The sequence below is a fragment of the Pimephales promelas genome, chromosome 9 (assembly GCF_988280905.1).
Source record: "Pimephales promelas chromosome 9, fPimPro1.hap1.1, whole genome shotgun sequence".
Classification (NCBI taxonomy): Eukaryota; Metazoa; Chordata; class Actinopteri; order Cypriniformes; family Leuciscidae; genus Pimephales; species Pimephales promelas.
In genome coordinates, this window is record NC_142777.1 from 11,719,253 (window position 1) to 12,007,610 (window position 288,358).

The 288,358-nt window shown below is 38.8% G+C and overlaps 1 protein-coding gene and 3 long non-coding RNA genes across 4 annotated transcripts; 3 read left to right on the plus strand and 1 right to left on the minus strand.

Moving 5' to 3' along the window:
* Window positions 1–21,975: 21,975 nt before the first annotated feature.
* On the plus strand, window positions 21,976–26,537 carry slitrk2 (SLIT and NTRK-like family, member 2). Its single transcript, XM_039666378.2, has one exon. It carries the CDS (start codon window positions 22,466–22,468, stop codon window positions 25,025–25,027), a length of 2,562 nt encoding a protein of 853 aa, XP_039522312.2. The 5' UTR covers window positions 21,976–22,465; the 3' UTR covers window positions 25,028–26,537.
* Window positions 26,538–54,906: 28,369 nt separating this feature from the next.
* On the plus strand, window positions 54,907–194,229 carry LOC148977520 (uncharacterized). Its single transcript, XR_016169781.1, has 3 exons — window positions 54,907–55,024; window positions 92,296–92,378; window positions 194,108–194,229. It is a non-coding gene; the product is annotated as an uncharacterized LOC148977520 (long non-coding RNA).
* LOC120483488 (uncharacterized) lies at window positions 83,923–86,709 on the minus strand. Its single transcript, XR_016169647.1, has 3 exons — window positions 86,385–86,709; window positions 85,105–85,445; window positions 83,923–84,397 (listed from the first exon to the last, which is right to left on the minus strand). It is a non-coding gene; the product is annotated as an uncharacterized LOC120483488 (long non-coding RNA).
* Window positions 170,795–173,372, plus strand: LOC120478550 (uncharacterized). The gene is made up of 6 exons (XR_016169648.1): window positions 170,795–171,112; window positions 171,575–171,629; window positions 171,732–171,783; window positions 171,894–171,937; window positions 172,065–172,125; window positions 172,228–173,372. It is a non-coding gene; the product is annotated as an uncharacterized LOC120478550 (long non-coding RNA).
* Window positions 194,230–288,358: the final 94,129 nt, after the last annotated feature.

A 288,358-nucleotide genomic window follows, 5' to 3' on the forward strand; every position in this document is an offset into this window, starting at 1 on the left:
ATAGTTACTCGTTCTATTGTCTGACAACAAAAAAAGATAGGAAATGAAAACAGCTGACATTCGACTATATATTGAAAGAGCATTAATTTAGAGAGAAAACGCACTAGGCTGACAGAATGCAAGTGTGACGCGATGATGTGCTAATTAGCATATGACGTCATCTAGCGACATTTAGCGACTTTTAGGGAAGGCCTTAGCTACTTTCCTTAGAAAATAGTTGGCAACAGTGGATGGATGTTATTTCCGGGGGTACTTAGCCCCGGTGGCGTAGTCAGGACTAGTGTGGCTTTCCGCCACGGTTACATTTTGTATGACCTGTCCCATTGAAAAAGCTCTTCTCATAACCCATGTTGTTGAACAAACTGCTTATGATTATGCTTTTACCAGTGAGATTCAGCAGAGGGAGCAAACTAAATTACAACGTTATTATCATATAATTCAATTTACATCAATTTTCATTTACATCAATCATTTGTTAAATGTACAGTAGAAATATGCAAGCCAAAAACAAAGCCTGTCCCCAAAACACTGCTTGCAAACAAACAGATGGCCTACACTCAACCCCACAAGACCATGCTGGCAAATCAGCTTCACCAGCTCTGCTCTGCTTGAGAACAGAATGAATATGCTGGTCCACCAGCTATTCCAGCACTATACCAGCATAAATCAGCCTGGACCAGCATTATAAAGCACATCCCTGTGGTTTACACAGTGGTATCTGCCATTTTATCATCATTTAATGCATCACACTCTTCTAGTTACTTGTCATGTAAATATTTTGGCTCGCACTTTTAGACTGATGGTCTTCCAAAAGTCCTTTTTCTCGTCAGAGCAATAAAGTGTGTTCCTTTAACGGCTTTTTGTAATTGTATTCAACTATCTCTCTGGATCCCTTGTGTACTGAGAACAATCTGAAACGCAGACTTTGTCAGCTTGATGGATTGATTCACTCTTGGGCGGTGTTAGAAACGAGACTCCCTCTCCTGGCTTGAAATCTCTCAACTGACAATTTCAGTGTGAATTCTCACAGTCTATAAATGATGTTGTCCTTTTTCCCCTTTGTTACCTGGGAAATGGAAGAAGTGTGGCCTCATCAAAAAGGAAAATGTATTCTGTCTGTTAGATTCTATCAGTGGCCTGTAAGATGGACTATCCTCATTGAACAAAGGAAGACAATTTATATGCCAAAATAAGTCCTCAGTAAAAAATCCTGGTGTTAATGTGCTAATATTCTCCTCAGAGGAAAAACCCTTTTATTTTTATATTGGATTATATCAAATCTTGCCCCAACTGTTAAACCCTTTGAGGCCATGAGGCCATGATAACATTTTAATGACAAATTCAATTTGTACCACTGTAGTTGCAACACATTCTCATCCCAAAAAGTCATATAACTGACGTTTTGGGATGTCTTTTGACCATACGTCAATATTCGCCTTTTTAGGGCCCCCTTAAACGTCACTAGATGGCGATCCCGGGCCGTCATACAACTGACGCTTTACCTTTAACGTCAGTTAGGTGACGGGTTAGGTTTAGGTCTGGGGTAGAGTTAGGATCCCATAACCTCATCTACCGACGTTTAAGGGGGCCCTAAAAAGGCGAATATTGACGTATGGACAAAAGACGTCCCAAAACGTCAGTTATATGACTTTTTGGGGTGAGACTGCGCTGGTAGTTGAGGTCAAGAATATTTATATTTATATTATGACACAGTTATACAACTCTCATGACAGCTAATGTCAAAACCAACCACATGACAGTTTAATGTAATGTTAACCCATAAAGCTAAGTGGTTTCTCAAGTTTGATAATTAATCTGCTATGTCAATTTATGTTGTTTTAGTAATTTAAAGCTGTCATGCCACTGACAGGTTATGATGCATTGGTTTGTCAAATTGTCATCACAAAGACATCTCACACAATGTCATGTTTGCATTCAAAATGTAATAATTGAGCGAATGACACTTAGTAACAGTTTAAACATGCATTAAATGTCCGTCATATTCATGATTTGAATGCGTTGCAGCCCATTCTCACCCCCAAGGCGTCACTTAACTGACGCCTTGGGAAGCATTTGGACATGCTTCAATATCTGACGCTTTAGGCGCCCTTTAGCGTCAGTTAGATGACGCCCTAGGATCGCGTGTACCCTACCCCCACCCCACACCTAAACCGCGTCCTCTAACTGACGCTTTCCTTTAGCGTCAGTTAGATGACGCCGTAGGATCGCGTCATGTAAGTGACGCTAAAGGGCGCCTAAAACGTCAAATATTGAAGCATGGTCAAAGGTGACGCCTTGGGGTGAGAATGCGTTGGATTTGAGTCCTGTCGTGATTATGAAGGTGTCATGTCAGTCTTATTAATAATTAATCAACTAGGAAAGTGTGTTGATATTTGATTTTCTTTTTTTTTAACACTTATCATCTAGGATGTCCTTTTTTTTGACTCATCATTTTGAATAAAAAAAGTCATAACCCAATCTTCAAGGTACAATGACAGACTTTTCTCTCTGTTGACGTATTGAATACTCCAATGTAGTCCACTTTTACCCTGTCCCACTGCAGGCTCGCATTCATTTTTTTAACATTCCCACATCCCAAAACCCAATCAACACCATGAATAAGAACCAAGTCCCCACCCAACTTCTTTTTTTTCCGCATTGAGTTTTTCTGTGACTGGAGTTCTTTTTGCTATTAGTTTTTTTATATATATATATATATATATATATATATATATATATATATATATAGGCTGCACATCAATAGAGGTCTTTGAGTTAAACTTGTAAAAGCAGTCATGTCAACAGTTCCAAACAAATCAACACAAAGGCTTCTCCTATTCATTGGGAAATGTTTTCTGGTGTAATCCAAATGAAATAATCCAGTCCCTGAGCTCTTATAGGGCAGCATGGAGAAAGCGGAGAATGTATTGAGGTATAAACAGTTGTTTCAGTCGGGACTGTAGCCCAGTGCCACTGTGGTCAATTAAAGCAAACCACAGTGTCCCAGGCTGCTTTGTGAAGATCTCAGCTCATATCACAACCCTCCCTCAACAGAGGTAACAGAACAAGAAAAAAAATGCAGTGTATAGCAAAATCCCTAGTAGAAAAACAGACATATTGGTCTCATTATGATATGTCTACATACCATAACTAAGTTTGGTGATTTCTCGCTAATTTCATTAAAATGCTACATTGTTCAGGACTATCTGTTAGAAATGGTATCTCTCTGCTGCATTTTTATACTGGGATTTCAAAAGTAGCCTATTACAAAAGATCAAAACAGTTTAATTTCTACCTCATTTGCTTGCTCTTATCTGCATCGGCAGTGACATTTAAATCAGTAAGGAGGCCAGCCTTTGAATCTTTGCATAGTGTACATCTGCTCCATTTTGATGAATTTTAGATTTAAATTAAGATTTCAAAAATCATGTAGTAGTGAAAGTTGTGTGGGTTCTTTGCTCATTTGTAAAGAGATGCGCAGTGCATCAATAACTCCGCAAATAAGTGTTTCTCTGACCAGCTTGTTGTCTTGCGGTATAATGAATTGGTTTCACACTCTCTCGGGTCCAAGAAACAAGCAAAGCAAACCTCATACTGTTTCCTTGCAGGAGAATGTTAGTTTCACCACAAGAATATGCAGGATGCTAAGTCTCAGAGATGAAAATCAATATGCGCTCAGGACTGGTACCTTTTAGAGAGGTTACATTATTATCGATACAACTAAACAACATGAGCCGGGGTCTCCACTTACTGCTGCATTGCCATTTATGAATGCTGTCTTCATGTGCCCATTGAATTGTGCTCTGTGAATACCCTACAATGCTGAAGGGATAGACACACACAAATGCACCAAAAAAAGTGTTAAATTAACGTAAAGAGTTCAAATAAAGGGTGTGTGTCAGATACCCATCATGTGTGGATCTTAAAGTGACAGCAGCCTAATAAACCCACTGCTGTCTGTGCCATTAATGTTAATCAAAGAGCAAAAGACATCTTGACTAATCTTGACTGATTAACTTTTGGAGCTTTAATAAGGATTGATCAATATTCAATTATACAGGGAAGACTGTGCAGTGTTTGATTATTTAGCTTCTGTATATTTACCTAGACTTACTTTAAAACCTTAAAGCACTGTTTAATGCCTGGCTCACATTACAGGAGTTTTAGGCCGATTTATGCCCGAGAAAAAATCTTGTTGATTACCTCGATTGGGTCCGATGTTCAGCGCAGATTATCTGGTAATGTGAGGCGTACACAAAGCGAATCTTGCACCTCCCGATCTGCTCTCACACATATCGGGTTCGCTCCGAATCCGATCATATCAAACATGTTTGATATTTATCGGGATGAGCAAGATTGTGATTACCGTCAGTACTCTCTAGCCAATAAGAAAGAAGGCTGTTGTGGTGAAGGAATTTCCATTGTTGTAATTTTGAGTGACTCAACAGCGCAATATGTAGTATCTTTATTTATTTATTTATGGCTAAAGAAATAAGTGTTGTGCTGTGGTCAGCAGGCATGAAGACGAGTATATGTTCAGTAATAAAAAATGAAACTAAATAGCGCATTGAAACGAAGTGGAGTAAACAGAATACACTGTCAATAAGGGTTCACATAATATAATAACAGAACATAAACCTGACCATATGCTTTTAATACCATTGTAGTATAACAGTTAGTTTTGATCCTCGAATCTCACTTTACTAAAGGCTTTCTGCTGATATTTTACCACTCGGCATTGCTCGTCTCTGCGTGTTATAAACAGGCTGTCGCTCAGTCCAGTTGCATTGTTACGCCACTAGGTGGCGACAAGGGACTGTCTTTAAGTGTGTCATTAAACGGTCTGTACACTTACAAAGTTCTCAATGCTTCGTTTTGTATGTATGGACCCTCATTATGTTACTGTGTTAGTGTGGGGCTATTTTGAGCCTTGTTAGTGGTATAAACTAGCGATTTCTTTTTACTTAGTAAATGCCCCCAGCATTATACACTAAACAGTTTTTAGAGATAAAACTCTTTACATTCGATTATCATGAAAACAAATCTCAGAGAACGGTTGACTAGGTACTAGGGGTTTCACAACTACTGATTTTTGCTAGTCGACTAGTTTTGCATAACAGTCGACGACTAGTCGACTAGTCGTTAAATGGTTTATTCTAGGGGTGTGCGACAACACGAATAGTAAATGTCTCCACGATCTGCTTTTGAAGAAATATGGTAGTAGTAGTATCGTGTTACAGTGCATTCTATCAGTTCTGGCGCCTCTCAACTGTACAACGCGACGTAGCCTACACATCACACGGTATGGGACACTGCAATTTACAAAAGTTCATTGTTTGCATAAGCCTTGCCGGTTAAACATTTAATTCACGCGCTGTTCTAACGTGCGCTTTCCTGAGCGCGCGGCATATCCCCGACGCTCACAGGCATTAGAAGCCTGTCAAACAGCGCCTGAATACTGGACTAAGTTATCTTTCAAGTCTTATTATGCTAATACTGTTAAATACACACAATGTTTACATAAACAGAATTGGCTATGTCTAAAGTGCAGCCTCCCCATATAGAAAGTGAAAGCAAACATTTGAGAGAAAATTTGGTGTAGGCTAATATGCGTCTATATTAAACACGTCGCGTGCTGGTCTAAAAGCGAGAGTAGTACTCGTATTTTCCGCACTATAAAGCGCACTTGAAAGCCTTTAATTTTCTCAATCCGGCCTTTTCTCAAGCTTTATAATCCGGAGCGCATTATATATGGATCAATTGCTCGCGCTCGTGTCCATCTTATGCCCGCTTTGTCACACGGCCAGTTCAACCTCGTATAAAATATCTCCCGCTCACGAGCGCTCTCTCCACACACACACGAACAGACACTGCTGTCAGCAGGCTGCGAATGTAAGTTACGTGCCCGCCCCAGCGCGCTCACGCTTACTAAATAAACGCCTCACCTCCGACGCCGCGCACTCGCTGCATTCCCTTTAGCACATCTAGTGGATGCATAATGCAAACCCAGTCAAACGTTTGAAAAATGTTCTAAAATAGGTCATTGAAGGTGCGCCTTATAGTGCTTATAGTATATAGTACTGCCGCTTGTATTTAAAGGGATAGTTAACAAAAAAAATATATCTATATATATGTCATCATTTTGTTTCCGACTAGTCGACTAAGGCCAACAGCGCCAACTAGTGGTTGTGACAGTCGACTAGTTGACTAGTCGACTAGTTGATGAAACCACTACTAGGTACCAATGTTTTATTAGACCAGGTTCGTTTTGCACCGGAGTTCTCCTTTAAGTTCACTTGAATTGTTATATTTTTGTGATATGTTAAAATGTATAGCTTTCAATTGGCCCTTGACAGGAGTTTGATTGACAAGTGGTCTGACCAATCATAATCCGCCATTTTTGTCCGACAAAGCAGTCAGGAGAGTAAGTAGATTAACGTTAGAGGATTTGAATTTGAAAAACAGTGTACTGATGTCTTTCTGCGGTTTACTTTATGCTATAAATTAACTAGAAGGAAGAGATGATCGGTTCACAAGCAGCTTTAACTGAGGCGATCTCAGACACGTTAAAGAGCTACTAAATGGTATTTATTGTTAAAATTTCTCAAAAAATTTTTTTTACCAAATTTGAAAGTTGAGACTTTTATGTTAAGACTGTTATATGATTGTTATGTTTCGGAGTTAACCTTCAAGCTTAATTTTTTTCATAAGAACTTCATATGAACTTCATATTCTTCATATGAACGTAAAATTGTTACGTGTTCATGTTCAGGTTGGATTGTGAGATCGTGCAAGGAAAACCTTGCACTCCTCCAAGCTAATTCATATTCAAACCTGGAACGTAACAAATGGTCATGAGACATGTGAGAAGCAATACAGATTGCTGTTTACAATGATAGTGAAAATGTATAAACCATCAAATGCCCAGCAGTATATCAATCTGAAGAATAAACAGCTTGTTTATTTGATATTTCCAATTAACACACTAAAGCACACTAAATTACATATTTTTGAGAGACACCTAGACTGTAGAATGTTCAATAGACAGGCACAAATTATAAGATCCATCTTCTTTGCACTTAGTCTATCCCCAGAACTCAGTAGGAGCTCTGAAAGCTGACTTTAAAGTAGTCTTGTAAATTCGAACATGTATGTTGTACTGGGACTCAGAAATGGTTTTAGTGTTTGTTTGGGAACCGCTAAGAGTTTTCAGTCACAGCTGTGCAATGGAAATTCGATTTTTTCATAGCTACCCAACAGTCTCAGATATCCACCACTACCTCTCCCAGTAGACCTCAAAGTGCGGGTGAACACAAACTTTAGCTCCTGTCAAGGGACAACGAATGTGGAGGTTTTCCCCTCTAATTGCATACTGTTTCAAGGCCAAACAATGAGCGAGTACAGGTGCAATCATCCAGGAACGGCCAAAAACCTTTGAGTGTACAGTATATGTTCAGGTGTGCACACACAAGAATACACACACATCTCTTGACATACGCAAACAAACACACTCTGGTATATATTGCCCTTAAGTCTACAATCAATTCCACATATATGAATTGCTCTCGATGAGCAAACACTGAACACATATCCCTCATTTTCAATTTCTTGAACACTTTGCTGCCCTTCAAATAAAGCCTGGAGTAAATTATACTTTTCATTTGTAATGAAGAATATGGCACTCTGGTGATCTTACAGACCTCCGGTGTGAATGTGATTTCCTAGATGAAAAATGAGGTATGAAATAAAAGACTGCTTTTCAATATAAGAAGATATTGAACTACTGAAAACATATTCGTGCTTTTACTTGCTTGGGAATTCACACATAAGAGTGATTATGTACTAGCAGTATATTATGTTGCTAGTAATTTATAATGTCACTGAACTTGATGGACGGTCAACCCAGCAAGCAATAGCTGTCATTTCACCACCTAGGTTTGTAGACCCAATATAACCTGGCTATGAGTAACCCACTTCTAGCCAAAATAACCTTGAATTGGATTACATGTCGTGTTTGCCAATATAACTTGAAAGATGTATGATGCAAGCAAAGTCAACAGTGATTACAAGATGTTTGGTTTCATTTATTTGACATGTTCTGTGCATTGATGACTAGTCTATTATTGGGCTGTGGTTAGATGTCTGTTCAGCCCAAATTTTGCCATGTTTTAGCCTAGACGACAGGACTGTGACATCTTTTAAATGCACATTTGCTTTCTGGGGTGCGTCTTGTACTGAACCCATTTGGAATGAATATGTCTGAATGCAACAAATACTGAAAGAAACGTAATCTGTTTATGAGCTCTAAGCAGCATTAGTGATGATATTTTCCCTGTTTTCAATAGTTAAATGCACCAGGGCCGATTATAGAGTTGTGGAGTTATAGCAGCACTTACATAAGCGCTGCAATTGAATTCCACTTAAGAGGAAAGAGTCTGGCCAGTGGTTTTAAGCAGTTATGGAGCTCTAAAGCAAGTGTTCTTGAGGCACATTAGATTACTGTCTTAACTGTGGTGCCTGTCTGTTGGAATTGACTGATGTAGGTGGGTAGTCTCACATACCAGATTGTTGACTATCGGTAGAAAGTCTTGTCCTCTGCAGATTATTTTGTCCAAGAAAGAACCTCCCACGTATGAAGAAACCTTCAGACCTCCATGTAAAACAAGGAACCATTGTTTTAGATATTTCTCTGAGATACTCACAGTTTACAGATGTGTTCAAGGATGGCCTAGTGAAAAACAAAAGTATTGTTTATTGTATTTGAAATACATTGCCTTTTGCTAGAACAAGTTGTAGTATAAACGTATGGTTGGCTCTGATAGCCTCGTGGCGAAGTAGTGAGCAGCCGTTTTGATTTGGGAGACCTGAGTTAAATTCCCGGCTTGTGGACCTTTCCCAATCTCCCACCTCACTTCCTGTCTAGCAACTGTCCTATCCTAATAATAATCCTATCCTATCCTATGAATCCTATGAATATATATATATATATATATATATATATATATTTAAAAAATACATATATAAATACACTTATGGTATATTGCTTGTATGTTTTGAAGACACTCGTAATGAATTTGTAATGTACTTGTACCACAAATAAAGTACACTTTAGTATCACAAATCAAGCATGTAATTAGTCCCTACTAAGTATACTTGAAGTTGTTCCAAATTATCACACAAAAATACACTTAAAGTTATGCTTTACTACATTTTAATTACAACTAAAATACACTTAGTACAAATTAGTTGTTTCAAAAGAGCAATGTAAAAGCACAAACTTGATCAAGTTGACTATTTTAGACTTTCCTTGTACCTTATATTGGGTAAATTAAACTATTTTCAATATTCGTTATTACAACATTTTTTTGTTTTGTCAAATCAGCTTAAATAATTTATTTAGTTCAGATAACTTATTATTTTGAGTTTCTGATGATTAAATCAATCTCCTTCATTGCATTAACTCACTTTTTCCAGTTCAATCAACTTAAATTTTTAAGACAACCAGGTTACTTAATTTTTTTTTTTAAGTTAAACCAACAAAAATATTTGTTTTACAGTGAGAGTGATGAGTTTAATTTCCAGTAAATGCATGGACAGGTCAAATGAATATCCCAAGTGCACTGTAAATTAATTTGGATAAAGCTGCCAGGCAAATGAAGACATGTAAACGATAAAACTTGGGGTAGGCAAATTCCCCAAACATATTTCAGTCTGGTTTTATTTTTGAAAGTAGGAATATACACTGTAAAAATGAACATGCTTATCTAATCAATAAAATTGTGGCAACAGATTACAAGCAATAATATTTATTAAATTGAACAAATTAGAATTGAGTAATAGTTTATCAAATTAACATTCTAATTTGTACAATTTAATTAATAATATTGCTTGTAATATGTTGCCACAATTTTATTGATTAGATAAAGCATATTATTTTTTTCAGTGTACTGTACGTAAAAATGTCCAACTTATTGCACCAATATGCAGGACATTTTGCTAAGATCACACAAGAGATTATACCATTAAACAATTATATATTCAGCTAAGTTTAAACAGTGAAAAACAAACTCAACTCAACTCAACAAAGCAACAATTTTAAACCTTTATAGTTACTGAGATACAGACCTTGAGACAGATTTCCTGTGAGACAACCATCTGCCAGATCTCAAGATGTGAGCTGTCAGAATCTCTTCTTTACAGTTAACCTTTGCCAACACAAGGAAAAAAAATACTTCAAAATGACACATCAAAATATAATTTTTTATTTGGTGATCTGAAAGACAAGCTCTGTCCTACCTTCACTTTCCCTTTAGAACAAGTAAGAGAAATGTTAGCCTATACTATCTATCCAGTCCAAATCAGTATGAGTAGATTTAAAATCAATTAATAAGTGCTGAGAAATTTTAATTAAGAATTCAGATGTCTCCTGCTAATCCTGCACAGCCGACTAGATTAACGTGTGTTCTATACTAGTTTTTGTATTTACAGTTTTGGAAGGGGATGAATACATCCCCACTCCCTTGGCCGACTAGTTAATTGTCTGTCCAGCAGGGTATTTTATCACGCTGTTTGCTGTTCTGCACTCGCCCATAGTTTCAGAGAACTCTTTCAATCTCAGAGGTAATAAAAGTGGCACTCAGCCCTTTCCAACAATCAATTACCCAAAGATGCAGAAAGTTTCGAGATTTACCATTCTCAGACCCCCTCATAAACCCGCTGTAAAGGCAGCACACGGAGCTGATGATTCAGTCTTCATCTGGCCACAAAGCTGAGAACGAATATTGGCTGATTAAGTGGATGAAATAGTTAGCATTTTGAAAGGGAACGGCTGTAAAAGAGGCAATGATATCTCACTCCCATTATCCGTGGAGGAGAACGGCCTCTAATAAAAAAAGGACTCTTGCATTTATATAGTCCCGTTTGTGGTTCCTCAATTAGACATCTCTGTAAAGTACACTATATACTGCTCTGTGCTGTAATTTCACATTCCATAAAGCACGGCACTAACAACCACGCTGGTTTTTTTTTTTTTTTCTGTTTTCATTGCATTCCTTGTGTAGATAACGAATCCAGCTGTCTTTGTTACATTTCCACTTACCTAGAGCAGAGCTGTGTAAAATAGGTTGAAGCTCACTACCCTTTATTTGCCGATTTATTCTGCATGTAAATGATAAGAGATTGAAAAAACAGGATCCTTTGAGAATAAGTTCTGGTGGCCCATGCAATTGAGGAGGATATTAAAAGCGCTTAACAACCTTCTAAATCACACAGACATCTAATCCATCTACTACATCCACAGGCTCTGGGTGTTTTACAGAAACGCTCTTCCTAAAAAGGATACAAATAAGAAAGATTCACACTTTATTGCTTTATTAATTGAAAGGAGACTGGTGGTTGAGGGTATTTACCATGATTCACATAAATGTTGGAAAAATACATTGCAATATATGGAGCAAAGAATCCGTTTAAACCACAGTGCGCCAGTCCAAGTCCTACAATTCTTGAAGATAGCTATCAGTTAGCATTCACAGACTTTCTGTTTAGAGGATGAGGTTAATTAAAGAATTACAACAGAAGAAAAACGTCACAAATGAGTACTTGCAAAGCACTAAATGGTTTAGCTTCCCAGTACTTGAGTGAGCTCTTAACGCATTATAGTCCTTCAAGTCTATTGCGATCTCAAAATTACGGCCAGTTGATAATACCTAGAATATATAAAATCGACTGCAGGCGCTAGATAATTTTCCTTTTTAGCATCAAAACTCTGGAACAATCTTCCTAACATTGTCCGGGGAAGCAGACACACTCTGTCAGTTCAAATCTGGACTAAAAACACATCTCTTTGGCCAGGCATTCACATAACACACTATAGACTTCCTTTATTCAAAATTAAGCTAGTTTAGATCAAGTCAAATATATTTATATAGCGCTTTTCACAATACAGATTGTATCAAAGCTGCTTCACAGTATCAATCAAGACAACATAACAGTGTTTGTTTATTCATGAAAAAAAGACAATCAAGTTTGGTAGAGCTGATCAATGGTATGATGGGTCATTTAATTTGAATATCCCCAACTGAGCAAGCCAAAGGCAACAGTGGAAAGGAACCGAAAAACTCCATCAAGTGACCCGATGGTGTCCTAAAACTCCATCAGATCACCCAATGGAGAAAAAAAAAAACCCGGTAACGCTTCCTTTTACGGTACAGTACTTACCTAGAAAGTACTGGCTAATATAAGGTAAGTACGTAGGTTTAGGGGTAGGTTCAGGGTTAGTACTAGTTATTACCCAGTAATTGTAGTTACTAAAATAAGTACATAGTATTTACACGGGTAACTGGACTGTAAAAGGAAGCATTACCAAAAAACCTTGGGAGAACCCAGGCTCAGTTGGGGGCCAGTTCTCCTCTGGTGTTTATGAACTAGAGGCCAAATTTACAGTAACTGTAAGATATCAACTGGAGAGCAAGATCAACTGGAACAGGGAACGCATCCGTAAATGCTGATGTACTTGGTACATCATAAGAAGGATGACGTCTACGCTCATATTAGCTTCTCTGTTTATCTTGAGGGACCATATGTGGACCTGCGCCTAGACCCATCCCAATTCATCTTAAGTACTTGTCTCATTGACACGACAACTCGTCTCCATACTGGCGTAATAACTTTGTCTTCCAAACAGATGGAAATGGACAAATACTCTAAATGTTCCGATCCAATCTGACTTGTGATGCTGTCTGAATCATAGACTGTTTCTTTATTGGCCAGAGGAAAAATGGCCCCCGACTGAGCCTGGTTTCTCCCAAGGTTTTTTTTTTTTCTCTATTCTGTCACCTGATGAAGTTTTGGTTCCTTGCCACTGTTGCCTTAGTTTTTGCCTTTCTTAGTTGGGGACATTTAATATTCAACAATATTATTGATCTACTTAAGGAGGACATTGACAAAATTTTCTTCTAGAAACAAACTTATTGTATTATTTTCATATTATCAGTATGAAGATGCTTTGATACAATCTGTATTGTAAAAAGCGCTATATAAATAAATGTGACTTGACCTCACTTGAAAAATGTGGCAAAGAAAAACATGGAATATACAATTATAACACTAAATGTTGTGCTTATTTTACCTTAAAAGTAAATGACAAAAAAAAAAAAAAAAACTGTGGTGAGAGTGTTTCTAATGAAATTGCTGAGACATTGAAGGCAGATGTCATGTCATTCTCTCTGACTGCTGTAATTAATCTCACTATTTGTTACTTTTTTTGGAAAGGAAATGCTTTAATGCATTTTTTTAATCTGTTTTGCTGTTGGGACAAATTGGAACACACACAAAAAAAAACGTATATTTGTCGTCTCCCATTCACCGCAATAGAAGTTTACCAAAGTCCCTTTAAGGCAAGACATTTCACTTGGCAGCCATCTTTGAAACGCCTTTCAGGCAGCTATTTAATGAACAAAACTACAGCTCTTTTCTCTTCAAATGGGGACACATCAAATTATCTAAAGCTATTCACCAAGCTTGACAATGCTCAAATCATGACAAAAAAGCTTTAACAAAACATTGTCAGCGTTACAGAAAAACGGACACTCAATACTGAGTTTTGGATCAAAAAAATGGACTTACTGGCAATCTAGCTGCTTTGCATGGAGGAGGAGCAGAAGTGCCTCGAAGACTACATCCATGGATTTCTCAACCTGTGGGGCTTAACAAACTTTCCAGATCACTCCCTGTGTGCCTTCTTGTACGATGGCTTTAATGATGGCACCAAGGCTCACATCCCGGATGCCGGTCCTCAGGGAAGTGCCCGTCCAGTTTCAAAAACTTGCATCTAAAAAAGGTAAACCAGATTGTAGATCTGCGGAAGCTCCTGGGGCACTTGTACCTTTTCAGTGCTCGTTTGACTTGCACCTGACACTGAGGCAAATTTCTTGTGCGTGCCTGAAATGTCTCCTGTGTGTTGTGGTTGTAAAGAGACTACCTCTAAATAAACGCAATTCTTGTCAAGAAAAAATACACAGAAACAGCATTTGTGAGTGGGGTGGACTAAGAGGTCCCCATAGCTCCACCCTTGGTATGCTGTAACTTGCTAGGAAGATGTGAAGATTTGCTCAAAATACATGGTTTCGCTAACACAGTCTCATCCCAAGACGTCATATAACTGACGCTTCTAACCATACGTCAACATCCGCCGTTTTAGGGTACCCTTAAATGTCGGTTAGATGACGATCCTGGGGCGTCATTCAACTGACGCTTTACCTTTTAGGTCTGGGGTAGGGTTAGGATTCGATGACGTCATCTAACCGACGTTTAAGGGTACCCTAAAAGGGCGGATGTTGGCGTATGGTGAAAAGCGTCAGTTGTATGACATCTTGGGATGAGACTGCGCTGGTTTCGCTGTTTTCTTCAATGCGGCCTGTTACATGATTTTATATGAAAGGGCCCCGAGAAGGTTATTATTACTGGATTACAATGGACATCTCACAAAGGAATTGGCACCTTTTTGTGCAAATCACTGAAAATGTCTATTCTGAATTGGCCTTTAAAGGGATAGTTCACTTTAAAATTAATTTTTGATATGTTTTAGCTTACCTCAAGGGCATCCAAGATGTAGGTGTCTTTGTTTCCCCAGTATTTTCAATTTTGACATTTTTCAGTCAAACCGTTGTTGTCTATCAGTCATACACTGGAGGCTAATGCTACGTTCACACCGGACGCGAATCGCGCGTCAAATTCGCGCCTGACGCGTCTAGTTTGACGCTTGACCACTAGTGTTAATTCGCGTGTCAAGAGCGAAACTGGCGCGCGTAAAGTTTGAAGCGAAATTTACGCGCGTCAGAATCAAAATCCGTTGGCGGCCATTGTTTTTATGTCGACCGAGCATTCATCAAGAGAGTTACCGCTCTGTATTTACTCTGGAGAGCAGAACAGCGGCGTGGGGATCATCGTCGCCGTATATTTGTGTCCACCGGACCCTTCGGAGCCGAACCGTTTGACGAGTTTCACCATTTGCTCGCTCCAGGAGCTGCGCTGGATGACGGCCGCTGTCAGCGGTACTTCCGCCTGTCACGCGCCCAGTTTGATGACATGTTGTCCCGCATCGGAGCGAGGATTACCCTCGCCCTCATCCATCTAATCTAGCTGTCATTTATTTTTGTTTTGATGATAAATAGAGCCAGCCTTCAAAAGTTATTAACCTGTCCTGTGATTTTTTTTTTTCTCTCTCTCACGTCCAGACACGAATTTATGCACATATGTTGATTGTCTTTACAACATAATACTATTTCTAGATATGGAATGAATAACATTCAATACAAAATGAACATAAAATCTCCTATATAGAAATAATGTTTTAAGTGATAAAACATTTGCTTTGTTGTGCATAATCCCACCATGCATTTAGTAATATTAACAAAATAATTTATTGAAGCATCCAGACACTTTACCACGTGAGCAAGCAGCTGGGCTCCTGATTGGTTAACGCGGCGCGAATTCACGCCAAAGTTCAGATTTTTCAACTCGGGCGGCAGACGCGAATTCGCGTCAAACGCGTGAATGGACAACGCTCAATTCGCGCCATTCGCGCCAACTTGACGCGCGAATGAGGCGTATTCGCGTCTTCCGCGCCGCAGGAATTTTTCACGCGCGTAAAGCGTCTTTGCATTGACTTAACATTGAAATCATTCGCGCCTGACGCCCTATTCGCGTCCGGTGTGAACGTAGCATAAGGGGGTCCACCAAAAAGCATGCACAGAGAAGTCAAAATTAAACATGATTTAATGACTCGTAAATGTAAGTACACATTGATGGCTTAAGACACGAAATGAGCAGTTTGTGTGAGAAAACGAACAATATTTATATCGTGTTTACCTTGTGTAATCCAAGTGATCTGAATCAGTTGTTCAATGTCCAACTGAACCGAACTGAATCAGTTCAATGTTACACCGGAAGTGATCGCTTGCGTGTGACGTCACTCAATATTTACACGGAGATTTCGGAAGTTTTACCTTTTACTAAACATATTTAGATATACCGAAATCATCTTTCATTGCGGTTTGCCGCATATCTAAATATGTTTAGTGAAAGGTAAAACTTCCGAAATCTCTGTATAAACAAAGAGTGACGTAGGCGCGCAAGCGATCATTTCCGGCATTGCCGTCAGATCATTTTGTCATGGCTATGATTACAAGAGGTAAAACGATATAAATACTGTTCGTTTTCTCACACAAACTGCTCGTTTCTTGTCTTAGGCCATTAATGTGTACTTACATGTACGAGTCATTAAATCATGTTTAATTTGGACTTCTCTGCACATGCTCTTTGAGGTGAACGGATTGAGCACCTCCAGTGTATGACTGACAGACAACAACGGATTGTCCAAAAAATGTAAAAATTGAAAATGCTGTGGAAACAAAGACACCTACATCTTGGATCCCCTTGAGGTAAGCTAAAACATATCAAAAATTAATTTCAAAGTGAACTATCCCTTTAATGTTTTATCAAAGCAATTAGAGCAAGTAGAGAAGAACTGTTAAGAGTTGCACAACCACTAAAACCAGCTTTTACGTCCACATTCTATTCTTCAAGTGTAAAGCTTGAAAATGTTTAGTGGCTCAAATCCTTTAGGAGATCAAATCCTTTACTTCCTGCCTTGTTTAATGACAAAGCCGAGCGGCTCGCAGGGACCCGGCCAAAGACCGAGATGAGGGAAGTGGAATTATACTTCTTCGAAAAGACCGGGGGGCACCTGACTCCAGGCCCCGGGATTGATGGATCAGAGATGTTCATTCATCACTCACTGTGTTCTGCCAACTACAGGAAATCATTGCGAGCAACTTGCGTTCGGGTCAGCACTTCTGTGGACCGGGATGACACAATTCATCAAGTGGAGGGACCCACAAGTTATAGGTCAGCACGGCATTGTTTCAGCACGAGAAGGGGGAATCTGTATCTAGCACTAAAATGTAGGTGTTCCTCTGTGATGAGTTCATAAAAGCAGAGAATGAGCTGTCACTGACCAAGCTCGGGAGTTATGCTCTTTATCTGTGGAAACAGAACCACAGATATATTTTACTCATCAAATGTGTTTGTGGAACAATATATTTCAAGTATACTTATATAGTTGTTGATTATACAACATGATATCATGTTGTTCATGGAATATTGCAGTATTTGTTATAAATTATTTATAATCAATTTTTAATCAATGTGCCCTCGTATATTTAAAATACTAATAATAATAATCTCGTAATCATTTCTGATGACGTGTTTACTGGTCTGAGGGCCGGACAACCTGTCACTCATACGATATCCACCAATAGCAAACCATAAACCATCCAATCAACCCAATCAAGCCCCGTTCTACATTTTCTCTTGTTTGAGAAGCGGTTCACTCAGATATGGACTTTTATCCACCTTATTTTTCAACGTAGAAGTTATTCCCTGTCAATGTTTGAGACTTCTAATTCATTAGCTGCTATAAGTAAATAACTAGAAGAATACCAGTATAATGCTGTGTTCTGTTTATGGCTTTGGGTGATCAGACATCCCTGTTTTCTGAGGATAGGGCCGTTTTTGCTGTCTTGTCCTCAAATTGGAGCTGTCCCTTGAAATGGTCCCATTTTACACCTACTTTAGCCATAAAAAACTGAATCTGGATGAGAGCAGAGCAATCATTTAAGACCACAAAACCAGACAGGTCCTCTGCACGGACCCCGTGGCCAGCTTTGGCTCCATACCGGTATGATTAATCAAACTTCAATCAAAAGGAACTGGATGAATATTTGAATGCTAGCAATCCAATTCTGAATTTTGACTTGTGATGCAGCCTGAATCATAATGACACCGTGTCCGTCGGCCAGAGGAGAACCGCCCCCCCCCCCCCCCCCCCCCGACTGAACCCTGTTTTCTCCCAAGGTGTTTTTCATTCTGTCGCCTGATGGAGTTTGGGTTCCTTGCAATTGTCGCCTCTGGCTTGAGTTGGGGACACTTAATATTTAACAATATTATAGATCTGACTGTACTGGCACTGCTTTATGAGAAATTAACGTGAGCTGGACGATGAGATCGTTTTTGCAGAAGTGATTTATAGATGAAAAGAGCTAATGTAATAATTTATGATCTTTACAACGAAACTAAATCAACACTGAACTGACTTCGTCTGAACAACAGTGATATGCATGCATGATTTTCCTCTTATCACTGTAAAGATGATTTTAAAAAAAAATCGACATAAAGTTCTTTATAAATAAAGGTAACAGATTTATACAAAAGAGTTTGTATGTACTGTGTGACAAGGCCTGAACAGGACAGCAGATTGTTTTGAACCAGCCCATTCTCACCCCCAAGGCGTCACTTAACTGACGCCTTGGGAAGCATTTGGACATGCTTCAATATCTGACGCTTTAGGCGCCCTTTAGCGTCAGTTAAATGAAGCCCTAGGATCACGTGTACCCTACCCCCACCCCACACCTAAACCTAACCACGTCCTCTAACTGACGCTTTCCTTTATCGTCAGTTAGATGACGCCGTAGGATCGCGTCATGTAAGTGACGCTAACGGGCGCCTAAAACGTCAAATATTGAAGCATGGTCAAAGGTGACGCCTTGGGGTGAGAATGCGTTGTTTGAACACAATTTTAAATGTTCCCCGGATATTCCGCTGTCATAATGCAATAATTTCCATGCATGCCAATATGAAAAATCTTCTAAACAATTGCAAATTCAACAAATACATTTATTTTCAGAGAGCACATACTTTGTCCTCAAAATTAGTCTAAATGCAAAATAACAAGCTTAATTAAGAGATAAATAAAAAAAAAATTCGAAAGCACAAAAAAAAAAAACATGTAGCCTAATTAATGTAAACCTTTTGGTTATACACTGTAAAATGAATATGCTATATCTAAGCAATAAAATTGTGGCAACAGATTACAAACAATATTATTAATTAACTTTAACAAATTAGAATTGAGTAATAATTAATCAAATTAATTCCTTAAAAGTTAACCAGTCAAATGATTGTGGAAAATTTGTTTTTAAAATATAACCAACACCATCAGTTAACCTTTTCTATTTATCTGACTGTTATAACTCAGGTATATCAGCTAAACAAAACTTAAAGTGAATGACTTAAGGGTCAAGAGCCCAACTAAAACAAACATTGATCACCATAATGGTGACTTAAAATTATGTTTTTCTCCTTCAGTGATTCTGCTTGTTAACATCAGGTGTCTTTAATATTGGTAATATAAAATAAAGAGTTCTTCATTCATCTGTTATTCAGATATTTTTGTTTATTTTTTGTGTCATGCCAAAAACTATTTTTTGTTAAATACCATTCTATTTATTATCTGTTCTATGTATTTAGTCTTGTTTATGTGTTTTTGTAAAGTTACAGTATATGCCATGTGCACTGGCCTGGACACCACCATAAAGGCTCAGTTGTTCTGGGAGGGTCTTCGATGAAGCCTTGACAAATTTGTGGAGTGAATGTGTGAAGTTCGAGGGTTTTGATTGGAGACCCACCCACCCACTGAGAGTGAGTTACTGGACAATTTTCATGTAACCCTTACAATGCATGTTTATGTTTTGGACTCCCGCCCAACCTTCCTCTCCTTGATCCCATCATCATCCCTCGGTCCGTCGCCCTAGCTACTACATCTGCTCCTTCCTCACTCCCTTTGCCTTTTTTTTTTTTTTTTTTATATATATATATGTAATATTCCCATTTTTTATCAGCTACAAAATAAAGTAGAAAATACACTAACTAACAGCAAACAATCAAAAATAAAACTGGAAACAAGTAACATAAATAAAAAGTTAATTTTATAGGTGTAATTTATAAAATTAAACAAGAACCCATATCACAAGACAAATATTATAGCCAAATGTATACACACACACACACACTGTATTTATTTGATTAACTCAAGTATAATACAATAATTTTATTATAATTAATTGTGATTTATTATAATTAATATTTTAAATTTACATACTTATTTATTTTGCGGCTGTTGTTATTACAGTTTTTTCCAATTGCTAACACACAATTTTGCAAACTAGTCTGGTTTTATCAAAATACGCAATTCACAAAACCAAACACCCAAACTGCAAAATACCTCATATATCCTGCAAAATGAAGCACTGCAACCGAAACTACACATAGCATTATCAAAATCAAACTTTTGCATGAAATGGCACACACTTCATTCATATTACCAGATTTTTGCCTAAACAACTACACACTGTTGGGCATAATGAAAAGCACTCCTATCTTTAGTATGCTTTGCCATAACACTAAAATATGTGTCAGATTGTTCACATGCACAGAAATATTTGCAGATACACACATGCTGTTGAAACTTCATTTTACAGTAATGTATTTTTTCACTACAGTAAACAAGTCAGTGTAACATATGCACAGCAGAAATATTTAGCCTACATGGGACTGAAAAAAAAATTTCTTCCGAAAAACAGTAAACTGAAAAAGAAACTTCCAGAAAATATTACAGTAAAAAAATGGCAAGAAAAATATTTTTTTTATAATTTTATAGTTTTTATAGTGCTTACATCCTGATTGAAGTGTTAACAATTAACCATTGAGTTGTTTGGCCAGGTGGTACATGTAATTGGCCAATTAGCTCATGTAGTGTCATTTTGAATGGTAGTGTTTTAAAATGGCAAACATGTGACTTTATGTCAGATTGTTGTGTCTTATGCAGAGAACTGTGCAGAGAAGTGGCATTTTGAAATGCAAAATGTGTGTAAAGCAGAAAATGTGTTTAGACTTTTGGAAACTTGAGAAGAAGTTTTGCTCTCTGTGTGTCCGTTTAAATAATTGTGCTGTGCATGTCATTTTAGTGTGTTAGCAATTGGGAAAAAAAAAAACAACTAATGTATTTATTTGATTACCTCAAATTTAATATAATAATTGTATTAATTATTAATTTTGATTTATTATAATTAATACATTTACATATTATTTATTTTGCTGCTACTGTTATTATTTCAGCTCTTTCAGGGTCATTTATTATCATTTCTAATGAGTTGAAAACTAATGGTGTTATCCTCTCCACAGTATCCAGTATTGGCTGAGTTTGGCCTCAGTGCATTGGGCATATCGTCCTCTTTTTCTTGGCTATCTGTCATGATTGTTATTGCCAGTGTGCAGCATGCAAATCAATAATTTATGACAGATTACCTTATGCCTGAAGCTGGTGTTTTGTAATTGCAATTTAAGCCGGTTCATAATATTTCAATGACTCATGAATTAAGTCTCAACTTTCGCTCTGCCAAGCAGTAGTCAGTAAATAAACAAGAGGAACGGATAAGCGAAATAAACACCAATGCAATCTGGGGAAAATAAAAGTTTTAAAAGATCATTGACGCTGTCTTTACCCCTGCAAATGTATATTTTATATATATTTGGAGCCACTTGCGCCTTCTAGTGGCCAATTATGATTAGAACAGCTGCTTAAAAAAAAAAAAAAAAGCCAGAAACTTTACTAACAGAAACTACACATAAATCTGATTTTGTTGTTTATTTATTTCTCATATAACCGTTGTGTACTACAAATTAATGTTCTTTCTCCTCTTATTATTATTATACACGATAAAAGGCTATATAATATAGGCTTCAAAAGGAAATAAACCAGGAAATAAACTAAGAAGGCATATCTTAAAAACTGTTTTATAAACGTAATTGTTCAAGTCAGATCACACACAGCAAACACAAAATGCCATATAATATCAAAAATAAATAAAACGAAAAGGCCATACAAATCCCATCTTAAAACGGCATTTATCAAGCAGTGTTAAATGCAAGTCTGTAAATAACAATAAAATGTTATTGTTGTCATAAAAATAATGTATTTAACTAGGAAAGGAACACATCTACTCACTCATGTCTGGTGACGTCGGAATTCCACACAGAGCTCGTTCACTCTCTCTCACACATACACACACACGGGCATAGGCGCGCGCTCCTGGTGGGAGTGAGTGAGCAAGCGCGGAGTCCATCTCTCTCACTCTGAAGCTCGCTTGCATAGCGCTCATATATCCCGCGCATCGCGCACCGTCAAGTTGACTGTCGCCATGCAGGATCACGGGCGTAAAGTTGCTTTCGTGTGAATATATCTCGCGCTGCAGGTGAAAAGAACAGTTTAAGCTCCGAGTCTCGGAACGGTGGTGCCTCGGATGCGCTTCAAACTGCTGCATGAATGCTTGCTCATTAGCTCGGGATTTCACTGTCACTGCGAGGGAGGACGATGTGTTCGGTCCGGCAGCGTTCACAGTGCGCTCGGTGATGGATGCCTTCTCTATTCCGCCTTTTGGGATTTAATGAGGGTCAATGGAGAGCTGTGCGCTTCTTTGAGCCTTTTGAAATCTTTTTTGGGGGGGGCTGAGCATGCCCGTTTTGAGTTTTGCACATTAATGCTCGGGCTTTCGGCATTATTGCTGTAAAAATGCTGAACAACATTCTTCTGCTGAGCGTTTTAACAGTCACCAGTTTTCCTTCAAAGACAGACAGCCGCAAAACTTCCAAAGACATTTGCAAGAACCGGTGCTCCTGCGAGGAGAAGGAGAACGCACTGAATATCAATTGTGAAAACAAGGGTTTTACAACGGTCACTCAGTTCCAGCCTCCGCAAAACAAAATCAGCCAGCTCTTTCTGAATGGAAACTTTTTCACCAAGATAAGCCCGAATGAATTCTTCAATTATGGTAATGTAACATCTCTTCATTTGGGTAATAATGGCTTGCAGGAGATCAAAACAGGGGCATTCAATGGGTTAAAAAACTTGAAGCGCCTTCATCTCAATAATAATAACCTGGAAATCATAAGAGAGGACACTTTTTCTGGTTTGGAGAGTTTGGAATATTTGCAAGCTGATTATAATTACATTAGTGCCATAGAGGCAGGGGCTTTCAACAAACTGAATAAACTCAAAGTCCTGATACTCAACGACAACCTTTTGCTCTCTCTACCGAACAACATATTCCGCTTTGTCATGTTGACGCATTTGGATTTAAGGGGAAACCGACTGAAGACTCTGCCGTTCGCTGGCGTTCTAGAGCATATAGGTGGAATAATGGAGATTCAGCTGGAGGAGAACCCGTGGAATTGCACTTGTGATTTGATACCCCTGAAAGCCTGGCTGGATACAATTTCAGTCTTTGTGGGGGATATCGTGTGTGAGACACCGTTCAGACTGCACGGCAAAGATGTCACGCAGCTGATCAAGCAAGACCTCTGCCCCAGGCGCAATCCTGGAGACACAAGCCATCGCGCGATGCAACCACCATCCGATTCACAATATCAGGGTCCGTCTCCAACCCTGCGGCCTCGCGTCACTCCGACGAGAGCCCCCAAGGCCTCCCGCCCCCCCAAAATGCGATACCGTCCCACTCCTCGTGTCACGTCCAGAGATAAACATGTGTTCGGGCCTATCATGGTGTACCAGACGCGCTCCCCTGTCCCGATGACGTGCCCGGGAATTTGTGTGTGCACGTCACAAAATCCCGACAGTGGATTAAACATCAATTGTCAGGAGCGCAAACTTCAGAACATCTCTGAACTTCAACCCAAACCGTCATATCCAAAGAAACTGCATTTAACCGGCAACTATTTGCAGACCATATACAGAACGGATCTGACCGAGTACAGCTCCCTTGAGCTCCTGCACTTAGGGAACAACAGGATAGCGATCATTCAGGACGGAGCCTTTGAGAATCTCACCAGCTTGCGCAGGCTCTATCTGAACGGCAACTACATCGAGATCCTGTCCCAGTCTTTATTCGTTGGGCTGCAGAGCTTGCAATATCTCTACCTGGAATACAACATCATCAAAGAGATTTTACCCCATACCTTCAACTCGCTGAACAATCTGCAGCTGTTGTTCCTCAATAATAACCTGCTGAGATCCCTTCCCGACAATGTGTTCGGAGGGACCATGCTGACGAGGCTTAATCTCAGAAACAATCACTTTTCCCATCTCCCAGTGCGCGGCGTGCTGGACCAGCTCTCCGCCTTCATTCAGATCGACCTCCAGGAGAATCCGTGGGACTGCACCTGCGACATTGTGGAGCTTAAGAACTGGATGGAGCTGTCCAGCACCAGCGTGGTGGTGAACGAGATCACGTGCGACTCGCCGTCCAAACACGCGGGCCGGCTCTTGCGCTCTCTCCGGAACGATGCCATCTGCCCAGAGACTGATGAGGTTCCTGTGACTAAACCCCCGACTGCTGTGAGCTCGAGCACCGAGGCGACCCCTTCTTCTTCCGTGACCCCTACGGACAGAATGCCCGAGATGCCTCCAGAGGTGCCCTTGTCCGTTCTCATTTTGGGCCTGCTCGTCGTGTTCATTCTGTCCGTGTGCTTCGGGGCAGGATTGTTCGTGTTTGTCCTCAAACGTCGCAAGGGAGTGGAGAACGTTCCCTCGGGCACCAATAACCACTCGGACTTGAACTCCTTCCAAGTACAGTACGGCTCTTACAATGCGGATGCCAGTGCGGATAAAAGCGATGGCCATGTCTATAACTACATCCCTCCGCCCGTGGGCCAGATGTGTCAGAACCCCATCTACATGCAGAAGGAGAGCGAGCCGGTGGCCTATTATCGGAACCTGAAGGAGCTGAGCTTCAGCGCTCTTGACCCCAAGAAGGACGAGCTTGACCGAAGCCCAGCTTTCACCATAAGCACAGTGGAGTTCATCGATAAGCAACCGTGCGCCAACCGTGAACCGGAACTACTTTATCAGAACATTGTCGAGCGAGCGAAAGATCTGCCCCAGTCCGGGCCACTCAGCTATAACTTTTGCACTTTACCCAAAAAATCCTTCATCCCACCCTACGAAACCGTCCGGCGACACAACCAGGATCGATTAAACAAAACTGTTCTCTACGGGACCCCCAGAAAATATGCTGCGCAGTCCAAAAACGAGCATCCTTTGCTATCCAACAAGCTTAAAACTGAGCCGGACTACCTCGAAGTTCTGGAGAAACACACTGCGATGAGTCAGTTGTAAGACTGAGTTCCTGTAAAACCTGTATCATCTGTGTATTCCACCACAAGAGACAATAATAACACCACCACCACCACAGACCTAAGCCTTTCATCTTCTCTTTAGAGGCTGTATACATACCCGCAATTTAAAGATATATTATTTTCTCTAAGGTTTAAATTATTTCTTCTACTTGAAACATAAAGACTGTAGCAGTTGTCGCAAGAATATGTATAGCTTACAGCTCCATGCTTTTTTGTAATATGAAATATATTTTCTCTCAGACGACAGGGTTGTTGAAATGACATTCCTGTAGATCATGTTGGATGGTGAGTGCAACACAAATTCCTGGTTCCAGAAGTGCCTTTGCACTTGAAGAATTTTATCTCTGCTTTCTGCTAATCGAAATTTTTTACAAGTGCTGTATTTTAAGACTCTTTATGTAAAATAGAATTATTTGTCCATTGCATTAAAAGGAAAATGGTACTCTAGCGTTTGGAGAATATTGTTTCTCATGCTTGCATCTCTAAAATCAGGTGATTTCAGCTTAAATTTAATTAAGTTCCCTATGCATTATGCCATGGATGTGGTTTGTGCGGTATTCTGCGGCAAGGCTGATCTCTTTTAACGGCAATGTGTGTGCGTGTGTGTTTTTATTAGCCTTGAAGCATTGTCAGTGAAGAACAAACGGTGCAAACGAATTATTTTTGATCATTTTTACTTGCCTGAATATTCTTTACATATCGTGGTCACACAGACTTGCTTGCTGTAGTGTCGGATCTGTTATTCCTTGCGCGTTCGCTCATTCGTTTCTAAATTGAAATCAGAATGTCTGTGGACTTAATGGTAGCTGTCCAAGGTGCTAAAATGAGTTTGGATTGGCTGGTAGAGATGTACTGAATTTCGAAATATGCCTTATTGTAGACTAGCTAATTACTTGAAAAATGATGCAGCAGTTTACTGCACCACAAATCAGATGAGTCTTTATTGTTTCCTATCAGCACTTAAAAAGGGTTTCTTGATTTATTTTTAATTTTGTGTGTTTGCTTGTTTACATAAATGTAAAGAATATCATTGCTGTATTCATAAACTCTGAGGTACATCACGTATGTACATTTCATTCATAATTCATTACCTTTTTAAAAATGTTTTCAACCTATCTGACCAGTTTGATTTCAAAGTGAGGCAAATGTTTTCCCCCATGGGGGGAAAAAAAGGAGTGTGCTTGCTACAGTGCTTGGTGTGACAGAATGTTTTTCATCCACTTTCAAATGGAGTGATTTCCTTTGCGCGATACAATGAGCCTCTGTGTGGCTGTTTCCTGGTGTGGCCGAGAATGGGCAAAGCCACACATGCCCTGCACATCAATGAGGGCCCTGACCAGCAAAACACTTGCTGCTCTAGAATGGAGACGTCATGCTTTGGTTCAAAATAAATTGTGAGCTGTAATCGGTTTACGCAGAATGAGAGTGAGCAAAGCTGTTTGGTTGATGCTGATATATTGAGTTCATTATATATACAGCTGGTTCCAGTATACTTTGTGCTTCTTTTTTTATTATTATTTTTTTTAATAGTGTGCATGCAGTTTTTTTTTTCCTATGCATTTGAAATTCATAAGTCTGTGAAGTGTGCAATCAGTCTTTCGCATGCAATTTGATCTGGAAGAATATATTCAGATATATATTTCCAGAGCATTATGATAACTTCCTTATTGCTGTGTGGAGGTTTGGATAAAGGACTACTGACTGATTGAAGAGAAAGTTTTGAAGCCCGAGAGCCACGGCAGTGCTGCAGTACTTTGATGCCATTGGCAGTGAATTATGTCGAGCAGTTTGAAGGTACTTGGCTCCAGATTCAAATCGATGGGAATGATGCTAGGTTCTGGCTGCTGTGGGCTTGTCCTCAAGGCGTTCTCAGCTATGCTTTCGGGCAGCTTCCAAATTTTCCTACACAAATCTCCTCTTCCCTCATTGCACTTTTGGGTTATGGATAGGTGTTCATATATGTATATATATATATATATATATATATATATGAAGAGTTCAGATGCAAAAGCCTCTAAATGCCATTGGAAATTTTCTTCTTTAATGATGATTTTTATCAAACTTGTATATTTGAGTTCAGTAATTTCACTTAAATAACAATTAATAGGTAATTATCATTGCCATTTAAGTGAAATCACTGAACTTAAATATACAAGCTTGATAAAAATGATCATTCTAGAAGAAAATTTCAAAATGGCACTTAGAGGCTTTTGCATCTGAACTCTTCATATATATATATGTTATTGTAATGATATATTCATGATGGAGCTTTGATTCACAGAGTCAGTATCCAGATCTCTTGAGTAACTGCTCAGCCAGCAGGCACATTCATTTTCTTGAAAGGCTGTGACTGGAATATTTAACCCGATCTCACAGCTAATTGAATTTTACAAGTTGGCTAATTCGTACAAATTTATACGACCTCACTCGTACAAATTTGTACGTTTTTTGTTAAATCGTACGTATTTTACGAGTTGCCCAATTCGTATCAAACCACTCCTGACCCCGCCTCTAAACCTACCCATCACTGGGGATTAGACAAATTGTACGAATTAGCCACATTATACCCATTTGTATGAATTTGTACGGATTGGTTAGAGATGGCGTTTGAATATTCCAGCAAATACGCTTCTTTTATTGAGTTGCTCTCATTATTAGGTGCATTGTGTAACACTGAAGGGCAACACTTTTCATTATTTAACATTATTTATTATTACACAGCATTGTTAAATATTATTTATATATATATATATTTATATATATATATATATATATATATGTATATATATATATATATATATATATATATATATATATATATATATGAAGAGTTCAGATGCAAAAGCCTCTAAGTGCCATTTGAAATTTTCTTCTAAAATGATCGTTTTTATCAAGCTTGTATATTTAAGTTCAGTGATTTCACTTAAATGGCAATGAAGATTACCTATTAATTGTTATTTAAGTGAAATTACTGAACTTAAATATACAAGTTTGATAAAAATGACCATTCTAGAAGAAAATTTCAAATGGCATTTAGAGGCTTTTGCATCTGAACTCTTCATATTTATTTATATATATATATATATATATACATATATATATATATATATTTTTGTTTAATATCTTGGCTAACCAAGCGTATTTAAATGACCTAAAAAGTCATGTACCCAAGAGGCCATATGCTTTTATTCTCACATTATGCATAATTGAATGACTATATATTAAGAGGTAGCTGTAGCTCCTGTACAATGTCTCCATTCTCATAGGAGGTAAATGAAGCATGCATAAGATACAATGAGGATGCAAATGGACCCATCAGTGTTTCAGCTTCTGGATTCATAATTAAAATCAAATGCTTTAGTACATTCTGCGAGGAAAACGGCGTTAGAATAGCCATCAAGGGGCCACTCAAGCCCACTTGTAGACGCCTTGAGAGCTGCAATCAAACACAATGATAGAAGAGCATGCAATGATATTAGAGAGGAGGGAAGGCTGTACATTAAGAGTAAAAAGCTAGTTATGACGCTTTTCTTTTTTTTTTCTTTTTTTTATTTAACAGTCAGACATACATACAAACCAACATAGTGCAGTAGTGAGCAATCTTGTAAATCCATAAATCCAGAAGTGACATACGAGTGATTTAAGTGTTTGATCTGAGTGTGTATGTGAGTGTGTGTGAATGTGGGTATGTGTGTGTATGCGTATGACGCTTTTCACATAGCTTGTTCTCTCTGCCTGAGAAAAACGGGTGCAATCGTTTCACTGCATTGCAGATTTTTTATTTTTTTAGATTTTTTTTTTAATACAAATCAAATATTAATTATTATCGGATGTTTTAATGAATTCAGATTTATATCTCTTTTATATCTCTAGGTTGTTGGTTCAAAGTTTACATGAAAGGGAGATGCTGTCTTTGGTAGCTACCATAAACATTTTACAATAGTCCCATTAGTAAGTTAATGCACAAACTAACAATGAGCAATATGTCATCTATCTATCTATCTATCTATCTATCTATCTATCTATCTATCTATCTATCTATCTATCTATCTATCTATCTATCTATATATCTGTCTGTCTGTCTGTCTGTCTGTCTGTCTGTCTGTCTGTCTGTCTGTCTGTCTGTCTATCTATCTATCTATCTATCTATCTATCTATCTATCTATCTATCTATCTATCTATCTATCTATCTATCTATCTATCTATCTGTCATTTACTAAAGCATTTTAAGATCAAAATTTGTCTCTTTTAGCATTAGTGAACTAACATGAACGAACAATTTTATCACTTATAACGGTTAATAAATGCCGCATAAATATTGTTCATTATTAGTTCCTGTCAGTTCAAGAATTTAGTAATGTACAAAAATTTTAAAGTGTAACAAATTGTGTTCATTGTTGTAAATTAATTACCAAAATCAGCCTCTCTGAAATTATTTGACCTAAATAGATTAAATCTATTTTTAGATAATTATAACATACAACTCACTTAGACTTTTCTTTTAAACATGCACCCATTATTCCTAATTTCTTGAAAGGGCTATTGTAAACCTCCTAATAATTCCGACTAAAAGAATAATTCTTTTAAAATTGATTTTATGATCTAATATTTCTTATGTTAACTCTATGAATGGTATTTTCTTTTGGCACAAATAAATGTTTAATTTGCTCTTAGTCTCCTCTATATCATAACTGCACTGATTTTCTCTTCTATATATAAAATATTTATATATAATATAAATTATATATAAATATATATACAGTATACATGAAAATATTTCTTAAATATGTACAAGCATGTGTGTGTATATGCTGTATATATATATATAATTATAATTATACATAGTGCACCCACATATATCTAAACATAAACTTTTATTTTGGATGTGATTAAACAATTTCAAACCTAAACCTAAAAATAACACTGCAGGTATTTTTTTTGTTTTTGTTTGTTAATGCAGGAACTTTAGCAAGCTTATCAACATGTTGACATTAGCAACATTTATTCAAATTAAATGCATGAAAACAACACTTAGAACAAAATAGTCCTATTGTAAAATGTACCAGTGCGCATCTCATGGGAATCCAGAAAATGTCTGTCAGACACTGACAAGGCAAATAGAAATATCCAAAGGCTGGAAATGACATTAACACCAAGCCCAGCACCCGTAGAACAAACAAGCTTTCGGTGTAATGTAAATCATGTGATGAGAACAGCAGGAGTGTGTGTATGAGTGTGTGGAGTCAGATTTAGGGGACAGATCTTTGTGTGTAGTTTTTCCTCTGCAGTGTCTTTTTGATGAATAATGTATTTGTTTCATGGCCGCGTAATCATTTAGGCATTAATGATGAGCCGTGTTGGAAGCTGACGGGATGTTTCGCACAACTGTCACGGAACAAACTGCCTCGTAGCGCCTGACGACTGCCAAGGCGTTTCTCTGGAAACAAGTGCAGTGTCCCATATATCCGAGAGTGTACGCAGCGCCATCTGCAAAAAGGCATAGCCATAATTCTTTTAAATGGATGAAACTGATATAGAATTTTCACCTCCATGCAGAACTGTTATAAAACATACTGAATCAGTTCAATAGTGTATTTAAAGGGATAGTTCACCCAAAAATGAATTTTCTGTCATCATGGACCAACACATCCTCATTCTTTTACATTTTGTCGAAATACTATGAACATGGCACCCTGTAGCGTCAATATAACACACATTGTTATGGGTCTGCGTCTCATATTGACACTGAAGGATGCCACTCACCTGTATGACGCCTTGGGTTCTGTGTGTTATATTGACACTAAAGGGTGCCATGTGCATAGTATTTCTACGAAATGTCATATGGCGACACTTGACGCCAAAGGATGAGAACGGGCTCCGTCATGTTGTTTCAAACCTGAATGAGTTTCTTTCTTGTGCTGACCAAAATGTTTTGAAGAATGTCAGTAACCAGAGAGTTGACGCATGACCAAGGCCGTAACCAGGGTCTGAAAATTAGTGAGGTCCGGGGTGTTGTGTAAAGAATTGTGCTTAATAATGGTTTGGCCCACATGGACATGAAGCAGCGTCCCTTTTTTAAAGGAATTTGCCATATATATATATATATATATATATATATATATATATATATATACATATACATACATACACAGGTTATTATTATTATTTTTTTAATTATGTGTGGGGCAAGGGGGGGTCTCTTAAGGGGGGTCCGGGTTTTTTTGACAAATAAACCATTAAATGGCACTTTCTGGAGAGTTTTGTGCAAAGAAACATAGAATAAAAGTAGGTCTTGCAAAGTCTTATATTTCTGTAATTCACAAAGATTAAACACAAATATACTGGCTGAATATGTTGAGAAACACTGCTTTAATTATTGTAGTGAAACACTAAAATAACACAATAACACATAAACAAACCTATTTATGATGACTTTGTGAAACAGAGCGGTCTTCCAGCTGGCCAATAAGGTTATTTGGCAATTTCATTCTGTAACATACAGATCTCTATTATGCTATTGTTTTTGATAGTGTTATAGCCTACATTTCTTAGATAATCATGATGATCATTGCGTTTGTCTTACCGAATGTGGTAGCTTTATGCAATTGCACTTTGTCTATAAGCTTTTTTTTTATTTATTTTTTTATTTTTTTAACGCCGACAGTAATGTTGCCAGATATTGCTACTAAAACAAGCAAAATAAAATAATTATAATAATAATCCGAAATTAGTTCAATTGTGTTTTGGAAATAAGATGAATATATCACTAACCCTAACATGCAACTTTCCACTTAATAACTTGTTTAATAACTTATTAAAAGTGTCACATTAAATCAGAAAAACAGGTCCAGGAATCAGGATATTACTGCACCTTTCCATAGGTGGATCTGGCAACACGGAGGCTGCACTCGCGAGTCGCGCGCCTTCATTCACAACGCGCTCTCGAGCCCCGTTCACTGCGCTAGCTTCTCGCAGCAACGAATTGCGAACACTCATATGAGGTGGTTTAAACACGGCTAATTAATCATTCAGAGAGCATGACATTTTATTTTTGATTGTAAAAAAATGACCGAGGTCCGGACCTCGGTGACCTCATAGCTGGCTACGGCCCTGCACATGACTTCTATAGTATGGAAAAAAAAAATACTATGAAGGTCAATGGGGGTCATGCAGACACTGTTTGATTTCCAACATTCTTCAAAATATATTTTGTGTTTGTGTGTGTTCAGCAGAAGAAAGAAACCCATAGAGGTTTAAAACAACTTGAGGGTGAATAAATCAGGACAGAATTTTCCTTTAAGTGTGAACTATCCCTTTAACCTTCTATCTTTTTGGTATTAAAAGAAAACTGTGCTACTGAGCAAATGAGTGTTATAGAATCCATGATATATACAACCTGTTGCAAAAGACTAGACAAACCTACACAAACACATCTCTTTTCACTCTGGCTATCGGACAACAGCGCAATAAAAGAAGTCAACCTTTGAAATGTTACCTTACGTTAGATCTGACCTTGAGTCATTTAAGCACAGAGCGTAGAGACTTTTTCAAGGAAAAAAAAGAAACAATGAGAGGAGAAAGTGAGTGATGAATGGAACAACGTGAAACTGAAGCGGTTGGCTTGCAGTTACATTAAAAGTCAAGTTCACGGAGAGTGCAGGCAGTAATGGAGATGAGAAAATGATGTGAATGTACCTCAGACGTTAGAAATGACCTCGATGTCCTGGTATAAAGATGGTCAGGGTGATGGCTTTTGCCTTTAACTGATATTGAAGTGCTCCACTTAAATTATAACCATAAACTTTGATCACGGAAATCATTATTTTCTACTTATGACTTGAAGAGCCATCATCGACCCAAATAAAAGAAATGCATTTACTAGGCTGTGTAAAAGGGCAATAGCAAGCAGGCCTTTTTCTAGAGGTTATGATCTGAACAATGGTGCATTCATTCCTGCTGTCTGCATTTTTTTTTTCTGGAAATAGTTGTAAACCAATGTGAAGAAAGAGCACAGCATGGAAAATACCTTATTTTAACTCTATGGAATGTAACATGCATGACGATATGAAAGAAACTCAATTCTTTTTGAGTGAGGAACTAGGTCTCCTCATGCATAACAGGCTTAATGGTGTATTAAAGCGATTGGCTTTTAACTCAACATTAAACACATGTTCATTGATTTTTTTCAGGGGTAATGGTCATTATTTGTTGCCATAAGCGTTTTGAGAGTGATCTAGCGGTCTTCGCAAAAAAAGAAAAAAAAAAAGGAAAAAAGGAAATCGTTACATGTCTGAAACAACAGGTGATGGTTTCACAAAGATCAAAGCTGTTGCTTTGAATCTGGTTTATCACTTCTGTTGTGACTCACAAAACCGACATCCATCAGCACTGGAAAAGCACGATTTTACACGCTTTATACATTTTGGGTTTAGCTCTCTAATGCTGTCAGAGGAAAATCTGAGTCCTCCATGTCAGCTAAATGTTGACACAGATCTATGCTGAATAAAAGAAAAGCGATGCTGACGTTTTAAATAAGAAAAAAAAAAGTTTTGAATGTGTGGAAAATGCAGTTGCCTGCAGGAAGCTTGCGAAAAATCCCCATTTCTGGCAGTGAATAAGTCATTTGAAGTGCAGCTGCTTTAAAAAAAAAAAAAAAAAATGAAGCGAGTGCTTTTCACAGCCCAAATTGAAACAGCTGTACAAAGGATTTTGATTCTGTATACCTTGACGTTGAGGTAAAATATTTTTTAGCCAATGTGGACTGGTTGATGGTTGCCCATGGTGGAAAATGCATTAAGACTTTGTCAATTAGATGTTCGAGGAACTGCTTTGTAATAGCTTTGCATGGCCCAGAGGTATACTTCATATTTGAATGTCGGGGGGGCTGAAAAGGTTCTTATGTTATGAATACAAAAAGAACAAACAATTCAGTAATCAAGTGGGAAATCATGGAAAGGTCACATGCATTCATTCACAACTTTTAACTTCTGAATTAACTGAGCAATCGTTATGGAAGCTTATTTCTGCCATAGAATAAAAAATATAAAAGGTAATTGTGACTTTATATCTCACAATTCTGACTTTTTTTTCTCACAATTGCGAGTTTACATTTCGCAATTCTGACATTATTTCTCAGAATTGCGAGATGGAAGGTCAGAATTGCGAGATATAAAGTCAGAATTGCGAGATATAGCCTAAAGTCAGAATTGCTATAGATATAAAGTCGCAATTGCGTGTTTTAAAGTCAGAAATGCATGATATAAATTCAGAATTGTGAGAAATAAAGCCAGAATTGCGAGATTTAAACTGAGGGGGAAAAAGTTAGTCTTAGTCAATTCTGAGAAAAGATGTCAGAATTTCGACATATAAACTCGCAATTATGTGTTATAAAGTTAGAATTGCGAGATGCAAACTCGCAATTGTGAGGAAAAAAAGTCATAATTGTGAGATAAAAAGTCTCACTTCTGTCGTTTTTTTCTCAAAATTGCGACTAACACGCAATTCTGACTTTCTATCACCCAATTTTGACTTTATATCTCGCAATTCTGACTTTATATAATGCAATTCTGACTTAATATCTCGCTATTCTGACTTTATATCACGTAATTCTGACTTTTTATCCAACGCATTCTCACCCCAAGGCGTCACCTTTGACCATGCTTCAATATTTGACGTTTTAGGCGCCCTTTAGCGTCACTTACATGACGCGATCCTACGGCGTCATCTAACTGACGCTAAAGGAAAGCGTTTGTTAGAGGACGCGGTTAGGTTTAGGTGTGGGGTGGGGGTAGGGTACACGCGATCCTAGGGCGTCATCTAACTGACGCTAAAGGGTGCCTAAAGCGTCAGATATTGAAGCATGTCCAAATGCTTCCCAAGGCGTCAGTTAAGTGACGCCTTGGGGGTGAGAATGGGCTGGATCGGAACCATGTAATTCCATAATTTCTATACAATTTATGAAGTAGACATCCTATTTTTTACAGTCATAGAAAGGCTAGATGTCTCGTCCACGCTGCTGGCCAATGGAGGTTGACGTCCGCACCTGGCGGCCATCTTGTCACAGGCAGTTCGCTCACTCATAACATTGTGTTTTAATGGTGCATGTTCTTTTTAAATAACCATAACTTGCTCAATTTACTATCGATTTTAAAACAGTTTGGTTTGTTATAAACCTCAGAGATGTAGTTATGACACTGCATAATTATGAATAAAAAGTGTATCAATAAACAATCATCCATTCCAGAATTATAGCCATGTTAATGACGTTTGTAAGAAACCAAACTGTTTGTAAATCCGTCAAGATTTCAACGAGATAAGCGTATTTGTGTTGGTGCTGATCACTCATCTGACATCAGGTACCAGAGAGCCCACCAGAAAGCTTGCCTGTGACAAGATGGCCGCCAGTGATGACAATAGAGACTCAGCCGTAAGACACCTAGCCTTTATAGATAACCATCCAGCTTTTCACTACATTTCCCAGCGTCCTCTATGACTCCTGCACACCAACAGCCATCACCTGCAAAATAATCACCATCACCTGTCACCACCACCTGCCTGCACTGAGCACAGCTAATCACCAGCACCCTATAGCCACCACATCCACAGCACTACGGTGTAGGGTCTCGTCCTTATGTCACCCTGTTATCCTTACCTAAATACACACTGTGAAGCTCCCGTTCCTCTTCTCCGACCATCTCCTGCTGCCTCTTCATCCACCATTTTTTTTCCCGTTATATTTCAAATATTTTTCAGACATTTTTTTTTTCTCATAAAATTGAATTTGTGTTATCTTTTGAACTTGGCATGAAAACAAACTGAGGTTTCTACTAATCTTTCATGATTTATTATGTTTTATCGCTATTTCAAAATAAAGACCTGAACATGCTGAGTATGAAAATATTCTTCTTGCAAATAAAACAGCCACCAAATACGAAAACTAGAGACGAATCTCCCAAATGATATACAGTTTTTTTATTTATTTTTTTTAAATATTAATTTAGGTTTATACTAAGATATTATTGTTTTAAATATAAAAGGACAGTTAAATGAGTTTTAGGAATTAAAGCGTAAAAAGAGAGCCCGTTCTCATCCCAAAGCGCCATATAGGACGCTTTTGCAAAAGCGTAAATATCCAACGCACATGGCACCCTTTAACATCAAATGAGACGCAGATATATTTGGGCAGAAGGCGCCCCCTAGTGGTCTAACCCTTACCCTACACCATACCTAAACTTAACCATAACCGAAGCGTCTCATTAGACGTTAAAGGGTGCCATGTGCGTTGGATATTTACGTTTTTGCAAAAGCGTTGTATATGGCGCTTTGGGATGAGAATGCGTTGAAAAAGATGATACATATCGATAAACTTCTCATCTGGCAAAACACAGGTCTATCATATTTTTAAACTACCAATTTTACTCAGAGATTTTTCCCATGTGGAGTGTACTGTGTGTGTGTGTGTGTGTGTGTGTATGTAACTTTTATGCTAATAGACAGTGTTGGGGAAGCTACTCTGAAACTGTAGTTTGACAAGCTACAAGCTGCTCGTAAGTTAAAGTAGTTAAACTACTCTAGTCAAGCTACCCTTTTGCAAAAGTAGTTAGCTACACTACAAGTGTAGCTACATTGAAACTACTTTTGCTTTTTTTGAACAACGAATATTATAAATATAAATAACTGATTAAGTGTCTGAGGAATGTTTTAAGTAAAACATTTAGTGTTTAAGACAATGTAATATTCAATTATGATTTCAAAAAGAGAATTGTTTTATTACACACAACACTCAAATATCAAAAGTGCAAAACTGGTGGACAGATCATGACGGGTCATTGTAATTAAATCAGAAATAGAAATTTGATGTAACAGAGAGCAATAAAGAGGGATAATTAATACATTTAAATTGGCCATTACTGACCTGTATGTGCGTCCTTAAATTTGTGCTTGAGGTCTTTGACGTAGACAGCGTTTTAAACTTTGGTTTGCAAAGATTGCATACAAAAGTGTAACCTTTACTTGTCGATTCTTTGAGACACATGAACTTGGACAAATAAGGCCATGGGTAATTAAATTAACGTTAGTTTCTCCATCCACCAAATCTGCCGGCACGTCTTGCTCCATCATGGGGTATGTCAACACACTTCTGTACGTCAGTGAACCGTTAGCCGCAAGATGCGTGATTAAACAGCAGGTGGCGGTAATGGCAAAAAAAAATAGTTTGTAATCTAACAAGAAGAAGAATATCCTTGCATCGCGCTGATTAGCGCAGGCTCGAAAAATTGCAATGTGCCTTCCCAGATAGCAAACTGACATTGAATCAACGTGGAAACATGACATCGAAACAACGTTGATCTGACATTGTTTTGCTCATCGAATTAATGTTGCACCAACGTCAGACGCGTCATTCTTTCAAAACTAACGGAAAATCAACTTGAAATCAACGAGTTGTTTCAACGTTATGAAAGCAAACCAATTTTCGATTTTCATTTAGCTTTGAAGAATGCCGCGTCTGACGTTGGTTCAACGTTAATTCGATGAGCAAAATCAACGTTGTTTCAATGTCATGAGAGACGTCGTTTCCACGTTGATTCAATGTCAGTTTGCTGTCTGGGTTTTGCTCGCGCTACACCGCTACTTACTGCAAAAAGTAGTTAGCTACTGGAAAAGCTACACTGTTTAAAAAGCAACTGAGCTACTGCCAAGCTACTAAAAAATGTAGTTAAGTTAGTAGCGTCGCTACCCCAACACTGCTAATAGGCTATTGTCAGCCAGACCAATTTAGGATACTTCAAGTGTGTTAATGATAAGTTAACTTGAAGTGTGCTATTTTGAAACAACTAATTTTGTTCTAGGTATATTTTAGTCATAATTAAATAGCTGTAAACCATAAGTGTAAATGTATTTAGTGTACTAAATTGGAACAATTACTTAGTATACATTTAAGTATGTGCATGTGTGATTAATTGCATGCTTGATTAGTGTACTTTAATTGTAATACAAGTACATTACAAATTATTTCGAGTGTCTTCATTTCGAACATAAGCAATATACTATGCATGTATTTATATATTTTTAAAAAAAAAACATATTTATTTTTGGCTTTTTATTAGGATAGGACAGTTGCTAGACAGGAAGTGAGGTGGAGAGAGAGGGAAGGGATGCTTTTTATATATATATATATATATATATATATAAATTGTAAGTGCAAATAAATACTCTTTTAAAAAATAAACAGAATTTTCACCTCAAGCATATTTTTCTAAAATCATTTTAAAAGTGGGTTGAACATTGTGAAAATAGGTAAAAAAGCATAATGCGAATATACTTTAATATATTTAAAGACATATATAAAAGATATATATTTATATTTGCAATGTACAATTGAAAAAGGGAATAGATTTCAACTACAATAAAGTATACTTTTTTTTTTTTTTCAGTAATTTGGACAGCCCCGCAAATCATTGAATTCAGGCGTCCCAATCACTTCCATGGCCACAGTTGTATAAAATCAAGGGCTGCTTTTACACTTGACATTAACATGCGGTCACCCTGATACGATCAAGCAGATCGGATCATAAGCCGATCAGGACACGGTGTGTTTACACGTGTCCATATCAAGTGACTTCTGTATCTGGATAACAGATCGGATCTCACATTTCCACGGGGGAAAAAAAAAGAAAAGGGAAAAAAAAGAATTATTCCAGTACAAAGTCAAACTGAAGTGGTGAGGTTTTCTTTTAAAAACTTTTTTTTTCAATCAGGGAACATCTTACAAATATCACACAATGGCCACTAATAATGTAATGGAAACGGTTCAGAGAAACATATGGGTCCAAGAACGTTGCCAGCTGTGGTGGGAAAAATGCGCTTTCTTTACAGAAAATGAATGGTTCTGCAACTTTCGGGTTGGGAGACAAACCTTTCAGTATATTTGCGATGTACTTCGCACTCAACTGTATCGCAAAAACGCACAGATACAGCAATTCCCGTGGAGAAAATGTGTTGCTGTGGCCCTGTTTTGGTTTACTACAGGTGACAAATAATGACTCTGGGAGGGGTTTGTGTGACGTCCTGTGAATGCAGACACTGAGATCCGATCACAACGCGTCCTCGACTACCTCCGAACCTGAACAAGCTGATCGGGTAACATTACGCTTTTTCAATGAGTATGGGTATGGACAACATCCGGATACAGTAAATGTTATTGGCAAGTGTAAATGCAGGCAAGTGCCTAGGCATGCAGACTGCTTCTACAAACAGTTAGAGAATGGGTTGCTCTTAGGAGCTCAGTGAATTCAAGTGTGGTACCATGATAGGTGGCCACCTGTGCAATAAGTCCATTCGTGAAATTTCCTCACAACTAAAACTTTCTGACTTCCTGACCTCATCCCGATAGAACACTGTTGGGATGAATTGGAGCGGAGACTGCGTCGTCCAACATCAGTGCCTGACCTCACAAATGAGCTTCTAGGGGAATGCTAAAACATTCCTATAAACACACTCCTAAAGCTTGTGTACAAGCAACTGTGTATCACACGAAATACGTTCTGAGGAAACTATTTTGCAAATCGTAATTACGTTACATGCCAACATATAAGCATTGCTATTACGTTTGTCCTTAACGTAATACTATTGCAGTGCTATTACGTTTTTCCTGAACATAATACATCCAAAGCAGGTTTCTTACTATTTATGCATAATCGTGGCATTACAGTTTTGACTCTTTTGCATTCAACTGTCATATCAATTAAGTTTTCCTTCGCATTTATTAATATAATAGACCAACGTTACTCATAAATATATAAAAAGCATTTTCTCCAATAAAACACAACATACTGATACATTCACAAAAGACATACATTTTATTAGCTTGATGTAAACCAAATCCTAGAATCCATACGTTGTTTGCAAGAAACAGATCCAAATCCAGCCTTTTATCCAGCGATCTTCATCTTCATTTCTCAGCAGCGACCGCAAACGTCAAATCCGCGCTGGTGATTAATTCAAATTCAAATAATGCGCCTTCAAGAAGCGTTACGACACGTTTTACGGCAGTGATATCAAACGCTCATTGGCTCTCGCCTGTGAGAGCTCTGTGCCGTGTTTCAGTCGGTATAGTACATTCACATTTGAAATGGAGAAGAGCGCGCGCCTTCAGACAGAGAGCGAACCGAAATCAGATTAACATTTTGGATTAACGTTAATAACTTTAATTCTGATCTGTACCTCATACACAACTACTATAATACTGCCAGAGGACTGCGACTGCAACGCATCATCATGTGAACGACTTTTGGTAATGTTAATAATAAATAAATAAATTATTGTGAAATGTATCTGTCTGTGATGGTTTTTTTTTTCTTAATTGTGTTACCTACGTAGTTTTAAGGAATGGTTATGGTTAGGTTTAGGGATAGGAGTGGGATTAGTGGCTCAAAATATATTTTAATGCTAAAACTCATTTAACTACACAACTCTGTCCATTACGTTTTATCCTTTTTATATTCTGTATAAAATAAATATGTTTTTTGGAGTAGGATTAAGGGCTCTTGTTACATTTATCTTTAAAAGTGAAAGTATACAGATATCGTTATAATATGAAACATATGTAAATAGTTAACGTTTTGTAGCTGTAAAAACGTAATAAGGTTACGTTTGAATGTTGCAAATACGTCCATATTATACGTTTTAGCATCTATCCAAACGTACAAAAACGTACGTTACATATCTTTGAAAATAACGTATTACAATGAGACATATTAGGTTAAGGACCAACGTAATAGCACTGCTTATATGTTGGCATGTAACGTAATTGCGATTTGCAAAATAGTTTCCTCAGAACGTATTTCGTGTGATACAGGGTTGCTGTAAAGGGTGGTCCAATTCCATCTTAAACCCTACGGATTAAGAACGGGATGTCATTAAAGTTCATGTGCAGATTCCCACCAGATTCCCAGTATGTCACTTCCAGAAATACCACGACTCGACAAACGCCGACTCATCGTGTTCAATGTGCGAAAACTCGAGGCGATAGACACCGACAGGCGTAACGCACTGATCCTACAAACTGTCTAGTCGCAGTCTGTCATTGCAGTGTGAACTGGCCTAAATAGTGAGATGCTCGTTAAAAACATTTGCTCCATATTTCCCTCCAGTCTTGATATGCACAGTCATACACTTTCCATCACTTCAGGGGATATTTATTTCGGGCCGTCCGCTAAAGTCTCCGTGTAGGCCAACAGAGAAAGCCTGTTGACATCAGTCCATCCATGTTAATCAGCCCTTCTCCCCCAGAGCACAGCAGTCACAGACGACGGTTCCTGATTTCACGAGGATCGATAAGGGCCCGGGTAGTGTTAGCAGGGGACACGTTCGTGTCTGACTGCTAGTCAGTGGGGTGCAGCTGACCACGGTGCCCTGGAGGACACATTGGACTCGATAGCCCCTCCGAAATTCGCTTTCCATTCCATCAGTCCTTCTGAAAAAACACGGGACGAGCAAGACAGCCTTTTGTTCTTTCATATTTCTCTCGCTCGCTTTCTCTCCCCCATCATGGACACAGTCATTTGTCTATTTAGGGCCAGTCAAATAAAGACTAGACTGTCATTTTCCCTAAATGGTAAATCATGAGCTAATGTGTTTTCAATGCGAGACTGTTTTATTGCAGCCAGCCAAGCCAGTGAACGGTTGAGGGATGACATCAATTCCCATTCTGAAGTGATGCGATGGTTGGTGTTGGCTCCTTCATAAGATACATTTGGCACCGGCAGTCGTTTGTCTTGTAGCACATGCTCATTTCATACTTTGATGCACATATAGGACATCTGTACATATGTGGAAAATTAACTGAATTTTGAACACATTTATTGCATAAGTTGCAACACTCCTAACTAAACTACATTTTCAGCAGCTTGAAAGTTGCTCAGTTCAGTGGAGTAGCTTGTCTTCAAACAAGTAGCGTTTTCCTATCGAGTAGCGACATATAATTGTGGAATGTGCTTATGTTGCTATTTTTGTTAATATTAGGTAATTCTGATTCCACCCCCCACCCCCACCCCCCTGGCAGCAGCACAAAAAAAAAAAAAAGAAGAAAAAAAAACATGAAGGTGGGTACTGAATGTGATTGATTGCTTATATTTACACAGGTCGGGGACATGATTAAGTGGATTAATTCATTAGTGTGTATTTTTTTTTTCTTCTACAATTAATCACATTAACATTACATTTATGATCATAATGTTTTGAACATGAAGCTTTACACCCAAAGTGCAATTCAAACTGCTCACCTAGAATGTTCACATTCTCATTTGATACATTGGAAAGTCCAAATAAATTTAGAGAATCAGTTCATTCTTGGAAATCAACATATTTTAAGAAAATAAGGAGAAAAAAAGAAAGAAAAGAAAATCACTGATTCATCCCTGAAAATTTTGTACCTTCTTTTTGTAGTGAAAAATTAAGTATTATTAGTGTTAAATCTATCTATCTATCTATCTATCTATCTATCTATCTATCTATCTATCTATCTATCTATCTATCTATCTATCTATCTATCTATCTATCTATCTATCTATCTATCTATCTATCGATCTATCTATCTATCTATCTATCTATCTATCTACCTGTCTGTCATCTATCTGTATGTCTAACTGTCAATATGTCATATCTGTGATCTATCTATCTATCTGTCTATCTTTTGATCTGTCATCTGTCCATCTATCATCTATCTATCTGTCTATCTATCTATATGTCTATCTGTCATCTATCTATATGTCAATCTGTCATCTATCTGTTTGTCTATCTGTCATTTATCCAGAGGCGGCTGGTCTATTAGGGGCGCTGTGGCGCCGTCCCTCCTACCAAGTTAAAAAAAAAAAAAAAGTTTTAAGTTTTTAAGTTTGACAAAAATATGTCTTTCTTCTGTACAGGTGTACGTGTTTTACACACTAGAAGGATGGGGAGAGGGTGGGGATATTTTTGTCTGCCAGCTTAATCATGTAGTTTTATCCTCGGGGCGCTGAGAAAGAGCGCCCTCGCTATCTAACCAATGAAGCTCTGATATGCTATTAAAACGTCACTAAATTTGCTCAATTCAACCAATCAGTGACGTGCAGTGATAATTGCACTGAGGCAAAGCACCCATCGGAGAATAACATGGAGTTTTGAGTTAGTTGTTGTGTTCACGTGGCAGTGAGATTCGGGAGATTTTCTATCCTACGGCCTAAAATGCTGCAGAATGCAGGAAATCTACGAATGAATGCTTCACATCTATGAAATTCAAAATTTTCTGGGGGAGGAACCCCAGAATCCCCACCCCCCGTCCCCAACACACAGCCCCACCTACAATATTTCCCACCAGCCGCCACTGAACTTATCTGTCTGTCAATATGTCATATATCTGTGTTCTATCTATCTGTCTATCTATCATCTATCTGTCATCTATCTATATGTCATATATCTGTGATCTATCTATCATCTATCTATCTATCTATCTGTCATCTATCTATGTCTATTGTCATCTATCTATTTGTCTATCATTCTATCTCTACTGTACTGTAGCTTTTTAGCTTTTTCATTAACTCAAACTACCTTCTCCGACACTGCTAAGTATGGCAAGCAGGTGACGTGCACTTGGTGATAGACCACAACAAAACCCACCCTTTCTGTGAAACCGATAAGCATTGCCAGAAATCCATACATCTGCATGTATTTGTTACAGCCGGATCTGTGGAAGTGCAGCATTGTGGATTGATGCCATTTGTCAGGTAAAGAGAATCATTCGTCCGACTGCTGCCTTCGAAGCCAGACAGCTAGGAAGAAGGATTAGATGCATCCCTGTTTACTGCAAAACCCACTTACTTCATGCTCCCTTACAGACACCTTGAACTCATAGCTGCATAACAAATGGCCAAGCCACAGAGTGAATGTGAAGAGGATTTAAGGATTGGATATAACTATTTACTGAAGGGCAACCAGGAAACATTGTGAAGTTCAAGGTGATGTTGCTAGTTCAAGTGTCGAATTATGACAGATGGGGTGTGATTCTAATATTAAACCACATTGGATGTCTTCCATCAGCTTTTATCTTTATTGGAAAATGTGAGAAATGTAGCTAGGAAGTTTGATTAGTGTAAAACAAGATTCAGCTTTATATATATATATATATATTCTTGTGGTGGCAAAGCTGAATCTTTCAGTCTTCAGTGTCACATGATTCTTCAGAAATCATTCTGATTTGCTGATTTGATTTGCTGCTCACAAAGCTTTTCAATGTTGAAAACAGTTTTAAGCACCGCTTAATATTTTTGTGGAAACCGTGACACACATTTTTTCAGGATTCTTTGAAGAATAGAACTCAAGAAACGTTTTATTCATAAAACTCCTTCGAGAGACACACTAAACGCATAAACTAATATGTAAAACAAAATAGGCTACTTTTATATTATTACAGGGTCATTTTCAATAGAATTGTCAAAGTGATCCAATTTAAGCGATCTCAGGTGCACATGCATAGTCAATGACCAGCAGTGGTGGAGGAAGTACTGAATCTCAGTACTTAAGTAAAAGTACAAATACCCAGATAAATATTTACTTTAGTAAAAGTAGAAGTAACACAATGACAACCATACTTAAGTAAAAAGTAAAAAGTACTTTATTTTAAATGTACTTTAAGTATTAAAAGTAAAAGTACTTGCATAACAATTGATTCTCTTAATGTCTATTTTCTAATGATTAATAAAACATTTAATTCTAACTCATTAGTAGTCTACTCATATAATGATGTTCAATAATGATGGAAAAAAATGTCACCATTTCTGAAACAAGCTTGCAATTAGGCAATATCATGCTTATCCTTACTATATGTTAATAACTATGTTTGGCAGTAAACGTAATTAATTTATGGTGTAATTCTGAACCTCCTGGCTTGCCATAATCCTAACCAAACCAAACGTATATTATACACGGTGTGTTTCCTATGCACGTAAAAACAAATTTTCGCGTATGAGTTGCATGATAAACACACTGCGTGCGAGACGCATTTAGTTGATGTATCTATGGCAACCGAACGTCACTGGTGAGACAAACGTGCAACGAACGGACGGTCAGATTACGTTTTGGCAGGGGAAAACTGATCAGAAAATGTAATGAAAATGTAACAGAAGTTGTAGAAATGTAGTGGAGTAGAAAGTAGAATAATTGCTGCAAAATGTAACGAAGTAAAAGTAAAAAGTATGCACTATTTATTCTACTTAAGTAAAGTAAAGATACATGAAAAATGTACTTAAGTAAAGTAACAAAGTATTTGTACTTCGTTATATTCCACCACTGATGACCAGATTTAGGGCAAAATTCCCAGATATTTACAACAAGAAACACTGTTGAAAGCATCTTTTATGAGGATAGTTGATAATTGACATTACATTTTTCTCCAACTGATCTCCGTAACATTATGAATCAGATTTGCAACATCTGTCTCAGTCAAGTTGAAAGAAACTCTCAATAATGTGCTCTGACACGTCATGACTTCAAGTTGTGGTACTAATGTGTTTGACGCTTGTGTCATGATCGCACTACACACCCCCATCTGTCCATCCTTTCATGTCTGTCTCCTACCATCCTTATCGATAAAAGTGGCAGAAAAGCCAAAATAAGGAGCTGATTTTGCCTTCTGTGAAAATTGGCAAAAGTAAGACGTTTTTTTCCAGAGGTCAGGTTCCTTTCTGAACTGACACGAGATATACTGATAGAGGGCAATCTCTCTGGTCGTGCAAATGTCATCACATGCCCATCATTGTTTTCCAAGCGGCTTCGTCCACCTGAACCTACAGTGACATTTGGCTGCGTCTCAGATCGCCCTGCTGTCTTCTGCCAGGCTTATCGGCATGCCACGCTTGTTGCAACCAATTATTGTGACACAAGTGACTTTCACGACCTAGTGCGCCCAGCATGTTGAACACTAAATTTAAATTATTCACCCAGTAAGAGCTTGATTGACTCGTCTTTGGCCGTATGCCTCGCAGAGTAATGTTCCTCCCACCGCTCTTGCTTTCAGACTGGGATTATCTTTTCAGATGTGTCTGTTAGCTGTTGTCACCCACTTGTTGATTTTGTTGCGCCAATTCACTTGCTCTTTAAGTGGGGCTAATGCATATCAGCTTGGGAACCCAGCTGGAAATTGGCCAAACTTCGGCCCTCTCGTGGGATTCACTGTGACATTAACCGCTAATTAGATTCTGTCCTGGTAATTGCAGCCAACTTTTAGCCTAACTGAAGTATATCTCTTTTCTATGGACCGAATAGATTGAACTGCAAAAGATGAAGATGATCTGTTCTGCTGGTCTAAAAATAACTGTTCCTATGCGGGTGCACAATGTGCTTTATACAACATATATTATTCGATTATGCTGGCAGTGATAAAGTGGTCTCATGCTAGAATGTGGTTTAAAATCAGTAGAATGCTGATGCAATATGGTTTTGTTGATCCATGGGCTTCTTTAATAAAAAAAAAATAAAAAAAATAATTAAAACTTAATTCATGAAATTAGCCAATGCTATGGCTGATACTTTTAAAGCCCTGTTCTGTTGGTTCAAGATACAGAAACACAACTTCTCACTTAACTTTTCAACTTTGTAATTAAACTGTTGTGTTAGTCTAGTGTAAACAATTAAAATAATTATTCTCTAAATAATTCAAGAAATAACTGCAGTTGAAGGGTAAAGCATACAAAACTCTTTTATTCAACTTAAAGGAGAACTCCGGCGCAAAATGAAACATCGGTACCTAGTCAACCGTTCTCTGAGATTTGTTTTCATGATAATCGAATGTAAAGAGTTTTATCTATAAAAACTGTTTAGCGTATAATCCTAGTACTGGGGGCCCCTACAAAAGCCGGCCAGGAACTTTTTTCAGAGGAACTTTTTTTTTGCCCCAGACCGCTTGCTTACTGCGTTTACACCGCGGACTAAAGTAAAAACACCATGTAGAACCTTTTTCCTGGTTATTATTGAACCCTTAAAAAGGGTTCTGTATAGAACCTTTTAGGGGTTCCAAATACGTAGCGCTGATAGAACATTTTAAGGTTCTATATAGAACCTTTTCTTCTAAGAGTGATGTCGTTGCAAAGTTAATTAGAATGTCTAAAGTGGGCCATTAAAACGAAATGCAATACATTGCCATTATATTAAATAATTGTGTGACATTTACTTGATTTCATTAGTTCTATCTGCAATAAAATATTCCATGTTAAAGGACAACTCCGGCGCAAAATGAACCTTTGGTCTAATTACACATTGTTACCTAGTCAACCGTTATCTGAGATTTGTTTTCATGATTGCCGAATGTTAATAGTTTTATCTCTAAAAACAGTTTAGCCTACAACGCTAGTATAATGCTAGTATATTGGGCATAGAGTAATGACAAATAAAAATCGCTCGTTATTACCACTAAAAAGGCTCAAAATAGCCCCACACTAACACGACAGCATAATAAGGGTCCGTACATTCAAACCGAAGCATTGAGAACTTTGTCAGTGTCCATACAGTTTAATAAGAAGTTATTTTATACACACAGTCAACTTCGCGAATTCAGGAAGAAGCCATCTTGGAAAAATAGTCTCTACCAGTCGATCTACGAACGCCGATCCAAGTGCGCTGGTGAGATGTGAATAAGGTGATAAGGTGAGCGCGAACAGTAGGCTACGTGTACATATTGAAGACAAGTAAACGGTTTGGGTTTGTGTTTCTTCCGGAAACAACGGATCATATGAGATTCTGCACAGTTCAGCGCACTTGGATCGGCGTTCGTAGATCGACTGGTAGAGACTATTTTTCCAAGATGGCTTCTTCCTGAATTCGCGAAGTTGACTGTGTGTATAAAATAACTTCTTATTAAACTGTGTGGACACTGACAAAGTTCTCAATGCTTCGGTTTGAATGTAGGGACCCTTGTTATGCTGTCGTGTTGGTATGGGGCTATTTTGAGCCTTGTTAGTGGTAATAACAAGCGATTTTTATTTGTCATTACTCTATGCCCTATATACTAGCATTATACTAGCGTTATAGGCTAAACTGTTTTTAGAGATAAAACTATTTACATTCGGCAATCATGAAAACAAATCTCAGATAACGGTTGACTAGGTAGCAATGTGTAATTAGACCAAAGGTTCATTTTGCACCGGAGTTGTCCTTTAAGTCTGGTGCACATGTCTGTATGTGTGGTTGCACAAGCGTCTCTCAGCATCTTGTTGTTGGATTGCTGAAAAGAAGACTGCAGCGAAAACAAGCATCTTTTATTCATCTGGCTGATGGAGTGAAAAATAAGTTAAGATTTTTTTTAGACAGAAAATAGACAAAAAATCCAACAATTTATTATTTTATAAAAAGTCCGTTTTATTCTGATAGAAAAATGCATCATCCATGCAACACTTTCCACTCGGCATGTTTCATCAGTCAGCATATGCATTTGAGTAATATGGAACATATCAACTTTGTCTTTTTGTGTTCCACCAGCGAAGTCTCATCCCAAGACGTCATACAACTGACGCTTTTGACCATACGTCAACATCCGCCGTTTTAGGGTACCCTTTAACGTCGGTTAGATGACGTTATCTAATCCTAACCCTACCCCAGACCTAAACCTACCCCGTCACCTAAATGACGTTAAAGGTAAAGCGTCAGTTGGATGACGCCCTAGGATCGTCATGTTGACGTATGGTCAAAAGGGTCAGTTGTATGACGTCTTGCGATGAGACTGTGTTAGTTCCACAGAAAGGTTCGGATTTGGAAGAACTGGTTAATTAACAAAACATGACCTGACCCTGTTTTGTAATACATCTCAGCTTATTCGTGTCTGTCATTATATAATCTTGGCGAGTTTAGTCCCACGTTCAGGCTTGAGTGATGAGACAACCTGGGCAAATAAGAACTGTCTGACCTGAATATGTTCAGCAGGAGTCTGGCAGACTCTGAAAACAGCCTGATTCATGCTCACAGCTGACAGAGCATACAGCTGCGCAGGTGGAGCGAGCTGGGTCATACAGCTCTGTTTATTTCAGGAGCTCCAACCCAAACAAAATGATCACCAGCTGCATACAATTCGAGACAAATGTACTTAGATTGTAAAAACAGGCAGTTTGTAAAGGCCAAATGCAGGCCTTTCTGGCAGTTAGGACACATTACTCAAGCTGATCCTGAATGAAGGTACAAATTTGACTTGGATTGTGATGTACATTTCCATTAGAATTTTTTTTCTAAATCTGTCGTGTTCACTTTTTTTTCTTTGTGCTATGCAGTGCTGTCTTTTCCTTTCTGTGTCGCAATAACATGGTTTGTCAACAAATTACAGTAAAAAGCAGTAAAAACGCAAATTTGAATCTTGTCCAGTCTCTTGCAATCAAACTCTCACATAGACTAAGGAGGAACCTACAATTTACAAAAAATGTCAAATCTTTAGCCATAGTTTACATCAGAACATCCTTCAGAGTAGCACACTGTTATTTTGACAACATGACTAAGCAAATTGACTGTCTTATTTGTACACAATGACATAACACTGTAAAAAATATTGATGGTTAACTTAAAAAAGTAAGTAACCTGGTTGCCTTAAAATTTTAAGTTCATTGAACTGGAAAAGGTGAGTTAATACAATGAAGGAGTATGATATTTTCATCAGAAACTCAAAATTATATGTTATCTGAACAAAATACATTATTTAAGTTGATTTGACAAAAGAAAATATGTTGTGATAACAAATCTTGAAAATATTTTTTACAGTGAAGGACTTGTCATTCTAATGGCTCTGACATTGACACTGATATTTTCTTTTCAGAGCTGAATGATTGAGCAAGAGACTGGCTTTTGCATGTAAGCATGGTGTTTTGTTATTTGTATGAGAAATGCGCTTACTGTTTTGCAAATGTTGACGATGGTTCGAGAAATGTACCAAAGCGACTGAGAAAAACTGTAAGTTTAAAGGGATAGTTCACTTTGAAGTTAATTTTTGGTATGTTTTAGCTTACCTCAAGGGGCATCCAAGATGTAGGTGTCTTTGTTTCCACAGCATTTTCAATTTTGATATTTTTAGGTCAAACCGTTCTTGTCTGTCAGTCATATAGACCTTATGTAGCTCCGCCCCTTTTCAGCACTGCCCTCGTTGTCTTTTGACTTCCGGTCTGTATTTCCACAGCGATCTTGCATAGGTATGAATGAACTGCTCGTAAAAAAAAATAATAATAATAATAATAATAACGGTTGACATTTGTTAAGACATCTGCTTTACAATGCTTACGATAAACATTACAATGCTCATGATAACTTTTGTTAACTCTAAAATAAGTAAATCTACTTCACCAGCGAATTACTCATCAACAGCGATGCCATAGAGATATACAAGCGACCGCAAAAACGGAAGTTCAAAGACAATACTCTAAAGATGACGGTGCCCAGGTCTCTCTGGTGCATATAAGGTCTATAATGCAGATCTATGGTCACCACCTCAAAGCACAGAGAAGTCCAAATTACATATGATTTAATGACGTGTAAATGTAAGCACACATTGATTGCCAAAGGCACGAAACGAGCGGTTTGTGTGAGAAAATGATCAGTATTTATATAGTTTTACCTCTTGTTACCATAGCCACAAAGTGCCCGCACCCTCAGATCACTTGGACGTGGCTGTGGTTACAAAAGGTAAAAAAAGATATAAATACTATTCGTTTTCTCACACAAACCACTCGTTTCATGTCTTAGGCCAAATCATGTTTGATTTGGACTTTTCTGTGCAAGCTCTTGTGAGACCAAAAAAAAACAAAACAACAAAAAAACATGAGCCTAATCACATCTGATCATTCCCCTTTAGATATCAACGTTTCTTTTGGAAGCAAGCCATTTTGCAATATTGTCAGTGAAGTATCTCACAAATACCAGCAGCTAAAAAGGCGCCCAACACAATGACACTCTTCCACACGTTTTATTATGTTGGTGTCTGTACTTTCACTGCAGTTCTGAAATGGAATGTCCGGTGAGTGGTGCTAAAAAGTTCAATGCTCCATTTTAAAATAACGTACACATACACTAAACCCTAAACCTACCAGATAGTGTTAACAAAGGCAAAAGTGACATAAAAACACAACCGTAAACATGGCATTTATGTCTTTTATTGTGACTCTTTCACAGGATTCGTACCTGAGCTCTCTGCATCGCATGTACAATTCTGTACAAGCTGAGCTACCGAACAAGCTTAGTAGGCCATTAAAACCAACCAAACATATGGAGCTGGTTAAGTGATCTTAACTCCTAAATATATTCGTTTATAAATCATGCAATATGGTAAAATGGGTTTTCAGGTTATAACATAATATGTGTGCAAGGAGCAAAAACAAGTCTTTATTAATTAATAATCTGCCCCTGTAATCATATTTGTGTGTAGAAACTATTAAAAGTGCTTGCTGTTTTACTGCCTTTAGTGTTCATTGCGGTTAGAATCAGTGATGATATGTACGTATTGGTTTGTATTTTGAGTTTTGCAAAAATGTTGCCAGGTATTTTCCAATGAGCCTGTTGTACAAATCGTATTTGATCACTTTCAATTAAAATTGCAGACAATCTGCCTGAAAAGAAAAGAAGAAAAAAGTTGAACATACTTGATAATGTCTATGTATGTGCTTTGATCAATGCATCATTCATCATATTAAAGGTACAATATGCAAGATCGTTTCGCCACCAGGGGTCGCTAACCTCTTACAATAACAAAGGCATATTAATGACATAGATTCCGCATTAAGCGTAATTGTGGATCTTTGGATGGATCTTTTATGGATGAGCGAATACATTGATGTTTTTAAACTTGACTGTAGTATGAAGCAGGGCGCGATTGCTAGACGTATACCAGCACCACACGCATCGTGAGTCCGGCGGATATAAAGAAATAAGGACATTTAAATCTACCGAACTACACGCTGAATTACTCACACAGGTCAGTTTATTGGAGGAATTAAACTTGAGGTAACGCAGCGCTGCTTCACTTGCTCTAACAGTTTCACTATCACACTAAACGGCATTTGTGTGTGTTGAATGTTGTTAGTTACGTTGTTTGTTGGCTGTATGAGACTAAGCTAGATTAACATCAGAGAATAACATACAGATCATATTCTAACTTTTCATCATGTTGAACTATATAACATTGATTAGTTTTATAAACATTTGCTCACCTGATTGTTTAAGTAACATGCAACACTCGTGTCTCTAAGTCGAAGTTAGTCGCGGACATGGAGCTTTCGGCATCTCGAAAAGATGTTGATCTTCGTTTTAGTCCTCTTTTTGTCTCAAAGTCTGCTTGCCAGGGTTCATAATGTTTGAACAAAACCCTGGTAGGGACGCTCACGCTGTTGAGCACGCATAACGGGTGTAACCGACCCAGCTGTCCACATTTGTCGCCATGGTTACTATTGCAGTATGTGGTCAAACCTGGCAGAAACCGGGAGTACCGCGGATATGACATCATTGACTGGCGACTACTCATCACTGCTCACACGCCCCGTTTCCTTGGTTAAAAATCACAATTTTTTCGCGATTTACAAATAGTTGGAAACATTTGGGATATTGTAAGTAATCAACTAAACAAAATATATAACATTGGTCTAGTGGTTTTACTGCAAAAATCCTGCATATTGTACCTTTAAAAGATTGTCTCTTCAAAAAAAAAAAGAAAAAAAAAGACCTTGATTCATTTAGATTCATTTACAATGTCGTGATGAACTTTGTGAATCGTGAAAATGTTGGTTGCGTGGACTTTCAATAGGGAGAGAGAAATTACTCTGGTAAATATCTTTGAGTTTCGAAGATGCAAAAGTCCTATGGGTTTGAAACAACATGAAGTTTAGTATGAAGACATATACGTCATATTTCATTCCTACGTTGGCCAGAGGAGATGCCGCCCGACTGAGCCTGGTCTCTCCCAAGGTTTTTTTCTCAATTCTGTCACCTGATGGAGTTTGGAGTAAGTGACATCAATACAATGCTTATTGGCAGATGGCTTACGACTGATGGCAAATGCAGGAGAGAGATCTATGCATTTCATAATAAGTGCTCTTCAAAATATTGATCACTGTCAAAATAACACAGTCTCATCCCAAAAAGTCATATAACTGACGTCTTGGGGCGTATTTTGACCATACGTCAATATCCGCCTTTTTAGGGCCCCCTTAAACGTCGGTAGATGGCGATCCCGGGCCGTCATACAACTGACGCTTTACCTTTAACGTCAGTTAGGTGACGGGTTAGGTTTAGGGTTAGGTTTAGGTATGGGGTAGAGTTAGGATCCCATAACCTCATCTACCGACGTTTAAGGGGGCCCTAAAAATGTGAATATTGACGTATGGTCAAAAGATGTCCCAAAACGTCAGTTATATGACGTCTTGGGATGAGACCGGGTTGGTCAAAACATCTATGATATTATAAATATCTGCAATTGTTTGGTGTAGTTATGGAGGTTGGGGCTAACTTGTCCATACTATGACACCAGTAGTGCTCCATTTCTTCAGAGTTTCAAAACAGTGAGTAATTCTACATGTCAAATGGGCCAAACTGAGAAAACAGTGATAGATAATGGCTAGTTATAATGGATAGTTTAACTTAATGCACAGAATTGAACAATAATGATTCAGTAAGTCTAGATAAAAAATAAAATCGAAACACTACTAAAACTTTGTCTAAAGACATTTATCGTTAAACGTTTTACTCTAAACACTAAACTTCAGTAAAATGTTATAATGATTCCTCAGGCATACCCACTGATAAAGATTGCCTGTTATATTGCATCAGATATCTTGACCTTTCCATTCAGAATGAGAGTGTGCATCATCTCACTGACGCAGGAAAGCCTGGAACATCCTGTTACTGCAAAACTCAGTGCCGACTTGTTGGAAAATGTGGGTTTGGGGTGAAATAGTACTCATCCCTCAGTGTTGTGCGTGACACTAACTGTGAAAAACACACAGAAAAGCTACTAAATAGTTAGAGCTTGAAATTACAATTTTATGGACAGTTATTTAGTTAGTAAGTTTTCTTTATAAAACGAGTTCTGTAGTATGTGGTTTAATATTTGTCATGAAATGGAAGTTGTAATAGTTTGGGACTTCATTTAGTCCATTTGGAATTGATTGGATGGTTGTGGCTTGCTATTGGTGGATCTCATGTAAGTGACAGGTTGTCCCGCCCTCATGGCAGTAAACATCATCAGAGAAGAGATGTTGAGAGTTTGAGGAAGTTGAGACTTTTAGGCTTCAACGGCTATGAGGGTATAAGTAAATCTGACAGAATTTAAATTTTTGGATGAACTATACCTTTGATGTTATTATATTATTATTATTATTAAGATGGAAATATTAAATTATGTTTATAAAATAAATGAGACTCTAAATAAAAAACTAAAACTACCAGCAGGTGGCGGTCAATGTCCCAATGAGTGAGTCAACGAGTCATTCATTATATCGATTCGTTCAAACTCATTCAGGAATGCTCTTTATGCATGTGCGATTGAATCATTGCTTCACTCGATTGATTCGCTCAAAACGCGGATTCATTTGGAAATTAAACTTGGTTGTGTGTTGCTCGGAGACAAACAAATGTTTTGCTCTAGCTATACAGGTAATATATTCATCGGCAAAATTGAGCAAATGGCGACAATTTTGTCTCTAAAATATAACACAATATGAATTTATAAATCGAACTGTTAAAATATAAAAACAACATCACATTTGCACTCATGCTAATCACCACAAAAACAGCAATCACGTGGTAGATTGCAATCGTTACTCGTGTGATAGGCTATTTACTACCATAGGCAATGATAATATGAGACAAAAACTTATTCAGAGGCATTTTCCCCTTATATCTTGAATTTTAGGGCCGTTCTAACTGCATTCTAGGCTCCATCAAGTAGTCAGTTCTACTTCAAGTTCGTCACCAATCAACTATGAAAAAGGTAAGACGGTCTGGCTTGTTTCCTCCACTAAATATAATATAAAAAGGTAATTGCGACTTTTATCTCACAATTCTGATTTTTCCCCTTAAAATTGCGAGTTTATATCTCACAATTCTGATATAATATTTACAACGGGGTGCATACCCTAAGAAAAATGCGCTTTTCTTGTCTTATGATTGCAGAACAAAAGGAATGTTTTTATTGAACATTGATGAAGAAAAAGATTTTGTGTGAAAAATAAATAATAAAAGTGGTTTATTTGTTTTAAAAACAATCTTGTAACCTAAATAAATGTACACAAAGGCTCATCAGCATGGGACAAAGGTCACAAAGATTTAATTCAAATACTTAAAAGTTAATACTTGTTCAAAACATTCTCTTTAGCAAATTTTGCACTATGTTCTCTTTATTTTGATAAAATAAAATATTTTTTTTGTTCAATGCATTTATATTTAGTGTGATTTAAAATATGCTCATCTTACAGAAACACTATATATATATATTATATATATATATATATAATTTATATAGGCATTTATTATCATGTTAATAATTGTGCCTTTTACCCCAAATATCATACTTTTACATTTACATTTACAAGGTACTATATGCCCATTTTACCTTGGTGCGCCTTTGTCCTGTTGTACCCATAAAAACGCAATTGTGAGAAATAAACTTCTGAACTTTTGAGAGAAAAAGTTGCAATTCGTGAGCTTAGAATTAAAAGGTTCTATCTCCACTTTTGATCGAAATTGAGTTTTTGACATAATCTGATCCATTAGGTGTTTATTAATGCCTGTTTGGTGTTATTTTTGTAAAAAAAAAAAAAAAAAAGATTAATAGAAAACTATAATAGAAGATTATACTACATAACAGTTTTGCCAGCTGGGATGTAAAAACTTTGATGCTCAATATCTCAGAACTACCCTAAACGGAGATAGAATCTTATAAGCTCACGAATTGTCTTTTAAATTGTTTCCGACACGTAATAAAAAATCTTCCATAGAATTCTGAGCATTTCAGTGTGGTTTTCATTGTAAGATTTGTTCTTTTTTACTTCAAAAACCAGTATATTTAACATTATCTTCTAAAGCTTTTCCTTATTTTTACATTCTTTTACAGTTAAAATGACAATTATTTTTTTGCAGTCTATCGTTAAATTTATATACATAAATTACTATGATTTTGGACACCATTCACCCTTATTATGCCAATGTCATCAACGTTTCATTCTTTGTGCAAGGCTCCTTTTAATGATATAGGGTCCGATAGCAGTTTATAGGGCCATTAGGGGAGGGTCTTTGTCTTTCTCAGGTGTGAAAAGCAGTAATATTAATGGCTGGTTAACGCCTCCCTGCATAAAGCCATCTTCCCCAAATAACATCATGCATATTTTAAAAGACTTTATTTTCTGAATTATTATCTAAATGAGTTGTCAGGAAGATTTCCACATAGATTTGGAGCAAATACTCTAGGCTATGGGATACTATTTTCAAAAGTCTTGTGAAGAAATAATCAGTATGGGTTTTATGACCTTATTTCAGTGAATTTTTTTTTTTTCACAAACCACGCATAAACGTCATTATCTCAAAACTACAAAGTTTTACATACATGCGGCTGACATATTATTGTAGCAGAGTTTGTGCTGAATACAGCGTGCAATGAAAATGTCAAGTGTAACAGTAAAAAGCACAAATGTCAGAGCATGTCAGGACACCTCCAGGACCCAGAAAACACCTCAGACCCCAGAGGGTTAAGGGTGTAAATGTGGAATATTACCTGTTACTTACTGTTAGACTTCACGAAGCATACATTTCATGAGCTGTTTATCTTACATTTTGAATGAACCATGACTCAATGTTCTGCACTTCTTCTGTGTTGGCTGAATCATCATCGCTGTTAATTAGCCCAACCACTGTGGCATCATCTGTGTAGTTGATAACAGAGTTCAAGCTGTGGGCGGCGAGCAGTCATAGGTGAAGGAAGAACACAGGGAGGGGTCTCAGGAGCTCTTTGTTGCTTTGGTGTTAAGAGTTTTAGTGAGGTGTTGATTGCCTGTTCCGGTATGTGGATTATTAGTGAGTAAATGCAAGATCTGAAAGGTTGAGAGTCAAGTCTTGATAATTTTAGAGTGGACAATCATGTTGAAGACAGAGCAGAAATCAATGAACAGGACTCAGACCTATCCCGGCTATCCCATTCTTAATCTTCTTTATCTTTAATCATTTTCTCAAAATGTTAGCACAAAAACATTATCTATACATTGTTCATGAAAGCTTTTTTTCTGACATTTTAGTTGGACATTCGTCTAATAATTTTTACTTGTTTCTATGGAAGCTTGTTTCCTCCACAGAATAAAACCTTAGAAACCGAAAATTCTCGGGACAGCAGCATGTGTCCAAATTTTAATCTTAACCGATCAGAATCAGAAATTATCTTAAAACAGCTCTTTAACTTTAAAATACCAAACTTGTCCTTTAAAGAAGACAAATAAGCGGATCAAGTTCACAAAATGACTCAATGGAATGTTACATTAAAATTTGCATAACGGAAAAGAAAAAAATAAAGTAAATAATTTCACGATGAGGACATGCCGCTTGTGGAGTACGCTCAAACACCTAACACTATTTGTCTTTGGAAATATGCATCCTTCAGATCTATTGACATAAACCAGTCTCCTTGGCAAATCTGCTAAAGGATTTTCCTGGTTGTGAGCATTCTGAACTGGCATTTCTCAAGCACTTTGTTCAGTTGTCTTAGATCAGGAAAATATTTGCTGTTAACACAATCTCATCCCAAGTAGTCATATAACTGATGTCTTGGGACGTCTTTTGACCATACGTCAACATACGCCTTTTTAGGGTACCCTTAAACGTCGGTTACATGACGATCCCGGGCCGTCATACAACTGACGCTTTACCTTTAACGTCGGTTAGGTGACTTAGGGGTAGGTTTAGGGGTAGGTTTAGGTCTGGGGTAGGGTTAGGATCCGATAACGTCATCTAACCAACGTTTAAGGGTACCCTAAAAAGGCGGATGTTGACGTATGGTCAAAACACGTCCCAAGACATCAGTTATATGACGTCTTGGGATGAGACTGCGCTGTTGCTGTATAGGCCGCCTTCGCTCTGAGCTTGAGATAAAGGCTCTATTGCCCCTTTGCTCAATAATTTTGCTATTTTGGCCCGAAGTAGATGAGCTACTTCAGTTTTACCGTAGTTTCAACCCACGCTGTGTAGCGGCAGGGACGTTGAGCGAACTGCAGCGAATATTTTTTCAATAGTGTTCAGCACCCATTCTCATACCCCTGGAGGCTTTGCCCACGCTAAATACATGAATAGCTAGCGGTATAATTAGATCTGGGCTCTGGTCGCTACATAGTGGCGACCGTAGAGTTTCGGGGTGCTGTAACGTGAACGCTGTGCTTGCAGCGTTTGACGCGGGGGGTGCGCCGATCGCGGCAGGCAGCCTTGCCGCGCTCGACTTCCTTATGGCAGTTTGCTGAGAGAGAGCGAGCGGGGTGAACTCTGAGGGGCTTAACATGTATGTGAGTGAATGTGGGCTTGGGACAACGAGCACATTTACTGCACTAAAAACACTGTCTGCATGAGCTTGACTGTGTTGGTTTAGTTTTACAGACATCGTGGGACATGCAGTGTATAGTGTTTGAGGGCACTGGTTTATGGGCACATTCACTACATTTAATCCACAATTGACACGAGTTGATTTTATTTGTGTGAGCCCTGTACTGTGGCGAGCTGTGTTTGTGTGTAGAAATGAACTCTGGGCTGTGGGCATTTTTATTACACTCATAACACCATCGGCTGTGGCCGGAATACCAGAAATTACACCGTTTATGTGATTTATCTGGGTTGCCATGGAAATGGCATTTGTGTGCAGGCAAGTGGGCTGTGGTACAGGCTTGTTTACTGCAAAATACACTGGAACAGTAACATTTTCTGGAAGTGAATGAGCAAAAAGTTTCGGTGGAAGTCTGGTCGCGGCGAGGCTTAAACACTGTCGTTTTCCTTGGAGGCTTTATCTCAACCTTTTGCCGGGGGCCCACGCAGTGGGGGGCGCCGGCCGACGGAGCGAGAGCGTGGTCTCTGGTCCCGGGCTTGGCGGTGCTGTAAAGCGGCTGCAGGCGGAGGCTGTGGATAGGAGCTTTGAGCAGATAGCTGTTTTGGGCGATCTGCTGCGAAGCTAGAGTGCTTTGCTAAAAAGTATATTTGATGGACTATCCAAAGAGGCCAGCTGGGGAGATGGGACACAGGGAATGCGGAGCGCTCCGAGTCCGTCAGCTATAGGTGTCTCTCTGCAACAGTGAGAGAAGCCATGATCTCCCTAACGGCCTGTGCAGTGGCATGAAGAGGCGGTCTCTAGCAGTAGCATGCTGATAGCTTCCGGTCCTTCCTCATCCAGTTTTCGGAGAAGGTTGGTTGTACGGAAGATCTGCTGTACGGCCATCGAGTGTAATGCCGATACAGCCTGCCCAGCGGCGGTATAAGCACGGCTGTGGATAACGGAAGTAGTGCGGAAAGCTTTAGAATGCAGCTGATGTCCTCTACAGATGCAGCTATCTCTAGGAGAATGTTGTCCATTGTTAAGCGACTTGAGTGAAGCTGGCGGGTGAACCAGCAAGCTATCATGGGCTGGAGAAGGCTCGGGTCCCCTTGACAAACTCGTTCTGTCGTCCCTGTTGAGTATGCTCCCACTCCCCCTTTGGATTGGGACTACCTCAGGGACTGCCATATGTTTCACTATCCCCCTGGGCTAGTGGGCTAGTATGTGTATTCCAGGCCTTCATCAGGCGGCTGGCTTCCGCAGCATTCCCTTCCTCATGATGGGATAGGGCACGCTTTCCCAGTGTTATCCAATATCCACTAAATAGGTCTTGCAAAACAGCAGTATGACTCCCTAATTTGTGAAACTGCTTTTGGGTAGCTTAGCTGGGCGCTGGAAGGGGCCTGTACCATGGCGTCTTGTTGGGGATCCCAATTCGTCAGAGAACTCCCCGATGACACGTTGGAGTTCCCAGGACGAAAGGGAACATCTCGGTTACGTATGAAACCCTCGTTCTCTGAATACAAGTAACGGAGACGTGTCGTCCCTTCACCATTTTGCTATACCTTAGCGGAGGACGGGACTCTGTTCAGCTCCTCAGCGAAAAGCGTCATCCATTGTTTACTTCCGCTTTTTATATCCGTGCTAGTAGCCGGCTCGTGGAATGCAAATTTTGCATGCCATTTTCATTGGCTCGTTTTTAATTCTCTCGAAGGAGAATTCGTCATCCCAATTCGTCAGGGAACTCCCAGACGACACGTCTCTGTTCCCTGTACTCAGGGAACAAGGGTTACATACATAACCGAGACGTTTTAAAGCCTTTAATACCAGAATGGACTCTGATGGCCTCAGCTAAAGGCTCAATTGCCAATGCAAAGGGCCTATTTTTCTGCAGGAGGTCCTGGACTTCTTATTCAGATACATGGCATTGTGGATTCTATCAACTATCAACAGATAAAAAATCAAAACCTGATGGCTTCTGATAGAAATCTTACAATGGGCCGTAGTTGGATCTTACATCAGGACAACGATCCAAAACAAACATCAAAATAAACTCAAAAATGTGTTCAGCCTTGTTTACACTACATGATTTTAAAACGTCAGGCTGAACTGTGCGGTTCACACTACAAGACTTGCTCTCAGTGAAATCTGGAGTGTTCAAGTTGTTTAGTTGTTCACACCACACAACACAACGTGATTGATCCACAACAGGAGGTAACTCACTACACGAGTTGACAACGCACTACATAGAGATACAACCACGATCGGATGATAAGAGCAAATCATCAGTGAGAGCTGTTTCAGTACTATGTTACGGTCTAAATCCTGAAAATAATCAAATAAATAACGAGTTGACAACAACTCTATCACCCAATGATTCTATCTTGTCTACAAACCACGTTTTGTCACAAAAAAATAATAAATGCATAAATAAATAAATACTGCGCCAATACCCAGCGAAGAAGAGAACACAACACGTGAATATGGACGTCAGACAGAAACTAGTGCTGTACTGTTTGCGCGACGATCTGCTCTCAGGAAAAAAAAAGAAAAAAAGAAAAAGAAAAGAAAAACTATGATTTACCTGGTGTCCTCAACCCATGCGTTGCTATGATTGGCTGTACTCATGACATCACTGAGTTTGAGTCGCGCGACGGCTCTGGATATCTAGCAGGCTAGATATTTTTCTGGGCTCTGCGACACGCCTGCGAGCGTTTTTGCTGCGTTGTTGGCTCTTTCATACTAACAGATTGGCAAGCGTTCATCATCCGCCAATCCCCCGCGATTTGCACGCAATAACACCCTGACCTGTCGGCGAGCTAACGATTTGCAAATCGGGCATAAATCGGGCTTAAAATCCTGTAGTGTGAACTTAGCTTTAGGGAGCACAAAATGAAGCTTCTGCCATGACCATCCCAGACCCTGACCTGAACCATATAAAAAATCTGGAGAGATTCTGTATGGAGGAATGGTCTCTGATCTCTTGTCAGGTGTTTTCCAAACTCATCAGGCATTATAGCAGAAAATTTAGAGCAGTTATCTTGGAGATTGCAAAAAGGTATTTAATAAAAGGGTATGAATAATTGTGGTCAACATGTTTTGGAGAAAAACATTTATTTTATAATGTGATTTCCCCCCCCACTTTCAATTATTTTACTTAAACGAAAGGTTAGGATTTTGCCAATTTTTTGAATGAAAGATCAAAAGGATAAACAATGCGGATTTATTTTTTACTGCCATTTTTTATCATATTTACCAGGGGTGTGATTAATTCTGGTCACGACTATATAATATATGAAGAGTTTGGTTCCAAAACGCTATAAATCCATTTTGATGAATTTGAGTAAAACTGTGTTTTCTTTAGCAAGAAAATGGGAAGATGAAAACCACTATTTTCGGTTTCAAATTTTCACATAGCATTTGTAGGTTATAATAACAATAAAAAATGAAATCCAGGTTTTAATCTCCAAAGATTTATTATAAAAACAGATCGTTTTTTCCCCAAAATGCAATAAATCCAATAATTTATTTTTTTTCAAAATGCAATTAATCAAAATAAAATTTTATACACATTGAATTTCTTGTGCATACTATAAATCCATTGCTTTAATATAACAATATTCGGTAACACTTTAAGGGTTCATGTCATGAATTATCATGAATTCATGGATAAATGAATTATGCATTAATTCATATTAATATCATCAGGAACTATCAACGTTTTTTTTTAACAGTTCAACGTTTTTCATTCATGACTTCATGGATGAACAAAACCTTAATTAAAACATTAACTACGAGCACATCATCATGAATTATGATTTATTAAGCATGATCTAACGTTCTGCATATCGCTGTTGTCAACCTTGGGACGTCGCCGCTGAACTTTTTTGACGGCGATCAGCTGTAAACTGGCTTGGTCCTGCTCGGTTTTCGTTGACTTTGAATAAAACAACTGAAAGTTTTCCAAAAGATCCTCTGGGGGTCAGTGTGTCAGCGTGACAGAAGTTTGATGCTGTCGTGTGAGAACAAGCAACAGCCGGCATTTCCTCCTCCCGAGTCCATCTTCTTCCTCACGTAAATGATTCGATTTCGATGTCACGTTTACCCATGCAGGATGCCTTACCCTCCGCAGGTTCACCAATGCTGTCAAAATTATTCATTTTTTTTGTTTGTTTGTTGATCGAAAGGACAAAATAGAGAAAACCTAGGAAGCCGGGTTAGTTAAAGCGCTGCCGTTACTGTTTACATTGCGTGGAATGGTGCGTTGTGATTGGTTTAGCGGATATGTGGCATTTTGCAGAAAAGGGAGACTGGCGTTTGTCGCGGTTTGGAAAGAAAGGGAGAAAACATTACATAATAACACGGCGGAAATCCCGTTTTACGTAAAATTAAACATTGTTTTGTATCTGGTCGGTATTGAAAAGTCCGATTTTTGCAGTAACTCATTTTTTTTAAAAATGGCGTTTATCGCGTTTTGGAACCAAACTCTTCATATATATTTAATAATACATTTGATTTCATTGTACATTTGGTTTAAACTCTAGGTCAGGAGGCTGATCTAAAACTATCAGTGAGTACAACCAACAGACCCCGACCTCCCCCCCCCCCCCAGACGCAGATAACTCCCCTCGATTCAATAACTCGATTCCCCTCCATCGCCAGCAACCCTACATAAACTTTGAGTCATCCTTAATATTTCTCTAATTTACAGAAAGTACCTATCTTTTTCACTTTTAAGATATTGCCTTTTGAAATTAAGATGTCAAAATCGAACGTTTTAGGAAAAAAAACTCTGGCACCTAAAGAATTAATGTTGTTTTGTTTTAATGAAATTTGATTGAAAGTCAGCAGAGCTAAACAAAACACGCCTTACTCCGTCCTTAACCCGGAAGTCTGCCAATCGCCTGGAAGTCTCCCAATCCAGAATTTTCATTTTTAAGTGAACTGTTCCTTTAATAATTTATGGTGTAGGTGTTTTCTGTTGGTTTTGATATGACACGTGGCACAATATGGTGCACTGGTGATGTCATCAATGAAAATAGATGGTAATGGAGGCAAGACAAATGTCAACAACCTCCTGGCAACTGCAGAATATGTTTGATATGTTTGAATGTCTCAGTAATTAGACTGAGAACTGACTTCAAACAAAACGCTTCACATCGCCTCAGGAGGCAAACGCTGCATCTGTCTGCTTAACTGTGTGGAAATAAAACGAAAACTAGCAAAGAAGAAAAAATAGCAGGGCACTGCCTTTTTCCTCTTGTCTTTAAACATGTGATCTAACAAAACCTCAACCCAGGCTCAATGGGGTGGGGTGGGGGGTAATATCATTTTAATATTGATGCTAAAAACATGTACTGAAGAAACTATGTCATTTTAGCTTGCTTATACAAGTCTTTGAGCTCCTTTATTGAGTGACGTGTCTTATGGAACTACCGAGCACTTCACATTGCGAGCATAGTTTTGTACCAGGTGAGCTACCGAGCAAGTGTACTACATCAGAGAAACCATACATATGGAAAGGAAAGCATCAAAATGTGTTAGTTTAAAAATCATAGAACATTGTTTTCAAGGAACCATTTCCAGATACATCTTTTATTAAGCAATAGTCTGCCTCCCTATTCCTAATTTGCATTAACAGAAGGAAGTTGTTGTCAACCGCTGTGAATATATAAATATATATATATATATATATATATATATATATATATATATATATATATATATATAATAGGTTACCTACATTTATGGAGTTTTGCAAAAATGTTGGAAGAGGTTCGGTTGGGTGGAGTTGGGTTTGGAGGAGGGAGTTTAAATGCAGGCAGTTTGTATGCCGCTGTGATAGATGTCGACACTGGAGTGGAACACGCCAGGAACAGCTGGTTATCAGCTGATGCGAGCTTGGCTGACTTGGTCTACCTGAACTAATGCTAATGCTTGATCTATTTAAATAGACCAATCAATGCACAGCTTACCTCAGGGCACCTGTATGCTTCCCTCACACAACAGGCTCTATTAGTAGTCATACAGGTCTATAAGGCTAAATATCCCATCTGAATGTGAGGGTGTAGGCTAATAATTTTCTCTTTCACTTATTATCGGCTATATTTTACTGCTGAGCAACCTGCTAGTGATGGTTGGTTCGTGAACGAATCATTTCTTTCTTTTTAGTGAACCAGTCGAACCAGTCTGAACGGGGCACGGTTCGCAAGAAAAATCGCTAATGTGAACGCTGTCATGGGACCCGGCTGCGCACTGGGGTACCGAACCCGAGACTACCTGGAGGAGGTGGTCTGAGTTCGGTTGCTTCCGAACCGTGCCGCGGTTCGCGTGAATGTGAAAGCAACACGGATTCGGGCGTGCACTTGTTCAGGAAGTAAAGTATCCTGCGCATGCCTTTTAGCTTATTGTGATGTATTCAGTTAAATAAAACACATGTAAGGGATGGTAGTGTTGATGATTTACCTCGGATACGAGCGAGAATGTGTATTTGTGCATTGCGCGTGGAATCAGAACAACACATTTGGAAATCCACTGTCTCCTCAAAACAGTCTGTTTGCAAGCAGCAGAAGTCCACCTCATGTGACACACGCACAGTAAACCTGTATTGTTCAATCAAACTGCACATAATAGCAGCAAATTAATAAAACAAAACAAAACAAAAAATCAAGTTGAGTGTGAAACCAGACCAACACTGCAGGGGCTCCCGGAACCAAACGCGCTCGCGCTCGGACCGCAGTAAGTGTGTAAACGAGCCCAGTGTAAAAGCCACCTAAATCAGACTGAATCGTTCAAAACAGTTCACGTCTTATGCCGAGTTCAGACTGCATGATTTTCAAAGTAGTCGGATCGCTGTTCTTTTCACACTGCATGACTATCTTGGCCAGAATTCAGTCACTGCTGTGTTCACACTGGACGATTGATCGGTGACAGAAGGTTTCACACTGCATGACTTTACAATAGGAAAAATCGCCGACAGACTTTGTTTAGCACGCTGCGCGCAAACTACGTTTCACAACAGACACACGTGAAATGTGAAAAGGAAACAACGCGACACCACACGTGCAAGACCGGAGTTCTCACGTGAGACTTTTTTTTCGACCCGGTTGTGGTACAGCTGGTGAAACGTCAAACAGACACGAGTGCTCCTGCCAAATTTCTACTAATTTTTCTTCCATTTATTGTGTCCAAATAGACAGAGAAGAAGCTTTTTTTCTGAAACAATGCCATATCATGTTGATATGTGATCTATAACTCCTCCCCGAACTCCCTGCTGCTCTGTATCTTGCTCTCTCACTGGCTGCCGGTGATCGCCGATGTAGTTTTCAGTCAAAACACTTGTCACACAGCAGGATTTTGAATCGCCGACAGGTTCAGATATTTAGCATGCCAAATATCTCACGGGCGTCGGCGACTCGTCGGTGATTCTCTCAGTTCGCGTCTTTGCTCATTCACACTGCGTGATTGTCACTCCCGTGAACGAGCGCCGATTTGCCTGTGATTTCGGGCATTTGTCGGCGATTTCTCAACCTGTCGGCGAGCCAAAATCGTGGCTAAAATCATGCAGTCTGAACTCGGCATTAAGTTACGTCAGCGCTGATCCACAAATTAATAAAGTTTCTCACTTTCAGACATGCCTGACAGTACTTCAGAATCAAACCAATATAACGGAGTATATTTTACTCCAGTAACACCATTAATTCACTGAACTGAGACATGTTGGTGCTGAGAGAGAAGTGATGAGCACGAGCAGCTACTGAATGCACAGGTACAGCGGTTCTCGGATCACCAGTACAGAACCGAGAACTGTTTCTTTCAGACAGGTTTGACGTATTGAGAATCGATGAGCCGATGAGCTGAGCATGCGTGCAATTTTTTCCGAGGGATGAAATGTACGTTTCTTAAGTATTTAGTTGAACATCAGTTGGCTAAGTGTAACAAAATAAAACAAATTGGAAACATGTTACATAATTACTTTATTGTTACTGTATTATTTAGTGTTGTCACGGTACCAAAATTTCAGTATTCGGTACCAATACCAGTTAAAATTCACGGTTCTCGGTACCAATTTCGGTACCAAAGCTTAGTTTAAATTTACATATATTTAAGTGTTTATCACGGTTACAAGTATGGAAACTGTACACTTGTATTATAAACACTTTAGAAAAAGATTAGAAAAGATAAAATGACCTAAAATAAACAATAGTATACACTAACACATTTTTAAAGTTGTTTGTAAAGTTTTAATCCATTATTTATTTAATGCACAATGAATTTAGTGAACAAACATGAACAATCAGGTGTTTGTAATAAATAACATTTTCAAACATTAATTAATGTTGTAAAAATATATTGTTCACTCAATGTGTTGATAACTAAGTAATGTTGATGAATGGTATCTTTGTAGCATTACCATAAAACATGTTTTATTTGACTTGACTGTCCTTTTCTTTAATCTAAAACTGCATTCATATTTAATTTTAAAAAGGCTTTTTAAACCTGCTGAGTTATAAAGGCAAGAATATGCCTAGTACTGGCACTGACATTAAATGACAATACTAATACCAGCAGTGGTGGAGGAAGTACTGAATCTCAGTACTTAAGTAAAAGTACAAATACCCAGATAAATATTTACTTTAGTAAAAGTAGAAGTAACACAATGACAACCATACTTAAGTAAAAAGTAAAAAGTACTTTATTTTAAATGTACTTTAAGTATTAAAAGTAAAAGTACTTGCATAACAATTTATTATCTTAATGTCTATTTTCTAATGATTAATAAAACATTTAATTCTAACTCATTCAACCTAATAGCCTACTCCTTTAATGATGTTCAATAATGATGGAAAAAAATGTCACCATTTCTGAAACAAGCTTGCAATTAGGCAATATCATGCTTATCCTTACTATATGTTAATAACTATGTTTGGCAGTAAACGCGATTCATTTATGGTGTAATTCTGAACCTCTTGGCTTGCCATAATCCTAACCAAACCAAACATATATTACACACGGTGTGTTTCCTATGCACGTAAAAACAAATTTTCGCGTATGAGTTGCATGATAAACACACTGCGTGTGAGACGCATTTAGTGTGACCGGGTTGATATACTGTATCTATGGCAACCAAACGTCACTGGTGAGACAAACGTGCAACGAACGGACGGTCAGATTACGTTTTAGCAGGGGAAAAACTGATCAGAAAATGTAACGAAAATGTAACAGAAGTTGTAGAAATGTAGTGGAGTAGAAAGTATAATAATTGCTGCAAAATGTAACGAAGTAAAAGTAAAAAGTAGGCACTATTTATTGTACTTAAGTAAAGTAAAGATACGTGAAAAATGTACTTAAGTAAAGTAACGAAGTATTTGTACTTCGTTACATTCCACCACTGAATACCAGTAGTACTCTGGTGTCGGGTGGATACTACTGTGCTCATGTACTCGTAAAACTACCCCGAAAGCACTTTAGAGGCCGTTCACATGTCGCGCGTGTTTTTTATTATATTTTTGCGCGTGCTTATTCTTTCCAAAGCGCTTGCTCTCACGCGGCGTCTGTCGTTGCTATGCAACGCCAACGAGTTTTTATTATGAGCGCGCTTGAATCGCGCCTATATTTGAAATTGCGAATATGCATGTAATCGGCCTCTTATGGCAACGTGACATTAGCCTAATCCAAAATATTTCCATATGTGGCTCTTTCCTCCTTTCGTTTCAACAAGTGGATTCAGAGAGAGAGAGAGCCATATCAGCGTTAAAGAGGACGCAACTGTGCACGTTTCAGACATCGCGTCTAGAACAGAACTGGATTAACCTGGTACTCGGTACCTAGAAAAGCTGGTACCGAAACATTTTTTTTTTTTAGTACCGACTTGGTACCGAAGTACCGAGTTTTTTGACAACACTAGTATTATTTTAAAGTTTGGAAACACAATGAATGGATTTTAAAACTGTCAAACTAAACATTTAATATTATTATACTAAAATAATATTTTCTGGAACGGCTCATTTAATTTCTAAGTAATTTCAAATCTTTGATGTAAATTTGCTAAGGTTTTAATGGTGCACTAAATGGTTGAATGTTTATAATGCGTTAAAACATAACGTATTAAACATATTGTTTTGTTGACTGTCAGGTTTCAGTAGTTCAGTAGGGTGCTCAGCACCCACACAGGCCTATGTTACAGTTCTTGTGTCAAGAGCTGGTTGTTGCAGTTCTTGAATCACCAGTACAGAACCAAGTACTTTTTATTTCGGTCCCGTTCGGCAGGGAGAACCGATGAGCAGGAGATACTGCGCATGCATGATAGCATCGTCTCTAAACAGAACTTTCTGTCGGCCAACTGATGATGTGTTCATACATGAGCGCGCAGCACGAGTGAATCGATGACTTAAATGAGGGGCCGAATTCGGGGAAATGTAAGTTCAAACAAAATGATGAAGACCATTTATGCACTTTATATCTTTAAGACATTTAAAACATCCACGTTTGCACATCTCCTGTAGGCTACAGGGTTTGTTTGAAAAACATAAAAGTAAGAAACTTATACAAGATAAGTATGACGATGAGTACTATTATTTAACTGAATTTATGTTTACAAAAGCATTCAATTTAAAGTATTTTGTATCCGTGGGGATTATATAATTGACGTCATTACGTGAGGACGTAAAAGAACTGGTGAACCGTTTTTTTTTTTTTAACCGGTTCAATGAAACAAACTGTCCGAAAGAACTGGTTCCCAGGAAAAGAACTGGACTTCCCATCACCACAACCTGCTTTTAAACATGTGGTCTGCCAATAAATATAAATAACTAGATTTTTGTTGATCAATACGTCATTTCATCTTGCATTTTCATTGGCTAGTCAGTAGATGTAGGTTGTAGCAGCAAACACACTGTGAGATGATCATTATTCATTTCTGATACTGTCAGAAAATGATCGCAGGCTACTGTATCTTTGGTTGCAAGACCGTGAAAACATCCGTCTCTCACTGTACGACGTGGGACCTCTGTTTAGGACGTAGGACCACAACAACGGAAATCGCCACAATTGGTCATCTTTCGTCTGGGACAGCCCAAAATCATATAATATGTACCAGACTGTCACGGTTAGGGCAGGTTGAAGGCGAGGAGACAGGATTACAATACCTCTGGTTTATTCAACACGCTCAGATTACAGGAAAACTTAGGAACTCAGGAACTCTATTACTTACAACACTAACCTTAAAGGGCAAGTTCACCCAAAAATGAAAATTCTGTCAGTATTTACTCACCCTCATGTTGTTCCAACCCTGTAAGACCTTCGTTCATCTATGGAACACAAGTTAAGAAATTTAAGATATTAAGAAAACTCCTGCATGCTAGTCCATAGGCTTCTTGAGGGAATGACAATTGATGGCCTCAAAGTCATTTAAGACATCGTTAAAATAGTCCAAGTGACTACAGGGGCTCAATCTTAAGTTTATCAAACGGCGAGAACACTTGTGCGCAAAACAACAAAATAAAACAACAAAATAACTACTTTATTTCAACTATTCGTTTATTTCTCTCTCTGCCTCGAGTCAGGTTACTAGTTTAATAGCGTAAGCTTCTGTTATTGTACGTCACACGCATCACACACATGACCAGCGTCGGCCAATAGTGAGCCTACGTGTGATGTAGCTCTACTCTATCACACTACGTTAACTGACTACAGGCCCATAGAGAAGGAATTAAATATTTGAAATAAAGTCGTTATTTTTGTTTGTTTTTTGCGCACAAAAAGTATTCTCGTTGTTTGATAAACTTAAGATTGAGCCACTGTCGTCACTTGGACTATTTTAACGATGTCTTTAATGACTTTTAGATGCCAGCAAGTGTCATTCCCTCAAGAAGCCTGTGGACTAGTATGCAGGAGCGATCTTAATATCTTAAATATCTTAATTTGTGTTCCGAAGATGAACGAAGGTCTTACGGGGTTGGAACAACATGAGGGTGAGTAAATACTGACAGAATTTGCATTTTTGGGTGAACTAACCCTTTAACCGTACAAAGACGACGACCAACAAACACTGAGGGAAAACACAGGACTTAAATGAACAGGGACTGATGGGATAATTAATTGAACACAGGTGACGGGAATAGCTAATTAAACAGAGCGGGAAACACTAACAGGACTAAGCCAAAAGTCACAATGATCGGGGGAAACAAGATCTCAGACACATAGAATCATGACAGTACCCTCCCTCTCCCCGAAGGCGCGTCCTCGTGCCGTATGACATCCAAAGGGGTGGGAGGGTGGGCGCCCCGGAGGCTGATGTGGGAATGGTGGCACAGGAACCTCCAGGGCGGAGCTGGTAGCTCAGGGAACTGGGGTGAAACGAGCTGTGTACATGGACATGGCGGAGCAGGCTGTGGGCTTGTCCATGACGGAGCAAGCTGTTGGCATTGCCAGGGCAGAGTGGACCCTCGGGCGTCCAGGGCGGAGCTGTCGGACCCTTGGGCGTTCAGGGCGGAGCTGTCAGACCCTGGGGAGGAGCTGTCGGAACAACAGCTCCGTCCTGGCTGTGAGGACCCTTCGGGCAGCCGTGGCGGTATTCTTTCAGGCCTCCGTGGGTCTTTGGCCGGCCACGGCGAAGGAATATAGCCCCCACACCCAAAAAAAAAAAAAAAAATTCTTGGGGAGAAGGACCGGCTCAGGAACGGGATCAGACACCAGCTCTGGAATGGGAACACACACTGGCTCAGTAACAGGAACAGACAACTGCTCAGGAACGGGAACAGACACCGGCTCAGGATCGTCAGCCACTAGAACAGTAATGGTTACAAAGACTGACACAAGAACAGAAACACACATAGACTCTGGGACAGCAGACACTGGTTCAGGCGTTGGCGGGTAGGCAACGGGCTCAGGCGCTGGCGGGCTGACCGGACAGACGTAAAGGCAGGATCCGTCATTTTTGCCCCCAGGTCCATGCTGTTAGAAACCCACTTCTGGGCTCGGGGAAACTCTGGAGGATAGATTGACAGGACCAGTGACGAAGAGGGCTTTGGCTCGACAGGACCCACTGTGAACGGTGAGTTACAGGATACCAGTACCAACTCTACATATTCAGTGAAGCTCCACCGAGGCCCTTTCCCGGTCAACTGCTCTCTGCTGGCGGTGTTGAGGCCGGCATACAAGAAGCTGCAGAGGCTGTGGTCCGGGAAAGTAGTAGCTGGAGCGAGATTGAGGAAATCCTCCAAATGTTCCTCTAAGGATCGGCCCCTTTGCTCGTTTGACCGCTGCAAAGTGGTCCATTTCTTTTAGGTTGGTCGTTCTGTCACGGTTAGGGCAGGTTGAAGGCGAGGAGACAGGATTACAATACCTCTGGTTTATTCAACACACTCAGATTACAGGAAACCTCAGGAACTTGGGAACTCAAGAACTCTTACTTACAACACTAACCTTAACCATACAAAGACGACGACCAGCAAACACTGAGGGAAAACACAGGGCTTAAATGAACAGGGACTGATGGGATAATTAACTGACCACAGGTGACGGGAATAGATAATTAAATGGAGCGGGAAACACTAACAGGACTAAACCAAAAGTCACAATGACAGGGGGAAACAAGATCTCAAACTCATAGAATCATGACACCAGACATAAGGTTCCATTATTGATGCAAAGGCTGGTCTGTGTGGTTGCTAGGTTGGTGCCGTGACCCGGATGGGAGTGAGGTTTTTGAGGATGATTGTAACGGAGGCAAGCTAGTACGAGCTGTACAGGAAATTACATCTTGAAACATGGTGAATTTTGTGAATTGTTACTTACTGACCAAACGCCAAGTCTATGGAATTCATGTTCCTTTTCTGGTTTACGATTGAAATGGCGCCAATTTTATCATCATCCATGTGGAATTTTTATTAAATCATGTAGAAAAGTAATAGCACATTTTTTTCATCAACAAGCTACATATTTTGAGAGATCATTCTTGTCTGTAGCACAAATGATACGGGATGGGTTGCTCACAAAATTGTTCTGCTCCAGGTTAGAAGCCTGTTCAAATGCCTGACCCTAAATATGAGCAAGCAGCACTAATTACATAATAGCACATGCACACTGAGACCTCTCAGGAATTCAATGAGTTGTGTCCAATATTTACTCATAGTTGCCCTCAATAGAGTCATCCAAGTCTGTTTGGTTTCAGTTTATGTCATTCAGAATTTGACTGGATATTGAAGAATGGATATAGTCTGCAGTGCAAAACAAAGCCCCCGCAGTTCCATATTACAGGAAGTAAACAATTTACTGTTCATCTAGGCTTCTTCCCTTCAGCTCTTTCAAAGAGCAATTTTCAAATAACTGTAACGTCTCCTTTATTATGAAAGAGTGACAAAGCCTATTTTTGATTGCTTGTATAATAAGCCTGAAGACTAGTTTTTTTTTTTTTTCTAGAAAATTGTTCTTTTACAGCTTCAGTTAAATGAGCAGACTCCCATTAAAGAACTGCTGTCCGCTAATAGTCTCTCATTCAGATTGCAGTAAGCACATCAAACAGATGTTGTTGAGTCTTCAATGTTTGCAGAAACAGCTTTTTTTTTTCAGGAAACCTTTGAAACTGTGGAGTTGTTTAAAGAGCCGCAAGGAAAAGCTTTTTATTTGAGCTTCATTTTATAACAGTCACCATTTACAAACAAATGGGATCTTGCTTTCTTCTCCAGTTTCAGATTTTAAAAAGTTAGTTTATTTTGAAGTTCCTAAAAAAAAAAATCTACCCATTGTGTTCATGTTGGCTTCGAATGGTTAAAAAAAAATTCAAGAAAAAAAAAATCAAGAAAAAAAAAGTTGTTGTTATCTTCGTAATCAACGTCAAAAAGGTTTTACATATATTTTCTAATCCAAAAAGTAGTTTTTAACGTAAATTATTACACTCCTAATGTATTTTTAGTTGTTGTTTTTTTTTTCCTAGTAATATAAACATGTCACAATATTCTTTATTTAAATAATTCCGACCAAGGCATATATGGACATAAAAGGGTGAGGCCTGGGTAAGTTGTATTAGTAGTGTTTTGAAAATCGGGGTTATGTTAAGGGCATGACATTACAACACATTCTCATCCCAAGGCGTAATGTCTACCCTTTGGCAAAAGTGTTGTACTTTTGCCAAAGGGTAGACATTAGTGATGCGCGGGTCAATGTATAAACAAACCGCAACCGACCGACGTTTTCAACTACCCGCCCGCAACTCGGACCGCAAAAAAAAGTAAAAAAAATATTGTACCCGACCCGCTTCCTGACCGCATTTTTTAAAAGTAGTAAATGCTCATCGGAGCGTTATTGGGCCATAGACGTGTAACAACACAGCATCGCAAGAAGACGTAGGCCTGGCCTACACATAACAAAGGCAAAGCCAGCACTTTGGTCATTATATTTCATTATTTCAGCAAATGTCTCCCACACTTTTACTCTTTCTATGTAAAGGACTCTATTTTGTGATGTTAGGTGGAAGGCTAGTCCACGGAACTCCGGCAAGAAGTATGACAGGAGACAGAAGACAGTTCAATTATTTATCTCTCCAGATGTGCCAGTATACATTTACAGCATTGGAATTGAGGTGGTAAACGTGTGGTTTAGTCTGAAATAAACAAATAAATATATCAGAATATGTCTGAATACAGTTAACATAAATATTCACCTCAGTATACATTATTTAACATTATATATTATATTGTCCACAGCGCGGTAAATGGCGCTAAACATATTCGCGGGAATTGCACTGACATCACTCGCCTCAGAACACATTTATCAAGATATGAACAAAATAACAGCAATCAGATATACAGCTGCAACATTACTGTGTTAATATATCACTATAACAGCTAAAGATAAGGATAAATGAACTTACATTCATGCACGCACAGTTACCACTCGTCGAAGATGAAGATGCGGCAGAGACGAAACTGAAAGTAAACTAAACTGAGAATGCGCGTGAATGCGCTCTACGTGCACTAGCCTACAGCTTAATATACATTAAAGGGCTACAACCTATTACCATATAAGTATAAGGAATTTAGTACATTCTATTTGTGTATTTGCGGAGCTTCCACTCCCCAGTCTTCACCTGTTCTCTTGCCGCCTCCATCTCTGCAGACTGTAGTGATCATAGACATGGCCGGTTCGTGAACGAATCGTTCTTTTGAACCGGTTCTTTTTAGTGAACCGGTCGAACCTACACTAAATCGAACTGAATCGTTCGAAACAGTTCGCGTCTTGCGTCAGTGCTGCTCCACAAGTTAGTTACTTACTTTCAGACATGCCTGACAATCGAAATAAATCAATATCCTGAATTCTATTTTACTCCAGTAACTCCAACAGTTCACTGAACCGAGACATGTTGGTGCCACTGTTGAGAGAAGTGATGAGCACGAGCAGCTGATACTGCGCATAGATACTGCGTACTACCGAACGCACAGGGACAGCGGTTCTCGAATAGAACAGAGAACTGTTTAGACTGAGCTTGCGTGTTATCTTCGTGCCAGTTATTCAGCAAATAATGTGTAGGGCTGTATATTTCATCAAAAATTGTGTCTAGTACTAATACAAATGTTTAATTGGCAACTTTTTTCAAACGACCCGACCGACCGCGACCCGAATATCATTAAAAACATTTTTGGATGACCCGTAACTGCGGGTAACCGCGGGTGACCGCAGGCACCCGCTCATTTCGGATCAACCCGCGCATCACTTGTAGACATCCAATGCACATGGCACCCTTTAGCATCAAATGAGACGCTTCGGTTATGGGTTGGTTGAGGCATGGGGTAGGGTTAGGTTTAGACCACTAGGAGGCGCCTTCTGCCCCATATATATCCAAGGGGGTAATCCATCGACCGTAAGTTAAAGCCTCGCGGGAGCTGACATCTTGTAGCAGAACTTCACTTGCGTTAGCATTCCCATTGACTCCCATTCATTTTGGCGTCACTTTGACAGCGAATAACTTTACATCTGAGGCGTTTGAAGACCCTATTTGTCCTTTATTTATTTCTAAAGAAACACCACAATGGATAAAAGGCTCCATTACCTTGTAGCTTATGTTATGGCCCCGTAGAAGCAGTTTTATTGAAAGTAGGCTAACGATTGCGTCATACCCACGCGACTCTCTGTCGCACAGTATAGAGATTACTGTATGGACAGGAGGAGAAGCTCACGTGCAATCGGGGAAACATGGAGGCAAAATGACAAAATAATTAATCAGAATACCTAGCAAAAATTTCTCCTGCTCTTAGCTCATGGACAGCTCCTACTCACACTCTCCGCCTCTGCAAGTTTCAGAAGGGAATGATTCAGATTTCTCATGCCACAGCACTAGAAGACAGACGGGGTGCTCACGTCACATCTACGGCGTCAAGCTCTGTTTGAGTCTGCGTGTCAGGACGGAAGTGCTAAAAATCGCCAAAAACGGGCTTTAATCGTCTCAATGGAGTTCCAATGAGATGGCTCTGTCCATTTCTTATACTGTGTATGTATATCTCATTTGATGCTAAAGGGTACCATGTGCGTTGGATGTCTACGCTTTGCCAAAAGTGTCGTATATGACGCTTTGCCAAAAAACTGACGGACTGTGAAGAGAGGTACTGCAACAATGTCAAATATGAGAAAAAAATATTGTGTGTTTTTTATTAACCCTGAGACATATCCTATTCTTAGTAGACCCCAAAAACAAGACTGTGTAAAAGGGCATAATATGACCTATTTTAAGTTAATGTAAATGTTTTAGCATATGCAGTTACCATTATGATTGGTATTCTGACCAAATGAATATCATGTTCCCCTTTGTGCTTTTACAACTCACAACACTCGATTTGTCTTAGTCATAAGTACAACAGGATTTATTGAATTAATTTTATCAACACCAATGAATGAAATTTCTTGAATAAAAAATCACTTATTTTTATAGCAGATTGTATGAAATAGCTTTTTCATATATATATAACTAGTTTTAACTTGAAGTGGCTACAAGATTTAACAAAACGAAACCAGGCACAGAACAAACATGACAAATCACCCACATTAACGAGGCTCCTGGATAATTCAGACTCTTGAGATCTGATGGAAAGCCTGCTGACCACTTCTAAAGTTTCCACTAGAGAAATACCTGCCCTGATATTTACAGCACTATCCCATATGTCGACCCTTTTCATCTGTCATTTTAACTAAGCAGATGTAGTAGCTTTATGCATATTCTCTGTAGCTAATAGATCACTGAGGGAGATGGAGAGATGGCTGTTCATCAAAGAGGCTAATTAAGCATTAAAGAGGTTCCAATAGTTTGCCGGGCTTCATATTGATCTTTGCGGCGGCAGATCTTTAATCTACACTACTCCTGGTATGTCTGGTGGGAAGGAAGTATTTGGTCCCTCTGGTAATTTGTTTTGAGGTTCTGACCTTTGGGTAAATCCTATCTAAGAGTTGTTATTTTTTTTCTATGTAACATAATGCATCAGCTGGCTCTAATTCATCCAAATCGGAATGTGCAGTGTCAGTACAGGACGCTTTATGAGAAAATAATGAGGATATTTGTCAGTAAATGTATTTATTCCAGTAAACAGATTTATTCCAGCATCAAAAACATTTTTCTAAAAGATTATAAAGGATCGCAGGGGAGATTAAGAGTTAATGGAAAAACAAAAACATTTACCATCGAGGCCAATGAATCATAGACGGAAACCGTTTTGTTATTGCTCAGATTATTTGCCATTAATAATCAGTGATCCGAAACGTATTTTCTCCCAGAAAGTTCCAAACATGCTCAAATGCTTCACACAGAATTGCCCAAAGAGTTTTGAGACCCAATAATCTTCATCTTCACATTCTAACTGATCATATTTTATTTTTGTGTGTTCATTCACTTGAATTGCTATAATGATCTCTGTAACATTTTGCTGAGAGTCACACGTTAAAGTTGCACGTCCTGGTTTTTGCAGAGTTACTATATACACTCACCGGCCACTTTATTAGGTACACCTGTCCAACTGCTCGTTAACACTTAATTTCTAAGCAGCCAATCACATGGCGGCAACTCAGTGCATTTAGGCATGTAGACATGGTCAAGACAATCTCCTGCAGTTCAAACCGAGCATCAGTATGGGGAAGAAAGGTGATTTGAGTGACTTTGAACGTGGTATGATTGTTGGTGCCAGAAGGGCTGGTCTGAGTATTTCAGAAACTGCTAATCTACTGGGATTTTGACGCACAACCATCTCTAGGGTTTACAGAGAATGGTCCGAAAAAGAAAAAACATCCAGTGAGCGGCAGTTCTGTGGGCGGAAATGCCTTGTTGATGCCAGAGGTCAGAGGAGAATGGCCAGACTGGTTCGAGCTGATAGAAGGGCAACAGTGACTCAAATAACCACCCGTTACAACCAAGGTGGGCAGAAGAGCATCTCTGAACGCACAGTACGTCGAACTTTGAGGCAGATGGGCTACAGCAGCAGAAGACCACACCGGGTGCCACTCCTTTCAGCTAAGAACAGGAAACTGAGGCTACAATTTGCACAAGCTCATCGAAATTGGACAATAGAAGATTGGAAAAACGTTGCCTGGTCTGATGAGTCTCGATTTCTGCTGCGACATTCGGATGGTAGGGTCAGAATTTGGCGTCTACAACATGAAAGCATGGATCCATCCTGCCTTGTATCAACGGTTCAGGCTGGTGGTGGTGGTGTCATGGTGTGGGGAATATTTTCTTGGCACTCTTTGGGCCCCTTGGTACCAATTGAGCATCGTTGCAACGCCACAGCCTACCTGAGTATTGTTGCTGACCATGTCCATCCCTTTATGACCACAATGTACCCAACTTCTGATGGCTACTTTCAGCAGGATAATGCGCCATGTCATAAAGCTGGAATCATCTCAGACTGGTTTCTTGAACATGACAATGAGTTCGCTGTACTCAAATGGCCTCCACAGTCACCAGATCTCAATCCAATAGAGCATCTTTGGGATGTGGTGGAACGGGAGATTCGCATCATGGATGTGCAGCCGACAAATCTGCGGCAACTGTGTGATGCCATCATGTCAATATGGACCAAACTCCCTGAGGAATGCTTCCAGCACCTTGTTGAATCTATGCCACGAAGAATTGAGGCAGTTCTGAAGGCAAAAGGGGGTCCAACCCATTACTAGCATGGGGTACCTAATAAAGTGGCCGGTGAGTGTATTTCGTATGTTTCAGAATGTTTCGTATATTTCCGAAACTTTATTTTTTTATTATTATTATTTTTTTTAATAACCAAAAAATAGCCCTGTTTGTGCTAAATAGAGTGTAATTTCACCTGTGCCATTAAAATCTTTATAAGCAACTGAAAAAAAGCACAACTGTCAGGGCATGTCAAAAAATCCCAAGGACCCTTAAAAACACCTTAGACCCAAGAGGGTTAACTCATCCATTAAATCAGAGGGAGATGATAACACTGAATAACACTGAGCACCTAACCCTGTTTGTAAGCCATAACTTACATAAACTGTAAACTTGTCCTTTAAATTGGATGGGTTGAATGGAATGTTGTTCCAGGATTAACAAAGATTTTGATCAGGGAACATTTACTTGCGCAAAATCAGGTTCTTTATAAGTCACACTATTTTAACACAATAGCAGATAGTTAGTGCATGATTATGTTTAAGTGAAGCTGCCATAGAAAAGGTCAAGTGTGTACTACTGCTTTAAAGTCAAGTAAATCAAGTTAATGAAATCACTAGCTATAATGGAACTCAAATTAGATCCCGTAAAATTGCAATTTTAGTAGATTACAAAAGGATTAATTAAGTACGGGATAATGTACATCCAGCTGATTGTTCTCGCAAAATAAACCCCAGAGTATTGTATCACCCTGAAGGGTGGTTTGTGTGTGTGTCTGTCTGTCTGTGTCTGTCTGTGATAACAACTGGCTGAATGTACATTATCCCACTTATTAGACTGCTGCTTTCCACAAAAGTAATTAATTGAACACAAAATATTGATTTGAGTTGAATTTATTTATTCATTTATTTTTTTTTGCTCACTTATGAATACACTTCATATAAAATGGCTTTGTGCTTAGAGATGAACAAAATATAACATTTAAGGGACAATGTAAAGTTATTCTACTAACGTATTTGATCAAAAGTTATGTAATATGCATATGGACATGAAATATTTAGATTGAAATTTAGTTTTGGCAACAATATAAACTCAACAATATTTTAGTATAGGGTGCATTGTTTGAGAATAATTACATTATTTATATATATATATATATGAATTACAATTTTAAATTGTGTGTTTATATATGACATTATAATTATTGTTATTATTTTTTTATGATACATCCTTCTTGATGTAATACAAAATCACAATACAAAAATGCAACAACTGTAGATAGTGACAATCTGTGGTGACAAACCGCTTGTTTCGTGTCTTAGGCCATCAATGTGTACTTACATTTACGGGTCATTAAATCATGTTTAATTTTGATTTCTATGTGCATGCTCTTTGAGGTGGACCCCATAAACCTCCATTATATGACTGACAGACAAGAACGGTTTGATCTAAAAATATCAAAATGAAAAATACTGTGGAAACAAAGAAACCTACATCTTGGGTAACCTTGAGGTAAAACATCAAAAATTTATTTCAAAGTGACCTATCCCTTTAAAGTGTAACTAAACACTTAACCAACTTTTTTTAGTTAATGATCTGTAAGAATGGATCTTTATTAATACCAGTCATTGATTCGAGTAACTTTTTCGACATTTGTGTATAAAGTGTTCTATTTCTACAATATATAGTATAAAAGCGTCTTAATGCTGCCCTCTTCAGGTTGAACGGTGGCCACTGCAGTTGAATTTTCCTATTGGTTGTTCCGCACTTCGTGACGTACGCAGGTTTCAGCTAACCACGTGAGCCATGGCATTATAAAAACCATATTGTGTCGTCAAAACCACAGTAGGGAGTCAGGAATTGGAATTGCGAGTATTGAAAACGATCAGGATAGAGTGTTTTAGCATCTATTTCGTCCCCTCTATCTCCGCTGGGGTCTGCCCACTTTTTCAGCATTTTTCAAATATTGCCAGTGGGTGGAGTCAGGCTCTGACCAGGGGTTTAGTTACCCTTTAATAAAAGCTATTTAAATGTTCTAATAGACGTCATTCACAGCAGTGCCATCTTTGATTTTTAATTGGGTATGAAAGTGCTTTAGGGATAGACATACATCTCCTCAGTGGGTTGTACTATTATTTAATGCGTTTTGGATTTTTTCTGCTGACGAAACACTGCAAAACTTTCTTTCCAAGAAATTTCAGTCAACATAAAAATCCAGACAACATGAGTTGTGGAAAATTATAAATGATCTAGAAGCTTTACACAGCTTTTAACAGTGGGTGCCGTAAGTCTTTCCCTCACAGCCTTGCTTTCATACACTTCTCTGAATAAGGCCTATTGAACCAAGTCCTCCTCCTGGCATAAAGGGATAGTTCACACAAAAATGAAAGTTCTGTCATCATTTACTCAACCTCAAGTTTCCAAAACCTGTATGAGTTATGTTGAACACAAAAGAAGATATTTTAAAGAATGTTGGAAGTCAATGACACTACTGGCGAAAGAAAGGCATACGGGTTTGGAACAACTTGACGGTGAGTAAGTGATGACAAAATGTTTCTTTTTGGGTAAACTATCCCTTTAATTTAGACCCTTTCTGTGAAAGCAGGCCAAAATTCTGTATTTTATGATCACATTAGTGTATTGTTAAGAAACTACCATCAGTATGGGTCATCTGCATTGTGCCCTGAAGGAGCCTGAGAAGTTTCAGCCAGCGACACCTAGTGGTAAAATCAAATATACACATACTTATAACTATGGATTTAGTTGACTTATTTTCACAGCAGTCGACATCCCCTGCGATTTCTGAATCCTTGCCGAGTCCAACGATACCAAACATGCTAGGTTTCTCCTCATGGTTTGTGCAACGCTGTGATTTATCGTTGAAACAACTTTCATTAATATCCTCAAAACCGTTTGTCTGATTGAGACGAAACCACCGTAGGTAAATCAAAAACAGGACATTGGCTATTTACTAATATCCAAATGTCATAATTTTGATAGTAAGTGGCGAAAAAATGCAACCAGTTGGGTGTCGGTAATTTTTTTTTGTGTGTGTTCATACAAATGTCTATAACTCCTAAACGAAATGAGATATTTTTTTCACAAAATTTGACACTTGTGTATGGAGGCAGTATTCTGAACACACAAAAAAGCGGTGGTGTTATAATTGTACAAAACATGAAATTGGCTCCAACTACAGTAGTGTTGGTCTGATTGACACATGCACTGATAAAAATAATCTGCTTGATTTACTTAAAAAATATAATGAATTTTTTTGCATAACTTTATTACGTAGATCCAACAAGACAAGTCTTTGTTGAAACTACTTAATTTTTCTGTTTGTTGAAATAGAATTTTCACATAAAGTTAACTTAATTTTAGCATTGCTGTAGTAATTTATTTATGTGTGTGATCTACATAACTTTAAGAGTTCTGAATGAGTAATTTTGATTGAATCCAACAAGCTTTTTACATTTCCATATTACAAATTTCAAGTGGGATCTATTTTTTTTTTTTTTTTTTAATGTTAGTGTATTTTAAAGTTACATTTACTCATTATTAAAAACTTAGTTTTTTACTGAAAGTATAAATGCAAATAGTTATTTTTTACTACTACTATTTCAAAACTGGTACTATCCCCGTGGAATGTGCTAATCAAATATAAGTTGACATTTTCGCCATTTGATAGTAAAAACTGACAAGGTCAGTATACAAAATTTAAAAGTATAATAAAATATATTCACCTCACAGGTTGAAACATTGTGTACAATAGAAAATTGTGCTTTATGGTGGTGCTAAAGGAATGGACGTGGAACATTAAGTGGAAGTTGACAGGCTTTATTGTCTTCAGGAATATGGTAACAAAATTCCCCTTCAATACTTCAAGATGTGCATGCTGTGACCAAGGGTTAGTTCACCCAAAAAATGAAAATGAAGTCATTAATTACTCACCCCCAAGCTGTACCAACCCCGTAAGACCTTCGTTCATCTTCGGAACACAAATGAAGATATTTTTGATTAAATTTGAGAGGTTGATCACTGCTACATAGGCTGCCTAAGACATTGAAACTTGACGGCCCAGAAAGTCAATGAAAAAAATGTTTAAATATTCCATGTGACTACAGTGGCTCAACTATAAGTTTATCAAGCGACGAGACTACTTTTTGTGCGAAAAAAGACGAGAGTTCAAGAGATTTCCACGACGCATGCGCGAGAACTGTGATCTTCAAATCTATATAAACTTATAGTTGAGCCACTGTAGTCACATGGAATATTTAAACATTTTCTTAATTGATTTTCTGGGCCGTCAAGTTTCAATGTCTTAGGCAGCCTATGTAGCAGTGATCCACCTCTCAAATTTAATCAAAAATATCTTCATTTGTGTTCCGAAGATGAACGAAGGTCTTACGGGGTTGGTACAGCATGGGGGTGAGTAATTAATGACTTCATTTTCATTTTTGGGTGAACTATCCCTTTAAACGTACTACATCAGTCTCAACCAACCAACCAGATGTTTAACTATATTTCAACACTCTCAGTAAGGACTTACTAAAAATAAACATTTACAGAGTATTTTCTATACAATTGTGTTTTTCAGTCATGTACAGTAACATATTCTAAGACTTTAAAGGAACACTCTGACTTTTTGGGACTTAAGCTTATTCACCATATCCCCCAGAGTCAGATAAGTCCATACATACCTTTCTCATCTACGTGTGTGCCGTAACTCTGTCTGACCCACCCACTGCTAGCCTAGCTTAGCACAAAGACTGGTGGTAAATAGCAGTTTACCTAAGTAAACTAAGTCAGTAAGTCAGCAGTCCCGCTAGCATACTAATCCTAATAAGTGTCAAAATAACACCAACATTTTCCTATTTAAATGTTGTGATTTGTATAGTCACAGAGTGTTCAAATAACAAAGTCACATGAGACACAGCCATCTTCTAACCGTATACACACTGGATACTATATTCTCAGAAGGTGAAGCACTTCTTCTATGCAGTGATTTTCTCACAGCACCTGAGAAGCCCCGTGGTGAGGAGCAGAGAGTTCGCTCAGAGTGTTGCGCTAATCACTCTGACCAAGTAGAAGTGATTCACCTTCTGAGAATATAGTTCCCTGTATGTATACGGTTTTGAAGATGGCTGTGTCTCATATGACCTTGTTATTTGTACACACAGTGGCTATAAAAAACACAACATGTAAATAGGAAATGTTGGTGTTATTTTGTCATTTATTAAGATTAGTATGCTAGCTGGATCTGTTTACCTCCAGTCTTTGTGCTAAGTTAGGCTAACAGTGGGTGCGTCTGACTGTTACGGCACGCACAGAGATGAGAAGGGTATGTGTGGACTTATTTAACTCTGGGGGATATGGTGAATAAGCCAAAGTCCCAAAAAGTCCAAACAGAGTTATAAACAACAACGTCTGTCATACTTTTAGGCCATAAGCTGGATTTTGGAGGGCATGTTTTTGTTAACATCCTCCAAAGGTGTATTTTAGTTTATTTGGATAAATAATGCCCATAAGGTATAGGTGCAAGCATGTGCTACACTGGGAATTCCAAAAAGGACCTCTTCTCCCTTGATGGCTATTCCAGCTTGCTTCTCGAGACCTCCATCCCTGGTTTTGGTGACCACGAACATGTTGAGTACAAATGAAGTGATGTCCTCTTGGATGGCTGCAGAATCGTCGTCATCACAAAACTGTGAAATATACAAGAGAGAATTTAACCTACTTTTTGTTTGCTAATGTGAAGAATGCATACAGCTCTTTGCTCTAAACAGAAATCTTGGTGGGATTACGTGCTGTGGTAGTTTTGTTCTATATACTTATGTACATTTGTGCAAGCATGTGCTCGAAGAATGTGCAGTGTGGTGTAGGTCTATGTATTTTATAATGTTAACTTCAAAGAATACTAATAGTAATTTAAAAATGTGGTAGCATTGGATCTGGACGGGAAGGATAACTCTGATAGTTGGAAGTGGTGTGTTGTGATTCTGCCTTCTCACACAGTGACACAGGGAGTGTCGCAATTTCGGTTTCATATCGAATACCAGCCATCATTTCTACTAAAGAAAAGGACAAAAATAGTAACGCACAGTAACTTGGATAAGTAAATTTAATCTGATTACGTTTTTGGAAATAGTAGCGCATTATTGCTTGTGACTGACAAAAGTGTTCAGATTTCAGTTACTTATCCAAGTTACTGTGCATTACTATTTTTGTCATTTTTTTTTTTTTTGTAGAAATGCCAGCATCACTGGTCTTGAGTAAGTGTGTCACATGTACTGTATTGAAGAACACTAAAACTTTCTATATAAACAGGACAACAGGAATTTTGCCATTTGACATTATAACTATACCCCCAGTTTTCTCACTACAATAAACCAATTTAGAGAAATTTACAAACCTTTATCCAGTGTAGCCTACTTGTCAGGAGGATCACCTGGTAAGGACACAGTGTTATAGTTAACTGACCAATGCAAGAAACCAAAAACATGGCAAAAAATTGTAACTACAACTATAGCCTAATTAAAAATAGTTTAACATTTTACTCTCTCCACAACACTGCAATTAGTTGACCTGCTCATCAGTAAGCAAATTTTCTTCAGTTTCGGTTTAATTGTTAGCCTACTTTGGGTTTGTTTTCCCTCGGAGCTCCGATGGGGAAGCGTGCAGCGAACCGCGTCATTCTGAAGGCGGGACTATGTTCACGAGATGATTGACGGCTGAAAAACCCCAATGAGCGCTCTAACCATAAAGTATAAAAAACACCTTTTACACAACCATGAAGAAAAACAGAGCGCGCAAACTAAATCAATATTTCTAAAAATGCGCCCACGTTTGGAGTTATTCGCGGATGCTGTCAATTCCATCTATGTGAACACAAATAAATTATAAGGATATTATAATGGTTATCTGCACTATTTGACAAAAGAAAAAAAAAGAAAGAAAGACAGAAAGTCATTGCAACTCAGTTTTGTCATAAATAGTGGCCAAATATCCAAGCTGGAATCTTAAATCTTTCTAATATGATAGTCAGTTTTTAGATCAAGTAAAATGATTTAACGAGTTAATTTTAACGCTGGAGCTGTCCGCGATCTTAGGTAATGTCGTCAGAATAGCATGTCAGTGGCAAAACAAGCAGGTTTTGTGGATGTAAAAGAACGCAATTACCCATATTAACGTACGATTTGCCTAGGCCTAACGTTAATTCTTTCGCATCTACACACTGAAGCGGTCTAAGCCTGGCCAATTTAAAAGATTGTTGTTCCCATCAGTCACTTAAACACAAATACATATTTTTTTAAAGAATAAAATTAGGCCCAGGTTGGGGGAAAAAAACGATTGATGTTACCCTAATTTATTCATGGCTGCTCTAAAAATCCACGTGCTTGCACTAACATTACATTATTTTATTGCTGGATTATAACGCTGGCTTTAAATTACACTAGAACAAACCATTCTATGGCCACTTGCAAAGTTTCAATTAATGTTAGACTACACGTAAAGCAACATAAAGCAATCCCAGCGTTGCCACATGGTAATTAACAGAAAATCCACGTACGACAAAGCAATCTTCAAATTACATTTAAAGCCTAATTTTTGTACAACAATTGGAACACTGTAAAGAATGTACAAACCCAAGTAACCTTAATTGTTAGCCTACTTTTCTAACTTTATTCTTACCTTGAGTTCAGTCTCCACGTGTAGGCTTCCTCTTCGTTTGAAATGCAAGGGGTTTCCAGACCAAAAAACAGGAAGGGGAGTAATTTTTTGCACTGAGTAAATTAAACAAGGTATTGTTTGTTGAGTGCATGTGCCTAAAAAGATTGGCTGAGATTACTTAGATTAATTTTGTAAGGTAATAATATGCACATTGTCTTGTGTTTTGAACAAATGAAGATAAATTCAAAACCAGATATATTATGTAAAGATATAAACGTAACATTTTATTGTTAATATTACACATTTTAACTACGTAACATTTACATGCACTCAGAATCATTTTTTTCAGTGTGCATTGTCTTTGTGTCAGTTATCATTAGGGTTGGGTACCGAAACTCGGTTCCAATAGGGATTCAGAGAACATGGGTTACACAGAGACGTTCTCTTTCATATGTTTACTCAAAGCTGCCTATAAGACGCAGTGGGAACGAAATATCAAACTGGCTAAGAGCTTAACTAGTAAATGACGAGATAACTTACATGACTAGTTAAAGCAGACAAAACATGGGAACCTGTAGCCAATGTCGATATTATATTACCCTGGTAGTAATCTCTATTAATCTCCTTTATAATTACATTGTTTAATATAATATTGTTTTATTTGATACTATGTAAATATGAACTTTTATTTTATATTGGTTTATTTATTATTACCATATGTTACTTGTATTTATATTGTATGTTAATATTGTGCCCAGTTTGGCCCTGTAAATAAAGGGGTATTTTTTTTTTTTTGACAAAGTGTGTGCGCTTTTGTTTTCTTAAGTACCGTTTCAAGAACCGTTTAGGCACCGGAACCGTTTAAAAAATACCGAGTAGGTACTGGTATCGGATAAAACCCAACTGATACCCAACCCTAGTTATCATAGACCATTATGAAATTTGTGTACCTTGAAAAACATGGCTGTAATTTGGTGACAATGACACATGTGGTGGCTAGCTTCCTTGTTTGCTTCTGTTGTACTTGGCCCAGATAATTGCTGCTTGCAACTATATTTATTATTATTATTATCATTATTTTACATATAAGGGCTAATCAACCCCCTCATCCACCTTCAAAAATTAGCGAAAGGAGGATAACCCCCAAGAGCTCTGACACAGTTCGAACACTCACCAAATCTATATCTAAGTAGCCCCAGCACCAGCCGTAAAATAGATTTTTATCCATTCTTGAACCTTCTTGAAAGATTTGTTGAGGAATGCTGCCGAGAACACAAAACGTATGGTCGCCCATCTGCTGCTAAAAGGAATCATCTTATAAAGACAACCCAAATTAGCAAATTCCATCAAAGAAAACTTTGTGCTTTTATTTAGTCATATCATTCAATGTGTGTTCAAAGAATTTCCGTGCCAGTGGTGCCTTAGTGACACAAATAAATAAATGAAAAAAGACTTGCATTAAAGCTTCCCACAGGCCGCAATTCAATGTATAACCCTTTTATATAGCTTGTTCCTTTCAAAAAGTCTCCTGGAGCTTTTCTCTTGTGCAGTCTCTGTGTGTGGTGTCCTCAGACCCAGAGCAGCCAAATTCACCCTCAACCATGATGTCAAGGATTTACATAATTCCCCACGACCCCATCCTGCTCCAGATGGAACTTGTTTCTGTAGGGTTTACTGAGATGCTGAGCTCAACCATACATTTTTAGGCAAAAACCAACATAAATTCCTCAATCTTTCCGGGAGCAATCTTAGCAGGAAGTCAGAAGTGTGCTGAAGACTCGCTTCCAGTTATTTAAGAAACATTTGGACAGTACTTGACTCGATCCATGACTCCTCAAGTATTTAGTCACAAATGTGGGCAGACTTACTCCTGAGGTGTACAGTATATGCTCTGCTAATTAAAGGGGCGATGAACTGAGAACTTTTGACATCTAAGAGGTCATCATATTATAAGAATGTCCTTTAAGTTTCAGAACTGAAAACGTCCTTGTTAGTCCAATAAAAGCTTTTATTGACACCAGCCTCAGAAAACGACTCGTTTTTCAAAGTGGGGAACTATGACGTCAAAGAGGATAAAACACCACCCCCGCAGAAGGAGATCAACTCCTACTTCAACACAGCCGGTTTAGCCCCGCCCACCGATTCACGCATTACACGCATAGCTAAATAACATAGGATCGAGCTACCGATCAATACAAAATATTGTGCAGTGCCTGGTTGTGGAAGAAGACAGTCACTGCATATGCTTCCTCTGGATTCCAATAGGACTGCATGGATAAAGTTTATTTGACGTTCCTCTCAAGATCAAGGTCCGTCTGTTCACTTCATTTCACTGAGGATTGTTTTGTAAACAAGACTGGATTTGCAGACCGATTAAGAGTAAAGGACGGTGCTGTACCGTCTATATTGGATCTGACAGGAATTGTGCAACACACGGACTCTGGGTCGAACATGTATGGATGAATCATTCCCGGTTGCCATTTTACAACATTGGATGTTTTCAAAACAATTTCCCCCACGTGCATCGACGGGTGAGTTGAAACTCATTATAATATGCAAAAGTGTTATCCACTCACAGCAGTCGGCGTTTACTTCCAAGTCTTCAGCGCGAGACGCCCATAAAAACCGAGCATTTTTCAGCTAGGCTCAAAACTTGGGTACAAAATAGTCTATTGCTTATTCATTTTGATGGTTTTGAATGCAAAAAAACCAGCGAACGTCATAAGTCGACCTCAGACAACAATATAATAAAATTTAAAAAGCCAGTTCATGACCCCTTTAATGTTTGGAAACAATTTTTGTGTCACCCTTGCTCCAAATTTCAGTTTTTAAGTCAATATTCCATCTCAGAATCATTTGAAAAATGTGACCTGTGGCATTTTTTCTGCAAAATGTTATAATTTTTGTTTTTTTTGTATGTATGTTTCAATGTGCACTAAAAGCTCAGTGCATTTTTGAGGTCACAAGTAACACATGCAAGGAACTTCATACAAAATGTATTAATCTTTATTAATCCATAATCTGCCTCTATAATCAATTTTGTTTGAAAATGAAAAAAGTTGATGGTGCTTTACTACCACTTGTGTTCATTTCAGCTGGAAACTGCAGTTAATTGTATCGTTACATTTTTGGAGGTTTGCAAAAATGGTAGAGGCTTGTTTTCCACTGAGCCTGTTAAAATATACAGATAAGCGAAAGCATGGCAACAATCTCATGGCCTACATTTTGCAATCCCACACGCTCTTGTATGCTGCTGTTAAGGAATTTAATGAGGATTAATATGTTTATTATATTACTCTGCAGATACCAAAAGTGTAGCATATTGAAACATTTTTTTTCCCCTAAGAGGTCCAGTAGAGAGTAGGAAAAATAATGTCTTATACCTGTATACTTGTATGGAATAATAGTTTAATAGCTATTGAAAAATGTAAACATAATCTGAAGAATATAAGCTTCAAATATAGATTGTAACCATACAATAATGTGCAAACAAACATAGTCAGCATTTACCGAGCTTTCTGCTATGGTTTTACACTGTTTAATTAACTCCATGACTACTTCCTACATTCCATAACTGTACAGTGTGCAATACTTACATAACCTAGATTGGGCTAATTATGGAAATGATTCCATGACAGTCAGCTTTTATTGGTTTATTTGCAGTATCTACAGGCAGATATTCTAAAGGCTAAGATTCTAAAGGTGATGAATAAGACTTTAAGATAGGCACATCTATTTAATCCAAAATTGATCATGTTTGCACTGTAAGGTTCAAACTTCAAGGATGTCTCACAATCAAATCTTAAGACAAAAGATGAAAGAAGCACACACAACTTTATGTACGATGTTGACTTGTATTGTTCTTCTTTAACATGCTGGAAATTTGCAACTGTCGGCATATGCGTTCACAAGACACTTTCATATGGATGATGTACGATCTTCTTTCCTTTTCTGTTTCTCCTCTTATCAGTGTTGTCCTGCTTTGTATGCATTAGCCACTGCTGACACCACCGTTTTGTTATATATATATATATATATATATATATATATATACATGCTTTACCAGCGCAGTCTCATCCCAAGACGTCATATAACTGACGTCTTGGGACGTCTTTTGACCATACGTCAACATCCGCCTTTTTGGGTACACTTAAACGTCGGTTAGATGACGTTATCGGATCCTAATCCTACCCCTAAACCTACCCCGTCACCTAACCGACGTTAAAGGTAAAGCGTCAGTTGTATGACGGCCCGGTATCGTCATGTAACCGACGTTTAAGGGTACCCTAAAAAGGCGGATGTTGACGTATGGTCAAAAGACGTCCCAAGACTTCAGTTATATGACTTCTTGGGATGAGACTGTGTTAGCTTTACCATGGAGCCATTTGGTGTGTTTTTGTTGTATGATGACTCCAACTGCAGTGACATCAATCAGTACCAAACACAATCCAGGGCTGTAAATGACATAAATATCACCCTGATTCATTTGATCTCAGCGGGGGGAAAAGTGCAGTTTGAAAAATCTATCTTGAGGTCTATCATAGCTATCAAAAGAGGTGATTCATGGTACCTGCTCTACATTCTGAAAGTCGACTGATGCCATTTCCTCCCAAGTACGTTCTTTATTATTGCTGCCATGACAACCAAACGCATGGATTACAGGGGCACAATGAGTCGTCTCCTAATGCCCCATTCTATAATTATCTCTGACAAATGCTAGTTTACATTTCAGCTTAAGCATGCAATCACAGAGCAGTGTACTCACCCTGGTTCAAGGCTGTGCAAGTCGAGCCTCTGTTCAAAAGCAACTGCTGTTATGGCCTGTTCAACAGTTAGTGCTGTCCCCAGATAATTAATACAGTGACAACTTAATCATTAATTATGTTGAGTCCCCATTAGGAGAAGGAAATGACAGCCACATTTACTGTAGTCATGCCACATTTTTACTACAATTATACAACAAGTCCAGCCACCAAGTGAAAGCTGCAGTCCACAGTTTGTCCTGATTGCAATTGCAGATTTCGAACAGAGATGGCGACAGTCATTCGCCAAATTATCAACTTTACGTGAGTTGTACCTCGACAGGGCAAAGCGCAGATGAATACAATGTTTGAGGAGAGTGTGGTGTGGATACTGGCATTCAGAATCACAGATCATTCTTTTAAAAATATAAAAAATTAAAAATATCATTAAAAGCTTACCTTTTTGAATCAAGCTAAGCCAAGCAGAGACTTTTGAACACTGGATGGTTATGTGTTTTCTCAAAAACTGTATGTATTTTGGATAATTTTTAACCCTAAAAAAGCTACGGACAACAGCTTTAATAATGGGTATTGTATTAGTAGAAAATCGTGTAGTAAATAATTTGCTCTGTTGTTTCTTAAACTTCAAGCATTTGTGATTCTTTCATTATTCACAAGTTTAAGATTCCAAAAACCTGTATGGCTTTCTTTCTTCGGTGGAACACACAATGAGACGTTTTGAAGAATATCCATGCTGCTCTTTGTCTTACAACGAAAGCATACTAGCAGCTTTCAAGAGATACACATCGTACACTATTCCGAATTGTACACGTCTGGAACCATACGAAACAGGCTGTACTATGTCTGTCATTGATTGGTTGCTTGGTTGACCACCTTTTTTCTTTACTCGGTAGAGGACAATATTGACTTGTTTTGAGACGCATAAAAAATCTAACTGCTGCTTATTAATAAAAATGTCGTGTTTATGATAATACACATTTTGACGTTTCAAGAAGACAAACTGTTTATCTGTGGTCTCTTTATTTTTGTAAAAAAAAAAGATGTTTGACTAAAATCACAACTTTGTTGTGTCACTTTTAACTTGCCACTTTTATTGTGGTTTATTTAACAAGAAATTGTGTCATTTTTAATTGTCTTCCCTATTTTATTTCCCTGCTTTCTTGTTACAGATCTGCTGAAATAGTGCAGCACCGCAAGATCCAAAAACAACCGATGAAGAAAATCTGCGCAACCTGAAGTTGTTTACGCACAAGTAAGCTAATTTAATCATCAAACATTCAACAACATATCAAAACTGCCTAACATTTCCAAATCAATTTGCAAGTTTTGGTTCTGAAACAGACTGTTTTTTTTTTTTTTTTTTTTAAACATTGGTTCTGTTATTTTTATTATTGACGGTTGATTTCTCCAGTATATTGACTGTTTCCATCATACAACAAAACATTCTGGCAGCCATGGAAATGTGAATACGATCAAAAATGCTGATGCTGGTTGGCAACTTTTTTAGTAAATGCTGGCGGGGAAAGAATGAATGTGACACAGATAAGAATAGTGTGATGTGTGATATGACCTTCAGCTTTAGTTTGTTTTGATTGTTATGAAATTCAGGACTCGTATTATATTTTTAATTTTCTGTTTTGTTCTTATATGGAAAATAGCAGTATGAACATTATTCAAAACGGGTGGAGAAAATGTCTGCTTTTTTGCTCAGGCTGATATACTTTTTTTTTTTTATTTTTTTATTTTCCTGAGCAGTGTAACAGTGCAAACTGTGTAACTTCAATCGTAATATTGCTTATCTGGCTCAGAATTGGTTCACAATGATTGGAGCCAAGATTCTCGGGTCTTGAGGGACTTAAACATTCAGCACTTGCCAAGCTAATAACAGCACGTTATACTCCCAGCTTTCTTGGCTATAGAACGTCTGACCACAGCAATTTGGTTGGTGCTGATGCAACCAAACAGATCAATACAGAGGCCGTGAGACCAGTGTGTGCCACGTGGTTCTAGGTAGCCCATTAGGACTGAGGGAGTTGTGAACTCAGTCAAAGTTCTGTCCTCTTTCAGACATAATTTAGCATCTATTACATCTATGCATCTATAGCATCTATGTTTAAATGAATGTGTAATAGTAGTCATGGCATAATGGTCAGGTAACCCAAAGGTTCAATTCTCAATACTGGCAGGACATGACTTAGTTTCCCTTGAGCAAGGCACTTAACCCCTAATAGCTCCCCAGGCACAGCAGTGAATAGCTGCTCACTGTTCCAGGTGTGTTTGTCCATGTTTTGCAGTGTGTGTGTGTGTGTGCACTAACTTGGATGGGTCAATGCTGCCTTCACGTTTTATCGGAATTATCGTAAAAACTAGTTTCCTTGTTAAAGAAATTGTACATGTACTGAAACTGAAAATTTGAATGCGTTGAGCTCGTAATCACGACTTCAGAAGTGGGAAGTGAAGGCAACATAAATGCAGAGAACAAATACCAAATATGAGTTACCATACTTGGACTTCACATTCCACTTTCACTAGTAGTATGTAAATCAAGTTATCATATTTAAAAACGTATCAATGAAAATGTGAGGCAAAAGAAAAGACTTTAGAATTGAAAAAATATGGGCAAATTCTAGGATTTTTAAACCTGGATTTTTTTTTTTAACTACATGATACATTTTCTAAATACCCCATCATTAAGCACATAAGAAAGCTCCAACAATCTCAGTCTTTAATTTCTGATTTAGACACTTTTTAACTTAGTTTTACACAAAATTTGTTAAACAGCAGTCACACATATCAACTGCTCATATACCCTACATAACAATTTACGTTTTTTTTTTTCCTGGTGATACAAAAAGTGCTTTAATTTTTAATTATTTCCCTTTTTATATTTGAGAATTTAGTGTAATGGGGTTTAAGACTGAAGGGACACTTTTTAATTTTAATTGCTTTCAATTTTAATTTATTTTGATTATCAAGATATCCCCTCCAATACTCCAATAATCATTTTATAGGCAACCATGTAATATTGGGATTAGTCATATTTATATTGATTTTGTACTGTTAACATTTCACTTATTAACAAAAGGGCAATTTTTGACTTGGTTTGGTATAATTTTAACACTTCAAGTTGTTTATGCTTGGGTGCAGAGGAGTAAGAAATTAAAATGTTAAAACAAACAATTAAAACAAATGTTTTTTTTTTGTTTTTTTAACACATTTATTGTGCAATGTTCACGTTTGTTGCCTAAAGAACATTTTTGGCACATACCAGGCTCATTGCCATTATTTTAGGCAACTTGGACAGCAAGTAGACATTTCCAGAACTGTTTTATACATTATTACCTGTCTACATTGGCACTGTGCTGAAGGTCTAACTCAAATTACAATGACACTGTGAAAAGACATGATATATGGGTGGTTTGCGCATTAAGTTTGGCATTTTAGAAACGTTTCTGAGTGCACTTTGTCTCCTTCACTCTCTGTATGTCTTTCAGTGTCTTTTAGACAAAGCTGTTATATATTAATTTCTTTATCTGCAGTAAGATGAATCTTCAATTACTTTGAACAGTAATGATTTCACATGGCAACTATCAATAAATGTGAACAACGGATCTCCTTCGTCAATCAGCTCTCTGCTCATATATTCTCGTCCGCTCATGTGGCACAAAGAAGATAAGACATCAAATAAAGCCATTAGCTGCATTCATCATCATGGCCTGAATCATGATACGCTGCTTTACCAAAATGTCTACCAAATGTCATTAACCTCCATAAGTAGCAGAGAAGCCGATACGAATCACTTTGATGTATATCGTCACTGTCTTCTAGGCCATTGGAACGGTCTCAGTGATGATTAGAATAAAGACAGATGTTGCCGCATTATCAGAGGTTTCAAAGGTGGTGGAACCCAAAAATCCAGATAAATATATACATATTACCAAATACTTTACAGTAAATGTTGGTCCAGTGCTATTCATCTTGATCAATGAGTGGGTCCTGTTCAAAACTTTTTACAAAATCAGTTCTAAAGCACAGTATCTGCAACAAGACTACAAAAAAAATCCTCTTTGGAACATTTTATTTTGCATAAAATGTACATAGTATCATTATAAGCTCCCAACTTCACGGGATAAAATGTCTCATCTTTCATCATAAAGAGTGCAATTGCCATCATAAATGAAATGTCCCGCCAAGTATTCAGATCCTAAACCAATTCCCACATTTTTAAGTCCTGGGAACTTTTTATCATTGCATGCATATCTCTAAAATAATTAATTGTGAGTTTCAGTGATTTAATGCTCATTTGTTTGTACACAAAACAAGATAATCTGGCTACTTTCTCTCCTTTGTTCAAGTCCACATTATCTTGATGGTTTTACTGATTATTTTATCAGATTTTCCTGTGGTATGAGGTGTGTTAAGCGAGACTGAATCTGCTCGGAAGAATGTCAGGGCCGCACCGATCTCAAATCGTAAATATTGAATATTCACGATCAGAAATCCTGTTGTATGGTGGCAGTGCCGATCCTACAATTCTGGGGGCCTTAAGCAAAACTTTGTGAAAGGGGCAGCTGTCAATGCATTCTTAAAAAACCCCATATTACCATAAACTTAAGTCATAATCCCAATAGTTCTCAGTATCCAAGGTGGACTGTCAATTCCCTTTCAAGGGAACTCGCGATGTGTCAATGATGCTTTGAGAACGCTTCCAGCGTGAATGTGTCTGAAGCATCTATGTCAACTAGTCCAATGTATATAATATATATATATATATTATAAATTAACGCGCATCTGGTCTCGGAAGCCCGCGCCATGGTTTCTTCTGCCTGGGGAGAGAGACCATTTCTTCAGTGTTCTAGGTAGATGTGCTGGGCATTAAAAGTGACACTATCATGGGGGAAGAGGATCTCTATCCTTCCTTCCCTCTATTGTTTCACCTCCATCACGGGGCCTTTTCCCAATCAAATGCGCATACATTTTGCTTCAAACTTTTTTGCTCTTGACGTGCGAATGGATTCAAGCGTATAACTAGTGTTGTTTTTGGCAGCCTGTTTTAATTATAGTTTTAGTCTAGTCTTTCTGTCAAGCTGACATTTTAGTTTTTGTTAGTTTTAGTCATGTTCATACTCTTTTTAGTCTAGTCTAGTTTTAGTCGACGAAAACTGATGACATTTTAGTCTAGTTTTAGTCGACGAAAACCGATGACATTTTAGTCTAGTTTTAGTCAACGAAAACCGATGACATTTTAGTCTAGTTTTAGTCAACGAAACACATAGTCTAGTTTTAGTCAATGAAAATTGTATTTTAGTCTCTTTTTAGTAGGCAATTCTATTTAACCCAGTCAATATATAAGAAGCCTACCTAGTAGTAGACTAGCCTATAGACGAAACCAATTTTTTTCTTGTAGCCAAACACATTTCAAACAATCTTATCTTATTACAGTTATCTTCTTATATTATTGTTACCTTATAGACTCAAGAATACATCCAGGAAGACGCTCTGAATTGAATTTACAACATATTTATTTTACCAACCAAACCATATAAAATGATGATCCATATATAAGGCGCTCCGGATTATAAGGAACACTGTCGTTTTTTTAGAAGATTAAAGGCTTTTAAGTGCACCTTATAGTGCGGAAAATACGCTAATTGAAAAGCGTATGTACAGCGCGCATCTTCCTCTGCTTGTAAACAGAAAGTTTTGCACTTCCAGCTATATCAGCACATCATCTTATACGGTAGGTGGCGGTAATACTCCTAAGCGGTGAGCAGCCGGTAACAAGAAGTAGATGAAGGAGAACGTTCTCGTCTCAGTTCTCGCGCATGCGCCCATAAGGAAGTAATGGAATAGTCGAATAAAGTCGTTATTTATGTTTTTTTCGCACAAAAAGTAGTCTCATCGCTTGATAAACTTATAATTGAGCCGCTGTAGGCACATGGAATATTTAAACCTTTTCTTTAATGACTTTCTGGGCCGTCAAGAGGCAGTCCCTTAGGCAGTCTATGTAGGACTGATCCAGCTCTCAGATTCAATCAAAAATATCTTTATTTGTGTTCCGAAGATGAACGAAGGTCTTACAGGGTTGGAACAGCATGGGGGTGAGTAATTAATGACTTAATTCTCATTTTTGGGTGAACTAACCCTTTAACGTTACTATAAAGACGCTGGCTTGTAAACGTGAGCTACGCGATCTTTTGACGTTTGAAAAAATTTGACATTTCACATGCAACGCTGGCAGTCTGACCAAGATGTGAGAACTTTTTCCTTCTGCTGAGTTTGTGAGTATCACTTGTCAACAAATGCACGTGCGTGTATTCCCTAGTGTAACCATGACAGATTTTACAACAGTAGTAGAAGACAAATATTGTTACCCAACTGTAGGGGGACCCCGAGAGCACAATTTAAAAAACGCCATAATGCTGCTTTAACAATCTAGTAACCACTATTAACTAAAAGAAACTCTTATTAACAAATTAGTAAGTAATAGCTCACAGATGAAAGTGTTACTAGATACTTCTGTGGGAATTACTAATTATTTGGATTCGTATTATAAAGTGAAGATCATTGGAACTAACTAGTAATTACTCAAGTGTTACTAAAGACATTTTCTAAAAGTATACTAAAGTTCACCAAAAATCTCAAACGTTTGCACAAATCATGACTAGATCAAGTAGTAACACTTGAGTCATTAGTTAGTTCCAATGATCTTCACTTTATATTACGGATCCAAATAATTAGTAATTCCCACAGAATTATCTAGTAACACTTTCATCTGTGAGCTATTACTTACTAATTCGTTAATAAGAGTTTCTTTTAGTTAATAGTAGTTACTAGATTATTAATACACTTGTTCAGTAGTTCTCTGGGAAGTATTAAAAAAATAGTAGTTATTGATTAGTTAATAGTGAACTACCACTTTCGTCTGTGCGCTATTACTTACTAGTTTGTTAATCAGAGTTTCTTGTTAGTTAATAATAGTTACTAGATTGTTAATATTGTGTTACTCATTGGTTCTTGTGTAGTTATTCATTAACGAAGGAACCGTATTCTTAAGTGTTACCGATTTAATTCAGTGATTATTGTTTTGTAATGAAGATCCTCTTTTGATTTTGCATGTTTTCATTTGGATTTCCAATACACATTACTGTATTCCCAGCCTGGTCTCATTGTTAATACGTAGGTATTTTACGTTTTTGCAAAGATAGAAAACGTACTTTTTAGTATGTTTGGATAGGTGCTGAAACGTATAATATAGACGTATCAGCAACATTTAAACGTAACATTATTACGTTTTTACAGCTACAAAACGTAAACTATTTACGTATATTCTATATCATAAAGATATCTGTATAATTTCCCTTTTTACCATTTTATACATAAATGTAAGATCCCGTAACCCTAATCCCAAACCTAAACATACCCATTTTATACTTAATATAAAAAAGAATAAAACGTAAAGGACAGGTGTTGGGCAAGGGTAGTTTTATTAACAATATAACATTAAAATATATTTTGAGCCACCAATCCTACTCCTACCCATAACAATTCCTTAAAACTACTTAACAAACTACAATTATTAAGAAAAACATAACTAACAGACAAGTATAATCACAATAATTTATTTATTGCAAAAATGTCAAAACCGATACCAAAAGCCGTTCACATGATGAAGCGTTGCAGTCACAGTCTTCTCTCTGTCTCTGGCAGTATTGTAATAGTTTTGTATGAAGTACAGAGCAGAAATTAAATAATGAAAATGTTAATCCGGCTTCGGTTCGCGCTTCTCCATTTCAAAATTCAAATGAACTAAACTAACCAACCGTCACAGTCCTTCATGTCGCAAACTGTGACGAAGCAGGGAAGAGCCAATGAACGTTTGATATCACTGCCGTAAAACATGACGTATCGTTTCTCAAGGGCGCAATACGGCAATTTTTGAATTTGAATTCATCAGCGCGGGGTTTGACATGTACGGTCGCTGCTGAGAATGGAGAGATCACGACTGGATAAGAGGCTGAATTAGAAGTTGTTTCTTACAAACAACTATGGATTCTAAAGATTTGGATTACATCAAACTAATCAAATTGATGTCTTTTGTGATTTTTTGTTGTGTTTTATAGGAGAAAACGCTTTATGTGTCTCAAGGTAAATAAACTATTACAAAATGGTTGAACGAGTAGCTAACGTTAAAGAATGTATTTTTAAGGTTTTATAGTGTATTGTTTAACAACATGCAGGCGAAACGAGCAAAATGTTCATATTTATGAGTATTATATCAATAAATGCGACTGAAAACTTAATTAATAAGACAGTGGAATTCAACAGAGTCAAAACATAATGCTGCTACGATATTAATATGCATAAATTGTGATACGTACAATGTGTACGTCGGTGGATTTGTTCATACGTAAATAAATTACATTTTTGTGCTGTCAATACGTAAATATTTTACGTTTTAGTACTGTAAATACGTCAGTATTATACGTTTCTGCGCATATAAAACGTAATTATATATACGTATGATAGAACGACACTTTACGTATAAATACATGCGTATTCTCATGAGATCACGTTGGTATTCCTGTAGCTGAATCATGTATATAAAGCAGAGCCTGAATAACAACACTAAACCCACAGACCGTTAAAAAGATATAATTTGTCAACATTTGTAAACAGTTGTCTATATATTTAATATAAGCAAAAATACGTCTAGCCTGTGTGTAGGGATCAGTGAACAATGAAAAAATAATACTTTTCTACAAATCATGCTCCCTGTAATACAAGTCATTTTAAAATTCTAATACGTGGCTCACCAAAAATGTTTTCTCATTCACACTGCTTTGAAACTGAACATATGAGAGAAAATCTGCACACCATAAAACAAAAGCAAAAGGGATGAGAATCAGGTTAGGGAGCAACTCACAACCAAATGCTTTTCGCTTGATTATCAAACAATTAAGTGAGATCAAATATATGAGAACAGGTATAAAAGATAACAGGAGAGTACTGAAGAAGAGAAATAAAGGGACTAATTAAAGATCAGACCCACAACAACATTTGAGAGATAAATGACAGACATCCCCTGTGTTCAAGGTTTTAAAAAATTTGCCCTAACAAGGACAAAACTTTCTATACGTAAAGCATTTACCATAACAGCTGTGAATGGTTGAAGACAATCACACAGAGGTTCTGTGTGAAAGTTTGTGTATCACAATGTGGCAGCACTACGTGAGCTTGTCACAACATGGGACTTCATAGGCAATGGATAGTGAAATAGTACATGACCAGTCTGGAGTCTGAAGTCTAACACTTGAGAAATCGATATGAGTCTGTGAAACGTTGATGCAAAAGACGTGACAGAAAGTAAATATGCGGTAGTTGCACAAAAGCACTGCAAGACACAACCTGTTTTAGACAAATATACAGTAAGAAAAAAGCAACCTGAAGGGGAATATAAAACTTGGGGAAATAAGTCATTTCCACTATTTTTTTTTTTTTAAACAAAGAAACCAATATATTTTGTGACAGGAAAATACCTTGCACTTCAGTTACAACAACCTGTATAACTGAACTGATATACTGTATGTAACCAGTCCTACATGACCCACTTTGAGAGGGAATCGAACTATGATCTCCGGAGTAGGAGGCACGCACAGCTCTTACTGACCGCCATAGTGTACATTACATATATAGTGAATAAATTCAGTGGCCCCATATATTATTTAGCCATGTAAGTACATAGTACATGCATTTCTTTGTATTTGCATCATATAACTAAATATATGCTCAGGGAGATCACCATCAAACCAAAATCGACTTTTCTTATTTATTTCTTATTATTATTATTTTTTTTTTTTAATGGAATAAAGTATTCCTTATAAATTATTTATCTGTGCACATCATTAATTTATTTTAAAAATGCATGTGCCCTCACAATCTTTAATCAAAATAACTTCGCCTCCCCCTTGCTGCATCTTCTCTTCTCTTCTCTTCTCTTCTCTTCTCTTCTCTTCTCTTCTCTTCTCTTCTCTTCTCTGATGATGATTACTGGCACAACCTGTCACTCGTATGAGATCCACCAATAGCAAACCACAACCATCCAATCAATTCCCCATGGACAACATCAAGTCCCATCCAACATTTTTTTATTCTTTCAGAAGCCGTTTCACTTTGATATCACAACTTCCATTTAATGCCGGCTGTAAAGGAAAGATTGACTGGCCTCTTGACAACATTGCTTTTTCTTGATAACGTAATAATATCACTTACATAATTCTATAAAATGTGTAATGAATGCTAGGAATGAATGTTTTCAATGGTCTTAAACTGCAGGTAGGTTAACAGTTGTTAACTGTGGCTTTAAATGAAATGAAGTGGAAGCTCTGCATAGTGGATGCAAAATGAGTATGTGTTGGCGCTTTTCCACTGCATGGTACGGTACGGTTTGGTACGGCACACTTTGATGCTTTCCACTGCATGGTACGGTAGGGCTTGGCTCGGTACGGCTCACTGTTTGGTACGGTACGACTCGCTTTAAATGGTACCTGGTCTGTTGAGGTTCGAATTGTACCGTACCGGTACTAAATGTGACATGAAACACTGCAGATCACTGATTGGTCAGACAGAATCATCAGTACCAGCATCATTGTATTAGCCAATAGACATCGACACGAGAAACCAAACCCGCTAGAAAATAGTCAGTATTTACAATCTATAATCCCTATAGACTATAGACTATAATCCCACCCACTTTAAAACGGTACTAACTGCAGTGAAAAAGCAACCAAGCTAAAGCGAACAGAGCCGTGCCGTGTCGAGCCGAGTCGTACCACGCAGTGGAAAAGCGAAGCGAGCCGAACCGTGCCGCGCCGAACCGTACTAAGCCGTACCATCATGGAAAAGCGCCATATAGTGAGGGATAGCATGAACAAAAGACTACAATACACGAATTAAGTGTACATCCTGAGGGGAATCTAGTGTAGTTTTTGTCTACCATATAAAAAAAAATAAAATAAAAACAACATTCTATTGTTAAAAATATGATCAGGGAAAAAAAATAGTTACAAGCTATTAACATATTATTAACACAAACTCTTTTTTAGAAGAAAAATTCTAAAATAGTTTATTCAAATAATCCTGCCAATATGTTGAATATTGACTAAGGCCCTGTTTACACCAGAACACTTGTGGGTGAAAACGTAAAATTAGCGGATATTTCGTTTAAACGGCGACAACGTTTTTTGGTAGCCTGGATGCCAGCCCGAACACCGCCCACAACATGTTTTGGTCGGGATGTTCAGTCTGGACTCGATCCATTGAGGAGTAATTATGATCAGCGAAAAATGGTCTGGCCAATCAAATTGCCAGGGCGGGCTTTATACGATGATGGATAGATGATCTGCAGGGACGTAATTATCACGTTATCAAAGAGCGCTTAACTGGTTTCCCTCAGAGATGACTGAAGCTAGAGAATTGAGATGTATAGATTCCGCTGTCGCGTCTGTTGTAAAATAAATCGACAGTGCATTAATTTTAATAAACGAACAGAAAACTGCAATCAAAGCATTTGTCAAACGTAAAGATATTTTCGCCGTCCTTCCTACGTGATTTGGCAAAAGTGTAACTTATCAGCTGGTTCCGATGGTCGCTAAGAAGATGGGACGTAATGAAAAGCCTGTGGTCGTTGTGGTTTCTCCTTTGGTCGCACTCATGGAGGACCAAGTAAAAGAAGCAACACTCGTTATTTCACTTCTAAAATAAGTAAGTTCTGTAGTTGACAACTGTGCTATGCAAAGTTATTGACTTACTGCATTTATCTGATTGATTGTAGGTCTACCGACTATCCAATTGAGTGCAGAGTTATTTTTTTTTTATTTCCTGGTTTCGTTAAGGCACGCCTCAATCAAAGCCCTATTGAGCAGTTTCAGACTCACTTTTGCATTTTCTCTTCAGATCATTTACGTGTAAACATCCTAACTTTTCTTGTGGGTTAATTTTCTGAAAGCCACTCTATAAATGAGATGAATCATATGTCCACTACAGAATTGTAATATCATGACTACGTTTGCACATAAAATGATTTGAATGCACAATCATTATGCTATCTTATAAATGATTTGTGGAAAATGTAACAATAGACAAAACAGACTCTGAATGGTTGTACCCTATTGCTGTCACAAAGTCAGGTAGCATACATTTCCAGACCTGAGGGATTCTAACAAGGAGGGTTGCCCAGTGTTACCTAGACAACAGGATCATTTATGGAGCATCAACTTATCTACAAAATGCTGACCTATGTGCCAGGTTGAGCCAGACTAATGAGGCTGGACTGAACCTCAATAAAGACAAATGTCAGTTTCGCCAGATGAGTCCGAGCTTGAAGGGTCCACATCCGGATAATACTCATGGCATTCTTAAAATCAATGAGAAATTCTTGTGCATATGTGTGTTTAAATTTAGATGTATCCCCCCATATAGTTTCTGAAGGCCACAAAACACATACTAAATACTGTATGTGTCCACAAGACTTTTGACTAATGGAAGTTTTTTCTTCAAAATGATCTGAAAATCATCCTGTCTTTTCATTTACATAACACAATAGATTATTTTAAATTGCAGACTGATCTCATGAAATTGCGTGAGTATGACACGCCAATTAGTATTTCCATTTTTGGCGTGCTAGTATCAACAGCTTTTCAACGTGTTTATGAACGCCGTTGACTTAACGTTACATTACTAAATATATGACCCACCCCAACCCATTAGCATTTATGAGTGTTCCCCTACCATCCTAGGGGAAAAAAAATATCGCTCCCCAGATGTAGATCTACATTTTGCTTCATTTCGCTCAGACATTTAACAGCGTGCATACACGCGGAATCACTCAGACATTAATGGCGTAGACATACACACATACACACGGATAGCTCAAAATGTGAATAGATAACACGCCATATGACTTGAAAGTGGCGTGTATGTTTACTCAAAAGTCATGATGTCATGTTGAAAATTGTGAAAAACTTTTTTATGTTTGCCAAATGGAGTACTTCAAGTCTATGTTTCTACTATGTGAAAAATGTGCTATGTTGGCTGACCTCAACCACCCCCTTGACTAAACTGGGATGTACACACACAAAGAAAAAACAAACAAAACAACAATAAATTACTAGACAAATCTCTACTAGACAACAGAACTCCCGAATAATGATGATGTCACAGCATCTTCCAGAATCCACTCATCTCCTCCCACCATAATACTCATCAATGTAGGCACCTAAGAGACCAGCTTCAGAGAGAGAAACAGAAAAACAGAAAACATCGTGACAACATATCATACTCGTGATAGAGCATCCGCAATCACCTTTTCTGTACCCATGATGTGTCTTATATCAAGATGGGACCCTTGTAGAAAGATACACCAAGATGAGACCCTTGTAGAAAGATCCATCATCTCATGAGTCACTTGTTTGGGTTCTGCTAAGAATGAAGGAATGTTAGAGGATTGTGCTCATTAAAAAAAAAAAAACAAAAACAAAAAAAAACACCAATTGTCCTCCTACTGAAAGCACATAAACCTCAAAATGGATAAGTGACCAAATTAGAGCTAATGCTTCTTTCTCAATAACTGAATAGTTAAATTGATAAACATTAAACTTTTTAGAGAAGTACCCCACCACACAGTCTACCCCATCTTCTGAGGTCTGCAGTAAAACAGATCCAGGTCCCACATTACTAGTGTGAACTTGCAATTTAAAAGGTTTTATCCAGTCTAGAAACAACCAAAATCGGAGACACAGTGAGAAGAGTCTTAACATCCTCAAATGCTCTCTGACACACAGAGGTTCACTCAAATTTGATTTTATCTTGAAGCAGGTTGGTTAGAGGAGCTGCCACAGTAGAAAAAAATCAGACAGAATCCCCTATAAAATCCAACCATCCCAAGTAACCTAATTTTTAGTTGTAGGGGTAGTAAATTGATCAATTGCTGTCACTTTAGCTCGGACAGGACATACATGACCCTGACCCTACAACTTTTCCAAGGTAGATTACAGTGGCCTTAGCAAATTCACATTTGCTCAGATTAACTGTGAGAATAGCCACAACCAGACGATCCAACAAAGCTCTATTCGGACTTAGATCTGCTGACCAAGTGTCACTATTAGGGTTGGGTATCGTTTGAATTTGAACGATTCTGATTCCGATTCCTTGTTTCGATTCCGGTTCCTAACGATTCTCGATTCCGATTCTTTTAAGAAGCAGGGTCAAAAAAGTTTAGCTAACCTTGCTAACCAACGGTCTTTCTGAAGGAAATACTCCTTCTGTCACAAATACTCCTTTTGTCACAAATTTAGCATTTTGCCGAGATTTCGTTATTTTTTAGAAAAGTGAAGCCACACTTTGGACCGCCGACGTAAGCATGTTCGACTCGCGCGGTTATGCCAACACTTCCGGTAGACGCTTCTTCGTTTCTTCTTCCGCTCGGCGAACTGTGAATATCGAAACTAGGAATTGAAATTTTAACTTTTGAACGATTCCGGGAAAAACGAAAAGTTAGTCCTGGTTCCAATCGATACTCGATTCTCGATACCCAACCCTAGTCACTATAGACGACTATGTAAGACAACTTGCGTATAATAATATATAATAATATGTATTTAAGGGGACAGGCAGGCCAGTTTAGCTCAAAAGGAATTGTCTCTTAATTTACAGGGAATCTCAACAGAATCACTTGCAAATGACTCGTTCAGCGTTCATTCGAATGGGCCGTAACTATAACCTCTGCAGCAGATATAAATATTCAAACCATATTGAAACACTATTTATTAGCAAGGTAACTTAGATCAGCAGTTTAAGACATTAAATCTATAAGCACATAACACAAGACAATTATCTTTAAGATACAAACAAGACTTTATTGATTATTCTAACATATAAAACTAATATCTAACACAATCACATGCGCACGCACACATTCATACGAGTTGCAGAAAGAAAGAGAGTGAGAAAGAATGAGTTTTAAGAGTGAGATGGTGAAATCCCAAGTTTCTAAACACTTATAAGACATGACCTGAACGAAACATCAATTATTAATTTAACCCTTCTATCATTTCTTAGGTGGGTTGTTAAATTTTATCTCAATGCACCAGTTTAGTCTGGAGTGCTGCTTGCTTGTCCTTGTGTTGCTTTGTGGATTTCTTTTGTCGGCGTAAAAGGGTGTTTCCCCGGGTCCGTTGCTTGGCCGGTGGTTTTCTCGTGCCTAATAGTAATATTAAATGCTTATTATTATGCAGGTCTTTCTCTCTCTCAGGTGAGAATTACCTAATAATACATGATGAGGGCTGGCCTGTTCACGCCCATTCGCATATTGCCTTGGCAAACAAAAAATGTTTTTCACAATATAACCCAATTCATAGTTTTATGTGAACGATTAGATAGGATGTTTTTTCTGATCATTGTGAAGAAAAAAAACTTTAGGCCACCACATCTATTAGTCAAAAGTATTGTGGATGCATATTTCGTATGTGTTTTGTGGCCTTATTTCAGAAACTTTCATATTTAGTGTTTACAATAACCACGCATAAACAATATTCTCTCAAAAATACAAACGTAAATACATGTTGCTCACATATTATGGTAGCCCTGTTTCTGCTAAATATAGTGTAATTTCACCTGTGCCATTAATATGTGAAAAAAAAAAAAACACAAATGTCAGGGCACCCAAATACACCCTAGACCTCAGAGGGTTAAGAACATATTATCTTACTGATAGGGAAAAGATACTCTTTCATTCACACATCTGGTTTTACAGATCTGTATAGAACAAATCTAAGTAGTCTACAGTAGTCTTACTAATGTAGGAGCGGGAGTGAATGAATGCACAGCGTGTGCATGTCTGTGAATTTGTCCATTTATTCACACACAGACACGCATTTAATATTTAATCAGTCTTTCTGCAGTTTACAGACACTATTCAATAATGCGATTAGAACATAGCACTTAAGAATAAATGACTTACTACAACAGCTGAATCCGTGCTCCTCGAAATGAAACGCCACTTCTGAGGTAGCTTTTCCAGGATTACTGGTATTATTCCACACTGTTCAGCAAGACGAAAGGTTAGGACGAGTTAAGATTTGTAATAAATTGGATGTTTTATCCAGCTGATGTGGGCGTTTTTATGGCATGTCTCAACATTAGCGTTTGAATAGCGCGCACTCTCAGTGGGCGTGTCACATTATGCTATAATTAGGTGAAAGAAAAAAATCTTGAAATCTTGCTTTTTTATGTAAATTACTTAATGTAAAAGAAGATAATTCCAGCTTCGTAAAGAGAAATCTTTTGTGTTTCTGTTACAAGTATTTACTGAGTTACAGTTCATTTTTCTGACACGTTTCAGAAAGATTTTTACAGAGACAGAGTGAGCTGAAAGCGCACCCTGTTTATTCGATTTATTTTACAAAAACACAATGTTTTGATGTTAATAGGAGTCTACACAAAAAAGGGTTGTTGCCTAGCGTATACTAGCTGGAGCCAGGATCTTTATGGTTCTGGAATGTTGATTCATTTGTGTTTGGTTCACCCTCAAATCCTACAACTACATCGTCAAGGTAAACTTCACAACCTTCCAAGCCAGAGATAACTCGATTCCTTAATCGTTGAAATGTGGCTGGAGCATTTGTCAGTCCAAAACTCATACCTTATAGGAAAATAGGCCTGACAGAGTGACGAATACAGAGATCTATTGGGCTCTAGCTGTTAGAGGAACCTGCCAATAACCCTTTAACAAATCAAATTTGCTGACATAAATAGCAGACCCAACTTGGTCAATGCAATCTTCGATTTGTGGCAAAGGGAAGGAATCAGGTTTGGTTTGTGAATTTACCTTCCTGTAGTCTATTCAAAATCTATGAGAGCTGTTGGCTTTTCTAACCAGAATGCTGGAATAAGAAGGCTCCGCTAACCCATTTTTCAACAAGAATTCAACCTCAGCCTCTAGGTGTTGCTTTTTCTCCAACAGAACATGGTCCCCATATCATGATCAGTTAATTTTGTCAGTATCTGAAAACAGAGAAACATACTAATTTATTAAAGTTGACACATCAAAATATTGAACATCAGGGAAATGCTTCAACATCACACCCCAAATTCTCAAGGGCTTCTGTGTTTTTAAAACAGCCTTGTGTGACTGATTCACCCAGATCCCAATGCATTCTCATCCTAGGGTGTCATCTAGCTGACACTTTTGACCATGCTTCTAAATACGACACACATGGCAACCTTTAGCGCCAGTTAGATGACACTCATCCTATGGCGTCATCTAACTGACGCTTTTGACCATGCGTCTAAATCCGACACACATGGCAACCTTTACCGTCAGTTAGATGACGCGGGTAGGGTTAGGGTTAGACCACTAGGAGGCGCGTCTCATATTGACTCTAAAGGGTGCCATGTGTGTCGGATGTTGACGCATGGTCAAAAGCGTCAGTTAGATGACACCGTGGGATGAGAACGGGCTGCAGATCCAGACCTTCATCATCAGAAACAGGCCCCGAACACCTCTTAAAGATGTTTCCACCCCTGCGTCACTTGGGATCCTTCTGGATTTTCAAAAGTCAAAAGAGAACTAGCAGCCTCCTGGCTAGCGGGTATTTAGGAGTTTTAATCAAATAGTTCAACTCTGAAACCTGACGTGACACAGTATAAGGGCCAACAAATTTTGCCTGAAAAGCAGTACCCACAACTGGCACCAAAGCAAGCACCTGATCCCCAGACTGAAAAACTTGAACCTCTGCACTACGATCAAATAACTGCTTCATTCTATCTTGTGAATGCCCCAGATTTGCTTTTGCCTGTGCACAAGGTCCATTCAATCTGCTACGAAAATCACCTGCATAGTTCAACAAATTTCTTGGTGGATTAACATCCTTCAAATCTTCAGACACAAGTGACACTGGACTCCTCACCAAATTTCCAAACACAAGCTAATTTGGACTAAACCCTGTGCTTTCCTGTGAAGCTTCCCTTGCGGACATAACAAGCCAAGACAAACCATCCTCCCAATCACCCTTCATGTGCGTGCAATAAGATCTTAAAAGAGACTTCAGTGCCTCATGGAAGCATTCTAGCTCCCCCCTGACTTTGAGCATGGTAAGTACTAGCCTTCTGATGTTTAACGTGCAGCTGCTTTAATATTTGATCAAATATTTTCGAAGTAAAATTCGATCCTTGGTCTGTTTGTATGACTTTAGGAATTCCAAACAGAGCAATGAGCAATGAATTGTGTTAAGGCTTGTAACATGGTCTTGTTAGTAATGGAGTGCAACGAATAGGCCGCTGGAAACCTACAATAGTTGTTTGACACATTATCATGAGCAAATATTTACTACCTGCCTTAGACTTAGGTAATGGGCCCACACAATCCACTATTACATATTGAAATGGTTGGTTTACCACTGGAACAGGAAAGAGTGGTTCTGGTCTCAGAGTCTGGTCTCACCTCCAGCTAAATTGTTTCCAAGAATAATGTCTACACCTACAACTGGTAAAAAGAGACGTACCCCAAGTATTACCTCTCCCTGCACCAAATCTGAAACCATCATCACATTATGTAGAGGAACGGATATTACATTTAACCCTATTCCTCTAATCAAAACATTATTTCCAGTATATGATTCACTGGAAAAAGACAGGACATTTTCAGAAATAAACGATGTTGCACCGGAGTATTACTGGTTTATTCTCTTTAGAGCCTACTATTGAGAGATAACCTTCTGTTATAACAGGTGAAAAACTAGAATTCAATGTTTCACAGTCATTTTTAATGGATAGTTCGGACAATGATTGAATAGATGTTTCCAATCCTACTGATTTTGCTCCCAAAACAGCATTTTGGGGCCTTCTATTCCCTGATAAATATTGAGCTTTGGCTTTTAGCATCGGACATTTATTTTTTCCAATGCCCTTTAGCCTGACATTAATTGCATGCATCAACTGATTTACATTGCCCAGGTCTACCTCCAAAGATATCAGGATTTTCCCTACTCTTATCATGTACAGACCAATTAGGTTCTCGTCTAATTTTTCTGACTGCCCTTTGTCCAAACTGATTTTTTTTGTATTAGAGCATACTCATCAGCAAGGACCGCAGCATCACTTGCCGTGAGCTTTAGTCGCAGTTACATAAGTAGCAACACAAGGTGGCACCACCGAAAAATATCGGAAATATATAAACTGCTCTAACAATACTAGCTCCTTTAGATCACTTATAGTGAGTTTGAATTTCTCTCGCAAATTTCACTTGCGTTTGTCTTTCAGAATTTTGCCAACCTCTAAATCACTGTCTATATGCCTCTGGTACCAATTCATAAGCTTTCAAAACAGCTGACTTAAAGGGATAGTTCACTTTGAAATTAATTTTTGATATGTTTTAGGTTATTTAAAGGTCATCCAAGATGTAGGTCTTTGTTTCCACAGTATATTTTTAATTTTGATATTTTTCGGTCAATCCGTTGTTGTAATGCTGATTTAGGGGGTCCACCCTGTTTTTACCTCAAATAGCATGCACAGAGAAGTCAAAATTAAACATGATTTAATGACTCGTAAATGTAAGTACACATTGATGGCCTAAGACACGAAACAAGAGGTTTTTGTGAGAAAATGAACAGTATTTATATCGTTTTTACCTTTCATTGTGAAGTTCAGGAAATCGCAATGGAAGACGATTTCGATATATCTAAATGTTTAGTGAAATGTAAAACTTCCGAAATCTCTGTGTAAACAATGAGTGATGTGCACACGCAAGCGATCACTTCGTCCGCATGCGCAGAACAAAGCGCCCGTGCCTTCAGATCAGTTGGACATGGCTGTGAATACAAGAGGTAAAAACAATATAAATACTGTTCGTTTTCTCACACAAACCGCTCGTTTCTGTCTCAGGCCATCAATGTGTACTTACATTTACGAGTCATTAAATCATGTTTAATTTTGACTTCTCTTTGAGGTGAACCGAGGGTGGACCCCCTATATGACTGATAGACAACAACGGTTTGACTGAAAAATATCAAAATTGAAAATACTGTGGAAACAAAGACACCTACATCTTGGATGCCCTTGAGGTAAGCTAAAACATATCAAAAATTAATTTCAAGGTGAACTATCACTTTAACAGAGAGTCCTGAATACTAACGAAGAAAAAAAAAATCTGCTGAGCTCTTCAACACATTGCAATAACAAAACACACTCTGAATCGGACCAACCTCTGGTACCAGCTACTCGCTCAAACAGTGAAAACAAAAAGTATCAGTTTCCCTTTCATCAAATTTAGGCAAGTTTCAAATTTGTGACCACATCAAAATCAAACAAATCATGCTCACTACCCACAACAGACAATCTTCTGGCTTCTCTATAACCTATTCCAGCATTTATCAAATCCATAATGCTCAAGCTCCAATCTCTTCCTTTCAATATCATGTCTTGCTTCAATTTTTTGCTGCTTGATCTTTTCCTTAGACTTCATTTCTATCAAAAGTAAATCCTTCTGTTGCTGATAAGTAAAAAAAAAAAAATTCTGCTAGCCTGAACAGTATACACTATCTGTCCATCTTCAAGTACATTCTGTTCTACCAAAGCAGATATCAGGGTACATTTTAAACTTTCCTTTAACCGTTTGTCAGCAACAGAAAGCTCAACATTATAATGATTGGCAAGTGCTTATAAGATACTTCGAAAACTCATTTAAAAGGTCTTCCGACGGATTATGAATAAATTAATCAATATTGGAAGTCATTTTACATTTCTGCAAGCCCTAACAAATTAACAAACGAAAAAAAAACAACAACTAAGATTACGAACAAACACTGAATATTGTATATTTTCCATACCCATTCAATCAGTACCGCAGTACAGAATCAGTATTACCGCACTTGTTTCCTGATAGTTCATTCCAATCAGCATGCAGCGGCAATTATATTAGTCATTTACACAGTTTCCCAAACTTAAACTACAAACAAAAACATATACTTTACGTCCTAATCAATTGTTACTCAAAGCCTCCCAAACAAACTAAACAGCGCATGCTGAACACTCGCTCACCGAGTCGGAGATAATGACAAACCGGTGTTCTCAATTTCCACGAATGGCTGGACGAGCCCCCATATTTGTCGCGGCTGGCTCTAAGCCGCGACAAATGCGAGAGGCAACGAGATCAAAAGCCAGTCAAAGAGTCTGTATTGACAGTAAAGCATAAACTATGTAATTAATGCAAAACACAAACACATGTTCCATTAACACAAGCCTGCAAACATAACTTCCCAAACTAAGCTAACACATAAAGCAAACAAATAACAAATAAAACAGCAACCCAGAGGGTTACCGAAGCCACCGTAGTCCGAGAACCGTTACACTTTTAATCATCTGCAGGTCTTTCACATTAATTACTTTAGTAGAACTGGTCTAGAGGCACGTCACAGTACCAAAACCTCATTGTGTGTTGCTCTGAGACGTGCAACCATTCTGTTGTGGTGTTTTGGAACCATTTCCTGGCAAAATAGAACAAAAAGATAGCTTTTAAGTGTCATTTACCAAATTGTAACCATAGTATTGTAATAAGCCAAATATACAAATTTTTACATGTGTGAAAAACCCCTGAGAGCTATGCTGTGTAAGTGCTGTTGAGGACGGTTAGATACATGGAAATGGTGGGAGAGAGCGAGAGAGGGATCTGTGTACAGGACATGATGCACGCTGAATTGAAAGCGGTGTTCCGTGAGCATGTGCACAATGTCAACTCTGGTCACACGCTAATAGTTTTTAATCACAAACTGCTTACTGTTGTCTGACCTCTACTGAGTTATACTTTCATAAAAAGCAACTTGGAGAAGAAAAAGCTGTTGAATGCAGAAAATAAATAGTTTGTTGTATAGAAAGAATCACTTATCTGCTGGGAAATAAAATCTGAAGAAATGTTTCTTTCTTTCTTTCTTTTTCTTTCTTGTAAACATTTGCATGTAGGCTATGGCAAATTTAACATCTGCATTGATGGCTGTTAATTGCACAGTATTTTAAAAAAATAGTGAAAACATGCACATGTGTTAATGCTAATTATCAGAAAATAAATGGGTATAGTTAGTCAAAATGAATGATTTTTAATGATCTATTTAGTTGCACAGCACATGTTGGGCTTCTTTTAATAGCAAAGCAGCAGATATATCTTCCTATCATTTAAATGTAAATGCCAATACAACTTCCTGTCTACTGTGGCCAGTTCAACTCACGAAATGTAAGGAGAGCTGGTTCTGAAATTCAGTAGTCTGTCTGACTTTCATGTACAGACACTGTTAATACCAAAACCATCATATTCTGTAATGCATATCTACATCTGCACTTGGATAGAAAAAGACTTGCAGGTTGTTTGTTACTCTTGTGATTAACTTGCTGCTGTTAATAATTCAGTTGTCTGCATGAGGGACTTGTTGTTTCCCAGTTATTGCCAGAGACACTGTTGTTACTCTGCATCAGAGAACTATACTGATCATATCTGCTGTGAATTTTGACATTTTCAAGCCTGTATGGTCTGACTGACTGAATGGATATTGCATGCAGTTCTTCAGCCACCTCAATAACAGGAAATCTAGGAGGGCTGGGAACTGATGCTTCAGTTTTATCTCATGTGTCTTGAGAGGTATTAAACATTTGAAGATCTCACTCGAGCCCTGGAACCAAATTTTGCAATACAACATTCTGACTGCATTGATCCAAAGACAGCCCTTGGACATTCCGTCTATTTTTCTTTGATGGACAACTCTTTGCTCTACAATTACATTTACACTTCCAGAGGGAGACATGGCCTGGACTGCCAATCCTCAGCTGAAGATGCTGAAAAGGATTATGTCATTTTGAACAGTGGGGAGGATGAAAATCAAATTCCTGTTGGATGATGGGAAGACATGGAAAGCTACACATCTTGCAGTAGGTTGACCTTAAACATCGATGCTGACAAGACACTATAGCATGACAGAGCTTAACCTTATGCCTGTGCAAGTAAAAGAAAAAAAAAATCAATCGGACTGGAGACTATTTAGTGTTTACAATGAAACGCTCTACCAAACGTGAGCCTGAATGTTAATAAGGAAACCATACAGTGACCGTAAATTGCCTATTTTTATGAGTTCTGAGTTTTGAATACTAATATAAAGAATATTTAGACATTTTCCTTTATTTTTAAAAAGGGAACTGTAATGTTCTACTGACATATACTTCAGTTCAAGCTACTGTGTGTTGTCCTTTGTAGTAAATGTCATTCATCATGATGGGGTCTAAACAGAGTAGACACTCTGTGGAGAGGCAATAAGAACTCGCTTGACGTGGTCTGGGTGGTTTTATTCCAACTGTAATAAGTCACTTGCTTCTTCTTATGTACTGCACTTCCCAGTTCCCTTTCGTAGTAACTTCGAGTTACGTCGGATGACGGAGAATAGGGGTTTCGCCTAGAAAGCCAATCCTCTTCGAGTATTAAAAAACGAGCCAATGGCATGAAAATGTCATGGGTCTGCGGAATTTGCATAGCGCATCTCTGCCACACCTCGTGAGTATAAAAGGAGGAAGCGGACGCAACCGCAGTATGTTTCCGCTTCGGAGCCAAGAGCATCTCTTCACTCCACAAGCCACAAGTGACTCACCTCTTCGAGACGAGCGGCTCTCCAGTGTTGGTGTGACGGCGGTACCCAGCGAGTCTTCACTTTGCCTGCGGTCTGTGTTGCGGTCTGCCGGACTCTGTGTTTTCTCCTTGGTCGCCTCAGCGCTGTAGAGCTTCCTCTCCTGAAAGAGCTGCATGGTGCGCGTCTTTTTAAAGATGTCTCGCCCGTGTTTTTCTTGTTGCGGTTGATATCTGTCATCTCCTGATGGGCATGAGTGTTGTTTTGTGTGTCTGGGCTTTGAGCATGCAAAAGCAGCACTCGTGGATGACTCATGTTCCTTTTGTGGGAACATGACCATCGCTACACTGAGATCTAGACTCAATGATCTGAAAGTGAGAGTCCCCGTATCCACCACCCGTTCTGCTTCCTCTAACAGGGCTAGTAGTTTGGCTGGGGGACCGGGTGATCTGAGGGTTACGGTGTGGAGTGATCCGACAACACGTCCTCGGACCACGCCCCCCTCTCCAGTGTTGCATCCCGCGAGTGCCGCAGTGATTCAGACGGGGCTTTCTACAGAGGTCCCGCGTGTTTCATTCGGCGCTCCAGAGGAGGACGCGATGTCGATCGTGGCATCACAAGGCGAGCAAGAGTTATTGGGAAGTGATGATGCGGCTGCGTTGCCTCCCTTGGGGGTCCCAGCGTTGCCTGTATCGGATCCCGAAATGACTGCTATGTTGTCCCGGGGAGCCGCGAGCATCAGGCTAGAGTGGAATTCTCCGCCCTGCCCCGTTCGCACGTGGTTGGACGATTGTTTTTTGGGTGCGGCTGCCACTGCAAAGCCACAGCCAACCCCAATTCCTTTCTTCCCGGAACTGCATGAGGAGTTGGCGAAGTCATGGAAGGCTCCTTTGACCTCTCGTGAACGTTCGTCAGCTTTCTCCGCCTTTCCCCCCCTCGACGGCACAGCTACCCATGGGTACACTGGGGTCCCCGCGGTGGAACGCTCTGTTGCGATGCAACTGTGTCCGCAGAGCGCGTCCTCTCGTGGTGATCGTCCAAGGCCTGTAGGTTCTTGTCATCTATGGTGGCGAGGTCTTATAGAGCTGCAGGACAGGTGACTGCTACCATCCATGCGATGAGCACCTTACAGGTCTACCAGGCCCAGCTGCTCAGAGATATGCATGAGGGCGGGACTGATCCGGGGACGTTTGACGAACTGCGTGCCGCCACTGACCTCGTTCTCCGGGCGGCGAAAGTGGCCGCGTGCTCCCTGTGTCAGGTGATGGCCACTATCGTGGTCCAGGAACGTCACCTATGGCTTAACCCGGCTGATATGCGGGACGCTGAGTGGACTCGTCTGCTTGACGCCCCATATCCCAGGCTGGCCTTTTCAGCGGTGCGGTTGAGGACTTTGCCCAGCATTTCTCTACCGCCCAGAAGCAGTCTGAGGCGATTAAACATATTCTGCCCCGACGGCCAGCTGCTGCCTCCACCCAGCTGTCGGCACAGACGCCTCAGCCTGCTCGCCGCTGAGGCCGCCCTCCTGCGGTCCCACCCTCCCGCACGGCCCCAGCAGCAGCCTTCACCCGGACCGCATCGTGGAGGAAACCGCAGGAAGGGGCAACAGCCCCCTCAGCCCCCGCGCCCCGCTAAACGCCAGGCTAAGCGTCGGTCCTGAGACGGGCTGCTCAGTGATGGCATTACTTCTTTCTGTTCAGGAGGCGGTAGCAGGCCCCCTCCGGTGGAGGGCCGGGGGAGAATCTTTTGTTCCGCCGCTCACCCACGGGTGGGCGGTACCCTAATGTGATTAAAGAAAGAATTGACACCATCACTGAGCACACAGAGCCGGATGGCAGTGTGCGACACCCCCGTGCCTCGCCACTCTCATCCTCCTCTATCGCCAGACCCATGCCAGAGCAGACCCCCGCGGAACGCTGGTCCTTCCCTGGTCTCCTCTGTTAGGGCGCGGAGCTTGACGCACACGCGCAGGGTCGCTATGCCACCCTGCACACGTGCACCCTCGCCTGTGCCGATCTCTCCGCCCTGCTGCCCCTCCGGGGGGACGCCTGTGGCTCAGATGATTCCACTGGATCAGTTTTTGGGGGCTTGGTTAGAGCTCCCCAATCTGTCCCATTGGGCCGAACTATCAGGCTGGGCTATGCGATTCAGTTTGCACGGTCTCCTCCCCACTTCTGGGGAGCCCGCTTTACGGTGGTCTGTGGCAATGGCCCGATCATGAGAGCGGACGAAGGGTGCAATCGAGGCCGTCCCTCCAGCCGAGATGAAGTCAGGGTTTTACAGCCCCTACTTCATTGTTCCCAAGAAAACCGGTGGGTTACGACCGATCCTGGACCTGCGCGTTTTGAACCGCACCCTTCACCGGCTGCCGTTCAAGATGCTCACGGCCAAACGCATTTTCGAATGTGTTCGGCCCCAGGATTGGTTTGCAGCGATAGACCTGAAGGACGCCTACTTTCATGTCTCCATTTTACCTCGACACAGACCGTTCGCGCTCCCTGCTGACTTGTCTTCGACAGTTCGAGGGCAAGAGTGCCGTCCCACTGAAACTTTTTCAGAGGCTCCTGGGGCATATGGCATCCGCAGCCGCGGCGACGCCACTCGGATTGCTTCATATGAGACCGCTTCAGCTGTGAACACAGACCGTTTCTTCGGTTTGCTTTTGAGGGGTAGGCATATCAGTACGCGGTTCTCCCATTCGGGCTGGCTCTGTCTCCTCGCGTCTTTACGAAGATTGCCGAGGCGGCCCTTGTTCCCCTTCGCGAACAAGGGGTTCGCATCCTGAATTACCTCGACGACTGGTTAATCCTAGCACACTCTCGAGGTCAGGTCTGCGAACACAGGGACCTTGTGCTCCGGCACCTAGCCCGTCTGTGCCTTCGGGTGAACTGGGAGAAGAGCAAACTTTGCCCCGTGCAGAGGATCTCCTTTCTCGGTATGGAGATAGACTCGGTCCCCATGTCCGCGCAGCTTACGAGCGAGCGCGCGCGCGTCCTGCTGACTTGTCTTCGACAGTTCGAGGGCAAGAGTGCCGTCCCACTGAAACTTTTTCAGAGGCTCCTGGGGCATATGGCATCCGCAGCCGCGGCGACGCCACTCGGATTGCTTCATATGAGACCGCTTCAGCTGTGGCTTCGCGATCGTGTCCCGAGGTGGGCATGGCATCGCGGTACTTCAAAGTTCCAGTAACTCCAACCTGCCATCAGACCTTCACCCCGTTGAGGAACCTCAGCTTTCTATGGGGCCAGAGTTCCCCTAGAGCGAGTTTCCAGGCATGTTGTTGTCTCCACAGATGCCTCTGCCACGGGTTGCAATGGACATGCAGCCGCGGGCTCCTGGACTGGACCCAGCGCCTCATGCATGTCAATTGCCTCGAGTTGCTGGCTGTACGCCTTGCCCTGCACCGCTTCCATGCATTGCCCAGGGGTCAACATGTACTAGTCCATTCAGACAATACCGCGACAGTAGTTTACATCAACTGTCAGGGTGGTCTATGCTCTCTCCGGATGTCGCAACTCGCACACCACCTCCTCTTATGGAGTCAGAAGCACCTGAGGTCCCTTCGTGCTATTTACATTGCAGGAGAGCGGAACTTTGCAGCCGACGAGCTGTCACTGCTCCGTCCAGTCTCTGGTGAATGGCGACTCCATCCCCAGTCGGTCCAGCTAATATGGGAACAGTTCGGGGACGCACAGATAGATCTGTTTGCCTCCCACGACTCATTCCATTGCGCCCTGTATTACTCTCTGACCGAGGGCACACTCGGCACAGACGCACTGGCGCACAGCTGGCCGTGGGGCCTACGCAAATATGCGTTTCCCCCAGTGAGTTTCGTACCCTGTGCAAGATCAAGTAGGAAGAGGAGCAGGTCATTTTGGTCACCCCATACTGGCCCACCAAGACCTGGTTCTCCGAACTGATACTCCTCGCGACAGCACCTCCTTGGCCAATTCCTCTGAGAAAGGACCTCCTTTCTCAGGGACGGGGCACCCTGTGGCATCCTCGCCCCGATTTCTGGAGGCTACATGTGTGGCTCCTGGTTTAAGTGGCTCCTACTATCACTTCCGCTAGAGCGTCATCCACGAGACGAAGTGGAACCTCTTTGTCAACTGGTGTTCTTCTCGCTGAGAAGACCCCCGGAGATGCTTGATCAGTGTTGTGCTTTCCTTCCTGCAAGAAGGGTTGGAGCGAAGGCTGTCTCCCTCCACCCTGAAGGTGTATGTGGCTGCCATTGCTGCATATCATGAAGCAGTTGAAGGTAAGTCTCTGGGGAAGCAGGATCTGATCATCAGGTTCCTAAGAGGAGCGAGGAGACTGACTCCTCCTCGCCCTCCTCTCGTACCATCCTGGGACCTCTCAGTGGTTTTAAGCACCCTGCAAAGGCCTCCCTTTGAGCCTCTGCAATCAGTCGAGATTAAGTTCCTGTCGCTTAAGACAGCGCTCCTGGTTGCACTGGCCTCCATCAAGAGGGTAGGGGACCTGCACGCATTCTCCGTTGATGAAGCGTGCCTGGAATTCGGGCCAGCTTACCCTCACGTGATCCTGAGACCCCGGCCTGGATATGTGCCCAAGGTTCCTACCACTCCCTTCTGCGACCAGGTGGTGAACCTGCAAGCGCTGCCCCTGGAGGAGGCAAACCCAGCCTTGGCACTGCTCTGTCCAGTACGCGCCCTCCATGCTTACGTAGACAGAACGCAGTGTTTCAGGACCTCAGACCAGCTCTTTGTCTGTTATGGAGGGGGCTAGAAGGGAAGGGCTCTCTCAAAGCAACGGTTGTCTCACTGGTTAGTGGACACCATTGCTTTGGCTTACCAACAGCAAGGTTGTCTGTGCGCCCTTGGTGTGACAGCTCACTCCACCCGGAGTGTGGCTTCCTTTTGGGCTCTAGCGCATGGCGCCTCGCTAGCAGACGTCTGCAGAGCTGCAGGCTGGGTGACACCCAACACATTTACTAGATTCTATAATATCCGAGTGGAGCCTGTGTCCTCTCTTGTACTCGCTCACCCGGCCAGTACTGGACCCGCTCAGGTGTCTTTGCTTGCTCGCCATTCCACTCCATGACTGGATAAGTGCGACTTTTTCTCAGCTGAGCCTTCTCCTGAAACCCTGAGTTCCTCCAGCACTGTTGATGCTGACGCCAGTGTCTGTTGCGTGTGCATGGTTCCTGCTAGTAACCCCCACATGTGTATTTCTACTGTAAGCCTCTCTGAGCAAGTGTCTTCCCTCAGCAAGCCACCTTGCCACCCCTGGAGTTAAGATTTTAGCCACCCTACGGGTTGGTGACTCCAGTGTTTCTCCATACGAAGCCCCCTGGGCCGTATGTGTATTCCTAAGTCCTCCCTACGGGGGACTCCAACACAGGCTCATTGAAAAAAAATGCCTATGGCAACATTTCTGAAAAATGATTTTATGTTGCATCTTGCACGTGTAGCATGTCCGGCTAAAAGCATTTTCAGTTTTATCCAAAACAGATAAATATGAATCTGGTAACTTGCACTACACTACCTACACTAAAACCTAAACATACCTAATAGTGTTAACAAAATAATTTGTTGAATTAACCATGTAATTTTAGATGCTTCTAAATCTCTTTTAGAAGTGAGCTCTTTTGTCAGGACTTATCCCCTTTCACACAGCGAGTTGATCTTGCGGGAAATTGCCGGCAAATTGCCAGAATGCCTTCTGTGTGAACGCAAACATGACCTGGGATTGATTCTGGGATTTATCCCGGGTTGGGGACCTAGTAACATTGCCGGAATCAGTCCCGGAACGCGCGCTGCGTGAACAAAAGCCAGGACCAATGCCGTAAAGGGCATTGGTGTCATGGTGTGTCAGTCAGGACCAATGTCGTAAAGGGCAAGGGTGTGTCATAGTGATGACGCTCGTGCCATCGCGCGACTCTGTTGCTCTAGAAGAAAGTTTGTGTTCGTCATCAACAAAGAAAGGACGAACAAATACCTGCAAACTGGAGCAAAGCAGAGACCAGGAGCTCCTCACTATTTTCTGGAATCTCTGTGTGAAAGGGGCTCTTGTTTCACAGGACTCGTTCCTGCAATGCTATACCAGGTGAGCTACAGAGCAAGTTTACTTTATCAGAAAAGACTGATTATATGATACAGACATCAAAATGTATTAGTTTACAAATCATGCACTATGGTGAAGAAGTCAGGATGACACCTTTATTTATATAGTGCTTTATACAATACAGATTGTTTCCAATCAGCTTTACAGTGAAAAACAGAGAAAAGGGCATATTTCAGTTGGTTCAGATCCGGTGTGAAGATCATCCATTATCATAATTAGTTTATTTAGACTTAGTCGCGACTCGCAGGGCAGTTCTCTGGGCAACGGACGGACAAGGTGTACTTAGTACAACAAAATTTGTTTTTTGATAAGTATTTTCGATTATCGATCGATTATCTGCCTTATCATTAGTTTTGTGTGAAAAGGAATACAGATTGTTGGTGTTTTACTGTATCTAGTGTTTATGGAAACATGTTTTGCAAAAAATGTAAGTAGTGGAATGTTTTTCCAATGAACTCGTGTTGATTATTTTTCATAGTTGTACATATATAGTTTTTTTAAAGTCCCTGTGCCCTGCTGCTGAGCCATATAGATGACTTACAGTCACATTATGACATCCTATTACAGTATTTTTGGCTGGACAGTCGCCCCAATCAGTTTTCACCCAGCTGCTGAAATTGCAGTGCTTTCCATAGCTAGTAAAAGTAATTTCAGGAAATCTCAAACTCCTGGTCATTTTTTATCCAGTTTGTTTTGATCATTGTCTTGTTCTGGTTCTTCTTCTATAGGTGGTTAAATGATGCGGAACTATAAAATTGTCAGCAAATGTGGAACTGCTTCATAAAATTTCAGTTAGAAGATTGTTGAACACCTCCAGAGAGCATCTGTCAACCAATCAGAATGAAAAATGCAGTAAGGCTGTATAGAAAATAATTTATAGTGCTTGTGAGAGATCATTAATAGTATCGAGTCAGGATATGAAGAGGTATCATTATTTTTCCATGGACAGATATGATCGTAATAAAAAATGAATTTGACAAAATGGATGGAACTAGCTGGTGTTATACTTTGGTTAACAATGTGGTAAGAGACCCCTGTTGTAAATGTTCAAGGGTTTGACCTTAATCTTTTGCTGTTTGCTCTCAGAAAGTGCATTGATAGTTAACTAAAATGAACACCACCAGTGCCTAACATGACAAGCAAGTGCAGATTATTACACCCTAAATATGTAGAAGTAGGATGGATTGCTTTTTGCATATGGATATTATGTTGGGAGTAATTAGAGGTGTGTTTCCTTTGACCTTTTGAATTGTTTTAATTCCCTCAGCCAACTGGTGCTGTTCAACACAAGGCACCTTGTGAACGTTCACCTCTCTGTGTAATTAACCGCAGTCTCCTGAGGTGGGGAACGTGTACGAGAGATATGCATGTGTGAACTAAGGATGAAAAATGATGAAATTCATCACTGAATAACTTGGTCACACTTTCTTAAAGCCTACGACTGTGTGTGACAAAAGCAGGCAGTTCAAATTTAATTGGCTTAAAATCATAGATATAATAGAACGCCCCCTGCACAGTATTTTAGGGATGTTGAAGCAGTAATGGGACAGTAGCACGCTGGATTTGTGCTTTTTTTCAGACTCGAGTCTGTCATTTTGTTGTTGTGTGATGATTTGCTTAATTACAGCCCACCATAATGTGCTTCCTGCTTCGTGTGTTGAAATGATACATAAACATTGACTGAAAAACAGCCAACTGTTCATGTCGAGTTAAGATGTTTTGCTTAAATATGTACACTGCTTGTAAAAGTAACTCAAATAAAGGCATCTGTTGTTTCTATTACCAATAGGAAACAGCTGATCTTTGTCATGCTCATTTAAACCATTTAATGCCCTTCTAATGCCATCATATAAATAAGGATATCAAAAGAGAATCCAGGAATATCAAATATAATAATGACTCTGTAATGGGCCAAGTATACAGCATGGTTCTCCATGGCAGGGGGTTTCAAACCGGGGTCTGCGGGAGCCGCAAGGAGTGCTTGTAAAACGAATAAATATGCTTTAACTTTTTTTTTTTTTCATGCTGCTTTCTTAAAGGGTCACTTCACCTCTGGAAAGAGAAAATGTGTATTTAAACTGGGTCATTTATGTAGAAGAATTGTGAAATTATTTTTGAATTTGGAGCTTTATAGACTGAGAAAAGCCAGAAAATGTATTTTTGGCTTCTGTGGATGAAAGACAACAACTCCCAGAATGCACTTGCTTCGCTACCCAAGGAGGCCACGCCTACTGGTAACCGCGCAGTAGGTAAAGACCATTTCACAAGATGTAAATAACACTGGTCCAGAAACACTTCCTGTTTCAGTTTGTAACTGTTTTCTTTATTTCACATGTAAAGAAAACGTCTTAAAGATGTTTGTTTAACTTTTTGATTCAGTTTTAAATGTTCTGTTGGTTGTATTTTATCCCAGCTTTTATGTAGTGTTAAAAAACTGAAACAGGAAGTGCTTCTGGACCAGTGTTGTTTACATCTTGTGAAATGGTCTAAACAACAGTGTCATTTTTGCGTCATTGTAGGAGGAAGTGAAAAATGTAAATAGTGTATTTCTCTCGTCTCGGTTGAAAATGAGAGAGTGTTGCACGACCATTCAATAGCATAACTTTCTAACAATGAAAAGCTTAATGCAATTGGGTGGAGTGTCCCTTTAAGCAGTTTAGAAATCATTAGATTTCTCACAATTATTTTATGCTAGAGACACAGATTTATGCTTCTCTTTAGGTTTATGGATCTGAAAGGATGTATAACAAAATTCAACCCATTAAAGGGTACATTCATGCAATAATGCACCTCACTCGCATATACTGTGTTTAATATATTTATTAAATGTATCTATAAAATATACACTACTGTTTAAAAGTTTGAGGTCAGTATTTTTTTATAAGGATCAAATACTTTTATTTAACAAGGACATGTTAAATGGATTGAAAGTGACCGTATATAAAACATAACTAACTGTCTCTGACAACAACAACAGCAACATACTAGTACATGTGCCCTGCAAGGCTGTAGTTGAGTGCTCAAGTAAACATTCACAAATCCACATTTCTAAAAATTCGGATGGCACAGCCATTTTAAGTTTACTTTATGCGCATGACAATTTTAGTACTATCTCCTAGTCAGAAATCACATATTAAATGGGTTTGCACTAATCTGCATCAGAGCTGCAAATTTTACACCTCAAATCTAAATGTGTGTACCTGATAATTACAGCAATGCAGAATGGAAGAACATCAGAATCTTCAGGGGTTAGAGCCATGCATTCTTGCATTGACTTTGAAAAGATTTCCGATTCATACAGATACTCTTTTGAGCCTACTATTCATCACAACAACAAAAAAACACTAAAAAAGACATCACAGTTGTGCGATGGACACTGTTTTCAACATTGATAATAACAAAAAAAAAAACTTTTTTACTTTTTTGAGCACCAAATCATCATTTAAGAATGATTTCTGAAGGATCATGTGACACTGAAGACTAATGTAGCTGAAAACTCAGCTTTGCAGCACAGGAATGCATTATATTTTAAAATATTTTCAAACAGAATACTGCTATATGTTAAGAATATCTTACAATATTCCTGGTTTTGCTGTTATGAGCATGTACATTTTTCACACTGGCTCAGACAAAATGGTGACCCATTTAAAAATGCACCCACAGTAACTTTTAATGTGTTGAAACGCATTCTTTACTTTGACCAGTTGAAATGGGACTCGGTGTTCAACATTTAATCACTGTGACATAATTGACCAGATGCTCTTTTAATCTTTGATAGTGTTTCATCTTTCATGTTGCTTTTTTTTACATCTAAATAATACATTCAAACCCCTTTACTAATACATATGAATGTGGTTTAATGAAATGCTGGCTATTTGATCTTCCATTGTTTCAAGGGGTGGGGGCGGGGGATTTTTATGCCTCAAACTCTGAATTCATTGTGATAATTAATCTGAGGTTATCCACATTTGATATATGTCTTCAAAGTGAAAGTGAGTGAGGTTAATGCATTGTGCATTCTGGCCCATCAAACCGGTTTTCAAAGACACAAACACTTCCATCTGATGGTGGTTACTTCATGTCTGAAATACTGAACTAATTATTTAAGCTACTTTTCACAAATTTCAATGACCCATCCTGACACAAGCAATACCTCTAGCATTACTGCATAATGGGATGATTAATTAGTTGTGTAATTCAGTGGAACTAGCAGTATTGCACTCATGTGGTTTGAAAGTGCTTAATGAAATATGGTGGCCCACCCTCAACCAAAACCCACCCATTACTGGGGTTAATGTGCCATCACTGGCTCTTAACCACAGTGATTACCTGCATGATGTTTTTGAACCTGATGTATTGTTTTTAACTCATGCCGGCAGTCATTTACCTCCTGACAGGCAGATGCCATTAAATGCCTGAGGGAAAAAAAAAAAAAAAAAATCATGTTTTTTCATAGCTCAGGAGGATCTACTTCATCATTTTCTCAAATGCTTCTTCTAAAATACTTCAAATACACCACTGGTCAAAAGTTGGGGATTGGTAAGATTTAAAAAAAAATTTTTTTGAAATAGTCTCTTTTGCTCACCAAGGCTACATTTATTTGATCACACATATAGTTAAAACAGTGATATTGTGAAATATTGCATAAATCATAAAAAAAAAAAAAAAAAACATAACGATATAACCTTTTTTTCATTTTGAGGTGAACTAATCCTTTAACTCTTTGATTAACGTGAAAGGGGTGATGAACTGAGAAATCTAATTTTCCTTGAGCTTTTGACTTCTAAGAGATCATCATATTAGAAGAATATCCTGTAAGTTTCAGAACTGAAAACGTCCTTGTTAGTCCAATAAAAGCTTTTATTGACAGCAAACGACTCGTTTTTCAAAGTGGGGAACTATGACGACAAAGAGGATAAAACACTACCCTCGCAGAAGAAGATCAACTCCTACTTCAACACGGCCGGTTTAGCCCCGCCCACCGATTTGTGCATTACACGCATAGCTAAAGAATATAGATGCCTACCTCGCGATGACAAACCGGAGCTACCGATCAATACAAAATATTCTGCAGCGGTTGGTTGTGGAAGAAGACAGTCGCTGCATAAGCTTCCTCTGGATTCCAATGGTTAAGCTTTATTTTTAATGACGTTCCAGCTGAGGTAAAACATTGTCCGTCTGTTCGCTTCATTTCACTGAGGATTGTTTTGTAAACAGGACTGGATTTGCAGACCGATTAAGATTAAAGAACGGTGCTGTTCCATCTATAAGGGATTCGACAGGAATGGTGCAACACACGGACTCTGGGTCGAACATGTATGGGCGAATGAATCCGGTTGTTATTTTACAACATTGGACGTTTTCAAAACAATTTCCCCCAGTGCACCGACGGGTGATTCGAAACTCATTATAATATGCAAAACTGTTATCCACTCACAGCAGTGGGCGTTTACTTCCAAGCCTTCAGTGTGAGATGACCACAAAAACTGAGCGTTTTTCAGCTAGGCTGAAGCGTCCAAGCGAACGTCATAAGTCGACCTCAGACAACAATATAATAAAATTTAAAAAGCCAGTTCATGACCCCTTTAATAGTTACGTTACCTGAACGTTGGTTTAGCATTTAATTTTAGCATTAAGCATTCAACATTTAATTGTTATTAATTAAATATGTAATTGTGGATTAATTCCAGTATAACTCTTTTTTTTTTACTAATAGTGTTAATTAATATGTTAATTACCAGAATGAGCCAAAGCCTTGTATTTCAACTTCCAGATAATATGACAGGTACACTAATATGCATTAATACATGATTAATTACTTCATTGTTACTGCAAATTCATGTGCAAATTACTAAAAGACTAGGTAATAATGATGTGCCCCAGCAAGTAAAGTCATGACATAATGATACCTTTGCAAATCATTAGCTAATGATTAACTAAAGCAGACAACTGGAAGTTGAAGTGCATAGCTTTGACTAATTGTGGTAATTAACACATTAATTTACACTATTAGTAAATAAAATATGTTATTAAGGAATTAATACACAATGACACAATCATGTATTACTTAATCTATTAATCATATAGACTCTTTATTAGTTGCTGATGCAGTAATCATTAATGGTTTAGTTCTTCATGAGTTATACATTAACTCATGATTATAATTGCATTAGTTAAGCATGAAGTAATGCATATTAGTGCACCCGTATTGTAAAGTGTTACCGAAATAAGTTTGTCACATGTGTTGCACCCAGGCTTTTTTAATGTGAAATAAAGCCACATATAATGGGTACTGTTCCACCTCGTTCATACTCGTTGTTGCAGGCACTTGGGGGGCATATTCAGCTCCAATTGAATGTCCCCTAAGTGTGAATAGGCAAGTGGTGAGTGCTTGAAGTGACCCACGATTTGTCTGCCGATTACCAGTGCATCGCTAACACTGCGCAGTGCTAGCAGTCCTTCATGCAGGGTATAAGCGAAGCATCCCAAACTGGGTACTCCAAGGCGACCCATTGCTTTTTCTAGCATTGTTACTAGCATTGACTTTACTCTTCTCAAATTTCCATGTATTTAACATCTCCTCCGTTGCTACAGCGATGGACTCTCCTGTGTGTGAGCCACAAAAGTGTTTAGCCTGCGGCACTGCTTTTTGCAAATTATAACTTGAGTCCATCCACGGTGCAGTCAGGCTTAGTAATGACATTGGACACTTGTCTGAGCTCCAAATGTCAGTTGTGAAGCTAATCATGGCAACATTTTCCAAACATTTCTAAATTAATTCACACACTTGCTTGTACTTATTTGGGACAGCCATGTCAGAATGTAGATTTGGCATCATGTAGCGAGGCTCCAAATACACCACTAAGCGTCAAAAACCCATATTCTAAACAATAGAAAAGGGTTGGTCATTCAGCACAATGAATTCAGTCTCTTTCTCCATTATCAGCTTTGCTTTTTTGCTGTCTGAGGGGAGTTTCTCAAGCTTTTGAATTGTTTCATGCAATGTTGGTTGTTGCGACATACTTTTCTTCTTGGCACTCGTTGTCTGTATAAATTCAGCATACTCCTTTCCATGATGCTTCTGCAAGTGTTTAAACAAGTTTGTGGTGTTGAAGCTTCCAACGATGCTACCACCTTTCGAAGCGCTTACATTGCATAAATTGCACTCGGTTTTGGGGTTTTTCTTGCTTGAGTTTGAAATAACTCCACTCAACTGACATGATAATTGCTGACAGGTGTTGATGGTGTAATGGTGTGGGGGATGTTTTCTTGGCACACTTTAGGCCCCTTAGTGCCAATTGGGCATTGTTTAAATGCCACAGCCTACCTGAGCATTGTTTCTGACCATGTCCATCCCTTTATGGCCACCATGTACCCATCCTCTGACAGCCCATTCTCATCCCAAGACGTCATATAACTGACGCTTTTGACCATACATCAACATCCGACGTTTTAGGGTACCCTTTAACGTCAGATAGATGACGCTATCTAATCCTAACCCTACCCCAGACCTAAACCTATCCGCGTCATCTAACCTACACTAAAGGTAAAGCGTCAGTTGGATGACACCCTAGGATCGTCATCTAACTGACGTTAAAGGGTACCCTAAAACGTTGGATGTTGACGTATGGTCAAAAGCGTCAGTTATATGACGTCTTGGGATGAGAATGGGTTGCCTCTGATGGCTACTTCCAGCAGGATAATGCACCATGTCACAGAGCTCGAATCATTTCAAATTGGTTTCTTGAACATGACAATGAGTTTACTGTACTAAAATGGCCCCCACAGTCACCAGATCTCAACCCAATAGAGCATATTTGGGATGTGGTGGAACTGGAGCTTCGTGCCCTGGATGTGCAACCTACCAATCTCCATGAACTGCAAGATGCTATCCTATCAATATGGGCCAACATTTCTGAAGAATGCTTTCAGCACTTTGTTGAATCAGTGCCATGCAATCTATAATCACTGGCTTCCGGTAACAGCTGTATGCGAGTCTAGTTCCGGTGGAAGAGTGACCTCTGACCTAACGTATGATGTAGGATGTAAGGGTAGTGCAAGTTTTCGTAAGTAGACGCCTCTTGCGGTTCAAACAAATAGGGCTGGGCAACAAACTCAAACTCCTCCAAAATGTATTTTTAAAACTTCTTGCTTCAGACTTCTAATTTGTGACCAGTGTTTTGTTTTGCTCTATTAATACACCATGTGTCGGGTGAATACAGTCTGAATATAGTGTACAGCTTTGTTGAGATCTTTTATGAAACTCCGGAGGAGGGACATGTGAGATTGCTCAGGTCTCTTTCTAAGGAGAAAAATAGGAGAGAGTGGAAATATACAACATTAAAGAGACGTGATTAAAGAGTGTGATTTCTCTGTCCTGGGGGCTTCGTCCTGCTCTCTTGTGTTTGAAGATATAAATCCACTTCAAGATGTTGGCATGAAAGCTAAACTGAACCTGAGACTGGTTCAAACCAGTTATCAAGTGCTGTTATAGTTATGTGGCGGTAGATTATTCGATTGTTTTGTATATTTAGAACAAAATTGATTGATATAGTGTGGTATCAGCCATTAACTTATGCCATTTTGTTATTAAAAAGACATGTTCTTCAAACAGTAATTCCTGGATTGTTTAAAATGATGTCTGGAAGCATTTTTGGCATGCACTCCAGTCCATATGGAGCTCACAGAATAACACAGTTGAGACATGCCGTTTTCACTTCACAGTAAATCACTTTTTTGAGAACCATATTGTGTCTGACACATCCCCATGTATTTCACCTGAACCTACTGTACATTCAAAAATTAACATCATAATGAAAAAAAATAAATAAATTAATTCTAGTACACAAAGAGAGAATGTCGCAGTAATTATTTTTGACAACCCCATATGTAGGGGTAAAGCAGGCCAACTGGAGCAGAATGCAGATTGGGGAATAGAAGAGAGCAGTCCTCTAAATGCATGCAAATGTCTTGTACTTAAACAGAAATAAATTATATCATCCAAGGTCTGTCTATACTTTATTTCAACCACTCAATCATAAGACAAAGCAGAAAACTAATGGCAAACTTTTGTGGCAAAATACTGCGGTATGAGGGGCGGTGAAGTTCATTTGATTGATTTGTCTATGGACTTTAGTCAGGGTAGATGCCCAGTTTAATTTGACACGAATGAAAATGAGACTCTGAGGAACTGAGGTAGGGGAGACTGGGAGAAATTGTTAAGGAGTGTGATTTCGTGCAATAGATTTTATCAATCGCAATCAAGATACAGCGATGACATGCATTCAGAACATGCTCAGTCAATTTTAGGGGCTAAAATTGGGGCTCTGTTTCATAGAAATTGTATGATTGAAAAAAAAAAAACTTCTTAAAATGTTTAGTGAACATTATTCCATCAAATGATTTATACAGAGTGTATATATATATATATACCTGTGCATTATAGATTGGTATAGATATTGGTTGGTTGGTTGGTTGGTTGACTGACTCGATTGACTGGTTGGTTGATTTGATTGATTGATTGATTGATTGATTGATTGAAACTGAATTTCTACAGTTCATGACAGCAATATTTTGACTTATCATCTGAGCAGCATGGCTTATTAAAATTATAATGTATTTCATTTAATTATTAGGTGTGTCAGACTTTGGTTTAACCTACATTATTCCTGGCAGCTGAAAGCATAAGTACCATATTAATATTACTGAATAATTTAACCTTTAAGTACTGAAGCAATTAAATTATTATTAAGTGTGCTCTTAACACCTTGACTACTTGTCTTTTATTCAATATTATAATCAAGTCTTTCTCATTATAGGTATATTATTGATAGAGTTACATTTCTACACATAAATGATTATTATACCAAAATATGGCTGGTAGATTCATAGCAGTTTGCAAGTTAATGTAAAATGTGTTGGAATTGCCTCCGGTCTCCCTCCTGTTCAGTATGTTGTTGTATGTCAAATCCAATTTTCACAACCCATTATTTCCAAAGTTTTTGACCAAACACTTATTTTTGGAAAATAAGTATTTTTAGTCTTGCTTCAGTTCAGTTCAGTTCAAATTTGTTCCTCACAGTCTTGTTTTCATTCAGGTCTAATTAATTTAGTATATACTTTGGTAAAATCTCATAGTGAAACACCAGATGAACCAGTAACAAATATCCTAAATAATGAACACACCCAACATTATATGCATTAGTGCATTTCAGTACATTCAAGCACATATTGTCGCTAAAATAAACTTATGTGTTTACTTTATCAGTTGGGAGAGATCATCAAAATGCATGAGAACTGTAGGACGTAATTTCCTCAATTAGTTCATAAGTAGTTCTTTGTGGCAGGTTTTTATATACCCCGTCCCCAAAAAAAACACAGTAAAATACTCATTAAGTAAAGCCATCTTCAGTGCTAAACTGCATCTCTTTGAAATCAGATGAAAGAGGCCATATTTCCATATGAATCTTCGGTTAATAATGCAGAGAGGAAAATACGAGAGCATTGTGTTCTTGCCGTCTTGGAGGAAACAGCGGATTGAGATTTCATTCATGGGACGGATGCCAATTGAAGTGTAATGACAGACGTACGGGTTCCACGTTTACAAAGGGTTGCAAGGGCAAGACGCCTCTGAGAGCTAGAAGCTAATTTCCATGGTTTTTGTGTCGTCACCTTGCGCAGCACAAATGTCAAAATGAGTTCTGAAAAGGCCTAATTAGAACGGAGCGGAGGGTGTCTTGCGACATCAGTAATGTGTGCAATGTGCTTTAACTCAAAGTCACTCTCTCTTTCCTCCTTTCTCACTGGCTCTCCGGAACACCTGCCACTGAAGGAGAAATCTGGGCTCTCCCGCAGAATGCTTCATTACCTGTATTGTATCATTTTCCATTAGTATTCCCATCACGAGCTTGTGCCCCTCTCTCTGAGAGCTCCTCTTGGCAGGCAGCGGTACCCACTGCATCCCGGTGCGAGCCTGGCTTCCGGTTGGCCCGTGCGGCAGGCGGCTAATTGGTTTATTCAGCGGCGTTCCATTCGTTCCCCAATTCGCTTTGTCACTTGTCAGTATCCGAAGCCTCATCAAGCATTCAAGTGTCCAATTCACTCAGATGCAAGAGCCTTTTTAGCACAAATCTCTCCACGCATTTGACTAGCTTCGGATGTGAAGAGCGCTGAGGCGGAGCCAGAATTGACACCCTGTTAACATGTGAAACAACACAAATCTGCTTTTTATTTTAAATCATTAATAAAGTTGACTAGCGTGGGGAGGCGCTTTGCTGCCAAATGTGTTTAAATCAATATGGCAGCTTTGCGAAGGCTTGATTCTCATGAGTGAAAACAACTGCAAATAAGCAGCAAAACAGTTTGGATGAAAGAAGCTGGTCATAAATGCTCAAGGACGACTTATCTGCATGCATCAGTAATCGATCTAAATTTCCCACTGCAAAAAGTTAATAACTCCCCTCCCAACCGCTTGCCAGGAATAATTTGAAATCAAGCTTTGCACTGAGCAAGATTAGATTCATTCCCATGCTACGAATTTATAATTACTAGTGTCAATTCTCTCACCTGTAGTTCATAAATGATGTCCCTATCAGTTTGGATTGACACATTTGCGGTCTTCACCGCAGCATCTGGAGTCGTGATCCATAAAGTGTCAGCGTGAAATTGTTCTTCAGCGTGGAGTGTTCTTAATCTGAGGATAAATAACAAGTTTAGGTGATTTACAGTTTGCTCGTAGTGACTGATGAATATTTCAAAGGATAATTCAGCCGCTCTGAACGTACAAACATAGGCACGTGACTAGAATGTCAATGCATAAATTCAGTCCGGTTTGCCCATCATGTTCACCAAACAGGTCTGCGGAAATTCAAAAGTTAATTTTAATTGATAATTTTAAAAAGTTACATCAAGGTCATGCCAAAGTCGCAACTTTTTGAAGGCTTAAATTAAATTACTGATAAATCAAGTTGAAACGAGAACTCAATGGCTTATCGTTGACTGCGTTCAACTGGTAAAAGATGGAATTATTTTTAACACTCAAAAAATACATCAACTTAAAGGTCCCCTGACATGTTTTTTTTTTATATTTTTTTTATTATGCTATAATGTTTCCTGGGTTGCCCTTATAATGTTAGTATGTTTTTTAGATCAAAAATAGTCATAATTTAGAAATGAAGGCATTTTTCCTAGCCTGATTTTAGCCTCTGCTTAGGGGCGTGCCTTCTGGGATTCAATGTAATCGCCCACTGCTGTGATTGGCTGACATGCTTGCATATGAAATAGCTACATATTACATGTGAAACTCTCTTGAATACGTTTTACTACAGCTATTATACGTTTTTACTATTACAGATATCGAGATTACTGAATCGTGAGAAGTTTATGTTCTCTCTAAAGCCCGAAACTCGTCCGCTCTCGTCGAGGTAAAAAGCTGCACTTGAACTCACCGAGAGAACTGCCGACTGACAGCTAGAATCTGCGTCCTGCGCCTGCATTTAATGAGCAAACTGTCTATTTCTGCAGATATATTAGTCTATATTCGTCATTCAAATATAAGGCAAACCGACGCTGCGGCTGCAGATAACGTAACGTTAAACAAAGCAGCGCGTGCTTACCGAATATAAATAAATCCTGCTAAACACTTTCTTTAAATAAAATTATTTTCATCCTACTCAAAGAAACGATGTGAAGTTGACAATAGTCTGGCTTGACTTACTGATGCATAAACAGTATCGAACGATTTTGAGAGAAAGATTGACTTACCTGTCTCCTAGCCATACAAAACTTTGGGAGTTGAGTCGGCGCATTTCCAGAGAAAATAAAATTAACCCATTGTTTCTTCAGAGGCGCGGATGAATGAACTAAAAAAATACTTTTTGTGTTCATTTGTACATCCGAACACTGAGCAACTGCCATGCTTCGTTCGTTTGCAAGCCATGATATTTCTCTCGAGGAAAAACTCAAATCTCAAAGCTAGGAAAAAAAAAAACGCACCTGCGCGTGTTCGTACGTCTCTGGGCGGGCAAAGCAGAGAAAGGGGAGTAACCTGTCCACTATTATGATGTTTATAGGGGGAGACTCTAGATCAGCGCGTCTGAGATGCAGACGGATGCAGAGAAGAGAAAAATAGCCAAAGCTCGGTTTACACCGATTGAAAATTCTAGACACGAGGGGACCAAATACAGTCTTGGGGAACTCATATGAATGTTAAAAAAATGAAAATTTCATGTCAGGGGACCTTTAAGATCACTTTTCCTTTTATAGAGGTGAATGCGTTCATGAACTGCATTTATGGTACATATTCATACATTTATCATTAATGGAGCATATTTGAATGGCATAGAGGGACATCTTCAGTCAAATAATGTATTTCATTCTGTTCCTCACACAAAGCTGTCACTTGGATGCGGATGACTTGAAATACAGCACAAAAGTCATATACTACTTTTATGATACTTGTATGTGTTTTTTGGAATTTGACAGTAACAATCACCATCTTCTAGCTTGTATTTTACATTTATCTATCTGTTTTGTGTCCCAGATGGAGAATAACTGCCATATAGGTTTGGAATGAGTTCGGAGTAAATGATGACTGAACTGTATTGTGTAGATGAACTATCTTTTATATTGTTACAAGGAATGGATCGTATATGTTGTTAATATGATATTCAACGAGGCATTTATAATTAACAAGTTGCAATACAGAAAGTTGGCAAAAGTGACAGAAGATTGAAAATTGTAGGTCTACTGACAAAAAATGTTTGTTCGGGGAAACTTTTTTGTTGGCAAAAAATGCTTTTCAGGAAATTTTGACTGAAAGAATCTTTATTTTAATCCAATAAACACAGAAACTCATGTAGGAATAAACACTAATCAAGAAGACACACTTTACGTTTTTACCAAGTAGTTTTTTTTTTCAACCCCTTTTTTTTATTTTATTTTTTTTATTAATAGCTTTATTCATTTGAAATAAAAAAAGCCTTTATTCAAGGCTGTCTGTTGGTGTGTTGGAGAGGTGGAGGTCATATGTTGGATCAGCAGCAGTGTAAACACACTGCAAACCTTTTGACCACACTAACTTCCCTGTTCCTGGTTCACTCTTATCTCACCCGGTTATGTGGTTTATACAACTAATCCATTCAGTGATAACCGGGATCTGCTCTACAGTCCAACCAACACCATTTTCATATTATTGCCTTTCCCAGGAAGATAGACATCAGCATGGCTGTGTGCCCAGAAAGTGCATCTTGTACATTGGTATTCCCCCCAGCATTGATTTAAAATTCAACTTCTCACTTTACATTCAGACCATCTCTACATAGAAAACACACAATAAGTGCACTGGTGTCTATATTTTAGAGTTGCAAGCCGTAGTAGAGCTTAAGGAATTGAATTTCTGATGAGAAGTAAAGCTGGGCACCACATACACAAGATATAGCGTACTCAAAGTGATTTCACCAGCAGGGCGATTTCGATATTGTATTTACGAACACAAAAAAAGACCAACCTAGTACTCCGGGTGGAATTTCAATTGACTACATCTTTGGCAACCTCCCACATGGCTGATTTCTCCCTGTGAAAGAGTCATTGAGCTCAGCACGAGCTGGGAAGTGGCCCGACGGATCATAGGAGAGCTCTTGCAGAAATAGGGAATGAAAACCAAGGCTTGATGTTTTGATTGGTTACCAAGTGGTTGGAAAATATGGATGCCTTAATGTAAAAGTCACATAGATCCAATACTGTTCCAAAGAATGACAATGACTGTGAGGAAGAGAAAACATTTTGAGCAATACTCTTTCAAACAGCTGTCATTCTTATTCATAGTGCAGTACGGAAATGAGAGGCTGGTGGGATCAGGAAATGACGTGACCCAGATTCAGCACTAACTGATAGGCCTTGGTCCTGACAGATACAGATTTTGATTTAAGTCATTTTTAAATGTGGTGTGTGTCATTAATGATATTAAAATATCTTCTAATTGGATTTCACAAACCGAATGCCTGCATTAGTATTGACCTTAATTTAAAGGAGCATGTCTAATGAGATCAGGCAATGAATGCATATAATTGGTCAAAATTAATGATGGATTTAAAAATAATGTTGTTGTTCAATGTCTTTAAAGTGGAGTTCACTAAACCCATCTTCCTTTGATTCCAATGCAAATCCCATTTCAGCATATATTCTGCTAACCATACAATTCAATCATGTTATCAATACATGTGTGCCATAAATAACATTAGAAACCAGATTGTGACCTGTTGAATCACGTGTGGCATTAATATTACTACACTAACATGCTCATTATGTAGATCCCATCTGAAGCATTTTTTTTTAAAGTTCCTTTTTTTAATTTCACCAAGATGTGGCCATATTTCTGGGTCATTCATTTGAACCAACCAGTGGGTGAAATTAAGTGAAGTCTTACTCATGTGCTGGGTTATTTCCTTTCTCGTTGCCTTATTAAAATTAGCATCACATATTTGTTATATTGCGGATGTAAAATTATACATATTTAATACATTTCCTTAATACTTTTTTTTGGATAGAATTATACAATGTACTGTATCATTCTAAGGTAATAAAAACATAACGTTTAAGTAGGATTTCTGCCCTAGTGTTTAAGATGGCGCTGTTGTGAATATCAACAAACAAATATTTGGCTACAAAAATTATTTTTGCCCTCTTGACCCATTAAATTAGTCTTAGTACGTCAACTCTTGATAATTTGTAATGGGTTTTGAGGGCGAGAAAATGCTTAACATGAAATCGATTTTGACCCACGAATTTGTTTACAGAAACAACACAGCATTTTTTGAGTCTTGAACGTAACAGTTGAAAGTAAACAAACACTACAGCAGTTCCATAAATGGTCTCAAATGGCTCTCACAATGTCCCTGCCAAGACTGTGTCAATATAAACTAGGGCTGGGTATTGAGACAAATTTCACAATTCGATTCGATTTCAATTCACAAGCTTGCAATTCGATTCGATTCGATTCGATATTGATTATTTTGTATATCAGTTACAATAAATGGCAATTTTTCTCAAGGAAATCAAATCTCTTAACTAATGCTGTAAACTATGGGAGTCTAGTTGTAGCCTATAGGCTTCATTAGCCTAATATGAAGGTAATAATGCACTGTTTTGTAGCTATACAAACACTTAAAATACACTTTTATTTATTTTTATAAGATAAGATTATATGAAAGATAAACATTTAAATGGTGGATGTCATAAAAACTTGCCATTTTTTCAAATATGCATTAAATATTGAAGAACATTAAGATTATAATGCACATGGTGTATATATTTAGCAAAATGCTCACGATCTCACGCCACAGCGCCAAAACACTATTTATGTTTTTGAATTTCTAAAGAAAATGGACGTAATTTGAAAATTGAAACTTTGTTTCATATCAATAGTAACAAAGGACAAAGATTATTGCGATTTTTTTGGATGCGTGCAGCCGCGATACAATGATCCATTCATTCAAATGAAACAGGATGACTAATCGATTCTTGAGATTTAAGAATCGATATCGGTTCGTAAAAATGAGAAATCGATATTTATTACCCAGCCCTAATATAAACCACCTGGCAGAGAGTGATATCACATAAATGCTGACTTTTTTAAAAATAGATGAGACATAAAAGAAATTTTGACCATAAAAATGAGGGTAATATTGGGGGTAATAATAAAAAAAAAGTTTCTTTCTTTTTTTTTTCTTTTTTTTTTTTTTTGGAAGGTGCCACTTTTTCCTCATTAAGCAAGTTTTATAGAGAGAACAGAAATAATAATTTAAAAATGTACCCTAATTGAAGCTGTAGACTTACAGAAGTATATTTTATATGGAGTGATTACCTGATCAGCCAAATATTATAGCATACTACCTTAAATATTTAGTGGTCTTTTAATAGTCTTAACCCTTTTAATCACAAAATCACTGGTCAGGAAATTAGCAAGAATTGTACAAATTCTGTATACAACGAATAGCCTTCCCCAACTTGCAGACAGCTTTTTACAGGAGGAAGAGTCAGTGTTTTTGCACAATGTTGATGGGTTCAAAGTGTTGGAGTTGAATGTGAGACCACACATTCACTATTGGGTTCAAATATGGACTCTGACTGATGCTAAAGCATGAGCGTAATGGATTTGTTCTCAAGCCACTTCTTGGTTGTCTTTGGAATTTGGGCAGAAGCATTGTCTCGCTGAAAAATAACATCTAATCATTCCTCTTTACTTAACAACTTGTATTTTTGGGAAACCATTTTGCAATATTCTCCTGTACTTCACAGTGAAGTATCTCACAAATACCAGCAGCTAAAAAGGCTCCCAACACAATGACACTCTTCCTCCGTGCTTCACTGTGGTGGAGATACATACATTATTATATTTCTCGCCAGAATTTCAAAGACACCACCCTGGAGCATCAATTCATAACTCCACACATAGCTTCCCATATTTTACCAAAAACCGCAATGACTTTTAAGTTGTGCATTTGCATAAAATGTTAAATTCCTGAGTCCCTCAGTGTTTAGACTAAATAACAAGTTAGGACTTAATGTAATAATTAACAGTTAATATCCAACAATTCTAAATATAGTGGTAAGTGTGTGTAAAATGGTACTTTACTTCTTAACTTGGACAACATAGTCATGAAAAAAAAAAAAGAAAAGAAAAAATATATTTTGACACTGAATTTATTTGTTTTAGATTTTGGGGACATCTTGAATTATCTTGATGTTTGTTCTGCCAGAGATATTCAGCAAAGTTGTGGAATTAGGCCAACTATCCCCATCCTCTGCTCCATTAGTTGACGAGCTTGTTGAAAGGATCTTATTGTGAAAGCAAAATGGATCAAGATGTCAGCACTTGTGTGCACGCATATCAATAACTGCTACTTCCATTTGGCATGCTGTGTGGGTTTGCTGTTTGAGTTGGCCCAAATGTGATGTTTCACCAATGCAGGCAATCAAAATAATAATAAAAAATGTCAATATTCATGCTTTCCTCAAAAGGCAGGATTATTTAGGTGTTAAAGGGATACTTCACCTCTGGAAAGATGAATTTGGATATAAAATGGGTCATTTTATGTAGAAGAAATGTGAAATTATTTTTGAATTTGTAGCTCTCTAGACTGAGAAAAGCCAGACAATGTATTTTTGGCATATGTGGATGAAAGACAACAACTCCCAGAATGCACTTGCTTCGCTGCCCTAGGAGGCCACGCCTACTGGTAATAGAGCGCAGTAGTTAAACAACAAGTCTAGGCTACTAGCGAGTCACTGTGATGACTCTTCCGAGATCGCCCAAAATGTCCGGGATTCGGCTTTTGCGTACTACAGTCGCCATTCATCATGTTTACTGTGGCGAACAGGACGACTGAGGGCCATGGGAAAACGGTCCGAATCTCTTATCTCTCACGGAGGAGTGGAAATTTTCTTAGCAATGTTAAAACGATCAACCGATCACTTTTTTAGCATTCATGTAAACACTACATTCAGATTCACCAATCGGAATGAATTCAGTTAGATTGAAACAAAAAGTGTGCATGTAAACAGTGAATGGCGACTGCAGAAAGCAAAAGCTGAACATTTTGTAAAACTCGACGGCCGGAAAAAAGAGGATGGTAACCCCTACTATTAAGTTACTTGGCTTTCTCCACAGAACAAGAGCCTGCTAGCTTAGCTTCCAAAAAAAAGATGGCCGACACTGCGTACATTCTGTGAGTGAGATCCCACCCTCTATGGGCGGGTTAAAAACTTGGGACAGCCCCTACTACTGACTGTAGTCTTTAACCCATGGCCAAAAAAATCCCCCGATGACGCAAAATGATGATTTTTTGTGTCATCGAAGGACTTTTTTCCACACAAAAAACACATAAATCTCTTGTCTCAGGGGGATATGAGGGTGAAAAGCATGGTAATTCGAAAATATTACAGGTTTTCTACTACTAATACAAAGCTTAATGCTAAATCCTAAAGTATCTTTAACATTAGTGTATCAATTATACATTGTTAGGCATCGTTAGGCATGCATTGTTGGGCATGAAAACTCTTTGTAGTTGTGTTTTCCATATGTCTAACAATTTGTAAGTGGAAACCCCAATATCATAAGACATTCTTATCCATGAATCCCACTGTCACAGCAGCTTGCAATCAGGGATGGTTTGCAATAATTTGCCTCTGTGCAAAGAATGTACTCACAATTATGAAAAGCAAGCCTAGATTTCATAGAAGCGGAGCGGGTGATGAGAGTTTAGTTTGAGGTTTGAATCAAAACATGTTAATGAGCTCCCTGAGGGTGCTACTTATGAATGAGCAGTCGTTATTTTGTGTAAAGTCTTCTAATGATCTGGTTGCTAAAACTGTTCAGCTCAGTGATTGCAGTAAACATCTGAATGCTTCAATTTCTGCGCTATTATTGAGGAACAATGGGGTGCCTCGTTTAAAAATCGAAACTTTTACACATTACAAGTGAATTTTAAACATACTACATAAATTGCATTATGTGAGAAAGAAATCGCAAAACTGGTTCCGTTTTTTTTTTTTTTTCCTAGGGGCCTACAACTATTCTAGGACGCATGTAGGATCCAGCCAGATATATGTGAAATGTGTTTTGCCTCTAAGACGACGGGAAACAACAGACACATTGTACATATGAAGAAATTTAATTAAATGCAATTTATAAGTATTATATTTTATCTAAACATGTCTGGGGCAGATTTTATTTAGCTGATTTTAATCAAGGTAAATTAAATATGAATTGACTTCAGTCAGACTGGATCGTTTTTCCTCACAGTAAAGCAAGACTGTGGTATGTATGCTTGATGCAGTGCAGCCTTTGTGAATGGACCAAATTAAAGGCTATATCAATACATATCGATCATCAACAACAAACTTTTCCCTCATAACATATATTATTCACTGTCTAGTGAAGACACAAAAATGAAGCCCTCAGCTGCTGGTAACTATAGAATAACTTTTATTGACAAACTGCAAGCTTTTCAGAGAGAGGCTTTTAGAAATTATTGTGGAAAACTTTGATAGTGAATGAAAAAAACAAAAACAAAACAAAACAAAAAAAATATCAGTTTGACTAAATGAGCTTTCAGGTTTCAGCAGAATAATGTGACTCTTGGTGATTTAATGTACCACAAGAATAATGTTTAATGTACCACATGAATATCTGTGGCAAAAGCTCTTTTCAGTCTGCTGCATTATATTCCCCCTTGTATTACACTAACATATATATATATATATATATATATATATATACTGTATATATATATATATATATATATATACTGTATATATATATATATATATATATTATTACAAAAAAAATAAAAACATACTGTGCATTTGGTCTCCTCTCCCAATTTAATATATCACATAAATATGCCACTGGAATGCACTAAAATTATCTACTCTTTTCACTTTTTATCCCTATTAGCAGTGTTTTCTGCAATGTTTTTAACCCTTTAGTTTTTTTTTTCCCCTAAATTCCTCGATTTTGACATCTTAATTTCAAAAGGCTATCTTAAAAGCGATAAAAGATAGAGACTTGCTGTAAATTAGAGAAATATAAAGGATGACCCAAAGTTTATGTAAGGATTACATTTTTTCCATCTAGTTTGCATATTATGACGTAATATGTTGGCGGCGGTCATGGATTATAGAATTTTCAAGAAAAGTCATGTTTAAATGCTAAAATGCAGCTTTTCTTTCCCCCCAAAATGTCCATCACCTTCTGTTTGCTATATTGCACAATATTGAATGCTCAGGTATATTAAGTAGTAAACAAACTGTGTAAATCACTACTAATAAATGGTAGAACCAAACCGAATGCATGTAGTGCTTGGCCTTTTGCTGTATTGATTTTCCATTTATTACATACAGGCACTCTGATTCCATTTATGGGTCCGCAAAAAAAAAACAAAAAAAAAAAACGAACGCCGATCCAAGTGCGCTGAACTGTGCAGAATATCATATGGTCCGTTGTTTTCGGAAGAAACACAAACACAAACCGTTTTCTTCTCTTCAATATGTACACGTAGCCTACTGTTCGCGCTCACCTTATCACATTATTCACATCTCACCGGTGCACTTGGATTGGCGTTCGTAGATCGACTGGTAGAGACTATTTTTCAAAGATGGCTTATTCCTGTATTCGTGAAGTTGACTGTGTGTATAAAATATCTTCTTATTAAACTGTATGGACACTGACAAAGCTCTCAATGCTTCGGTTTGATTGTAGGGACCCTTATTATGCTGTCGTGTTAGTGTGGGGCTATTTTGAGCCTTGTTGGTGGTAATAACAAGCGATTTTTATTTGTCATTACTCTATGCCCTATATACTAGCATTACTAGCGTTATAGGCTAAACTGTTTTTAGAGATAAAACTATTTACATTCGGCAATCATGAAAACAAATCTCAGATAACGGTTGACTAGGTAGCAATGTGTAATTAGACCAAAGGTTCATTTTGCGCCGGAGTTGTCCTTTAAACGCGTTTTTAAGCATTGTGGTTTGGATACAAATTATTTCAAACTGCTCAGGCACAGTAAGCAGCGGGAGACAATTCATTTTGTAAATGCTCGTTTTTAAACCATAGTAAACTTGAGACGGTTTCGCACAGCGCACTTGAATTCCGACTCTGAGGTCTTAAAGTGACAGACGCTGCTATTAAAGCTGCTGTCACCATGTGTGTCAATAATGTTGAATCAAACATCAGAAAGAAAGTAATTTACTGCCCTTGACTGAATTACTTTTGCAAAATTAACAAGAATGAATTTTGAATTTATAGTGAAAACCATGTATTGTATATTTAATTACTTATACAATATAATATTATTCAGTTCTTTAAGTTTTTCAAGTAGGTCGATTTATTGTGCTTTTGTTCTATTTTAATTTGAGACTCTGGTCCCACTTTATATTAAGTGGCTTTAAGTACTGTGTACTTACATAGGAAAATAAGTACAATGTACTTATTGTGTTCAGGTTGTATTGTAAAACACTTTTGCTGCTATTGAGGTGTGATATGGGTAAGGTTAGGGACAGGTGTGGTGGTATGGGTAGGTATCAGGGTGGGTTAAGGTGTAAGGGAAGGGTCAACTGTGTAATTACAAATGTAATTACATCAATTAATTACAGTTGTAATTACATGCAGGTATTTTCAAAATATAAGTACAATGTAAAAACATGCATGTACACAATACGTCCAATGTATCAAAGTAGTAACTTCAATGTAAGTACATAGTACTTAAAGCCACTTAATATAAAGTGGGACCGAGACTCTTTTCATCAGTAAGATTGAGATTATTTTCTTAAGCTACTATTATTTTTTGTGATATTGAAATTGGTCACAAGAATTATGAAATTTTAGTGGCCTGCAGTAACTCATAGTCCCGGGGCCCAGTGAGCTCTTAACACGGGCCTAGTCATGGCAGCTCGCATTGTTTAGAGCAGAATATGGTGAATAAGCAACCCAAACTCACATGCACAGATGGAGTTTGCAGCTTTTACCTCTAACCGAGATGCTCTGAGCAATCAAAACATTGAATAATGAGCTGTCCGTGTGTAAATACACATAGTCCCACAGTTCATTAGAAACACAGCACATATGGTTAATAAAATTGCAGCCTTTTTGTAATTGCACTTAGCAATATTGTGATAGGCCATGGTGTGAGTCTTAGTCTTAACTTAAAGTCAGGGACCCGGAACTTCTGCTCTTTCCAACAAGTGATTCATCCCACCCTGGTCCTAATATATGTGAGCAAACCTTGATCTACAAAGTCCAGTTCTGCGTCTCATCTCAGTGGACCAGACAGAAAAGGACAGAGAGAGTGTCAACCTCTGGCAGGAATCCACAGGTACAAAAAAAAGGATGAGAAAAGTGATTCACCTCACTCAACAAAGAGCACCGTCTCTTTGAAACGAGTGCCAATCAATCTAACATTACAGCAAGACAAATCCTACAAAGAACAGAGCTTGTCTGGATCAAGGATAAAGCTGTTAACCCAGAAACCACAATTATGTTCCATTCAATCATCAAAATGTGTTTGCCTCCCGTTAGTTGATGTGTCACGTCACATGCATTGAAGTTTCCATCCCAGCAAACAGGGAACATTCTCTTAAAGTCCAATCGGTCCAAAGACAGTTTCCTGGTTTGCTGTGGCATAGTAATTATCACGGCCTTGAGTTTAAGATAGAATGCCAATTAGCTATTGGTCATGTATAAAATATTTAAGCAGCACGTTTGATTATTCTATTTAACTCTTTAATCTTATTACCCCCGTTCACTCAGGTGCCAAAGCACCGGACGTTCATGTTATGTGGGTCAACAATCACAAACTCATCAGTTTTGGGTCACTAAACAGAGGTGATTGGCTAATATCTTAGATGGCCACATGCAAGCTTACTCCAAGATATTTTGTATAGCCCCCTTGGTTGTATACACTTGAATTAAAGTAAAGTTTTCTTTAGACAGAGGTCATGACCACTATTACAGATATAAGCCGACCAAAATGACTTGTCTGATTGTAGCTTTGTTTGGTCATGCCATGCTTTCCCATATACACATAACTAAAGTAACATTACATTAAACAGATGTAAGGCTCACCCTATTTAGTTTAGTCGAGCAACATTTTGCTGTCCTAAACGGAAATTGCCTTTTTGCCTTTACAAACCAAGTACACTTGAATTAGTGCCAAATATTAGCCGAAACTGTACAATTGCAGTCGGTGTCCCCTATGCTTCACTCAAAACTGGACTCTAATCCATCACTAATCTGACGCACATTGCGGTAACAATGGATACAATTTAATCTAGGCAGAATAAATCCAAATGTATATATATATATATATATATATATATATATATCAGGTAAATGTATCATGCCAATTACCTGATAATAAGTTCAAATATAATCAACACAATAACTTAAAGGTATAGCGGAGGATTTTCTTTTTCCGGGTGGGTAGTCTATACTATTGGTCCACCTAAGTGTCAATCATTCTGGTGATATGTTTACGTAAGGCCGTCGTACGTGCTCATCCCTATGTAGTTTTCACTTAGATGTATTATGTCGGAGTTGCGGTTTCAGCCATTCCTTTGAAAATGACTGAGGGTCGAAAGAGAAAAAATGTATACGAAGTGTATGATAAGAAGAGTGAGTGATTTTGGGTGAATATCACACGCTGGCGTGCGCTAAAAGCACAGGTTGGGCTTCTGATGCCGCAGTCGCGATCGCGAAGATTCTACTAGACAGGTAAAGTTTGTCATGCTATTTGGAGAAATCCATTTAAAATCACTAGTAAAAGTTAATGCAAGCTACTTAGCCCTGGCACGAGTCATGCACCGCATAGACACGGTAAACATCTCAATTTGTCTAAAGTAGCCTTTTGACCAAATGGTAATGGTATCACGCTGAAATTTCTAAAACCTTGTGCGTTTATTATTATACAAATGCAACAAGCTACTTCTCCATTACATATGCAACTATAAAAATAACGTATTTTATACCATGGTCTGGGTGAATACTCGATTCTGATTGGCTGCAGGGTGTCCGTTAAAAAGTGATAGAGGACACCTAGTAAAGTAGTTCTGGTGAAACTGCCTGTTTACCATTCGAAATTAATAAATAAATGCGCTGCCTACAACGGCTGTGAGTAACCATAGCAACAGGCAGTCACATGCTCTATCATCTAACGTTAGATATTATAGCCTAATACAACAATGAGCGACTTCGTGCTATTTCTTTTAACATTTATGGAGAATATGGCAACTTTGACGACTGGTATGCTGCTGAAGAAAGAAAAAATGTAAATAAAACGGAGGAAATTACACCGCTGCTGCGCTGCTCCATTGAACTCTATTGGTAACGACGTAACTTGCGACCATAGTTGGATAACGATGCTTTCGGGAAACGCACCCCTGAATGAGACCCTGCGGGAGTTTTACGCAGCTGTCCAGACAACCAAGGCAGGAGAAGGCTGAACGTTACAGCGTTTCAAGCCTAAGGAGTCTGAGGCAAATGACCCTCTCTTTGATCTGATTAATTTATTGCCCTCTATAACGTTAAGCGCAAATCGCTGGAGCTCAGAGCTAATTGTTTTTTTATTGTTGTTTGATTAATTGTTTTATGTGTAATAAAAAAAACTATGCCTACCTTTGTGTTTCATGAAAAAAAAATGCATTTGTGAACCTGAAGGGATACGAGCTAAGCGGACTATATATCTCCGGTTGCTAGATAAACAGTCAGTCAAGTTATTATTTGTAAAAACTAGATTTAGCCTAATTAAAATATAAACTAATGTTTTATTTGGCAAGTGACCATGGTATAAGCGGGTTAATGCCCTCCGAGGTGTCCATTGTCAGGTTTTAATGGACTTCGGCGGAGGCAACCGTACTCCGCTGCGCGTCGGCCGGTTTACGCCTCGCCGTCGTCCATTAAAACCTGACAATGGACACCTCGTCGGGCATTAACCCTTACATAAACAATGAGACATATTAGACCAACCTAATGGCACTGCTTAATATGTTGCCATGTAACGTAATTGCGATTTACAAAATAGTTTCCTCAGAACGTATTTCGTGTGATACAGGGTTGCACATATCATGTCTTGAGTCCTCGGTCACTCAATCGATCAGTATAATAAGTAAATAAAACACGGAAGGGCATTTGACATGCTGTCTTTTTATGAATGTTTTCGAGTTAGTTTATAATTTGCAACATAATTGTGTAAGGTGTAATAGGCGTTCCCTCTCGGGAGCAAGAGTGTTGTGTTTGTCCATGTGCATTTTTTTTTAAAATTGGAGAGGGCGGGTCTTCTCTAAAATTCGGAAAGATCCTCCGCTATACCTTTAAAATGTTCAGTGATAGAGTAAAATATGTACCTGACTAATGAATTACAGGCGGATCTCATTATATTGTGTTTCAGAACATCCAAAAGTAATGTCACCATAAAGACCAGAATGTTTCTTTTGCGTTTGCACAACCAAAAAAATAAAAAATAAAAGAAAAAGAAATGCTTTTAAAAAATTTAAATTTTGAATATTCAAAAATTTTGTTTCTAATAACATTTACCTAAAAACAACAGTAAATAACATGTGATTTTCATTGCACTTTTAAATCAACAAAGGAGGTGCTCTTCTATATATGTATATATATATATATATATATATATATATATATATATATATATATATATGCTAACCTTAAGCATCATTAAGAATACGGTCATAAAGAGCTATACACAATCTATAAATAAGCAAAATGTAATAGACATATCAAATATTACACCCCAAAAGACAAAAAGACAAATCAACTGGCAAACTATTCCATATCTTTGCAGCTCTTACTGCAAAATACTCGTTTTCCATTAGTTTATTATTTGTTTCTTGGAACAGCCAGCAATTTGTCATAAGGTCTCAAAAGCTCAGCTAAATACTTAGGCTGCAAACCATTTAAAATCTTAAAATCAATCCTAAAAGGAACAAGTAAACAATGTTAAGAAACTAAAACAGCTGTAATATGATTAAATAACGTATTTTGTGTCAATAGTCTCGTGCAACATTCTGTGCTAATTGTAACCACTGTAGAGGACAAGCATTACACAAATCAAGACGGGATGAAACAAAAGTATTAACAAGCTTCTCTGTATCATTTATACTCAAAAAACACTTCACATTGGAAATATTTCTTAACTGATAATAACAAGACTGAAAAAAAACTATTTAACATGATATTCAAAGCTTAGATTGCTGTCGAAATAAACACCACATTTCAAACTACCTCCTTAATATTCAGTAAAACCTTAGTAAGAGGAACTGATTTGATTTGTATTCATTTTCATTAGCCTCTGGGCCTCTGGGACCTTAATGGTGGGGTGCAGCCCTGGCCTTATGTTTCTAGACCAAAACGAGAGCGAGAGAGGCCTGCTGATGCCAGATCGCTGTACATTGTTTTTCTGTATGCACTAGCTGGTCTGTGTAGGTGTATTCTCCAGCTGTCTCACAATCCATAATGATGTCTGGTATGTCTTACAGCTCTTGTTTTGCCCAGAATGCGCTTGAATCTGATTGTAGCTCGGAGTCTGAGCCTGAGAACATCTAAAGTGGCAGTTGCAAATCTCATAGTGGATCCAACAATGAATACTTCTCTTACTATCTTATTTGATTTAAAATGCATGTGATATTACCGGGCTATAATTTGGAATGACATGCTAGATTATTATCACAGAGGACCAGTTTTATTGGCTCTGAGTCAACGTGATTTTATATATCAAGAGCAATTTATATTCACTGTGGATTTCTTCAGAACTTTTACCTGAAATCTGTCTGTAAAAGGACACCGTCAGGGGAATCTGTGTGTTCTGTATCTGTCTAATGTGTAATGCAGTGAATTACTGTTCTATTTACTGGTGGAGGGAGGAATATCTGTGATTGCATGAGAAACTTAATGAATGTGATGTTAGATTGTGGGTCAGTGAAAAATATTTCCTCAAAGAAAGATTATATATACTGTATATATATATATATATATATATATATATTAGGACTGTCAGTTTAACGCGTTATTAACGGCGTTAACGCAAAACCTTTTTAACGGCGTTGATTTTTTTTATTGCGCGATTAACGGTCTTTTTGCCCTAGCAAACTTTGTAGTTTTTTCACATGCTTTTGCAACAGGACGCGGCATGCGTCCTTATCTATTTTGGCGTCTCGCGCTCTCGATTTTTGCTGACTTGTCGAAAAATGCTACCGTAGCGCGAATTGATCACAGAATGCCGATTAAAGTCGTATGAAATACAATTCTAATACAATTCTAAGTTATGAGTAGCTACTCTATACTGTAGACTACTGTTTTTATTTTTAAAACGGTGTGAAAAGTAAAAATTATCATAAAATATTCATCTTTAACTTGTCAAAGTACACCTTTTCTTATAGTAACTGAAACTTTCAGTTATTCCTTTTCAGCTGGCTGACCGTACAAATATTCATATGATAGTAAGCATTTTTTAAAGGGAAATTATACATTATAACAGGAAAATGTACCTTTTGTAAAAAACAAAAAAAAAAAAAAAAAAACTGTGAGTCTGCATAACCGGTAAGTAGGAAATCTCGATGGGTAGCATGAATTGTCAGAACACCGGCTCGCAAGCCCAAACGTGTGTTTGCGGCGTGCCTGTTGTTTTGTTGATTTGTTTACTGTCTAGATCCGCTTGCGCTTTGTTCGAAGAAGCAACAAAACGTCCTCGCGCAGGTCAAGCCATTCAAATTAATGGGTTTCAGAGCGCAGCGCGAGGACGTTTTGTGCCGTACACACTTGTTTTGGCTTGCGAGCCGGCCAAATAGTAACGTCACGCTTTGAGTGGATGACGAGCGCGAGACGTCGAAATGGATGCCCTAAGATTCTGAATGGAAAGTTTACTTCTAAAAAGTTGCCAAATTGTTCCATTGACAAGACCAAGTGATCTGTGTGTTTTGTCGTTGTGAGTTGAGCGATCATCATCGCAGCACGTCCAGTCTGAAACATCACTTGATGATGGCCAAGCAAACACACACACACACACACACAGATGATGCGAATTCTCCACCCCCTCGTCAATATCAGGACCTCGTCAGTATTTCTTTCACCATTTTATTACGTTGTGTTACATTGTGTGAGAGATTATGTATATATGTTTGTGTGAAATTGAGCACTTAGCACTATTCCAATGTTATGTTCAGTAGTAATAATACAAAAAACCATTTGCACTAAACAAGCCAATCCACTTTTCCATGTTGATAAGAGCATTAAAATGAGAAAAAAAATAATGTAACAAAAATAAATCAAAAGAAATTTAGAATAGATAAAAATGTGCGATTAATCGCGAGTTAACTATGACATTAATGCGATTAATCGCGATTAAATATTTTAATCGTTTGACAGCATTAATATATATATATATATATATTAATATTAATATATATAAAGATGTAGTTCAAAGCTACAATATGCAAATGTTTTCGCCGCTTGGGGTCCCTAAACCCTTACAATAACAAAGGCGTAGGTTGATGACGCATAAGTGGAATTATGAAACTTGTCGTGATGCTGATGGATCTAATAATGTTAATAGATGAATGAAAACATAGGTGTTTTAACATGACTATGGTTTGAAGCAGGGCGTGATTGTTAAAGAGAGGCAGATATCAGTACATGCAAGAGCAGTCTCTGACTCTGACAAGTTGAAGTTAGTCGCGGACGTGGAGCTCTCGGCATCTCAAAAACGCCATGCGGATATTAATCCTTGTTTTAGTTCTCTTTTGGCTTGCCATGGTCCATAATGTTTAAATGAAATAACAACAGCGTGAGCTCTGTCGCCGTGGTTACAATGGTAGTACTGTATGAGCGGAAAGGGACAATACGGATATTACGTCATTGACAGGCAAGAATGGCCAGGGGTGAGCCATTATTTAAAATGATATATATTGTATAAAATGAAGCAACACATTTTGTTTCTGAAGGGAAATAATGAAGGATCATGTGACACTGAAGACTTGAGTAATGATGCTAAGAAAACTAAGCTTTGCATCAGAGGAATAAATTATATTTTAAAACACACTAAAATACAAAACAGTTATTTTAAATTGTTAAAATATTTCACAATATAACTATTTTTACTGTTTTTTTTTTTCATTTATTTATTTAGCAAATAAATGCCGTCCTGGTGAGCAAAAGAGACATTTCAAAATCATTAAAAAACTTTAACATATTCAAGGTGTACACTATTGTTTGTGGCAAAAGTTCATAATCATAATACTACATACAAATATTTAAAATTATTTATTTTTCACAGTAAGTAAATTATTATTGTTTTTAAAAATGTTATTCAATTTTTAATTATTTATCCATAAATATCACATTTTGCTTTAACATTTACAAAAATTGTGTGATATTTTGGGACATGCATAGGATTGACTGATACGTAAATTATTTATAGTATTTAAACAAAAATGTAAGAAATAACACTGAAATGTTATGCCTAACTATTTCATACAACAGTTTTGTTTTATGGTGGACCTCCACACCCATGTTGGAGCACGGAAATTGGATTTTAGCTTGTGACCAGATGGCCAGTGACAGTGAACTGACGTTATATTACATCAAATGAATTACAGATACGCTGAGAATACACTGAATTATCACACATGACTTAAGTTTTTAAAATTTCAAACAGACCAAAGGCATGTTCTAAAAGAGGAAACATCAGGTACATTATCATGGAATTATTATAACCGAAATGCGCTCATGCCAGAGATGAGAAAACATAGCTCTGTCACTTGTCAGTCTGTTCCCTTGAACCATCCTTGTCATCCCTCAAGCTCTCATAATTGCCTCAGCTGTCAGCAGCATTTTTCTGTAAATACAGGGAGTCAATCAAAAATGATTGGCTTTTTTTCTGCGCATGTAGCCTCACCGTGCAGATTTTTTTTTTCCGTTTAATTCCAGTCATCTCTCCTTAGAGAAATCATAGCTTATATCCAGTGAGCAGTGAAATGATTAGATGACAGCAGTATAGATTTTCATTTTAATTGGTGTACACTCCACTGTTGTGTGAAGAGGATGGAAGATACACAGCTTCTATCTAAACTTGAAGAATAATTTTACATACAAATTAACAAAATTGCCTCATTCTAAAATGTTGGCAGAGCTATAGAGTACATGTACTCATTTGACCCATCTAAAACACATGTAGGGCATTAACGTCAATACATTTAATTTTGGGCAATAAAAAATTGTATAACTTAAAAAAAAGAAGAAAAGGATAATCTTTTGCATAGATTTCAATTTAATTAAATCTTTTTAATAATAATAATAAATATAGCTGCAAGCAGACATTAATGGGCCAAGCATGAAGTCACAATAATACAGCATGGCTGTGAGCATCAGAGCAACTTTTGTAATGACATGTCAAATGCGTTCACAAAATATAGCATTTTATGACAAAACTCAAAATGGCCGATGCCTAAAATTGACGATATGGGAAAAGTGATAATCGTTTGACTCGGCATGATGCACCAAATCTAAAGAGTTTTGTGATTTTTGGCAGTTATAAGCAAAAATAGGCAATCTCCTGACCTCTAGTCGGCACTGGGGCAAAGTCTTTTAGGTGCCTTCGGTTCCTGGATGTCATGACACAAGCTCAGAATACGCTTGTGTCATTTCAGTCATTCATTACTCGCTCACTCACTTATGTAAGCCAGGTCTAGCAATACTTTGGCATGCATACTTGCATGAATTATTTGATCTTCAACGCTCACAGCTTATTAATGAAGTGAGCACACAGTTGAATGAACATGAATGCATTCTGAAAATGCTGCCTGGCAGGTTCTGCGACCAGTAAAATTTAAATTTACATTTAGTCATTTAGCAGACGCTTTTATCCAAAGCGACTTGCAACTGAGGACTAAACCAAGCAAGTCATCATGCAGATGCAAAAAACAACGCAAGAAGTGCTAAAAATACAAAGTTCAGACTAGTTAAGAGTAGCATAAGCCACATAAGTGAGGATTTAAAGGAAAAGGAAATAATAATAATAATTATTATTATTATTTAATTAGGTTAAGTGCTCACGAAAGAGATGAGTTTTCAGTTGTCTTTTGAATGCTGTCAGGGATCCTGCATTCTGGATGAGGGTGGGCAGATCATTCCACCAGCATGTACCATGAATGAGAATGTTCTGGAGAGTGATTTTGTGGCTCTCTGTGATGGTACCACGTGCCGTCACTCATTGACTGATCGTAGGCTTCTGGTAGGGATGTAGACTTGTAGTAATGAGTGGAAGTAGGAGGGAGCGCTGATCCTGTGGTCAATCTGTAAGCAAGTATCAACTTGATGCGAGAAGCGAGTAGTAGCCAGTGCAGAGAGATGAACAGAGGAGTGCCTTCGTTGAAGATCAGATGAGCTGCAGCATTCTGGATCATTTGAAGAGGTTTAGTTGCACATGATGGAAATTATTTCAAGCCTATAAATGACCAGGGACTGGACGAGAAGTTGTGTTGCATGGTCAGTTAGGAAGGGCTTGATCTTCCTGATGTTGTCCATAGCAAACCTGCATGATCAAGCTGTTTTTGTAATGTGGTCTGTGAAGGTCAGCTGATCCTCAAAGATTACTCCAAGATTTCTGACTGACCTTGATGAGGTGATTGAGGACGAATCTAGCTGGATAGTGAAGTCGTGCTGTAGAGACGGATTGGGAAGCTCAGTCTTTACCAGGTTGAGCTGCAGGTAATGTTCCTTCATCCATCCCGAGATGTCCGCCAGACAGCTTGAGATATACGTGCAGCTACTGTTGGATCATCTGGTTAAAAGGAGAGGTAGATCTGGGTGTCATCAGCATAGGAATGGTAGGAGAAACATGTGCCTGTATGATGGGTCCCAGTAATGTGGTGTAAATGGAGAAGAGGAGCGGTCCAAGAACTGAGCCCTGGGGAACCCCTGTGGTCAGTTGGATACATCACCTCTCAATGTGACCCTGAAAAACCTAACTGTGGAGAGGAGTACCTGTGATGCCTGTAATAAAAGGTGGACAGAAGGATCTGATGATTCAGTGTCCAATGTAGCAGACAGGTCCAGGAGAATAAGAACTGATGATTTGGAACTGAGCTTTTGCAGAATGCAGTCTCGGTTGAATGGAATTTCTTGAAGCCTGATTGGTTGACATCCAGCTGGTTGTTCAGTAACAGGAAAGTTGATACTTGGTTGAAAGCAACTTGTTCACGTGTTTTCGCAATGAATGATAGTAGAGAGACAGGTCTGTAATTCACTAAAAGTGATGTGTTTAGCGTTATTTTTTTAAGCAGTGGAGTTACCCAAGCCTGCTTAAATGCTGTAGGGAAAATGCCAGTGTGGAGGGATGAGTTGATGATGAGAGCTGGAAGAAGTGTAGGAGAGATTGTAGGTAACATGAATGCTAAGGGCGCTTTCCGAAACCAAGATTGCATTTAGAACTAGTAATTGACTGTGTAAATGTTGTTACTGGACTATTGAGTCATCATTGAGTTTAGTCTGTCCTAATAAGACTGACTATCAGTCTGTGCTTAGGATCTATTTGATTTTAGTTCTGAAATGTAGTCTTCAGCTATTCAAATGTGTGATTTCTTGCACACAAATCCAAACAGATGACCATGATGTTTACATACTGTACTGTACAACTGGCACATCCCCCTCAGTTCACTTAAGTGTCACCTATTTGATTCATTTTATTATGTATGCAATTATTTTAAGAGATAAAACAACAGGCCAAAAGTCAATATGGTTTATGGTCATTCTACATATTCGTATACAGTATAGAGGCAACAAAATGGTATTTTATTATGTCTGCAGTGCAACTTACAGAAATGACAATAAACAGTAAACAATACGTAAGGGTTAATGCCCGATGATGTGTCCATTGTCAGGTTTTAATGGACGACGGCGAGGCGTGAACCGGCCAACGCGCAGCGGAGGACGGTTGCCTCCACCGAAGTCCATTAAAACCTGACATTGGAAACATCATCGGGCATTAACCCGCTTATACCATGGTCACTTGCCAAATAAAACATTTTTAAAAAGTTTATAGGCTAAATCTAGTTTTTACAAATAATAACTTGCCTGACGGTTTATTTAACGTTAGCAACCGGAGATATTTATAGTCCGCTCAGCTTGTGGAACCCTTCAGGTTCAAAAATGCTTTTTTTTTTTTTTTTCATGAAACGCAAAGGTAGGCATAACGTTAGTTATTTTTCTATTACACGTAGAACAATTAATCAAACAAAAAAAAACAAAAAAACAAAACAAAAAAACAATTAGCCTAACGTTAGTTCTGAGCACCAGCGATTTGCGCTTATCTAGAGCAATAAATAATTTTTTATTTTACAATTACAATTTACTTTTTTATTTACAATTAATTTCAACGTTTCCATTTATAGTGCAATTTGAAAAAGTCGGCCAGTCAGGAGGATCCACAAAAGCTGGGCAACGTTACTGCTGCCCATGATGGGCACTTGATGCAGACAGTACGTTGCACCAGCTTCGTCTCTCACGGAGAGACGGAGCCGCCCGCAGACTGCTCTCGCATCGATGGCCTGTCACCGACATTATTTGACGGCTCTCCAGTCCAGCATCGGAGAGTCGACCTACAGCATACCAGTCGTCAAAGTTGCCATATTCTCCATAAATGTTAAAAGAAAAAATGAAGTCGCTCATTGTTGTATTAGGCTATAGTATCTAACGTTAGATGTTTGTTTTGATAGAGCGTTTGACTGCCTGTTGCTATGGTTACTCACAGCTGTTGTAGGCAGCACATTTATTTATAAATTTCGAATGGTAAACAGGCAGTTTCACCAGAACTACTTTACTAGGTGTCCTCGATCACTTTTTAACGGACACCCTGCAGCCAATCAGAATCGAGTATTCACCCAGACCATGGTATAAACTGTAAACAATAAACAATAGACTGCTACTTATTTATTGAGCGCTCATTGTTTATAACGAAAAAGGGGTCAGGGGTCGAGATGCATATGTGATTCATGAATGCGAATTAAGCTATTAGCAAGAAGAATATAAGGGACAAGATCACGTTATAAGCATTCATATTTAACTACAGATATTTACTAGAAAGTTGCAGATGGGTATTACCACTGAAACATTACTTTTTACACAAAAAGTTAGAATAAAATTCTCTTGGAACAGAAATACATTGATTTTAAGTGCAATATTTTATGCTGGTGGAAAAACAACGGAATAGCACACTGTCTGGCGCAGATGCAGGGCAGTGTTTCAAATGGTGTCATTTTGACACCTGCTTGTGCAAATTATTTCCTTACTTCAGAAGTGACCCAAAAAAATGGTGCAAATTGAAAAAGTCAGCCTGCACCGAAATGATCATATTTCTGAAATGAGAAGTTTGGAGAGCACTGAAGGGGGTATGAAACTGCATCATAAACCTGGGAATCATTTTACACTTCATTATTACAAGTTTTTTATTTTATTTATTTATTTTTTTTATTTTAACTATTGGGAAAAGTACAAAACACTACCATAATTTTACATTTCATGTTCTGCATTATTCTGAAAATAACTGGGTGTAATTCCACACATCTCTCTTTAAAAGGTCATGCATGGTCAGCATAGATATGGAAGAGTGTAACCTTAACACGCGACTGTTATCTCTGCACAATCCTCTTGTGCGAACATGTGAGAGGAAGCAGAACAGAATATAATATAAGTGACAGATGCAGGATCTTTCCAGAATCCTACATCATATCTTCCATCCATATTCATCTGCATATTTAGAACAAATCCAAATGGCTCCCAAATAGTTTTTGCTTTTTATAATTGCTAGCGATTTTATCGCACATCATCTCAAATGTCGATTTGGTCATTCCAAAATGCCTGAGCCAATGTCTGTCATCAAAATAGTTGGGTGTGATTTCCCTCCCAGAACTCTCACAGCTCTCAAACGACTTTGAACGGAAACATAGCTACTGTATTGTTCAGTGCACTGCCTTTATTGAACACACTGTGCTCAGGGTCATTGCTCAGGGTGGAAAAATATGTGAACCTGTAGGCTAATGACTTCTCCATTAGCTGATCCTCTCTATATAAAAACAACCAGTTCGCTATTCACAAGAAACCATCCATTGAACAACACATCACAGAATATCTGAGATTAAAAATTGTTGACTGGAGACAAAAGTAGGCTACCTAGAACTGCCCAAAAATAATATCATCAAAAAAGCAAATTAATTCCCAAGTTTATTAGTGAATTTTTCAGTAGAATTTAACTGCATCTCTAAAGCCCTATTTACAACTGGTATTAAGAAGCCTTTTCTTCTGATCTTGTGGACGATGCTAAATAAAGTTGTAAACAGGGTCTCAAACGTTTCAAGCTGTTCCACTTTCAACCACTTCCAGAGAAAACGCATTCGACCGGATCACTTTCGTAGCATAGGCGCTCAGGTGTCGAATGTGTTCAACTGCCACACAAAGACTGCTTACTATCTGACCTAATGCGTAAAGGTTATGGGAAGCACGCAAGCCACTTTGTTGGGCCGGTAGACCCAAGTTTAAACTTTGGTTCAATTGAACCAATTGCTTTGCAAAAATGCACTGTTCCGAAGTGCTAGTAACACTTTTGACCCCTGCTGGTCAGGGCTGCGTTTACCAAAATCATCGTCAGACTTACAATGCTTTTGGAAAACGCAGCCCAGAACAGTGTAAATACAGTGAAAACCATGGAAGATTTTTTTCAGCCACAGAATAAAACATAAATAGTGTAATTGCAACTTTTTTATCTCACAATTCTTTTTTTTTTTTTTTTCACAATTGCGATTTTACATCTGAATTGAGTTATATCAAGTAGCAATTGCGTTATAAATTCAGAATTACATGTTTAGATCTAGCAATTCTGACATTATAACACACAATTGGGAGTCTTTTCTTCCTTTATAACTCTCAATTGTGAGTTTGTATCTCACAATTCTGAGAAAAGATGTCAAATAGAAATGGTCAGAATTGCGAGTTTATTTCTCACAATTGTGACTTTACTCGCAATTCGCAATTGTGAGATAAAAAGTTGCAATTATCTTTATTCTGTGGCGGAAACAAGCACAGAAAACATGTATTAAAATACATTTTACAAACCAATTATAAATGTTTTAATGATGGTGTAATCTATTAAATTAGATTAATGCAAGTGTCTTTATAATGATATTTTAGAAAAATTGTAATAATAAAAATAAAAACAGACCAATAAGAGACTTCAATCCAGACCAACCTTTATTTATTTATTTATTTTTTTTTTTTTTTTACAAATATATGTGTACAAATGTATAAAATTGAACCAATGTCAGATAAAAACACTGGTTTATTAGATCACCCCAAGTAGCGAAACATTGACATCTGGAATCATTTCGAAACAGTTATGACTTGAAACGAAGCCTCGTTTACTGAAATCATGTGACTTTGGCAGTTTGATACCTGCTCCCATCACTGGTTCAAAACCAATGATTCGTAGAAGTTTCGAATCTTTTTGAAGTTTCTTCACCATTCCCAATTTCTGACACGCACCAGTGTCGGCGTGGCATTGCAGCTGTGAGAGCAGAAACAAAGTTCCTGCTCTCTGTATATTTTTCTGTCATCTCCAATCACATCCATATGTAAATTGCACAAGCTTATTTCGTCCATTACATCGACAAATCTGAAAAATCCCATACCCTCACCCATTCATGCACCCTTCCTTTGAAGAAATCAGGACAGAAATGGCTGAAAGTGGACAAAAGAGACAGATTTAAACACTAGGTGTAAACAGGAATGTGTCTCCCTCGTCTAGTTTTGATCTGATCGACTAAAACGCATCTAAATTCCAGGTGTAAACAGGGCCTCAGACCAGATGATGTGTAAGTTGTGTCATGAAGTAGGCCGGAAAACAGTAAACGCAGTAAATCAGCAACAGAATACATATGTCTTCTGATGTGGCCCAGAGTTCTGCTTTCAACCCGATAAAGATGTTTTGCTGTGATCTCAGGAGAGCAGTTCACAACAATAATATTGCTGAAGTGAAACAGTTTTGTAAAAAAAGAGGAATGGTTGAAAACTCTTTCTGGCACTAGACTAGTGCAGCACTGACATCAGGAAACATTTCGAGGAGGTTATTGCTGCTAAAGGATGTTCAGTTGGTCAATAACATACTTCTCTACCTTGCACTGTGAATTTTATATGACCAATTTATTCAGAAATACATTGCCAATCTATGCTTTGCATATTTGTATTCACATATGTATTATTATTATTATATGAAGCAGGGAAAAAGGGGGGGAAAGCTTATGATTCAGCTAAATACATAATGCATTTGGCTGAATCAAATGGTCCATACATCAAGAAAAGTAAAAGTGACCTGAAATACTCCTCCTAAGTGATCTTTTAAATTTAAATGTGTGGGGCTTGTTTATTCTCAGACGTGCATGTAAATGGATGAACTCTCTGCCATTTTATGTCTTGCTTTGGTAATGGATGAAAGCTCTAGCAGACCTGAAAAGCCCTATCGCATTGAGCTGGATCAGAGTCAGCAGAACCTTAAGACTTTCAAAGTATGTACTTAGAAAGATAAACTTTTACTATCTGCATAAGATCCAGACTTTCTGTCCTTCAATGCATCAAAATTCATAAATTCAGTCAGTGTTGCTTAATATGTGACATTTTTCACACTGTCCTTGACATTCTAAAGTCTAATAGAATTCCAGAATCTGGATAATATCATGACCAATTTGTACGAGTGAGTAAAAGGTGGTTAATAGTGGTGGTTAATTAGTCTAAACTCCAGTGATGGGTAGGTTTATAGTTTTATGTCATTTGTACGAACTCATACGAAATGGGCAATTCGTTAATAATGTACGATGTAGCAAAAATCTTACCAATTCGCATGAGTGAGGTTGTATGAGTTCATACAAATTAGCCACCTCAAAAAAGTTCGTATGACTTGCCACGGGTTCGGATTGGATGTTGACAATGCAGTAATATATTAAAATATGATATATTAAGTATTTAACCATTTTTGCTAGGGATTAAAAGTTTGGAATAATTAAGTTTTTGAGATTTTGCATTTTTAATATTGTGAAATGTTACATTTTAAAATAACTGTTTCATGTTCGAAATTGGTAAAATGTAATTTATTTATGTGATGTCGAAGCTGAATTTTCAGCATAATTCTTCCTTCAGAAATAAATTAATATGCTAATTTGATACTCAATTATTATAATTTATCATTGGTGCTAAATTATTATTATTATTATTATTAACTCTGAATATCTTAACAATATTGAAAACACTTTTTGCTGCTATGTAAAAACCACGATTATTTGATGATCGGGAAAGTTCAAAAGGACAACATTTGAAACAACTTTTGTAAAATTATACATATTTACTGTCAATTGAATCAATTTAATTTGCCCTTGTTGAATAAAAGTATTAATTTCTATTTAAAAAAGATCTTCCCTCAAACAAAAAAAAAATGGTAGTGTAGCCCAGTTTCCACAAAATATATATTTTTTATTGTAACAATATTTCACCATATTACTGTTTTTACTGTATTTTTTATTCAAATAAATGCAGCCTTCCTTTAAAATCATTACTACAATCTTAATTGTTTCAATCTTTTGAGCCCAAAATTTACAAACAAAATTTATACATTTTGTATTTTTTTATAGACAATTGATTATGAACAATTTTAATCTAAAACTTTTTTATAATAAATAATAATAATATAAAAATAAATAAAGTACTTTAGTAGGCTACGTTATCACTTGTCTGTTGTGAATCGACTCCACCTGGCTTACAGTACCCACATAAAAAAGGGCAGCAAGTCCCATCGGATCCTAATCCTTATCAGTATTTTTTTACCGGCACATCATTTCCCCAGGCCTAGAGGAATGTGTATATTTTTCCTGTTTATTAAATCAAACCAGAAGCTTGACATGCTGCCAGGTTGCCAAGGGACTCCAGTGCCTTCCTGGGTCGCTCTGTCTATATATCATAATACAACCTCCCAAACACAACTAAACCTGCAGACCTCTTCAGTGTCTCTCAACACTCCAAAAAATGAACTAGGAAGGTTGTGCACTTTACATAATATATTTATATATACTTTGTAGTTTACTTATAATAATTGTGTTTTTTGACTTTAAATGTTTTTTTTTTCTATTACAGTTTTTCTCAATTGTTTAAACACTATAACCAGGCTTTTGAACTAAAATTTCAAAACCATAATGCCATTTATCAAAAAGCACACCCATTTCCCCAAACTATAAACACTATTCCCTGCTTTGACACATGAGTCAGAATTGTTGAACAATCACTGCAAAACTCTACGCACAAATCCCTTAATTTCTCATTGCCTAGACCATGTGGTCATTTAGAAAGCACTAGCATTCAATATTGTTCACTCAAGTCAGCATAGTTTCAGCTCAATTAGCACACCATTACCCAGATGAAAACACTAAGAGTCACAATTTAACACACATCAATCAGAACTTTCAAGATGCCTAAAAGTGCCAGAGTCAGTTCATCTGAGTTTTGGAACAATGGATCCACAAATAAATGGAGGGAGCGGAAGAGGATATGGTGAAGGAGGAGGAAGATGAGGTCGAGGAGGAAGAAGAGGAAGAGGAGGACGTGGTGAAGGAGGAGTGTTACGGTCCCACAAAATACGGGTCTAGGTTTCCGGGACCACAACATAAAAGATCGACAACGGAAGACGGAATCCAAAATGATGTATTTATTTTAACTCAAACAACTCCCAAATTAACCATAACATGAGAGACGGGGAGCTCAGCAACACGGGAAGAGAATTGGAAATCCAACCCACAGCTGAGACTCCCCGCTCCAAACTCAAATTCAAAACTATAAACAATGAAGAATCGGTGGTGAGCGGCCTCCTCCAAGGACACTTCCTTCCGTTTTATCTCTGGTCTTTCCCGAGCACCACCAATCAAAACTAAGAAAAACGGAAACAAGACAACATTAACATAATTCAACTTAATTAGAGGACTCCAGTCCAGACGTTCGCGATACTCACGTAACACCTCCACCCCTAAATGGTGAATGGTGGGAAAAAAACAACATAAACCCACCAATCACCATATAACCATGTGTCTGCCAACACATTATTCTTCCCGGATACATGTTTTATCTCCAGATTAAATGATTGGACAAATAAAGCCCACCTCATCAAACGCTGATTTGAGTTGCGCATTTGATTAATAAACACAAGAGGGTTGTAGTCCGTATAAACCGTAACCGGACTGGATGAAGAACCGATATAAACCTCAAAGTTCTTAAGGGCCAAAATCAAGGCAAGCGCTTCTTTCTCAATTGTTGAATATGATTTTTGATGTTTTTGAAATTTTTTTGAAAAATAGCACACCTGATGTTCAATGCCATCAAGCCCCTCCTGCAACAAAACAGCACCTGCTCCCGCATCACTGGCATCCACAGCCAGTTTAAACACACGATCATACGCTGGAACAGCGAGAACAGGTGCCTGCATCAGGAGTGTTTTAAGGGACTCAAAAGCATATTGACATTCCGGTGACCATTTAAAACTTATTTTTGGACTCAACAGGTCAGTAAGTGGGGCAGCTACGGCAGAAAAGTTTACACAAAAACTACGTTAATAGCCCGCCATTCCTAAGAATCGCTGTAATTCACGACGACTAGAAGGAACTGGAAATGATGTAATGGCCTCAATTTTGCCATTTACCGGTTTTACCTTGCCACCACCTACAACAGGGGTTGGACAATGAAACTGAAACACCTGGTTTTACAACACAATACTTTGTTAGAATGGTGAGGGCCTCATTTTGCATCCAAATACAGCACCGATTGACAGATAGAAGTCCTTCACAGTGACCAGAGGGATTATGAGCCGTTCCTCTTCCAGAACAGTTTCCAGGTCACTATATGATGCTGGTGGACTCGCTCCTCCAAAACACCTCAATAATATTCAGATCTGGTGACTGTCAGACCATGGGAGATGTTCAACGTCACTTTCATCTTCATCAAACCCTTCTGTCACAAGTCTTGCTGTGTGTGTTGGTGCATGATCATGCGGTTTGAGCGGTTTGAGCATCAGGTGCTCATGATCCTCCAGAAGGGTTTGGTAGTCCTCGGCAGTGTCGTGTCCATCAAATACAATCAGGATTGTCATGATATTGGAGCTCAAACCATCACTGATCCACCCGTGCTTCACTCTGAAGATTGGCCGCCAGGCATATAGATGTGAAACCTCCAACATTGCCCAGTGTTTCAGTTTCATTGTCCAACCCCTGAATTTTCCCTAGATAGGTTATGGTTGCTTTAGCAAATTCACATTTAGCCAAATTAACCGTTAAGTTTGCCTCCGCCAACCTGTGAAACACTTGTTGTAGTTGATTGATGTGCTCATCCCACGTTGCAGAGTGAATTACTATATCATCCAGATATGCGTCGCAACCCGGCACCCCCCCCCCCCCCCCCCAAAACGCAGTTAACCAATCGTTGCAAGGTGGCGGCCGCGTTTCGTACCCCAAAAGGCATTACAGAATACTGCAAGAAGGCATCAGGAGTAACAAACGCACTAACTTCCCTAGCACGTGGAGTTAATGACAGTACATGGTGAAGGAGGAGGAAGAGGACAGACACCTCAATTATCCTGCAGAATTAAACTTTACATTCAAAACAATGTTATTTCTTCTCAAAATGGTATTTTGTTTTCAAATGACACACACAAATCATCATATGTATAGACATTTATAAGAAACAGTTGAACACTGATGTGCTCAATGTAAACCTCTATGATGAATGAAAAGCACTTCTTCTGCATTCATCATAATGATTTAGGCCTTTTTTTCGTTTTTGTTACACTTACTACAGACAGTCCATAGACAAGTGTGTTTATTTGAAAATATTAGAATTAGGTGAAGACACTTTTTGGTAAATTTCATTTTAAACAGCCTAAATCAGTTATAAATGTATTAAAATTGCTAACACAAACTTTTGCAAACTAGTCGGGTTTATCAAAATACTTAACACAATTCACAAAACCACACACCCAAAATACCTCATATATCCTGCAAAATGAAGCACTGCAACCGAAACTACACATAGCATTATCAAAACTTTTGCATGAAATGGCACACACTTCATTCATATTACCAGATTTTTGCCTACAAAAGAAACTTCCATAAAATATATTGCAGGGAAAAAAAAAGTGGCAAGAAAAATAATTTGTATAGTTTTATAGTTTTTATAGTGCTTACATCCTGATTGAAGTGTTAACAATTAGCATTGAGGTGTTTGGCCAGGTGGTACATGTAATTGGCCAATTAGCTCATGTAGTGTCATTTTGAATGGTAGTGCTTTAAATGGCAAACATGTGACTTTATGTCAGATTGTTGTGTCTTATGCAGAGAACTGTGTTCAGTGCATTTAAAAAGTGGCATTTTGAAATGCAAAATGTGTGTAAAGCAGAAAATGTGTTTAGACTTTTGGAAACTTGAGAAGAAGTTTTGCTCTCTGTGTGTCCGTTTAAATAATTGAGCTGTGCATGTCATTTTAGTGTGTTAGCAATTGGAAAAATAACTGTAAATAGATTGTAATGAAGGCCACTATGGTGAAATTTTCACAATTATTGTATTTATTAACAAACGGTTCATCTTTAAACACCATCTGACAACCTCTTCAGCAAACTGGAAGAAATCAGGTTGAGTGGGACACTTTGTTAGGGAAAGTGGTACACTATTTGATGGTTAAAATGAACATGAGGAAATCAACCCCAATTCCAATGAAATTCCAATGTGTATATACACATTGGAATTTCATTGGAATTGGGGTTGATTTCCTCATATATATACAGTACAGTACAGTTTTTGGATACTCTACCCACCTCTGGTGGGCAGTGAACCATTTACGAACCAGAGCAGCCCGGTGGAAATTTACGTTGTCCCAAATGACAACGTACCTGAGCTATTCAGGGGTGCGTTTCCCGTACAATGACGTAGTTCACTGATTCAACACCATAGTACGATGCATCGTTGGAAAAATCAACTAGCTAGTCACGACTGTTTCCCGAAACCCACTGTCGCAAAGTATCGTTCAACCACGTTGGTTTCGCACGTGGTGGAGTAATAACTACCTTTATTGAAACTGTTTGAGATCCAAATTACGCTAGATTTGTTTTATTTAAATCACAGACATGTAAACTGACGACTATTTCTACTTGTTGTTTTGCTTTATTACCAGACTCAGTATTTGGCTCGTTCTTACATAGTAGAGCACGTTCGCACATGCGCACTCTTCAAACGCGTTACTTCAACTCTTTTGACAAACGAAAAGACGTAAATTACATTTGTAAGTATTCTAAATAAAAGGCACCGGTTGTACTGAATGTCAGCTTGCTTATTTTGCTAAATATAAGGATTTATTACCTCCAAATGTCATGTAATATATAAACGATGCCTCTAACCACAGGTCGAGAGCTGTCGTTCAAACCACACAACTTTGCGGTGCTGTTTGCGAATGTTCGTTGGAACGATGGTTTCGGGAAACACCGACTCGTTGAAATATGCTGATGAGGACGGAACTTGCGACCATAGTTGGCTAACGATGCTTTCGGGAAACGCACCCCTGGGCCGTCTATCTGGTGGAATGAATGTGTTTTGTAAGGTGTCAAGGAATGTGATCAGGTGGGCAGTGTTGTAGGGGCCAAGGGTGATGGATAATGCCGTGATGGGTAATCGCTGCAAACATTGTGATGTTCCCTCGGCGCTGGCCAGGGACTTCAACAATGGCACGCTGGCCAATCATATTCCTTCCCCTCTTTCGTCTTTTTTTAAGGTCGAATCCAACCTCATCAATGAAGATGAACTGGTGCTCCACTGCCGCCACCTCTAGCTCAAGGACTCTCTGAAACACACGACAATATCAGTAATAGACATGGAGTGGTCATTTTTGTGAAGCACAATCATTATGATTACAATACTGACATATATACAGTTTTTACAGTGTTGGGAGTATGCAATTGTGGGATTGTATAGCAGTCCCTCCAGAAAAACGCGATTATGCGATCGCTGAATTCAATGCAAAATCAGCCAAAGTCCGCATATTTATGCGGGGGCCGCATTTTTTCAAATACGCCTCACTTTCGCCGCATAAATTGCCGATTTCCGTGCAAAATATGCGGGGTTTGCATAATTTCATAATCCTCGCATTTTCGTTGCAAAAAAAAGTCACATGTATCTTAGCAGAAAGTTGAAAAATGTTGCGTTTGCTTCACATAAGAGCAGCCATTTCCCCCTGTTTCCATGGGAACGTTATGAAGTGACGCAATTACGCGACGCCAGACAGACTCACGGAGGCGATTGACATCTCACAAATCGAACTCGTATATCTGTCTGTCGAACGTTCTACTGTCACATTGTTACTTAATAAACAACATAAGATAAAAGAAGTAGCATCAAACAGAAATTACCCGCACACATGGGGTGTTCGACAGTTCAACAGGGAGCGCGCAGCTCTTAAAGGGGCCACACCTTATTCACACTCTTACAGTCTGAAATAAAACAAGATGAGAAATTAAATATTCCCAGCACTTTCTATGATGTAGTATGCTTGTTTATCAAAGGAAGTAATAAGAAATGACTCTTATATTAACAGGATGTTGGGGGAATCACTTTTTTTCTCTTTTTCATCAAACCGCAATTTTTGCAAGTTCCCTCATTTTTTGTAAATTCCAGCAATTTCATCACATAAAATTGCATAAATATCCCACATATTCCATCGCATTTTTAAAGAAAACTGGCCGCATAATCAATCAATTTTTGCCCGCAACAATCACAAAAAAAACTCAGTGTTTTTCTGGAAGGACTGAATACTATTATGGTAAATGTTAAATATAAATCGCAAATTTTTTCACAAATTTTTGGAAATTACCACCACAAAATCAGTCATTTTGATCGCAAAAATCACAAAAAAATATTGTGAAATCCTGGAGGGACTGGTATAGGAGTCACTTGCGCATAGTTATATCGCAATTATTTGACTCTTTCTGAATTGCCTTCAAATGGCACCCTGTAGACCTGCTTCTTCCTCAGATTATTTCTGCGCAAGACATGGTCCAGTGTTGATAAGCTTACGCTATCAATATTAATATATATATATATATATATATATATATATTATTTTTCTTTGCATTTGCTGTAATGTTATGGCGTTATTTTCTAAGACCATGTTCATGATTTCAGTTTCCTATTCAAGAGACAGAACACGTTGTCGACCACCTTGTGTTGGTAATCTTTCAGTTCTGCCAAACAAATAGTAACATACTGTAAATACTGTGTAGGAATAAATGCAAAATACCAAATACTTGAAACATACTTTATTTTTAAAGTCCTACAGAACAGTCCACATGCAAACATAACATTATATACACAGGCGCGCCATCTGCTCCTCAGATTTTTCTGCCGAAAAAGAAAACATGTTGGCAGCGCAAGGATCTTGGCAGTGAACGCAGCATCTTGTCTCGTTTATGGTAAATGGTAAATGGACTGCATTTACACAGACCCAATGGCCACCAAAGCGCTTTACATTTTGCCTCACATTCAAGGGTTAGTGCACCCATACATGAAAATTCTGTCAGTATTTACTCACCCTCATGTTGTTCCAACCCCGTAAGACCTTCGTTCATCTTCGGAACACAAATTAAGATGTTTAAGATATTAAGATTGCTCCTGCATACTAGTCCATAGGCTTCTTGAGGGAATGACAATTGCTGGCCTCGAAAAGTCATTAAAGACATCGTTAAAATAGTCCAAGTGACTACAGGGGCTCAATCTTAAGTTTATCAAACGACGAGAACACTTTTTGTGCACAAAAAACAACAGAAATAATGACTTTATTTCAACTATTCATTTATTTCTCCCTCTGCGCGAGTCAGGTTACTAGTTTATTGTACGTCACACGCATCACACACATGACCAGCGTCGGCCAATAGTGAGCCTACAAGTGACGTAGCTCTACGCTATCACACTACGTTAACTGACTACAGGCCCATAGAGAAGGAAGTGAATATTTGAAATAAAGTCGTTATTTTTGTTTGTTTTGGCGTACAAAAAGTATTCTCGTCTTTTGATAAACTTAAGATTGAGCCACTGTAGTCACTTGGACTATTTTAACGATGTCTTTAATGACTTTTAGATGCCAGCAAGTGTCATTCCCTCAAGAAGCCTATGGACTAGTATGCAGGAGCGATCTTAATATCTTAAATATCTTAATTTGTGTTCCGAAGATGAACGAAGGTCTTACGGGGTTGGAACAACATGAGGGTGAGTAAATACTGACAGAATTTTCATTTTTGGGTTTGTAGACAACCTAGACTGCCATGCCACGTGCATGCTCAGAAGAGGGAGTGAGAGAAAGGGTGAAGCTCGTCTGCTCATACTCCAAATCCTCGAACTCTACATCCGAATCCCAGGTCGCGGATCTCGAAAGGCCTCTGCGGTCTCGGGAGCACGACAGTGGGTAACGAATGACTCCTGAATAACCGCAAGCCTAGAGTTGAGGGTTTTGAGAAGCAGATTGTCACAAAATTTACATTTAGACGATCCTAAAACAATCTACGCGCATGCGAAAAACACAAACACTTAGCGCACTTACTGTGAAGGTCGTCACTCGCAATGAAGTGAGAGCATGGCGGAGAGCAACGACGAAATTCCATTGCACTACACTGTGAGGAGAACAAAGTTCCACTTATTCCCGTAGCTGAAATTCAGACCCAGAGGGCATTCCCACTGATTCTCAACGCTACGCAGCTTTGAGTAAACCTATGAAAGAGATTTTCCGCATGAAATTTGTGTAGTGTTTTGAAAAAAAAAACTGAGTTTTAGAACTGCAATTTGAGTGTAAAGCAGGAATTGTGCTTGTAGTTTAACAGAATTTGTTCAGGAGCTTGGTACATGAGTTACATGTTGTGGTCATTGTGTTTCAAGTACCAAAATTTGTGTGTAAACTATTGAGAAAAACTGTAACGGGACAGTTATTGTGAGGGTTTATTGATGAAAATTGTATCGCAATATGTTTACTCCTTAACTCATGGTAAAAATGGAATGCTATGGCAAAAACTTTCTTACCTTTTTCTTACCTGAAGTTTTCCAACCTGTTTGGCAAAAGGGAAGACAGCAGCCTTTATTTCTCTGTTTTCTCTAGTCAGGTAGCATCGATTTCAAATGTGTTTGTTTAGCAGTGAAGTAAACCTTTCAGGTATTGTTTCGGTTCCAGAACTCTTGAAATAAAATGAGAAAATCATATTTTCTCTGTTTTCGTGTGTGTGTGTGTGTGTGTGTGGGTGTGTAACTTGACAGCTTCTGAAACTGTTTTGTTTAGTATATGTTTGTTAAATGAAAATGATGTATTAAATATAAAATGTCACTTGAAGCTTAAAGGTGCTGTAACTTTTTTCACTCTACTAAAGGATATAAATACCATAATATATTTGCATATATTGAGTAAACATGCCAAGTCCACATACTCGTTTCTCTGAAAAACACTTCTACAGCCAGTTATTTTACTTTGAAATGTGTGTTTCCAGGCTGGAATGTTTATTGTTTTGGTCTGTGATACTGCACGTTGCCAATTTGCCAATTTTCATTGCCCATTGTGCTTGTTCATGTTGCGTGTGATCAAACGGGCAACCCGTGTGATCGCTGTCCAGTCTGTCGGGAGAAACCATGATATTTTGAATGGGCTCTATGCACGGCGGTATTTCCGGTGAAGGATTAAGGATGTTCGATAACTTCCGCCGATCGTAGAGTCCAATGCAATACCGAGAATTTATATTGAATTTCATACTCCATGGTTATACTAAAGAAACGTTAGTCACAAAAACAGATAAAACAGACACCCCTCGTTGTGTTTATGCTTCATTTTAAAATTATATTAAATAAACATAACTATATATAAAATTACATCTAAACGTATGTACGTTTCGTTTCAAAGATGGGAGGACAGTAAATTTGGAAGACTTTGCCATAATCCCGTTTTCCTCGGTTTTCCTCCGCTTTAATCTCCACAACCAGAAATGGACGAGCATCCTTGCGTCAAATGCGGAACTTATGCGTGCATATAGCCCATTGGACTGCAGTACCTATTTCGACCACTATACCACATCATTCTTATATATTGCACCTTCACATAAGCAAAATTAAATATAATTTCAGAAATATTATATATTACCACTTTTTTTGCATTATAGAACAGGAAAAGTACCTAAATTGGAAGTACAGAGAAAAAAAAAGTCATTGACACTGAAAATTATTTCTGAATGGACATCTGAAATACATTTACACAGAGCTGAGTCAGCATATAGAGGCAGTGAGATAACAGTTCGCTACAAGAGTGATCACTGGCCATGGAATTTCACCCGACTTGACTCTTCTGAAAGGAATTCTTGAAGTCAGTAACACTGCATGAAAAGTGGGATTTTCGTCAGTAAGCGGCACTGTAGATTGTCGTGGAAGTTCAGGTTTACGACTGCACACGGCAATTTACAGGTAACACTCAAAACTGCTGTGAATTGCCGGAAATTGACGTGGGCCTTGCTTGGCAGTTGTCCCCCCATTGTCCCCCCTTCTCCTAAATCTAGAGGAGGCTTTGACATGTAAATGAAAATGCTGTGAGCTATACACATGCAAATAAGGGTAGGGGAGTTTCACCCCAGGTAACATTTTTCTGAAAGGTATAACTTCATTCTAAGACAAGATCAGGCTCAGTATAACCTAATTGCTGTGTTTTTTTTGTTTTTTGTTTTTTTAACATTGCACATAATGCACAACAATTACAACAATAACATGACATCCAAAAAGATAACAATCAACAAATAATAATTTCACAATAAATAAGAAACAAATAAAAATAGGACAGAATTGAACAAATGAAATAAAAACAGGAAAGGGACTATCTCTATTGTGTATAATATTATGATTTAAGAGAAAGTTAGAAACCAGTAATTTGTACTATTTAAAGAAAGAAAATTAGCTTCAATTAGCTTCAATATTCTTTAGCAAATACAATTGTATCACTACATTTTTATCGATACATTTGAGAGACAGAATATACTGAAAACTAAAAATTAGACCAAAAAAAAAAAAACTTCAAACAAGGTTTAGAATCATTTTACTCTTATGAATATGAAATTTTCCTAATAAAATTATAAGATTCATCATAACATTTAAGGAAGAGGTTTTCAAAATATATGATAACATCTTTGATGTTAATTCACAGTTATAAACAGATGTTTTTTGTTTTTGTTTTTTACAATTTTTTTACTGGTTTATTTATTTTAAGTAACCTAATAAAGTTATTTATTTATGCATATATGTATTTTTACATTTCATGGTAGCCTATTTAGGTATATCCACCTTATTCCTAATTTAAAATGAACTAACAGCAGCAGAAAAGTCAAGGACAGCCGGCGACAGCCTTTCAACCTGAGTCAAAAACCAGTGAACGTAACTCTGATTGGCTGAGGCAGCATATCGTCATAATCCAACCTGTAACGTCAGCCACTCTGATTGGCTGAGGCAACGTGCCAGGCATGTGGCGTGTTTTTTAAGCAGAAAGTAACTACACAGATATTCAGCCTGCTTCGCCGTCATGATCGCTGGGGAACCCATCTTTTCCTCTAAATTGAAGGTAAGTTCGTCCAGCTTAGTGAATTCTATGTCCATGTCTACTTATAGTTTTTGGTAGTTTAGCGTTTTTGTCTTAAACTTCACAAATCGGCTGTGATTACTGCCGCGAATGTCCAAGGGTGTTAACCTAACGGAACAGTTTTTTGTTTTGCGTTAGCTTGCTGCTCTTAATTCTTTTTTTGTTTCATTTCAATTTGAACAAATTTGGGACACTAAACTGTACGTTGGGGTGCACGTTGTTATCTGGCTGCAAGTTAGCTACCATTCTTTGATAGTAATCAAACTAACTCATTTACTCTGAATATCGTCAGAAATTATGAAAAAATAATAAGTGCCAGGGTCCTAAAACAAAGCGCGTAATGTGCTTGTATGCTCTAGTGTAGGCTATCCTTGTTTGTAAAATTGCATCACTTTGTGTGATGAGTGAAATCTTCAGATGTTTGTGATTTGTTTTGTCTCTCAGGGGCTGTTAGGAGTGAGGTGTCCTTCGCTGATGGGAGAAAAAACACCTAAACAAGGTAACGTTACGTGTTGTGATCTCATCCTCTTTTCTTTTGAACAGGCCCCAGTCAAATAAAAAGTAAAACTAAACTAATTTGGATTAACGTCTGTGTTTATAGATGACTTTGAGCGTGAGACAGTGGTGAAAACGCCAAAGAGAACTGGAACATGGCATGTTATATTCAGTTATAAATGTTTGACCAAGTTTTTAAATATCTTATAAATCTGTTCAGTTTCATCATTTGATAATAACTTTTAAAACACATTTTTTTGTGGTATAGATGCAGTGACTGAGACTGGGAGATGCAGTGACTGAAACCTGGTGGTAAGTGTTGATCTATTGGCAGTGGAGAAGACACTTTTAATAGACACCTTCTCTCTTGTGAGCTAGCAAACTTTGTTATTCTAATTAGAGCATTGTAAACATCACCAAATGTGTTCGTTTATTTCAGTGTTCCAGAAAAAGGTCCTGAAACTACTGGTCGACATCCGCCATCGCCTGAAGGAAACCAGGTAGTGGATGTGGAAGAAACATATTTTTGCTTACAAATGTGGGGACTTGGGGCAGATTGCCTTTGCATACATCTAAATCATTTGTCTTTTTCAACTTTGCAGAAGGGGTCATGAAATTCGTTTCCACAGCCACTGAGGTGTATGTACATCAAGGTGAACCTCAAGCACGCGTCGCAAAGACTTAAATTCACTTCGCCCTGATGAGCCAAGCCTACAGGACTTGAATTAAGAGTTTTAAAGGGATAGTTCACTTTGAAATTATTTTTTGAAATGTTTTGGCTTACGTCAAGGGCATCAGTCAGTCATATAATGGAAGTCTATGGGGATCTCTTAAAAGAGCATGCACAGAGAAGTACAAATTAAACATGATTTAATGAATCATAACTGTAAGTACACGTTGATGGCTTAAGATACGAGACGAGCGGTTTGTGTGAGAAAATGAACAGTCTGTGTGTGTGTGTGTGTGTATATATATATATGATCTGCGCATGCGGTGGAAACCGCCAGAAGCGATCTTGCACTGGTACGTCACTCATTGTTTACACAGATTTCGGAAGTTTTACTGTGAAGATCTAAACATATTAAGATGTATTGCATTTTGTGTATATCTAAATATATATATATATATATATATATATATATATACACACACACACACACACACACACACACATTTATACAATATAAATACTGTTTGTTTTCTTTCCCAAAACGCTCATTTCGTGTCTTAGTCAATCATTGTGTACTTAATTTATGAGTCATTAAATCATGTTTAATTTGGTCTTCTTTGTGCATGCTCTTTGAGGTGGTGACCATAGACCTGCATTATATGACTGACAGACAACAACAGTTTGACCTAAAAATATCAAAATTGAAAATACTGTGGAAACAAAACCACCTGCATCTTGGATGCCCTTGAGATAAGATAAAACATATCAAAAATTTATTTCAAAGTGAACCATACCTTTAAATTACATCCTTATTATTCGTTCATAATTCTGGCTCCACTGTACATTGTGTTTGATATATCTGGTGCCCAATTCTGATGCCATTCAGGGCAATTTATTTTTGAATAGAGATGCAATATATTATTGATTTATTTGTATAACTGTAGTGCTGTATGTATGTATGTTGTCCCATGTTTCCAGAGGGTGGAGGACATGTTTTCTGTGCTTTGAAAGATGTTCTCCTATGCTGTGTACATAGTTTTGTGTTTGTTCTAATAAAGCTATTTCTTTGAATAAACAGTATGTGGCAAATGTTCCTTTCCTCAATAAATTCATGTCCTTGATGGTAATAATAATTTAGTCCATAGGATAACAATGACATGAATAAACAACATAATAGCATATCATATGAATATATATATATATGATTATTATTATTATAATTTTATGTCGGCTGACCAATAGTAACAGATCTGCCAACCAATCACGAGTGATTTTCTTGTTTAAATGTAGTGAATTTCAACCAATACTGAGTGAGGAAATTCAAGCCATTCTCTGGCAAGGCGCGCGCAGTGCTGCTATTCATATGCTAATTAGGGCCATTCGCACCTCCGCGAGCGCTGCATGCATACGTCATGGTTCGTTTCCGTCAATATGTGGCACAGTGGAACGCGACGTTCACAGTCTGTAAATTGTCGTTAACTGCCGAAAATTAGGGAGATTCCCGGTAGTTTACGGGGACGAAAATCCCACTTTTCATGCAGTGTAACATTCTTAGCAGAGGTACATATTAATCTCTCTATTATTATTATCTCAAAAACCATGGGGATTGTGGAAAACTGCTGGTTTTACTCTATTTTGATGGTCCACTTTTAGACACTAATAACTAGAGTGCAAATACATTCTCAAGTATTAGCAAACCGTTAGGGTTATGGTTACTAACAAGTTGACATGTACTTGCAAGGTTACTTAGAACATAAAATGTCTGTTTGGGATGCTTCATAAGCCCTATTCGCACGGGATTAGTAGCCTATTACCTGGGAACCACGTGTGAATTTAAAATTACCCACCCACATCTGAATTTCATGTGGCGCATTCGCACGGGATAAGCGAAGCCTGTAATTTTACTCGAATTTACTGACTTATCTCGTGGATATGATGTCATTAGGCTATAGCTTTGAAATGTCTTGTCGTTATTATGTCTAGCTGTATATAGCCTAATAAACAGAAGAATTGTCCTTACCGTATGCTGCTAAACATGTCATTCATCTCCATCTAATGATTTTTTTTTGTTGTTGTTTTTGCTCTTCTGGTGGTTTTCAGCTTTCTCTTTCTGCAAATTGTATTTCCGGTAGTTGTACTAGCTATATGACCCCGCACCCAAAATACTATCAAAACACTCCAACTCAGCCTCTATTCTTCGCGAATGAAGGATAAAAAGGCGCAGATGAAACAAAAACCTTGAAAAAAATGATATACGATCCGGCCAAATCACAGAGATGTCGATTCACACGGGACTAATATTATCACAGGACCTCGGTGTTCGGCGAAATATAGTAGGTCATTTGAGGGGGAATTTTTACTTTACAAATTACAGACATGGGCAATTCACACGGGATTAGATCACAGACAAACTCCGCAATTATTAAATTACTACAGGTCACCAGATAATACTAATCCCGTGTGAATAGGGCTTTAGGCTATAGTGCGGAAAATATGATCCTGCACCAAAAATACTATCAAAACACTCCAACTCAGCCTCTATTCTTTGCGAAAGAAGGATAAAAAGGCGCAAATGAAACAAAAACCTTGAAAAAATGATATACGATCCGGCCAAATCACAGAGATGTCGATTCGCACGGGACTAATATTATCACAGGACCTCGGTGTTCGGCGAAATATAGTAGGTAATTTTCGGGGGAATTTTTACTTTACAAATTACAGACATGGCCGATTCGCACGGGATTAAGATCTCAGACAAACTCCGCAATTATTACAAATTACTACAGGTCACCAGATAATACTAACCCCTTGCGAATAGGGCTATAATAAAGTGATAGCCGATATTAAGCCGACAGACATAAACTAATACTCTAATGACTTGTAGTTGACATGTAGTTACAAAGTATAGTTAGAAGATTGTCTAAAATGGACTCTAGCAAAATAATATGATACCAAATACTAACAAACGCATTGATTATTGTTTGGACATCAGATGCCATTACGTAGAGATCTGCTGTTCATGTGGACGGGAAGTTGTGCTTTACTTTTGTACCACCCCTTGAACATTTTACAGCTCTGGTTTTTGTGCGTTCCTCAGATCCGATCCTGGAGGACCACTGCCTTTCAGAGTTTAGTTCAGACAGACTTGAACATGCTCTAGGCCTTCAGAGTTCAGTTGCAGGTTTGTGAGTTTGATCTTGGTTTGTGCTAAACTCTGCAGGACAGTGTCTCTTCATGGCTGTGGAACCCTGCTATTCTATTGCATATAAAGTATGATGTTTATTTATGTTCTGTGATACAAAGCTAATAGTTGAGTGACAGTTACTCATTCAATACATTTTTTTTCCCAGAAACATTATTGTTCACTATAATAATTTAAGTTTAATTGAATAAAGGGGGTCGCACACCGGACGTGCCGCGTTGCTCCAGGTGTCGCACACCGGACGCGCACTTTCTCATCAGTGTATGGCCAGCAATATTGTTATGTTTAATGACAGGAAATGAAGATAATGTCTGTTCTATGTTATGATTGTACTGTACAATTAAATACAATTGTTGCTAAGTCTGCAGTCTGAAAACTTTACCTCAGAGCATCCGTTAATTGAATGAATTGAGAATCTCACCTGAAAAATCCAATAACATCAGCAATTGTCATTCAAGCAGCTGATTTCTGTAAATGAATGCAAAACTAAATGTATATTGCAGCATAGGGCAAAGTCAGGATCCATCAGCAACGATTTGAGACAAAAATTATTTAAATTTTATATAAAACTATGTAAATGGCACACTGTGGCGCAGCCGGTGTGTGTACACTCATAGAGAATAATGTGTTTTATTTTTTAAAGACGTGACGCTTCTCGTCCGGTGTGCAACCCCCTTAAGTCTAACATAACCTGGCTGCATGTCTCATTTAACTCATTTGACAGCTTTGCATGCTAAATTATTTTAAACTTTGGTGACAGAGAACAAGAGGGAGTTACAGTGAGCCCGGAGCCGGGTAAATACTGGGTAATATTCTTTCAGTAGATTCATGAAAATGAGGTTGGCATCCTCACGGCGCAGTCGGAGTGGAGCTGTTGGAACTGGGCACTTGGCACGGAAGCGCAGGCTGAGGATCCAATTTAGTTCAGTCCTCATCCTCCGTGACTAAGGAGAGCTTTTCCACAACTCATATTTCAATCTTGCCATTTTATTTTTCATTGTTGCACAAAAGGAAACATTTTGAAAAATATCTGTGCATCTGTTTTCCATACAACAACTCATAGTCTGAAAAGCTGTAAAAGGACACAAAACACTAGCCTGGCTAATGCCAGACCACGCATCATTGAGAATGCCACATGTTCATTTTCTCGTATTTCAGGCATGATTTACGAATGCCCAGAGCCATCCCAGACAGCAAACTGACGTTGAATCGACGTGGAAACGACGTCTCTCATGACATCGAAACAATGTTGATCTGGCATAGGTTTTGCTCATCGAATTAACGTTGAACCAACGTCAGACTTCAGACGTTGTGTTAAACGTAGATTCTTCAAAGCTAAATGAAAATCGACGCAATTGGTTTGCTTTCCTAACGTTGAAACAGCGTTGATTTCAAGTTGATTTTCCGTTAGTTTTGAAGAATAACGCGCCTGACGTTGGTTCAACGTTAATTCGATGAGCAAAACAATGCCAGATCAACGTTGTTTAAATTTCATATTTCCACGTTGATTCAATGTCAGTTTGCTATCTGGGATATTATTGGGTGCTACGAATGTCTGTAATGCACCTGTATGTAGCTCATAGCCAATCGGTTCAATGATACCAGATCAGAAAATTAGACAAAGACGACGATTGGTCAGAGATTTAGGAGATTTATGTATACACAAAACATGTTTCTCAATGTCAAGGATACCTCCTTGGCAGGACGGGTCCTTCCAAGTCATTTCCTTCAGAGGCTAGACAAAGCTCCTCTTTAGCATTTGGAGAACAGCAAGTGCACAGAAAGGCTAGCCGGTCCACGTCATTGCGTCATTACATCAGTGAATGTGCTAGTGGTTTGGTTGCTATACCGCACTGTTTAAACACTCTTGACAGTCCTTATTTTGTCTTGTCAGCCCTCATGGAAATAAATATATAAATAAATGTAAGGGAGAATGTATAGTGAGACGGTTGTTGTAGCGAATACAACCCCGCGAACTCTAACGTGAAGCGGAGGGGTCTTGATTCAGCCTGATGGGGTTGTGTCCGCTGTAACAAACGCCTCACTATAGACCCCTTTTGCGCCGACGTCACAGTTACGTCACGGCGCTAGCTGGAGGCAAAACAAAGTGTAAACTGGAGGCGGTCAATGCAAAACAGCACAGATTCGGCTACATAATAAGGAGCTTAAATAATTGTTACTATTATTAAATGTCATCTTGTTGTGTTGTTTGGTGCAAGAATTGATGAAAAATGAATATGCTGTGTCTGGAACTTTTTTTTCTAGAAAATATTCACATCATTAAAATCGCACTGTAATGTCACTCTTTACATTGTCGTGGTCTCGGCGCTGGCTCGGCAGAACTGCGGATCATACACACAAGTCTTGTACAGGACCATATAGGCATCTAAAGATTTATATGCCTCAGTTTCTCTTTCAGTTAGGTTTCTCTATAAGGTAGGTGTAGAAGTCAGGCCACTCAACCGAGGTAACGTACGTTAATCCTGTCAGATCATCCATGCATTGAGTGAGCGTGTAGGCGGCTACAGGTCGGCCAATCTAGTTCTGTCCGTTAAAAATAACTTTTGGAAATAACAATCGCGGTCCTGGACACTGAATGACCTTACACATTAAGATAATATCGGATTTTCTCCAGTCATTGTTAAAAAACAAGCTAACAATCCTTGCTAACTCGCGTTAGTGAAGCGGCCAGATGGATCTTTCTGCCTCCACCTAAGCTCCGCCCACAAAAAAAACGTCACCATGTTTACCAACTGTAAAAGGGTCTATACATGTTCCCACTTATAACATGCTACCTCCAAATAAATCAATAATTTGACAAAAAAAAAATTATTTAAAAAGGTGTATATTGATTTAAAAACAATTATATTACCTGAGTGAACAACTGTGTTCATAGCAACACGATCTAGCTGTTAAAACACATGGAATGATAAAACATGTGATCAACAAAAAGGCTAACATTATATGAAGTAAAAATTTAAAAAAGTGAATCACCAGTAAAAGGGAACAGTTTAAATGGCCCCTCTGCAAATCAATTGAGCCGAAATGTTTAATGTAAAACATTAGGCTGTATCAAAAGGTAACTTCGCATCTGCTGCCATGGTCCATAGATAAACAAACTGCTTCGGTGTGTCGCATATACTGTACGTCGTCATTGTCTTGATGCTCCCTCCCCGTTCTGTGATTGGTTCCCTATCTCAGGGGAAAATTTGGTTCATGGTATCCAGGCTGCCTAGCAGCGTGAATAAAATTGCGGGGAAACCGGGGAATTCATGGGCTAATAAAACACACATGGTCCTTCAAAAATTATTGTAATATGCTGATTTTATGCTCAACAAACATTTCTTATTATTATCAAAGTTGAAAACAGTTGTGTTGCTGCTTTTTTTTTTTTTGGAAACCATGATATTTCCTTGATGAATAAAAAAGTTCAAAAGAACAGCATTTATTTAAAAATGGAAATCATTTGTAATGGTCACCATTTTGAGTGCCCCTGAGAGCCGCCAGAGGTCACTCCACATCAGACTATTGTCAATCCCTCACAAACTACATTTCCCATAACTCACTGCCCAAACTCATCCCTGATTGCATCCACCTGTGTCTCATTACCTTGTTTAGCTAACAGCCAGGTTTTCACAATCATTCCCTGCAAAGTCTTGTACGTGTAACACGCCATTTCTTAGCGTTTGTTTCCTGTCTCTCCTCGTATCTTGATTCTCTGGATTCTCTGCCTTTTCCCATAGATTTCTATCTTTGCCTCAGCCCTGATCTCTTATTGTTTGTGTATGACCTACGCTATCTCACGACCAATTCGTACAAATTTGTACGAGTGATTCAAAAGTGGCTAATTCGGACTAATTTATACGACCTCACTCGTACGAATTTGTACGATTTGTCTAAACCCACGTCACGGTTATGTTTAGGGGCGGGTTCAGGGTTCGGTCATTCGTACGAATTCATACGAATTGGCTAATTCGTAAAATATGTACGATTTAGCAAAATCGTACTAATTCGTACGAGTGAGGTCGTACGAATGGTTACGAATTAAAATTCGTACGAATTCCTGTGAGATCGGGTTGGTATGACCCTTGTCTGTTTTCTGGATTATGTATTTGGATTTGGATATGTTCCTTCAAAAAATGCTGGGTTGTTTGAGCCCAATTTGGGGTAAAATATGGACAAACCCAGCCATTGGGTTACGTTTTTAAATTACATTTTTAACCCAATGGCTGGGTTTGTCCATATTTTAACCAAAATTGCCTTAAACGACCCAGCATTTTTTAGAGTGTGCATTTGGATCCTCAACCTTTGTGTCTCAGAGCAGTTTGTCACTTTTGACCAAATGAATGTGTCCTTACTAAATAAAAGTGAAAAAATTCTTTAAAATAAATCTTAGTGACCCCAAACCTACTTTCAAAGTATACTTTCTCATCATGTTTTACATTCTTCAAATTGTTTTGCAATCTAACTCATTGCCTTGCTATAGCACCATGTCCTACTTTTTTGAAGGACAGGAATTATGCCTGTTAAGATGAATCAGCATTGAGTTGGTTCAGCTCCAGTCAGTCATTTGGCTTTGTTTGTCCCTTTCAGTGGTACTGAATTCTGCACAGTTTGAGGGCATTAGCACAAACCGGTTTATGAATCGAAACTTAAGAGCACTTGCTCACAGCCTCTGTCAAATTGTTCCTATTGCTGATGGTTTTTCACTAGACATTGCAAATAACACCACTTTATCGCAAATATCAAGAAACAATATCTTTAAGCACAATAAAGTGGTAACACGGTCTGACAGGTTTATCATAGGAAAGGTAAGCAAATAATAAACGTGGTCAATAAAAGCTGATGTTTACTCACAAAGTTGTCCGAATCCATTTAATCCCCCCAAAAAGTCTAAGTAAAAATGATGTCAATGCATCAAACTGACACAGTTGCATGCTGGGTGGTGATAAAATCAAATAGATTCAGTTAAGTCCTCATGTTTTGTGGAAGAATTGGATATCCGTGTTCTTTTTAATTGCCTGGTATTTATTATCAACGCAATTGAGTGTCTTATACTGTTTGACATGCAGCAGCATTCTGCTTTAGGGGATGTGCTGTCATAAAACATGTGAGGCAAATTACTTTAGCAGAAAAGCGTTCCGGTGCACTTCAAACTGGGTATATCCTAGCTCCACACAACAGCGAAGCACAAGACAAACCGCCAGACTTGATTTATGACACGTCAGATACATGGGTGTAGCGTAAGCATATGGTTCCATCAGCAGGCCCGTCGAGCGTAAGACACAAGTGGATATCGGGATGGTGACTTCAGTGCCATGCGGATGGTTTTTTTTTTGGCAGAGTTGTGGGAGTGCGTCCCTCAATGACACTGGCAGAAGTCCACCGCGCTTCAATAATTCACATCGCACTCCAGACATGCTATTTCATTTCGGAAGATGAAATTAATTGCGTTCAAAAGCAGGAGGGGCTTGGAGTAGTCAAGAAGAGCTAAAATGATCCCTGAAATGAATGAGGGAAACTTAGAGAAGTGTCAAAGCTCTGGATGTGATGAGAAGGTATAGATGTGATGCACTTGGAGGAGCTAGATCTGGATCACCTTACAGTCAATGACATGCATTGTTTGAATGTCATGAAAAGGTTAGGAATGATTACTTAGTGGCTTCTCTGGTGCACTTTGATCCATCTTAAATCTGGTCTTTTCAAGCCCTGATACTCAATTCAAATGAGATAATTTCATATTTTCTAAGCCAGCAAAGGGATCGTAATCATTATTGCAAATCAGATCAGGCTTTACTTGGTATTTCCATGTAATTAATTATATTACTCATTAAAACACTTGCATTATTGCTACCTAAAAAAAGATTAAGCTAAACTATGTAAAATATAATATATGCTGCATTACAAGTAGTGGGATTTTGATTAATCTCAATGACATGATTCATTCAAATTTGTTCTTTGGATCTTTCTGCAGGTTACATATTCACACCAGTAGGGGACAATAAGATAGACTTACGGTGATATTATATCGAGTCGTATAATCGCTCACTTTGCAAAAACCATGGAGTCATTCACAACCAAAACTAATCTCAATCTCTTTAAATGAACGTGTATGTACAAAAAAGATATTAAAGTCCCCGTGAACCGGAAGTTGCAAACGACTTTTCTCCAGTGTTGTGACGAGAAACGGAATACTAAATGAGGCAAAATAGTGGGCGTGGCTTTTTTTCCCAACTAGCACCTGATTGGATCTAGAAAAATGGGTGTTTCATTCTGAAATGGAGGATGACGCAAGTTTACACACACTGTCAATCAATGCTCGCTCGGCGCTCACAAACACACAGCAGCTGTCAGTTGGAGGGGTGTGGTTATGGATGTTAAGGAGACACCCAAACCGTAAAGCCTACGTCATCGGGCAAGGTCCTCCAATGCAGAGGGGAGGGGCATTTTCAAAATTTGATTAAAGATTACGAAGCCAATTTTTTTTTTTTTTTTTTTGTGGATTGACTTGCATGTATGAATTGTTCACCACAAAACGATCAATTTAGACAAACAAAGTAAGTGTGGTCAATTTTGATTTCATGGGGACTTTAAAAATATGTATGGTATAGTATCTCTGATTGGTCAATAGCAGTGTTTTATTCATGATAAAACACGGCTATGACCACTTCACCCTTCGGTTCTACAGTATGTCTCACTACACAACACCCCTAGTAACTCTTGGCAACTTGCAACTTGGCAAACACATGTTTGATCTCATGGATATTGTTCATTGTATAGTAGAGTATTGTGAGGGATTGAGTAAGCGAGTGTACGCATTAACAGTATAGAATTTTCCTTCAGGTCAGTCCTATACTCGTTATGAAAAAAAAATCTATTTGAATGTTCACTGCGATATCTTGTCCTTTTAACAGTTAAGGGTCTTTTAGTGATTTTACCTCTTTAAAGTTGCGTAGATACACATTTTTCAGCATTAATGTTTGTATTGTGTGGTAACCATTTTATAAAAGCAATAAGGTACTTGAGACTTGTGCTGTTTCGTGAATAAGTCACGGCTGAAGGGCGTTGTAAGGCACGACGCGAAGCTTAACAACGCCCTCAGCCGTGACTTATTTACGATACAACACAGCCACTCGTACCTTATTACTTACGTGTTAATAAAAAAAAATTGCATGAAACCCTAAGTGCATGCTATATGTCATATTGTGGACAATAGGGGTTATGTGCAAACTTAATTTCTCTATTCTGTAAAACAGATCACATCGCTTCCGGTTCAGGTCTTAAAGGGCACCTATTATGGAAAATTCACTTTTACGTGGTGTTTGAACATAAATGTGTGTTGGCAGTGTGTGAGCAAAACCACCCTACAATGATAAAAATCCACCCGGTGTTTTTTTTTTTTACAATCTCAATAAATCACATGCACTGTCTCAGAATGAGCTGTTCTAAGATTCAGCGCTTTGTGACGTAGAATTGAGCAAGGGGTTTGATTGACAGTGTGGTTGTGGCCTAGACCCCGCCCTCGGTGATCTGTACACATCATCCTCCATTGTTTTAACGACAGCCGGTAATGTCTCTTGGAAACGTAAACATTCTGTCGTGGGTTAATCCTGTTGTGGTTTAAAAGTTAATCCTCAACTGTGGATCGTCATCTACTGTTTGCGATCCACCGTCACATCCAGTAACAGTGTATTTTATGATTTTTGAGCAAATAGTCTTTTCAGTCAATGTCAGCCAATTCAACAACAAATGCGTCTAAAGTTGTTGTCGTCGTAGGATGTCTGTGTATATAATTTAAAGCTTGTTTGTATAGTGTGTAACCACACGTTTATAAATACATATATTTTTAAAGATATTGTATTAAAAACTGCATATACTGTATGTTCTTGTTCTGTAAGTTAGCCATCTTCTCACATTTGCCACAGAAGCACCTGTATGACAAGTAAACATGACGCCACAGGTCCCTCGCATAAATGTAATTTCGCTTGTACATAGCAAACTTTATCACAGAATGTGTATGTAGTTTCAAAATATTGCGCCAGCTTCAGTGTTTGTGTGTGTCTGTGTGTGTGTTGCACATCCGGACGCGATTACAACTCTATAAGTACATAAATGTATCAAATAACCATACCGAGACGTACTGGTCCATTCTCATTTGTGTTTTTTCTGCCGGAGTCTGTTCGTACTATTTAGATATTCCGATTCAAACGAACGCTGAATGACATTCAAAACAGTGGTTTCTCTCACTCTCTCAGTACCGACTGCCATAGGTATCAAGTTACGCCCTCATCCAAAGGCAGGGCGGGGATATGCAGCTCATTTGCATTTAAGGTGGTATACCCCCGAAACAGCTCATTTTTAAGCAGGCCCCAAAATGACATTTTCAAATGGTTATAATAAATTAACTGTGGGGTATTTTGAGCTGAAACTTCACAAATACATTCTGGGGACACCCGAGACCAATATTACATCTTGTAAAAAGGGGCATAATAGGTGCCCTTTAAAAGGAGCAAGCAAAGATGAGCTTTACCAATATCCCTCGCATATACAGATTGATATCTAAAAGTTTTTTGTTGTTTTTTTCACTTTTTTGATTTTAAATAGTGTGTAATGTTGCTGTTGGTGCATGAACAGTATCTGCAAAGTTGCAGTGCTAAAAGCATATCGTCTTTTAAAAATCAGGAAGTATATAGCCTACAAAACGACTCGATTGGGACTAAAGCCGGGTTTTAGACATCACTAGCCCATACATTTACATCAACCCTCCCTCCGGAAAATGCAAAAAAGGACATGGCCATATTTCTGCGGCTCGTCAAGTGTGTGTTCACCCAGCTGTCAGGTCTTCTGTGTTCGACCTTCCCATGGATGCTTCACTTCGTCGTTTAGCTCTCTGTGCTGCGCATTTTACGGAAGACAGCTTCCAGAATCTCCACGAATTCAATGCCGGATTCGAAAAAAACTGTTACTAAAACATGAAGCAGTTCCGACTTTGAAACCAGAGGCAGCAGTTGTTGGGCCACAACCTGTAAGTAGGCTAAGACTTCATCATTTTAAATGTATTTGCATGTATAATTCCAGACGTAGCCTTGTGTTTTAGTTTTTTTTTTAAATGCCAGCGCTCATAGCCACTAGGCTACTAGTTATGTTATTTTGTGTCTATGAAAAATGCGTACAAACAAACATTAAATTTTGTATAAGTACTAATATTTTAAACGTATCTTTCATGTATATATGCTTATGACATTATTTTCGATTTGATCAAGAACATAAACTAATGCCAACACTGTTTGAGTATAACATTAGCAGCCAGTCAGTTGCTATTGTTGCCAGTCAGATGCTATTGTGTTAAACAAACATGTATAAAGTTAGAAAATGTAGCAAATTATCATTCAAAAACGTTTAGTAAGAGCCGTGTGTGGTGAGGTTCTGCTTGACTCTCTTCATCGCCGCTTTCTCTGTCTAATTCTGCCTCAAACTGATAATGCAGTATCGACACCATTATTTACATGATTGGACCGGAGCGCAGGCACTTTTTGCCCGTAAAGGTAATAGGCGTTAACCTTCTGGACAACGTGAGCGACAGTTTAGCCAATCACCACACATCGGCCCAAACTAACCAATCTGAGCCCACTGCCTGTTTCTGAGGGAGTGGTTTCATAGAATGAGGAAGTCAACCAGTCGTTCAGGGGACAGAGGAGAGCGCGGCTTACAATAAAGGTGATGCTTATAGAAAATAAGACTTTTTGAAAAAGAAAAACCACGAATACTTGTTATATTGCACCCCATAAACATAATCATGCAAAAAAAAAGCAGCAAACCCCCCCCCCCCCCCAAATGAAATAAATGCATATACCAAAGTAAACATGGTAAGTTAGTTAATTACCTTAAAAGTCCATAGATTTCGGTGTCAGTTTATTCGGCTGTTGACACTTTCTCTGACTAGTGGATGTGTAAAGACCAGTGTTCCGGTACGGTCATGCGACGTTCGACATAATCCCTGTTCATCCATGCATACTGCTTCATTTTTTACTGATTAATATAACCATGACTTGACTCAACTCAATCATTTACTTAGTGATGTAAGTAAGACTTCTACTATCATTGAGTCCACTTAAACCCCTCCCTGCAAGCATAATCATCTGCCTCCGCTTTTGAGTGTAACAGCCACATCTCAACATCAAATCAACAACCAATGCACAGAACCAAGACCAGCCTTTTTTTTTTTTTTTTTTTTTTTGATAATCTTTTACACCAAAGTCCTTTTCAAGGAAAGTCTGTTCACTCTGTTGCCATATTTGCAATGCCTCCGCGCAGATATTTTGGGCATCCAAGGCCTAGTCCTGAAATCTCCTTAAATCTCAAAAACCACTTGCCAAACTCACAATTAAATAACATATTTCATATTAGGGCATTAAAAAAGCTTATTTTCAAACAATGCACATGGTCAAACCTGAGCGCGCATCCAGCCCAATCACACCTTGCACATTGTCATTCATTTTCGTTCGCATTGATAGCCTCCAGTTTGACCTTCCCGAGGCCTCGCTCAGCCAGATCTCCTTCAATATGACCAAAATAAACAGTATAAGCAATGTTCCACCACTGACATAAATCATCCTGGGTTAAACTATTGGAGTGATTTAGTGGTCACTGTGATGATATAAGACAGCCTAGGATAGGGCCACGGGGAGCCTGGGATGCAAGAGCCGGTAAAAGTGGGTGCACATGGCTGATAGCGCTTAGCAAGGGAACACATGGTAAATGCTAAAGGCTTGGGCATCAATCATGCGCGGATTAGTTAATCAATCTTGCAGCCTCCCGTATGGGCGGAGATGTAATTCCGAAAAGAGTCCCAGCCAAGATCTGACAACACAGGATACATCTTAAGGAGAAATAGAGGAGGTTGAGGTTGTTGACGAACACCACTTGCACCAGAGAAAAAGCTCCACTTATTTTCCAACAGCACATGCCATTTGAGCATGTGCAACAGACTGGAATTTCGAACTAATGAGCAGTTCATGCAGTCGAGAAAAGTTTTCCGAGGGAAATATTATGTTGTTTTATTGTAGAGTTTCTGAATCGTGAATGTACCAGGCTGCATGACAAGGAACCCTTGGTCATCTGTTTTGAACAGACGGGACAGATATGGATTACCGGTTTGGCTATAGCACTTGGGCATGCTCGATATTTGGCAGAATTATCTTCACAGTTCTTCACACACCTTACACAGACGAATTTGAACTCAGACATGATTTATGTGGAATAATTGAGCACTGAAAACTTGATTAATGTTAACCACCACTACAAACTCAGTTGATCTGAAGTTTCCCAGCAGCAATAAAGTTGGAAAAGAAAGTTTTTCTTCAACCGAGTCCAATTTGGCTGAAAATTAGGGACGCTTAATCCGACCGAGAAGGATCCATATAATTATGTATCTAATCGCACATCTGGTGACCATACAGGTTCCTGCAAATTACTGATGAATGATCAGACAGTCTTCCCAAATGAGCCATCCATCAAAACCGACAGCTAAGATATCATCTAAATTATGAGTAGATTTGGGGTAATTACTTTGGATGGGGAACCACATGTAAAACCCATCTTGTGCTTCCGCAGCCATGGAGTTTATACAAGAACGATCATGCGGCAACTGCCAGTCCATTAACGAGTTAAAGGCCACTATTTCCGACCACTGGTTTCTAAGGCATAAACTTTATGATCGAGACCAAGTGTGGGACAGCCATGTAACGTGAGGAAATGTTACTTGCCTGATGGACTGTAGCTTTTTATAGTCTTTTCGTAGTGTGACTCACAACCAGTTAGTCACTCAGTTCTGCGTCTCATCTCAGTGCTTGCAAGGAGCGAACTGTGTACTTATCAAAACAGTAATTATAAATCTAACAGCGCTAAGTGATCATGACCTCTACTTTGGTGATCTAACATGGCTCAGCTCATGACACAAAGTAAAAAAGAGCTCTTCTAAAGAGGGTTGCATTAGTGTATTATGGGAAAAGCTCTAAAAAGAGAGATGTTGGAAGTGCAACTGAGCCCTCGGCTAACCCAGTTTGTACAGGGTTCCGGACAATAACTTTAAGGTCACTTCATGATGATGAATGGACAGTGCTTGAGTTGAATAATAAAATGGTGTGGCCCAGTCATGAGGATGTGTACTATATGTTTTGTTTTTTTTATTATCATTTTTGTTTATCTGGAGACACTTACATTGAGAGTATAAGGGATAGGTCAAGAAGGACAAACTGAACTCTAAAAGGAGAAAAATGAAAACTAACGGATGCTAATAGATCAGTGATCAGATACAACTAGCCGTAGTAAAATCAGTAACACACTTTTGTCTCATTTGTTAATAACATGAACTAACAATGGCCAATATACAGAATTTTTAAAGCATTCATTAGTCTCTGAATGCTAGTTAATAGAAATACAGTTATTTGTTTTGTTTTTTTTTGTTTTAGATCAGTGCAGCAGACAAAATGTTTCATTTTTAAAAAAAAATATTATCATTAATAATAACACTAATAGTGAAAATGGATGTGCATCCGACAAATCTCCATCAACTGCAAGATGCTATCCCATCAATATGGGCCAACATTTCTAAAGAATGCTTTCAGCACCTTATTGATTCAATGCCACGTAGAATTAAGGCAGTTCTGAAGGTGAAAGGGGGTCAAACACAGTATTAGTATGGTTTTTCCTAATAATCCTTTTGGTGAGTGTATGTACAGATATGTCTTTGTATGTACTAATATGTGATATGTATATATCACTAGAGCTATAGAGGTATATTTGAAGAGTTCAGATGCAAAAGCCTCTAAATGCCATTTGAAATTTTCTTCTTTAAAGATGATTTTTAGCAAACTTGTATATTTAAGTTCAGTAATTTCACTTAAATAACAATTAAAAGGTAATTATCATTGCCATTTAAGTGAAATCACTGAACTTAAATATACAAGCTTGATAAAAATGATCATTCTAGAAGAAAATTTATAATGGCACTTAGAGGCTTTTGCATCTGAACTCTTCATTTACATATCTAGCAAATGACTAAAAAAAAGAATTGCTTATAGTTGGATCAAGTCTTAATTTATAACTATGATTAAATAATGATTAATATTAGTAGACTTTAGAACAAATGTTTACTTTTTTACAATATACCAATATACATTATATATTTTAGTACTGTGTATGGTCACCACTTGTCCTGAAACAAAACCATGTGAGAAACTCTGATCTAGATAATAACTGCAATCATGATGTAGCAGAAACCAGTGAGCTAGAAAATAGTGTCACAAACATGACATACAAAGTGCCAATCATACTGAAGGATAGAAGTGTGAAATCAGAAAATAAAAAGACAGAGAGAACATGATATTCCCCCCCAAAAAATGAATACTTGAGGGATTATTTGGGTGTGTGTAGATGCAGAAATAGACTTTTATGACAAGAGCATTTGGGAGTTGAGCTCTGAGCTGTAGAGGAGCTATAAATAAACAGCTGAGCTGAGCAAGAGCATGCACACGTGCAGATCTAGAGCAAGGGATTCAGATTCATCACAGCAGCGATGTCTCCCACATGTCTAGTACCCACCTCAATATCTCTCTGAGTGGCAGCCTGACAGGAATGATGGAGAAAAAGAGTCTAAATAAATACCAGCACACTTATCAAAGCTTCTCAGCACCGCAAACAATCCTATCCGCTCACCTCACCGATATTTAGCAGAGAAATCCGCCGGGAGTCTCGATATGCAGACAATCATGGGTCGCTAAGTATTCTGCACCTGCGTCTGTCAGGCTTTGATATGGTGAACTCCTGCAACACGTCACTGCAGGCTGTAGAGAGCAACACAGAGCAGTCTGATTGAGGAAGTAAATGTAATTTGCCTGTATTTATGTGACTATTTTAGCTGCGTCCTTAAACCTGATACGAATTGAATTGGGCCACCCACATAATCTGCTTAATCAGATTTTGATTTTAGAATTAAATTGGCTGACAGATGGCACAGTTTTGATTTTGCTCCTAGTTTTACACTTGTGTTGTTGTTGTTTTTTATTGTGAGTGAAACTGTAACCGGCTGTTGATGCTGCTAAGCCCACTTGAGACTACTAAGAAAACAGAGTTGAATTCATGCCACTATATTGTGTGGTAGTTGCAATATTCATTGTCCACCTCTTGTAACGTTAATATTTTCTTTTTTATTTATTATTCTTATTTTTTTTTTAATTCAAGTACCTGACAAGGTGATGTTTAAAACCTGTTTTACATGATATTAAATTATGTTTAAAACCTAATGTAATTCACATTAGTCATATTACTATAAAATGTTGAAATCTTGTTGAAATTTTGTATTTATGTAGGGTGAAATGGAACAGAAATACTTGAATGGGATCATAGAGGAAATTCCCTTTTGTGAATTTGGAAACATCATACGAATTAAACGCATCAGTCTCTTGATCTAATTGCAAAAAAACAAACAAACAAACAAACAAACAAACAAACAAAAAAAACCCCATAAAAGACGTTTAATTGGGAAAACAGTAGAAACATATGAAGAGTTCAGATGCAAAGGCCTCTAAGTGCCATTTGAAATTTTCTTCTTTAATGATGATTTTTATCAAACTTGTATATTTGAGTTCAGTGATTTCACTTAAATGGCAATGATAATCGTGGTGGAGGAAGTACTGAATCTCAGTACTTAAGTAAAATTACAAATAACCAGATAAATATTTACTTTAGTAAAAGTAGAAGTAACACAATGACAAGCATACTTAAGTAAAAAGTAAATAGTACCTGATTTTAAATGTACTTTAAGTATTAAAAGTAAAAGTACTTGCATAACAATTGATTCTCTTAATGACTATTTTCTAATGATTAATAAAACATTTAATTCTTACTCATTCAACCTAATACTCCTATAATAATGTTCAATAATGATGGGGAAAAAAAAATGTTGTCACCATTTCTGAAACAAGCTTGCAATTAGGCAATATAAACCATGCTTATCCTTACTATATGTTAATAACTATGTTTGGCAGTAAACGCGATTCATTTATGGTGTAATTCTGAACCTCTTGGCTTGCCATAATCCTATATTACACACGGTGTGTTTCCTATGCACGTAAAAACAAATTTTCGCGTATAAATTGCACGATAAACACACTGCGTGCGAGACGCATTTAGTTGATGTATCTATGGCAACCAAACGTCACCGGTGAGACAAACGTGCAATCGAACGAACAGTCAGATTACGTTTTGGCAGGGGAAAAACTGATCAGAAAATGTAATGAAAATGTAACAGAAGCTGTAGAAATGTAGTGGAGTAGAAAGTATAATAATTGCTGCAAAATGTAACGAAGTAAAAGTAAAAAGTATGCACTATTTTTTCTACTTAAGTAAAGTAAAGATACGTGAAAAATGTACTTAAGTAAAGTAACAAAGTATTTGTACTTCGTTACATTCCATCACTGATGATAATTACCTATTAATTATTATTTAAGTGAAATTACTGAACTTAAATATACAAGTTTGATAAAAATCATCATTAAAGAAGAAAATTTCAAATGGCATTTAGAGGCTTTTGCATCTGAACTCTTCATATGTAACTCTGCAAAATTTACATTGTAATTGAGCCTAAAACTCAACAATTGGCCAGAAAAGTACTTAAACTTGGGTAACAGTTAAAAGAACATGGTTGAAAATGTATTCTAAATGAAGCTATATCTGGTATGGAGTCGCTAGTTGTCTCGATTCTCCCATGTTTAATGTTTCTAAGAATCTTATTTCTATATTCTGTTGTCTTGTTGTTTCTGGTTTTGATTTCATATGGTTTAGTTCCTGTTTGCAATGTCTTTCAGTTTTTTTGTTTGTTCTTTTACAAGTGTTATTGTAAATCTGTCATGTGTTTTGTTTGTGTTATTATATTCGTCTTCCTGGATTATTGAACCCTGCTTTCTTGTTTTGATCATCCTAGTTTTTGTGTTTAATAAAGACTGCTTGCATATAGATCCCCACTTTTTCTCGTCCCTGCCGTGAGAATAGTTTGGGACCAAATGATGAACTTACTTATTACTAATGTTACTTCTTGAGAACTTCAGTGTTTAGTTATTTATAAAGGGAGAAAATCATTGAACAAAAAAATGGACATGGTTGAATATTTTCTTTTTGATAATTAAAAGTAGTCATTAATTAGTTTTTAGTTATTGCTGACTATATATTATATTTAGAATGATTATCTTTATGACATTGTTCAATTTTAAACATTGAGAAGGTCAAGTTCTCTGAAAGATGAAAAGTGTTTAAAAGCTGAATAAAAAAAGTGCATTAATTAGATACAAAACTGTTATTTGAGCTGAAAATGTTTAAAGCATCTATTTAGTGGTGAGACTAATATTCTAGATGGATGAATTTGTTATTATGCATTACAGCATACTGTAATTTTAATGGATGGACTTTTAGTCTGAGTATAGTATTTTGCCCATGTCAGGTTTCTTTCAGGTATCCTTAAGCGTACAATATTGTGCAAAAGTTGGAGTGTGTTGTGTTTTCCGTCCTGACAGTATGTAAACATATATTGTGTAAATCATGGGGCTATCCTATTGAAATGTTTTTTTTTGTTGTTGTTTGTTTGTTTTTTTATGTTTATTCTGTTGCATTGTACTGTAAAAATAATTGTGATTTTAACGCTAAAAAAACTGTAAAAATGTTACAGCGCAAAACTGTTATTTGGTTAACAGAAAGTTTCCATACTATTTTCGGTAAATAACTGATAGATCTCAGTTAATGTAATTTTACTGTAAAATACCGTTAAATTTACAGTTTTTGAAATTGAAAAAGAACAACTCATTGTATAATTTACAATGAAAAAAACGTAAATTGACATTCCCATAATCCCCTGTGTGACACTTAAAATTTTATGTATTTTTATGTTTCCTCATAGTTTTCTTATTTATTTATTTATTTATTTATTTATTTCTAATTAGTTATGTACATTAGGGTACTGCGCTCGTTGTCTTTTTTCTTCCGGTCTGTATTTTCACAGTGATCTTGCCTATTTATGAATGAACGGCTCGTTTTAAAATCTTCCCGGTCTACTGACATTTCTTAAGACATCTGCTTTAAACATCACAATCCTCATGATAACTTTCATTAACTTTACATTAAGTAAATCCACTTCAAAAGCTAATTACTCCTGGACAGCATTGCCATAGACATATACAGTATAGAGCAACCACAAAAACGGAAGTTCAAAGACAATACTCTTAAGATGATGGCGTCCTCGTTTCTCTGGTGCATAAGGTCTATAAACCTCCTTCTTGTGGAAGAGCTTCTTGTGATGTGCTTTGATTGATCATGTAACTCATCTCTGCTGAGGTGAATGTTGGTTTTTAGTCTATTACAATGGTACAAAACAGATATCAATACTGCAATAGGTTGGTAAATTAACATTATATCAGATAATGAAATACGGTTTATTACTGTAAATTTTAAGTTAAGTCCCTAAATAGAGCTTAACTTGTATTGAACCGAAATATTTCTTAAGTTATACAAAGATTATTGCTCATTGTACCACTTTTTGCATCCTTATCAACATTCCTCTATAGTGTTTCACTCTCAAATGAGGGTGATTGTCTTGGCAAGCAAGATATATGGCAGTTCATCATGTGAATAATGATCCATGCTAATTTAAGCAATTACAGTGACCTTTAAGTAATGGCATATCAAACATTATAAGATGCCAATTAGTATGATGGGCAATTATTCTAAATCAAAGATGACAAGGGCTATGCAATTTTTTTTATACCTCATTTAAAATCTACATTGAAATAGTTTGTTTTATTGCTGAAACTTTCCATTATCGGGTCAGATGGTAAAATCGCATGTCTTAACTTGTCATACAATGTGATGTGATGGAATAAAATTCAGGTTTCAATAGATTTAATGAAGGTAACCCAAGAGAAAAAAAAGACCCATATTTAATGGGAAGAAAACCTCATAAATCTTCCAAAATGGCTGTTAGGAGTAATTAGTATTAATAATGTTCTGATAAGGCAGATTTGTTGAGATTTATGTCAAGTAATTGACATAAAGTGAACACTGCATTTAAACATATTTAATGTCTTGGTATTGCTGTGTATGATTCATCTTTGCACAAGGAGAACAAAATATTTTTGTGTTTTGTCCCATAAATTATTTTGGATAAAGATGTCTGCTAAATGCAATCTGCAAATGTCTTCATAATAATTTATCAAAATGCAAAACAATTACTCCTGACCTCCAAACACCTTGCTCCGTTGGCTTCCCACATCCTTTGACCACCATTTCTACATGATTTTCCAGTCTTTCATTGTTACTTTTATTTGACTAGAGCAATTTCAAGCTGGTGAAAATAGTTTAGAGCTGAGCATGATTATTAAGATGTATATTCATAGGAGTGTCCACTATTTCCTGGCTTGGCAATCTCAGTTTCCTCTAAATTTGTTTGTTTTTGAATATCCTGCCTCACTCACAAATTAATAACATTAATAAACAATTGAAAATTTTGGGTCGCAAATTTTTCATGTTGGCTTATGTGTAAAATCCATTATCCTTTCCCATTAAGGCATTTCTTCAGAGGCCAGTGAACAGATGATGATGGATGAGGAAGGTCTTCTGTGCCAGATATAAGATACTAGCTCATTCTCTACACATGTGAACTGCACAGGAAGAGAGGTCCTTCTCCCGTGCCCTCATTAGCACTGCTTATGTGAGTATTCTGCTTGTGTGGGGCAAAGGAATTTGTATTATCTTCAACATGTTTATTTATATGTAGGTTACATTATGCAGGATTTTTATGCTTAGAGCATAAACAACTTTAATATACATTTTAATAAACTGTCAGCTTTCTACACAGTGAATATGAACTGCCATTTGCGACCTGTTTTGCAACTTTTCCATAATGTGACACAGTTCAACAGTGATCTCATGAGCATCTGTGTATTTTCATATAAAGTGTGGTTCTACAACACGTACATATGCCCTTTCATATACACTGAAATGTACAGTACTGACATATTGACAGCACTAAAACTTTTTTTTTTTAGTTGGAATAACTTAAAGACACAAATGTGTACAAATTAGTATTTATGAATATTAAAAAGCGGCATTTATATATTTATTTTATTATATTCAATTGTCATATCAATGCCATTGTATTTTCAGTCGCATTTATTGCAGTTTTCTCAGTATAGTTCTATGCTGTGACTGACACAGAACCATAAAATACTCCAAAAACACAATATACATTCATTTTATTTGTGTGCTTTTTTTTTCAAATGTAAATCCATACGATTGAAAGGAACAGACTCAGATTCAAACCTTTATTCAGCAAACCTCATCTCCATTCTTAGCAGCTTTTCAGACTTTTAAAGGGATACTCCACTTTTTTTTGTAAAATGAGCCTATTTCCAAAAAAAAAAAAAAAAAAAAGTGGTGTATACCTTTAAGAATGTACTTAGTTCTGGCAAGAAACTAGATGGCGCATCATTTGGTAGTGATATCATCATTATATAAATAGTACAGCTGATTGGTTGCTGTTGCATCAGCATCCAATAAGCTGTGGCACAACATTGCAGGGTGTTGCTGGTAGCAGTCAGCAGCACACTTTTAGAAACCCTCCACCTTCCCCAGCTCCTCCACCTTCCCCAGCTCCTGTATACAGTATATCTGATATGGAGGTTAAATCAAGTATGTTACATGTGCAGCAGCAACAACATATCTTACATGCTCACAGCAGTGTCTGTCAATGTATTAGCAGTAGCAAGTCTCTGTACTTGCTCATCAGTAGCAGCAGTGTAGCAGATCTATTCCGCTAAGACCAAATACATCAGCATTGCCATATCCATTACCATGCCAATCTCTATTACCATACCAATCTCCCAAGAGTTGTCATGAAAGAACTATTCAAATTTACAAAAATGTATATTGTGTTCCTGTAAATGTTACTTATTAATATCTACTCATGGTAACACTTGATTTTGATGGTCCCATTAAATGTGCTGTTGACTATAAGTAACTTTGCAACTATAACACACCAAGCCGACGGTCGGCCGTCGGGCGGTTTTTGTGCGTTGGCCGACTAAGTTTCCTCGGTGTGTTCTGCACGGTTCTGTGTAGTGTTGCTTTCGTCAACGAAAATTATGACTAAATATCATCGTCAACGAACCTTTATCACGTGACGAAAACGAGACGAGACGCAACGTAAATGCTGGTCGTGTGACGATGACTATAACTAAATGTATAATGCAATATCGTTGACGAATAAAAACGAGACTAAATGTGTTTTACAAAAATAAAAACTATGCTAAAATGTCTCTTCATTTTCGTTGACCAAAACGAGACGAGACGAAATGTTAACGTTATCTCGTCTCGCTTAGCCTACTTGCAGGATTAGTATGCAGCATTTCTGTTTCCTGTGTCACTTCAGGGGCTGCATTAGATCGCACTGTGCAAACACATGCGACTTCAGATCCTCAAGCCCCACTCGCGGCATTTTTTAGAAGAAGCAGTTGCGTGAGTTACAGCTGTTTCACACACACTCCGTGTGTAGCGTGTATGCAGTGCGTGTTGCAGTATGCAGGAGCAGCGCGCGTTATTGCTTTCACATGTGCTGCGTTTGCAGTGCGATACTGATCTACGGCTGTACCACAATCACGACATTTATTCTCAATTTTTTATTTCAAATCAGCATTTTAAATTAGCCTACATCCATTTTGTCGCGTTGTTGAGGTAGTGTGTAGATCTCTGCTCTGCTGCTATGCACGCACCGCTCCCAGAGCGCGCGGTATGAGCGCTAATCATAACTGTAACATGGGTGCGGGAAAAATACGCACTGCAAATGGTTATGTGTGAAACAGGCTTTAGCATAAATGACAACAAACAAAGTTAAGTCTGTTACAGAGAAAGGGATTCGTTTTTGGGAGAAAAAGAAAAAATGACATTTGGAAAAACTTTAATTTCATCATGTGTGTAGGCTACTAACATGTTTGGTTGGTAAAATAAATATGTTGTAAATTCAATTCAGAGCGTCTTCCTGGATGCATTCTTGAGTCTATAAGGTAACAATACTATAAGAAGATAACTATAAGAAGATAAGATTGTTTGAAATGGGTTTGGCTAAAAGAAAAAAATTGGTGTCGTCTATAGGCTAGCCTACTACTAGGTAGGCTTCTTATATATTGACTGGGTAAAAGAATTGCCTACTAAAAAGAGACTAAAATACAATTTTCATTGACTAAAACTAGACTATGTGTTTCGTCGACTAAAACTAGACTACAATGTCATCGGTTTTCGTCGACTAAAACTAGACTAAAATGTCATTGGTTTTCGTCGACTAAAACTAGACTAAAATGTCATCAGTTTTCGTCGACTAAAACTAGACTAGACTAAAAAGAGTATGAACATGACTAAAACTAACAAAAACTAAAATGTCAGCTTGACACAAAGACTAGACTAAAACTAAAATTAAAACAGGCCGCCAAAAACAACACTAGTTCTGTGTTGTCGGCGGAAAATAGTCATCATCGGCTTTGTTTCACCCGATTCGACATGTTGAATCGGCATCGGGCCGTCGGTGAAACAGTGAACTCTGATTGGCTGTTCAGCTTAGTGAAAGAGTCAGCCAAACAGCAAGCAAAAAAGTCTAAACGGTAAAGATAGAAGGCTGTTCTTATGTTACGTCATCTTACCTGAGTATTCCTTGGCGAATATTTCAATATTAACATGAGTGGAATAAAGAAAGTGTTTAGCAGGATTGATATTCAAAACGGTAAGCACACGCTGCTTTGTTTTGCGGTATGTGTATTTGCAGCCAGCAGTGTCGGTTTTCCTTTTTGAATGATGAATATAGACTAATATATATGCAGAAATAGACAGTTGGCTCATTACACACAGGCGCAGAACGCACATTTTAGCTGACAGTCGCCTGTAGTTCTCTCTGTGTGTTCAATGCAGCTTTTTACCCCGATGAAAGCAGGCGAGAGGCGACAACACAGTCGGCTTTCATCAGCGCTAGTTCATCGGTGTCGGCTTGGACGGACTTTACAGTGCGGCCAAAAAGTATTTAGTCAGCCACTGATTGTGCAAGTTCTCCTACTTAGAATGATGAGAGAGGTCTAATTTTTCATCATAGGTACACTTTAACTATGAGAGACAAAATTAAAAACAAAAAAAATCCAGGAAAATCTCATTGTAGGATTTTTAAAGATTTTATTTGTAAATTATAGTGGAAAATAAGTATTTGTTCAATAACAAAAGTTCAACCAGAGCCCGTCTAACGGAGAGCCTTGGCACTTCCTATTAGCCCCATTGCGCATCACCTTGGTTGCAGTTCCATTAGAATTCCACTGGAGGTGATCGCGGGCGAGAGCAGAATGAATGGGAGTCTATGGGGCTAAACGGCTAAATGTGTCTCTTTCACCTGCTTGTCGTTAAATCAAAATAGATTGTATTGTTGATTCCGCAAGTTCAATATAGATTATAGGCCAAAAGTCGAATGAAAGAGTACTTATGTCCTTTTGATTTCTTACTGGTTAGGCTGTTGTTTGCCGGAACACGCTAGCATTCTGCTATTGTGTGACGTCATCACATTTTTGAACGGATTTTTAGAACAGATAAGTGAACTTAAAAATGCAATTTTCAGCTGAGTGTATTTGAATGCAACCCTCCCTTTTGAATGCAACTTTCAAATTGCTTGACAAAAAACTACATCCTGAGAAAAGTGGATTTCGGGGGGTGAAACCCCATTGACTCCCGTTCATTCTGCACTCGACTGCGAGCGCCCCCGCATGGACATATGGACAGTTACTGCAGCCAGTCCAGAACCCGGAAGTAACCAGCCAGTGCCAATTCTTTTCAATTAGACATTCTCTGGTTCAACTCAATACTTTATAACATAACCTTTGTTGGCAATAACAGAGTTCAAATGTTTCCTGTAAGTCTTTGCACACACTGTAGCTGGTATTTTGGCCTATTCCTCCATGCAGATCTCCTCTAGAGCAGTGATGTTTCGGGGCTGTCGCTGAGCAACACGGACTTTCAACTCCCTCCACAAATTTTCTTTGGGTTTGAGGTCTGGAGACTGGCTAGGGCCTTCCAGGACTTTGAAATGCTTTTTACTCCTTCATTGTCCGTGCGGTGTGTTTGATATCATTGTCATGCCACGTTTCATCTTCAAGGCTCTGACTGATGGAAGGAGGTTTTGGCTTAAATTCTCACGATACATGACCTCATTCATTCTTCCCTCAACATGGATCAGTTTTCCTGCCCCCTTTGCAGAAAAACAGCCACAAAGCACGATGTTTCCTTTCCCATGCTTCACTGTAGGTATAGTGTTCTTGGGATGCAACTCTGCATTCTTCTTCCTCCCACGACGAGCTGAGGTTTTACCAAAAAATTTCTATTTTGGATTCATCTGACCACATGATATTCTCCCAATCCTCTTGGCAAACTTCAGACGGGTGTACTGGCTTAAGCAGGGGGACACGCCTGGCACTGCAGGATTAGAGTCCCTCTCGGTGTAGTGTGTTACTTATTGTAGCCTTTGTTACTTTGGTCCCAGCTCTCTGCAGGTCATTCATCAGGTCCCTCCGTGTAGTTCTGGGATTTTTACTCACCGTTCCCATGATCGTTTTGACCCCACGGGATGAGATCTTGCATGGAGCCCCAGATCGAGGGAGATTATCAGTGGTCTTGTATGTCTTACATTTTCTTACAATCGCTCCCACAGTTGATTTTTTCACACCAAGCTGCTTGCCTATTGTAGATTCACTCTTCCCAGCCTGGTGCAGGTCTACAATTGTCTTCCTGGTGTCCTTTGACAGCTCTTTGGTCTTGGTCATGGTTAAGTTTGGAGTGTGACTGTTTGAGGCTTTGGACAGGTGTCTTTTATACAGATAACGGGTTCAAACCTACGCTATCTCACGACCAATTCGTACGAATTCAACGCTTTATTAAAAAAATGTCTAATTTGTACGAATTTGTACGATTTGAATAAACCCACGTGATGGTTAGGTTTAGGGGCGGGGTAAGGGGTAGGTCATTCGTACGAATTCATACGAATTGGCCAATTCGTAAAATATGTACGATTTAGCAAAATTAGACACTTTTTAATCATGCGTCGATTTCGTACGATTTGGTCGTGAGATCGGGTTGCTTCAAACAGGTGCCAATAATACAGGTAACGAGTGGAGGACAGAAGAACTTCTTAAAGAAGTTGTTACAGGTCTGTGAGAGACAGAAATCTTGCTGGTTTGTGGGAGACCAAATACTTATTTTCCACTATAATTTACGAATACATACTTTAAAAATCCTGTGAATATTGTATATATTTTGTTGACTTGTGTACTTACATCATCTCAAATGTTTCCAACAATGTTTAAACACAGAAAAATTTGCATTTAGGGTCCCTCCTCATTGCATTGACTGTCAATGGTGTCATGTCCGCGTTGCCTTTTTGTTTCTGCTTTTACTGCCAGAAAAATTTTGGCAACACAGTGAGTCTCATTCAAAAAATTGACGCCATGTCCTAAACCTAACCAAACCTCAAACTCATTAGCAATAAATGTGTTTTTTTTTTCCAGAACAACATTTAGTTACAAGGTAAATACTATACATAGTCTTGTGTCTGAGTTGTATATGTAGGTATTTAATGTTAGTACAGTTAAAGCCACCTAATATAAATTGTGACCCAATCTATTTTCTTTTGAATAATGTGTGCACTAATATATCAGTCACAATAAAAAACAAACAACATTTATTAAGAAAGTAAATTGTGATTTGATTTATTGATTATACGTCTTCTACCAGGGCCTGAAAACAATGTGTCAAATCTAGAATCATTAGTGGACAAACCTAAAGCACTTCAGCATGCACTGAAACATCAATGGGCATTTTTGCGGAAAATTAACATTGTATTCTAGCGCTAGTCTCTTCAGGCTTTTGTGGAGAGGAGACTGCAACTTTTTCATGTTGGGCATATAATGACTTTCAGCCAGGCGGAAGCAAATGAGAAACGAATAAAAGGAGAGAGAGAGAGAGAGAGAGAGAGAGAGAGGAAGAGAGAGGAGATATAATGCGTAAGGTTGAGGAGGACTGCCACGAGGATGTGATGGGTCATTGATCATATGCTGAGCTCTGAGAGAGGAAGCAGCTCTCGGGAGACAGAGCTAAATAAACATTTTCCGGGAAGAGAGTGGTTAAAATCCGCAGTTCCGCACCAGCCGGGTCCTGTGAGTGGCACTGGAGGGAGATAGAGTTACCACATCGGTGATGAGAGACAGAGCAGAGAGGTTGGGAGGTGTCTGATATTGCAGAGATGGCGGTGGATTGCAGTGTGGAGAGAGTGTTTCCAGCTAAATACCTTTGTGGTTTCCTTAGGGATGCGCATTCTTGTGTAATGCTCTCACGAAGACAGCGAATGAGTGATATCCGTCTCTTTTTAACCTTCACAGTGTGCGTGCTGTACAGGAGAGGCTTCAAAATTGTGAATTGGAAGTCTTCCAGGTGCTTTACGGCCTCAATCTGTGCTTGCAGAAAGCTCTGAAGATTTCTACGGAATTAGATTGCACATCATTCACAAAGTTTGATGTTTCGGGGTGCTGAGTGTAACCTGACTAAACGAATGACATCATGACACAAAATGCAGTATATTTCATGGAAAAGTGCACTTTTGCTCTCAGGCATTTGTGCACATACTGCTAAAAAGATTTAATCCACGGAAAAGGAAAGCCTCAACTAAAATTTTGCAAATGATTTGGAAGTATATTACTGTATCCCTAATATCAAGTATTACTACAAATGTTTTTACTGTAATATATATTAAAATGTAATTTATTCTTGTGATGGCAAAGTAGCACTGCTAATTAGTCTTTAGTGTACATGGTCCTTCGGAAATCATTCTAATTTGCTGATTGTCATGTAGTGTAGTATTAAGCCAAAACGCAGGACACAGAGATAACAAACTAAATTGTTAACAGAGAATAACACAGGAGAACACTCAGGAGGTTATGGTACATTGCACATGTAAATTAAGCACGATAACCGACAAAGGTCATAAGCAGGCAGGGAGTTTATACATAGAACTGAACGAGACCGCTGGGGATAATCGTAACTACATAAAAAAGTACATAATCAGAAACCAATGAACAGAATAATCAAAATAAGAGTCCATAATCGTTACACTGATCATAGGCTCAAGAAACATTTCTTATTCTTTTCAATGGCCCCTTTCACACAACCATAAAATTGCCAGAATGACTTTACTGCTAAATACATAAATGCTGTTCACACAAGCAACGGCATTCCAGCTTTACCGGTAAGAGACTATTCACACACCAGCTACAAAATACTGGTAAATTGTGTGGTCAATCTTTCCTTCATGAGAAGAAGTGCTTCACTATCTGTTTAATTTGACATTTTTTGATGAGGGAAATTTAAAATTTTCATAATTTACCGGTAATGATACAACTTCCCTCACTGGTAAATTGCCGGAACTAATTTACCGGTGGTCCTGTTGTTTACACATACTCTCTTATCAGTAATTTACCAGTGAAATCTGTATGTGTGAAAATGACTATTGTCAAAATGATCCCATCTTCCAATCAAATCGTGAATTTTTTGACAAAAGGCAAAATACAGTATCTGTCACGATCCCTACATCCTTGTTGTGGACTCTTATTTTGAAGTGTATTCTCTTTTTTCCTTTTATCACTAATTCCCCTTTCCTGTTTAGTTCCTGTTTGCCTTTGTTTCTATAGATGTCTTGTTTGTGACCATGGTGATTAACCCTCTGAGGTCTAGGGTGTATTTTGGGGTCCTTGATGTTTTGAGATGCCCTGATATTTGTGTTTTGTTTTTTTTTTTTGTTTTTTTTTTTCAGTTGCTTATAAACCTTTTAATGCCACAGGTGAAATTACACTATATTTAGCAGAAACAGTCAGAATGTTCATTTTTGGGTGAACCTTAACTTCTTATTTATTGAACTAAAATCAATATCACATTTGCACTCATGCTATTCGGGACAAAACTGTGCATGTGTGATATTGTGCTTATTACATGTGTGATTCTGCCTAATCCTGATGACAAGGGGTTTTACCAACTAATTTCAGACAAATCTTTGTTGTGCTTGCTCTTTTGGAATACAAACACACAAAAATGCTGTATTTTAATGCTGACGAAGCATGTCCACAAATAAAGGGTGGATAGTACGGTGTGCACCACTAAGTTTATTGAGAGACAGATAATACAGAATCTAATAAACAATACTTTATTGCTGTTTCACTATGTTAATGAGCTGTTTCAGTTAAAAGTTACTACTGGGGGCTATAGGACAATTTTCCTAGGACAAATGGAATGCACAAAACAGTCCTGCTTAATTTTTGTGTCTTTATTTTTATGTTAAATCTGCAAAGGCCACAAATTTGGAAATATATTCCTGTACGTCAACTGAGAGCATGGCATTAAAGGAGTAGTTCACTTTAAAAAAAAAAAAAAAAAAAAAAAAACTTTTGCTGATAATTTACTCAATCCCATGTCATCCAAGATGTCCACGTCTTTCTTACTTTAGTTGAAAAGAAATTAAGGTTTTTGATGAAAACATTCCAGGATTTTCTCCATATCATTGGGAAACAAACGGTTCAAGGTCCAAATGAGAGTTTCAGTGCAGCTTCAAAGGGCTTTAAACGACACCAGACGATGAATAAGGGTCTTATCTAGGACCCTTCGAGTCATGACTCGAAAAAAGATTTGTTCATTTTGATGAACGAGTTTGAACAGGAGAGTCACAAACGTTCATCACAGAACAGAGCAAGGCAATCATTTGTGCTAATAAATCTTAAACTTTTGTATTTATTTTTGAAATGACCAATGGTTTCGCTAGATAAGACCCTTATTCATCATCTGGTGTCATTTAAAGCCCTTTGAAGCGACACCGAAACTCTCATTTGGACCTTGAACCATTTGGTTCCTATTGAAGTCCACTATATGGAGAAAATCCTGGAATTTTTTCATCAAAAACCTTAATTTCTTTTCAACTGAAGAAAGAAAGACATGGACATCTTGGATGACATGGGGTGAGTAAATTATCAGCAAAAGTTTTTTTTTTTTTTTTTTTTTTAAGTGAACTACTCCTTTAACAACACCAATGTCACATCTTTTAATCCCAGAGAAAGCACACACTGATTTGCATTTACATGTAGGCACTTAGTAGAGAATGTATCCAAAGCGACTTACAAATAAAGCACAGAACAAGCAATTTATGATAACAGCCAGCAATGTTTGAACAATACCATGCACATTGCTGTAGTACTGATAAAAAAATTATAGCTTGAATGCACTGCTATTGATTAAAGCAAACTGCATACACATAAATTAACTATGACCATAAGCAAATAAAGTGGAAATTAAGCACTTTACATCGCATGATTTTCACTTTCCAGCCAGCTGTTATGTCTGAAATCCCTGAAGGAAATCAGATTCATCCAGAGGCTGAATGAAAATATAAGTGAGAAGGACAAGTCTGTCATCCAACAATGATAACGCAAGCAGCATCAATGCAGACATGCAAGCTTTTGTTTCTCACAGGCATGCATGTTTGTTACATAAGGTAAACACTGAGTAGTTACTTTTCTGGATGACTAATCGGCTAGTAAAAACGAGTAGTCATGCAAGCTCTGCTGATGACAAGGGTTTATGATATGATTCTTTTGCTATGTTCCTATTTAAGTTCCAATTATCTTTTGAATTAAAACATCACAAAGCGTATTGTTCGCAATTAGCAATATGCTACATAAGGTCCTTAAGGACGAGTGAATTAGCCGACTCAGAGATTCCCATCTATGAGCAATGTTGCTGTCAGCGTATCAAATTTGCATTTCGAACAACTCATGTAACATCTTGAAATTAAGAGGTAAAATACACCTCCGGGCCAATTTTTAGGTTCTCCAAAGGCGGTAACTCTTGGCATGCAGGGCAACCGAATTATGCAAACTCTTAAAATGCTGCTGCCCTTGAGATCTCTTCAACTGAGCTGTACAATTTAACTGAGGCAAACACTTTGGTCATCTTGATTTTCGGTCACGGAAGATCCCTTGGGCTAAATGAATCCTAATTGTTTAATTCGTGGGATATTATATATATATATATATATATATATATATATATATATATATATATATATATATGCATACTGTATGTAATTTTCCCTTTTCCCTTTCTGTCTAAGAAATGTCCTTAGTGATACGTCCAACAACATAGCCACCAATCCACTCATAATTTTATAAAATATAATACAACAGCCACATTTTAACTAGCACACTAGAGCCTTATTTAAAATTTTGGACCATTCTAATTTCCCCTGAAGTCCACTTATAATGTTTTTCAATGTTTTTTGAACCAAAAGCTGTTTTAAATTTCCATTTTCCTCATCTCTCTGACCATTAGAATAAAACTGGCTGTTTTTGCTACAATGTATCTTTAACACCCCTCTATGGGCTAGATTTACTAACAGCTTGCATCAGCGCAAACCTTCTTTTGGCATTAAAAGAAAAGAAGTACTATCAGGATTTACTGAAGACACACAGTGAATGATTAGTGATGGAAAGGTGTGAACGTCTAGGTTACTAATGTAACTCCGGAACAGAGACATTATGCCATGTGACTGACAAATTGGGATCTGAAAAGACAGGGCTTCATGCAGATAAATTCTGACACTTCAGTTCCTTCTTTTCCCTTACAGTGAGATTATTGAGTAACACTGGGAAAACGTGCCCATTCCAAAATGGAGAGTGACACAATGGAGACCACATCCAACCTGTAGTTAGGTAACACGTAGAGTTACACATATAGACTGACCATTAGGGCAGTGCTACATATGGAAGGTCTCTGTGGTAGATCCAGCCTTACTAGGATGGAGTCAATACCAAGCAGAGTGGACTCTGCCAAGGGAAAGACATAGGCTCACCATCAGGGAAGTCGTCCCGTGGAATAATACACATGTGGGATCACCCAATCCACAATGTGCAAGAGGAGGCAACACTCTTGGAGTGAGCTCACAGCTTGCCTTTGCTCTGGTACGTGTGGTAGATTTTTCCCTAAACTTTACCTCACCTGACCTAACTCTACCAGGGGCGTCTTTAATCAACACCCATGCCTCTGCAAATCAACACTTAACAAATAAATCTTTATATTCTAGCTCTTGCGTCTACCATCAACAACTGGCCGAGTTCTCTTACTCTAACTTGCTTTCTTAAACTAACCTGCAGCGCAGCAGTAATAACAGACAGACTGTCCTCGAAATGCTTTAATCATGGCCGGAAGATATCAGAGCAGTTCTCCTGAGAATCTCCCAAGAAGAAGCAAGGCCTCTCTCAGACAGAATCCATTGACAATCCCACCAGTTAACAGGGATACAGCAGTTTTTTATATAATAGGGAGTTATGGCAAAATTACATGGATTTGATTGGTTCTTCATATGTAAACACTTCTGTGACCAGGTAAAGCAAACTTTGTTTTAATGATTATTTCATTGTTAATCTCGTTCTAACCTAGTCATCTGTCTAGTTTCATTTCCCATGTATGTTATTTTTACACTCAACTGGGGTATGGCAACATAGGCCAACAACATAGAAAAACTCAGAACAGAACATTTTAGTACATGGTGTTTCAAAGTGTTAGTATGTTATATAAGGTTAGATGGTTAGTTTAATATACAGTTTAAAATCTATCACATACGCCAAGACTATGGTATTCACTATTCAGTGGCCTTCATAGCAGACAAAAAGCTGGTTTGAGGTCCTGAAGTTCCACGTGCGGTCCACGTACAAGCACAAAACGCGAACGGGAGCAGCAGCGCAAGGGCTGGGTCTACCTTCTCTAGGGACAGCACTTGCAATTTCACCACCCAATCCCTGAAAGGAATGGTGAGAACTTTGGGTATGTATCCAGGCCAGGGTCTCAGGATTATTGGTTCAAATTCCATGCATGTTTCATTGACTAAGAATGCCTGCAGGTCCCCTACCCTCTTAATGGAAGCGAGCTCGGTCAAGATCGCTGTCTTCAAAGACAGGATCTTAAGCTCACCCGATTGCTCTCTGCAAGGCTGATAAGACCAATGAGAGGTTCCAAGAGGGAACGAGGTAAGAGGGTCACACCTTTCAGGAACCTGATGATCAAGTCGTGCTTTCCCACAGACTTACCATCAACTGTCGTGACGCTCTGCGACAGCGGCTCTCAGCAGCCCCTAATGAGTCCATGACTCATCCACAAATGCCACTTAAGCATGCTCATGGCCCAGAAACATTAGGCAGTGATCATGACTGTCAGACGGGGAAAGGTAACAACCACATCCATAAACCCACTGGTGGAATGCCATCTTGACAATGTCACAACATCACAGCCGTGCTTGCTCTTTTAAGGAAAAGCTCTTTTAGTTCTTAAGATCACAGGGGAATGGTCTCTGCAGGGCGTGCAAGACCCACTTCAGGAAGTTTGCAGTGTATGAGAACTCTTTTAGAAGATGCAAATTAATGCAGAGAAAAGGTCTTTCAGAAGCGATCACTGCTGACGCGCCATCCACTAACTAAGAACTTCTTCCTGGTCTTGTAATACCAACTCGTACAATGATTTCAGAGCAGAATCAAACTAAAACACTCTGCTGCAAAGCAAAAGCTTATGAGTTCGTCCTTATTTATCCGTCTCACGGGGAGTGGTTCGCAATGCAAATCTCACTCGCCAATGTGCATTGTCTTGTTTTGTTACCACTCGAATGTGACCGGGCTCTCAGGCGAGATCCCAATCCATTAGTCACGTGACGTGACGTTGAACGTAATGACTGACAGGAAAGTTATTTTTGCGGCTAACCTTATTGCAAATACTATATTTGTATGGATACGATTTCTGTTACCACAGAAAAGACAGAGTGTGGTAGAACAAAGATAATTTTCTCCACTCATCACATATCACATAATCCATACTCTAAACCGTTTTATTTATTAAACAATACATGGATTTGGAATAAATAACCTAATCAAAAAAAATAAATATTGTAACAATTGTATTCTTGTTACACTACTTCCTTGTTACACTACTTACTGTAGTAATTACAGTAAATAATGTTGGTGGTTACAGTAAATTGCATGCAACTGACCCTAAACCGAACCAAACATTCAATGCTGCTCTTGGAGACCCACTAAAGCAAAAAATGAGCTCCCTGTCGAGCGCTTGGTCCTTATAAAGACCAGAGAGAGAGAGAGAGAGAGATTTTTTTTTTAATTTTAACAAAACGTTTATTTTACAATTCTTTAGACATTAAAGCAATTCCAATATAAATATCACCACAACACACATCAGATGTAGTAATACTTATTGTAACACACAAGAAAAAAATAAAAATTCATCTACAACAAGACAAACTGCATCATTATAACACCACTGATTGGAAAAAAAAACGTCAAGTCCTTCATCATTTTATAACATTTTAAATCAATCCATACTCTTGATTTTATCCTGTTTTTTAAAATAGAAACAGCTTCACAACCTTCTGATCCTTCAATTTTATTTATTTTATCAGGTATATTGCCATTTTTGCTTCACCTGATGAAGTTTAAAAGTTGACATTTTATTCTAAAGAGAGAGAGAGAGAGCATAATAAAACAAATACAAGAAAATCAGGCAGCAACAACTCCCGTCTTTACTTTTATGGGATTGCGGTCTCATGACAATTTGCCCTGTTTAGTAAATCTAGCCCTAAGTCTATTATAACTAAGAAAGCAACATTGGCTCATCCAAAGGTTGAGGTGGGACTATCGGTTTACTCCAACAATGGAGGATGAAGGAAGGAATATGGGGAACCCAGAATGTTACTTCTTGCATGTTTTGCAACACTTTCAAAGTGAATGCCCAGTAAGTAATGCTGAAAGAGAAAACGTGAATGTGAATCTGGCAATGCTTTATTACATTGGATGTACTTATCAAGGCAGTTCAGAAATTAAATGTCCAGTGAGTGGAGTTAAAAGTTTTATGGTCTATCGTGTATAAAAATAATGGACCATCTGCAGTAAATCTAACCAATATTGTTAACAAAAGCACATACAGATATGAATATGTGATACAAAAGTACAAATATATTAGTTTACAAAAATAGTACTGTGCAAGGAAACATGCTTTTTTCCAATGAGCCTATATTGCAAACCCATCATTTACACAGTAATGTTTGGCAGATAAATTACATAGTTTGTCAAAATATAGTTAATGTTCTTCATCAGGTAGAGCATGGTATTAGCAATGCCAAAATTATTGTATTAATGTATTCATTGATTTGGATGAAAATTTCTGCTAAACATTTTAATAATCTCTGAGCTATGTTCAAAAGATTTTAAACAGGTGTATCATGATAAAATTGCAAGGATCTGCAACTTAAAAAAAAGTGGGTTTAAAATGAGAGAATACAGTTGAGCATGACTGGTTCCTCAGATGTAGTTTTTTTTTTTTTCAGCTTCCACAGACACTCTTATCCTACTCAATCTATCATATCCTTTGTGAAATAAGGCTGAAAAAGATGGTGCTTTGGATATAGAGGAATAGGGAGAGAATGGCCTCACTGTCAGAGCACCTGTCACTCCAATGATATCTCTTGCCAGCTGGCGCTGAAACGGCCCGTTGAGTCTGTATGCCTAGAAGCCGGGCTGATACGGCTTGCATCTGGAAATTAACTGCACTCAACAGAACTGAAACATCAAAACTTTTTTTTTTTTGACATGAGACTTTTTTTTATTAAGGTAATAATAAAAAAGTTGCATCCTGTGGTGTTCTTCGGGATATCATAGGCGTGTGGGTAATAACCAAATTTTCTCTGTTAATCCATCATTGGTTTCATTTAAAACATACAATGTTCTTATCATGATGCAGGTTTGATGACATAATTGAAATTCATAAGTTTTGTTTGACCTGACCTATCAGATTAGTTTATTAGTCTTAACAAATTTCTAGTGATTTGCGATGACTGCCCAGTTACCAAAACCGGACAGTAAAGGAGTAAAAATTTACTTCAGTACAGTACTTAAATACAATTTTGAGGGATCTGTGCTTTACTTGAGTATCATTTTTGGGGAGTACTCATGACTTTACTCAAGTACATTTGAGAGAGAAATATTGTACTCTTTACTCCACTACATTTATATCCATAACTGCGAGTACCCGCCACTACTTAGGAAAAAAAAAAAAAGGTAAAAAGAAAAATCTTGGAAACCCTCAATTTGTTGTTTCCCTCTCAAATGTGATTGGATTGTGCAGGCGCCACAGATTGGGACAGCCTCAGTCACATCCGTTAGTGGGGAACCGCTGTCTTGCTGAGACTCTGTTGACTGAGCATCTTGCTGTTCAACAGGAGGTTCGGTCTCAGGAACAGTTTGGATGTGACGCCTGTTCAGACGGGTCACATTCCCTTTGGCCATCTCCACCAGGTAGGATCTCGGGTCCTTGGACTTACTGATGGTCCTGGCAGGTGTTGTCCACCCCTTCTCCCCATCGAGCTTCACTCTCTAACAGTTTTACCAAGTTCAGGGAGCGCGCGTGCTGAATGACTGCGGTTTTAGTAGAATCTGTATGAACTTTTCATTGTGGCGTCCTTCATGTAGACTTGATTCGGGTTGAATGGACGTGGGAGTAATGTCTTTTCTAGGACCGGAACTGTAGTACGAATTTGTCTACCAGTCATGAGCAGTGCTGGACTTTCACCTGTTGCAGCGATTGGTGTAGAGCGATAACCCAGGGGTCCGGCTGTTTGAGGATGTACTTGGCAGTCTGAACAGCCCTTTCTGCTGCTCCGTTAGACTGTGGATAATGTGGGCTGGAGGTGATGTGAGTGAAACCATACCTCCGTTTGAAATCCTGGAACTCTGCTGATGTGAACTGTGTCCCGTTGTCACTGACCAGTTCTAGCTGGATGCCCCACCTCACGAAAATGTGTTGAGCTTATTAAAGGGTCACTCCACCCATTTGCATTAAGCTTTCCATTGTTAGAAACCCAGTTATACTATTGAATGGTTGTGCAACACTCTCATTTTCCCCTGAGATGAGAGAAATCTGCTATTTACCTTTTTCACAAGTGTAAGAGAGGGGGATTTCTGGAAAAACTACAAGCACAAGATCTCACCCTTTCAAACCCACCCATAGGGGGCTGGACCTAATGCGCTAACAGACCAATCACATATCAGTGCCAGTGCGTTTGATTTCACAGGCAGAAACATTTTGAAAATATGGACAAAGGTATTGAATACGCAGACGGATGCATTATGGAGGATTGGGATTACACATCTTTTTTTGGACGCTAAGCTAGCAGGCTCTTGATCTGTGGAGAGAGCTGAGTAGTAGGGGTTACCGTCCTCTTTTTCCTGGACATGTCCGGCCGTCTATGTCCGGGATTCAGCTTTTAATTTCTGCAGCCAGCCACCATGCATTGTTTACATATAAGTTACTGCTTTTGTTTCAATCTAATTGAATTCCTTATGATTGGTGAATCTGAATAGTGTTTACATGAACACCAAACAAGTGATCGGTTGATATGCGTTTTAACATTGCTAAGAAAATTATTGCTACTCCGTGAGAGATACGAGACCGGTAACTTACGTCTCAGGTGCCGCTCATCGGTAATCACGCCACCGGCCTCACTTCGTTCTCCACACAGCTCTCACTCGTCCCCGCTCGCCACAGTAAACATGACTCGCGTTATTCTCCACACATCCCTCACTCGTCCCCGCTCGCAACAGTAAACATGACTCGCGTCATGCAAATGCATGCAAATGCATTCTGGGAGTTGTTGTCTTTCATCCACATAAGCCAAAAATACATTTTCTGTCTAGAAAGCTCCAAATTAAAAAATAATTTCACATTTCTTCTACATAAATTACCCATTTTAAATACACATTCATCTTTCCAGAGGTGGAATGACCCTTTAATAACCTGCTTGCTGGTAATGGTGGTGAGGGAAGCAATCTCAATGTCTCTAGAGAAGTAATCGACGGCGACAAGAAAATTCTTACCCTCTAACTTGAACAGGTCAACAGCAATCCTTTGCCATGGGCCACTGGGCAGGGGAGTGGTTATCAGTGGTTCACGTCTTTGTGTAGGTTTGTGCTCTCTGCAAAAGTCACATAATTTCGCTTTGTTTGTGATCTGTGCTCCGATATTTGGCCACCAAACTGTCAACTTGGCTCGCTCCCGACACATGGTGAGGCCCTGTTGACCTTCTTGCAGTTGGTCCAGGACCCCAGCTCTGAGTACTGCTGGAACTACTATGCGGTCGTGGTATAGGACCAGACTGTTCGACTCTGATAAGTGACTTCTGGCTGCATAGTAGCCAGAAGTGCGATGCCATTTTGCGATGTCACCCCTTTCTGATGAATGTGATTACTTTTTGAAGTTAAGTGTCGCTTTGTGTGACTCTGCGAATCTCCTCGAGCTTAGGTGACTTGATTGGTTTGCTAGCCACCATAGTGTTCACATAAGCCTTTACTTGTGTTTCTGTTTCAGGCACGTAACTGTCTTTCAGTGGAAGTCTGGAGAGTGTATCTGCGACTACTAGTTGCTTACCAGGAACATGTTCAGCAGTGACATTGAATCGCATGAGGCGCATTCTCTGCAGTCTCTGACATCGTAGAGGCGTTTTGTCCAGATCGTATGAGTTGATCAATGGCACCAGTGGCTTGTGGTCAGTTTGTAAACGGACAGAGCCCATACCTTGGATGTAGCGGGCGAAACGTTCACAGGCCCAAACGATCCCAGACACTCCTTTTCGATCTGCGAATACATCTTTTCCGCATCAGTGAGAGTGCACGAGGACAAGGCAACTGGCCGCAGCTCTCCATCGTGGTCTTGCAACAGGGCAGCACCAAGGCCATAGCTGCTGGCATCGGCACTGACCACTGTTGGTTTGTTGGTGTCATAATAACAAAGGGCTGGTGCGGTCATGAGCATTGATTTTGCTTGGTTAAATGCTTGCTCCTGAGGCTCACCCCAAACCCACGCAGTCTCTTTTCTGAGTAGGTTAGTGAGAGGATGCAACACTGTAGACAGGCCTGGCAGGAATTTTACAATATAGTTAACCAGTCCGAGCACCTGCCGCAGCTGCTCCACATTGGAGGGGCTGGACATCTGAGCGATAGCCTCCACTTTGCTCTCATCAGGCTTCACACCATCCGCACTAATGATGTGTCCAAAGAACTGCAGTTCAGTCTTTCCAAACTGACATTTGGCCCTGTTGAGCTTGAGACCGGATGCCTTAACCGTCCGAAACATCGCGTCGAGATGGCGGTCATGCTCCTCTTTTGTGGATCCGTAAAACAGGATATCATCCATCATGACAACAATCCCTTCCAGGCCTTTGAGCAAGTCTGTCATCAGCTGCTGGGAAATTTCAGGCGCTGATGTAATCCCAAATGGCAGGCATTTGAAGCAAAACCGGCCAATTGGGGTAATGAAAGTTGTCAACCTTTGGCAGCTGGGGTCCAATGGAATTTTCCAGAACCCGTCTAGAGGCATCCAGAGTGGAGAAAACCATGGCTCCTGCTAGCTTAGGTGTTATGTCATCCAGTGTGGGCAAAATGTAATGTTCGCACTTCACTCCCTTGTTCAAGCATTTCAAATCCACACACACTTTGACCTCGTCCTTGTTGCGTTTTGGAGCGGGCACCATTGGAGCACACCAGTTCGTCGGCTCCGTAACTTTCTCAATGATCTCGAGGCTCAGCATACACTTTAGCTCTTTCTCTACCTTTGGAAGGAGCGGTAACGGAATTCTGCGTGGCGTGTTGACACTGTATGGGACTGCTTTGTCAGTCAGCTTGATCTTAACAGGTTCACAGTTCAGTAGTCCTATTTCCCACGAACACATCACTTGTTAAGTCACTGGTGATAGCATTGACTCTTGCGACCAACCCCATACGCTTTGCCACTGCCTTTCCCAACAAGTTGCTAACAAACTGACCTTTTATGACTATAATCCAGTATTGGTATTTCTGACCTTTGTATGTAGCGGTGGCAAGAAACTTACCCACGCATCAGACTTTCCCGCCAGGGCTGTACACCATTGGCCTGGACTTGTTCAGTTTTGGTTTTTGAAGTAGTCTGCTGAAAGTTGCTTCAGTCATAACGGTGGTATCAGCACCTGTGTCGATTTTAAAATCCACCGGACTGCCATTCACTATTCTCTCCAATAAAAAATTAATCCTTGTCTGAATCTATAGCAGCCTTTGCTCTGACCTCTTTCAGAATTTTGGATTTACACACAGCCTCAAAATGTCCGATTTTATTGCACTTCCTGCACCTTTTGTTATGGGCTGGACAACTTTCTTTTTTTTCATGCATCCTGTTGCATCTCTGACAGATCAGTTTATTCTCACTGTATTTCTGTCCTTGTCCCTGCCACAGTTTAGCATAGCTCCTCCTTGTGCTATTGTACTGTTTATGTCTCACCTCATTTACTGTAGTTTCCACGCACTCTGCACTTTGTTGTTTCACTTGTTCACTTTGCCGTACAAGCTGGATGGCTCTCTCCAGAGTCAGGTCCGCCTCAAGCTGAAGTTTTTGTGAAACCTCTTTGTCCATTATTCCAATGACGCGCTTATGAAAAGCACGGCCAATGGATGATCGTGGATGACGTTTCTTTTCGGGACAAAGTGTTCATTAAACTTCTGCATCACTAGATTAAAATCCTATTCTGGATGTGGCATGGCCTCAGTTGCCGCAGGAAACACAAACAAGCCGTAAATAGGTTCAGCATCTCTCCCCATCAAGTACAAGAGCGAGTTCACCTGCACTTCGCCACTCTCTTTGTCCAGTTTCGATGTGACTCTAAACCGGGAGAATCTTTGCCGCCATGTAAGCCACTCTGCTGGCTGGGAAAAATCAAATGACTTGGAAGGTCTCGGGAGCTGCCATCTTGCACTTAATGTCGGCGTGAAGTCCTTAATTTTGACACCATGTCATGATATGAAGCAAGATGCGGGTCGTGATCCTCATTAAAGATACTTTTTTATTCAGCTAATGCAGAATAGCGTGAACTACGCAATACCATGAACAATGCATTCAACTCTCTCTCGCAATTCCCCCAACTACGGTAGCTTAACATGGACAAACGATATTCTCACAACAAATTTTAAATAAAACAACATGGTAAAAAGATGTAAATGACTTGATTTTTCTTTCAATTCCTTTTACATTCTCCAAGGTATTAAATTAACATTTTTCATAATTCCATATAGGACGTTTCTGTCCATAAATGTAAGCACTGTGGAAGTAGTAATGCATTATTTGGAAAATGTACTTGATACTTAAGTACTTTTAAAAACAAGTACTTCAGTACTTTTACCTAAGTAGACATCTGACTGTAGTACTTTTACTTGTACTTGAGTAAAAGATATTATATAATGTGAGACGGAAGCATGTAGCCTTTAGGAAAATTTGGGGCCCTTTCATAGACATTTTGCCTTCCCTATACTTGACTCACCATGTTAGTATGAGCCCACCTGGACCTGATTCGAATTAGCCCTCTTATCTGTGGGTCTATCCTGTATAACTTCCTTATTGATGCAGTTATTGTGAGTAATATTTAGGTATGTGAGTATACAGATGGATATATGTATAAACTGTATAGACTGCTTATATAAATGAAAAGAAATTGAAAACCATACTTGGGAAGAGGGTGGAGGGTGGGATGGGAAATGTTTAGGTAATATTAGCTTTTCTTTTAATATTTGATTTTATTTACTTTTTCTTTATTTTCTGTCTGATGTTCAAAATTTGAAAATGTTCACTCATTGTACTTAAGATGTAAGTAATGTATCAAACTGTAGATCCTTTGTACACTCTATTAACATCTTGTAAGTAAATATGTTAATAAAAACAAATCTATAAAGAAAGAAAGAAAGAAAGAAAGAAAGAAAGAAAGAAAGAAAGAAAGAAAGAAAGAAAGAAAGAAAGAAAGAAAGAAAGAAAGAAAGAAAAAGAAAGAAAGAAAGACACATTTTTCGTATTTAACAGTGGCCATATATGATGGTCCATTTGTAAATACTGTATATGGTCACATGTAAAAGTGGAGTTCCTACATTCATTCATTTGAATTTAAAGTAAATAACAAATAAATCTCCCTCTGCTAGAATATGATCTCAATTATAATATCTTAATATTTCTGACAAGTAACTACTGTCACTCCACCTTTACAGTGAGTTATCATTATTAATAAATTGCATATTCCATAGGTTAATAAGGTTGACCCAGACCAATTAGCAGTAACCTTATTACAATCTCTACAACATAGCCAAAATGGCAAAAGTCATTAGTATGTGCAGCATTGCCTGACATAAAAAAAATATATATATATTCCTTGTTCAACCACCCAAGTATATTAAATACATGTTTGACACACTTGTGTGCATGATGAACCAGAATAGATTGGAATTACTGCTCCTTGACGCATCCACATGATTTGAAATGCCAACCCAATTTCATAATACACTTTGGAATTCATCCAGAGTACTCCTGCAAAGCGATCTTTTCGAAAATATTAAATGACTTGCAATTTATGAATGATACATATTACGGAGGAACCAGAACAACACAAGCCCATTATTTGTATGTCAGCGTCCCACTCAAGGTGTTTGACTAAATGTCAAACAAACAAATGCTCCCCTCTCTTGTTTTGCTCTTCCATTTAATATGAATACACACATTACCCATTTCAGAGAGACAATCAAAAGGGTAGAGAGAGAGAGAGAGAGAGAGAGAGAGAGCGAGAGAGAGAGAGAGAGAGAGAAAGAGAGAGTTTGTACACCCATCACTCAATATAATATATACCCAAAAGAATTTAAATCACCGAAGCCTAGAAAAACTGACCTAACAAAATGGCCACGGTTATAGAATTCACTCTGATAATTGTAATTGTTTAGCCAACAGGAGCTCTCAACCATGAAAACATATTGCTAGCCTGATATTGATTTGCATATTGATGCTTTGCAATATCATACACAGCAAAACACATGCCTTAGGGAGCACCCAAAGGTCAACATTTGCATCAAACAATGTATCTGCATTGAAGAAAAACCAGGGCACAGGTGAGACTGCGGCAGTTTGTCTTATATTGATGCATGCATTTTTTAACTGAACGAGGGAACATGAAGAATCTGTGAAGGTGTTTGCACATATATTGTAGCAATTCCCTGACAAAGCCATATGTCATCATTGAAATAAATATTTGATTATCCCATACATTTTGGTTTCATTTAATTCCGTGATTTAACTGGGACACATGCAGAGCAGTTTGCCGAACACCTACATCACATTATGAGCACATAATCTGTTGTATCTGTGTCGAAGCCATCTAGACCGTGAAATCATAATGTTGTTTTATTATGATGATTAGACTCTGTTGTAATTTCTTTTTGGCATAGCTCAGAGCATGATTTTTTGCTTTATGGACTCTTATTTGCACTCTTCATTACTTTAAGACCCTCCAGACACGGTGTGATCATTACAGATGAGCTACGGCTTGACCGGAGTGAATCATCCTTTATCTAAACAATGCCTACTCTGCATAATCACTTTTTGATCAGTTCTGATCTCTGCACCCAGAAAAAAAATTGACACTCCAGGTACGTACTGTATGTTGACTTGACAAAACTAACAAACTGACTCTGTGCAAGCTTGGATGACTTTGAAAGGATAAGCCCTAACACGTTTCGGACTTAAATTCATACTAGAAAGCTCTCTTTCAAGATATGTACTCAAAACTTGGCAAAATCCTTCAGTTTTTCAGACTTAGGTTGCTGAATCCTCTCTTTTTTTATTGTTTTCCCATAGCAGATGTTCAACTATCTTTTAAAAGTCTTCCACTGAAAAAAGTCTCACCAAGGAATGTCTGTAAAATTATGGTCTGATATACTGTGTTAATATGAAGGAATGTTCTGTATTGATTTTTCACCGATGTTTTAACCATAGATTTATCCATGCATTAGATTTGTGTTTTGTTTTAGGGTTAAAGATGACCTACAATGCTTTTTTACAACTGTGTAATGTCTTTAGCGTGCAATACTGTTTGAGCATGATACATTTCTGAAAAGTAACAAAGCACAAAGTCACTCCATCTTATTTTAAATAACAGATCATCGTGTCCAACAGCTGCGTTTTTTTTTCCACCCCTGATCTAACAGGGTAAGGTGTATGACCTTTTCTAAAGAGGTTGGCCAATCAGAACACACTCGCCCAGCCGACCAATCAGAGATCATTGAGCTTTTCAGAAAGTGGGGTTCATAGAGACAGGAACTAAACAGAGCATTACTGACAAACTCTGAAGAGAGGTGCTGCAACAATTATTTAAAAAAAAATTGTATGTTTTTTTTTTTTTTTTTATTCAAGCATAAAAACTAGGGGTGTGATGAGACGCTTATCTCACGAGACGAGAAGAGACACGAGAACGAGACGAGATTTTTGCACAATTTTTCAGAAATCCAAAATTACTAAATTCATGACTGGAAAAATAGTATGCAGGTGCATTTTGCAATCTTTTAACTAATAATCTTCTAATGCATATCATTTCAGGTCTACTTTATGCGTATGAATTTTTAAATGCATTGAAAGAAAACAATATACAAGCACTGCAAAATGTTTTTATTGACTGGCGTTTCTCCTGTTTGATTTCACATGAGTCTTTTTCAGACCTTACATTACAAGAGCTTTCAGAACTTCTGATTGAGGCTGTGTGTGACCTCCTAACCCAGATAGCAAACTGACATTGAATCAACGTGGAAACATGACATCGAAACAACGTTGATCTGACATTGTTTTGCTCATCGAATTAACGTTGAACCAACGTCAGACGCGGCATTCTTTCAAAACCAACGGTAAATCAACTTGAAATCAACGTTGTTTCAACGTTTTCGATTTTCATTTAGCTTTGAAGAATGCCGCGTCTGACGTTGGTTCAACGTTAATTCGATGAGCAAAATCAACGTTGTTTCGTCGTTTCCACGTTGATTCAATGTCAGTTTGCTGTCTGGGAACTGCATTTATTGAAGTCTGAAGTGCAAATGCAACCATAATCAATGTTAACACACAGACTCTTTATAATTGTTTTGAAATTGCTGTTTTATTTTGCACCGGCATTTATAGGGTTAATGCGGCGAGTTCGGAAAAATTTGGCTTGAGAGAAACGAGGCTGGTGTCCCAGACAGCAAACTGACATTGAATCGATGTGGAAACGACGTCTCTCATGACATTGAAACAACGTTGATTTTGCTCATCGAATTAACGTTGAACCAACGTCAGACGCGGCATTCTTCAAAGCTAAATGATAATCGAAAATTGGTTTGCTTTCATAACGTTGAAACAACGTGTTGATTTTCCGTTAGTTTTGAAAGAATGACGCGTCTGACGTTGGTTCAACGTTAATTCGATGAGCAAAACAATGTCAGATCAACGTTGTTTCGATGTCATATTTCCACGTTGATTCAATGTCAGTTTGCTATCTGGGGTATTTGTCTCCATGTTGTTTTTCTTGTGGTCCGATTATAAGTTCAGAAACAGAGCCTACCTTGTCCGTTGTCCTTAAAACATTACAGTACTCTCTCACTATTCGAAGTGCAAACAGTGACCATTGCTGCAAATAAACAGTCCTGAGATGGGTATTGGGAGATGCAATGCACATCAGGGAGCTTGTGTTTTAAATTGGTGATCGCATATACTCTGTGTATAGGGAGCAGCGGCGCTGAGCGGGCATTCTACATGTTAATTCTGACATTTATCAGACGCTTAGTGTTGGCTATGTTGCGCAACGTATCCCCCGCCATCGTCACGCGAACAGTGAACTGTGATTTGTGCTGCACTGACTGCAATGGCAACTCATGCTGGATGAGCAGAGCAGAGTTTTACATTCGTTTATAATGGTTTTTATTTTTTATATAAACAGCAAAACGACAGTTTAGGTGAATGTGAGAGTGTAGCGGTGGATGGAATATTCTATAGTAATCTCACCCTCACGCTCAGTCATGGCAATATCGCGAGACAACTTTTTACTCAACGGGAAATCTTAGGCTTGTTTGAGATGAGCAAAATCTGCGCAGAACCGATCACCGGTGATCAGCGCAGGATGCATGCCGGTTAGAAATATGTCCGAGAGTGGTCCTCCTGGCTCTGATGTCATGCCGACGTATGTCAAAAAACTCTCGCGAGCGCAAGGCGCACATGTCGGATCAAAAGCATGATGGGAAACGACTTGCTGACGACACAGCTTAATGCTCATTGGTTTAAACAACAGTGATTCAATGTTCTCTTTTAAAATGTTTGATTTGTTTTATGTGTATAGATATGGGTGAATAAACTCTCTGACAGTGCCATATGGGTTATTATGTGATGTCATTTTTTATTAAAACTATATATAAAAACACGTCTGTATTAAAGAAAAAAATAATTGATAAACACATATTTGGAATGTAATTAAATAACAAGTACTTTGGGTGTCTTGTTCATTATATTTATTTTCATATAAGCAATAGAACTTAAATTGCATCCAGTTTATTAGCAACACCGTGCATTAGCGTGAATCCCGCGAAATCAGGTGTCAGACCCACTGTGAGAAGCGAGATCTGTCCGGCTTGCCTGTGCTTTTTTCAATCCTCCTCTTACTGCAGCCGCCTACTCTCGACTACATTTCAGGCGAGGCAAGGCGCATCTCAAATAAGCCTCTTGTCATGTTTTTTGTCTCGCGAGATCTCGTCAAACCCCTAATAAAAACCTATTCCAGTAGTGTTACTAGCCATCCATGCTGATAATTCCAGGCAAACAAACACTCTGAAATCACAATTTCTTTTTTTAATACTTATTTTGACTCGTACTTGACTGATAAATATTATTTTGTGCAATTTGAAGGTTCTGTTATCCAGATACAATCAAAAAGAACACATATTTCTGACATGGTCTGATCAAGTTAAAACTGGCTAAAATGCTTAGGACTGTGAACTGTAAATTGCAAGTCTTTGCGACTGTCATTCAACAGCACCAGACCTCTTCACTCCGCCCACTCATTCATCATCCCCGGGATACTAATCACCATCACCTGTCTTCCTCACCTGATGCCACTCAGTGTTCACTCACCTTCACCTTTAAAACTGTACCAGTTCCCTCAACACATCTGGTCTTGATGACTTACCCTTGATGTCCTGACTCATGTTGCTACATTCTACAAGAGACTTACCTGCCCGATACTCCCCTTCTTCGACCCGGTCCGACCAGCCTGCCTGCAACAGATAAGAGACTCGATCTTACTATAATCCAGACGATCTCTACAGACTGCTATCATTAATGCTTATCTGCTGCATTACTTACTATGTTCAATATATAATTCACTTGCACTAGACCTGTCTGTTTCCTTCTCATCTGTGACGGCGACATAAAACAATCTGCTTAAATTGATCTTTTTTTTTTTTTGCTGACAACAATGAGCTTCTGTTGCTCAATTGTAAAAGTGATCAGTTAAAAAATTATAACCAGAAGTTAATTTTGGAGTGAAAAAAGTTAAGAGCTTCAAATGCTGATATTACCTTGGGGCAAGTGAGTCATTTGAGAGAGAAAGAGAGAAAAAAAAAATAAAACTTCTAATTGTAGGTGGTCAGGGTAACATGTTCTATCGATTTCATGGCAGCAAGCAATTAAACTGTTCACAACCCTGTATGAAGTCTGTTTGATCATACAGTAGCTTTCGTTACAAATGGGTCAGTAGTCATTTATCTATTTCGAAACAAAATAAACTAAATGTGAATGTACAGTAAGCAAATAGCATTTGCCTGTGTTTGCGGGGGATTTGTAATGATTATTCCTTGTCTAACATATTTTCAATTAGTTTCTGCACAGGCATTAGACAACAGATAATTACATACAATTATTCTTGGCTCATTGTTATAAAGTATGATAATCAAGATTAATATGGGCCGGTTGAGTCCGTTTATTTCTAAAGCACCGGGGGTGCTCCCTTCTTCTGTGTAAATATATAATTAATTATACATTGGCAGGAATAGTGTAATTGAAATATATCACAATTAACAAAATTCCTGTTTCTCTTGACAGAACTATTTATTACTGTGTGCAAAGATATGTGTGTGTGTGTGCCAGTTTCAAAGTGTGAAACAAACAAAAAAAAACAAAAAACATCAGCAATAACTATCTAATGAGTTTACCTTCTTCAAATAAAATATGCATGAAATTACCAATAGTGGTAATTTGCTTATAGAAGTAATAGAGTATTTTCTTTCATTTTTTTTAATAACAGTCTAATACAATTCAGTTCTTATTTCACATTTGTATTTATATAAAAGATGAGTTTTATTGAGATATGGGATGTTGAAATGTCTCAGGTTATGCATGTAACCATTGTTCGCTGAGAAGGGGAATGAGATGCTGTGTCTGAAGACACTTTGGGGAATGCCTCCAACATGAGGGCTCACACTGCTTCTTGACGAGAGCGTTGTCCGACGGGTGAGCCCTACCAGCCTGTTCTCATCCTTTGGCGTCATATAGGTGATGCCATATGAAATTTCTTCGAAATACTACGCACATGGCACCCTTTAGTGTCAATATAACAGGCAGAACCCAAGGCGTCATACAGGTGAGTGGCAGCCTTCAGCATCAATATGAGACGCAGACCCTACCCCAGACCTAAACCTACCCATAACAGTGCGTGTTATATTGACGCTAAAGGGTTCCATGTGCGTAGTATTTCGACGAAATATCATATGGTGAACTTCATCCAAGTAAAGGAACGCATCATCACACAAAGCCACAATAAGGTCAGTCTCCCTAACCATATTAAGAACACGTCCATCTGAGAAACCGTGTTCCAACAACCTAGTTTGGATGAGAGACCTGGCTACTCTCAAGAAGAAACAGCCTTCATGCAGATAATGAATAAGGAAGTCAATCAGGACAATACAAATAGTTGGGTTGGCCCGCTGCCCTTTCGTTCACCTAGGCCATGCCTTCCCAACAACAAGCAGCAAGCCATCCAGCGCCTAGCTTCAGTTCGTCATATGTTGAACAAACGTCCTCAAATGAAAAGTCACTTCCAGGAATTCATGCAAACCCTTTTTGACAATGGCCATGCGGAAATAGCGCCACCCCTAATATATAGTATATAACTGGACAAGAAGAGTGTTGGTACCTTCCCTTCTTCGGAGTGTCTTTGACTCAAGTGCGCGAGTGTCCCTCAGTGACGTCCTTCTTACCGGTCCGAATCTCAACAACAGCCTGATGGGAGTGCTCAAGCGGCTCTGTGAAGAGAAAGTAACCTTAACAGCTGATATTAAGCAAATGTCCCATTGCTTTGAGGTCAGGGAGGACCATCGGAACTTTTTGCGTTTTCTCTGGCACCAGAATAACGACATGGAACAACCAATCGTGGAGTACCGAATGACAGTACACGTCTTCGGCAACAGCCCATCGCCTGCAGTAGCAACCTATGGACTCAGGAGGGCTTCCAAAGATCAATAGAAAAGAGAAAACACAACGAAACATCTTGTGGATCGTCATTTTTATGTCAATGACTTGCTTGTATCCTTGCCATCAAGTACCGAGGCCATCTCTGTCATTCGAAGGGCTCAAGAAACCTTGGCCTCATCTAACTTTAAGCTGCATAAGATAACTTCGAATGACATCACAGTAATGAAGGCTTTCTCCAAGGAGGATCTTGCAAAGGGTCTGAAAGATCTCGACCTAGGAGCAGACAGTCCACCTATGCAAAGGAACCTTGGAATAAGCTGGGACATAGCAACAGATGAGTTCACCTTCCAAGCATCTACCGCTGAGAAGCCCTACACACGTAGAGGGGTACTATCAATCATTAACAGCTTGTACGACCCTCTAGGTTTCGCAGCTCTAGTCAGCATCAAAGGTAGGGTTTCTTTTTAGAGAGCTTTCTACAGATGCAGTTGAATGGGACGACCCACTTCCGAGAAGAATGGAGTACATGGAAGGAATCCCTGAAGCATCTTGAACAAGTGTGAATACCAAGAATGTATACATCCATATCCTTCTGTGGTGCAGCAAAAAGGGAGCTCTGTATATTCTGTGACATGTCCACCAAAGCTATTGCCGCCGTAGCTTATGCAAAGGTCACAGATACAGAAGGCAAGAGCGAACTTGGATTTTTTTTTTTTTTTGGCAAAGCTAAACTTGCCCCACAACAAGAGATAACTATCCCGAGGCTGGAACTATGTGCAGCTGTTCTTGCCATCGAGATTGCAGACTTGATTTCAGAGGAGATCGATGTGCCATTTCATTGTACAAGGTTCTTCACAGACAGCAAGGTAGTATGATGACGCACATCCTTTCATCATCCCAGTAAAGCACCACATGAGTACACTACTAGTACGGCATTATCACCAAGTACAGCATCAGGGACGCCATTTCACAGAGGGCGCTGTAAAATCAGCCGGATTATGGATTGTTGGCGGAAAACATTGCATCAGCTCCATCACTCACCACTGTGTCATATGTTGCAAACTGAGATGGAACACAGAAATCCAAAAGATGTCTGACCTACCTATTGATCGTGTAACTGTCTGTCCACCATTTACTTACGTTGGTGTCGATGTCTTCGGACCCTGGATTATCAGTTCTCGTCGAACCCGTGGAGGTCTTGCCAATAGTAAGCGCTGGGCCGTCATTTTTACCTGCTTGGGTACCAGGGCCATCCATATCGAGGTAATCGAGACAATGGGGTCATCCAGTTTCATCAACGCCTTACGACGGTTCATCTCCATTTGTGGACCAGTAAAGCAACTCAGGTCTGATTGTGGAACCAACTTCTTGGGTGCATGCAAGGAGCTAGGTATAACCTCAAACTAGTGTGATAACCCGGAGATACGAGATTTCCTGGACAACAGTGAATGCACATGGGTCTTTAACCACCACCTCATGCCCCTCACATGGGAGGATGTTGGGAGTGCATGATTGGGATTTTGAAGCGTATTCTTGACTCAATTTTAACTACCAACACAGTTCAGCTGCTGACCCATGAAGTTCTCGTAACCCTTCTTGCAGAAGTAACCACCATTGTGAACTCTCGACCTCTCATTCCTGTCTCATCTGATCCTGCTACACTCCTTACCCAGAAGACTGGATCTCCACCTATCCCTCCTGGAAGCTTTGGCAAGTCAGACATGTACGGACGCCAATGGAAACAGGTGCAACATCTTTCTAATTTCTTTTGGCACCACTGGAGAACTCAATACTTGCCAACATTGCAAGATCGAAGAAAATGGCAGACGAATAGGCCAAATATACAAGTAGGAGACATTGTACTTCTCAAAGACAACCAAGCCAAAAGATGCCTATGGCCCATGGGAGTTGTGATCAATACCTTACCCAGCCGAGATGGAAAAGTCAGGAAAGTAGAGATAAAAGTTGCTTCTGGGGGTACGTGCAAGTCTTTCTTGAGACCTGTTACAGAGACCGTACTTATGCTGCTCAACTCCAATGAATTTAGCCAACGGTCCAAGAATTAAGGGTGACATCCTATGAACGTCAGGCAGGGAGTGTGCTGGAGTAGTTTTCTTCCCCTCCTGCAGGAGGCGCTGTAGTTGTTACAAGTGTTATGTTTAACCGTTATTAGCATGAGAGTAAGAAATACAGCACATGTTGAAATATGACTGACAGCAGTATCCACTTTTGACGTGATCTACATTCATCCTTCTTTGTTGTCTTACAGAAAGCATTGCTTGTGAGTATTTTATGTTTAATATGAGTCTTTAAAATAACATTTGTGAATATTTTTGTTAAACAAGATTATATTTGATAGTTCAGTTTTGATGAATGTTAGCTCGGCTTTGCATAAACACATGTGAACATACATTGAAATACTGTTTATTTGTTTCCTTTCGTAGTTTCACTCTGTCGATTATTGAGAGTGGGGTCGAATATGGGCCGAGTCTAGGAAAGTGGACATGACCAGAAATATTAAATTCAATTTAATTTAAATGTATTTGTGTAGCACTTTTCACAATACATATTGTTTCAAAGAAGCTTTACAGAAAGTGCATTTCAGAAATGTACATGGCAAAAATACAGTTAGTTAATCATGTATTCATTTAGGGCATAACATATTGCCGGCGTCGAGTCGTCTCTTCAATCAGAGAGTGATTGAAGAGACGACTCGTGTGTGATTGGCTTACGGGTTAACCAATGATTTTAAACTTCAGACAAGCGCCCCATTCATCCATTGTTCAGCCAAAACACTATAAAATCACTAACAGTGCACAATCATGTAAAATATACCACACCATTACCCTGTTTGTGATCTGATGTAATTTTGAGACACTTTTATTTCATTTGAAGACTTTAAAGGTCCCCTGACATGAGGTTATTTTATTTTAGTTTCCTGGGTTGCCCTTATAGTGTTAGTAAGTTTTTTTTATATATATATATTAAAAATACTCATAATTTAGTAATAAAAGGCATTTTTTCAGCCTCTGATTTGAACGCTTGTTTGAAGGGGCGTGCCTGCTGTGGGATTCAGTGTAACCGCCCAGGCGCCCACTGCTGTGATTGGCTGACATGCTTGCATATGAAATAGCTACATATTACATGTGAAACTCTCTCGAATACTTTTTACTACAGTCAGCTATTATACGTTTTTACTATTACAGCTATTGAGATTACCGAATCGTGAGAAGTTTTTAGATTTATTCCCATGACATAAAATGTTGCTGTGATGAGCATTGAGCAAGCAGATGACAGTCTGTTGATCGCGAGAGTGAAGATCTTATTATTGCAACACAGTTTCTGCACTCTCTCTAATGCTTTTACCAGTGCAAACACGGTGATCTACATACAGTAAGAGCTTTGTTGTGCAATGTAATGTGCATCATTGCTTTGCTTTCTGCTTTCTGTATAATTTGATCGCAATTTAAATAAGATGTGAAGTTGATATTTTAGTGAGACATGCATAAACAGTATTGAATGATTTTGAGAGAAAGATTACCTGTCTGAACTTGAACAATTAGGCCACACAAATTGTTGCTGGGTAGCTCGATCGATTTATTGGTCCAAGTTGAGGAAACAGTCGTAGGTGAAATGTTTGGACCATGCGAATCTTCGGGAAGTTGTGTCGGCGCATTTTCAGAGAAAATAAAATTAACCCATTGTTTCTTCAGAGGCTCGGATGAAGGAACTAAAAAATATGTTTGTTTTCATTTGTACATCCGAACACTGATCAACTGCCATGCTTCGCTCGTTTGCAAGACATGATATCTCTCAAAGAAAAACTAAAATCGTGCCTACGGGTTCGTACTTCCTGTTCCTAGCTTGTTTTCTCATGGGTGAGCCAAATTCTCCACGCGGGCAAAGCAGAGAAAGGGGAGGTTACCTTTCCTCCTTATGACGTAATAACGAGGAGATTCAAGATCAGTGCGTCTGAGCTGCAGAGAAGAGAAAGATAGCCAAAGCTCGGTTTACACCGATTGAAAATTCTAGACACGAGGGGACCAAATACAGGCTAGGGGAACTAATATTAATGTTAAAAAGAAAAGTGAAAATTTAATGTCAGGGGACCTTTAAGATATGCTTTATTTGAACATAGTTAATGCGGTTCCACATTATTCAAGGAACTATTCAAAACTCCAACTCACCAGAATTGAACACGCTTGTGTTCCAGTACTGGTAAATAAAGCTAAAAAATATTGTATATAATATTTTCTATACAGCCATGTTCTTTACACGTGCTCTTTTATTCTTGATTTTGACTGTCTTCATAATGTTTTTTGATTGTGGTTCAACATCAAAAGTGTCTTTTTGTCACTGATTGTCACTGAAGTCTTTTTAGAATAATTGGCGGTATGATAGTCCAAGCTATTTTGCTTGGATTGACATTCTTGGGTTGTTAGTTTTCTTTAAAGCAGGCAGTCTTTGAATCTCAGTTTGTGGCTGGGACACTTCTTATGGATGGGTTGTTATTTTTAAACACAGCAAGAGAAATCAAAAATCGCATTGTGAGGTAATGGGAAAGAGATTAGCGAGCCAACTTGGTTCAATGAAATCGACATGATTTGTGAAGCTTGGTGGTTTTCTGTTGATTTCAGATGCAGAGATGCAGAAAACACTGCTCAAGTGCACGTGGGCCCTATCAATAAAAAACGCTGCAGTGTTGAATGATAAGATAGGATCATTAGGGCCGGCACGAGAAACCTCATTACATTCATCAATTTACTGGGAAACGTTAAAGCTTGTTCTCATATTAATGTGCACTTGTGTGTGTCATGTACAGCTTTGGTTGATTCACTGGTGGTGGGCTTTGAATTTCAATGCAAGCCCATAATACACAGTTGGCTCATGACAGAAGACAATAAGAAAAGACTGCCGGCGTTGTGGGCTGTAGTTTCTTGTCTAGCTGACTGAAGCTAAATGAGTTGCCTAAAGCAACTGTACGTTGGATGCGGTGACAAAATGTAACCACCTAGCTGGTTGTCATAATTACTGTCTCTCTTCGTACTGCGAGTTCTGTGTTGCCCATCTGACAGCATCCCGTAACACATATTCAATCTTCCTGAAAATGGCCCATTCAGGTGGGCCCCAGGGCCAGAGTTCTTTAAGCTCTCAGTGCCGTCTCAATGGAGGTGCTCCGCTGACATGTAAAATTTTCTTCATACTGCACACCTCAGAAGACGGCCACACTGTCATTCTGATTATGTGTTTGATGAATGCTGCACGTTAAGATACACATTTTGTTCCCAGAGAGCTATTTTTATTTATTTAAATTTTTTTTGCATTTATATATTTTTATTTTTGCTCAGCCCTTATATGCGCCATAATGAGGACTCGGGAAAACGTCAGAGATAGCCGTGAAGTAATTTGTTCCGATAAGGAAGATTTCTCTCTCACTCTCTCTTGTCACTTACTTCTTGCCCGGTGGCGTCTTCATAACAAAATTCAAATAGTCTTTTTTCCAAGTGACAAATGATAGAAAAAATATAGACTGATTAATTGTTGCATTTTATGCCAATTAACGTCCACTGTATAACAAAAAAATAAAAGTGTCTGTGGAGTTCTGCAGAATGAGCTGTTTTATTAGGACAATACAACTGCAAGAAAAAGTATCTAATTTTTAGGCATATTTATTTATGTTATTTTAGTAGAATCTGCATTACCACATTACGAATTCTCAAGCAATATCACAAGTGCAAGAGAGGTGTTGTTCTCCGCAGTAATGAAATATACTACAATTATATAATCTAGATATTCATATAATCATAGGTGTGGATACTGAATCATCATTCAGAATCACAGATTATACTTTTTGGAAGAATGACCAACATAATAATTTTTACCCTAAAATGTCATCTGAATAAGTAACATCCACTTTTGTTCTGACCAATTAACTGAAAAAAAGCATTGCAGTATATTGCACTGATTAAATCTAACAATTGCTTTTCATATCACATCAAGCCATGCAAATTATTCGTTGTTCTCAAATTGTTAATGTTAACAACATTAGCACTGCATGACTACATTTAAAGCCCTTCAGATTTATCCTTTTAGCATGGGTCCGGTTGCAGTCTCTTTTTCCAAACTCTTAAGCCCTATTCGCACGGGATTAGTATTACCTGGGGACCACGTGTGAATTTGAATTTACCCACCCACATCTGAATTTCGTGTGACGCACTCGCACGGGATAAGCGAAGCCTGTGATTTTACTCGAATTTACTGACTTATCTCCCGGATATGATATCATTAGCCTATAGCTTTGAAATGTCTTGTCGTTATCATGTCTAGCTGTATATAATAAACAGAAGAATTGTCCTTACCGTATCCTGCTAAACATGTCATTCATCTCCATCTAATCGTTCTTTTTGATTTTGCTCTTCTGATGGTATAGCTTTCTCTTTCTGCAAATTGAATAGTTGTACTAGCGATATGACCCCGCACCCAAAATAATATCAAAACACTCCAAATCAGCCTCTATTCTCCGCGAAAGATGGATAAAAAGGCGCAGATGAAACAAAAACCTTGAAAAAATGATATACGATCCGGCCAAATCACAGAGATGTCGATTCGCACGGGACTAATATTATCACAGGACCTCGGTGTTCTGTGAAATATAGTAGGTAACTTGCGGGGGAATTTTTACTTTACAAATTACAGACATGGCCGATTCGCACGGGATTAAGATCACAGACAATCTCCGCAATCTTCACCTCCAGCATCCTCACATGCAATATAGCCTACTAGTCGAGACTCCTTCTTTATGTGGTCAGATGTGACATAATGATTCAATATAGCCTACTAGCCGAGACTCTTCTTTATGTGGACAGATGTGACGTAACGACTCAATATAGTCTACTAGCCGAGACTCCTTCTTTTTGTGTACAGGTGTGACGTAATGACGCAAAGACATGCTCGAATCTCCCGCAGAAATCCACCAGTACCACTGGAATTAAAAACATTATTAAAAGCTTACCGGTTTAAATCTAGCTAAGGAAAGCAGTTTTGAACACTGGCTGGTTATGTACTTCAAAAATGTATTTTGGATTTTTTTTTTAACCCAAAAAACTTACGGATTGGAGCTTAAATTAAATGTTAACAAGCAAAAAAAAAAAAAAAAAAACGTGTCTAATCAATTCATTCAATTCAAACAACTCCAACAGTTTATTTTATCAAAAAAAGTTACTATGCCACGAGTTACTATCTTGAGGCTACGAGCTACTATCTTGAGGCCACAAGTTTCTATCTTGAGGCCACGATTTACTATCTTGAGGCTACGAGCTACTATCTTGAGGCCACAAGTTTCTATCTTGAGGCCACAAGTTTCTATCTTGAGGCCACGATTTACTATCTTGAGGCCACAAGTTTCTATCTTGAGGCCACGAGTTACTATCTTGAGGCCACAAGTTTCTATCTTGAGGTCACGAGTTACTATCTTGAGGCTACGAGTTACTATCTTAAGGCCACAAGTTAGTATATTTAGGCCACAAGTTACTATCTTGAGGCCACGATTTACTATCTTAAGGCCACAAGTTATTATCTTGAGGCCACAAGTTACTATCTTGAGGTCACGAGTTACTATCTTGAGGCTATGAGTTACTATTTTAAGACCACAAGTTAGTATCTTTAGGCCACAAGTTACTATCTTGAGGCCACGAGTTACTATCTTGAGGCCACGATTTACTATCTTAAGGCCACAAGTTACTATCTTGAGGTCACGAGTTACTATCTTGAGGCTATGAGTTACTATCTTAAGACCACAAGTTAGTATCTTTAGGCCACAAGTTACTATCTTGAGGCCACGATTTACTATCTTAAGGCCACAAGTTACTATCTTGAGGCCACGAGTTACTATCTTGAGGACACGATTTACTATCTTAAGGCCACAAGTTATTATCTTGAGGCCACAAGTTACTATCTTGAGGTCACGAGTTACTATCTTGAGGCTATGAGTTACTATCTTAAGACCACAAGTTAGTATCTTTAGGCCACAAGTTACTATCTTGAGGCCACGATTTACTATCTTAAGGCCACAAGTTACTATCTTGAGGTCACGAGTTACTATCTTGAGGCTATGAGTTACTATCTTAAGACCACAAGTTAGTATCTTTAGGCCACAAGTTACTATCTTGAGGCCACGATTTACTATCTTAAGGCCACAAGTTACTATCTTGAGGCCACAAGTTACTAACTTGAGGACACGATTTACTATCTTAAGGCCACAAGTTATTATCTTGAGGCCACAAGTTACTATCTTGAGGTCACGAGTTACTATCTTGAGGCTATGAGTTACTATATTAAGACCACAAGTTAGTATCTTTAGGCCACAAGTTACTATCTTGAGGCCACGATTTACTATCTTAAGGCCACAAGTTACTATCTTGAGGCCACGAGTTACTATCTTGAGGACACGATTTACTATCTTAAGGCCACAAGTTATTATCTTGAGGCCACAAGTTACTATCTTGAGGTCACGAGTTACTATCTTGAGGCTATGAGTTACTATCTTAAGACCACAAGTTAGTATCTTTAGGCCACAAGTTACTATCTTGAGGCCACGAGTTACTATCTTGAGGCCATGATTTACTATCTTAAGGCCACAAGTTATTATCTTGAGGCCACAAGTTTCTATCTTGAGGTCACGAGTTACTATCTTGAGGCTATGAGTTACTATCTTAAGACCACAAGTTAGTATCTTTAGGCCACAAGTTACTATCTTGAGGCCACGAGTTACTATCTTGAGGCCACGATTTACTATCTTAAGGCCACAAGTTATTATCTTGAGGCCACAAGTTTCTATCTTGAGGTCACGAGTTACTATCTTGAGGCTATGAGTTACTATCTTAAGACCACAAGTTAGTATCTTTAGGCCACAAGTTACTATCTTGAGGCCACAATTTACTATCTTAAGGCCACAAGTTATTATCTTGAGGCTATGAGTTACTATCTTAAGACCACAAGTTAGTATCTTTAGGCCACAAGTTACTATCTTGAGGCCACAATTTACTATCTTAAGGCCACAAGTTATTATCTTGAGGCTATGAGTTACTATCTTAAGACCACAAGTTAGTATCTTTAGGCCACAAGTTACTATCTTGAGGCCACGAGTTACTATCTTGAGGCTACGAATTACTATCTTGAGGCAACAAGTTACTATCTTGAGGCTACGAGTTACTATCTTGAGGCTACGAGTTACTATCTTGAGGCTACGATTTACTATCCTGAGGCTACGAGTTACTATCTTGAGGCCACAAGTTACTATCTTGAGGTCACGCCTCAAAAAATGACTTTAATCATTTTTAAAGTAATTTAAAAATGACACTTTCATTTGACAGAAACACTTTAATCAAATGAAAATACACCAATTTCTTAAAAAAAACAAACAAAAACATTGACTTATGCTGCACAAAAAAAAAAATACTGATAAATTATAACTTGGATGATAAAATCATTATTGTGTTCTATTTCTAACATTTAATTGATGATGATGTATTCTGATTGATTCTACATTTTGCAACATAGAACATTTTTGTAATAATTTGTTCATTTTTAACCAAACTTTTATTTTGACCTTCGAGTTTTTTTGTGACATATTGTATTTGGCTCTGGAGATGAAGTTGATGTGGAGTATATCTTCCACCATATTGCTATTCCCACACATTCTATTGAATCAAGAGGAAATCATCTGATTTTAATGAGAAAACGATACCTGACAAGTCATCGTTTTTATATCTAGAATCTCCCTGTACATTCTTAAAATACACACAACCAATAGGCAAGTTGGGAATTTTGCATGCTTATTAAAAAGTTACATTCAAATTCATTACATGAATAACCTGATCGGAGTGACGAGACACCTCAACATACTGTGTGTAGAACAAATGTCTATTCTGAAATGAACACAGATTCATGCTTTGTAAGGCATACAACTATATTTGCCTTGTACATTTATTAACTGTTGTTGTATGAGTATGTTGTGTTGTATAGTATTGTTTATGAATTAACTGTAAATTATTCAATAATAATTTATTATTATTATTTTTTTTTAAAAAACAGTAAAGATAATGACATATGTCTCACACTGGACAAAGATGATTAAGTAAAAAAGATTAAGTAAATTAAATATAACGACTTAAATAATGTGTATATATATATATATATATATATATATATATATATATATATATATACTGTATATATATATGAAGAGTTCAGATGCAAAAGCCTCTAAATGCCATTTGAAATTTTCTGCTTTAATGATGATTTTTTATCAAACTTGTATATTTAAGTTCAGTAATTTCACTTAAATAACAATTAATAGGTAATTATTATTGCCATTTAAGTGAAATTACTGAACTTAAATATACAAGTTTGATAAGGCTTTTGCATCTGAACTCTTCATATATACACCAAACAATATATATATATATATATATATATATATATATATATATATATATATATATATATATATATATATATATAATATGTATATATTGTTTGGTAGTGTGTGTCATCAGTGTGCATCTTAATGATTTCTATATTGGCCTATCGCTTATCCTGCCCGAAAAGTCCATAAATATTACAGAAAACATCTGAAGTAACAATTAATTTACATGCATAAATATAGTTATAGATACTGTATATAATTTACAGGTAACTTATAACCTGCAAATTATGTGATTTCTAGTCAAAGACTTGGTCCCTCTGTCGGCAGGGAATAGTCAAGTCACCTTTATTTAAAATTCGTTACATTTAGACCACTTTTCTGGGTACTCAAAGTGTTTTACAAAGAAGGTTGGGAATCTCCTCAAGCACCACCAATGGTTATTTGTAGTGCTTTATAAAATACAGAAATAAACAGGAAAATAACAACTGATGATGCAAACGTCATCAAATATGTGACAAACTCAAATAAAGTGGCTCTAAAGAAGACAATAGTGTCATTATCAAGCTCAAGTCAGTTCAGTGTTGATTCAGTTGTCACTTTGTAAAGTTCATCAATTATGAGTTCAGTTCATCGAAGCAAGTCTACAAATGTCACTTGTGTCATTAAACAGAATTAGCCAAATCCGATTGAAATATACTATGGATTGTAAGGGATGGTTTAAACCGTTTCTCATCCGTTTGATAGGAGGACATGTACCATGATCTAGAAATGGTGCAATGACGTAAATCTAAAATTATCATTCTATTCATCATCTGTGAAGTGCTGCAGGAGAGTGTCGTCCCAGCAGTCCTTGCTTTGGACTCTCCTTCACAGACTAGGCATGTCCCAAGTCGAACTCAACAATCGGTATCGGGCCCGATTAAGCATCTTTTAAACTGATCGGTTTCTGTTATTGTAAGACCGATCCTTATTTTATGCAAGCTCTCACGCAATGTGTCGATATGCGCATTCATGTTGGTTTGCCACCTGCCATTAAAAAGAAAAGGAAGAATCCCAAAATGTGTGTGCATGAGCCAATGAGCTCTGTTTACAAAACGCATGTTCTTCCGTGTTTCACAAGGCACACTTTTATAACCAATCACTCCAAAGTATTTTATGTACTGGTTCTTTAAATCTGCCGTCAGACAGAGTGAGACGTTGTTACCATAACACGTAGCTATGGGTTGTGTCTTTAGTTTAGTTATTAGTTATTAATTACTTGGAGTCTTGTTGAAATAAATGCATGAATAACGGTTGCCAGATCTATATGAGGGGAAAAATATATATATATTTTACCAATCAGCCAGAGCTGGAAAAAAAAAAAATACAACTGAATTAATTTGTTTATCAAATTTAAAATAAACAATATAAAATAAAATTGTATGGGTACCAACTGAGTTAATCACTGGACTAAGGGATTTTGAGAGGATGTTAGCACCTTCAAAAACACTTAGAATCATTTAATTGAAGAAATTTATCCGCCATTGAACTTTTAAATTCATTCAAACAACCAAACACTGAATGAAGAGATATGTTTTCATCTGGTTTCTTTGGAAGATAAAGCTGTATATTATTCTCTGCATAAAAATGATATAAAATATAATGCTTAAAGAGTAACTAAACCCTAAACCAACTTTTGGATCTTTATTAATACTAGTCATTGATTCGAGAAACTTTTTTTTTTGACATTTGTTTATAAAGTGTTTTATTTCTACAATATATGGTGTAAAAACGTCTTAGTGCTGCTCTTTTCAGGTTGAACGGTGGCTACTGCAGTTGAATTTTCCTATTGGATGTTCCGCACTTCGTGACGTACACAGGTTTCAGCTCACCACGCTCTTGGTACGAGCGGCAGTATAAAAACCAGCTTGTTTCGTCAAAACCACTGTAGCGAGTTAGGAGTTAGAATTGCGAGTATTTAAAACGATCAGGATAGAGTGTTTTTGTAACAGTTTGACTCTTTGTTTCCCCCGGTTTTCTAGTCTTTTGGTTTAGTCCTGTTCTGTTTTCCCGCCTCTCATCTGTTTCCTTACCAACCGTCATTAGTTCATTTTCATTACCTGTGTCTTGTAATCATCGTCATTTGTATCACCTGGTTTTGGTTCATTAGTGTCTGTATTTAGTTTCCTTCAGTTCAGTATGTCCTCGTCGGTCGATGTCTATGTTACATTGTGTGTACCTTCTGCCTGCTTGTGCCTGTACCTGTTTTTGTTATTGAGTAAATCTTTGCATTGGAGCTATTCGCCTCTTCGTCAGGTTTCTGACCGCACCACAACCGTGACAGTTTTAGCATCTATTTCGTCCCCTCAATCTCCGCTGGGGTCTGCCCACTTTTTCAGCATTTTTCAAATATTGCCAGTGGGTGGAGTCAGGCTCTGACCAGGGGTTTAGTTACCCTTTAACAAAGATCTTGGCTAAAAGAAGAAGATAGAGGGAAAATAAACCAGGGCTTAAAACGGAACCCTGTGGTACACCACATGCGCATGCATGCAGCAAAGTCTACATGGCCCTGTTTACATTGGATAGATTTGTTGTAATATTCTATTTATTTGCATTTATAATAGGTATGCAGAAAATCCACTATGCAGCAAGAAAAGGAGCATTCTTAACCCAAACCCACAATATACACTTGATTGATTGTAACGTAAATGTACTTGAAGTGTGCAGCACCAAGCACTAGGAAAATACAAGTTTCGGATCGGGACTCGGTATCGACAGACACTCAATTTTCAATGACCCGGATCAGGGGGACAAATGCTCGTCATCTCCTAATCAGGACACAAAATAGATATAAGGCCTGCTTATTAAAACTAATAAAAAAGGCATGGCAGGATTATTAGTATGTGTCAGCTAGAAACTCAGGTCATGTCCACATGGACATGGGTACTTTTTATAACCGTGACTTTTTTTACGCGGTTTGGCTGTTCGTCCACACAGAAACGCAGTATCAGTACACTGAAACCAAACATTTTTCAAAAATTCTGATTTAAAGCTTGTGATATATAAACATGCACATCAACCCGACCACTTTATTTAATGTAAATACTATGTTCAGATTCATTGAACGGATTTAAAATTGCAAATGCAAAATTTGTCAATTATGAAACAAATTTGAATCCACTGTAAGGCAGCCCTTCAGAAAAAATTTTGTCATCATCCATCACTTATTTCAGTTTTCCTCTCATCCAAAAGCAATATACATCCCAATAAACACTCGAGGTTGTGCAAAGACTGATGGCAGCACTATGAACTTTGCATTTTCCCTTTATTAAAAACACAGGACGCCCCTTATTGCCGCTCAAACACTTTCGGCTTTAATGCCTGCTGACAGTTTAGAATGAGCAAGATCAGTGGTTTCACCCCAGCGTTTATGAAATGCCCAAATCCAGAGATTTGGGGGTGGGAGAGGTTGTTAAAAGAGCCATCAGTTGAAATCTTCAAGCTCATTGTTTCTAGACTTATTTTGAAATTTCTTTATAATGCTACTGCATAATAAATAATATGATTTGGATTGATGTAAAAACATGCAATTCATCACCAATTTAACCAGTGTTGTTTGTATCTTCTCACCCCTCTATGTAGTCAAATTAGTTTCTCGCAGCATCTGTGTGTATGGAAGAAGCAATCTCTTTACCTCACACTGTGTGTGTTCTCGGGTTCATTCTCACCTAGCACACACTCCGGAGGCTTATCGGTTGTGAGGACTGCATGGTTGAGCAGCACTAAGTGCAGACTTCCTATTCTAGCATGCTACACAGAGCGCCTGAATAGAAGCAGATGTGATTGACCACTGCGCATCCAATTAGTTTACGGTTGGATCTCTGTCACCTGTTAGGATGAGATACTGTGGAAGTCTGCATCAGTATATTTGTGGATTGGCTGATTTGACATAATAAAAAATGAATTTGATCTTTCGCATCAGCGGAATGGAAAGATATTTTTGAAGCAGGCCGAGGTGAATGAATAATTTATGATTTACACTGGTAATACATGACTCAAAATCAAAAAATCTTTCTAGGTGTAATATGCAGATAAAGTACAGTATACCTTAAAGGGGGGGAGGGGGGGGGGGGGCTGACTGCGATTTCACTTTTTTAAATTTTAAATAGTGTGTAATGTTGCTGTTGGTGCATGAACATTATCTGCAAAGTTGCAGCGCTGAAAATTTAGTGTAAGCAGAGATATCGTCTTTTATAAATCAGGAAGTATATTGCCTACAAAAACGACTCAATTGGGACTACAGCTGGGTTTTAGACGTCATTAACCCACACATTTGCATTAACCCCTCCCTCCGGAAAATGCAAAAAAGGGGCATGCGCATATTTCTGCGGCACGTCGAGTGTGTTGTGTTCACCCAGCTGTCAGGTCTTCTGTGTTCGAGCTTCCTACGGACACTATACTTCGTAACAATGGATACAATTTATGTTTGATTATGTTCCTGAAAATGACGATCGTAATTTAGCTCTCTGTGCTGCGCATTTTACAGAAGACAGCTTCCAGAATCTCCATGAATTCAACACCGGATTCAACAAGAAACTGTTACTAAAACATGAAGCAGTTCCGACTTTAAAACAAGAGGCAGCAGTTGTTGGGCTGTGTGTGTGTGTGTGAATACACACAGGGCGTGTGATGCGTCAGTGCAGCAGTGTTGGAGTAGGAATGCTTGTAGTTAGTGCATGCTGCATGCTGCCTCTGCTTGCCTTTCTGCTTTCAGCTACTGCCACCGGATAGCCCTCTGTTTTCAGGGGTGAAAAGAGGAGCCGAGTGTGTAAGCCTCCTCAGCCGGTACATAGCCTCTCCACTGCCAAGATCTCGTACACGCCTCCTCGCGGCACACATGGTAACTGGTCCCTTTGAGGTTCCAGGCTAAGTTGTACGGGATCTCGGAGCAGCAGTGGGCCCCAGAGACGCGGCATGCAGGCCCATCGGTGTATGGAAATGCCCTGATTCCCGTTAACCACTGCCCCAGTTATGGGCAAATAGCCCCAGCTATGGGTAAACAGTGAAGACCTCAACGACGGCGCAGGCGGAAGATGGTGATGTGAGAACCACCACAACGGCTGGAAAGGCGGAAGAAGGCAAACCCAGGCCACGTGGGTTAACCCAGGAGGGTGTAGTGGCTAGGGGAGCAAACCCCGATGACAAACCTGCACCTGGGGACAGGCAAAGGCGGAGTACAAATGACCGGATCACCGGCAGCCCCCTGCAACTCCTGCCAGTCAAAGGTCGTCATGGGTTCTCTCGTGCCACTGGAAGTCATCTGGTAGGAGTGAAGATGGTGGGAGTGAGGTCTGCGCACCCACACCCTCACCTTAATCCTCACCTATGCGCAAGCTTCTTGCCCCCCCCCCCCAAAGTCCTGTGGCGATGTGGAATGGTGGTGGACACAGGCCAAGGATGTGGCTGGGAGTGTCTAACCAAACCATGCACACAGGCGGCAATGGAGTGATGGTCGTTAGGACTGCAGGATGGAGCAGTGCGTCTTTTCGGCAGCTTCCACTGTGACTGAGCAGCTCCACACTGCTCACCCCTGGAATGGGGAAGGACCTGGAAAAGGTGGTCCAAAAATTGTCTGCTCCTCATACTCCGGACGGTAAGCCGCAACCGTCGGAGCATCCCCCTTTTGCGGTCGAAAACTCAAAGTGAAAAAAAAGTTAAGCATTGCTTCGTGGAACGTTCGCTCACTGCTGGACCTGACCGAAACTCCTGATAGGCCCCATCGCAGGACAGCACTGGTGGCCCTGGAGCTCGCAAGATATAACATCGACATAGCAGCGCTCAGTGAGACCAGACTACATGGGGAGGACTCCCTGACAGAGGTTGGTGCTGGGTATACCTTCTTCTGGAAGGGGGTCCCCGAAGGCACTCGCCGTAACCATGGAGTTGGCTTTGCTGTAAAGTCTAAACTGCTGCAGTGCATTCCGGAATCCCCCATCGGCATCAATGAAAGACTGATGACATGGCGCATTCCCCTGGCAAAGGAACGCTTCGCCACTCTCATCAGTGCATATGCTCCAACACTTGATGCCGAGCACAACGTCAAAGAGGATTTCTACAGAGCTCTTGATGCCATCTTACAGAAAATACCGGCTACAGACAAGCTCATACTCATGGGAGATTTCAATGCTAGAGTGGGCACGGAGCACCTGGTATGGAGCAAAGTCATTGCCCAGCATGGTGTGGGAAAAATGAACCACAACGGGCTCAGACTCCTCTCCCTCTGTGCGGAGCACCAGCTAGTCATTACTAACACCATCTTCCAGATGAAGAACAGGCTTAAGACCACCTGGCAGCATCCCCGCTCAAAACACTGGCATCTTCTTGACTATGTGATTGTCCGTCAAAAGGACAGACAGGATGTCCTCATCACCCGTGTTATGCGCGGAGCTGAGTGCTGGACTGACCACCGCATGGTCAGATCCAAACTACTCATGAGCATTCACCCCCGTGGCCCAAGGACAGCTCCTAACAAGAAACTCAATTGCACAGCGCTGAATAGCCTCACCACCAAAGACAACCTCCGACGGCTCCTTGCTGAAAACCTCAACAAGATCCCTGAGGAATCAACCGACTGGCCAGCTATGTGCCAGGCTATTCACAGCGCAGCCTCAGAGGCACTAGGCCAATCAAGGAAACACCATCAGGACTGGTTTGACTGTAACTCAGCTGAGATACAATCACTCCTAAAAACTAAGCATGAGGCCCACAAAGCTCTCCTGTCCTGCCCCGGATCTCCCACCCTTAAAGCCACCTTCAATGCTGCAAGAACAGCAACCCAGCGAGCCCTCAGATCTATGGAGGACACCTGGTGGGTACAAAAGGCACAAGAAATCCAGAACCTGGCAGATTGCAATAATATTCAAGGCTTTTATGATGCCATCAAAGCACTGTACGGCCCCAGGAAGCGGGCAGTTGCCCCAGTCCGATCAGCTGATGGCGCCAAGCTCTTCAAGGACCGCCACGAGATCATTGCCCGTTGGGCAAATCATTTTGAAAATCTCCTCAACCACATCAATCCTGTTGACCTACATATTCTGGATAATCTTCCAGACCTGCCACCCACCATACACCTGGACACCCCACCACTCTACTCAGAACTCCGACAAGCCATTGCAGGGCTGAAGAACAACAAAAGCCCTGGACCCGATGGAATCCCTGCAGAGGTTTTCAAACACGGGGGATACATCCTCACGCGTCGCTTGCACCTCCTGATCCAAAACATCTGGGAACATGGGACCCTCCCACAAGACTGGAAGGATGCTAACATTGTGGTCATTTTCAAACAGAAAGGAGACCGAGCAGTCTGCGGCAACACCCGCGGGATATCTCTTCTATCCATTGCAGGGAAAGTCCTGGCCAAGATCATGCTCAGCAGATTGGTTGAGCACATCTCGGAAACGGTGCTTCCGGAAACCCAGTGTGGCTTCCGGAAAACCAGATCCACAACAGACATGGTTTTTGTCTTGAGGCAGCTGATGGAAAAGAGCCGAGAACAGCACAAAGACCTTTATGTCGCCTTCATCGACCTCAGCAAAGCTTTTGATACCATCAACCGTGAACTGCTCTGGAAACACCTCTCCAAACTTGGGGTTCCACCCAAGTTTCTCACCATCCTAAAGCAGCTACATGATGGGATGCAAGCCAGAGTCCTTATGGGAGAACTCCAATCAGATTCTTTCGAGGTAAATGTTGGGGTGAAGCAAGGCTGTGTCTTGGCTCCAGTGCTCTTTAATATTCTCCTCTCTGCCATCACCTGCCTCTTCCACCGTGTAATGGGACATGAAGACGGTGTCCATATGGAATACAGACTTGACGGAAGCCTTTTCAACATCCGTCGGCTCCAGGCCCGTACAAAGACAACAACACGCAAAATCTGTGAGCTTCAGTATGCTGATGACTGTGCTGTCTTAGCTCACAGTCCGGACTCTATGCAGAATGCCCTTAACACAATATCTAGTCTGTACCAATCCTTTGGCCTACAGGTCAACACCCAAAAAACCGAGGTCATGTTCCATCTCACCACCCCCGCTTCCACATCCCCCAGTTTTCACATAAATGGTGTTCCACTTAAAACAGTGGACCACTTCACCTACCTTGGTTCCACTCTGTCCTCATGCTGCTCCCTTGATGTAGAAATACACACCCGGATAAATAAAGCCTCATCATCTTTTGGACGCCTACGCAGCAGGGTTTTTGAAAACCGTAACCTGAAGATTAGTACCAAGGTTGCAGTTTACAATGCGGTGTGTCTTACCACTCTGCTTTACGGGGCAGAGTCATGGGCCCCATACCGCCAGCACATCACCACCTTAGAGGCATTCCATATCCGTTGCCTGCAGAAGATTCTCAGCTTGTCCTGGGAAGATCGAATCCCCCATACAGTCATCCTAAGTAACACTAACTCGATCTGTATGGAAGCAGCTGTGGCCAAAAAACATCTGCGCTGGATCGGGCACACCATACGTATGCCTGAACATCGCTTGCCCCACCAGGTCCTCTATGGTCAACTAATGGGTGCAAAGCGGACTGCTGGAGGGCAAAAGCAGCGCTATAAGGACTACACCAGGGACATCCTAAAGCGAGCGAACATCCCCCTTACGTAGCTTGAATCTTTGGCACTCGACAGATCTGCTTGGCAGGTCACCTGTGCCTCTGCAGTCTCACAAATACACCAAACCAACCAAGACCGACGATCCGAGAGGCGCATCAAGAGACATCAGTGGGTGGCTGGCACCCCCCTGGCATCTGGTTTCCCTTGCTCCATCTGCGGACGAGTGTGCGGCTCAAGGATCGGACTCAATGCCCACGAGAAGTGGCACCAGCGGCAAGGTCGCTGAACCCAACCCCCCTCCTACCCCCACCCCTGGAGCAAGTGTCATCATCGAATGCGATGGACAGCTAAGAGAGTAAGACTTCATCATTTTAAATATATTTGCATGTATAATTCCAGACATAGCCTTGTGTTTTATTTTTTTTTTCAAATACCAGCGCTGGCTTCATAGCCACTAGGCTACTAGTTATGGTATTTTGTGTCTATGACAAACGCGTACAAACATTATGGACCTGAATTTTGTATAAGTACTAATGTTGTAAATGTATTTTTCATGTACATATGTTTTATGACGTTATTTTCGATTTGATCAAGAACGCAAACTTGCCAATGCTGTTTGAGTATAACATTAGCAGCCAGTCAGTTGCTATTGTTGCAAGTCAGATGCTATTGTGTAAAACAAACGTGTATAAAGTTAAATTTTGAAAATTATCAATCAGAAACGTTTAGTAAGAGCCCTGTGTAGTGAGGTTCTGTTTGGCTCTCTTCATCGCGGCTTTCTCGGTCTGATTCTGCCTCAAACTGATACTGCAGTTCGACACATATTTACATCTGGACCGGAGCTCATGACATGCACATTTCGCCCGTAAAGGTAATGGGCGTTAACCTTCTGGACAACGTGAGCGACAGTTTAGCCACCCTGGGGAGAAAGCTCATTTTGACCCCTGTATCCGGGATCTTGTCCTTTCGGTCATGACCCAAAGCTCATGACCATAGGTGAGAGTAGGAACGTAGATTGACCGGTAAATCGAGAGCTTTGCCTTACGGCTCAGCTCCTTCTTTACCACAACAGACCGGTACATCGACCGCATTGCTGCAGAAGCTGCACCGATCCGTCTGTCAATCTCCCGTTCCATCCTCCCCTCACTCGTGAACAAAACCCCAAGATACTTAAAGTCCTCCACTTGAGGAAGGATTTCTCCACCAACCTGAAGTGAGCAAGCCACCCTTTTCCGACTGAGGACCATGGCCTTGGATTTGGAGGTGCTGATTCTCATTCCAGCCGCTCCACACTCAGCTGCAAACCGCCCCTGTGCATGTTGAAGGTCCTGGTGTGAAGGGGCCAACATCATCCGCAAAGAGCAGAGACGAAATCGTGTGGTCCCCAAACCTGACACCCTCCGGCCCCTGGCTGCGCCTATAAATTCTGAACACAGAATCGGTGACAAAGGGCAGCCCTTCCGGAGTCCAACATGCACCGGGAAGAAGTCTGGCTGACTACCGGCAATGCGAACCAAGCTCCTGCTTCGGTCATACAGGGACCGGACAGCCCTTAGCAAAGCACCACACACCCCATATTCCCGGAGCACTCTCCACAGGCCGCCTCGGGGGACACAGTCGAATGCCCTCTCCAAATCTACAAAACACATGTGGACTGGTTGGGCAAACTCCCATGAACCCTCCAGCACCCTGTAGAGCAGTGTTTCCCAACCCTGTTCCTGGCGGCATACCAACACTGCGCGTAATCACAGCTCACATCTGATTATGATCTGATGAGTTGAATCAGGTGTGTTTGATAAGGGAGACAAAGAATACGCGCAGTGTTGGTGTGCCGCCACGAACAGGGTTGGTAAACACTGCTGTAGAGGGTATAGAGCTGGTCCAGTGTTCCACGGCCCGGACGAAAACCACTTTGTTCCTCCTGGATCCGAGGTTCCACTATCGGCCGTGTTCTCCTCTCCAGTACCCTGGCATAGACTTTCCCAGGGAGGCTGAGAAGTGTGATCCCCCTGTAGTTGGAATACACCCTCCGGTCCCCCTTCTTAAAAAGAGGGACCACCACCCCGGTCTGCCATCCCAGAGGCACTGTCCCCGACCGCCACGCAATGCTGCAGAGGCGTGTCAGCCAAGACAGCCCCACAACATCCAGAGACTTGAGGTATTCAGGGGGGTGATCTCATCCACCCGTGGTGCCTTGCCACCGAGGAGTTTCTTGACTACCTCGGTGACCTCAGCTAGGGTGATGGACGAGTCTACCTCTGAGCCCCCCGCCTCTGCTTCCTCAATAGAAGGTGTGATGGCGGGATTGAGGAGTTCCTCGAAGTATTCCTTCCACCGTCCGAAGACATCCCCAGTTGAGGTCAACAGCTGACCATCCCTATTGTAAACAGCGTTGGTAGGGGTCTGTTTCCCTCTCCTGAGGTGCCGGACAGTTTGCAAGAATCTCTTCGAGGCCAGCCGATAGTCCTTCTCCATGGCCTCACCGAACTCCTCCCTGGCCCGAGTTTTTGCCTCTACAACCACCCGGGTGGCAGTCCGCTTGGCCTGCCGGTACCTGGCAGCTGCCTCAGGAGTCCCACAAGCCAACAAAGCCCAATAGGACTACTTCTTCAGCTTCACGGCATCCTTTACTTCCGGTGTCCACCACCGGGTTCGGGGATTGCCGCCTCAACAGGCACCGGAGACCTTATGGTCACAGCTCCGAGCAGCCGCTTTGACAATGGAGGTGGAGAACATGGTCCACTCAGACTCAATATCTCCAGCCTCCCCAGGGATCTGGTCATGGCTCTGCTGGAGCTGAGAGTTGAAGATTTCTCTGACGGGAGATTCGGCCAAACGTTCCCAGCAAACCCTTGCAGTACGCTTGGGTCTGCCAAGTCTGTCCAGCCTCTTCCCCCGCCATCGGTTCCTCCCAATCACGCCCTCCAGGTGTCACTGTCGTTGTCCACGTGAGTGTTGAAGTCCCCCAGTATAACGACGGAATCCCCAGTCGGAGCACTTTCCAGCACTCCAGAGACCCCAAGAAGGCCGGGTACCCTGCACTGCCGTTTGGCCCATAGGCACACACGACAGTGAGAGACCTATCCCCGACCCGTAGGCACAGGGAAATGACCCTCTCGTTCACCGGGGTAAACTCCAACACATGGCGTCTGAGATGGGGGGCTATAAGCAAACCCACACCAGCCTGTTGCCTCTCACCATGGGCAATTCCAGAGTGGTGAAGAGTCCATTCTCTCTCAAGGAGTGTGGTTCCAGAGCCCAAGCCATGCGTAGAGGTGATTCCGACTATCTCTAATCGGAACCTCTCAACCTCACGCACGATCTCAGGCTCCTTCCCCACCAGTGAGGTGATGTTCCATGTCCCTAAGGCTAGTTTCAGTGTCCAGGAATCGGGTAGCCGAGGCCCCTGCCTTCGACTGCCGCCAGATCCTCTCTGCACCGGCCCCTTACGGTTCCTCCTGAAGGGGGTGAGCCCACGGGAAAGCGGTCCCACATCGCTCCTTCGGGCTGAGTCCAGCCGGACCCCGTGGGGAGAGGCCCGGCCACCAGGCGCTCACATATGAGCCCCAACCCCAGGCCTGGCTCCATGGTGGGGCCCCGGCTGCGCCATACCGGGCGACGTCACGGTCCTTGAATCTTTTTCTTTCATAAGGAGTTTTTGAACCGCTCTTAGTCTAACCCGTCGCCTAGGACCTGTTTGCCTACCAGGGGCATATAGCCCCAGACAACAATAGCTCCTAGGGTCATTCAGGTACTCAAACCCCTCAACCACTTTAAGGTGGCAGTTCAAGGAGGGGTTAAATACAATTAAATACAAGCTAATTAAATACAATTTACTTTAGCTATTTAATTTTATTTATTTTTCATTACAATTTATTAAATAAATAATAATATAAAATTATAGGATTAACAGGAATTGTAGTTGCTAAACACCACAGGAACAGTTAAAAGAAAAGTAAAAAAAAAAAGTCTAAACTCACAACTCGAGGTTCACGGAACGAGAAGGTGCGCTGTCATGACAACAATGAAAAACTTGACAACAACCTAGTCAGCAGTTCAACTGAGGTCACGTGGGAGTTGGGAAAGTTCTCTTTCTACATGAACTATAGTTCAAAGTTCAGTTCACACATTTTAAAAAGAAAATAGTTCAGTTTGCACAGAAATGTAAGATTTTTCCCATCCTCACCGACCTCGTCAAAAAAAACCCCAGCGCGACACCGCCGGTTTGTGTTGCCAGATTGGGTGTTTTTTATCTACATATTAAGCCCTGTTTACAAGTGTTTTAGCCAGGGTTTCGCCTGGAAGGCTCTATAGAAATCTGGCACCCTATTGTACGAAGTTGAACTGAGAGAGTGTGTGTTCACAGACACCAGCATGAACGAGTTCACAGTTTCCTCAGGCAGTAATACAGTACGTTCAGTTCACGTTCACCCAAAATATGAACAAGTTCAGGAACTATTGTTCATTGAACGCGTTCAGGCACAACACTGGTGGCAAAATAGCATGCTGAACTGTCAAGTAATGTTCGCTGCCTAGGTCTCAAGGATATAGAGTGACCGACTTTTATTTTTTATTTTTTTTTTATTTTTTGAGCAAGCATTGATTATTGGAATGCATGAATTGGGCTTCAAATGCTGTGCGCGCAAACGCTATGCGGGATGGGTGGCACCCTACTTGAACATGTTTAAACAAGATCAAAGGGGAATTAAAACAAAATAAAGAGACAAATGTAATGCTTCAATAATAATAAAAAAGGAACTAAAAGAAAATAATGTTTTCATATAGTGAAGCCATGTGGATTAGAGCCAAAGTCAAAGTGATGCATGAAATTTATTCTGACAATAGTGCCAATGAATTAAAACAGTTTTTCTTTAACCATAAACAAACATGTCATTCCAATATATGCTGAGATATGGATAAATATTAAAGGGAGTCATTGAACCAAGCCTAATTTGAACTGTAAATATGATTACAGTGCAGTAAGGCGTTTAATGTGTTTTACAGTGGATATGTTGCAGGCGTTTTAATACTAGATGTCTAGCTCTAGTGTCAGGACGAAGCTTTTAAAGCAGTGCACTGATATATAAAAGCTTCTCCCGCTATCTCATACAAATGGAAATATAAGCACAGAGTGTATAAGCAGACAAAGGTGATTTTAATAACTCACACTGGTAATATGTGCAGTAAGATTATTAAGTATATGACATGGTGAGGATTTCAAGTGTTATGCAGTGTGCTGACACAAGCACTGATGTGTAATTAAACTTTGAAGCATCTAATGAAGACAGATGTAGCCAGCAGAGGCTTGCGGTAGGCTTTATTTAGGGCTTGGTTTATTATATTAAGGCTGGTAAGATCATCTTTATTCAGATCAGAATTTTTGGCAAAAAGGTGTAAGGATTGCATATTTTAGTTCATGCATGGCTGCTTGTTTATTTAATTAATGTAATGTAAATTTCAGCCTTCTGACATCGCTAAAATCTGCTTTTTACCTTAGTACAGTATGTACATAATACAGGTCTAAACAATAGCCAACTAAAGATAATCTAAACTGGTAGTGAGCCATTGCTAATACAACATATAGAAAAAGCACAGAGTGCAATCTTACAACCAGAGGAATAAAAATGACTAAAGTAATGCTTTAAAGGGCTCATATAATAACATTTTTTTTAATCGTTTCAAGTTAATATGAATGTTTAGGGTCTAAATGAAAACTTTGTAATATACTTTTATTCAAAATTCTCATTAGTATTTTAAGAAAACACCATTTTACCTGGTCAAAATCAGCTCTGTTTTCAGCAAGCGGTTTCAGTGCATATGCCTTTAAATAATAAACTCCACCCGTAGAGTAGTTAGATACCAATGCTGTGTTTACTGATGTATACGTTAGTTCATTGACAGATTGACGTCACAACTAATGCTCATGAAAAACTTTTTCCCGCGATTTGCAAAGATTAATAGAAAGATTAATAAAACTTTAGGTGCAGAGGGAACATAAATAGTTGGTACCGATTATTTTTTTCAGGAGCAGCTTCTTAGCAACGTCGTTAACATTAAAAAGCAAATTTTCTTACGGGGAGCATGCCCGTCTGGGCCAAAATGCCTGGGCCGATTTTTTTTGTCCCAGTCAGCCCTACAGTCAGTCTCCACGCTGTTCACGTGAGCAGGTGAATGGGCTATATGCACGCATAAGTTCCGCATTTGACGTAAGGATGCTCGTCCATTTCCGGTTGTGGAGATTAAAGCGGAGGAAAACCGAGGAATGCGGGATTATGGCAGAATCTTCAAAATTTACTGTCCTCCCGTCTTTAAAACGAAACGTACATACGATTAGATTTAATTTTATATATACTTATGTTTATTTAAAATAATTTTAAAAAGAAGCATATACACAACGAGGGGTGTGTGTTTTATCTGTTTTTGTGACTAATGCTACGTTCACACCGGACGCGAATAGGGCGTCAGGCGCGAATGATTTCAATGTTAAGTCAATGCAAAGACGCTTTACGCGCGTGAAAAATTCCTGCGGCGCGAATGAGCCATGGAGCACGGCGCGGAAGACGCGAATACACCTCATTCGCGCGTCAAGTTCGCGCGAATTGAGCGTCTGCCGCGTTAAGCGCGAATGTGCCATTTGTGCATTCATGCGTTTGACGCGAATTCGCGCCTGCCGCCCGAGTTGAAAAATCTGAACTTTGGCGTGAATTCGCGCCGCGTTATCCAATCAGGGGCCTAGCTGCTTGCTCACGTGGTGAAGTGTCTGGATGCTTCAATAAATTATTTTGTTAATATGACTAGTGGGATTATGCACAACAAAGCTAATGTTTTATCACTTAAATCATTATTTCTATATACGAGACATGTTCATTTTGTATTGAATGTTATTCATTCCATAGCTAGATTATATAAAATAGTATTATGTTGTAAAGACAATCAACATATGTGCATAAATTCGTGTCTGGACGTGAGAGAGAGAAAAAAAATCACAGGACTGGTTAATAACTTTTGAAGGCTGGCTCTATTTATCATCAAAACAAAAATAAATGACAGCTAGATTAGGTGGATGAGGTCGAGGGTGATCCTCGCTCCGATGCGGGACAACATGTCATCAAACTGGGCGCGTGACGGGTGGAAGTACCGCTGACAGCGGCCGTCAAATGGTAAAACTCGCCAAACGGTTCGGCTCCGAAGGGTCCGGTGGACACAAAAATACGGCGACGATGATCCCCACGCCGCTGTTCTGCTCTCCAGAGTAAATACAGAGCGGTAACTCTTTTGATGAATGCTCGGTCGACATAAAAACAATGGCCGCCAACGGATTTCGATTCTGACGCACGTCACGCGCGTAAATTTCGCTTCAAACTTTTGTTTTTACGCGCGCCAGTTTCGCTCTTGACACGCGAAATAACACAAAGTGATCAAGCGTCAAACTAGACGCGTCAGGCGCGAATTTGACGCGCGATTCGCGTCCGGTGTGAACGTAGCATAACGTTTCTTTAGTATAACCATGGAGTATAAAATTCAATATAAATTCTCGGTATTACATTGGACTCTACGATCGGCGGAAGTTATTGAGCATCCTTAAACATTCACCGGAAATACCGCCGTGCATAGAGCCCATTTCCAATGTGAACCCTTTAAGGGTTCCCTAGGGTTTCCTGCAAAATAAAAGCCTGTCGATTTAATGTCTAAAAAAATCTGGAATATGGAGCTACATTGGTACGCCATGGCAAATGGGAAGGCAACATTTTTAATGCTTAAGAGTACCGAATCAAACTGTATAATGTAAGTAAATCATCTAAAAAAAAAAAAAAAACTACTTAGTCTAATCAGTAATGGAAAGACTAATTGCTCTTCATGGGAACAGTGCCAGTCACATCAAGAAGAGAGGAGGGAAAGCTGCGTGTTCAACAAGAGTGAAGCACTAAGGCATGTTTAATAGGTGTGCACAAAGCATAATGCCCAATTATGAATGTGTTGTAATGACTGATGACCATACACAATTAAAATGACGTTAACTTTGATTAGTCTATTGGAAATGCACTGCTTTAGTGAACCTTGTAATACAATAGGAAATTGTTTTTCAACACAATAAAAAAAAAAAATGCACTGAAACACACAAATCATTTATTTAGGCTTTTGTTGGTAGAACCTGATTTCACCCTGATTGCAATGTTCCTGAACTGGGTGAACAATATTCCAATCAACCAATCAGATTTGAGGGGCACATTTAATGTTTGGTTGAAGTTAACGTTTACAGCCAGGTTTAGGTGCTTCTACTGTACATTAGCATTGTTAACTTATAATTTTCCTCCGATTTTAGGGATAATTTTTGAACGGAGTTAGGTTTATGGATATGGTTAGGATAACATTTTCGGACATCAGTAAAATATGTTGACCAAGGAACCCATCAGTTGTTGTTATCTCTATAATTTGAAGTCACCTACAGTACAAAGAAAAAAAAATAGTTTTGTTGTAGTTTAGTCATGAATAATTGTGCATTTTCACTTATTTGTGGAGTGAATGACTGGTCAATAACTATCAGTGTACTGGTAACCTACAGAATGTATCACTGAATGGAACAATTCATGAATCAAGTAACAAATTCAAACACATTTTTGGTGAATGGAGTCAAATGATTTGAAACAACGGCTGAATCAAAAGTAACATTTTCTAGTGCATATCTGACAGAACGATGCAAAACCGAGTCTGCTTTTTGACATGTTAAGAACAAATTATTTGCATTACAAGATCAAGCTTACTATAGCTATAGTATCTGAAGCACATGTCCATTGCCCATTTGTGAATTGCGCATGATTCTGCATTTGTCCACATACAGCAGTCACTCCACCACTCCTATCTGAGCAGATGTTATTATTAAGAGGACATGTCACCCCAGACAGACCCACTGTGTCCCACTATGATTTGTTATGTTGCAATATGCCCCTTGGTGGTCCCACAACATCCATTCATGTTATGACCAGAAGGCCGTCCATGTCCAAAAGTGCCATTGCCCAAAGTAAACAGGTGTCAAGACCTTTGGGCACCATGTTGGACGTGAACCTTCCTACCAGGCTGCTCTCATCACTTTTAGTTGTTCCCCTGGCCACATGGCGCCTCGTTAGTCAAAAACAACCTCTATGAGGTATGAATATTAATGACAGACTCCACAGCAAACTGGCTTCTCATCCAGTGTTAATGTTTCACATCTGTTTCAGCTGAAAAAAAATAAAAAGTATAGCAGTAGGAGAAAGATGTCATTGCTAACATCTGCCCTTTGGGGAAAAGCTGTTGACATGATCGAAATGAATTAGTAACAATCATAATGGGATCAAAAGATAATTTTCTAAGAATACAAAATTCTACAAACTGAAATTAATAGAGTATTGTTTGATTCTTAGTCTCGTTTTTGATATTCCACAACTCGTGTGATGTATGACTGCATGGACTGCTGGATTTTTAAATGAAATTCCACATGGAGCTTTAGTTTTAAACTTGAACACGCTGAAAGAACTTTTGATGTCCTTCAGTGGTGTTTATCCTACTGGGAATCGCATCAGTCCTTTTGGGAACTGGTGTTCTAAAAGATATTTTCATTGTTTTTGCTGGAATCCTATTAGGAAATTCCCAAATGGCTCCACCAGCTCACAATTATGATAGAAATTCCAGTGGGAATCCTTTAGCATTTTTGACATGGATTGAAACCATTAGAGGGATAATTTAGGGATGATCTGTAGTTGATGAAAAGAAAACTGTGGTGACAAATACATTTTTTGTGTAAAGTTCTGTGCAGTTTAAATGCTGTTTTTGCCTAGGGACTAGTTTGAATCTGCTGACATTTTCTGTTTTTCCTGCACACGCTTTTGGGGAAAAATCTGTGGAATCTGGCCGAATGGATTTAAAAGTTAAAGTGTGTTAAACGAAGCTCAAAATATTGCATGCTGATTGGTAGCTGAAGGCAAAATGAAATTAGCCAAACTATTTTATAAACAAACACACGAAGGGATAAGTGACATTGGGTAGAACTTTGTTGTAGTGAGCGTTTCCATTTCTACATAAACATAGCTTTTTGCGTACGCATCACCTTTGCGTGTCATTCTTAAATATAAAGGTTATTTAATGCCATTGATGGTTCCATGTAGAACTTTTAACATCTTTCCATTCATCAAAAAAGTTTGGTAACACAAGTCCATGCTTATAATGAATTAGAGTACTATTCTATAACTATAGTTAGAAATATATTTATTAAGACCTATAATGCATTATAAGAACAGTTATAGTTGAATTTGGTTTTATATATATATATATATATATATATAATTTCTTATAAGTCATGTATTTACTTTTTCAATGTGCATGCTCATAATTAATTATACACTGATTTATATGTTATCAAAATTAAAATAGATCCAGAGACACTTTGTCTCTGTTTACTGTACTGACTAGTTATCAATTATGTCTTTAATGGCTAATGTTTGCATTAGAGGTCATGAATGGTAATATCTCCTCAACCATATGCATGGCATTGCTTATAGCAGTTTGGAAATGTATTTTACAAATATTGTTGCAGTGCTTTGCTATTATTTAACTTAAAATATATATATTATTAATTATTTTAATGATTTCTGTTTTTCTTTTCATTATTGTTCATGGAATTATTGTTCATTAATTACATTTACAAATAATGAGCAAATATTCATGATTTCTTAATATTTGCTTTAGGAAATGCGCAACCTATGTTTTCACTTTACTTAAAGTCATCAATGATGCATTCATAGAAGCTAGTAAGCTAGTGTATTATCACTCACAATATCACAATCACAATTCGCAATAAAATGCTTTACAATTAACTCTTTGAGAGCTACATATGTCTCTGTTCAATAAAATGTCCCTGTTGAATAATAAAAACGTCATCGCCCCATCCCTTTTTCAACATTTCTCAGTTCCTAAATAATATAGTAATAATTTGTTACATTTTTGTAGAAAATGATTTGGAGAAAATGTCATATTGCGATTATCGGGGTCAATATTGCAATTGCGATGTGCGATTGTGATATAATAAACAAATCGTTTCATGAATCAACTTGCTTGGTTCTAAAGTAAAATGCACACACATTTAGTGATCATTCTTTGTATTAATGTGTATTTCTCAACTCAAACTGGCAACAACAACTACAAATGATTGATAACACCTATAATGATCTATAAACCATCAACCAAACCAACATTACAGTGATTCCATCATTACAATTGAAAGCTATCAACTAAAAATAAAATTATTAGGCTTAAAAAAATATAACAGCTTTTAAACTAAGTGAACTTCAAACAATCCACACATAAACCCAAAATGCCATATTTACCTGCATGTGCCCTTCCTGTCTTAACTGGTAGAATACAGAAATTGACTAAAGTTATCAAACAGTCTGCGCTGCATGAATTACAAAATTATATATAGACTAATATTAAAGCTACAAAAGTTCCTTAGTCAAGAGCAGTGAGTAATTTTCTATGTTCCCTTTGTTCTTTGATTAACTTTACTGACAGAACGCTTTATTCGCTTCTGGCCCTTTAAGAGCAGTTGTTGCTGAGACGCGGATGTCACAGGCGCCTCATTCTCCCACAAGTTCTCCCACAACTCTTTTCGTCCATAAGACTTTTTTACTTGTGTTATGAAGATACTCGACAAAATGACGTTTTGCCATAATTGTGTGTGTTCAAGCTCGAAAGAGAACTGCATTCTGGCACGCGGTCTGTGTATGCGCATTATGGCGCGCGTCTTTCTGCGAGTTACATTCACATTCACAGGCAGCGTGATCTCTTTTGACTTCTTGTTGTGCAAAATGCAAAAAGACATTTGCACGAATAAGAGCAGGATCATGTAACACTAGTCAAAGGATGACAAAAAAGAAGAGATGCTGCATCATATAAAATCGCGGCATTTTGTGTTATACAATCGCATAGGTTTGACACCGCGATTACGACTGTGATATGATTAATCGTGCAGCACTAATTTATATGGTGCTTTTCTAGATACTCAAATTGCTTTACATGGAAGGGGGAATCTCCTCAACCACCTCCAATGTGCAGCATCCACCTGGATGACGAGATGGCAGCCATATTGCGCCAGAACAACACCACACACCAGCTTATTGGTGGAGAGGAGACAAAGTGATGAAGCCAATTAGTGTATGGGGATGATTAGGAGGTCATGATGAACAGAGGCCAGGGTTAAAAAGGTTTTCTTGCCATCTCCGAAAAACCATGCCAATGTTTATTCTAGTTTCATTATGAGCGCTGGCACATTTTCTTTTTGCCAGCAGAATCCCCTCTGACTTTCTGTTTTTTTTTTTTTGATGAGTGATTCCCCTTTCCTGGAGGTTGGAGATTTAGCTGCTGCATTTCAACCTTTTTCACTCATTGTAACAATTCTGCCTCTCACACATGTGTCAAAGTAACTTTTCTCTATTTACGGATATGATGAAAACAACACTGGTGAATGGCGTTCTGTACACAATTTCACCTGAAAACCATCCAGACAGGACTACAATATAGACACGTATAATAGAAAAAACGTCTCTGGTTACGCATGTAACCTTAGTTCCCTGAAGGGAACGAGACGCTGCGTGTAACCGCTATGGGAACGCCCCTGAGAGAGCGCATCATGAAGCATGTATGAAATCAGTCCAATGGCGAGACGGAACGTCATAGGCAGAGTGACGTATCGACCAGGAAACTATAAAGCACCCCAAAAACACAAGTGCGACAGCTTCTGATAAGACTGAAGCAAGTGCTCACGGGCATGCTGAGAGTATGGCATGGACACGCAGCGTCTCGTTCCCTTCAGGGAACTAAGGTTACATGCGTAACCAGAGACTGCGTGTCACCGCTATGGGAACGCTAATACCAACGCCACCATGCGAGCAGGTGTCCGTTGTATGAAGTCAGAGCACACATTCCGACGAAAGCACCTGTGCCCCTGGAGTGGAGCTAAAGTCAAGATGATAAAATTTTACAAATGTGTGCAGTGATGACCACCCTGCTGCATCACAAATGTCATTAATAGGAACTCCTGACAAAAACGCCTTAGAGGCGGCCATACCCCTGGTTGAATGAGCCCGGACAGCCAAGGGATAAGGCTGACCGGAAGACTCATATGCAAGTGAGATGGCCTCGACCACCCACTTACTCAACCGCTGCTTAGACATGGGACAACCTTTCTTAGGAGGTCCAAAACAGACAAATAACTGTTCAGATTTCCTCCACAGGGCAGCTCTGTGGACGTAAGCGTCTAAAGCCCTCACAGGACAAAGCAGATTTAGTTTCTCTTGGTCTGACGTGAGAAATGGAGGATGACAGAAAGCCTGCAGCACTTTAGGCCTGACAACATTAGTTGGAACCTTAGGAACATATCCCGGTCTAGGGAGGAGGAAAGCCTTCGCTATACCGGGAGCAAACTCCAGACACGATGGGAGAAACCGACAAAGCTTGAATATCTCCTATTCTCTTTAAGAAAGATATTGATAGAAGAAAGATAGTCTTTAGAGTGACAAACTTCTCAGGAACCTCTTCAATGGACTCAAAAGGTGTTAGACAGAGCCCTTCTAGAACAACCACTAGGTCCCAAGTCGGCACCCTCGTGCGCACTGCTGGCCTCAGCCTCAGGATACCACGAAGGAAACAAATTACAAGTGGGTGTCTCCCGAGAGAAGCTCCACTCAAAGGAATGTGGTAAGCAGATAAGGCTGCCACGTACACCTTCAGTGTAGAGTGGGATAACCCTGCGGAGAAACGCTCCTGAAGGAATTCCAGCACTGCCGACACCGGGCAGTTAACTGGTTCCAACTGGTGTTCTCCACACCAAGAGGTGAACATTTTCCACCTCAGGGCATATAATTTCCTCGTGGACGGAGCTCTGGATTGGAGGATGGTCTCCACGACCTCAGCCGAGAGACCTGATTCTATGATCTGGGCCCCCTCAGAGGCCAAGCCCACAGCCTCCGTAGATCTGGGCGGGGGTGAAGTATCGACCCGCATGCTTGAGATAGAAGGTCCCTCCTGATCGGAATCTCTAGAGGAGAACCGTTGAGGAGAGAAATTAGGTCTGCGAACCACACTCGGGCCGGCCAGTACGGGGCTACTAACAGTAGACTGACCCCGTCCCGGCGAACCCTCTCCAGAACTCCTGGGAGCAGAGCAATCGGGGAAATGCGTACAGGGGTGACCTCGGCCACTCCTGTACCAACGCATCCAACCCCAAAGGGGCTGCTGGACCACAGTGGGCAGTGTGACGTTTTCCTGGATGCAAATAGGTCTACCTCGGCACGACCGAAATGTCTCCATAGGAGCTCCACCACATCGGGGTGAAGTCTCCACTCCCCGGGCCTCGGCCCCTGCCTCGACAGGATGTCTGCTCCCTGATTTAAATATCCTGGGATATAAATCGCCCTCAATGACAGAAGTTTCCCCTGGGACCACAGAAGGATCTGGCGAGCTAGCTTGTATAATGGGCGTGAGCGCAGACCCCCTTGATGCTTTATATAAGAGACCACCGACGTGTTGTCTAACTGGACAAGAACATGGTGACCCCTCAGGTCTGGGAGAAAGTGTTTCAGAGCCTGAAACACCGCCATCATTTCTAGACAATTTATATGCAGATGAAGATGATGGTCCTGCCACAGACCGCAGGCCGAGCGACCACTCATGATCGCTCCCCAACCTGTGAGAAAGGCGTCCGTCATTAAAGTTACACGACAACACGGAGCTCCCAGCACAGGTCTCAGGGACAGGAACCAAGGTTCTTTCCACATAGCCAGGGCACGGAGACCCCGTCACGTGACCCTGATCTTGCAGAGCGGGTTTCCCCTCGGCGAGAAACACTTGGTCCTGAGCCACCACTGCAGTGGTCTCATGTACAGCAGGCCACACGGTATCACGTTGGACGCTGCCGCCATCAGACCCAGAATTCTCTGATATTCTTTTACAGTGAGTGACTGGCCTAGCTTTGCTTGCTTGACAGCTGAGAGAATCGAGACTATACGAGCAGGAGACAGACGTGCCTGCATTGTCGTCAAATCCCAAACCACACCCAGAAAAGTCGTACTCTGTACTGGCGAAAGCACACTTTTCTTGGCGTTGAGCCTCAACCCCAACCTTTTGATATAGGCGAGGACGGCATCTTGATGCCGAACCGCCTGATGCTCCGATTGAGCCAAAATCAACCAATCATTGATATAGTTTAGAATGCGAATCCCCTGGAGTCGCAGCGGAGCCAGAACCGCGTCCATGCATTTCGTAAAGGTTCGAGGAGACAGAGCTAGGCCGAACGGAAGAACTCGATATTGGTACGTTTCGCCCCCGAAAGCGAACCTCAGGAACTTCCGGTGTTGTGGAAGGATGGAAATGGGGAAGTATGCGTCTTTTAGATCTATCGTGTGACAAACCAGTCCTCGGACCTGATTTGTGACACGATCTGCTTGAGAATGAGCATTTTGAACTTGAGCTTCCCCACTGAGCGATTTAACAGGCGCAGATCTAAAATTGGACGTAACCCCCCATCCTTCTTCGGAACAATGAAATATCGGCTGTAATAACCCAACTCTCTGTCGGGAGGAAGAACTTGTTCTATCGCCCCCTTCAGTAACAGAGTTTTCACCTCCTGTTCCATAACCAGAGCCTGCTCAGGGGCCACCACTGTGGGTAAAATTCCCCGAAAGCGAGGCGGGCGTGACCTGAACTGGATCGCGTACCCACACTTGATAGTCTGCAGGACCCATTGAGATATATTTGGAAGACTTCCCCACTCCGCCAAAAATTCTATTAAGGGTACCAGTCTCTCGAGACTGGCCTCTGGAGTACTTTGTGTGACAGATGCAGCGCCCTGTGACAGCGCACCGGCAGGGAACAACCAGTCTGACCGTTCTATGTCGCTCCTCAGAGCGAGCGAGCGTCCCTCAGGAAAGCCGTCTACGCCCCAACACGCAGGCGGGGTTGGCAGAACGGGCCCCTGAGGGCACAGAGACAGAGCGGGCACCGTATTCAGTGGTGAACACCTCTCTCTCTCGGTGGGGACCACCCTCAGCTTCTTTGACGAGGCCTTCCTGGCGACAATAACCATCCTCAGATCGGTTTTGCCCCGGGAAGACCTCGCCTAAGAGTGCCGCGTCTCGGCCCAGTTTTGCTGGGGAGGAGCACGATACCTTGGGATGATACCTTGGGATGAGAGTGGGCTGGAGGATCAGCTTTGTGTTTTGTAGCTGTAAATCCTGTGTTTTGTTTGATTGCTGAGTCAGTGTACGAATCAAGTTTTAAAATGACTCTCAAACTGTGTGTATGTCAGCGGCACACGTGTGTTTACAGTTACTAGAACAACTGAAGGATTTCCTTGTGTTCCTCAGTATTAACCGTTACAGCATGAAATCTATAGTGCAATCCAAACCAGCATGTCTTGATCTAAGATACTGTTGAACTTTGAAAATACATGCCAGAAGTTGTGTGATGTTTTTGAACATTATGTAGCGAGGGTAATTTCCTGAATGCGGAGATGATCTCTTGGTCCTCTCATCGGGGACTTTGCTCTAGTTTCCCTCGCTCTCTTTATCTGCCTCACACAAACGCACACATGCAAAATCACTCATGAACACACCACCACCATCTGCTGTTCCACCCGGAAAAATGGTTACTTAGCAACTGCCATTTTTCCTCTAAATCTTTCCATTCTTGCACAGTGTGACCAAATGCGATGGATGTGTTTACTCTGCTCTACTGTAAAGAACCACATTGTTTTGAATCAATAGAAAACACCTTAACACCTTTCGTGGGCATTGGTGTATAATGCTGAGAAGAACCAGAAGATGTGTTTGACTGGTTGACTAATGTCCCTGTGGGAATGAGAGAATCTATTCTTAACTCAGTGGGAAGTTAAGGAACATATGAGTAGTAATGTGATTAGTTAACAGTGCATTTGTAATGGTAATGACCATTTTGAAGTGTCTGTATTATAAGGAATAATTGACATCGGGCCATTCAATTGGTGAAATTTTCCACGCACACCTGAGGCTACATTTGATACTGATGTTAAAATTCAACAGCCTGGGCAATTTTATTCTGCTTATACCACAGTTACCACATATAGGGTACAACATGGCCCCAGGGATTTTTTATTTTTTTTCTCATAGTAGTAAATTGCAACAATCAGCACCACAACACTTTCCTAAACACACATTAGTCACTATGCAATATAGAAATCTAATATTTTTTTTTTTTAATTCTTATTAATTATTTATTTATTAATCCTGCTGATTTATGTAGTTAATGTAGTCACCCATGAGATGTATGATATGAAAAATAATTTCCAGTTTTGTTCAAAGTGGTTAAAGAAGAACATATTAAGCAAATGTGGAATAAAATGATAGCTCTCATTAAAATGTAAGAAAAATAAGGGTCTCAAAAGGGAGTTGTAACTGATTCCATGGATTACCCATTTTTGGATCCCCAAACAACTTTTCAGTGAACATTTCTTAAAATAGCCTTTTTTTTTTTCTTGGGGTATGTTTACATGACATGATGTAGTAAATACAGAAATAGTTTTGTACAGACGACGTTGTCAAAATTATCCACCAAAATGACTAAAAACGCTGTATTATGCTGTGACTAAACTAAAGTAACGAGAGGAGTGGCGCCCCACGCAATGAAGTAAAAGTGCAGTTTTTCCTTAAAAATATACTTGAGTTAAAGTAAAAGTTGCTACATTTAAATGTAGTGTTGTACTAAATGTAAAAAAAAAATTTTCCAGAGAAATAGGAATTGTAACAAAGTAAATTAACATTGTTACTACCCACTTCTTTGCTTAATGTAAAGAACATCTAAAGAAGGTTTTCCACTAAAAATAACATTTTGTGGAATGGGAATGTTCCTTGGATGTTAAAGGTTTTTCATGGAACCATTGATGCCAATAAATTAGAGTGTTTTTTTTGTTTGTTTGTTTTTAATTTGATTTGGCATTGCAGAAGAAGAAAACGCAGAATGTCATTAATTCAATAGGGTTTTTTTGAAAAATGTTATATGTTTTGACATATGATTTGAGAAAAGATTTACTTATGGTTTAACTGAATCATCGAAGATCAGCAGCAGCAAGTATTTTTGGTCAATAAAGTGAGATTAAATGCATATATATATATATATATATATATATATATATATATATATATATATATATATATATATATATATATATATATACAGTATATATATATATATATATATAATTGGAGATTCGCTTAGTATTCTAATTTTCCATTCCACTGGTTTTATTCATTTTGAGGAATCATATTTTTTTTTCTTTTATTTTGTGCAAGTGACATGAGTAAATGCATGCTCACATTTAGTCTAGAACTACATTAACCATCGTGTTCACAGCACACACACACACACAATGCCTCTGCACTTACTCAAGATTTTTCTCAACATGGTACAAGAGATCTCTCAGTCAATAAATGGGAAAACAAATTATTTTAAATAGTAACGTAGATATTTTTTTTTTGTACATTTAAAAGTAATGAGTTATTTTTCTAGTTATTTGAAAAAAAGTAATCTGATTCTCATAAATCTCCTACCTCCATGGAATCCCCTATTTTTAATAAAAAATGTTGAACAAACAGCTACATGGTTGTACCTATAAGTTGGGAATGGGAAAATCAAATCATACAGTGAAGTGCAGAGATGTAATCAAGCCATGATTACAAACAACAACAACAAAAACATTCAATTAGTGTCATAACCACCTAAAATAGTAAGGTCTATCAGTGTCTATTTTAGTTATGCTTTTCATGCATAATCACGGGCTTTGCCAAAACCCCCAGTAATCCCTCATGGTGACAAGTGCTAAAGCATAGTAAAATAAGGAGAGTCCAGTGTGCAGAGAGTGGTTATGTGTGAGTGTGTGTTAATGTGTGAGAAAGAACACAGTCAGTGGTGCTGCATTGCAGTTCATAATGAATGAATCCACTGAAACCTCTCTTGTTACATGGACATTGACATTACATGTTGACTAATATAAAATTATGACATTTTGAGAATAAGGGAATGTTGCTCAAAACCCTTTATTTATTTTTTTGTCTAAAAACCTCAAACTTCTATGGGTTACACTTTATTTTAAGCAGATGTAGTTACATAGAACTTACTCAAATAAGTAGTGTGTGATATTAATTAACTACATGTTTAATATAGAGTTACTGTTAGGGTTAGGGTTTGGTTTAGGGTTAGTTTCTTGTAATTATGCTTAAAATATCATTTGATCCTTGGCAGATCTTAAAATTAGGTAAATACAATACTAGGCCAAAAACTAGGCCAAAATGTAAAAGCCATGTGGAAGTAATGTGTCACGACCAGCTCAAAGCTGTAACAAATGAATGGAGGACATAGTGAAGTTGGTCTGGTTGTAAGTGTATGTATTAACATAAGTCGAAAAATATACAGAACAGGAAACCAATTTCAACACAACTGCCATTTCTGTCTGACAACTGTAAGATGTCAGACAGATCTAAGATCAAATCATAGCAAAGGAAAACAAAACAAACCCAACACAGGAGCTTCAACTCTCACAACAGTCTTGCAGTTCTGAAGATCTTGAAGGCTCTCTCAACATTCTCAAAGTCTAAGCTTATACAGGTGTATATAACCAATGTCCTTTTAGGCAAGTCATGCCACTCGGCCGCCATCTTGGCAACGCCTCTGGGCAGCTATTTCGGAATAACAAGACTAGGCTCCTATCTAAATGAATGGGCAGAGAGTCAAAACTGCACTTTCACTGGTCACCGGGACATAAAAACTTCATGTATAGAAACAGCAGTAAAATATGATAAAAATATCTGAAAAAGTTTGATGACTTTGCCCCAAAATACGGGTTAAAACGGCTTTTTTCCCACAGGTTATACTTTTGCGATGCATGTGCAAGGGTTCTATCCCTCCTGTTGTGTGCGCACTACACAGTTTGAAGCACAGTATGTGCACGCTCTTGCTCGCTTGCTCTAGATTCCGGGATCAGGGAGCCGCTATCAATCTGCGGGAGACTCCCGAAAGTTCTGGGAGACTTGGGATGTCTGATATTTTCACAACTCCACATACACTGCATATCAAATCTGCCGCCTTTTCAAATAGTAACATATTTTCCGCTGTCGCAAACCTCAACTGTGCACATGCGTTGGTGGAACCAGACGATTGGCTTAAATGTTTCCCAGCTTGACTGTTAAAAGCAGACGATTGGCTTTCCAGCGGGAGGGGCGGGACATGTGCAGGGCCGTGGGAACACATTTTATCATGGGGGTGCTGGGGGCGGGGCTTAATGGGCGTGGCTTGACAGAGTCGGCGTCAGAGCAGATCTACCGGAGGGGCATTGGGTCATCAGCGGGGGGGCACTGCCGTTTGAGAAATATTTTGACGCAAAAAAAAAAACAAAAACAGAAACACCTTTTATTATTATTATAATTATTAATAATTATTATTTGGGAATTTCCCCACCACTTTTTGCCAGGGTCGATATTGTCCCCAGCACTTTTAAACATCTCACGGCACGGATGTACCAATACAAATAAATAAAACATATCCGGTTAACTAGTCTAGCAGAACATTCATTTGTTAAATAAGAGGAGAAATAGCACGCTGAAATGTGTTTTTTTTTTTTAAATCAAGTGATCAAAAGTAGCTACTCGTTGACTCAGTGCTGATAAAGTGTTCTCTTGTGGCTCGCGCTGCCACAAGGAACATCTTCACACGGACACGAGCTTGATCAGTTGCGGAGAAATCTCTATTCGTACCGGTGAAAGCACAAAGTAAAATGTATTCAAAAATGTTGTCATGTCCCTGCTTGACAACAACTGATAAACATAATCGGTTTTAATGAGGGGGGGAAAAAATAACTATGCCAGTGTGGATTAGAACTCAGAAACTCTTGCACGTTAGTCTAATGTTCTTCCACTTGACCATTACATAACTATCATTACAGCACATACAGGCGAATTTGCGGGAATGCAAGGTCTCGAGGTGCATTTTTGTTAAACTTATTTTAACTTGAGTGCCGCGTTTTGAGAATGAGGTTTCGTTCGCGAGACGCGAGCGCAACAGCGCGTTCACAGTGAAAATCATTGGAACAGTAGCAGAGGGTAATGGAAAAACTCGTTCTTTGTGAACAGCCCTTAATGCCAAAGAATGCTTTAATCAAGACATCTATATTTAGTTTTTTCACATGCATAAATGGAGTGTCAAATCGATTTTGAGATGCTGGACCTCAACCAGTGTCATGTCACTAACTCCATGCGATATCGACTTTTGCCTTATGATAGGCAGCCTATATTTATTTCTATACAACTATATTCGACAACATATGGAAATGAAATAATCGTTAGAGTCGTTTTATAAAGATAGAAGGTGTTCTTAAAAAACAAAAAAAAAGTTATTTAAAGTCACGTCATATTAAATTTCTATGTAGTGAAACAGCTGTCGCCAGGGGGTGCTGCAGCACCCTCAGCACCCCTAGTTCCCACGGCCATGGACATGTGCATACAACCGCCATCGTTGGTGTTACGGGTTTTCCCTATATAGTTGTATTAAGGATTGAGGAAGTGGCATGTCTCTATATAAATAGGCTGCGTTCCAGTCCACTTTTAGACACGCACTTGCGAACTTCCCTAAGCACTTCCCCTTGAGGGAATCCCTGCCGCCATTTTGAAGTGCGTTCCACTTCGTGAAGTGAACGAGGAGAGAACTTTATATGGACAGCCACTCGTTCCCTCGATTTAGACTAAGGGGAGCGAGTCTACTTCATATGTACACTTCAGGCATCTATATATCCCACAATGCAGTACGATTGTGACGTAACCACTAATCGTCTAATCACCACCACAACAAACATTCTATGATATATTAATTATAATTTATTTATTATTTTAAAATAACCCAAACACACCTATATACATGTGGATTCTGCATTAAACAAATTTGTCTCGGAGATCCGAATCGGACGACAGACGTTGCCTAGCAACACGCCCCCTTTCCTCGGATTTCACCTCTCGGACGTCGGACAACCGTGAGGACACCGAGCAAGAATTCCGTTTCGGAATTCAAGATGGCTGCGCCCTGTGACCTGTAAGAATGAATTCTTTTCATTGTTTTTGAACCGCTTTGGTATTTTAAATGACAATTATAATCACTCGTATTACTGCATCCCCTGTTTGTTGTGAGTGCAATTACTAGCATTGTTAGCGTTGCTAACAGAAGATTAACATGAAAAACATTCAATAAAGTGAATATTATTTAAGTTCAATGGCTGCGTTTTGATAAGGTGTAGTCATAATATATATTTTTTTAAATTTAAGTGCCTGGTACTCGGCCAGTGCTACCATTATAACAACTTTTCGTTTTTTTTTTTTTTGTTTTTTTTTCTCCGACTTGGACACGCAAAACATAGTAGAACGCTTGAAGTGTGGAAGTGACGTCAAATCCGAGGTCCGAGTCGGTTCGTTGGCTATAATAGAACGCACCATTTTGACGTTCCAGTTCAGCTCATTGCGGTTTCCGCCAGTAGTGGGCACTCGTGCAACGTAAGCAATCCGAGTGAACGAGACGGAGGGAAGTTAGCGAGTGAAGGGCATGGCAATTTTGGACTGGAACGCAGCAATAATCACTGATATCACTCGCTAATCCTACACAGGTGTACATCATTCTCTTGATGAGTCTCCCAGCCACGCCCACCGGTCGAACAACCGGAGACCCGACACAAATATCTTACCTACAAACTAAAGCCATGTCCACACGTTAACCTGACAGTTAAAGACAGAAATAGGCTTAACTACATTGTGAATATCTGTTCTAAAATCATTGTTGTGAAACAGAGAGACCTTACTGTGTTCTGTAAGTTTGGAAGGCAGCGAGTATCCTAGCCGCTCCGGGACACACTGTGGCAGGTGAATTTTCTCTGTTGCCTTCTGGGTGTCGTTATGCGCTTCCTGTGTGTAAGGCGAACCGCTACTCCAAATCTTTCATCCCTTCTGCGATCAAACTTTTAAACTCTAGGTAGGGTTTTTGAGTTTTTTTTTAATGTGCGCATAACTGACTGACAGTATGTTGTGAATATTGTGTTTGATTGTGTTATGTATTGTTGCAAACATGCTGCTCTAAAACTAATTGCCCCTTGTGGGATTAATAAAGTTGATTTAACTTGAACTTGAACACGGACACGGGTATTTTTATAACCGTGACTTTTTTTACTTGGTTCCGCTGTTCGTCCATACGAAAACCCAGAATCAGGACACTGAAACTGAACATTTTTAAAACCCCTGTCAGGGTGAGGATTTTCAGAAACGCCGGTTACAGTGTTGTCGTGTAGACAGTAAAACCAGTGTTTTTGCCTTGCGCTGTCAGAGTATTGCACGCCGTAATCCGCCTACCGAAACATGTAGGCTTCTGATTGGCCAATGTGGCTTTTCGGTTAGGGTTATATCGCCACCTGCTGGTGTGGCATGCCCTTGACAGCGCTTGATAGCGTGTTTTTTGTGTTTTCATGTGGACAGGATTTTTTTTAAAGGTGCAGTGTGGGATTTTTAGTGACATCTAGCGGTTCGGTTGCGAGTTTGCACCAGGTTTGCACCACTGCTCACCCCTCCCTTTCGAAGAAGCTACGGTTGCTAAAATGGGACAAACATCTCGTCGGCTGAGACAGCAGAGAATAGCCAGAGTAAGCCAAGACTGTGTAACCTTGTCCTTTTGTACCACAGTCCATTATAAACCACATCATGGATAAAGTTTACAAAGCCATAGTCAGGTGAGGATCAAGGGTTTTAATATATAATTTAATATAATAATAGTAATCAGCTGATTGTCTCACAAACATAACCAGTAGCACTTTTTCTCCCCACATGGCAAACCCATGATACAGCGAGGGAGAAGAACCACATGATAACTATGCAGCTCTATATTTTTTTCTAACAGGGTAGTAAAAGTTTAGCTGGCTAATATGAGCTGTTACAGTACTGGACAGTACTGAACTGGTTAAAGCGCAAAGCCTTGTTTAAACTTGACGCGTCCGCATGAGTCCAAAGGTGCGTGCGGCAAAAATTACATGATTGTAACAGCGCGCGCTCCTCCACATCCTTTAGACACCATTTACTACACACATTAGGCTTTTTTCTCTGATTTTGAAAATTCTTCTCGATCGACTTATATCGACGGGTTTGTGATTCCTGTAACATACTGTTTTACGGTCAATGACATGAGTACTAATCAGCTGTCTCACGAACGTTACAGCCCATTTATCCCCACACAACAAAGCCATAACACAGCGAGGGAGAACTAACCCAGATAGCAAACTGACATTGAATCAACGTGGAAACGACGTCTCTCATGACATTGAAACAACGTTGATTTTGCTCATCGAATTAACGTTGAACCAACGCCAGACGCGGCATTCTTCAAAGCTAAATGAAAATCGAAAATTGGTTTGCTTTCCTAACGTTGAAACAACGCGTTGATTTCAAGTTGATTTTCCGTTAGTTTTGAAAGAATGACGCGTCTGACGTTGGTTCAACGTTAATTCGATGAGCAAAACAATGTCAGATCAACGTTGTTTCGATGTCATGTTTCTACGTTGATTCAATGTCAGTTTGCTATCTGGGAAGTTCCATGAAACAATCCCAACTACATATTTTACACCACTGACAAGGGAAAAGTCACTACTCACGGAGTTTAGGGCTAGCTTCCAGCTTTCTGCAGCTTCTCTTTCAAGGAAGTGATGAAACGCATTCTGTAGCACTGTTTGTTCGCGTTCGGCTACGGTAGAAACATGACGTCCCCTTCATAGAAGGGGATTCCCGCGGTTATGGAGATATAAATGTCTCATTCTAAGGTAATAAAAACATTACGGTTTATTAAGTAAGTTCTTTATACACCACTGAAAGCATAGTTATGAATGTCATATTGCATTTCTGTTTATAGATACTCCACTTTTTTACACATTGCACCTTTAAATGCAAGAGGAAAAACTCCGGTTATAAAACTCCGTGTGGACAAGGCCGTACACCCTTACTGCTTCCATAGGAATTCAGAGGGTATGTAGCAGTCAGGTGCTGCTAATCAAATGCCTTTGATTAACTGATCATCAGCATGCGTAAGCACCTCTATTAAATGGATACTCCGCAGTTTTTTTTTTTTTTTTTCATTTCAAACTATGTTATATAACTAAGAGGAGTTGATGCATACCTCTCTTGTCTCAGTGCTAGCACTCAATCGCTCTGGCGTGCGAGACACTTTGAAAGCACTTAACTAGCCCAGTTCATTCATTAGGATACAAGCAGAGAAGCAACCAAACACCTCAACGTTTTTCCTATTTAAATACACTGACACAAGTAGTGTAACTCGACCAAGAATGGTGACGCACAATAAAACACTGCACTTTAATAAACATGTAAAGTGGATAACTATAATGTATGGTAGAATAACATGTGTTTGGTCGCTTCTCTGCTTGGATCCTAATAGGCTAAATGAACTGGGCTAAGTTAAAGGAGTCGGAAGAGAAATTAAAGGAGTCGGAAAAGAAATTAGATATTACTTCAGTCGAAAAGAAATTAAAGTTTTGATGAAAACATTCCAGGATTTTCTCCATATAATGGACTTCAATGGGAACCAAACGGTTCAAGGTCCAAATGAGAGTTTAAGTGCAGCTTCAAAGGGCTTTAAATGACACCAGACGATGAATAAGGGTCTTATCTAGTGAAACGATTGGTCGTTTAAAAAAATAAATAAAAAGTTTAAGTTTTATAAGCTCAAATGCTCGTCTTGCTCTGTTCTGTGATGAGCGTTTGTGACTCTCCTGTTAAAACTCGTTCATCAAAAGTAACAAATCTTTTTTTTTTTTTTCGAGTCATGACTCGAAGGGTCCTAGATAAGATCCTTATTCACCGTCTGGTGTCGTTTAAAGCTCATTGAAGCTGCACTGAAACTCTCATTTGAACCTTGAACCATTTGCTTCCCAATGAAGTCCATTATATGGAGAAAACCCTGGAATGTTTTCATCAAAAACCTCAATTTCTTTTCGACTGAAGAAAGAAACACATGGACATCTTGGATGACATGGGGGTAAGAAAATTATCAGCAAAAGTTATTTATTTATTTTTTTTAGTGAACTACTCCTTTAAGTGTGATCAAAGTGTCTCGCGCGCCATAGTTTAATATGAAAAAAACAGTGGAGTATCCCTTTAAAGCAGAATTTTAGGCGGTTTGTTGGTCTAGAGTAGCCTGGATGCCAGCCCGAACTCCGCCCACAACATTTTTTGGTCGAAGTTCAGTCTGGACGCGATCCATTGAGGAGTAATTATGATCAGACAAGAAACGTTCGGGCCAATCAAATTGCCGGGGCGGGCTTTATACGATGAAGGACAGATGATCTGCAAGGACGTAATCATCACGTTATCAAAGAGCGCTTAACTGGTTACCTTCAGAGATGACTGCAGCTGGAGAATTGAGATGTATAGACTCCGCTGTTGTGTCTGTTGTAAAATAAATCGACAGCGCATTCATTTTAATAGACAAACAGAGAAATGCAATCAAGGCATTTGTCGATCGGAAAGATATTTTTGACGTCCTTCCTACATGATTCGGGAAAAGTGTAACTTATCAGCTGGCTCTGACGGTCGCTAAGAAGATGGGACGTAATGAAAAGCCTGTGGTCGTTGTGGTTTCTCCTTTGGTCGCACTCATGGAGAAGTAAGTAAAAGAAGCAACTCGCTATTTTACTTCTAAAATAAGTAAGTTATGTAGTTGAAAACTGCGCTATGCAAAGGAGTTGACTTACTGCGTTGCTTTGATTGGTTGTAGGTCTACCGACTTTCCAATTGAGTGCAGAGGTTTTTTTGTTCCTGGTTCGGTTAAGCCACACCTCATAATCAAAGCCCTATGGAGCGGTTTCAGACTAATATTTCAGACTCACTAGAATATGAGTATGACGAAGTCAGGCTAGGTCTAGAGCATTCAGGTAAGACAAAAACAAGGAGGAAAGACATCAGCAATAGCCTAATCTTAAGAGAAGAAATTGTTGCTGCCATCAATCTGGGAAGGGTTATATAGCGATTTCCAGACAATTTGAAGTCCATCATGGTACAGCGAGGAAGATTATTCACAAGCGAAAAACATTCAAGACAGTTGCCAATCTTCCCAGGAGTGGACGTCCCAGCAAATTCACCCCAAGGTCAGACTGAGTAATGCTCAGAGAAACTGCAAAAACCCGAGAACTACATCTCAGATGCACATCTATCTCAGTTAGCATGCTAAATATTAAAGTTCATGACTTACTCAAAAATACTGAATATGGCTTAATTGCGTATTCTCTTAGAACATGGCAACAGGCTTAGGTTTGCAAAGTTGTATCTTCTGAACAAACCATAAGACATGTTCATAAAAACATAAACAAATAATTAATAAATGGTTTGAAAAGATGTGTAAAAAGGTTGAATTAAGGTTAATTGGGACACTTTTCTGTGTGTGTGTGTGAGATGACTGCCTATTAAATATGCTAAATGATTAGAAAACATTTATAAACAATGAATAGCATCAATGTTAGACCGGGTACTGCGAAAACACGAACAAATAATTAATAAATGATTTGTAAAAATGTTTAAATAGTAAAAGTCTGCACCACAACAAACAAAGACTGAATGTGTGACCTTTATAGACTGCGGTTATTGAATATGTTAAAATGAATAGTGTGTGAAGCGCATTATCTCATATTTGAATATATTAACTAATGATCCCTTAAGCGTTATATAGTGTTTCTTAATGGTTTATTAATTAAGCTTTTAATCATTGTAAACCATCTGCCAAATAACTTGTATATCTATTTGTTTAAGTGTTTGATCATATAAATTGAACGTTTAATGACATTTTTAAGCATTTTCAATTTACATTAAATGATGATATGCTAATCATTGTGAATTGTGCATTGTTCATTAGCAAACATTAACAAGCACATTATCTCATATTTCTTGCTAAGTGAATGTATATTAACTATGACATGATGTTAAGTATTATGTCATGTTTGTTAATGAAAGTTATAGTCTCGCCAATCTTCTTCGGACTAGACGTTACAGTGAGAGATTGATAAAGTCGTATAGAAAATGATTACTTGAAGTTAGGGATGGGACGGTATGAAAATTTCATATCACGATTATAGTGTCCAAAATAATCGTGATTATCAATATTATCACGGTTTTTTTAAAAATTTATGAAAGTGCTCAAAAAGAACTGATGCTCACACTGAAAACATTTCAACAAGTTTTATAATTGAAAAACAAGCCTCGCTATGCAGTTTTTTTTAAGCAAGATTCTATTCTATGGCATTTGCTTCTTTATAATGCCCGTCGTCAATAGCAACACATTATTACACAGCGCACATCCATATCACAACGGACGCGCGCTCTTGTTTCATTCAAATACAACTTGCTGTCTTGCGTCTCCGGTTTTTGATTGTATTGCAAAAATGAAATCAGAGTTGATTTATTTTTTACATAGTTTGATAATATTGGTGTGATATATCTTGTCTGGACGATTGTTTTACAAAATGAATTCATAAACAGGTAAGATTTAAAACATTAGCTAATCTCATTATCAATTCATTATGTCCCCGTAATTATGTGGTAAAAATAAAATCGGTTTAATACGTGATGTATCTATACTTTACTATCCCTTAAAATATCACTCTTAATAATAGTCTTGTTTGAAGTTGTTCGTTCGTCTTTGGCTCAAATCCACTTGCTACGAACTTTTCTTCGCGGGAGCTTGACGTCTATTTCAAGTGAGTGACATAAAATGTTTCAACTCAAAACAACATTTCGTGCCCAATTGTTTCCCAGACGTAGTTTTGGTATTAAGGTCAAAGTTAACTTGCCTTGCCTTCGGATGATGATCACACAAGACGACTCGGCAGATTTGAAGTGTTTCTATTGCAGTGACTTTTTGTTCGGCAGACAGGGTGACCATCCTCGATCAAGTTTCCCTCAGGACTTTTGTAAAACCCAAAATATGACCACACCTCAGATTTGGTCCTCTTAAAAGGCTGAAAAATCTCCTGAGCACGGTCACTGCCTTCCGCCATTCCTTCTCGAATAGTAGGCTAATTTAAAAAAAATATTACGTGCTGCGTGCCTGCGAAAGACTGGCCGACAGGATTCAGTGAGTTATTAAAATCGCGATAATCAAACACGGTTTTAATGATAATTACATTTTAAACGATAATACTAACCGTCAGTACATTTTATCACGGTTTATCATGAAACCGGTTATCGTCCCATCCCTACTTGAAGTTATTGCTGGTAAAAGTCGGTCTACAAGCTATTAAATCATAGAGTGTCCTTAGTTTGTCACATGGCTTCTCCGTGTTGGCTTTATTTTGTCAAATGAATAACTACACAGTAATAGGCCTATGTCATATTTTGCTTTTCTGATGTTGTATTTACCTAATTTTGAGACCTGCTAAAGTCCACACGATTTTTGATTAAGTCCTGATATGTAAAACCATAGAATTCAAAAGACTTTTTCACATGACTGAATATACATATGCAGCAGTGTTGGGAGTAATGCATTACAAAAGTAATACATTACAGTAAGATATTACTTTTTGCTGTAACGCAGTAGTGTAAGGCATTACTAATCAATTTTCAGTAATATTTTACTCGTTACATGTTCAGTGAGGCTTGTATTACAGTTGTATTACAGTGTGTTGTCTGCTTTTACTTCTTAAAGGCAACAGACTGTGTGAAAGTTTTAAAGCAGTCTTTTAGTGCCAGTTCAGCGCGGTCGCGTCTGTAACATTGTTTTTTCCTCATAAATGCGAACACGAAAACTAAAATAAAATGAATATTTTAAGTTCTATGGAGACTGGAGAGCCAACCCTTCCTCATCCAATTTGCGCAGTGTAATTAACAGAATTACAAAAAATCGATTTTGCCTACTATTTTTTTGTCACGCATGAATGTGTGTCTTTTCCCTAATATTAAAAATAAAACATAGACTGATATTTGTCTAATGTCTGGAGTCCTTTAAGGAAGTAGCCTATATACGTTTCAATACATGTATTTTCTGAGAAATTTTATTTCAAGTTTTGACTGCAAATGTCATGTCCATAATGCTGGACTTCCCCAATTTTAAATAATTTATCCTCAACTAGTTTTGTGGTGTAGGTCTACGTATTTTATAATGTTAACTTCAAATACTAATAGCCTAATTTAAAGATAAGGCAGCATTGGATCTGGACGGTAAGGAGAATAACGCTGGAGTTGGAAGAGGTGTGTCGCGATTCTGTAGGTTCGTGGATCTGAGTCGTGTGGCGAATCGCGATTTCGGTTTCATATTGCATATCGTTACAGCCCAAAAGTTAAGTTCTACTTAGTTATTTTGGTGAAAGTAACTCAAAAGTAATACATGAGTAATGTAACGCATTACAATTCTGAGACAGTAATATTGTAAGGTAATGAATTACTTTTAAATAACAGTAACAAGTAATACCTAATGTATTACATTTTGGAAGTAACTTGCACAACACTGCATATGCATGTCTTTGAAGTTGATATATGAAATATGAAAAGTGGTTTACGCATTTGAATCCTTTCATTGATATTGTACATTTTAGTGGCCATCCTAATGTCAAAAGCGCATGTGTGCAAGAACCACACTATGAATGCTAATCAGATCACGTTGGAGATATTGATTAGAGCAGAGCAGGTGCATGGGTCGGCTCCAGAAGTCCACAATCATCTCCGTGGTGTTGAAAATATTAAGCAACATGCGTCTGCGGCTTCACACAAACACCAGCCATTAAAGCTCCCATCTGTGTAGGCAGATTCATGGCTCCTGATTATAAAGCCAATTAGAGTTGTGTCATCTGTGAGCTTGAGGAGATTTGAGGAGGGATCCAAGAAGAGGCAGTTACACCAGTTCAACTCCTCTGAGACCTGCAAAACAATCAATACGACCATTGACTGCAATGAAGCTTGTTATAATTCAAATGTCTCTACCATTTTTAGAAATACACCATTGATGTATAATGTAGATGGGTAGATACTGTGGATAGGTCAGTGGATACATGCTGTGGACAGACATAGATGGATGGTGGGTGGGTGGCTTGATTGATTGATCGATCGATTGGTTGGTTAGTTGATTGATTGGTTGATTGATGCGTTCTATTACTTGTCTTAGAGATCTGACTGGTGTGTCATAAAACAGGCACAACTAAAATTCACATTGTTCTGGCAGGAAAAGAGAAATATAAAACAATTATTTTATGATGGGATTCTGACTGTCCTTTCGATTGCATCATTGCACTCAGTCAGCACCTCGGCTTATGTGAGGAATCACCCTCCTGAGCCGTATCTCTGCTCCTTTCCGACAGGCTCCTCCATCTAAAAGACGATTCAGTCTGCAAGAATGAGAAATCCTGTCTTATTCAAGACCCTTAGCTATGGGGATTTGGAGACGGGGAGGGTTATAGAGGATGAGGTGAGAGAGACACAGCATCCTGCTCAGTGTCAGCTTGGTAGTGTGTACCAATGTTGACGTATACTCAGTGGGCCGGAGTGTTTCACTTCTGATAGCATATCAAACAGCACATGACAAGCACTCGCAAGGGACAACAGAACTCTGAACTGTATGTTACAGAGCTCAACAATGACCGCCACTTCTTTATTGGCCTGGGTCCCGGAAGTACAAATCTCCATTGGCATTTCAGAAAAATCTTAATAGATAATAAGATCAGAGCAGTAGGCCGATTAATGCAACGCTGTTGCGGTCACTTTGTTAATAGAGATGTTTGTCTGCAGTTTATGTCAATTAACATTCATGGCAGATGTATTCAATTGAATTATGAAGATGCTGTAACAGGGCATATATCCGAAATGCAGTTGAATGCACACTTTTGTCTTTTTAAAAAGCTTTCTTCGGTTGCATGGATCACAGTGGTGGATTGAAGTTGGACAAATTTGCTGGATTGTTGGTTTCATCGTCAACCTAACAGTCATAAACGACCTGCAAAATGGGGAATTACTGTAACTATTAGCAGACCTAATTAATTCTTAGTTTGTTGTGTGTGTGTGTGTGTGTGTGTGTGTTCAAGGAGTAGTTCACGTTTAAAAAAAAACAAAAAAAAACTTTTGCTGATAATTTACTCATCCCCATGTCATCCAAGATGTCCATGTCTTTGTTTCTTCAGTCGAAAAGAAATTAAGGTTTTTGATGAAAACATTCCAGTATTTTCTCCATATAATGGACTTCAGTGGGAACCAAACGGTTCAAGGTTCAAATGAGAGTTTCAGTGCAGCTTCAAAAGGCTTTAAATGACACCAGACGATACATTCAGTCAAAATTATTTATTTTTTTATTGTTTTTAAGTGAACTACTCTTTTAACTATATTGTGGGGACAAATTTGTACCCAGAAGTGACCAAAACCTGATAAAATCTCCAAAAGCCTCCCTTTAGGGACATCCTCATTTGTAAACTGGTATAACAATAAAGTAAGTAAAGTTTTTATTTATTTGTTTATTTATTTATTTATTTGTTCAATGTAAAAATGCAGCAAGTTTTCTGTGATGGGTAGGTTTAGTGTATACAAAGGGCATATACAGTTTGTACTGTATAAAAGCATACGTCTATCTATGTAATGTCTCGATTTAGATAGCTAAGTAAACTTTTGTATAAACCTATAAAAAGTTAAAGGAGTAGTTCACTTTAAAAAAAAAAATGCTAATAATTTACTCAACCCCATGTCATCCAAGATGTCCATGTCTTTCTTTCTTCAGTTGAAAAGAAAATTAAGTTTTTTTATTAATATTCCAGGATTTTCTCCATATAATGGACTTCATTGGGAACCAAACAGTTCAAGGTCCAAATGAGAGTTTCAGTGCAGCTTCAAAGGGCTTTAAATGACACTAGACGATTAATAAGGGTCTTTAAACGACACTAGGCGATAAATAAGGGTCTTATCTAGCGAAATGATCGGTCATTTAAAAAATAAATAAAAAAGTTTAAGTTTTATAAGCTCAAATGCTCACCTTGCTCTGTTCTGTGATGGATGCGCGTTAGTGACTCTCCTGTTCATTCTCAGACATGATCATTCTGATCCACGTAGATAGATGGCAGTGCAGCGTATAACACTGTTATGGTATCGGCTCTTACAAGAAGAAGAGAACTACTGGCTTTGTTTGAAAACTTAGGCAGCTGACTTGTTGCCTCGCTGCCTCATCAGGCAATAACTTTGCAGGCAATTTTTGCACACAAAGGTACCTGACGAAACTGATTTCGTACAGAATTCCGAGGCAGCATATGAATCTAATGACTTACAACAACATAGAGAGAGATTTGGCGATAACTAAGTAAATATTTAATATTGCTAGAAATAGTGAAGAGAACCTGAGGACAGTTTTATTTTAAACAGTGGTGAACAACCAACATGTGAACCATAAACTGAATCCAAGACGAAACTATAAACTTGACTTGAAACAATGCCCTGGCACATGGAACAATGGAACATTTGGCAAAATAACATACTTCAATATACAATGTTGTGTATGGAACATAGAGCATAACATAAGTATGTTAAGTGTGTTATATTTTCCCATGTTCCATTGTTCCATGTGCCAGACCATTGTTTCAATTCAAGTTTAAATTTCATGTTTATGTTTTGTTCAAACAAACACCAACAGGCAGGAAACAAAAATTGCATTACCTGAAACAGGAAACATTGTTATGAATGGGAAGAACTTTAAAATAAAAGGCAAGGCATAAACATGAAGTGAGAACATAAAACATGAAGAAAAAAATATCTGTAAAGATTAGAAAATAGCATTCTTTTATATTCGCTATTATTGTTGTCAAGCTACAGTATGTAGCTAGCTGCCGTATGACTACCCTTTTGTAATTAGCATAATTCACTAAACTGTGAAAATGAAGCTTGCATTTCTAGAGTAGTTTGTGGCAGCTGTTTTTTTTTATATTTAACATTACCTTGCTGTGTGTATTTTGAAGAGGGAAAAATGACCAAGCAACATTTTATTTGCTTATATTTTATTACAAAATAGTATATGTTTTACTAGTACATGGATGTGGATGAATTTTACTTTTTGGAATTTGATTAGTCTTTGTCTGTTGTCCTTGTCACAAGAATAGTCACTAACAGGCTGAACAAAATAAAAAATAGAGACATAACCAAGCACCCATGAGACAAGATGTCAGATTTCAAATCATATATTTCTGAGGGATCACGCACAAGCCAAGCAATTGGCATTGAGGTTAATGGGACCTCACAAAGCATGGTTGTGCTGTGAAAGTGTTTATATACTAAAACAACCCTGAATCTAATCAAATGTCACCCAGAGGCTGACAGAAACTGTAAGTGAATAGGACATGACTGTTTTTTATTTTTTTTATTTTTGCACTGTTTATGACAATGTAAGCAGCTTGAAACTGTCAATGGAGATATGATATGCTTTTGTTTCTCACCCGTGTCGTCTCATCTGCCTGGACATCCACTCACATTGTCAATGCAGTGCTGGACTTGCCAGAAATAGCCAAGACTGCTGATGCTGCATGTTGTACAGTGACTCATTTGCATAAAGTAGACACAACTAGTCTAACAACTTTTCAGTATGAGTAGTTGAGTTGTAAAAAAATTACAATTGTGTAATCCCTAGCCATCAGTAGCAAAGCCATTGAAAAAAACTTTTAGCAGTAACACATAAACATTTCCAGACAGAACTGACGAGTTTTTGAAAGTAAGCACAAGCTTGATAAGTAATTGGGTGTGACGGTTTTTAAAATTGTTTTGTAATTTATTTGTTAACACAGTCTCATCCCAAAAAGTCATATAACTGACGTTTTGGGAAGTATTTTGACCATACGTCAATATCAGCCTTTTTAGGGCCCCCTTAAACGTCGGTAGATGGCGATCCCGGGCCGTCATACAACTGACGCTTTACCTTTAACGTCAGTTAGGTGACGGGTTAGGTTTAGGGTTAGGTTTAGGTATGGGGTAGAGTTAGGATCCCATAACCTCATCTACCGACGTTTAAGGGGGCCCTAAAAAGGCGAATATTGACGTATGGTCAAAAGACGTCCCAAAACGTCAGTTATATGACGTCTTGGGGTGAGACCGGGTTGTATTTGTTTTTACTATGAACATTTTTAATAGCATTTTTAGAACCTCTATTTACAGACTCAAAATAAGATTCAATTTATGGTAATTATATTGTGAGTAGAACTCTGTTTATTGGTATTGAATAATGGCAATTAATTAACCAAATTAATTGCATTGAATGTTGTATTAATATTTGAAAGCACCCACATTTAGACATTTAATAGATATTACAATATGATGTAGATTTTAAATGTGTCTTTAGAAATCAATATTTGTTTTGTATTGTTTCATTGAATCTAAGCACATCACTGACCTAAACTACTACGGCAATCCATTTTAAAGGGATACTTCACCTCTGGAAAGATGAATGTGTTTTTAAAATGGGTAATTTATGTAGAAGAATTATTTTTTTTAAAATTATTTTTAATTTGGAGCTTTCTAGACTGAGAAAAGCCAGAAAATGAATTTTTGGCTTATGTGGATGAAAGACAACAACTACCAGAACGCACTTGCTTGGCTGCCCTAGGAGGCCACGCCTACTGGTAATAGAGCGCGGTAGTTAAACAACAAGTCTAGGCTACTAGCGAGTCTCTGTGATGAGTCTACCCGGGATTTCGAGATCACCCAAAATGTCCAGGATTCTGCTTTTGTGTTCTACAGTCGCCATTCATTATGTTTATTGTGGCGAACAGGACGACTGAGGGCCGTGGGAGAACGGCGCGAGGCCGGTGGCGTGATTAGCGATGAGAGATCACTTGTTTAGTGTTCATGTAAACATTACATTCAGATTCACCAATCAGAATGAATTCAGTTAAATTGAAACAAAAGCTGTGTTACATGTAAACAGTGAATGGCGACTGCAGAAAGCAATCGGACATTTTGAATGATCTCGATGGCTGGACATGTCCAGGAAAAAGAGGATGGTAACCCCTACTACTCAGCTTTCTCCACAGAACAAGAGCCTGCTAGCTTAGCTTCCAGAAAATGATGGCTGACACTGTCTGTGTACATTCTGTGAGTGAGATCCCACCCTCTATGGGTGGGTTAAAAACATGCGGAACAGACCCAACTACTGACTGTAGTCTTCAATGCCTGGCCAAAAAAAGTCCTCTGATGATGCAAAATGACGATTTTTGCGTCATCGGAGGATTTTATCCAGACAAAAAATACATAAATCCCTCGTCTCAGGGGGATATGAGGGTGGAAAGCATGGTAATTCAAAAATACTACAGGTTTTCTACTAATACAAAGCTTAACGCTAAATCCTGAAGTATCCCTTTAAAATCAAATCTGAGGGAAATTTATGGCAGTTCTTGCGTTCCATCTTTGATGCATTTCAACTGTTGTTGTTTCAGCATCTCACGCCTTGAGTGCCACATTAAAACCAAGTCAAATGACAGCATGAAAGTGATTTAGCTTTGAAAACAGGTCTGTTTCTTATACTCTTTCTGTGTCTTTTCTACAGATGTGTCTTTGTAAGTGAGATTTGGTGAGGCATATTGCTTGATTGGGTATTACACTACTTCACTGGACTGCAACATTGTCTTTCAAAAGCATGAAAGTGATTCTTCAACCTTGAAGAAGATAGGAGATAGGTGTGATTAATTATCTTTTCATTTTGTGTTTTACTTGTTGTTGTTTTTTATATATATATAATGAAACTGAATGAGCGTGTTAAATGTAGCTAGTAAATACGTAGCTAAGTTTTGAGCATGTTACTTGCCTTACTATGTTCTCTGCTGCATCCTCAGTCCCACAGCCTAAAGGAAAAGGTCTAACTATCCCTTTAGATGATATTTCCCCTACTCAATCATGCAAATATGGCCTCCATAAATCAGTCACCTTCTCAAGAACTGCTTTTGTCCAGGTCATCATTTCTTCCAGCAGAAATACCTAGCCCCAGAGAGCTGTGACAAACATCAGGGCAAGAGACTCTACTTGCCCGGACAATGGTCCCATTGAACGGTGCCATCATCCAAATGAGATGTGACATTATCCACCGTGACCCAGACGGAGCTTATGAGAAGATGGAACAGGTCCAGAGGGTCTTTGGCTGTAGCGTGACCTACTGCCATGTTCCTCTCTCAAAACAAATCAGACAGAATCGTCGTAGTCCTGCTGATATAAATCTCATAGCATGAAATGTTGCTTTGTTGCCTCAAATTATGCATGTGGGAAGTTTGTGTATAATTGATTTTCTGCTCAACTACTCTGACTGCGGCCCCACAACATTTCCATTTTCTTGGAAGATAATGGATTTTTTTTGTACGTTTTCTTAGTAATGCAACTTTCAAGTAAACACATGTTGAGAAATGGTGCTCATTTGGATGGCACAGGTTTGAGTCTGGTTTGTAATTTGTTAAGATTTCTCGGTAACACTTTACAATACGGATGCACTAATAAGCATTATTTCATGCTTAACTAATGCACAGATAATACTGAATTAATGTGTAACTAATGATTGTCTAAGCTATTCATTAATGATTACCACATTAGGAACTAATTAAGAGTCTGTAAGGTTAATGTGTAATTGTGGATCAATTCCATTATAACTCATTTTTTTAACTAATAGTGTTAATTAATATGTTACTTACCAGAATGAGCCAAAGCCGTGTATTTCAACTTCCAGATAATATGACAGGTACACTAATATGCATTAATACATGATTAATTACTTCATTGTTAGTGCAAATGTATGTGCAAATTACTACAATTACTAAAAGACTAGGTAATAATGATGTGCCCCACCAAGTAAAGTCATAACATAATGATACCTTTGAAATCATTAGCTAATGATTAATTAAAGCAGACAACTGGAAGTTGAAGTGCATAGCTTTGACTAATTGTGGTAATTAACACATTAATTTACACTATTAGTTAATAAAATATGTTATTAAGGAACTAATACTCAATGACACATTGAATTAATAGCAATTCATGTATTACTTAATCTATTAATCATATAGACTCTTTATTAATTGCTGATGCAGTAATCATTAATTAATGGTTTAGTTCTTCATGAGTTATACATTAACTCATGATTATCTGTGCATTAGTTAAGCATGAATTAATGCATATTAGTGCACCCGTATTGTAAAGTGTTACCGATTTCTCTTCCTAATAATTTCCATTTAATGCGCAAAGTCTAAAAAATGACAAAAAATACCTGAAATCCTTCAGATCCCTGATATGAATTTTCATTTCCAATGTCTTAAATGTTACAACGTCTCATACATGTTAGTATTTGCAATAGTCATTTAGAAAAGACATTAATATCAGTTTGACGAGTTAGATTATGCCCACCATTTCATCGTTATTATTATTTTTTTTTTCCATGGCAACACCTCATACTTATCTATTTAGTTACAAAATGTGTTAAGCTTTAGACTGTTTTTGTTTAGTCCCAAATTTTGTTTCATTTCAGTAATCATTATTTTTGCATATTTGCATTGCACATTTTACATGAGTTTTGAAATGCCATGTGATTTTAATCATTGAAAATAACATTAGGGTTAACAATGATGTGAAAAATCAAACATTTTCATTAACTAAGGGCCTTTTCACAGCTGAAAGTCTGCACCAAGGTTCATGTTTTGATACATTTTATACTTTCAGAAAGTTTTGGTTTGGTTTCACACTGCATTAATATGAGCGCACTATATACTTTACGTGACATACTTGCGTCCTGTCGTCATCATCTATGTAGGCTGCATCGTGACATTGATTGGTTTAGTAAATGGACGTGCGTCTGGTGTCAGCATGTTGTCAATTCCCCGGGTAGCTTTGACAACATTAACGAACAGACGCATATTGTTGCAACTATTGTTATTTTTATGGCATAATTAGGTGTGAAAGGGCCCTAAAACAATTATTGGCATACTCTAACATTCTCATGCACACAAAAGATATTTTGAAGAATATGGGTAAAAAAACAGTTGATTGGCCCAGTTGATTTACATAGTATTTTTTTTTTTTTATACTATGGAAGTTTGGTTAACCATATTCTTCAAAATATCTATTGTGTTTAGCAGAAAAAAATAAACTCCTACAGGTTTGGAACAACTTGAGTGTGAGTAAATGATGACAGAATTGTCATTGAGTGAACTATCCCTTTAAGCGAATCATTCCCTAAAATAGCATGATTTGAGCATTTAAATCAATTGTTCCTGCATTTTGTTTCAAACACAATGTTAGTTCGTTGTTAATAACTCGCAGTGTTTTTCCCCCTCATGTTTATGTCAACAGTATGTTTTTAATTAAAAGATTAAATTGCATCTTGTCTTCATTATTGTTGACAAAATAAATAATAAAAAAGCCTCCATCAAGTAAAATGTATTTTGTCAGCAGTTTCATTAACAAGATGAACACTGGTTCCCCCAAACTGTGCAGAAAACAATCCCGGTCTCTTGAGGGGTGATAATTAGCATCTCAAAAATTATTTCTCTTATTTGCAGAAAAGGAGAAACCTCCAAATATACCTCCGTAAAAATAATAATAATAATGATAAAAAACAACAACTACATGTTTGTGCCTTTGGCAAGAGGACAATGTCATTAGATAATGATCTTGTCGGAATCCCCTGGAAAGAATAAAATCTATCAGCTCTTAAGTCTGCTGTTGTGAACCTGCGAGCTCTTAACATAAAAAAAAATTCAGCCAATTAAACCGCAAGGACACATTAAAGGTTAGTTTAAGATCACAACTCAATTATTCAAGCCCTTCTCTACTCTTCCCGTGAACCGGTGGCTTTTATTTTCAGCTTCTTGGTCCTCAAGGCACGTTGAAACGGGTGACGGAATATTGTTTCCAAATCTACGGATAAAGCCATCGCTAATGATCTGCGTATTGCCAGCCTCCTGACAGCTGCCCTTGTCATATGGAGGATGTAATTAAAACAAACAGTGAATAGGCCCTGTGGTCGGCGCCATTGCTGTGACTGCAATAACTTCTGACAGGTACACTGTAATATGATTTCACGCAACGCTGAAGCGTTTTCAGTTTGCTAAGGTAATTCTCTAATTTTTGAGCCCCCAAGCTCTTCATTGAAAGAGTTAAGATTGAAGAGTTTTTATCGATTTTCTTCACAGCCGCCCTTCAGAAATCTTTGCTTCAGATCAATTCTCTATTTAGTCATATATTCAGTTGAGTAGAAGCTTGTTTCGCTGTGAATTAGTCTGGGTTTTTGCGGTTGCTTACTTGCAGATGTGTTTAAGCTTCCTTTTTTCTATCTCATAGTCTAGGAGACTGTAGCTGCGTCATGACTAGGGCAAAGACTAAAAAAAAAAAGGTTTGAACAGCTGAGATCAGGGAAATTCGCAAGTACTCTCAGGTGTTGTGAAAGCAGGCCATGGTGATGCACATCACCGCAGTGCCTGAATTACATGTTCAGCCTCACACACACACACCAAAACCCTCTTGAGGACGTTACTCATGCTTTGTGTGAATTAATCATCGTAATTAGCAGACCTTGTAGTATGCAACTTTCAAAATAGAAATGGCCTCACAGTGATGTAGCACTTTCTATTAAAACCGAAGGGGTACGAGTGTGTGTGTGTGTGCTGTCCTCTCTGCTGTACCTTATCGAGTTGAGACACCACGTGTTGACCTTGTATCCCGTTTGTGCTTATTTAGCTGTAAATTGGCACAAATCGTGTTTTCCTGTTCTCACATCCCGCTGTGGTTCATTTGTATCACATGTTAACCCCCAATCCTGCAGTGCTGAAACTAACCCGCACTGCAGCTCGCTTAATATGATTTACTCAAGTAGGACATGTTCCTGGATTCGCATCCTTGTTGGACCCCAGACAACATTCCCAGGCATTGAGGGTTTAAAAAAAAATAAAATGTTGTGATTTTAGAGTATGATTGTTTGGTAAGAATGATTTTTCTATAGGACTAAACAAGGATGTTCAATCGGGAACATGTCTTACTTTGGTGTATTAGAAGTGCATTCACACTGATTTGTGATACAAATGTTATATGGTATAGGTCTTAAACAAAGCTGGAGACTTTCAGTGCTGTGGTAGTTGTCATTTAACAGACACTTTTATCCAACTCCAACTCTATTTTTCCATTTTTTGCAAAACTCTAAAACATACATTTCAACATTGGGACTGTTATTGAATTGAATTGAATCAGTAATGAAAAGACTTCTTTGGAGCTGCTTATTACTGAATTGATCTCATCTTATAATTGATTTATGAAACAAAAAGCATTCAAATCACTGCAGTGTCCAGTTGAAATGAACACTAATGGCAGTAAAACACCAACAACTTATATTCTTTTTGGTTCCATCCACACAATACTTTCTGACCTCTTTGAATCGATGAATTAATTCTGAACTGTTTGCATCACATATCTAGCTCCAAATGTATGGCTTTTCTGATGTACTAAACTTGCTCAGTGGCTCACCTGGTAAAGAATTCAATTGCAGAATTGCACAATGTGAAGAGCTTAAGGCGGGCATACACTGTGCGATGTCTGTGCGATTTCAGCAAGGTACATACTCAACACTCAACGAGTAAATCGCATGCGATGCAAAGCCAAAGTTCAGGATTTATGTGCTCACACTGTACGGTCCGATCGTCGAGCTGCGACTTCACTGCTCACACTATACGTGTAATATCTGCGATAACCCCCTGGATTGCGCCTATAGACGTGTATGTATCCAGAGATTTTGTCAAAACAAGCATCTGCTATCCATATCAAGATGATTTAGCATTTTCAGTTTATGCATTTAATTATTATTAGTATTATTGTATTATAATTATTAGGGGAGGAGGCCTATCCGAGGCTAATGAGGCTAATTTTATTATTAAATTGCTCCGCTATTGTAATTAATTTGCCGCGCAATATTTTCACAGCACATCAACAACCTGCTGTGAGGATAATAAAAGGTAACACTTTATTTTGATAGTCCACTTTAGACATTCAACTAACTATAAGTAACTTTGCCGCTACATGTCAACTAACTATCATTAGAGTACTAGTAGACTGTCAGCTTAATATCTGCTAACACTTTATTTTGTTGGTCCCCCAACAGACATTCAACTGACTGTAAGTAACTTAGCAACTACAAGTCAACTTGTTCTCCTAACCTGAACCCTAACACTTAACCCTAACCTAACAGTCTACTGACAGTCTACTACAGCCTACTAATACTCTAATGACACTTAGTTGACATGTAGTTGAAAAGTTACTTATAGTTAGTAGAATGTCTAAAGTGACTATCAAAATAAAGTGTAACCTAATAAAATATTAATCTTACTCCTCATTAAAAATTGTCTAAAACATTTAGGTCGATTACAATGAATTATATAGAAATATAAAATAGCTATTAACAGTCTATAATATGTCCAAATATGGCCATAATTATCATCAATGAAAATTAAAAACAGGTTTATTTCAAAAACATTGTTTAACAAATTAATAAAAGAGGTGTTACATCGCAGGTGGCTTGGGAGACGAAGACGTGGGTGGTAATATCCATTTTGCAACACGAACTGGAGGTAAGCAACAGTAATTTGTAGCTAGTTTGAATTAAAGAACTTAAAGATTTCCCTCTTTTCGTTTTTATTTTAATTTTATTTTTGCTGCAGATGAAATGGTTAAACTTCTGTTTTCGCGCAGGTGCAGTGAGGGAAAAAACACTGAGTTTAGGGCAATCGGTTCGGAGCTTTGTTTCAACTGTGCGATATAGTCACGAGGAGCGGCCAAAATTTCGGACATGCCAGAAATTCATCCGACCATCCGATTGTCGATCGTGAGAGGCTAATCGCTAATCGCCAAATGACGCACGACAAAGCTGAAAATAGGTCCGACGCGAAAAAGAGTCGCACGAGTCAGAATTCGGCTCAAAATCGGACGAAAATCGCACAGTGTATGCCCGCCTTTAGGTGCGAGTCCTGTAAAACACGGGTTGTGATAAAATGTCTCAAAGACTTGTAGAAGCGAGTTAAAATGGTATGGTTGCTTCAGCAAATGTGTCTTTACCTCATGTTATCGTTTAAAAAAAACTTGCACTTTGAATCCCATTTTCAAAAAAGTGTGTTTTCACAACACATTCTCATCCCAAGACGTCATCTAACTGACGCTTTTGACATATACGTCAACATCCGACGTTTTAGTGTACCCTTTAATGACAGTTAGATGACCCTAACCTAGGGCGTCATCTAACTGATGCTTTACCTTTAGCGTCATTTAGATGACGCAGGTAGGTTTACGTCTGGGGTAGGGTTAGGGTTAGAGTACCCTAAAACGTCGGATGTTGACGTATGGTCAAAAGCGTCAGTTAGATGACGTCTTGGGATGAGAATGGGCTGGTTTTCAGGCCCCCAAAACGCCATTGTCATGTAAATAAACCACCAAAATGCATATAACGTTTTCTGTTATCAGTTAAACATGGTGTTGCGTAAACGGTCCTTTCAATACCAACACAGTCTCATGAAAGTGCGTATCTATACCACAAATGTCATTTCTTGTGGCATTTTTACGGCAAAAATGGTTTTTGCGTGCATATGCTACGCACTGAAAACCCCTTGGGTAGGTTTAGAGGAGAGGGGAGTGGGGAGTTTGTGTGTATTATACCCCATAAAGTGCATGGATGTGAAGTGCGTGAAAAACGCGTATGTATACATATATATATATATATATATATATATATACAGTGGTGGAAAGAGTACTGAAAAAACATACTCAAGTAAAAGTACCATTACATTCCAAAAAATGTAGTGTGAGTAGAGTAAAAAGTACTTGTCCAAAAAACTACTTGAGTAAGAGTAAAAAAGTAGCTTATTTAAAAGTACTCAAGAGTAGTGAGTAGTGAGTACTGAGGTGCGGATTCTTACCCTTATAATAAAAACTGTGCACTACAATTTATAAATTAAAAAAAATGCACATACTGGAATTCACATTATATTTTGTTCTTTGTAAGAAAGATTGAAGAATATCTATCATCCATCTTTTTAAAATGCATAAAATCAGTACACTCATCACCATTTAAATCATATTATTTGGGGGGGGGGGGGGAAGCATTTAAAATTAGGCGAAAAGCCACTGGGCCTGAGCATGTTATTGTTGCACATAAAATATCAATATTCATAACTGTGCAAATAATTCAAAAACCTTTAGAAACTCATATGATAGTTCAGCATCACACACCAAGAGATGGGATAAATAAAATAAAAAAATACCCAATTTCTCTCCAAAACGGTACCAATGTTAGTGTTTTGATAAATGAGAATCACTAATATTATCATATTACCTCAACTAATGCACTGAAAAAGGCTAAGATAGTGAGCTAACACTAATTACACACTTTTATTATATGCTATTAAATATGTTACAATTTAAATGTAAATGAAAATGTAAATTCTAGAAGGGTGGCATCATCCTTTACATTTTACACGGCTACATTTACTCACATTGTAATGCTGATAATATAATTTTTAAGGAAAATTGTGCATTAAATAGGGAAGTTATATCCAGGAAACTTTTACAAAAGAAACAAACACACTTTGTCTCTGAAGTCTCTGAAGCATCCACAAAAAAAAAAAAACAGTTCAGCATGAAAAATGTTTTTGCGCAAGTGCACTTGGCACTTGCCAAATGAAGACGGATCATATAATGGATCAATCAAAAAACGCTGTTTATTAACGAGCTGTGCTAATTTCTTATTAAGTAATGCAGTTCAAGTTAACGACATGGTGCACTGATTCTGAATCTGGCGGCATGGCGAGCGCGAGACGCGGCAGTGCACAGATCGTGACGCGCGTCATTCGATTGTGAAGTATATGGGAGCGGGAATTCACCGCATAATGAACTCGTCTCGCAATTCCCCCAACCTCAGACCAAATGTTAGGCCATGTAGACAGGCCAGCCTATATAAATATCATATTAAGCAGAAATGTACCTTAGCATATAAGAGGAAGACGCTGATATCTGGATTGAATTGATGCTTGATGAATGCACTTCCACAGCAGTCAGTCACGAGTAACAGCAGGAATAGGCGGTAAGTTTTCTATGCTTAATTTGAATTGATGACAGTCACGAGACCGATTACTCGATCCAATCACGTTGATGGATAAAAATAAAATTAAAACAAGCATGTAACGAGTAACGGCCACAAACAGAAGGAAAATAGCGGAGAAAAAGTACCGATACATCACTTAAAACGTACTCAAGTAAAAGTAAAATTACACAATTTTAAACGTACTCAAAAAAGTACAATTACTGAAAAAAACTACTTAATTACAGTAACGTGAGTATTTGTAATTCGTTACTTTACACCCCTGTATATGTATATATATATATATATATATATATACACTAGGGGTGTAACGGTACACAAAAATCACGGTTCGGTACGTACCTCGGTTTTAAAGTCACGGTTCGGTACGTTTTCGATACAGCAAAAAGAAAAAAAAATGCCAGAGAAATTTCCTATTTGTTTAAAGAAAAAATATTTTTAAATAAGTGTGAGTTTTCCTAGATCTTGAAACTTTCAGGTTTATAAATGGGGGTCATCTTTGAAGGATGAACAAATAATGTTTTGGTCATCACATTAAAAATAACATTTCAATATATATTTATTTATATAATATTTGAATTTTGAAGTGCTGGAAAAAGATGTGTGAAGTACTTGAAAGCATTTCACCATTCCAGCCAAACTGGTTCCAGTTAGTGTTACTATAATAAATCCATGGTGAATGTTGCTGGTCTGTGGACGAAAGTATTACTAGTTCATTCACGGCACAATGTTTCTCCTGGTTTCCATGACAGCGCTGTTTGATCTAATAGAGATCTACGGTTAATAACGGAGAAATGTGAATGCTTCTCACTAGATCTCGCAGCGATGTTATTACCTCAGTGGCGAATTCAAATGTGTTCTTTACCGGATCTCTTAGCGTTGTGTAGTAACAGTGTTGCTTGATCGAGATCGGCTCGCACTGCACAGATATGTTGCTGGTCCGAACTGATAAACGATCCGTGAAGCACATAACGAGTAGCGCAGTTTCGTTCTGCTTTCATTACGCTTGCCATTTGATGTTGCGCAACGTTGTGTTGGCCGCGTCAGCATGAATTTTGCCGGCAGGAAAAATTGTCCAAGCAATCGTTCGGTTTGTATGCGTACCGAACCGGAAGCCTCGAACCGAAACGGTTCAATACGAA

Excerpts from the sequence above, each read along its gene's own strand:
- slitrk2 (XM_039666378.2), top strand. The coding sequence starts at position 22,466 with ATGCTGAACAACATTCTTCTGCTGAGCGTTTTAACAGTCACCAGTTTT.